This window comes from Corella eumyota, chromosome 6, assembly GCF_963082875.1.
Source record: "Corella eumyota chromosome 6, kaCorEumy4.1, whole genome shotgun sequence".
NCBI lineage: Eukaryota > Metazoa > Chordata > Ascidiacea > Phlebobranchia > Corellidae > Corella > Corella eumyota.
The window spans coordinates 3,878,052-4,107,560 of NC_137495.1; the positions used below are offsets into that span (position 1 = coordinate 3,878,052).

General features: G+C 30.3%; 24 protein-coding genes and 1 long non-coding RNA gene across 30 annotated transcripts; 6 read left to right on the plus strand and 19 right to left on the minus strand.

Annotated features, from left to right (window-relative positions):
- Window positions 1-26,453: 26,453 nt before the first annotated feature.
- Window positions 26,454-30,460, minus strand: LOC145755411 (organic solute transporter subunit alpha-like). The gene is made up of 8 exons (XM_082571641.1): window positions 30,323-30,460; window positions 29,973-30,118; window positions 29,523-29,608; window positions 29,055-29,213; window positions 28,579-28,690; window positions 28,155-28,295; window positions 27,718-27,823; window positions 26,454-26,984 (listed from the first exon to the last, which is right to left on the minus strand). The coding sequence occupies exons 1-8, from the start codon at window positions 30,375-30,377 to the stop codon at window positions 26,836-26,838; spliced, it is 954 nt and encodes a 317-aa protein (XP_082427767.1). The 5' UTR covers window positions 30,378-30,460; the 3' UTR covers window positions 26,454-26,835.
- Window positions 30,461-31,102: 642 nt separating this feature from the next.
- On the plus strand, window positions 31,103-33,775 carry LOC145756094 (serine/threonine-protein kinase Nek2-like). The gene is made up of 6 exons (XM_082572334.1): window positions 31,103-31,483; window positions 31,648-32,046; window positions 32,126-32,282; window positions 32,412-32,481; window positions 32,561-32,779; window positions 32,893-33,775. The coding sequence occupies exons 1-6, from the start codon at window positions 31,136-31,138 to the stop codon at window positions 33,143-33,145; spliced, it is 1,446 nt and encodes a 481-aa protein (XP_082428460.1). The 5' UTR covers window positions 31,103-31,135; the 3' UTR covers window positions 33,146-33,775.
- Window positions 33,776-38,279: 4,504 nt separating this feature from the next.
- On the minus strand, window positions 38,280-49,812 carry LOC145756092 (uncharacterized). Its single transcript, XM_082572333.1, has 20 exons — window positions 49,609-49,812; window positions 48,980-49,120; window positions 48,495-48,611; window positions 47,098-47,149; window positions 46,119-46,286; window positions 45,833-45,893; window positions 44,183-45,399; window positions 44,026-44,101; window positions 43,751-43,909; window positions 41,940-43,669; window positions 41,667-41,815; window positions 41,364-41,451; window positions 41,167-41,213; window positions 40,983-41,078; window positions 40,721-40,824; window positions 40,343-40,507; window positions 40,049-40,237; window positions 39,756-39,921; window positions 39,553-39,677; window positions 38,280-39,366 (listed from the first exon to the last, which is right to left on the minus strand). Exons 1-20 carry the CDS (start codon window positions 49,703-49,705, stop codon window positions 39,127-39,129), a joined length of 5,187 nt encoding a protein of 1,728 aa, XP_082428459.1. The 5' UTR covers window positions 49,706-49,812; the 3' UTR covers window positions 38,280-39,126.
- A 1,993-nt stretch (window positions 49,813-51,805) lies between these two features.
- LOC145755674 (MAM domain-containing glycosylphosphatidylinositol anchor protein 1-like) lies at window positions 51,806-52,905 on the plus strand. The gene is made up of 4 exons (XM_082571926.1): window positions 51,806-51,835; window positions 51,933-52,072; window positions 52,310-52,444; window positions 52,831-52,905. The coding sequence occupies exons 1-4, from the start codon at window positions 51,806-51,808 to the stop codon at window positions 52,835-52,837; spliced, it is 312 nt and encodes a 103-aa protein (XP_082428052.1). The 3' UTR covers window positions 52,838-52,905.
- A 3,102-nt stretch (window positions 52,906-56,007) lies between these two features.
- LOC145755531 (uncharacterized) lies at window positions 56,008-57,482 on the minus strand. Its single transcript, XR_014284217.1, has 6 exons — window positions 57,295-57,482; window positions 57,075-57,177; window positions 56,830-56,949; window positions 56,495-56,598; window positions 56,231-56,338; window positions 56,008-56,050 (listed from the first exon to the last, which is right to left on the minus strand). It is a non-coding gene; the product is annotated as an uncharacterized LOC145755531 (long non-coding RNA).
- Window positions 57,483-66,746: 9,264 nt separating this feature from the next.
- Window positions 66,747-73,319, minus strand: LOC145756011 (CCAAT/enhancer-binding protein zeta-like). 2 transcript variants are annotated; one of them, XM_082572232.1, is made up of 20 exons: window positions 73,307-73,319; window positions 72,985-73,144; window positions 72,727-72,909; window positions 72,123-72,600; window positions 71,822-71,947; window positions 71,638-71,744; window positions 71,323-71,476; window positions 71,131-71,221; window positions 70,857-71,033; window positions 70,661-70,764; window positions 70,291-70,421; window positions 70,095-70,216; window positions 69,606-69,887; window positions 69,245-69,508; window positions 68,857-69,048; window positions 68,492-68,680; window positions 68,134-68,183; window positions 67,903-68,025; window positions 67,654-67,765; window positions 66,747-67,544 (listed from the first exon to the last, which is right to left on the minus strand). In XM_082572232.1, exons 2-20 carry the CDS (start codon window positions 73,114-73,116, stop codon window positions 67,385-67,387), a joined length of 3,177 nt encoding a protein of 1,058 aa, XP_082428358.1. In that variant the 5' UTR covers window positions 73,117-73,144; window positions 73,307-73,319; the 3' UTR covers window positions 66,747-67,384. The 2 variants fall into 2 exon arrangements, with proteins under 2 accessions (XP_082428358.1, XP_082428357.1); XM_082572231.1 differs by having other exon boundaries at window positions 72,123-72,603.
- A 408-nt stretch (window positions 73,320-73,727) lies between these two features.
- Window positions 73,728-74,191, plus strand: LOC145754958 (small integral membrane protein 12-A-like). The gene has a single exon (XM_082571135.1). The coding sequence runs from the start codon at window positions 73,834-73,836 to the stop codon at window positions 74,095-74,097; it is 264 nt and encodes an 87-aa protein (XP_082427261.1). The 5' UTR covers window positions 73,728-73,833; the 3' UTR covers window positions 74,098-74,191.
- Window positions 74,133-75,485, plus strand: LOC145754956 (mitochondrial ribosome-associated GTPase 2-like). The gene has a single exon (XM_082571132.1). It carries the CDS (start codon window positions 74,249-74,251, stop codon window positions 75,407-75,409), a length of 1,161 nt encoding a protein of 386 aa, XP_082427258.1. The 5' UTR covers window positions 74,133-74,248; the 3' UTR covers window positions 75,410-75,485.
- On the minus strand, window positions 75,455-76,641 carry LOC145754957 (uncharacterized). Its single transcript, XM_082571134.1, has 3 exons — window positions 76,527-76,641; window positions 75,761-76,264; window positions 75,455-75,698 (listed from the first exon to the last, which is right to left on the minus strand). Exons 2-3 carry the CDS (start codon window positions 76,167-76,169, stop codon window positions 75,511-75,513), a joined length of 597 nt encoding a protein of 198 aa, XP_082427260.1. The 5' UTR covers window positions 76,170-76,264; window positions 76,527-76,641; the 3' UTR covers window positions 75,455-75,510.
- A 184-nt stretch (window positions 76,642-76,825) lies between these two features.
- LOC145754536 (isovaleryl-CoA dehydrogenase, mitochondrial-like) lies at window positions 76,826-80,368 on the minus strand. 2 transcript variants are annotated; one of them, XM_082570600.1, is made up of 9 exons: window positions 80,033-80,368; window positions 79,517-79,658; window positions 79,161-79,330; window positions 78,942-79,035; window positions 78,513-78,740; window positions 77,922-78,015; window positions 77,495-77,576; window positions 77,174-77,351; window positions 76,826-77,046 (listed from the first exon to the last, which is right to left on the minus strand). In XM_082570600.1, exons 1-9 carry the CDS (start codon window positions 80,186-80,188, stop codon window positions 76,913-76,915), a joined length of 1,278 nt encoding a protein of 425 aa, XP_082426726.1. In that variant the 5' UTR covers window positions 80,189-80,368; the 3' UTR covers window positions 76,826-76,912. The 2 variants fall into 2 exon arrangements, with proteins under 2 accessions (XP_082426726.1, XP_082426727.1); XM_082570601.1 differs by lacking the exon at window positions 77,922-78,015 and adding an exon at window positions 78,237-78,330.
- A 227-nt stretch (window positions 80,369-80,595) lies between these two features.
- On the minus strand, window positions 80,596-83,134 carry LOC145755224 (3-galactosyl-N-acetylglucosaminide 4-alpha-L-fucosyltransferase FUT3-like). Its single transcript, XM_082571451.1, has 9 exons — window positions 82,986-83,134; window positions 82,799-82,882; window positions 82,601-82,707; window positions 82,432-82,480; window positions 82,038-82,217; window positions 81,820-81,936; window positions 81,513-81,702; window positions 81,266-81,441; window positions 80,596-81,195 (listed from the first exon to the last, which is right to left on the minus strand). Exons 2-9 carry the CDS (start codon window positions 82,861-82,863, stop codon window positions 80,841-80,843), a joined length of 1,239 nt encoding a protein of 412 aa, XP_082427577.1. The 5' UTR covers window positions 82,864-82,882; window positions 82,986-83,134; the 3' UTR covers window positions 80,596-80,840.
- Window positions 83,135-83,626: 492 nt separating this feature from the next.
- On the minus strand, window positions 83,627-148,059 carry LOC145755675 (uncharacterized). Its single transcript, XM_082571927.1, has 248 exons — window positions 148,027-148,059; window positions 147,783-147,881; window positions 147,469-147,635; window positions 147,261-147,399; window positions 147,081-147,179; window positions 146,739-146,905; window positions 146,450-146,582; window positions 145,854-145,952; window positions 145,605-145,771; window positions 145,399-145,537; window positions 145,221-145,319; window positions 144,416-144,585; window positions 144,199-144,331; window positions 144,035-144,133; window positions 143,792-143,958; window positions 143,588-143,726; window positions 143,297-143,398; window positions 143,050-143,219; window positions 142,844-142,976; window positions 142,602-142,700; window positions 142,340-142,506; window positions 142,105-142,243; window positions 141,943-142,044; window positions 141,699-141,868; window positions 141,482-141,614; window positions 141,318-141,416; window positions 141,075-141,241; window positions 140,870-141,008; window positions 140,579-140,680; window positions 140,332-140,501; window positions 140,124-140,256; window positions 139,851-139,949; window positions 139,580-139,746; window positions 139,341-139,479; window positions 138,007-138,173; window positions 137,771-137,909; window positions 137,454-137,555; window positions 137,201-137,370; window positions 136,995-137,127; window positions 136,820-136,918; window positions 136,488-136,654; window positions 136,246-136,384; window positions 135,953-136,048; window positions 135,699-135,865; window positions 135,468-135,600; window positions 135,286-135,384; window positions 135,031-135,197; window positions 134,791-134,929; window positions 134,603-134,707; window positions 134,372-134,541; window positions 134,142-134,290; window positions 133,724-133,886; window positions 133,506-133,644; window positions 133,224-133,325; window positions 132,971-133,140; window positions 132,754-132,886; window positions 132,477-132,575; window positions 132,206-132,372; window positions 131,967-132,105; window positions 131,631-131,732; window positions 131,379-131,548; window positions 131,160-131,292; window positions 130,889-130,987; window positions 130,627-130,793; window positions 130,391-130,529; window positions 130,140-130,241; window positions 129,886-130,055; window positions 129,669-129,801; window positions 129,396-129,494; window positions 129,146-129,312; window positions 128,910-129,048; window positions 128,592-128,693; window positions 128,339-128,508; window positions 128,133-128,265; window positions 127,958-128,056; window positions 127,626-127,792; window positions 127,384-127,522; window positions 127,091-127,186; window positions 126,837-127,003; window positions 126,578-126,737; window positions 126,423-126,521; window positions 126,168-126,334; window positions 125,928-126,066; window positions 125,740-125,844; window positions 125,509-125,678; window positions 125,295-125,427; window positions 124,861-125,027; window positions 124,644-124,782; window positions 124,362-124,463; window positions 124,109-124,278; window positions 123,892-124,024; window positions 123,621-123,719; window positions 123,359-123,525; window positions 123,124-123,262; window positions 122,873-122,974; window positions 122,619-122,788; window positions 122,402-122,534; window positions 122,132-122,230; window positions 121,870-122,036; window positions 121,634-121,772; window positions 121,472-121,573; window positions 121,229-121,398; window positions 121,012-121,144; window positions 120,829-120,927; window positions 120,533-120,699; window positions 120,290-120,428; window positions 119,179-119,345; window positions 118,929-119,067; window positions 118,655-118,735; window positions 118,416-118,582; window positions 118,249-118,339; window positions 117,595-117,648; window positions 117,327-117,419; window positions 117,088-117,254; window positions 116,873-117,011; window positions 116,736-116,795; window positions 116,481-116,644; window positions 116,267-116,411; window positions 115,999-116,091; window positions 115,760-115,926; window positions 115,545-115,683; window positions 115,408-115,467; window positions 115,153-115,316; window positions 114,939-115,083; window positions 114,671-114,763; window positions 114,432-114,598; window positions 114,265-114,355; window positions 113,611-113,664; window positions 113,343-113,435; window positions 113,104-113,270; window positions 112,889-113,027; window positions 112,752-112,811; window positions 112,497-112,660; window positions 112,283-112,427; window positions 112,015-112,107; window positions 111,776-111,942; window positions 111,561-111,699; window positions 111,424-111,483; window positions 111,170-111,333; window positions 110,956-111,100; window positions 110,688-110,780; window positions 110,449-110,615; window positions 110,234-110,372; window positions 110,097-110,156; window positions 109,842-110,005; window positions 109,628-109,772; window positions 109,360-109,452; window positions 109,121-109,287; window positions 108,906-109,044; window positions 108,769-108,828; window positions 108,514-108,677; window positions 108,300-108,444; window positions 108,032-108,124; window positions 107,793-107,959; window positions 107,578-107,716; window positions 107,441-107,500; window positions 107,186-107,349; window positions 106,972-107,116; window positions 106,704-106,796; window positions 106,465-106,631; window positions 106,250-106,388; window positions 106,113-106,172; window positions 105,858-106,021; window positions 105,644-105,788; window positions 105,376-105,468; window positions 105,137-105,303; window positions 104,922-105,060; window positions 104,785-104,844; window positions 104,530-104,693; window positions 104,316-104,460; window positions 104,048-104,140; window positions 103,809-103,975; window positions 103,594-103,732; window positions 103,457-103,516; window positions 103,202-103,365; window positions 102,988-103,132; window positions 102,720-102,812; window positions 102,481-102,647; window positions 102,266-102,404; window positions 102,129-102,188; window positions 101,874-102,037; window positions 101,660-101,804; window positions 101,392-101,484; window positions 101,153-101,319; window positions 100,938-101,076; window positions 100,801-100,860; window positions 100,547-100,710; window positions 100,333-100,477; window positions 100,065-100,157; window positions 99,826-99,992; window positions 99,611-99,749; window positions 99,474-99,533; window positions 99,219-99,382; window positions 99,005-99,149; window positions 98,737-98,829; window positions 98,498-98,664; window positions 97,677-97,821; window positions 97,409-97,501; window positions 97,170-97,336; window positions 96,955-97,093; window positions 96,818-96,877; window positions 96,563-96,726; window positions 96,349-96,493; window positions 96,081-96,173; window positions 95,842-96,008; window positions 95,627-95,765; window positions 95,490-95,549; window positions 95,235-95,398; window positions 95,021-95,165; window positions 94,753-94,845; window positions 94,514-94,680; window positions 94,299-94,437; window positions 94,162-94,221; window positions 93,907-94,070; window positions 93,693-93,837; window positions 93,555-93,614; window positions 93,246-93,412; window positions 92,985-93,120; window positions 92,766-92,858; window positions 92,527-92,693; window positions 92,310-92,448; window positions 92,173-92,232; window positions 91,918-92,081; window positions 91,704-91,848; window positions 91,566-91,625; window positions 91,298-91,464; window positions 91,053-91,188; window positions 90,884-90,976; window positions 90,475-90,644; window positions 90,224-90,362; window positions 89,827-90,150; window positions 89,656-89,757; window positions 89,401-89,521; window positions 88,687-88,817; window positions 88,449-88,550; window positions 88,235-88,347; window positions 87,934-88,086; window positions 87,754-87,854; window positions 87,573-87,678; window positions 86,870-87,169; window positions 86,662-86,769; window positions 86,095-86,229; window positions 85,770-85,879; window positions 85,351-85,555; window positions 85,153-85,273; window positions 84,892-85,028; window positions 84,261-84,434; window positions 83,627-83,997 (listed from the first exon to the last, which is right to left on the minus strand). Exons 2-248 carry the CDS (start codon window positions 147,850-147,852, stop codon window positions 83,782-83,784), a joined length of 32,724 nt encoding a protein of 10,907 aa, XP_082428053.1. The 5' UTR covers window positions 147,853-147,881; window positions 148,027-148,059; the 3' UTR covers window positions 83,627-83,781.
- LOC145755205 (uncharacterized) lies at window positions 138,235-139,044 on the minus strand (the record flags this gene model as incomplete). Its single annotated transcript, XM_082571434.1, has 4 exons — window positions 139,005-139,044; window positions 138,753-138,922; window positions 138,534-138,666; window positions 138,235-138,359 (listed from the first exon to the last, which is right to left on the minus strand). Coding segments are annotated over exons 1-4 (468 nt in total), but the record flags the coding sequence as incomplete, so codon positions are not given.
- Window positions 148,060-154,068: 6,009 nt separating the features above from the next.
- Window positions 154,069-163,611, minus strand: LOC145755676 (uncharacterized). The gene is made up of 11 exons (XM_082571929.1): window positions 163,351-163,611; window positions 160,374-160,565; window positions 159,731-159,824; window positions 159,329-159,526; window positions 158,866-158,921; window positions 158,423-158,597; window positions 157,358-157,502; window positions 157,010-157,172; window positions 156,809-156,900; window positions 154,379-156,622; window positions 154,069-154,302 (listed from the first exon to the last, which is right to left on the minus strand). The coding sequence occupies exons 1-11, from the start codon at window positions 163,591-163,593 to the stop codon at window positions 154,176-154,178; spliced, it is 3,729 nt and encodes a 1,242-aa protein (XP_082428055.1). The 5' UTR covers window positions 163,594-163,611; the 3' UTR covers window positions 154,069-154,175.
- Window positions 163,612-165,584: 1,973 nt separating this feature from the next.
- Window positions 165,585-169,262, plus strand: LOC145755110 (lysosomal protective protein-like). Its single transcript, XM_082571321.1, has 11 exons — window positions 165,585-165,801; window positions 165,959-166,067; window positions 166,330-166,464; window positions 166,638-166,802; window positions 166,946-167,125; window positions 167,285-167,440; window positions 167,584-167,711; window positions 168,012-168,087; window positions 168,198-168,290; window positions 168,514-168,618; window positions 168,895-169,262. Exons 1-11 carry the CDS (start codon window positions 165,599-165,601, stop codon window positions 168,976-168,978), a joined length of 1,434 nt encoding a protein of 477 aa, XP_082427447.1. The 5' UTR covers window positions 165,585-165,598; the 3' UTR covers window positions 168,979-169,262.
- A 311-nt stretch (window positions 169,263-169,573) lies between these two features.
- Window positions 169,574-177,721, minus strand: LOC145754911 (uncharacterized). The gene is made up of 15 exons (XM_082571078.1): window positions 177,521-177,721; window positions 177,173-177,352; window positions 176,622-176,783; window positions 176,310-176,480; window positions 174,554-174,661; window positions 173,369-173,490; window positions 173,087-173,202; window positions 172,870-172,978; window positions 172,659-172,751; window positions 172,364-172,483; window positions 171,951-172,282; window positions 171,823-171,868; window positions 171,603-171,732; window positions 171,348-171,499; window positions 169,574-171,262 (listed from the first exon to the last, which is right to left on the minus strand). The coding sequence occupies exons 1-15, from the start codon at window positions 177,665-177,667 to the stop codon at window positions 170,266-170,268; spliced, it is 2,985 nt and encodes a 994-aa protein (XP_082427204.1). The 5' UTR covers window positions 177,668-177,721; the 3' UTR covers window positions 169,574-170,265.
- An 811-nt stretch (window positions 177,722-178,532) lies between these two features.
- LOC145754677 (uncharacterized) lies at window positions 178,533-198,838 on the minus strand. Its single transcript, XM_082570778.1, has 26 exons — window positions 198,669-198,838; window positions 198,094-198,496; window positions 197,740-197,994; window positions 194,324-194,486; window positions 192,219-192,306; window positions 191,628-191,862; window positions 191,209-191,378; window positions 190,573-190,759; window positions 189,002-189,143; window positions 187,772-187,945; window positions 187,104-187,302; window positions 185,751-185,909; window positions 185,441-185,556; window positions 185,000-185,182; window positions 184,510-184,742; window positions 183,769-183,949; window positions 183,245-183,341; window positions 182,583-182,826; window positions 182,412-182,499; window positions 182,065-182,326; window positions 181,887-181,982; window positions 181,503-181,751; window positions 181,145-181,418; window positions 180,832-181,031; window positions 180,384-180,583; window positions 178,533-180,303 (listed from the first exon to the last, which is right to left on the minus strand). The coding sequence occupies exons 1-26, from the start codon at window positions 198,769-198,771 to the stop codon at window positions 179,038-179,040; spliced, it is 5,967 nt and encodes a 1,988-aa protein (XP_082426904.1). The 5' UTR covers window positions 198,772-198,838; the 3' UTR covers window positions 178,533-179,037.
- A 4,863-nt stretch (window positions 198,839-203,701) lies between these two features.
- LOC145755984 (aldehyde dehydrogenase, mitochondrial-like) lies at window positions 203,702-206,595 on the plus strand. The gene is made up of 13 exons (XM_082572203.1): window positions 203,702-203,749; window positions 203,832-203,936; window positions 204,037-204,177; window positions 204,326-204,405; window positions 204,480-204,529; window positions 204,775-204,965; window positions 205,119-205,232; window positions 205,298-205,447; window positions 205,549-205,683; window positions 205,772-205,936; window positions 206,006-206,163; window positions 206,318-206,432; window positions 206,563-206,595. The coding sequence occupies exons 1-13, from the start codon at window positions 203,702-203,704 to the stop codon at window positions 206,593-206,595; spliced, it is 1,485 nt and encodes a 494-aa protein (XP_082428329.1).
- Window positions 206,596-206,685: 90 nt separating this feature from the next.
- On the minus strand, window positions 206,686-209,529 carry LOC145754883 (mediator of RNA polymerase II transcription subunit 25-like). The gene has a single exon (XM_082571044.1). It carries the CDS (start codon window positions 209,511-209,513, stop codon window positions 206,982-206,984), a length of 2,532 nt encoding a protein of 843 aa, XP_082427170.1. The 5' UTR covers window positions 209,514-209,529; the 3' UTR covers window positions 206,686-206,981.
- A 216-nt stretch (window positions 209,530-209,745) lies between these two features.
- LOC145755119 (multivesicular body subunit 12B-like) lies at window positions 209,746-211,071 on the minus strand. The gene has a single exon (XM_082571328.1). It carries the CDS (start codon window positions 210,835-210,837, stop codon window positions 210,073-210,075), a length of 765 nt encoding a protein of 254 aa, XP_082427454.1. The 5' UTR covers window positions 210,838-211,071; the 3' UTR covers window positions 209,746-210,072.
- Window positions 211,072-211,299: 228 nt separating this feature from the next.
- LOC145755042 (uncharacterized) lies at window positions 211,300-215,912 on the minus strand. The gene is made up of 9 exons (XM_082571241.1): window positions 214,451-215,912; window positions 214,020-214,311; window positions 213,689-213,796; window positions 213,148-213,533; window positions 212,915-213,065; window positions 212,543-212,796; window positions 212,166-212,454; window positions 211,922-212,089; window positions 211,300-211,824 (listed from the first exon to the last, which is right to left on the minus strand). The coding sequence occupies exons 1-9, from the start codon at window positions 215,900-215,902 to the stop codon at window positions 211,793-211,795; spliced, it is 3,132 nt and encodes a 1,043-aa protein (XP_082427367.1). The 5' UTR covers window positions 215,903-215,912; the 3' UTR covers window positions 211,300-211,792.
- Window positions 215,913-216,309: 397 nt separating this feature from the next.
- Window positions 216,310-218,162, minus strand: LOC145755495 (uncharacterized). Its single transcript, XM_082571732.1, has 7 exons — window positions 218,042-218,162; window positions 217,733-217,907; window positions 217,470-217,646; window positions 217,348-217,398; window positions 217,117-217,251; window positions 216,817-216,970; window positions 216,310-216,628 (listed from the first exon to the last, which is right to left on the minus strand). Exons 1-7 carry the CDS (start codon window positions 218,120-218,122, stop codon window positions 216,490-216,492), a joined length of 912 nt encoding a protein of 303 aa, XP_082427858.1. The 5' UTR covers window positions 218,123-218,162; the 3' UTR covers window positions 216,310-216,489.
- A 97-nt stretch (window positions 218,163-218,259) lies between these two features.
- LOC145755677 (kelch-like protein 17) lies at window positions 218,260-219,843 on the minus strand. The gene is made up of 7 exons (XM_082571930.1): window positions 219,728-219,843; window positions 219,533-219,656; window positions 219,265-219,418; window positions 218,921-219,138; window positions 218,640-218,786; window positions 218,418-218,523; window positions 218,260-218,273 (listed from the first exon to the last, which is right to left on the minus strand). Exons 1-7 carry the CDS (start codon window positions 219,802-219,804, stop codon window positions 218,260-218,262), a joined length of 840 nt encoding a protein of 279 aa, XP_082428056.1. The 5' UTR covers window positions 219,805-219,843.
- A 43-nt stretch (window positions 219,844-219,886) lies between these two features.
- On the minus strand, window positions 219,887-224,017 carry LOC145754727 (uncharacterized). 2 transcript variants are annotated; one of them, XR_014284150.1, is made up of 14 exons: window positions 223,801-224,017; window positions 223,577-223,700; window positions 223,217-223,370; window positions 222,872-223,089; window positions 222,637-222,783; window positions 222,415-222,520; window positions 222,146-222,300; window positions 221,741-221,915; window positions 221,463-221,624; window positions 221,314-221,394; window positions 221,084-221,209; window positions 220,856-221,009; window positions 220,247-220,689; window positions 219,887-219,920 (listed from the first exon to the last, which is right to left on the minus strand). XR_014284150.1 is itself a non-coding variant. In XM_082570831.1 (13 exons), exons 1-13 carry the CDS (start codon window positions 223,875-223,877, stop codon window positions 220,551-220,553), a joined length of 1,818 nt encoding a protein of 605 aa, XP_082426957.1. In that variant the 5' UTR covers window positions 223,878-224,017; the 3' UTR covers window positions 220,142-220,550. The 2 variants fall into 2 exon arrangements, 1 of the variants encoding a protein (XP_082426957.1); XM_082570831.1 differs by lacking the exon at window positions 219,887-219,920 and having other exon boundaries at window positions 220,142-220,689.
- A 130-nt stretch (window positions 224,018-224,147) lies between these two features.
- Window positions 224,148-229,045, minus strand: LOC145754729 (uncharacterized). 3 transcript variants are annotated; one of them, XM_082570834.1, is made up of 14 exons: window positions 228,895-229,045; window positions 227,872-228,676; window positions 227,657-227,780; window positions 227,353-227,506; window positions 226,892-227,109; window positions 226,513-226,659; window positions 226,330-226,435; window positions 226,064-226,191; window positions 225,774-225,951; window positions 225,403-225,594; window positions 225,280-225,330; window positions 225,063-225,188; window positions 224,760-224,922; window positions 224,148-224,608 (listed from the first exon to the last, which is right to left on the minus strand). In XM_082570834.1, exons 2-14 carry the CDS (start codon window positions 227,946-227,948, stop codon window positions 224,470-224,472), a joined length of 1,803 nt encoding a protein of 600 aa, XP_082426960.1. In that variant the 5' UTR covers window positions 227,949-228,676; window positions 228,895-229,045; the 3' UTR covers window positions 224,148-224,469. The 3 variants fall into 3 exon arrangements, with proteins under 3 accessions (XP_082426960.1, XP_082426959.1, XP_082426958.1); XM_082570833.1 differs by having other exon boundaries at window positions 228,870-229,045; XM_082570832.1 differs by having other exon boundaries at window positions 228,862-229,045.
- Between the last annotated feature and the right edge of the window lie 464 nt (window positions 229,046-229,509).

The following is a 229,509-nucleotide window of genomic DNA, read 5'->3' on the forward strand; positions in this document are numbered from 1 at the left end:
TCGAATTTAAACCAAATTAATAGAACCGCACTGGTCTAAATATCCTATTTCAAAAAAATTATGAAAAAATATTTAATATTAATAAAGTTATGACATATTTATTAAATTTTTGCAAAATTTTAAATCCCGAAATTAAACTTCTTATTTGATGCGCATTGCCCTAACTAACATAAGAGATAAAGAAATTTGCGAAAAAATCCAAAAATAAAAAAGTTAGGGCAAAAAATTATTGCCCCCCCCCATAAATTGGTACTATATAAAGTGGGCCAATAAAAATTTCAAAAAAATTAAAAAATTTAAATCGAATTTAAACCAAACCAATAGAACCGCACTGGTCTAAATATCCTATTTCAAAAAAATTATGAAAAAATATTTAATATTAATAAAGTTATGACATATTTTCGCAAAATTTCAAATCCCGAAATTAAACATCTTATTTGATGCGCATTGCCCTAACTAACATAAGAGATAAATAAATTTGCGAAAAAATCCAAAAATAAAAAAGTTAGGGCAAAAAATTATTGCCCCCCCCCCATAAATTGGTACTATATAAAGTGGGCCAATAAAAATTTCAAAAAAATTGAAAAATTTAAACCAAACCAATAGAACCGCACTGGTCTGAATATCCTATTTCAAAAAAATTATGAAAAAATATTTAATATTAATAAAGTTTTGGCATATTTACTAAATTTTTGTAAAATTTTAAATCCCGAAATCAAACGTCTTAATTGATGCGCATTGCCCTAACTAACATAAAAGATAAAGAAATTTGCGAAAAAATCCAAAAATAAAAAAGTTAGGGCAAAAAATTATTGCCCCCCCCCCCCATAAAGTGGTACTATATAAAGTGGGCCAATAAAAATTTCAAAAAAAATGAAAAATTTAAATCAAATTTAAACCAAACCAATAGAACCGCACTGGTCTAAATATCCTATTTCAAAAAAATTATGAAAAAATATTTAATATTAATAAAGTTATGACATATTTATTAAATTTTTGCAAAATTTTAAATCCCGAAATTAAACTTCTTATTTGATGCGCATTGCCTTAACTAACATAAGAGATAAAGAAATTTGCGAAAAAATCCAAAAATAAAAAAGTTAGGGCAAAAAATTATTGCCCCCCCCCCCCATAAATTGGTACTATATAAAGTGGGCCAATAAAAATTTCAAAAAAATTTAAATCGAATTTAAACCAAACCAATAGAACCGCACTGGTCTAAATATCCTATTTTAAAAAAATTATGAAAAAATATTTAATATTAATAAAGTTATGACATATTTACTAAATTTTTGCAAAATTTCAAATCCCGAAATTAAACATCTTATTTGATGCGCATTGCCTTAACTAACATAAGAGATAAAGAAATTTGCGAAAAAATCCAAAAATAAAAAAGTTAGGGCAAAAAATTATTGCCCCCCCCCCCCCATAAATTGGTACTATATAAAGTGGGCCAATAAAAATTTCAAAAAAATTAAAAAATTTAAATCGAATTTAAACCAAACCAATAGAACCGCACTGGTCTAAATATCCTATTTCAAAAAAATTATGAAAAAATATTTAATATTAATAAAGTTATGACATATTTACTAAATTTTCGCATAATTTCAAATCCCGAAATTAAACATCTTATTTGATGCGCATTGCCCTAACTAACATAAGAGATAAAGAAATTTGCGAAAAAATCCAAAAATAAAAAAGTTAGGGCAAATAATTATTGTCCCCCTCCCCCCATAAATTGGTACTATATAAAGTGGGCCAATAAAAATTTCAAAAAAATTGAAAAACTTAAATCGAATTTAAACCAAACCAATAGAACCGCATAAGTCTGAATATCCTATATCAAAAAAATTATGAAAAAATATTTAATATTAATAAAGTTATGACATATTTACTAAATTTTCGCAAAATTTCAAATCCCGAAATTAAACATCTTATTTGATCACATTGCCCTAACTAACATAAGAGATAAAGAAATTTGCGAAAAAATCCAAAAATAAAAAAGTTAGGGCAAAAAATGATTGCCCCCCACATATATTGGTACTAAATAAAATGGGCCAATAAAAATTTCAAAAAAATTGAAAACTTTAAATCGAATTTAAACCATACCAATAGAACCGCACTGGTCTAAATATTCTATTTCAAAAAAATTATAAAAAAATATTTAATATTAATAAAGTTATGACATATTTACTAAATTTTCGCAAAATTTCAAATCCCGAAATTAAACATCTTATTTGATGCGCATTGCCCTAAATAACATAAGAGATAAAGAAATTTGCGAAAAAATCCAAAAATAAAAAAGTTAGGGCAAATAATTATTGTCCCCCTCTCTCCATAAATTGGTACTATATAAAGTGGGCCAATAAAAATTTCAAATAAATTGAAAAATTTAAATCGAATTTAAACCAAACCAATAGAACCGCATAAGTCTGAATATCCTATATCAAAAAAATTATGAAAAAATATTTAATATTAATAAAGTTATGACATATTTACTAAATTTTCGCAAAATTTCAAATCCCGAAATTAAACATCTTATTTGATGCGCATTGCCCTAACTTATATAAAAGATAAAGAAATTTGCGAAAAAATCCAAAAATAAAAAAGTTAGGGCAAAAAATTATTGCCCCCCCCCCTCCCTATATATTGGTACTATATAAAGTGGGCCAATAAAAATTTCAAAAAAATTTAAAAATTTAAATCGAATTTAAACCAAACCAATAGAACCGCACTGGTCTAAATATCCTATTTCAAAAAAATTATGAAAAAATATTTAATATTAATAAAGTTATGACATATTTACTAAATTTTCGCAAAATTTCAAATCCCGAAATTAAACATCTTTTTGATGCGCATTGCCCTAACTTATATAAAAGATAAAGAAATTTGCGAAAAAATCCAAAAATAAAAAAGTTAGGGCAAAAAATTATTGCCCCCCCCCCTCCCTATATATTGGTACTATATAAAGTGGGCCAATAAAAATTTCAAAAAAATTTAAAAATTTAAATCGAATTTAAACCAAACCAATAGAACCGCACTGGTCTAAATATCCTATTTCAAAAAAATTATGAAAAAATATTTAATATTAATAAAGTTATGACATATTTACTAAATTTTCGCAAAATTTCAAATCCCAAAATTAAACATCTTATTTGATGCGCATACCCCTAACTAACATAAGAAATAAAGAAATTTGCGAAAAAATCCAAAAATAAAAAAGCTATGGCAAATAATTATTGTTCTCCCCCACCCCCATAAATTGGTACTATATAAAGTGGGCCAATAAAAATTTCAAAAAAATGTTAAAATTTAAATCGAATTTAAACCAAACCAATAGAACCGCACTGGTCTAAATATCCTATTTCAAAAAAATTATGAAAAAATATTTAATATTAATAAAGTTATGACATATTTACTAAATTTTCGAAAAATTTCAAATCCCGAAATTAAACATCTTTTTGATGCGCATTGCCCTAACTTACATAAAAGATAAAGAAATTTGCAAAAAAATCCAAAAATAAAAAAGTTAGGGCAAAAAATTATTGCCCCCCCCTCCACCCTATATATTGGTACTATATAAAGTGGGCCAATAAAAATTTCAAAAAAATTTAAAAATTTAAATCGAATTTAAACCAAACCAATAGAACCGCACTGGTCTAAATATCCTATTTCAAAAAAATTATGAAAAAATATTTAATATTAATAAAGTTATGACATATTTACTAAATTTTCGCAAATTTCAAATCCCGAAATTAAACATCTTATTTGATGCGCATTGCCATAACTAACATAAGAGATAAAGAAATTTGCGAAAAAATCCAAAAATAAAAAAGTTAGGGCAAATAATTATTGCCCTCCCCCACCCCCCCCTATAAATTGGTACTATATAAAGTGGGCCAATAAAAATTTCAAAAAAATTTAAAAATTTAAATCGAAATTAAACCAAACCAATAGAACCGCACAGGTCTGAATATCCTATTTCAAAAAAATTTTGAAAAAATATTTAATATTAATAAAGTTATGACATGTTTACTAAATTTTCGCAAAATTTCAAATCCCGAAATTAAACATCTTATTTGATGCGCATTGCCCTAACTAACATAAAAGATAAAGAAATTTGCGAAAAAATCCAAAAATAAAAAAGTTAGGGCAAAAAATTATTGCCCCCCCCCATATATTGGTACTATATAAAGTGGACCAATAAAAATTTCAAAATAAGTTGAAAAATTTAAATCAAATTTAAACCAAACCAATAGAACCACACTGGTCTAAATATCTTATTTCAAAAAAATTATGAAAAAATATTTAATATTAATAAAGTTATGACATATTTACTAAATTTTCGCAAAATTTCAAATCCCGAAATTAAACATCTTATGTGATGCGCATTGCCCTAACTAACATAAAAGATAAAGAAATTTGCGAAAAAATCCAAAAATAAAAAAGTTAGGGCAAAAAATTATTGCCCCCCCCCCCATATATTGGTACTATATAAAGTGGACCAATAAAAATTTCAAAATAAGTTGAAAACTTTAAATCGAATTTAAACCAAACCAATAGAACCACACTGGTCTAAATATCCTATTTCAAAAAAATTATGAAAAAATATTTAATATTAATAAAGTTATGACATATTTACTAAATTTTCGCAAAATTTCAAATCCCGAAATTAAACATCTTATTTGATGCGCATTGCCCTAACTAACATAAAAGATAAAGAAATTTGCGAAAAAATCCAAAAATAAAAAAGTTAGGGCAAATAATTATTGCCCCCCCCCCCCATAAATTGGTACTATATAAAGTGGGCCAATAAAAATTTTAAAAAAATTGAAAAAATTAAATCGAATTTAAACCAAACCAATAGAACCGCACAGGTCTGAATATCCTATTTCAAAAAAATTATGAAAAAATATTTAATATTAATAAAGTTTTGACATATTTACTAAATTTTTGTAAAATTTTAAATCCCGAAATCAAACGTCTTAATTGATGCGCATTGCCCTAACTAACATAAAAGATAAAGAAATTTGCGAAAAGATCCAAAAATAAAAAAGTTAGGGCAAAAAATTATTGCCCCCCCCCCCCCATAAATTGGTACTATATAAAGTGGGCCAATAAAAATTTCAAAAAAATTGAAAAATTTAAATCAAATTTAAACCAAACCAATAGAACCGCACTGGTCTAAATATCCTATTTCAAAAAAATTATGAAAAAATATTTAATATTAATAAAGTTATGACATATTTACTAAATTTTCGCAAAATTTCAAATCCCGAAATTAAACATCTTATTTGATGCGCATTGCCCTAACTAACATAAAAGATAAAGAAATTTGCGAAAAAATCCAAAAATAAAAAAGTTAGGGCAAAAAATGATTGCCCCCCCCATATATTGGTACTATATAAAGTGGACCAATAAAAATTTCAAAATAAGTTGAAAAATTTAAATCGAATTTAAACCAAACCAATAGAACCACACTGGTCTAAATATCCTATTTCAAAAAAATTATGAAAAAATATTTAATATTAATAAAGTTATGACATATTTACTAAATTTTCGCAAAATTTCAAATCCCGAAATTAAACATCTTATTTGATGCGCATTGCCCTAACTAACATAAAAGATAAAGAAATTTGCGAAAAAATTCAAAAATAAAAAAGTTAGGGCAAAAAATTATTGCCCCCCCCCCCCATATATTGGTACTATATAAAGTGGACCAATAAAAATTTCAAAATAAGTTGAAAAATTTAAATCGAATTTAAACCAAACCAATAGAACCACACTGGTCTAAATATCCTATTTCAAAAAAATTATGAAAAAATATTTAATATTAATAAAGTTATGACATATTTACTAAATTTTCGCAAAATTTCAAATCCCGAAATTAAACATCTTATGTGATGCGCATTGCCCTAACTAACATAAAAGATAAAGAAATTTGCGAAAAAATCCAAAAATAAAAAAGTTAGGGCAAAAAATTATTGCCCCCCCCCCCCATATATTGGTACTATATAAAGTGGACCAATAAAAATTTCAAAATAAGTTGAAAACTTTAAATCGAATTTAAACCAAACCAATAGAACCACACTGGTCTAAATATCCTATTTCAAAAAAATTATGAAAAAATATTTAATATTAATAAAGTTATGACATATTTACTAAATTTTCGCAAAATTTCAAATCCCGAAATTAAACATCTTATTTGATGCGCATTGCCCTAACTAACATAAAAGATAAAGAAATTTGCGAAAAAATCCAAAAATAAAAAAGTTAGGGCAAAAAATGATTGCCCCCCCCATATATTGGTACTATATAAAGTGGACCAATAAAAATTTCAAAATAAGTTGAAAAATTTAAATCGAATTTAAACCAAACCAATAGAACCACACTGGTCTAAATATCCTATTTCAAAAAAATTATGAAAAAATATTTAATATTAATAAAGTTATGACATATTTACTAAATTTTCGCAAAATTTCAAATCCCGAAATTAAACATCTTATTTGATGCGCATTGCCCTAACTAACATAAAAGATAAAGAAATTTGCGAAAAAATTCAAAAATAAAAAAGTTAGGGCAAAAAATTATTGCCCCCCCCCCCCATATATTGGTACTATATAAAGTGGACCAATAAAAATTTCAAAATAAGTTGAAAAATTTAAATCGAATTTAAACCAAACCAATAGAACCACACTGGTCTAAATATCCTATTTCAAAAAAATTATGAAAAAATATTTAATATTAATAAAGTTATGACATATTTACTAAATTTTCGCAAAATTTCAAATCCCGAAATTAAACATCTTATTTGATGCGCATTGCCCTAACTAACATAAAAGATAAAGAAATTTGCGAAAAAATTCAAAAATAAAAAAGTTAGGGCAAAAAATTATTGCCCCCCCCCCCCCCCCCATATATTGGTACTATATAAAGTGGACCAATAAAAATTTCAAAATAAGTTGAAAAATTTAAATCGAATTTAAACCAAACCAATAGAACCACACTGGTCTAAATAACCTATTTCAAAAAAATTATGAAAAAATATTTAATATTAATAAAGTTATGACATATTTACTGAATTTTCGCAAAATTTCAAATCCCGAAATTAAACATCTTATTTGATGCGCATTGCCCTAACTAACATAAAAGATAAAGAAATTTGCGAAAAAATCCAAAAATAAAAAAGTTAGGGCAAATAATTATTGCCCCCCCCCCCCCATAAATTGGTACTATATAAAGTGGGCCAATAAAAATTTCAAAAAAATTGAAAAAATTAAATCGAATTTAAACCAAACCAATAGAACCGCACAGGTCTGAATATCCTATTTCAAAAAAATTATGAAAAAATATTTAATATTAATAAAGTTTTGACATATTTACTAAATTTTTGTAAAATTTTAAATCCCGAAATCAAACATCTTATTTGATGCGCATTGCCCTAACTAACATAAGAGATAAAAAAATTTGCGAAAAAATCCAAAAATAAAAAAGTTAGGGCAAATAATTATTGCCCCCCCCCCCCCCCTCCATAAATTGGTACTATATAAAGTGTACCAATAAAAATTTCAAAAAAAGTTGAAAAATTTAAATCGAATTTAAACTAAACCAATAGAACTGCACAGGTCTAAATATCCTATTTCAAAAAAATTATGAAAAAATATTTAATATTAATAAAGTTATGACATATTTACTAAATTTTCGCAAAATTTCAAATCCCGAAATTAAACATCTTATTTGATGCGCATTGCCCTAACTAACATAAAAGATAAAGAAATTTGCGAAAAAATCCAAAAATAAAAAAGTTAGGGCAAATAATTATTGCTCCCCCCCCCCATAAATTGGTACTATATAAAGTGGGCCAATAAAAATTTCAAAAAAAATGAAAAAATTAAATCGAATTTAAACCAAACCAATAGGACCGCACAGGTCTGAATATCCTATTTCAAAAAAATTATGAAAAAATATTTAATATTAATAAAGTTTTGACATATTTACTAAATTTTTGTAAAATTTTAAATCCCGAAATCAAACGTCTTAATTGATGCGCATTGCCCTAACTAACATAAAAGATAAAGAAATTTGCGAAAAGATCCAAAAATAAAAAAGTTAGGGCAAAAAATTATTGCCCCCCCCCCCCCATAAATTGGTACTATATAAAGTGGGCCAATAAAAATTTCAAAAAAATTGAAAAATTTAAATCAAATTTAAACCAAACCAATAGAACTGCACTGGTCTAAATATCCTATTTCAAAAAAATTATGAAAAAATATTTAATATTAATAAAGTTATGACATATTTACTAAATTTTCGCAAAATTTCAAATCCCGAAATTAAACATCTTATTTGATGCGCATTGCCCTAACTAACATAAAAGATAAAGAAATTTGCGAAAAAATCCAAAAATAAAAAAGTTAGGGCAAAAAATTATTGCCCCCCCCCATATATTGGTACTATATAAAATGGACCAATAAAAATTTCAAAATAAGTTGAAAAATTTAAATCGAATTTAAACCAAACCAATAGAACCACACTGGTCTAAATATCCTATTTCAAAAAAATTATGAAAAAATATTTAATATTAATAAAGTTATGACATATTTACTAAATTTTCGCAAAATTTCAAATCCCGAAATTAAACATCTTTTTTGATGCGCATTGCCCTAACTAACATAAAAGATAAAGAAATTTGCGAAAAAATCCAAAAATAAAAAAGTTAGGGCAAAAAATTATTGCCCCCCCCCCCCCCATATATTGGTACTATATAAAGTGGACCAATAAAAATTTCAAAATAAGTTGAAAAATTTAAATCGAATTTAAACCAAACCAATAGAACCACACTGGTCTAAATACCCTATTTCAAAAAAATTATGAAAAAATATTTAATATTAATAAAGTTATGACATATTTACTAAATTTTCGCAAAATTTCAAATCCCGAAATTAAACATCTTATTTGATGCGCATTGCCCTAACTAACATAAAAGATAAAGAAATTTGCGAAAAAATCCAAAAATAAAAAAGTTAGGGCAAAAAATTATTGCCCCCCCCCCCCCCCCCCCCATATATTGGTACTATATAAAGTGGACCAATAAAAATTTCAAAATAAGTTGAAAAATTTAAATCGAATTTAAACCAAACCAATAGAACCACACTGGTCTAAATATCCTATTTCAAAAAAATTATGAAAAAATATTTAATATTAATAAAGTTATGACATATTTACTAAATTTTCGCAAAATTTCAAATCCCGAAATTAAACATCTTATTTGATGCGCATTGCCCTAACTAACATAAAAGATAAAGAAATTTGCGAAAAAATCCAAAAATAAAAAAGTTAGGGCAAATAATTATTGCCCCCCCCCCCCCATAAATTGGTACTATATAAAGTGGGCCAATAAAAATTTCAAAAAAATTGAAAAAATTAAATCGAATTTAAACCAAACCAATAGAACCGCACAAGTCTGAATATCCTATTTCAAAAAAATTATGAAAAAATATTTAATATTAATAAAGTTTTGGCATATTTACTAAATTTTTGTAAAATTTTAAATCCCGAAATCAAACGTCTTAATTGATGCGCATTGCCCTAACTAACATAAAAGATAAAGAAATTTGCGAAAAAATCCAAAAATAAAAAAGTTAGGGCAAAAAATTATTGCCCCCCACCCCATATATTAGTACTAAATAAAGTGGGCCAATAAAAATTTCAAAAAAATTGAAAAATTTAAATCAAATTTAAACCAAACCAATAGAACCGCACTGGTCTAAATATCCTATTTCAAAAAAATTATGAAAAAATATTTAATATTAATAAAGTTATGACATATTTACTAAATTTTCGCAAAATTTCAAATCCCGAAATTAAACATCTTATTTGATGTGCATTGCCCTAACTAACATAAAAGATAAAGAAATTTGCGAAAAAATCCAAAAATAAAAAAGTTAGGGCAAAAAATTATTGCCCCCCCCCCCCCCCATAAATTGGTACTATATAAAGTGGGCCAATAAAAATTTCAAAAAAATTGAAAAATTTAAATCAAATTTAAACCAAACCAATAGAACCGCACTGGTCTAAATATCCTATTTCAAAAAAATTATGAAAAAATATTTAATATTAATAAAGTTATGACATATTTACTAAATTTTGCAAAATTTCAAATCCCGAAATTAAACATCTTATTTGATGTGCATTGCCCTAACTAACCTAAAAGATAAAGAAATTTGCGAAAAAATCCAAAATTAGAAAAGTTAGGGCAAAAAATTATTGCCCCCCCCCATAAATTGGTACTATATAAAGTGGGCCAATAAAAATTTCAAAAAAATTTTTAATATTGATAAAGTTATGACATTTTACTAAATTTTCAAAAAGGCAATGCGCATAAAATAAAATGTTTAATTTAGAGAATTAAAATTTTGCGAAAATTTAGTAAATATCTCATAACTTTATTAATAATGAATATTTTTTCATAATTTTGTCGAAATAGAATATTCGGACTAGTGCGGTTCTATTGGTTTGGTTTAAACTCAATTTAAAATTTTTAATTTTTTTGGTAGTCAGTTAGTACACGTCGAAAATTTTCGGCCCAAATTTCCAAAATTTATTTACCCCAAATTGGCCAAAACTTTGTCAGAATGTGAAATAGGAGGCGCTAAATCGAATAAAAGTATTCACATCGCTCTATCTTATGAAGTTTTTAAGTAATTTAACAATTTGTGCAAAAAAATCGAAAAAATGACCAAATTTGATGATTTTTAGCGATTTCTGGCCATTTTTTCAAAATTTTCATAAAAATCGCAATTTTTGAAAATCGATTTTCTAAAAAAAAAAGTTCTTCTTTGGTATTTTTGATTTAATTTGTTATGTCTTTTGTATTTGTGATTTAACTGTCTAACTAACTAATTTTACTTCTGCCCAGATTCGAACCTGACAACAATAGGTCTACAACTACCTCAAACATAACCACTCGGCCACGAGAGAACTTCAAAATATGCTGCGAAAACTTCAATGTAAGTGCGCAACTCGAAATACTTAAAAAAAAAATTGAAAATTTTAAATCGAATTTAAACCAAACCAATAGAACCGCACTGGTCTAAATATCCTATATCGAAAAAACTATTTAATTATTGCCCCCCCCCCCCATAAATTGGTACTATATAAAGTGGGCCAATAAAAATTTCAAAAAAATTGAAAAATTTAAATCAAATTTAAACCAAACCAATAGAACCGCACTGGTCTAAATATCCTATTTCAAAAAAATTATGAAAAAATATTTAATATTAATAAAGTTATGACATATTTACTAAATTTTCGCAAAATTTCAAATCCAGAAATTAAAAAAAAGTTAGGGCAAATAATTATTGTCCCCCCCCATAAATTGGTATTATATAAAGTGGGCCAATAAAAATTTCAAAAAAATTGAAAATATTAAATCGAATTTAAACCAAACCAATAGAACCGCACTGGTCTAAATATCCTATTTCAAAAAAATTATGAAAAAATATTTAATATTAATAAAGTTATGACATATTTACTAAATTTTCGCAAAATTTCAAATCCCGAAATTAAACATCTTATTTGATACGCATTGCCCTAACTAACATAAGAGATAAAGAAATTTGCGAAAAAATCCAAAAATAAAAAAGTTAGGGCAAATAATTATTGCCCCCCCCCCCCATAAATTGGTACTATATAAAGTGGGCCAATAAAAATTTCAAAAAAATTAAAAAATTTAAATCGAATTTAAACCAAACCAATAGAACCGCACTGGTCTAAATATCCTATTTCAAAAAAATTATGAAAAAATATTTAATATTAATAAAGTTATGACATATTTTCGCAAAATTTCAAATCCCGAAATTAAACATCTTATTTGATGCGCATTGCCCTAACTAACATAAGAGATAAATAAATTTGCGAAAAAATCCAAAAATAAAAAAGTTAGGGCAAAAAATTATTGCCCCCCCCCCATAAATTGGTACTATATAAAGTGGGCCAATAAAAATTTCAAAAAAATTGAAAAATTTAAACCAAACCAATAGAACCGCACTGGTCTGAATATCCTATTTCAAAAAAATTATGAAAAAATATTTAATATTAATAAAGTTTTGGCATATTTACTAAATTTTTGTAAAATTTTAAATCCCGAAATCAAACGTCTTAATTGATGCGCATTGCCCTAACTAACATAAAAGATAAAGAAATTTGCGAAAAAATCCAAAAATAAAAAAGTTAGGGCAAAAAATTATTGCCCCCCCCCCCCATAAAGTGGTACTATATAAAGTGGGCCAATAAAAATTTCAAAAAAATTGAAAAATTTAAATCAAATTTAAACCAAACCAATAGAACCGCACTGGTCTAAATATCCTATTTCAAAAAAATTATGAAAAAATATTTAATATTAATAAAGTTATGACATATTTATTAAATTTTTGCAAAATTTTAAATCCCGAAATTAAACTTCTTATTTGATGCGCATTGCCTTAACTAACATAAGAGATAAAGAAATTTGCGAAAAAATCCAAAAATAAAAAAGTTAGGGCAAAAAATTATTGCCCCCCCCCCCCCATAAATTGGTACTATATAAAGTGGGCCAATAAAAATTTCAAAAAAAATTAAATCGAATTTAAACCAAACCAATAGAACCGCACTGGTCTAAATATCCTATTTTAAAAAAATTATGAAAAAATATTTAATATTAATAAAGTTATGACATATTTACTAAATTTTTGCAAAATTTCAAATCCCGAAATTAAACATCTTATTTGATGCGCATTGCCTTAACTAACATAAGAGATAAAGAAATTTGCGAAAAAATCCAAAAATAAAAAAGTTAGGGCAAAAAATTATTGCCCCCCCCCCCCCATAAATTGGTACTATATAAAGTGGGCCAATAAAAATTTCAAAAAAATTAAAAAATTTAAATCGAATTTAAACCAAACCAATAGAACCGCACTGGTCTAAATATCCTATTTCAAAAAAATTATGAAAAAATATTTAATATTAATAAAGTTATGACATATTTACTAAATTTTCGCATAATTTCAAATCCCGAAATTAAACATCTTATTTGATGCGCATTGCCCTAACTAACATAAGAGATAAAGAAATTTGCGAAAAAATCCAAAAATAAAAAAGTTAGGGCAAATAATTATTGTCCCCCTCCCCCCATAAATTGGTACTATATAAAGTGGGCCAATAAAAATTTCAAAAAAATTGAAAAACTTAAATCGAATTTAAACCAAACCAATAGAACCGCATAAGTCTGAATATCCTATATCAAAAAAATTATGAAAAAATATTTAATATTAATAAAGTTATGACATATTTACTAAATTTTCGCAAAATTTCAAATCCCGAAATTAAACATCTTATTTGATCACATTGCCCTAACTAACATAAGAGATAAAGAAATTTGCGAAAAAATCCAAAAATAAAAAAGTTAGGGCAAAAAATTATTGCCCCCCCCCCTCCCTATATATTGGTACTATATAAAGTGGGCCAATAAAAATTTCAAAAAAATTTAAAAATTTAAATCGAATTTAAACCAAACCAATAGAACCGCACTGGTCTAAATATCCTATTTCAAAAAAATTATGAAAAAATATTTAATATTAATAAAGTTATGACATATTTACTAAATTTTCGCAAAATTTCAAATCCCGAAATTAAACATCTTATTTGATGCGCATTGCCCTAACTTATATAAAAGATAAAGAAATTTGCGAAAAAATCCAAAAATAAAAAAGTTAGGGCAAAAAATTATTGCCCCCCCCCCTCCCTATATATTGGTACTATATAAAGTGGGCCAATAAAAATTTCAAAAAAATTTAAAAATTTAAATCGAATTTAAACCAAACCAATAGAACCGCACTGGTCTAAATATCCTATTTCAAAAAAATTATGAAAAAATATTTAATATTAATAAAGTTATGACATATTTACTAAATTTTCGCAAAATTTCAAATCCCAAAATTAAACATCTTATTTGATGCGCATACCCCTAACTAACATAAGAAATAAAGAAATTTGCGAAAAAATCCAAAAATAAAAAAGCTATGGCAAATAATTATTGTTCTCCCCCACCCCCATAAATTGGTACTATATAAAGTGGGCCAATAAAAATTTCAAAAAAATGTTAAAATTTAAATCGAATTTAAACCAAACCAATAGAACCGCACTGGTCTAAATATCCTATTTCAAAAAAATTATGAAAAAATATTTAATATTAATAAAGTTATGACATATTTACTAAATTTTCGAAAAATTTCAAATCCCGAAATTAAACATCTTTTTGATGCGCATTGCCCTAACTTACATAAAAGATAAAGAAATTTGCAAAAAAATCCAAAAATAAAAAAGTTAGGGCAAAAAATTATTGCCCCCCCCTCCACCCTATATATTGGTACTATATAAAGTGGGCCAATAAAAATTTCAAAAAAATTTAAAAATTTAAATCGAATTTAAACCAAACCAATAGAACCGCACTGGTCTAAATATCCTATTTCAAAAAAATTATGAAAAAATATTTAATATTAATAAAGTTATGACATATTTACTAAATTTTCGCAAATTTCAAATCCCGAAATTAAACATCTTATTTGATGCGCATTGCCATAACTAACATAAGAGATAAAGAAATTTGCGAAAAAATCCAAAAATAAAAAAGTTAGGGCAAATAATTATTGCCCTCCCCCACCCCCCCCTATAAATTGGTACTATATAAAGTGGGCCAATAAAAATTTCAAAAAAATTTAAAAATTTAAATCGAAATTAAACCAAACCAATAGAACCGCACAGGTCTGAATATCCTATTTCAAAAAAATTTTGAAAAAATATTTAATATTAATAAAGTTATGACATGTTTACTAAATTTTCGCAAAATTTCAAATCCCGAAATTAAACATCTTATTTGATGCGCATTGCCCTAACTAACATAAAAGATAAAGAAATTTGCGAAAAAATCCAAAAATAAAAAAGTTAGGGCAAAAAATTATTGCCCCCCCCCATATATTGGTACTATATAAAGTGGACCAATAAAAATTTCAAAATAAGTTGAAAAATTTAAATCAAATTTAAACCAAACCAATAGAACCACACTGGTCTAAATATCCTATTTCAAAAAAATTATGAAAAAATATTTAATATTAATAAAGTTATGACATATTTACTAAATTTTCGCAAAATTTCAAATCCCGAAATTAAACATCTTATGTGATGCGCATTGCCCTAACTAACATAAAAGATAAAGAAATTTGCGAAAAAATCCAAAAATAAAAAAGTTAGGGCAAAAAATTATTGCCCCCCCCCCCCCATATATTGGTACTATATAAAGTGGACCAATAAAAATTTCAAAATAAGTTGAAAACTTTAAATCGAATTTAAACCAAACCAATAGAACCACACTGGTCTAAATATCCTATTTCAAAAAAATTATGAAAAAATATTTAATATTAATAAAGTTATGACATATTTACTAAATTTTCGCAAAATTTCAAATCCCGAAATTAAACATCTTATTTGATGCGCATTGCCCTAACTAACATAAAAGATAAAGAAATTTGCGAAAAAATCCAAAAATAAAAAAGTTAGGGCAAATAATTATTGCCCCCCCCCCCCCCCCCCCCATAAATTGGTACTATATAAAGTGGGCCAATAAAAATTTAAAAAAAATTGAAAAAATTAAATCGAATTTAAACCAAACCAATAGAACCGCACAGGTCTGAATATCCTATTTCAAAAAAATTATGAAAAAATATTTAATATTAATAAAGTTTTGACATATTTACTAAATTTTTGTAAAATTTTAAATCCCGAAATCAAACGTCTTAATTGATGCGCATTGCCCTAACTAACATAAGAGATAAAGAAATTTGCGAAAAAATCCAAAAATAAAAAAGTTAGGGCAAAAAATTATTGCCCCACACATATATTGGTACTAAATAAAGTGGGCCAATAAAAATTTCAAAAAAATTGAAAACTTTAAATCGAATTTAAACCATACCAATAGAACCGCACTGGTCTAAATATTCTATTTCAAAAAAATTATAAAAAAATATTTAATATTAATAAAGTTATGACATATTTACTAAATTTTCGCAAAATTTCAAATCCCGAAATTAAACATCTTATTTGATGCGCATTGCCCTAAATAACATAAGAGATAAAGAAATTTGCGAAAAAATCCAAAAATAAAAAAGTTAGGGCAAATAATTATTGTCCCCCTCTCTCCATAAATTGGTACTATATAAAGTGGGCCAATAAAAATTTCAAATAAATTGAAAAATTTAAATCGAATTTAAACCAAACCAATAGAACCGCATAAGTCTGAATATCCTATATCAAAAAAATTATGAAAAAATATTTAATATTAATAAAGTTATGACATATTTACTAAATTTTCGCAAAATTTCAAATCCCGAAATTAAACATCTTATTTGATGCGCATTGCCCTAACTTATATAAAAGATAAAGAAATTTGCGAAAAAATCCAAAAATAAAAAAGTTAGGGCAAAAAATTATTGCCCCCCCCCCTCCCTATATATTGGTACTATATAAAGTGGGCCAATAAAAATTTCAAAAAAATTTAAAAATTTAAATCGAATTTAAACCAAACCAATAGAACCGCACTGGTCTAAATATCCTATTTCAAAAAAATTATGAAAAAATATTTAATATTAATAAAGTTATGACATATTTACTAAATTTTCGAAAAATTTCAAATCCCGAAATTAAACATCTTTTTGATGCGCATTGCCCTAACTTACATAAAAGATAAAGAAATTTGCAAAAAAATCCAAAAATAAAAAAGTTAGGGCAAAAAATTATTGCCCCCCCCTCCACCCTATATATTGGTACTATATAAAGTGGGCCAATAAAAATTTCAAAAAAATTTAAAAATTTAAATCGAATTTAAACCAAACCAATAGAACCGCACTGGTCTAAATATCCTATTTCAAAAAAATTATGAAAAAATATTTAATATTAATAAAGTTATGACATATTTACTAAATTTTCGCAAATTTCAAATCCCGAAATTAAACATCTTATTTGATGCGCATTGCCATAACTAACATAAGAGATAAAGAAATTTGCGAAAAAATCCAAAAATAAAAAAGTTAGGGCAAATAATTATTGCCCTCCCCCACCCCCCCCTATAAATTGGTACTATATAAAGTGGGCCAATAAAAATTTCAAAAAAATTTAAAAATTTAAATCGAAATTAAACCAAACCAATAGAACCGCACAGGTCTGAATATCCTATTTCAAAAAAATTTTGAAAAAATATTTAATATTAATAAAGTTATGACATGTTTACTAAATTTTCGCAAAATTTCAAATCCCGAAATTAAACATCTTATTTGATGCGCATTGCCCTAACTAACATAAAAGATAAAGAAATTTGCGAAAAAATCCAAAAATAAAAAAGTTAGGGCAAAAAATTATTGCCCCCCCCCATATATTGGTACTATATAAAGTGGACCAATAAAAATTTCAAAATAAGTTGAAAAATTTAAATCAAATTTAAACCAAACCAATAGAACCACACTGGTCTAAATATCCTATTTCAAAAAAATTATGAAAAAATATTTAATATTAATAAAGTTATGACATATTTACTAAATTTTCGCAAAATTTCAAATCCCGAAATTAAACATCTTATGTGATGCGCATTGCCCTAACTAACATAAAAGATAAAGAAATTTGCGAAAAAATCCAAAAATAAAAAAGTTAGGGCAAAAAATTATTGCCCCCCCCCCCATATATTGGTACTATATAAAGTGGACCAATAAAAATTTCAAAATAAGTTGAAAACTTTAAATCGAATTTAAACCAAACCAATAGAACCACACTGGTCTAAATATCCTATTTCAAAAAAATTATGAAAAAATATTTAATATTAATAAAGTTATGACATATTTACTAAATTTTCGCAAAATTTCAAATCCCGAAATTAAACATCTTATTTGATGCGCATTGCCCTAACTAACATAAAAGATAAAGAAATTTGCGAAAAAATCCAAAAATAAAAAAGTTAGGGCAAATAATTATTGCCCCCCCCCCCCCATAAATTGGTACTATATAAAGTGGGCCAATAAAAATTTTAAAAAAATTGAAAAAATTAAATCGAATTTAAACCAAACCAATAGAACCGCACAGGTCTGAATATCCTATTTCAAAAAAATTATGAAAAAATATTTAATATTAATAAAGTTTTGACATATTTACTAAATTTTTGTAAAATTTTAAATCCCGAAATCAAACGTCTTAATTGATGCGCATTGCCCTAACTAACATAAAAGATAAAGAAATTTGCGAAAAGATCCAAAAATAAAAAAGTTAGGGCAAAAAATTATTGCCCCCCCCCCCCCATAAATTGGTACTATATAAAGTGGGCCAATAAAAATTTCAAAAAAATTGAAAAATTTAAATCAAATTTAAACCAAACCAATAGAACCGCACTGGTCTAAATATCCTATTTCAAAAAAATTATGAAAAAATATTTAATATTAATAAAGTTATGACATATTTACTAAATTTTCGCAAAATTTCAAATCCCGAAATTAAACATCTTATTTGATGCGCATTGCCCTAACTAACATAAAAGATAAAGAAATTTGCGAAAAAATCCAAAAATAAAAAAGTTAGGGCAAAAAATGATTGCCCCCCCCATATATTGGTACTATATAAAGTGGACCAATAAAAATTTCAAAATAAGTTGAAAAATTTAAATCGAATTTAAACCAAACCAATAGAACCACACTGGTCTAAATATCCTATTTCAAAAAAATTATGAAAAAATATTTAATATTAATAAAGTTATGACATATTTACTAAATTTTCGCAAAATTTCAAATCCCGAAATTAAACATCTTATTTGATGCGCATTGCCCTAACTAACATAAAAGATAAAGAAATTTGCGAAAAAATTCAAAAATAAAAAAGTTAGGGCAAAAAATTATTGCCCCCCCCCCCCCATATATTGGTACTATATAAAGTGGACCAATAAAAATTTCAAAATAAGTTGAAAAATTTAAATCGAATTTAAACCAAACCAATAGAACCACACTGGTCTAAATATCCTATTTCAAAAAAATTATGAAAAAATATTTAATATTAATAAAGTTATGACATATTTACTAAATTTTCGCAAAATTTCAAATCCCGAAATTAAACATCTTATGTGATGCGCATTGCCCTAACTAACATAAAAGATAAAGAAATTTGCGAAAAAATCCAAAAATAAAAAAGTTAGGGCAAAAAATTATTGCCCCCCCCCCCCATATATTGGTACTATATAAAGTGGACCAATAAAAATTTCAAAATAAGTTGAAAACTTTAAATCGAATTTAAACCAAACCAATAGAACCACACTGGTCTAAATATCCTATTTCAAAAAAATTATGAAAAAATATTTAATATTAATAAAGTTATGACATATTTACTAAATTTTCGCAAAATTTCAAATCCCGAAATTAAACATCTTATTTGATGCGCATTGCCCTAACTAACATAAAAGATAAAGAAATTTGCGAAAAAATCCAAAAATAAAAAAGTTAGGGCAAAAAATGATTGCCCCCCCCATATATTGGTACTATATAAAGTGGACCAATAAAAATTTCAAAATAAGTTGAAAAATTTAAATCGAATTTAAACCAAACCAATAGAACCACACTGGTCTAAATATCCTATTTCAAAAAAATTATGAAAAAATATTTAATATTAATAAAGTTATGACATATTTACTAAATTTTCGCAAAATTTCAAATCCCGAAATTAAACATCTTATTTGATGCGCATTGCCATAACTAACATAAAAGATAAAGAAATTTGCGAAAAAATTCAAAAATAAAAAAGTTAGGGCAAAAAATTATTGCCCCCCCCCCCCATATATTGGTACTATATAAAGTGGACCAATAAAAATTTCAAAATAAGTTGAAAAATTTAAATCGAATTTAAACCAAACCAATAGAACCACACTGGTCTAAATATCCTATTTCAAAAAAATTATGAAAAAATATTTAATATTAATAAAGTTATGACATATTTACTAAATTTTCGCAAAATTTCAAATCCCGAAATTAAACATCTTATTTGATGCGCATTGCCCTAACTAACATAAAAGATAAAGAAATTTGCGAAAAAATTCAAAAATAAAAAAGTTAGGGCAAAAAATTATTGCCCCCCCCCCCCCCCATATATTGGTACTATATAAAGTGGACCAATAAAAATTTCAAAATAAGTTGAAAAATTTAAATCGAATTTAAACCAAACCAATAGAACCACACTGGTCTAAATAACCTATTTCAAAAAAATTATGAAAAAATATTTAATATTAATAAAGTTATGACATATTTACTGAATTTTCGCAAAATTTCAAATCCCGAAATTAAACATCTTATTTGATGCGCATTGCCCTAACTAACATAAAAGATAAAGAAATTTGCGAAAAAATCCAAAAATAAAAAAGTTAGGGCAAATAATTATTGCCCCCCCCCCCCCCATAAATTGGTACTATATAAAGTGGGCCAATAAAAATTTCAAAAAAATTGAAAAAATTAAATCGAATTTAAACCAAACCAATAGAACCGCACAGGTCTGAATATCCTATTTCAAAAAAATTATGAAAAAATATTTAATATTAATAAAGTTTTGACATATTTACTAAATTTTTGTAAAATTTTAAATCCCGAAATCAAACATCTTATTTGATGCGCATTGCCCTAACTAACATAAGAGATAAAAAAATTTGCGAAAAAATCCAAAAATAAAAAAGTTAGGGCAAATAATTATTGCCCCCCCCCCCCCTCCATAAATTGGTACTATATAAAGTGTACCAATAAAAATTTCAAAAAAAGTTGAAAAATTTAAATCGAATTTAAACTAAACCAATAGAACCGCACAGGTCTAAATATCCTATTTCAAAAAAATTATGAAAAAATATTTAATATTAATAAAGTTATGACATATTTACTAAATTTTCGCAAAATTTCAAATCCCGAAATTAAACATCTTATTTGATGCGCATTGCCCTAACTAACATAAAAGATAAAGAAATTTGCGAAAAAATCCAAAAATAAAAAAGTTAGGGCAAATAATTATTGCTCCCCCCCCCCATAAATTGGTACTATATAAAGTGGGCCAATAAAAATTTCAAAAAAAATGAAAAAATTAAATCGAATTTAAACCAAACCAATAGAACCGCACAGGTCTGAATATCCTATTTCAAAAAAATTATGAAAAAATATTTAATATTAATAAAGTTTTGACATGTTTACTAAATTTTTGTAAAATTTCAAACTCCGAAATTAAACATCTTATTTGATGCGCATTGCCCTAACTAACATAAAAGATAAAGAAATTTGCGAAAAAATCCAAAAATAAAAAAGTTAGGGCAAAAAATGATTGCCCCCCCCATATATTGGTACTATATAAAGTGGACCAATAAAAATTTCAAAATAAGTTGAAAAATTTAAATCGAATTTAAACCAAACCAATAGAACCACACTGGTCTAAATATCCTATTTCAAAAAAATTATGAAAAAATATTTAATATTAATAAAGTTATGACATATTTACTAAATTTTCGCAAAATTTCAAATCCCGAAATTAAACATCTTATTTGATGCGCATTGCCCTAACTAACATAAAAGATAAAGAAATTTGCGAAAAAATTCAAAAATAAAAAAGTTAGGGCAAAAAATTATTGCCCCCCCCCCCCATATATTGGTACTATATAAAGTGGGCCAATAAAAATTTCAAAAAAATTGAAAAATTTAAATCAAATTTAAACCAAACCAATAGAACTGCACTGGTCTAAATATCCTATTTCAAAAAAATTATGAAAAAATATTTAATATTAATAAAGTTATGACATATTTACTAAATTTTCGCAAAATTTCAAATCCCGAAATTAAACATCTTATTTGATGCGCATTGCCCTAACTAACATAAAAGATAAAGAAATTTGCGAAAAAATCCAAAAATAAAAAAGTTAGGGCAAAAAATTATTGCCCCCCCCATATATTGGTACTATATAAAATGGACCAATAAAAATTTCAAAATAAGTTGAAAAATTTAAATCGAATTTAAACCAAACCAATAGAACCACACTGGTCTAAATATCTTATTTCAAAAAAATTATGAAAAAATATTTAATATTAATAAAGTTATGACATATTTACTAAATTTTCGCAAAATTTCAAATCCCGAAATTAAACATCTTTTTTGATGCGCATTGCCCTAACTAACATAAAAGATAAAGAAATTTGCGAAAAAATCCAAAAATAAAAAAGTTAGGGCAAAAAATTATTGCCCCCCCCCCCCCCATATATTGGTACTATATAAAGTGGACCAATAAAAATTTCAAAATAAGTTGAAAAATTTAAATCGAATTTAAACCAAACCAATAGAACCACACTGGTCTAAATACCCTATTTCAAAAAAATTATGAAAAAATATTTAATATTAATAAAGTTATGACATATTTACTAAATTTTCGCAAAATTTCAAATCCCGAAATTAAACATCTTATTTGATGCGCATTGCCCTAACTAACATAAAAGATAAAGAAATTTGCGAAAAAATCCAAAAATAAAAAAGTTAGGGCAAAAAATTATTGCCCCCCCCCCCCCCCATATATTGGTACTATATAAAGTGGACCAATAAAAATTTCAAAATAAGTTGAAAAATTTAAATCGAATTTAAACCAAACCAATAGAACCACACTGGTCTAAATATCCTATTTCAAAAAAATTATGAAAAAATATTTAATATTAATAAAGTTATGACATATTTACTAAATTTTCGCAAAATTTCAAATCCCGAAATTAAACATCTTATTTGATGCGCATTGCCCTAACTAACATAAAAGATAAAGAAATTTGCGAAAAAATCCAAAAATAAAAAAGTTAGGGCAAATAATTATTGCCCCCCCCCCCCCATAAATTGGTACTATATAAAGTGGGCCAATAAAAATTTCAAAAAAATTGAAAAAATTAAATCGAATTTAAACCAAACCAATAGAACCGCACAGGTCTGAATATCCTATTTCAAAAAAATTATGAAAAAATATTTAATATTAATAAAGTTTTGGCATATTTACTAAATTTTTGTAAAATTTTAAATCCCGAAATCAAACGTCTTAATTGATGCGCATTGCCCTAACTAACATAAAAGATAAAGAAATTTGCGAAAAAATCCAAAAATAAAAAAGTTAGGGCAAAAAATTATTGCCCCCCCCCCCCCATAAATTGGTACTATATAAAGTGGGCCAATAAAAATTTCAAAAAAATTGAAAAATTTAAATCAAATTTAAACCAAACCAATAGAACCGCACTGGTCTAAATATCCTATTTCAAAAAAATTATGAAAAAATATTTAATATTAATAAAGTTATGACATATTTACTAAATTTTCGCAAAATTTCAAATCCCGAAATTAAACATCTTATTTGATGTGCATTGCCCTAACTAACATAAAAGATAAAGAAATTTGCGAAAAAATCCAAAAATAAAAAAGTTAGGGCAAAAAATTATTGCCCCCCCCCCCCCCATAAATTGGTACTATATAAAGTGGGCCAATAAAAATTTCAAAAAAATTGAAAAATTTAAATCAAATTTAAACCAAACCAATAGAACCGCACTGGTCTAAATATCCTATTTCAAAAAAATTATGAAAAAATATTTAATATTAATAAAGTTATGACATATTTACTAAATTTTGCAAAATTTCAAATCCCGAAATTAAACATCTTATTTGATGTGCATTGCCCTAACTAACCTAAAAGATAAAGAAATTTGCGAAAAAATCCAAAATTAGAAAAGTTAGGGCAAAAAATTATTGCCCCCCCCCATAAATTGGTACTATATAAAGTGGGCCAATAAAAATTTCAAAAAAATTTTTAATATTGATAAAGTTATGACATTTTACTAAATTTTCAAAAAGGCAATGCGCATAAAATAAAATGTTTAATTTAGAGAATTAAAATTTTGCGAAAATTTAGTAAATATCTCATAACTTTATTAATAATGAATATTTTTTCATAATTTTGTCGAAATAGAATATTCGGACTAGTGCGGTTCTATTGGTTTGGTTTAAACTCAATTTAAAATTTTTAATTTTTTTGGTAGTCAGTTAGTACACGTCGAAAATTTTCGGCCCAAATTTCCAAAATTTATTTACCCCAAATTGGCCAAAACTTTGTCAGAATGTGAAATAGGAGGCGCTAAATCGAATAAAAGTATTCACATCGCTCTATCTTATGAAGTTTTTAAGTAATTTAACAATTTGTGCAAAAAAATCGAAAAAATGACCAAATTTGATGATTTTTAGCGATTTCTGGCCATTTTTTCAAAATTTTCATAAAAATCGCAATTTTTGAAAATCGATTTTCTAAAAAAAAAAGTTCTTCTTTGGTATTTTTGATTTAATTTGTTATATCTTTTGTATTTGTGATTTAACTGTCTAACTAACTAATTTTACTTCTGCCCAGATTCGAACCTGACAACAATAGGTCTACAACTACCTCAAACATAACCACTCGGCCACGAGAGAACTTCAAAATATGCTGCGAAAACTTCAATGTAAGTGCGCAACTCGAAATACTTAAAAAAAAAATTGAAAATTTTAAATCGAATTTAAACCAAACCAATAGAACCGCACTGGTCTAAATATCCTATATCGAAAAAACTATTTAATTATTGCCCCCCCCCCCCCCATAAATTGGTACTATATAAAGTGGGCCAATAAAAATTTCAAAAAAATTGAAAAATTTAAATCGAATTTAAACCAAACCAATAGAACCGCACAGGTCTGAATATCCTATTTCAAAAAAATTATGAAAAAATATTTAATATTAATAAAGTTATGACATATTTACTAAATTTTCGCAAAATTTTAAATCCCGAAATTAAACATCTTATTTGATGCGCATTGCCCTAACTAACATAAGAGATAAAGAAATTTGCGAAAAAATTAAAAAAGTTAGGGCAAAAAATTATTGTCCCCCCCCCCCATAAATTGGTACTATATAAAGTGGGCCAATAAAAATTTCCAAAAAATTTAAATCGAATTTAAACCAAACCAATAGAACCGCACTGGTCTGAATATCCTATTTCAAAAAAATTATGTAAAAATATTTAATATTGATAAAGTTATGACATATTTACTAAATTTTTGTAAAATTTCAAACTCCGAAATTAAACATCTTATTTGATGCGCATTGCCCTAACTAACATAAGAAATAAAGAAATTTGCGAAAAAATCCAAAAATAAAAAAGTTAGGGCAAAAAATTATTGCCCCCCCCCATATATTGGTACTATATAAAGTGGGCCAATAAAAATTTCAAAAATATTGAAAAATTTAAATCGAACAAAAAAATTATGAAAAAATATTCAATATTAATAAAGTTATGAGATATTTACTAATTGGTTTTATTGGTTTGGTTTAAATTCGATTTAAATTTTTCAATTTTTTTGAAATTTTTATTGGCCCACTTTATATAGTACCAATATAGAGGGGAGGGGGGGGCAATACTTTTTTGCCCTAACTTTTTTATTTTTGGACTTTTTCGCAAATTTCTTTATTTCTTATGTTAGTTAGGGCAATGCGCATCAAATAAAATGTTTAATTTTGGAATTTGAAATTTTACAAAAATTTAGTAAATATGTCATAACTTTATCAATATTAAATATTTTTACATAATTTTTTTGAAATAGGATATTTAGACCAGTGCGGTTCTTTCTTTTTGTGCTGCATATATTTCTTTAAAAAAAACATCTTATCAGGCAAAATCAAGTGTCGTTAAGGGGCCGCTACAAATTTGACATAAACAATTTAAAATGTAGTACGTTCATACTGCAGGTATTATAGTAAAGTGAATTTAAAATCTAAATTTTTCTTTTAAACTCATATACAAAACTACATGTGCGTCATAGGGTCATCTGACGTTAGAATTAGTGAAACTAAAAATTGTACGTAACCTTTTTTTGTTTTTAAATAATACGCAAATTTTTTTATTATTTTCAGCGCTTTTAATAAAAATTTTAAAAATTGAATTTTTAGAATTTTGATAAAATGTGGTCATAACTTTAAAATTTTTATCATACCGATGTTATTGTCTCTAAATCGATGTTATTGTCTCTAAATAATATTAAATAGTATATCAAAATCCTATAACAAAGTTTATTGCGCTATGTCTAACCATGTAGAAAACAAAACAAATAAGTTATTTAATTTAGTTTTATTAAAATCAAAATATCATTTGTACAACACAAGTATTAAAATTAAAATCATATTTTTGCAAATTGAAAACTAGTTTTTTTGATATCTAGATCCAAAAAAAAAATTGGAATGCAGAAAAATATATTAATTCACTTAATAGAACTTATTAAAATAAACTTTTTCTTTTTATGTTTATGAATATTTATTTTTGACAAAAACTGGTAAAAAAATGCTATAATTAAAGCTTTTGGCTAAAATAAATATGTATATAAATTTATATAATAAACACTGACAATTTAACTAAAATTTGTAGAACACCTGACAAGTAATTAAAAAAAATATGCATATATAGTAATTAATAGGGAACTTAATTAAACATAGGAACCATGATGGTAGAACTAATTGGTACAAATATATAAATTATTTATGCACTGTTTGGTTAAATAAAACTGTGAATACAACAATTGCTTTTTACATATTACATAATGAGATTTGTTAAAAATAAAAATATCTTGTATTATCATTTACAATTGCTATAGAAGTCTGTTTTTGTCAAGTACCAACACTGCACAAAATAGGCAATAAAATAAGAGCAAAATGGAAGGGAGGAATTAAGTTAACTCACTGTATTTATTTCCATTTGCTAGCAAAGGTGATGTTTCGTTAGTATGTACAGGAAGAATCAAACTCTTGCGATAGGCAAGAAATGAAATTATAACCAATATCGTCATTTCTGGCATGACAATTGCATGATGCAAACCTAATTTAAGAAAAGGCAAACTTTAAAATAAAATACCTTTTTATTAGATTTTAGTACCAAATTAAATTTTTAAAGCCATTAAATAAATAATAAAATTTAGTAATTCAAATGCTTTATTAAACAGTTTTTATATTTTTTTAAAGGAACTGCTAATTTTGTTATATTTGTTTTTACTACTTTTACGCAGTAAAAACTAAGTTATGGGTGTATAAAAATAGAAGTATATTTATTTAAGAAGCTTCAGTGATTTACTGCTGATTAAATTACATACTGGTTTAATGATTAACACCAAATGTTAATAAAGAATGAAGTAGTGAAGTTTATAAGAAATAAAAAATTAATAAAAAACCAAATTAATTTTGTGACCAGACTGCTTTATATATTTATATGCCTATTCAAGAATTTTCTTGTGTTAAGTTAGTTTTTAATAAAATCCAAGAGAACTGTAACTTTTTTTATTTTATTATTTCGTCACTCCTTTGCAAAATTCTTATTTTTTGGTGTATATCTGTAAAATGTATTTTATTCTATCATAACTATTATTAATTTAATCTATACTGGATTTGGTAACCATGCCATATCTTTGTGTAAACATTAATACTTTTGGCATGTTTTAAATCATTAAACTGATTTTGTCATATTTTTTCCCGTTGCATTATTGTAACATTAATTGTATATCGTATTTATTAATTACTTTTATCAATGCGCGAAAAACCAAAATAAAAAAACTTACTAGAGGCTCTAACTACTGAGTTAAATGGATCTTTGCAAGGTATAATATTGTGGTTGGCAAGTTGAGTAATAATCAGGTTTTGAAGAGTAGAAATACACATTACCATCTGTAAAATAAGATGAAAAATGTCAAGAGATTTTCAGATGGTTATTTCAAATTTTAGAGAAACCATTTTCTGATTAATGGCTAACTTTTTGGTACTGATTTTGTAAGCATGACCAGCATCATATAAGTAAAAAATACTGATAAAAAATTAAAATTGAAGCCTAATATTCAACAAAAACGTTTTTTGGGGGGAAAATTGTAATAAGTAGAAACATAACTTAAAAGGTCCCTGAATCACAAAAATGAAAACTTATAATTTCATAAAAAAAACAACATTTACAAAACCAACAATATTAGTATTAAAAATTTCTTTAAACACTTGCTATTTTTACCTGGATGCATATAAACTTGACCCTTAGTTTGTAGGGATTTAAGATGTCCATGGATGCTCTGTGGACAAGGGTTATAGAATACATCGCAACTAAGACACTCACAATGCTTAAAATTTGTACAGTTAAGGCCCCAGAGGATTCCTATTAAAAATATTATATATATTAAATAAAGAAATATTAACATTAAAATACTCAGTAAAACCTATAAACAAATGCTATAGTAACATACATATATAAGAAATGCTAAATTTAAAAAAAAAAAAATTTAATAATTTTAGTTTTAAGTTTCTAAAAAATGCATCTAATAAATTTTACAGTTTCAAATACAGTCTATACCACTAGAAAAAACTGTATTTTTATTCCCTGAAGCAGAAAATGTGTTTTCTATGTATAATACTAATTGAGTAAATTTTAGTAGGCTTACAATTTCTTCAACATGAAGTCCATTGGTCCACATTATTCCTCGAATAAAACTATAAATAGGCCGAAGAAATACCATTTGGTATACTCCAATTTTTGTCCACCTGTAGAATTTCCTACAGAACAAAAGGACAAATAGGTTAGAGGGCTGTATTACAAGGTTTATTGAATTTAAATTTAAATTATTTTAAAGAGCAGTTTAAAATTGAACTTTGTTCAGTAATATAGCTGATCTAGCATATTGTTTGTCATTCACAAACAATTAATGAAAACAATTATATTTATATATATCATATAAACACTTTTTTTGGCAACTGGTTAAAATTAATGATTTATTGAAATCATATGATGTTGAATATCACTACAAATGTAACCACGCCAAAGTACATGTTGTCTAACTTGTATGTACTCTTCAAATTTGATATACAACCTTTTAATTTAAATTCACATAACCATTTCAAAACTATGTTCAATATTTACTTGTTAGCTTCTATTTTGGGTAAAATACATGGCAAGTAGCATAATAATGGTGGAGCTGCGATGGATACACGAGCATCAGATTCAAGTTGGCCACCTTGTTCATTTCTTATAAGGTTTAACAACAGGCTCAAAAACTCTTTTAATGAGAAGGCAAAATATCTAAATAAAAAATAAATAAAATGAAATTTTGACTGATTGCAAAACCGTTTTAAATTTATTATGCATATAAACTAATTGTTTTTATATATAAATTTTTTTGATTGACAGCAGCTTTATTAATAATAATGACAATTATAATCTATAGTTCCTGTAAAAATAGTGTAAACAGTTATGCCATCGTAAATAAAATAATCAGTCATTAGATTGGTGTGATTACCAAAAATGTTTAAAAACAATAACGTTGGCATTTACAATTTGCCCAACACAAATATTAATGCTACATTTAAAAGTAGATTGTTATATACTTACACTTCAAATGAGAGCTCTGTTAAAATACTGGATCTGGGAGAAAGAATTACGATGAACGACATTGTGGCATAAACAGCATATGTTGCCTGTAATGTAAGATTCACAATGTAATACAGATTTAATACCATGCTTTTTTAAGTTTAATCCATTTAGTAAAATACATAGGCTTATAAAGTTTCAAAAAACATATTTTTAATTTAATAAAAATTAAACAGTTGTTTAACACAAATACTTAAGTTAACTTGAAATATATTTTACAGTTCTAATAAATATATATAATTGGTTTTGCTAATATGCAGTTTTTAACAAAGCATTACTTTAAAAAAGATTACAAAGTTTATAGTCTATCTGCCAAAGTGTCTTGGCCGAAGTGTCCGGGGGCCGAAGTGTCTGGTTAGCCTATCTGCCTATACATAGATTATACACTTACATAAACAATTTTCAAATTACCTGTATGAATAACACATGACTTTTAAAGTTTTTGGTTCTTGATGCCCTTTTATAAAATAAAACTGACTCGGTCACAAACACAGCCCATGTAAACGCAAAAAAGGAAGTGCATACAGTAAAAACTGCAATCTGTTTCGGAGTAATATCTAAAAAAAAGTTTTAATATAATAAGAAAATGGAATATAACATTTTGAAATATTAAACTAAACCTGATAAAACATTGTTAAATTTTGATTTATTGTTTAAACGCCGGTTTCTATCTTTTGAATTACAAAATTGTTAATCTGCAAATTAAGATTCAACAAACTGACAAAAGTTAATTTTTCACAAATTTTTAATTAAAAACTTACTAGCAAATAACGTAGTTACATTTGGAGCCTCATCGTATGTACAATCAGCATTCATTGCGATTATATTTTAGTTTACAAATTCATTTATTCCATAAAATTTCTTAACAGAACTACAGCAGAAGCGAAACTCGTCATGACAAACATCAATGCACGATCAAAGGTTAAAGGCCAACAAAAAAGCAAGCTTTATTTTCGTATGACGATTGTGTAACGCAGAGTATTAAAATCAAAAACTTAAAAAAAAAATACTACAAACAAATTAAAATTAATAATTATTTTTTGAATTACTTTATTATTAATTAAGTTATTTTATACGAAACATATCAACATAGAAATAATAAAAAAATATTCAATCAGCTGATTGCTGTTGCTATTATCGAACGCGAGATTTAAATTTTTTCCGTTCAACAGAAAATGCATTTCAAGATTCAGACCGTTGCTAAGCTAAGAAACCTGCCCGAATAACTAATGCTTTTAGTGAAAATAGTGGTTTTTATCTTAGGAATACGACACACAACTAAGTTTTAAGTGATGTGTATAACATGTGAAATATTATGTTAATAAATGTTTAGAGCGTTAGCAAGTTCAGAAGCTGTTTTGTTGCGTTTTTAATCCTAAATGTCTATTTGTACTTTGTCAGTTTGTCTTTTTCTTTATTTAATTACTTTAGTCAGTTGAAAATTCGAATATTGCATCCTAATATCAATTTATTTATAATGAATTATACTTACCAAACCTTACATCTTTAAACATTTTTATTTTAAAAATAAATTGGCAGATAGTTTATTTTATAGTGCCATTTAAAATTCAAAAATGCCAGGTTCAAAGCTAAGTGATTACGACATTTTGTACCTCATTGGTTCTGGCTCATACGGAAAATGCCTCAAAGTAAGAAGAAAAACAGACAACAAGGTATTAGTTTGGAAGGACATGGATTACGGGTCAATGACTGAACCAGAAAAACAACAACTCGTAGCCGAAGTCAATCTTTTGAGAGAACTAAAGCACAAGTACATAGTCCGGTATCATGACCGTATAATCGAAAGATCAAAAAGCAGATTGTATTTGATTATGGAATATTGTGCTGGTGGTGATCTGGCGAGTCTGATTACGAAATGTAGAAAGGAAAGAAAATTTCTTGACGAGGATTTTATAATTAAGGTATTTAACTAAGAAATTTAAGTAAATGATACGCAAATTCAATAAATTGAAAGTTAGAATCTGCGAGAAACTGTTGTTTAAACCCTTTTTTGGATTCTAGCCATAAGAAAATATATTTACATATATATACCCAATTAACTTTATTTTAAATTTTTCATTAACAGATAACCACTCAGTTGATACTTGCACTGCAAGCTTGCCACGGCCAGAGAAGGAAGTCGGGAAACCAAGGAAAAGTTTTACATCGAGATTTAAAGCCCGCCAATGTGTTTTTAGACGAAGATAAAAATGTGAAATTGGGAGATTTCGGTTTAGCTCGAGTTCTGAACCACGACACCAGTTTTGCTAAAACTTTTGTTGGAACACCTTACTATATGTCCCCTGAGCAAATGAGCAAGACTCATTATAACGAAAAGTCTGACATCTGGTCACTAGGGTGTCTCATTTATGAGCTCTGTGCGCTGGTACCTCCCTTTACTGCTCCAAATCAAAGGCTTCTGTCGGTAAAAATCAAGGAGGGAAAATTTAGAAGAATTCCGTCAAAGTACTCAGATGAACTGCAGGTAAGTTTTTTTAGTTTCCTAATTTTTTTGAACATAGTTTTTCCCTTTAACTTAACATTGTGTATATATTACCTTTTAGAATTGTATTGCATCGATGCTGAGATTGACCTACAATGCTCGGCCATCTCTCGAGGATACTTTACAGTCTCCGATACTCAGAGTTGCAGCCAGAGAATATGGAAAATTGTGTGAACCCAAACAAGAAAAACCAGCTTCCAAAGAACCTGTTATTGATGGTAGGAATTAAATATGCTTTGTTTGTGAATAGCAGTTAAATAGGAATATTTAACTGTATGTATAAAAATATTTGGTAATACTTATTTTATTTGTTTTTTATACATGTTAAATTTGTTGTTGCTTTAAAGGAGCCAAAGTTCCGGCAAGAAGGACGTCCTCAAGTTCATCGAGTTTAAGCTCACATGGTGAAGTAAAAAGGTAAAACATTCACTTTGATCTAAAAAAATTGAAATTATTTTAAAAAACATAAAAATAAAATTTTATATATGTTTTACAGAGTTTCTCCTGATATTGCTCTTCTACAAGAGCGCGAGCAACTACAAGAAAAAGTGAGAGAACTTGAAAAAAGAGAGAGGGAGTTGCAAAGAAAAGAAAGACAACTAGAAGAGAGAGAGAAAGCTGCTGAGGAAAAAATGAAAACGGCCGAGTCGCTGATACGACAATACAGAGAAATGAGAGCCGACCAAAAACTTATTCGAGCAGACCCAATGGACAAGTGAGTTTTTTTAATCAAACCATCAAGATCAAGTTTACTATTTGAAATCTAATTACCGGTAATCTAAAAATTCACAAAACAAGCATTTAAGTTATTTCACACTTTTAATTTAGATACAAAGTCGATATTTTGAGTCACAATAACAAAAAGCAAGTTCACTTCGAGTCTGACTCGAAGGAGAATGCGAATGAAGTTGGAGTGAAAAATTACAAGTACGACAAATTTGAAGTCGACTACAAGGTAGGAGATTATAGGCGAAAATTACGAGAACTTAAACTGAACAACGAAGATAACGCAAGGCCCCGCTACAAGCCTAGTTCAAGGTTTGAAGTAAATAACAAAGCAAGAGTATTGGGTATTAGATAAATTAAATAAACAAGCAAACGACTTTATCATTATTCACAATTATGCCGATATTTAAGATTGATTTTATTTTTATTTTCAAGTTTACAACTATTTTTAACATAGAAAAACTAAAGTGTAATGTACATTTTGTATCTGATATTGAACACTGTATTTAAAAAAAATAATTCCTTAAATAAAATAACAATAATGCCTTCTACCCTAAAAGTTTTTGCACACAATAATAAAAAAACTAATTTAATAATTCAATTCACTGTGTTATTAGTTAATACCTGTGGTAACAAATTGTTTAAGTTTAAGGCATCGCAAAACTTGGTCAACTAGTTTTTTAAACACTATTTTTATTAGTGCTTTTATATTGTTTTAGGTTTTGTAAAATTTACAAATTCAGGTTTTAGTGAGATTATTGATTTTGTTTTAATTATGTAAATATGTATGTTTGAAATTAATGTTTGTTAAAAATTGTACTATATTCTTAATGACACCCTTTTAAAGTATTTTATTACTAAATATATGTAAAGTCTTATGAGGAAATGTTAGGTGCCCTTTAAAATTTTTTTAAATTAAATCTAATATTTAATCTATCTGCCCTTTATTGTTTTATATACAATATATTATTGTCATCGCTTACCAATTAACAGTATTCAAGTTGTAAGTTATTATTAGAATCGTAATTGGTAGAGTTGGTAGTGTAGAATCTGAAATAAAATGTCAAAATAAATTTATCACAATAAGATGCAGCATTTTTATATACTGTTACACAAATATACTCAGAGTTTTGTTTAATCAGTTTTAATAAAGTTGTAATGTCATTCGAATAGAATCATACATTACATATATAATAAAAAGGATTAAATAATAAGATAGGTAATAATTCAGTCCAAAACTACACAGCCAAATCAAGTACTTAACTAAACCAAAAAGAAAAGGTAAACAACTTAATTATAGACCATAAGTAAAAAGCAAGGCTACAAGACTTACACCATGTTGCCCGCACACAAAATTAAGATACGAACCCACGTGACGTTAAAGATACGTTACACTACCCCTAATAGTGAAATTATGTCCCATTAGGCCGTATATTAATTTCTTTGGCCGCCAAAGTTACTCTAATATCGGGATCGTTATGTTGCGCCTCCCAACAATTCTTGTCGCGCCGTTAGTGTTGATTCCGAAGCAGGTTTCGTCGTTGTTACCACGTTAACCTAGATTATTTCTTCCTGATATTCTTCGACTTTACTGCACGATCCATTTGGCCGTCCATTTTTTTAAAGTTAAGTAGCCACTGTAAAGACCTGTGATCTGTACAAATCGTCACAGGTCTTCCAAAAACATAAAAATAAAATTTTTCCATTGCCTTCACAATTGCAGCTAATTCACAATAATTCTGTTCTGCTTTTGAAAACGTCTGGTAAAATAATCCATAACACCCTCAGTCCCATCAGCTTGGACCTGACTTAGTACGGCACCCACGGCGTAGTTGCTTGCATCGGCATTTATAATATATTGACCCTTTTCTGATTGCAATATGGGTGCGGAAATCAATAACGTCTTTAAATAACGAAAAGCTTGCTCACAATCGCTTGACCATATATACCTCGCATTTTTTTTTAATAACTCATGTAGAGGTCTAGCTATATCAGCAAATCCACGAACGAACTTTCGGTAGTAGGAGCATGAACCCATAAAACTTTAAATTGCTTTAACAGTCTTTGGTTGAGGCCATTCCTTGATTGCTTCTATTTTCTTGGTTGACGTTGAAATTTCTTTTCTTGATATCCCATGCCCCAAGTACTCCACATTTTGTCGAAAAAGTGCACATTTCTTAGGGTTTAATAACAGATTAGCGTTTGATAAACAATTAAAAACTTCATTCATATTATCACAGAGGCTTTCAAAAGTGCGACCATGAACTAAGATGTCATCTAAATACATGATGCATTTACTATGAGGTACATCTAAAATCACTCGGTCCATTGAACGTTGAAAAGTGCCATGGCTGCCACACAACCCGAATGGCATAACGTTAAAGTGATACAGTCCCTTACCTGTTAAAAATGCTATTTTTTCCAGCAAACCACTTCATAAATCAATTGTCGAAATGCTGTCGGTAAGGGGTAGAAATCATTTTTCGTCATGAAATTTAGTTTTCTGTATTCCACACAAAAGCCAGTAGAACCATTTTCTTATGTACCAGCACTATAGGTGAGCACCAAGGGCTGTTCTACGGTGAAATAATTTTCTCCTTAAGCTTTCGTTTGATTAGTCTATCAGCTTCCAGTTGTTGAGCATGTGACAGTAGCCTTGGCCTTTGTTTTATAGGCCTAGCGCTTCCAGTGTCAATCACATGCTCGGTCATATCAGTTATTGCTGGATAGTTGTATTTTCTTACGTAATCTTGTATTAAATTTACGCATATTTGTTTTTGGGCCTGATTTAATTCCAATGTACAAATCTCAATCATTTCAGAAGTCTCTTTCGAATCTGGAAACACCCCATCGGACGATATAATAACGGGTTGCGCCAGTTGAGCTTTCTTCTTATTTAGCAAATTTAACTGCACTGTGAACCATTGTTATTATTAAGCTGCAGGGTAGTCATATCAATGTTGAAACGATATCTTTCCAAGAAGTCCAGGCAAAGTATACCATCCTCGCCAATGTCGCAAATAAGGACATTTTCTTTGTAAAATTTATTACAGAGTTGAAATTTTACGTTGCAGCTATCATACACAGAAATTTTATGATTTCCAACCCCGCGCAACGCAAATTTTAAAGTTCCTAGTTCAACTTCATCAGGTTTGTCAAATACCCTTTTATTTAGCAATATCACATCAGCTCCTGTATCTAGCAGAATTTTTACAAGCACATCTTTGCATTAGACATTACAATACAGTCCATTCAAGCGTTGTGTCGTTGCGTCGTTAAACTAATATTGGCAATGTTCGAGGCGCAGTTGGTGGTAGTCGAATTTTGCCTCCTCAATTCGACTACTGTCTGTTTCCCGCTTGTTGTGCATTACGATTTACAGTCTAATTCTTTCGACCTTTGTAGTATTGGCGTCTTCCATTTCCATAACTACTTTAACCTAATTTCATGACTTGGTTGGCATGCGATGTAGGAACAACGTTAGACAGTTCACTAATTGCTTCTAGTTGATTTCCAATATGTTTAATTTCTAAATGGGTGCTGGTTTTTTTTTTTCCTTTAAAGCATTTATAAACACGTTTACTTTAAGTGCCTCCTAAACATTCTTATGCGTCGTCGTACACTCGGCACCGTCGAACAAATGAATTAATTAGTATCCTCTGCCAAATTTACAAAACTTTCATTTCCACGACGGACTCTGGTATGCAATGCCGAAACAGGATCAGGTATCTTTAATTTAATTTTCTGCTTTAACTTTTCTTTCAGGATAGCGTATTGGTTACGAAGTTCGGGTTGGAGACTTGTCACCACGCTAGAGGCTATATCGGTTAAAGGTTAAGCAAGTTGAATACCTTAATTGTTGTTTGACCATGTTATATGTTGCTGCCAGTTCAAACTTAGCAATGAAGTCTTCATATTACCCCTTTCCGTCAAACATCTCAACCTTAACTTCGCCTATATTTTGGTTTGTACCCATTGGTGTTTGAATATAAGGTTGAATTAACTCTTCTTTGTATATTCGGCCAATTTCTCATTAAGGTCGTTAATCGACCTTATTGTGGACGAGCTGAAGTTTTGTAGGTTTATTTCCAGCATTTCATATTTTCGATCCATACCAATCACAGCGTGTTCTAAAGCTTGGTGCATTTCCAGTCTAACATGCGATATCTGTTTTTCAGTCTCTTTGTGAAATTCATCGCGGAGCCGCTGTAGTTATATTAACTTCTTCCTTCGCAAGAAATTCGATTTCTTTCCCCCATTTCTTGTGGGGTTTGAACGACATTACTTTTGATGAGTTCAAGCTATCCGCATCCGACATAATAAAATCTCGACGGAACCTCCAATGTTACACAAATATACTCAGAGTTTTGTTTAATCAGTTTTAATAAAGTTGTAATCTTATTCAAATAGAATAATACATTATATATATTATAAAAAGGATTTAATTATAAACACACAGTCAAATCAAGTACTTAACTAAACTAAAAAGGAGAAGGTAAACAACTTGATTATAGACCACAAGTAAAAAGCAAGGCTACAAGACTTACACCACGTCGCACGCACGCAGAATTAAGATGAGAACCCACGTGACGTTAAGATACGTTACAATACAAAGGCTAAAAAACCAAGGTTTACTTACTTTGGTATTTTATCAACAAATATCAGCAGTTATACAACATACTTAAGTACGCAATCAAACGTTTATATAATTTCTACTCACCTTAAATACTGTATTATAAATACACTAAATCAAAGAAATCAATTCTCTCTTGTGTTCATAATCTGATGCTATCTGTAAATGTACAAAACAAATTAAGTATTTTAGAATTTTACCAACTATTTAAATCTATTACCTGTTGGTCTTAAGTTAGGCAAAAATCTAAAAATCAAACTTCATCAATATACTTGAAGGTTCGTGTCTTCAAGTAAAAAAATCAGTTTGTTACAATAACCTTAGATGTTAATATTTAATATTGTATTTTTCTGAAACAGAAAAAGAACAAAATACTTTTATGTTGACAGTTCCATGCAAAGAAAATGTACACGATACCAAAAAAAATATGCCGGCGCAAAAACAGAAAACAACGGAACAAAAATGGCACTTTAAACATAACTTTTACAATTGCAAAAACATGATATTTCACTGTGATTTAAGGGTTGTGAAAATTAAGTATTTTTGTGTTCAAGCTTATTTAAATTGGAACTATTTATGGATCATTCTAATTGATTAAAATAAAACAAAAGGCACTAGAACATAGAACTTTTAACATACTAAAAGGCAGCTAATTTATAAAGCATTATTGAGAAAATAAAAGATAAGAACTTTGTACTATTTATATAGAACAGATCAATTAAGTTTTTTGAGTGTGTACAATTATATAAAACTAACATTACAATAAACTTTTGATAAATGTACCAAAAAACGATCAAAAAAGTTCAAATCAGAAAGTTACCTATATACACATTTAACAATAAACAAAATAAAGGCCAACTTATACATTATTAAAATCAAAAAAATATCTACATAAAAAAATAAGAGTAAAAGTGCAGTAAAAAGAAAAAAACATTTCGAACAAAAAATGGGGTAATAAAAGAACCAATTTTTTTAATTTTCTGTAGTCATTTCATCTTAAAGTTGAATTGTGTAATTTTAATTTAAATTAATATGGAACTACAGCATAGCTATAATATATTGGCACACATAAATCCTTAAGTAAAATTTAGAAAAACTTTATTACTATTTTTAAGAATATTATAAGAGAAAGTTAACAAAAGTTTTAAAAAAAATAAAAATTAAAGAACAATATAATGGCGAAAAAAAAAGGGATAAAATCCTAAAAAATGATAACTATTGAAGATTTGATTGACTTAAAAAGTGTAAAAGATTACAAATTTCATAAAATTGTCTAAAATTGACATAAAAATGGAACTGTTAAGTAGTTAACGCTAATCAAATAGTAAAATTTAATTTTAATAGAGACATAAAAGCCCGGGTACTTTCACACTTTGGCGTTATGTAACCCTGAGAAAAAATTTAAATTTTTTCTAAAACAAAAAGTCAATTTGTTGTTCATTGTTTCTCAATCTGACACAGAATTGTTTTTTAAAAATGTTGTAAAAAAAGGAACATTCGTCTAATGATATTTTAACACTGATCATATAATTTCCATTACTCACATTTCAAGACATTTACTTGCCTTTACACACTTGGACAACAACCAATGCCACATTGTTTTTGGGTAAACTGATGTTATTTAACATTTTTGTTCATTTTTTAAACTGAAATTTTCTATCTCAAATTTTGTGAAGATTTTTCAGAATTTTAACAAAAAAAATTTATGAATTTCCGCCGTAATGTGACAACATATTCTGCCGGATTGCTGCATGATGATGCGGATGAACAAAAGTTTGTGGGACGGCTGCTGGGGGTATAAATTCGGGGCGCATGGGACCCATTCTATGGGCAGGGGGACGATTTTTCTCCTCTCTCTTTCTTGCAGCTTCTTCCTCTCGCAACCTCCGCTTCTCTTGAGCTTGTTTTCCATGTGTCTTCATGTGAGCATTTCTGCTCTTAACCTAGAGAAATAAAATTAAAAATTAATGAAAAAATTTAAACCATCCTTTGAAATTTTAGCAAAAATAATGCGTTACCTACATTTTAATATTAAAAAACATGATATTATGTTTATTATTCTTTCTACCTCTTTACAGAAATTTTTTTTTTTGGCAAATTATTATTTTTAAAATTCAACTTTTGTTTACCTTGGCAAAAGACTTTCCACAAACAGGACAAGTGAAGATCTGTGGAGGTTGATCATCTAGGGATGCGCTGGAAGCAGGAGAACCAGCTGGAGATAAACTGCTCACCCTAACTTGCTTCACCCGATCTGAGAAGATAAAAATATATTTTGAAGAAATTTTAAAACTAAAAAAAGAAAATAAACATTTTTAACACAAATACTTACTTGTGTGAGTTTTATATGGCCTTTTCTGGACAGGCTCAGGCTGGGGGTGAGTTTTATTTTGTTGCATAGAATACTGGGGTACAGGGTTTATTTGTGGGGGTGATTTGATGTCATAATTGGTTGGTGGCAAAGGCCATGACCCTGGACCATTTCCAAAATAAATTGACTAAAAAAAAATTAAATTTAAAATTTAAAAAATAAATTAATTACAAAATAATAAAAAACCAATTACTATATCTATTTTAAATGTGAAACAAATTCTAAAAAATTAAAATAATGAATTCCTAATTTACCCTTTCTTTTTCCTCATCAGAAGAAGATGTCCTCTTTTCTGCATCCAAATCAGGATCAGCCAACTTAGAAAGGATGTCTTTCTCGCTTCCGTCACCACGGAAACGTCGAGGTCGTTGAATTCGACGTCGATGTCGTTTCACGATATGATAATATCGCTCAACGCATTCAAAAGTATTTCGAGTTTTGATCTACAAAAAAAAATTTTTAAAAATCTTTTAAGTGGGTTTTTAAAATTTAAAACATAAACATAGTATTATATATAGCTATTACACACTACTAAAATCTGTAGTCACCTGTTTTGAGATTACAGAGAAATCCTTTCTATGCTCAAGCATACCACGGTCAAATAATTTAACTTCTTGTGGGGACCATGGTTTACCTGACCCAGTATAAGTTGAAATTATGTTTTCTGATTTGGGGGTGTCAATTTTCTTGCTTATTATACTTCGAACTGCATTCTTAAAAATAAATATCATGATATTATTATTATAGTATTTTTATAACGTTATTGAACTTGCCTGTTTACAATTATTTTATTTTTAATTTTTATAAATTTTTAATTTAATCAATACAGAAACAAAAATTTTAGGCTTAAAGATGCTACAAACAGCCAGACTTCGTTTTAAGAATAAATTAGAAATAAAAAAATGATTTAGAATTAAATTTTATACCAAAATATCTCCATTACAATTGTACAAACAATCAAGTGCATATTCCTTGTTAGAACCACCATAAGGCACAACAGCTGAGCAAGACAACTCCATAAACTGTTCCACTAAAATTGGATATTTTAAATTAATTTCATAATAAAAATAATAAAACACGAATATTTTCCAGCAAAAAATTAAAATTTAATTCAAAATAGCTATTTAATGTAAACTGCGCTTGTAAATATTTTTATATAGATTAGTTTTTATAGTAAATTTAACTTACAGTGAGTTATAATTTTGTTATTTTCTGCTGACTTTGCCGAAATATTCCAAATTTTTTCTGCCTTATGTCTTTCACTTCTTGCAAGATGCTTTGGGCCTTAACATACAACATTATAATATAACCCAATTTATAACAATGGCAAAAACAAATAGTTTTCTGTAATCTAACAATAAAATTAACTTACATAAGGTAGGTATAGTTGCTTGAAACCTTGAACCAATGTTAATTTTTCTATAAAAAATATTTTAACTTAAATTAAATATTTAAATTAAAAATTATTATTTTACAGTAAATTAAATAAAATTAAGATTCCTTTAACTTATAAAATATTGTTTTCAAGTTGAAAATTTATTGATACACAACTATAATTTAAAAATTTACGGATCAGTTGATCTAGCTAGGTCATCTTCTTCATCAGGGATCGATTCATCGAGTTCTGGGATCGGAGGAATTGCCTCGTTATGACTCACTATAAAAAAATTGTTAAAATTTTAATATTTTGAAACATATTAAGAATTTATTTTTACACAATACATTCAATGTAAATTACTATAGCATAACAATGCAGAAAGGGTTGGATCATTCCTTCATTGTAATTTATATTTATTCCATACAATCTACATAAACAGTTTCTATACTATAGCAAAAAATGGTAGTGAAAAAAATTAAAACGTTGTAACTTACACTGTCTTAAGAACTTGACAGAAGGAGTGACAGGGGTTGTGCAATATAACCCTGACCCAGCTCTGATGGGGCTTAACATGGGGGGTGGTGTGTAAGGGGGAATTTTGTCATTTACCCCACTGTAACTTGAAGCACTATCCCCACTTGGCCTGCAAGTTTACAAAACAAAGTTTTTTTAAAGCAAAAGCATAAGTAATTTAAAAGTTATTAAATTTACACAATTTTAGTTAAATAACGTTTAAAAAATTAAAATAATTAAATTGTTGGTTTTACCTTCTGTGCTTATGCAAGTGGCTGTAATACAAGCTATTGGCACTATATGCATTCACTGTTAAGGGAATAACCAGAGGTGGTGGCCGATGTCTAGTCTTGGTCACATGACGAGTTGTGCTCTTCTTTAAAGGTGAAGTAGTGTTGTGTAAAAGACGACTTTCTCGACGGGTGTTGGATAGTGGACCGGATTTCAACAACAGACGACAATCAGCGGAATGACGTCGTCTTCGAATTCGTCTTTGTACAGGTTTGGGTTCGGCCCAAACCTCCTGTTTTACAGTCTTTGATTGTTTATTTGAAACAGGTTTTGTTGAATTTGTCGTCTTTTGGTCTTTGACAATGTTATTATTGTCAAATTTTTCAAGCTTAAGATCATTTGTGGAGTTTTCTTCACTCGACTGCTTTCCCTGTCGCAACTTAACTGTCGGTACAGGACTGTGTAGAATCTGCTTCAAAATACTTGAACTCGAAGTCTTTATTAAATGAGAACCTTCGCTGTGGTGTCTTTGTCGAAACGATCTTGCACTTCCGAACATAGACCCAGTTGGAGTTCCTCCCATCATTGAATTAGGTAAAATTTTGCTCGGATTTGCAACATTTACTGCATCTCGCATCAAAGGATCGTCATATGAAGACATCAAAGGATCACTCTGAATATATTCATGATCCTTCCACGTCACTGTTGTTTCACGGTTCATAGCATCACTGTCAATAATAGGGTTGCTGCCATACTCCCCAAATCGGCTTTGAAATTGCCCATGAACAGGAGCTGTGACAGGTAAAATAAACGGATCGTTGCCCGTTCGAATTGGAGACGTTTCGCTGTTCATGTTTGGGTCGTTATATATTGGTTGTTGCGTCAAATCATTTACTCTGTGGTTCACCTCAGATCCCATCCAGGCATCGGTTGTCACATTAGAGTTACGAATATTTCTGTGAATTTCTGGTGTGTCATACTGGTTTGGATAATTCGCAGGCAACTCTTGAACATTGTCTCGATTACCTGTTGCAACTGCAATAGAGGCTAACTGTGAAAGTGGGTTTGATTCATGGTTTGGCTGATTTTGATAGGAGAAAGACTGAAAGTTTGTCTCATCATGATTCGAAGCTGGAACTGTATTTTCAGGGGCCTGGGGACGTTCAATAACGTAAGTTTGTGGGTTGAGCAACTCTCGATCCATAACTTGTGCCATGAATTGTGGATTAAAATCTTGGGTTAAAATATGGGGTGGATTGGGTAAGTTATTTGCTGTTGCAAAATTAAGGTTACTAAATGGCAGTCCAGGTGGAAGTTGTGCTGCATAAAATGGGTGATAACCTGTCGTTTGTGGGTCAATCGGACCCATAGGTTCTAACTTTGGGGGTGGATGCTGCTCATTTAACCCAGTTCCGATTAACATAGGGGGCTGGGGTAAAAGCATGGGTGTGGGTACTACATAAGCTTGTGATAAGCCAGGGTGAGTATATTCCAATTTTGTGGGGTCAGATTTCAACAAAGTAGCTGCAGATGCAATATCTAAAAGTCCATTTCTATTCTGATTAGCTGAAATCATTGCATGAGGTTGGCTTAAGGGGGGGAGTAGAGAGGGGTCCACATTAACCCCAGATATAAAATTAGGGGATGATTGACCCATGTTGGAGAATTGAACAAAGGGGTTATGAACGGGTGAACTAATATTAGATTTATTATTTTCGTTGAGTGATCGCTGATGTCGATCTTCTTTATTTTGCTAAAAAAACATTTTTAAATTTTTTAAACTATTTGTAAAAAAAAAAAATTAATTAATTACAGAAACAATAATACCACTTACTTTTTTATCTGATGTACTGTGAACTCTCATATGACCATTGAGAGCAGGAGTGCTCCTAAAAGTATGACCACACAGGTTACAAGTCAGACTGCCATCTGAATTTTTGCGACCAGAACTGCCACTACTGCTTGTACGACGTGATCGAGCAGCTGCAGTGACCTTCAAAATAAAATTATATGATAGCGGCGTCATTCATAATCACATAAACCTATTTTAAATTAATAAAAAAAATATCCAACACTAATTTTAAACCTAATCTCATGTAAGTTACCCACCTTAGTAGAAGTAGAAATGGAAGGTTGCGGTTCAGAGTGAACAGAAGATTGTAAACCACCAGGTCCACTTGCTAACCTAAAACAACATCATTTAAAATTTATTTATACATTGAAAGAAAATTTTAACTTTCAATATAAAAACTACCAAAAGCTTAACCTGTTATTGTATTGAGCTATATAGCCCTGGTTTGCCCTTAACACTAAGTCAGGTGGGTTAGATACACCATAAGACTGTTGGGTCTTTGACTGAACAGGATTTGACATAAAATGTTGTACAAAACCGGTCGTTATTGCAGGACTAGTGGGCTCTTGTTTGATGACCCCATTTGAGATGTTGTGCTGAGTTGTGGCAACTTGGAGTTGTTGTGCGGGAAGTTGGTGGTACTGTGGGCCATAAATAAATTGTTGCATCGACGGGTCAGAAGAGTGAAGAGTGTTATCGTAAGTTGGCGGAGGCGTGTCACGACTTATATTCTGTTGTAATTGCAACATTTTGGGAATTGTGGCAGTTTCATTGGGATGGTTGTATTTTGAGGTTGGCTTTCCACCATCGATCTGAGTTTTCTCACTTTGTTCAAGGAGTTTACTTAACGCTGCAGCAGCTGCTTTGTCCCGGTCATTTAAAGGAGCTTCGTCGTCCATCGCTTGTTCTTCTTCAACACTAACAGTTCTATTATCACTAGAGAAAAAACGGCTTCGATTCTGGCCATCTAACTGGTGCTCAGGATGATCCAGAGGACTTTTAAGTTCTGGTTCTGGGCCATTGGACACAGGAGGAAGATTAGAGGGAGCTGGGGCTCTCTGTGGATCACGAAGTTTTGGAGTATTTCTAGACTCATCCGTAGTTCCCTGCATGGATAACAAAGAGGCTGGACTTCCGATTGGCATATCCTGTAGCAAAGGCCCCAATTTAATTCCTGATTGCTGTAAACGAATATACTCGGGAGTTGCACGGTCAGTTATAGCCCAACCATGACCCTGTATTCGTTGAAGGGGTGTTGCAGCTAAAGACATAGGCATGTGAGCTGGTATAATAAAAGGCTGTGGCGTTGTAATCTTGGGAAACATTTTAGCTTCCTCTTTTGATTGGGGTTGATATGCTGCACCAGCCGAAATTAATTTTTGTACCATCGCAGCATCATTCAAGCCCTCTTTTTCCACTTGGTGCTGCTGATTAAGCCTTGCTCTTATTGCCAACTGTTGAAGGGCCCCACTACTGCTACCCTGGCTTCCAGCGAATCCTTGAACGTGTTGTTGTTGTTGACGTTGTTGTTCTTCTTGTAGAAGTTGTTGATGTTGTTGAGCACTGTGAGCAAGTAGTTGCATGTTATAGTGGTCAGCAGGTGGGGAGATTAGAGGTGGGATTACTGCAACCTAACAGCAAAACAACGTCAAGTTATAAAAAAAATATCACTCTAAACCTAAAACTACAACTACGAAAAATAAGCTAGATCAGTTTTAAAAATTTAAAATATATATAATTTACTTTAGTCTACACTTCTTAAAAGTTTTTAAATTTATCTTATTTTGATATGCTGTACTTTTTCAATCATCAGTTTCTGTTATTTTTTAAAAACTTCATCATAAAAAAGTTATATATACCATAAATCTTTTTGCCTAACCATGCAAAACCTAAATAGCATTATAAAACAGTTAGTACAATACAATTGACAGTTGTTGTAGACACATACACTAGAAGAACTAAAACCACAGCAATTTTAAAGCTTAAACCCACGTTAAATCTGTTTGGGAGTGTTTGTTTAGAACACCAATGCCAACAAAGATTAAATATTAACCAATAACTAACCTGTGATGATGCAATGGGTAAGAGATGAGGTGGTAAATTGTATCTTTCTCCTTCATTTTCTCTGACAAAAAAATAATAAAAATTGCTCGTTTAAATAAAAAATCATCACCACTGCACTGTATGTACAAACTTTTCTAACTTTTAAGTAAGTTTAAGTCTGCTTGAAACTACGCAAACATGTAAACAAATAAATAAATTGCAAAAACAAAAAAGAAATTAATGGCAAAACGTGAACCTAAAATATGTTTTATAAATTACCAAAATTTGTTTAAAAACATTGTCAAACCTTGACGCGATTCCATTCCAATTGGGATTGATATTTCTCGAAGGTTCAACAAGCATTTTATGCTGTTTGTGTGGTTGTTTTGTGCTTGTAGAAACAGCACCTTCTTGCTGTTGTTGTTGTTGTTGTTGATGATATGCTTTAATTTTAGGGGAACTCCTAGCAGATGTCCTAAATAAAATATAAATTAATTTTTAACTTTAAATCATAAAACGTTATTAAAAATACATTTATTCAATCTAAGACTAAAACAATTTTATGTGAACTTAACTAGGTTCAATAACTTATTAATAAATAATATTTTGACAATGTGTACGAAAAATGCATTTAAATGTAGCTAACAATATCATGTAAGGCCCTGGGCAAGATTTGTTCCTGTTCCCAGAACTGTTTAACATACAAGACATAACAAATAATTTACTCTACACATAGCAACTTCTTATAATCTATCTAACGTAGCCATTTAATGTATAAATTCACTTTTACTGCTAAAGGCTTATTTAAAGTTTATCTTTAATTAGATAATTATAGTAGAAGGGTATACTGACAAAGAATAAAATAAAACTATTGAAAACATTTCAACTATGCTTAGCTAACATGTTATTATTGCCTAAATTAGGCATTTAATACATAGGCTTATGCTGCATAAAGTTTTAAAATTACACAATGAATTGCTATCTTATTAAAAAAACAATTTCAACTTAAATATTACCTTTTTTATAAAACTATTACTAAACTCAATAACTATATTAAAAATAATTCGATCCTAAAAATTATTTAATATTTCATAAACTTAAGGTGCAAATCCCCCTAAAAAAACTTATAAGACTAAGTCACATGCTATGTTGTCATAGGCAAAGTAACAGCTCTCAAAGATAAACAACTAAGTTGAACAAAGCTAACATTCGTTAAAGACAGCATGGTTAAGTATAAAAATAGATCATGGTAAAAACCCAACAGGGAAAAATGTTGTCATACTTACAGTATCATATCTCTGTGTTCGCTCAACTGTGACTTGTTGCCTTGTAGAGTGCCTTTAAAAAAAAAGAAAAAATATTAAAAAAAAAACTTTTTATTTTTATATATATAATATGTTAAATAATAAGCAGTCACGATTTTAAGGTGTTAGCTTTACTGAATACATTCTTTGTAGCTAAGGAATTAAACAAACATGAAATACTTTTTTTGGTGGCTGGCTGGTAAGAAGAACTGACTTGTTAGCGTTGCTTTAAAAATGAACAAACACAATACATTTCCTAATCACAGTTTCCCGGCAAACAATGTATTTAGAGTTTAACTTTACAATTATGAAACAAATTCTATGCCTTAGTCTATCATTAAATATCATCAACATAAATTCAAAATCTAAATTTTTTTATCAATATACAAAAAAAACTTGTGTCATTAAATATCATGAAACACTTAAAAAGTTTAATGAGTGCACACAGTGTTGATTTTGTTGCGTAAACTGAGCTCTGTAAACTTTACAAACTAAAGAGAAATTAACTATTATTCTAAAGATTTTTTATTGCCAATACCTAAAAATACCAATACCTAGAACTTACCAGTTCTTAAACAATGTAAATACATAAAATACCGAAAAAATTACACACGCAAATAACATTGTTTAAATCCTTTTTAATACATAACGCAACAACATTTATAGGATATTTAAATAAACAACAGCTTAAAGGAAATAATCAATTATCTGCTAAATCAAATAGTAAACGTGATTGCCCTCTGACATTTAATTAAACATTTAAAAAAAGCCTAAAATGTATAGCTGACCAAAGCAAAACTGTACATAGCAAAAATTTTAAAAAAAATAATTTTATTTTTTGCAATATATAAATACCATTAGCAAACTGCCAACTTTTTCAAATACTATAATGTTTTTAACCTAAAATGACTAAAACACAATACAGTACATGCACCGGAATTATGCCAAAACTAAAATGATGATTACCAGGATGTACTGGTTATTACAATAAACCATTACTGCACTGTTGTTTACCATTATCTGGAAGTTTATTCTTGCCTTCTAGTGAATTTATGAATGAAAATACAACTTGTTTTTACTAACAGCTATAAAACTTGGTTAGATATAAACACTTCAATTTACTATCTTACTACAGTTCTGTAATATAAACAATATGAATCATAAGAGTGTAATTGGTACACACCGTCAGGAACACATTTATTATATATAACATGTCTAACACACTTTTTTTCTAATACAATTAATCTAACTTTATTTAACTCTTTTAAGTCTAATGTTATGCAAATCTGATCTAAATTTTATGTTTTTAGATTTTTTGTTACAAGATTAACACTTAACTTGCAAAAAAAAATCAATGTCAACAGTTTGATTAAACTCACCGTTGCTGGAGTTTTTGTTTTTATTCAAGTTGACTCCGGCTGAAGTAGAAATATTGTTCGCGAAATTTCCCCTTTGGTTATTATCCAACATCATATGTGAAGTGTCAGGTGATAAATCTGCGTAAAGAAAAATTTAAATAAAACAACGTCGGCTCAAAGTTCAACAAATCAAAACCGACATAACCAACATTTTGTTATACACCCATTTTGTTTAAACAAGCATAAATATACCAAATAAAATCTATTAAAAACATGTTTTTTTGGCAAATAGGTAAAAACAATTTATTTAGCAGATCTATATAGAAATATACATCATTTTGATGGACTATTTTTCTCAACCATGCAAAGTAATTTAATCTAGAGAAAATAATCCTTTTTTGTTTTAATTGACTTTATGAGTTAATTTAAACGAGCAAAAATAAAGCAATCCCCTAATGGCCAAGCTTAATGCATATTTAAAATGTTCTAATGTAGGACATGATTACCTGGCATATATGAACCCCCCTGTTCTTCGAAAAGTGGGTAATCTTCTTGTACCGTTCCCTGATACACCCCATCTACATCCATGCTAGATTGCTGGAGTCCTTCAGGAGTAACATTGTGGGGGGTGTTTGGCCCGTTGTGTTCTAAATAACATGACAATTAAATTTCTTTTACTAAAACTAGATCTTTTTTATTGCATTAAAGATATTATGAAAATTGGCAAGTGTAGTAAATTAAATTAATATTGAATTAAATAACTAACATTCCATATAAAAAAAACTGCAACTTTGAGATAAGGCAATATAATGCAGGTATCCATACAGAATTTTTAACCTTACAATATCTATATTTAACTCATACATTATTGCCCTTTATGTAAAAACAATGCCTTGTTTATAAATTGCCTACAAAAAGATTGAATTAACTGGTTGTTGCTAATAATTTGCAAAAACACACCTATTTTCATTGTGTAAAAATTGTTTTGATTGTAAATATTAGTAAACTAGATAAAATAAATAAAAACTGCAAAAAATGATTGCATAAAGGCATGTCATCATTTTTTAAAAAGCCTAATTAGGCATTCAACTGGAACTAAATTTAATGCACACAAAATCAATCAAAAGTATATTACCAAATAGATGCGACAAATGGGGATCTTTGCTTGTTAACAAAATATCCTTTTTGTCTGACTTTAAAACAGTCATGTTATTATTAGTGTATTCCGCCATAGTAAAAAATCAAGATTGTAGAGAAATATTTAATCCTTTGCATGTATCCACAACAGTAAAATACGAAAGCAAAATTAACATGTTGCAGCTATCACATAGTAAGACCTGTTACTAAAAATTGATGTTAGTTTAAAATATAATCTATATGCTGATATGTAACTAACGAAAATTTTCAATTAAATGAATAGCTGAAAATATACACATAACCTTGACTGCTAGTATTATTAAAACACGACATTTTTTAGTATTTTATAATACAAAAAAATATATATTTTAATGATGCTGAAATCAACATTTTTACATTTTGCGTTGGATTGCTGTCAGATTGTAATGCGCCTTTGTTGTTATTAAAGTAAAATAAAATTAAAACGATTAAAGTATGAATTAAACAACTAAAATAATTTATAAATGTATTAATCGCGCAATAATAGGCGACCCATGTCTGTATGTTATATAAGTTTAACAAAAACAACGGCCATATTGTTTCTGGCTATTTAACCAAATCGCTTTAATATAATAATCCACAACACGATCGAGACGATATCAAAGCACACTCTGCAATGCAGTCCGCCGAATTAGCCTAAAAACTAATATAAAGGATCAAAGAATACCTGGTAAAACAAAAAACCTAACTTAGGTTGCAAATTGAGCCTTAAATCTTATACCAACTCGCTGAAAAATATGAGTCACATGCCATTTCTCCTTTTGCCTAAGTTTTTGTTATTTGTTTTGCAGAACCGTAGCAATGCCCGACCGAATTAACGTGACGTCACGGAAAGTTGACGTCACGCAATAAATTTTGACAGACCACGTGCTTAGTATAAAAAAAAATCTAACTAAAAATTTGGTATATCTATAAATGTTAAATATATATATTAACGCCTAATTTTTTGTTTTCAAAACTTAAAACAGATACCTAAACTGGATTACGATGTACCACTAAAATTTATCCTCATTTTGACATTTGTTTTTAATTTTATTTATGACTACCGTCCCAAAACAAAGGCTTTGTTATGTAAAACAATTTTTTGCATCGTTATTGTAAATAATGTAACAAAGTTTTACTTAGTTTTATTATATTTAAGAACCAAAAAAAATAATTTTTGGTTTATTATAATGTAAGGATTAGATCAAAGAGCAGCTAACAATGTTAAAGAAATATTGTAACGAATCCGCCATTTTGTTGTTTACTCTTAAGTCTTATCTATTTCTTGTCACGTGTTTACACCTAGAGTTTCGTCTTTACACCTTATCATTATCGCGTGACTTGTGGCTTTAACTGTTTAATTGTTTTATATTGATTAGTCATTGTGATACGAGTTTGTGAACGGTTGACTTAAATCTTAAGCAATAAATTACTATAAATAATAATACGGCTTTTCTTACAAAAGATAGAAAACTCGATTGTTACAATATTTAGAATATGTATATTTTATTATGCTTAAACTGTGGTAGGGCTTAAAATCTTGCTATTGTTAGTATATAACCGGCAGCGTGGTGTAGTGGTAAGAACACTTGCTACACCACCATGATGTCGTGGGTTTAATCCCCACTGCTCTTATGCTGTAGCGCCCTTGAGTAAGGCGCTATAAACGGTATAAACTCCTGCTGAGCCAGCACTTAATCAGCAGCATAGTTAAAAGACGCCAATTTTGCATATAAAAATAGTGCAGCAGTTTCAGCAGCAATTTTATGTGAATAGGTTGTTATGTATTTAAATACCTAATAAACTTTTTCTTTAGATTATGTTAAAAACAAAATATAAGCTTTATGACTTTTTTAGTTTTGTTTCAAATTTTTTGGTTAGCCACTGCAATTAAAGGAGAAGGGTTTGCAAATTTTAAAAAGCGAAAAAAATTCGGAAATCGGAGAATACAGTAAGTTTGGATAGTCCTTTAAATTCATGCTATGTTAAAATTGCATATATTTTTTAAGGTTTAAACAAGACCCCTTTTTTTAATTGTTTTAAACTATCTTATATTTATATTTTTTAAAGATCAATAGAATTTTGATGATTTTTTACCTAAAAATATCTAAAAACAGCAAACCCAAAATGAATTACATAAAAGAAAAATTTAGTATTTTAATGCACTAAACTATATGAACGTACCAGCAAAAAAACGTTTTTACGTAATAAATCATTTAATTCTTTTTTAATTTTAAAATAAAAATGCTTTTAAACAGTTTTAAAGCAAACTTTTTTTAAGATTTTTTTATATTAATCTAGAATCGCCGACGGCGAGAATCGAACCTGACAGCGTGGACAACATATGTTCAAGAATTTTACACTCTTTCAATTAACTTTGTGGCGAATAGGCATCCTAAACCACAAATTAAATGGACACCAACTGGGGGTACACAGTCAAGGTAATTAAATAACTAACGCTACTAACTCAAATAGTTGTTGATATTATTTATTACAATATAAAGATGACCATTTTTTTTAATGTAAAAACCATTGAATCATAAACAAACTAACAGTTGAATAAAATATGATTAATGGCGCTAATTTGCTATACATTACTTAATACCTATTTACTACATTTTATATTCAACTTATATAGTATTTAAATAATTTTTAAACATACCAATACATTATTTAAGGCAAGCTATTGACATATACAACCCAACGTTGCGAATAAACTCGATAAGAAAGAGACGAATAAGAGAGGGTTACTTGCAGGGCAATAAATGGGATTGGAAGTCCAGAATTCACAACAAAACAAATCAATGTTTTATGTAAGCTTATAACTATATATGGATATTTAAAACGTAGTTTTATAGTTGGTTAAATAACTATATAGTATAAAATGCCATTAATAGTATATCATAGCATTATTTTTATTATTAAGGCGGAATTGTTAATATCTATATTATGCTTTCAACTTCGTTTTTCAGTTTATACAACCGTAAAATTGTTTTGGCATTCGATAGATGAAAGTTTTTAATTAAATTAACAAAATATATGATTTATCTGTGTAGTACATGGTCTTTAAATACTAATCTTCGTTTTAATTGAAATTTAAAGCCAGTCAATATTTATAGAGCTTAATTACCCATCTGATATATACAGTACATCGTTAACGCCCATTGATTTTTAATTATTTATCGAAATTCGTTGGCAGATGTTGACAAGCCGAGCTTAAAAACGCAAACTATAGATACTGGTACAACTCCAAGCACGAGTATCTGGTTCGAGAAAACTATGTTTTTGTATTGCGAAGTTTGGAGTAATCCGCCTGCTACAATTACTCTTCCTTTAAATGGGTCGAAGATTAAACAAACAGCTATAAACGGTAACGGTAAAATAGCACCAAAACATTCACATAGGAATTTATAAAAAAACTTATATGTATAAAACATTATAGGAAAGTTTTACATTTCTTGGACACTATTATTTCGGCAAAGCAAAACCTTTTTGGATTTACAAATAGATAAACACTTTTATTGTTGCTGCATTTGATACAACTACAAATGCTGTGCTAGCACTCAGTTTAAATTTAATAAAAGGGGTGAAAAACCACTTAAAAACCACTCTCTAACGTTTGTGGATCCAAAATTAGAAAGTTTCTCGAAAGGAACCTTTCACAACTATACCTAGTGTTAAGCAAATATTTAAAACTGGAACAGGTGTAGTACATAAAAGTTGCAGAACTAAAGGTGTAGCTTACAATGTATGTTTTTATAATAAAACCAGCTTAAACCTTAGACTGTGAATATATTATTGAAATAATTACGATGGTATTTTATCCAGGGAAATTGAATTTTGCAGGGCTTAGTTATAGAACGGCATATCCATACAAGGTAAGTGTTTTTCCCTTGTGTAATAACTGCCAAACTATAGTAGAAAATATTGGGAGGTTTTTATTACGTTTTAAACCTACATATTACGTTTTTTTTTAATTTTTGCAATTGCGTGACATCATTTTTCTAAAAATGTATATCGCTTGGTAATTCCTATTAAAAAGGTTAAGTGTGAATCATTTATGATGGCATTAAAAATTTTTTATCGATTTTTATGTTTAATTACGGTAATAACATTTTTTATTATGTATTTTTGTCTTTTAGCTCTGGTTTGTTAGTACTAAGCCATTGCACCACGTCAAGGTCAACCAGAAAGCAACAGCTTATTTTACCCAATAGGAAGGCAAACGATTGGATTTTAAAGGTACCTTGGAAAGGTAAGACACCTGAAAAATTCCAACCAAAAGCCTTTAATTTAGTAATCAGCCAATTTTTTTCCCAAACCCCAATTTAAACTAAGTTCGAGGGTGCGCGCGACTAATTTCTAATGCTCGGTATAGTGGAAAACTATCTTTCTCTTACGGTTCTAAACCGTATATTTAAATCTGACTGGTTTTCAGCTAAAATATAAAGAGTCCAAGAAAATCGTTAAAACAAGTTAAGAGCCTGTAAAAAATGGTTGGGTGTTAGTTTATAGCCTAAAAAATATAAATTAGAACCTGTAAAAAACAAAAATGGTTAGAGAAAAATTGTAAGAGAGATGGCAACGAACCATATTTGTGGATTATGCTTACTATGTATATGATTCCAGATCTTCTTTCACCAGAACGAAAGATCGAAACTATACCGAGCAAACTGACAACTAATTATCCTTTCTACTTTTTTAACTCCAGACAATGTTAATAACTTTGTGGTTTACCTAACTCCAACAAAGTTAAAACATTTTTTTAAATTAACTTAAATTTTAAAATCGCGATTTTAATTTTTGTTTAGGCCTAATACAAATACAATAAAGAATTGGGAGAAGAGAAAAATATTTTGGTTTTAGGTTCTAACTTTTAAACAAGTTATATTAACCCTAAATTATTACAAATTAACCAAAAACTTAATACCTACTCCAAATTACCAGAGTTCAAATTACATAAAATTTCTATTTTTTAGGTCCCGAGTTGTTGTTGTTAACAAAATATTTAAGAGATGACACTTAATAAATAATTACGAAATGACATTACACCAATAATAATCATGACAGAAAATGGGACAGAATTTTGTTCAAGTTTTAGGATTTATATATTTTTACTCAACTCTTAATTATGTTCCATCCACGTCCAAGCTCCTCCTACCCTGCGATGTTAATGTTCCATTTTCACAAGCTAATAACTTACAATTCTGCAGACTAAGCATGGCGCTATATACTACCCACGAGTAAAACGCACCATGCTCACTAAGGAAGAAAATAATTGATAGAAAGTAGAAAACCGGGGTTTATAGATGCCGGTATTTAGTTAGCGCGAAACTTCAAATATAATTTACTCTGCTGCACCCCCAAGCGTGTTGCTTCTTTAGTTAAAGTTTAGTCCCTGGCTATTGAGGATAAGCCTCCACATTATTTAATTGTTCGAAGCATTTTTACCCTATCAGATGAGCTTTGCGTTGTTTACGTTGAAAAAGTAATTATGATATGCCACGAAATACAACAGTAATAAAAAAAAATAAATGTGAAAAAAATATACAACATGGGACAACCCGGACGACCATTTGGCAATACGTGGTTCTGCTGACCATAAGGGCCAAAACACAGACTAATACTGGCACATGGGACACTAAGGGGACCTAACAGTAATGGTAATGTGACAATGGGCGCCGGGAACGCATCAGCTCATTGACTGTTTGATCCCAAACTTCGACCGACCCACGAAGCGAAATGAGTAAATCTAGGTTTGGGACAGTCCGCAAAATAAAAATACACTGGGAAAAGAGAAAGATATTGCATACAATTCTGTCTAATTCTGATACTTTAAAACCTTAAAATTAGTGATTAAATTCAAAAAATCTAAATCTAATCTCAATGTCCATTCTTTTTCAGATCATTTATCAATGACCTTTTCTATGTCACATTGACCATACGTGACGTCACGATTGTTGAATCCAAAAATCAACGATCGTCATAGTGGTTGAATCCAAAATCATCAATTTTGAACAATAGATAATCGCATATAGGAACATCAGAAACCAAGGTTAAAAGAAGCCACATCACTTTTCGGATATCTAAACGTAAAAAATGTATTAAAAATGTGCTGAAGTATTTATGCATTAGGTAAAAAGTTACATAAAGCTATACAGATAAAAAACATACTTTAAGCCAGTTGGGTTACGTCATATAAAAAAATAACTTGTCATTTACAAGAGCTTTTGACAATTTTACAATTAGTTAAAATATCGAATTTTCATTTAAAATATTTTAAATAATTTACCTTCAACATAGGGAGAAAGAATATTTTCAGTTCCTATTCCGGCTCTAATCTTATCAGTTGTGACGTACTTAGCGATGACGTCACTCGCAGGTGATAAGATGAACATAAAAGTGATGTTGACTTAACACTGTAACAAAAAAATTAATTAATTAGTTAAAGAATAATGAAAAGACAATATTATATATATATTTGAAGTATATACTTCTAATTAGTAAAGTGAAAAATATTTAAAAGGCACTAAAAAAACAATACAACTATTTTTAAACCATAAATTTAAATTACAAATGGTTAATATAAACGCAATTACCTTTTATGAATTAGGAACTGGCGGTATGAGTGACGTCATTTGTAGGCTATAATGACGTCACTTAAGCACGATAAGTTAATAAGATCGTTTTGGGTGGAAAAATTTGATCTAATAAATAATTCAAAAAATTGAATATTTTATTTATATCTTTATAATTATACCCATGGCTATACAAAATAAAAAAAATATATCCCTAATTAATTAGGCTTTTAAAAAAATTTAATCACTTACAAAACATATTAGAAATAAATTTTAAATAAATACCTTTTAACTTATTTAAGTGCTGCTTTTCATTTGCAAAAAATTATCAGTATTTGCAAAACAATAGCGTAAAATTTATCCATATGGGGTAAATCCTCCTCGGGTTTCTAATAAAAAAAACATAATATTAATAAAAATTTTCAATTAAAACAGTTACATATCAGATTTAAGTTTAAGGCTGTGACGCATATTACTATATTTGACATTCCTGTATACATATTACGTACAATTACGTCATATATGTATGCTTATACGTCACAAACAAAATCAAATTACGTCGTAACTTGATAACAAACACAATAACCATATTTTTATTTAAATAAAGTTTAGTAATTTACCTTCGGCATAAAGCGGACGGGCGTTCCAGTTCCTATTCCGGCTCTAATCTCATCAGTTGTGACGTCGATGATGTCACTTGCTGGTGATAAGATGAACATAAAAATGACGTTGACTTATCACTGCAACAAAAAATTAAATTTAGTAAAAATAATCAACAGACATTATATATACATTTACAAAACAAATTAAAAACAAGAACTAAAATATTATTTAATTATTTTAAAATGCATAACTTTGTATTTACCTTTTATTAATCAGGAACTGGTGTTATAAGTGACGTCATTTGGGCTGTAATGACGCCACTAATGCACGATAAGTGTTAAAGACCATTGGGCTACAAAGTCGATCTAAAAAAATAAAATAAAGTCCTTAAAATACATTTAAACAAGAGTAGAGTTGTATTTTAGTATAATAAAAAATGTATCTAGTTAAGATACTGTAAAAAAATCATTTTAATCAAATACCTTTAAACTTATTTTGGTGCTTTTTCACATTTCCTCGACAACAAGGCGTTCACGCTGTCGAATTGATAACGTCATAAACTTGTGATTGTTTGGTTGATGACGTTGCATAATAACTGGTGACGTCACATGACGTAGGGTCTTGAGAATGCTTAAACTCCAGCAACAAAGAAGGGAAAAAATCGGAGACTCGTTAAATAGAAAGCGACGGATTTGTCGTCAATCAATCTATTTGCTTTCAACCTAATTTTGTTTTACAAATAAACTAATATATTAAAAAATCGAAATAACTTGGCTTTTAAATATAAAAAAGTTTGTCAAAATGAACCGAAAAAACATATATAAATAAAATTCACTCAAAAAAAAAACAAAACATGCAACATGCAGCATAGATGCAAAAAAATAAAATATAAATTGCAGCAAACATGCAAAAAAAATAAAATATAAATTCTCAGTTCATTTTGGCAAATTTTTTTACATTAAAAAACCAACCTATAACGTTTTTTAATATACCAGCTTACCGATAAAACTAAATTTATGTCTACACACAAATATTTAACCAACTTGAAATCACCATGACGTCATGGTATACGTTACAATCCACATCACAAATAATCAACCATCCCCTACTCCGCCAACTCTCGTCGAAACATTGTCTACAAAAAAAATATATTTTAAAAACATGTTCAAAAATGTTTTAAATTATTTTTATATATTTTTGAGGTGATTAACAGCTATATGTTACAAAATATAGAAAAGATAAGCTTTTAAACTAACCCAAGGTTCAAACATTTAATATCGAATCGAAAATATTAAAAATTCCAAACAAAACATAAATTTATCAAACATTTTTAAAATTAATTTTACCTTATTTGGCGTAAGATCGACCTTCAAGACCTTTGATGTTAAAATTGATTTTGATTTCCTCTAAATGTAGTTGTGCTTTCTTGTTTGTTGTATGACGTCATAAAATTTAAATTGTCCATAAATTCTTGAACTTTTTTTCTCCTATATGGTTTGTACTTCAGTATGACGTAATAATAACTATACTCTTCTGATTGTGTTGTAAAATTGTTGCAAAAATACTTGATAACTGACGATGAAACTTGATCTAAACTGAGCATAGATTTTAACAACCTTCTACCACGTGGTCGAGACAAGAAAGAACTACGTGTCTCAGTTTTCTAGAATTTGCGCTTCTTGAAAACCCGGGGCCGAAAATTGCAAAATCCGGCGTAAATTTAATCAGCGCGCGCGCCTCTCTCGTTTAGGTTGGATTAATAGTGTGTTTTTCTAGAAGAAAATTTACAAATTGGTTCGTAGGCATTTACGCTCTAATTAAAATATTTTTTACTTTATATAAAACCTGATGTTTTTACAATAAATATATATGTAAATTTTTAGAATATTTATTTTGTTTGATAATTTTTTTTTTGTTAATATAATCATAAGGTGTTATATAAAGTAAAAACGATTTTGTGTTAACATACTTGCCTCCTTATTTTAATAAATAGGTCGGTTGCAAAATAAATTTGTTAGATTGGAATTTTAAACATTATTTGAATGTTGTTAGGCAAAAAACTAAGATATGTCAAAAAGTTAATTTTTCAAACAGTTTAAGATGTTGGGCAAAAAATATAATTGTCATTAGTTTAATTAAAATACAGTTTATCATTAAATTTTTATTAGACATTGTCTCTTTTCATTCTCACCACAATGTTAGTGGGTTCCATCTTTGTCTCTCTTGCAACATCCTCCAATGATTCTTTCTTTCTGCCTATGTTTCCCATTTACTTCTTCCATCTTCTGTAAGACTTAAAAAACTTTTAAACTTGATCTATTTTTAAAAACATTTTTTTATTAATCCTTAAATTAACAATATTTCAAATCTGGGTCACAGAATTATGATATGACAAAATAAGTTTTAAGGTATAAAAGTTTAATTATGATGGACAAATATTTATGACATTGTTGTAAAACTTTTTTGGGACATAGTTAGTTTAATTATAACTCAATAGTTTATAAATATGACCAATTTTGTTTCTAAAAATGTTAGGTAATAAGAAAAAAACTTTATTGTAGGTTAATGACAAAATAATATGTTGTTGGACCAGTTGATTTTGTACCTAAATAAAAAATAAATTTGTTAGATTGAAATTTTAAACATTATTTTAAATATTGTTAAGCAACAAACTATAATATGTCAAAATTTTAAATTTTTAGACAGTTTAAGATGTTGGGCAAAAAATTGTAATACTCCTTCGTTTATTTAAATTACAGTTTATCATTTAATTTTTATTAACCATTGCCACTTTATATTGTTACCACAATGTCAGTGTATTCCATCTTCTTGTCTCTTGCACCATCCCTCATGAACAACCTTCGTCCCGCAGAAATCCTCCTTATGTCTTTCCATCCTCTGTAAGATTCATAAATCTTTTAAACTAGATCTAATTAAAAAAAAAACAATTTTTCATTAATATTAGATTTTACAAAGTTTTAAAATAGGGTCAGAGAATTAAGATATGACAAAATAAGTTTTAAGGTATAAATGTTTATTTATGTAGGGACAAATAATTATGGCTTTATTGCAAGACTTATCTTGGGCATAGTTAGTTAAATTATAACTCAATAGTTTATGAATATGACCAATTTTGATTCTAAAAATGTTACAAAATGAGGAAAAAAACTTTGCATTAGTTTAATGACAGAATAATATGTTGTTGGACCAGTTGATTTCGTACCTAAATAAAAAATAAATTTGTTTTTTTGCAATTTTAAACATTATTTTAAATATTGCTAAGCAACAAACTACGATATGTCAAAATTTTAAATTTTTAGACAGTTTAAGATGTTGGGAAAAAAATTATAATAGTCCTTCGTTTATTTGAATTACATTTTAACATTTAATTTTTTTTTAAACATTGTCTCTTTATGTTCTTACCACAATGCAGTGTCTTCCATCTTTGTCTTTCTTGCATCATCCTTCATAAACAACTATTGTCCTGCTGATTTCTCCTTATGTCTTTCCATACTTTGTACGATTTAGAAATCTTTTAAACTAGATCTATTTTAAAAAAAAAACAATTTTTTATTAATCTTTATAACTTCAAATTAACAATATTTTAAAACTGGGTCACAGAATTATGATATGACAAAATAAGTTTTAATGTATAAAAGTTTATTTATGTAGGGACAAATAATTATGACAATATTATGAAACTTATCTTGGACATAGTTAGTTTAATTATAACTCAATAGTTTATGAATAAGACCAATTTTGATTCTAAAAATGATTCGATATGAGAAAAAAAACTTTGTATTAGTTTAATGACAAAATAATATGTTGTTGGACCAGTTGATTTTGTACCTAAATAAAAATAAATTTGTTAGATTGGAATTTTAAACATTATTTTAAATATTGCTAGGCAAAAAACTATGATATGTCAAAAATTTTAAATTTTTAAACAGTTTAAGATGTTGGGCAAAAAAATTTAAAAATCATTAGTTTAATTAAAATACAGTTAATTTTTTTCAATTCTTATTAAACATTGTCACTTTACATTCTTTCCACAATGTCAGTGTCTTCCATCTTTTTCTTTCTTGCAACATCCTCCATGAACTTTTTGTTGTGCCGTTGATTTTCCCTTTATTTCTCCCATCTTCTGTAAGATTCAGAAAGCTTTTAAACTTTGTTTATTTTTGAAAACAGTTTTTTAATAACCTTTAAATTTACAATATATTAAAACTGGGACACAGTATTATGATATGACAAAATAAGTTTTAAGGCATACAAGTTTGATTATGTTGGGCCAAATAATTATAACATTGTTGTTAGACTTAGATGGTTAAAGAATTCTGGTTTAATAAGTTTAATATTTGGCAGCTAAAAGCCAAAAAGGGATTTATAATTTTTATTCAATTTTTTAAATATTGAAATTGATGCTCATTTTATCAGTTGATTTTCTAAATAAAAAAATATATTGTCAGATTTGTATAAATTACCTTTCTAAATAATATTTTCTTTAAAGAACATAATATGATAGACTAGAAGGTATAAAATCCTTAAAATATTGGACAAAAAATTGTGCAAAATGCAAAATAATTTTTAATTTTTACAAATACATTTAGCAAAAGTGTTATGAATGACAATATCATTGTAAAATTAAAAATCATTTAAACTGCTAGTTATGCTTTGTTTAAAACCAATTTTTCTTCAATTGTTCTTGTTTGTCATTAACATTGTTCCAGAATCCTTATTGTGCTTCCATTGTTTCTCCCCATTTTTATTCCATCAGGGTAAATGCCACAAAAAATTTTTAAAAAAGTTAGAGATATTTTGTTTATGACATTAAGTTGATAAATCTATTCCGCTGTTTTTTTGCTTGGATTTTTATATATTGCAAAAATAATATATAATAAATTAAAAATGTTTTTTATTTAAAATTTTTAACAAAAAATCACCAATAACTACAACAATCAACAAAAAGACACCAGCAAAAACAACCATCAAAAAAATTCATCACAAAAAACATCCAACAAAAAACCACCAGCAAAAACACCAACGATAAAACCACCAGCAAGAACAACAAACAATAAAAGTCAACGCCACAAACAAACAAAAAAATAACCAACAATTGAAGCCTCCAGCAAAACAACAAACAATAAAATCCAACAGCAAAAACAACCAACAATAAAGCCAACAGCAAAACAACCAACAGTAAAAACAACCAACAAAACAGACACCAGCAAAAACAACCAACAATGAAAACCTACTAAAACAACCAACAAAACAGACACCAACAAAAACAACCAAAAAAACGCCAGCATAAACAACCAACAAAAAGACCAACAATAGAAAACCACCAGTAAAAACAACCAACAAAAAGGTCACCAGCAAAAACAACCAACACTAAAAACCAACCATCAAAAAAGACACCAACCTAAACAACCAACAACACAAGCAACCAGCAAAAGAAACAACAACAAAAAGACCAACAGGAAAAACAAACCAACAATAAAAACCACCAGCAAAAACAACCATCAATAAAAGCCAACAGCAAAAAAAACAACAAAAAAACACCAGCAAAAACAACCAACAATAAAAGCCTGCAGTAGAAACAACCAACAATAAATGCAACCAGCAAAAACAAGAAGCAACAACAAAAAAACTAGAACGGCGAAGCCGGAACATACTTTAAACTTACAATATATTAAAAATTGCAATATGTCCAGAACTAATGGAATAAAAATGTAACTGAATCATTGTTTTAAGTAATAAATTAAACGTGAGGCCTATGAGTATATTAACAAAACTTACGTTATGACGTTTATAAAAAGGAACTAGATAAGAGACGTTGTCATTCCTTGCAATGCTTTCCACTTTTGACGTCATCAATCGTTGCAAGGCTTTCCCGCCTTTTCCCTTTTTTGGTGCAAGTGCAAATCGTGTCAGATTTCTATTATTCAAACTTATCAGATTCTGTAGAAAAATTTTAATTTTAATGCTTTTTTATACTTTAAAATTATAAAAACAACTCCTGTATTTACTTAACTTACTTACAAACAGATTAAACAATTAACAATCCAAAATCATTATTTTTTTATAAATTTAATACTTTTTTATCATCATTATCAGTAACTTACCTTTTCTAGACTTGTCTGTGGCAATGGCTGAACAAAATCTAAAAAAGAAACTGTAACATTTTAATCTTATTATAATTACTTTTATGTTCAATAAAGTCTTTAGTAGAAATTTTATACTATTACATAGCATTATAAGCAACTGTTTGTGACGTTATTACAAGTTATAATGCCTGAACTTTAAATTACCTTTCTAGTGCGGGATGAACTTTTGACATCAAGATAATTTTATTTTAAACAAAAAACAAGTTAATTTATAATTTTTAATGGCATGTATATTTATTAGGACTCGTTTGCTACCTAATCTTAAAAATAAAATAAGATCGTGGCTCTAACTACAAATTAATCAGTTGAAAAAAAAATTGCCAAAAACGATTGTCTTTAGCCTAATACTAAATAAAAACAGTACACTACCCAGCCTTAATAATGTTAATTTTCTCAAAATTAGTTGAATTTAGCCTAAAGTTAAATTAATAATTGCATTTTAACGATGAATTCGCCATTTGGAAAATGCCGAAATTTAGCCTAACAAAAATAGTATTTTAATGCAACCTACAGCCTAAGAAACTAATTACTTTTTAGGAGCTTTGTTACATTTTACCTAATTATAAATTATATAACATATTTCTAGCCTAAAACTAACCTTTTCGTCTTTTGAAACAAATTCCAAACTTGTAAAAATCTTCGCAGCAAATTTCCGACCGGTTCTCGACGAAAGTTTTAGTGAAAGACAGAAATTTGGTCTCAAGCGCAGCCTGATGATTTGACGTCAATCAATCCTATTGGTCGAGAAAGTGTCGTCTGATTTTCGCGGCGGGAATTTCCATAGAAATTTTATTTTAATTCATTTTTTATTCAATTTTTATTCTGATATCTTTTTTTCATCTCATTTTAAGTCTAAAATCTTAGATTATTGGAAAGTTATGCTAGGTTTTTAAAATTGTTTCTAATTCAATGAAATTTCTTGCGACGAATTTTAATCCTTCATCGGCAAAAACAACAGGCATTAAAAATGTAGTAGGTCTAAAATTAAACAATATACTTTACATATTACACGTTTTTATAGGTAAATCTATATATTAAACGTAGATAAACAAAGTTGTCCACTTACCACTTGCCACAACGACATTTTAAATGTTTATTAATGCATCATTTGTTTTTTACAAATCGAAAATATATACCTGAACTACATTATGATGAACCACTAAGATTTATCCTTATTTTGACATTTGTTTTTAACATCAGTAATTTTTTTATGAATACCACCCCAAAACAAAAAATTTGTGGTGTGAAAAAATCATTTTTGTAGTATTGTTACAAACTTATCCTAAGTTTATTATATTTTAAAACCGGGTAATTATTTTGGTTACTCTAGTATAAAAATTACATTCAAAGGCCGGTGTAATAATGTTCGAAAGATATCTGTATATTTTTATGATATTTTAAAAATGCTATGAAATTTAAGTAAACGTCCAACAAAAAGGTACTACTTAGTTTAAAAACAAAATCATGACCATTCAATTTACCTAGTATACTTTGACAAATGCTTCGCTTCAATTGGCTTTAACAAAACCCATGATATACAGAAGAGTGAAATCAAAGAATTAACACACAATAGGGCAAGTGAGAAATATGTTTCAACAATAACGGAACTTTGTGTTCGTCAGGTTTATAGCAATATGATATTTCTTCAGTATTTGGTTCCTGTTTTAAAATGCAACGCCCATATATTTAACAAAAGAAAACTAGCTAAAGTTAGAATCATACCTATTTAAAGAAGCATTAACTTTAAATTCTACTCTATAGCCAATCCTGAAAAGTTGTTTTAACTAAGTTTATTTAAAAGCAAACGATTTGTTTGTATTTCCAAAAAGTCATGTCTAAAAAATATTCTTTAGAAGAACGGGAATTACAAAATGTGATCCAACTTAAAAATTTGTGTGACAGTAGAGGAAGAGAAAATACCCCCGAAGAATCAGCTAAAATACTTCACCAATTGGGTCTGATATATTTCGAACGAAGCAAAAAGAGACTCGATAAATTTACGATCATTAGAACGGCTGGGTTGCTTAACGCTGCCAAAGTTAGAGCACCCGACAATGTTGAAGCAATTAAAAATGACTTGCAAAACTTTTGTAATTTTTTGTTAAGTTCAGCAAATGCTACCAAAAACGATGCTGATCTGATAGCAGAGGCTAGAAAATTTAAAGGCACAATCGAAAAAGTAAGAGACGATATAAACGAAGCTTTAAGTCAAATTAAGAAAATTCCAGAAGATATAAGCAAAAACGAGGCAATAGATATGCAAAAGGACAAAATCGAACGCATGAAAAAGTTACAATTGGAAACTTCAAACAAAATCACTTCTCTTTTTAAAAATATTTCAAAATATTGTATTTGTGTTCTTGGAAAAGAACCGTGTGATTTTGCATTAACGGCAATGGGTTCGGTGGCCCGAAACGAGGTAACCCCTTACTCTGACTTTGAAAACATGCTACTCTTGGAAGAGGGTGTTCAAGATAGAGCTGATTTTCAAGATTGTTTAAAATACTTTCGTTGGTTTGCTGTGCTATTTCAAGTCATCCTAATAAATTTTGGAGAAACTGTTTTACCTCACTTAACAATTCCAAGTTTAAACACTTCAGATCAAAGTGAAAATAATTGGTTTTTTGATGCCCATACACCATCCGGCCTTTCCTTTGACGGATTCGTTCCATTTGCTTGCAAAACAATGTTAGGTAGCAATGGAGTGATTAAAACCAAAAACACCACGCTTAATTATGAATTAATAAAGCCTGTAAGTCAAATGGTAGAATATTTGGATAGCGCTGCAGAAATTAAAAATGGGTACCACTTGGCTGATATGTTGACTAAAACCTGCTTTGTAAGTGGAAATAAAAGTGTTTACGAGGACTTTTCCGAAATTGTAAGTAACAAAATGAAATTGCAACAGGCCGACGATAAAGTTACACGCAGTTTTCAAAAGCAAGTAGATGAGAATCTAAAATTATTTGAAGTAATGGATAATCTTAACAGGGCTGAGCAGTTATCCCAAATGAACATAAAGCACATATATCGAAGTACAACGGTATTTATATCAGATTTAGGAAAAAAACATTCCATTTTATGTACGTCGTCACTTGCTGTTGTTGATGAACTTTTTAAAAAAGGGGTTTTAAATACAGGAGAATGCCATGAGTTTAAATATTCGGTGGCCATAGCGTGTGAATTAAGATTAAGACATTACGTTGATATGAAAAGACAGGCAGATTTTGTATTAAACTGGAAAAAACTGCTCTTTGAGTTAATTGGTATTCCAAGTGCTGTTGATTACTTTGTTATAGCCGCCCATCTACAAAGAAAGTTTACAGGGCTAAAGGTTAATGAAGATTACAATCCAATAAATAGGGACGACCACAGAGCTTGCATATTCTATAGGCTTGACCTTTTTGAAAGCGCCAAAGAACAGTTTCAAAAACTGTTAAAAGAATTGGACATTAATGACACTGAATATAATTTACACAAAAGCGATTACATTCACCATATTGGGCTATGTTTAGTGAGGTTGGGTAAAGAACAGGAATCTTTACAATATATCGAAGAAGCTTTTGATTTGAAGGACAGTTTGCCAGTGGATGATCGCAATTACAAATCTCATGTAAATTGTGCAACTAATTTAGCTCGGGAGCTTTGTAATATCGGTAAATATGAAAAGTGTCTTGAAATTCTGCAGCGCCACAAAGCCACAATGGACCGATACAAAAATTATAAACGCCTTAACGGAAATAATTTATACGTCGATAAAATACACCAGCTAAGAAATGCATGTATTTCTATGAACGCACTTTATCACCAGAGCAAGTATTACGAAGCGGTTAAAATGGCAGAAGAAATTACAGATTACGCAGATAATTATGGTTGGTACAGCAACAAAGAAGAGTTAAGAAACTTAACAGATTTTATTGAAATAAAAGGTATACTCTTTTACAAATTAAAAAACTACCAAGAATCAAATAAGGCATTTAAAAAGACACTAGAATTTGAAAAAATTTTATATCATTATCATGAACAAATATCTTCAAACACAGCCTTGTGGTTTGCTCTAAGTAACTATAAATTGGATAAAAAATCAGAGGCTTTAGAATCCCTAAAACATATTCTAAAAAATCCATTATCATCATTCCATATTAGTGACCACATAGAAGAGTGTTTAGAAAATGTTAACAATATAGTACACCACGAACACGAATTACTTGAACTCAATGAAATTGATGAACTCTCCGCCGCGGTGGTGAATTTATTGATGATAACACGGAAAACCAATACAATTTGTATTTATACCAGGGTGGCAACCTTATTTCGCAATAATTTCACTATTAATGTAAATAAATCAAATTCAATTTAGAGTATTTATTGTTTTAAAACCACAATTTTTGCAAGTATTGGGACACTAATGACGTTTTCCTTTCTTTCGCCCACCACCTGCCTTTTTCGCACGTTCTCTCTTTCGAGCAAGTATTTCTCTCGTTTCCTGCTTTCTCTCCCATTGAAGTTGCTTAGCACTTGCTTTCTCACTGTTCTTAACTGCCGAGCTTGTGACAGAATCAAATCTACAAGAAAAGTTAAATTTTATTTCATTAAAGTCTGTTACATACCATTTGTAGTACAAATTTAAGATATGTATTTATTCTCTGCTCCTGTAGCTTAAAAATCACTGACTTGTCGTTCGCATTTTCTTCCAACATTAAACTAAATTCATCAAGATCCTCTTTTCTTCGTTTGTTGTTTTGTTTTTTATCATTTATATTTTTTCTTTTATTGGACTTCAATCCTTGTAAAAATACGTAAATTTAATTGAAGTTATAAATTATTTTTTACTTTTTATTTGATAAATAAATGCCCACTAATAATGTTGTGCAATTTAATGTAAGTTAAGAAAAAAAGTTAATAAAAAAACAAATATCTTACTCTGATCTTCCTCTTGATCACTTCCGACTTCCATAAACACTCCAGCTTCATCAAGGAGGTCCTCCTCCCCTTCCTCCATGTTGAATCCATATCCTGCTTCTTCAAAATTCGTTTCCTCATCATCTTTACATTTTATTAAAAAAAAAAAATATTAAAATTTAAAAAAAGAACAAAAATATAACAAGAATGTGCTATCTCATTTTTTTTAAATTTTTAGATAAATTTTGTTACCAAATTCATCTTCACTTTGCTCCTCAATTTCATTATCATCATTTTTGTTTCTAAAATTGAAAAATTAAATTAATGATGCCCAATTTTTATTAAACTATATTAAAAAACAACTTCGGAAAACGTCATTCATGGTTAGCTATTTAACTATTATTATAGCAAGTCATGATAAATAAAAATCAAGCATTACAATTAAAGGTCCTGGGTTTAATCCTAGGGTCAAAAATACCAAAAACTAACTAAGACAAAACTAGATTCAGCAGTAAATACAAATGTAAGTGTGTGGACTTTTTGGTTGTACACTGAGGTAAAAAATTTAATAATTTTTTTTTTTTTTTGCTAAAATTAAATTTAGACTTACTTGTTCTTATAAATATGATCAGCAAAATTAAGTTCCTTGTCAATCTCCTTCTGACCGTGGTCACTTCCCATAAATTTATGAAATTCCTCGTCATCTAAACTCTCAACATCACTCTCCTCCTCCTCCTTTTCCATCTTTTTCTCCTGCTTCATACTTCTTCCCTTTGCTCCTGCCTGACTGGAGAAATATCTAAAAAAAATTTGATATGAATATTTTACTGAAGGCTTCAAAATTCAGGATATAATTACTTAAGCTTAAAAAAATAAAAATGCAATTTCAAATATAATTAACAAAAGTCTTAACTAACCTAGTTTTAATATAGAAGTCATATCTTTGTTTATTGATTTAAAAAAAATTAAACCCACTTGTGGAAAAACACTTCTTCAGGACTTAGTTTCTTTTTAAGAAGAAACTCAACACTATTCACTGGAACAATGTTGTTGAAAGTTGCATGATGTTTTCGACGATGTGTTGAAATCACGACCGGCTTTCCCTTCTTCTTAAGTTGTTTTTGCTCTTGTGATTTCGGGTTTCGATAAACAAAACGATCAAGAAACCTAATGAAAAAAGTTAGTTCTAAATAAACAATAAGTCAATATCAAGTTTGTTTTGAGATTAACACATAAACAAAAAAAATAATAGATAGAAACAACATATATATATTTATAGGCCTATACAATTAAAAGAAACCCACAGCACAATAACATCTAAATTTTTGTAGTTATCTTTAAAAAAATATAAAAAAGGGTTTACTTGATTAAAGTGTAGTCATCCAAGGGATTTCCGATATGGGCATCAGAGTCAAACTTCTGATTAATTAAATTCTTCGCAAACAAAGTCACGGTTGGATGAAAATGACGGCCAACAGCATGAAGTTCCCACAATGCAGTTTTTTCGGATCCTGAATATTGTGGGTTACGATATAAAGGGTTGTACTCGGTCGTTCGTTTCATTGAGTCTTGATGTTTGTGAGTCCATGATGGTATTTTAGATGATTCTGAAGTTATTTCCTGGTTTCTGTGTAAATATGGTTAATTACAACAACTATAAGAAGTTATGCCCTTTATTAAAACTATAATATCACTCTTTGCTACTTTTTTCATTAATTTTTTACTTCTCTTCTACATCAGAATCTTCCGGAGCGTCAACAAAATGTTCTTCTCCTTCCTCTTCGTTTAACCATGATCCTTCCTTCTCTCCTTCAACTTTTTCTTTTTCGTTAATCTCTCCTCCCCTTCCAAGAAATCCAAATGTGAGCGAGGGTCTTGACTCCGAGAGTTGTGCCACTAGAGTTACAACAGCTGCGCAGAAGGGAGGAAGTTGAAGAGAGCACATTTGCATTAATCTTTTAATAAAAGATTGAACACGGGGCTCGCTTGGGTCTGCCTTTAAAGCTCTAAAAAAGATATTTTTATTTTAAGAATTTTTAATAATATTTAATACTGTAGATAAAATTTTAAACAATTAAAGATTAATCATACGGTAGAGCTATAAAGTAGTGCTATGGCATATACAAAAATGCAAGTAAATCTTAATTTTGACTGCAACTCTACTATTAAATTAAAAACATTTTAAAATGAATTTTTAAAATAAAATAACTAACCTGTAAACTAGATTTAATAACATTGGGTGCCGGCTAGTACACACTGGAACCTCATTGTGCATTAAAACAGAATACAAAGCATTATAAAACCTATCTGACACTTCACAACGAGAAGTAAAAACCTAAAATATAAAATCAATTTAGTCAGCTATATATCACACATTTATTTAACCTTTTATAGCGTGTATAGACTTACTTGAAATAAAAGAACAAGAGCTTGTACGGCGGTGTTGAGACTAGCAACGTGAACAGTTCGAAACAAAACATCAAGCTCCGATAAAAGTTCTCCATCGTCCATGTTAGCATATGGAAAAGCTCGATTTACACCTTATATTTAAAAAGAGAAAAACTTTTCTTAATTTTGAATATTATTGACCTGGTAATATTTGTAATTGTTTACCTACAGATTAGTTTTAAATAAGGTATAGGTAGTGACTGTTAACAAATAATTATTACTTAAGAACACCACAATATGACAGATGGCATTGAGATGATACCAATAGCAATAGTTTATGTGTCATGAGCCTTTTTGTGAAGTTTACTAACCTTAAAACAGTTATAATTACCTGTTAACAAAGCACTTAGCATTTTGTTATCTGCATTTTTTTTATTGACTAAAGCTTTAAAGAAACTGATATAAATTTGGATCAACTTCTGGGCAACCTCTTTCCTATAAAAAAAAACAATCGAAGCATTAAAAATAATGATAAACATATTGAAATAAATAAATATTAACTTTATAATAGTTCTTGAAGTTCTTACCTATCATGACTTAGTATTTGTGAGCTTAGAAAACAAACACAATAATATTGTGCTCTTGGTGCTAGGTTGGGTCTTAAAAGAAGATCTCGAACCTCATTAACAATAATTCCCTGCATAAGAGGATGCTTTTGAACTATACAGTTAAGCATATGAAGGGATTTTGATGCAATTTTGTATCTAAAAAAAATTTGACATGACAAAAATATTGATCAAGTTAAAAGATTCCTAAAGTTGCAACAAAATAACACTTTAGGTACGCTTATAAGTAACTTACTTTGGATCTCCAAGTTTGTTTACCAATATTGAGAGTAAAGACTTTTCCTGTTCTGGTTTATTGAGAATTAATTCTAGCGCCACCTTCATAGCTATATTAAAAATCAATAAATTTTATAGAACTACAAATTGACTACTTATACCTCAATAACTATGCACAAGCCAACATAAAATTTATCTGAACACAGCTTACATTTAGTTTTTGAAGCCTCCAACGCATCATGGGCAAGTACCTTAATAAGTTCAACAAATTCTCCGACAAGATCTTTTAAACGTTGTTCGTAGGCCCAGACTATTAATCGACGTTGACAGGATTCGCGTGACCACTCACCACTGTTGTCTTTTGCCTTAAGAACCCAAAATATAATTTTAAAGGCCAACAACTTAAAAACAAACAAACAGGAAAGTAAAATTAACAAAAATTTTAATATTATTAAAGTTTTAATAAACTGCATCCCTTTACATATATATATACTTTACAAACTTTATAAACAAATAATGTTTATACTTTTAATGACATAAGGACAAGGTCTAATGGATGTTGATAAAATAATCTTAATCTGCGATTATCTGGAAGCAAATCTCCAAGAAACAAATCACGAAGAGATTCAAGACCTAAATTCAAATACCAAGCAAAAAATTAAACTAATATAAAATAAATGAAATTCTAATGAATTGTTCAAACAGTTTACCTATAATAGCTTCTCTTCTTCCCTTTTTCTTGGCCATGGAAAGTAGAGTTTCAAGGCAGTGAAAATTATGAATTTGAGCTCCTTGGATCATTAAAGATAAAGCTGCAACCCTGTCAGATAAAGTGCCTAAAATCAAAAAATATAAAATAAATGAATTGAATTTACAACACTAGTGGAACTGTATGATTTAATTATTAGTTTTTTTTTTTTAATAAAGGAATTTAAAGCATTCATTCAACCAAAATACATAATAATATTAGATATATATAAATAAAATATTGCTAAGTTGAATTTATCATACCAGCAGTGGAAACTGTTTTCATCCAATTGGCATTACCGGAACCATCAGATGCATTGGCCTTTTTTTCATTCTTAGTTTTCCAGATTTTTAATTCGTTATCCAGTAACATCATTGCTTTTACTTTTAAAGCTTTGACATATGGTTCAGTTGGTGACACTTGACTAACAACATCAGAACTAAAATTTTCGTGCCAAGTTCCTGCAGCTTTAGTTATTAAGCGACTACTTAAAACACCAACATCCACATCAAAAGTAATTTCTGTCTTTTTTACAGAGGGTTTTACTTTTGTTGCAGGCTCTTCAAGGGATTTAACCGATTTCTTTTTTTTCTTAATTTTTTTTGGTTCTTCCGATTCATTTATAATTTTCTTTTCACTTTTAGATTTCTTTTTTGGCTTTTTATTAGTTTTAGCAACATTGGGTGTTGTTTTATTAGGAGACTCAATGGTGGTGCTGGAAACTGAATCATCTTGAAGGGGCTTCTTATTAAATAAAACAAAATTACTTTTAAAACACTAGATATATATATACACCACTTAAAAAATAAATATATATACATAATAAAGCAACAGAAGATTCTAAAAATTTTACAAATAAAAATAAACCTTTTTTGTTGACGTTTTGGGCTTAAGCTTTAAATGTTCTTTATCTTCAATCTTCTTTTGATTTTCCTCTGCTGTTATATCTTCTTTTTTATCCTTTTTCAGTTTCAGCTTTTTTTTTGATTTTTTTTCTGGCATTAAAGCTTGAAATCCTAATCCAGCAATCAGGTCTTGAAATTCATTTTTCTAAAATTAAAAGTGCAAATTTATTAACAACAAAAAACAAGCAAACACAAAATTAAAACAGAGAAAAATGCTTACATCAAATTTTTTTGTTGAATTTGATTTGGTTTTCTTAACAGGTTCGTTACTGTTAAAATCTTTGAGCATTTCATAATCCGCATGATCTCCACCCAAAGCTATAATATCATTTAAATCTAGGTTCTCATCCATTTTGTAAACACGATCTAAATCTTACGTCCTATTAAATTTAAAACTAAATTTTAATCACACAAATTAGGCGCATATTTTTACTAACTTACTACATGCTTACAGCTCTTCTTTTTATGCAAAGTATATTTAAAACAAATGGAAAGAAGACTACAAAACAGAAGACTACAAATAAAAATAAATAAGATTGTACCATGTGAGTTGAAATTGCAAACATGTGTCTTCAATTAACGGTTCACTGATTTTAAATTAAACGTTATCCTCAATTTTAATATAGTATATACTTTTTTTATCGTATAACACGTTTTATTGCAGTATAACACCTAAGTACCTAATTTGATTGAAAAAGTATTTAATTGATTTAAAAAATAGGTATTTCTTGCGTGCTATAACAAAGCTAGTAAAAAAAATCCCCGTTTTTCTGCTTGTTGCATCACTTCAGACCATTCGTTTATCTTGTATTGTTTACAAAAAAATAAAATATCATTGTAATTAGAAATAAATAAATTTTACTTTTGAAGTAACATCAATAGTTTTTATTTAGGTCTATTTAAGAATTGAGGCTGATGTTTATTTATTGTATACTAACAAGATGTTTCAATTTAAACAGATTTAAGATTAAAAACCGTTTTTGTAAATAAATATTATTTAATCATATTAAAAAAACTTACCAGACCACCTTTCAAAGACAAATAACATTTGATCTCACATGATCAAAAAATGAATCCAGTTGTAATTGCATTTTTAAGAACTTATGCCCCTGTTATTTTATTTCCTGTGACAGCAACATTTGGGTATGTTGGTTACAAACTAGAGTGGTGGTTAAAGAAGGATATAGATCAAGCTGTGGATAGAGAGGGAATTTCAGAACTTCGCAATCAACGTTTTATTGAAGCATTTAAATCTGATGAAACCAACAATTCTACTGTATTAAATGCAGAAAGTTCAAAGGCAAAACGAAGAACTATTTTTGATAAAAATTAAACCTGTGTTCTGATTAAATTATTTGTTTTATCAAGTGTTATTACTTACATTGTGTACACTTACCTTTTTTTAATAGTAAAATTTGCAAACTTTATTCTATTTAATCTAATGTTGTTTTAAAAAAATGTAATTTTTCAGATTTGCATAAAAAATGAGTTTTAAAAATTCTTTAAACACTAAATTATTTAGTAACCTAGTAAAATCATTTTGTAACCTTCAACAACAACGAACTAAAACCCACATTATTAACAAAAAAGTTAGATTGTCAGAAAAAAAGCTTGCCAAAAAATTTGTAGACGAAAAACTTATCACATTCATTGGTGGAAAAGGGGGCGACGGAAAGTCTTTATTTCACAGAGACAGAATGACAATCACTGGGGGCCCGAAAGGAGGTGATGGGGGTAATGGAGGAGATGTAATTATAGTTGCCAACTCAGGGATAACAACTCTGCAAAAGTTACGCCATATATACAAAGCCGAAAGTGGCAGTGATGGTGGAGGGTTTGCGAATGGAAAATTCGGTCAAGATTTAATTGTAAATGTTCCGGTAGGCACTATTTTTCGTACAGTTGACTCTTATGATGTGGTTAAAGACTTATCAAAGGATGGAGAAGAGTTTATGGTATGTGTTGGCGGGATAGGTGGTAAAGGAAATAAATTTTTTGCCAGCAGCATAAACACAACTCCAGAAAAGTGCACACCGGGTACAGATGGAGAAGTGGTACGCCTGGTACTCGAATTAAAAACTATTGCAAATGGCGGTTTGGTCGGTTTTCCAAACGCTGGTAAATCAACACTTCTAAGAGCTTTCTCGAAAGCGAGACCTCATGTTGCACCATATCAATTCACAACATTGGTACCACACCTTGGGGTACTTAATTACGACGATTTTACTTACATAACCCTTGCTGACACCCCTGGCATTATTGAAGGGGCATCAATAAATAAAGGACTTGGTTTTAGGTTTTTAAAACATGTTGATCGCTGTCAATTTTTACTTTATGTCATTGATCTTAGTGTTCCAGACCCCTGGATACAAGTTGAAACTCTTAAAAATGAATTTAGACAATATAACTCAGATTTACTAAAACGACCGACAATAGTTTTAGGTAATAAAATCGATTTGCCGTTGGCTAAATCTGCGTTTCCTGATTTTCAGAAACAAATTCAAGCAGAAAATCCTGAATGGTATGTTATGGGCATTTCGGGCAAAAAAGGACAATGTCTGGAAGATGTTATTGAAGGAATAAGATATGTTTATGATACCTCAGTACTTAACAAACATGTACCATCACCTAATATTAATGTTTAAACTAAATATATATTATGCAAAAAAAAATAAAAAAATCTATTAAGTTTGCAACATTATTTATTAGATTTAAATAAAAAGACTTAGATTTTAAAGTATTTGTATTAAAAAAATTTGTTAAACCATTGTTCTATTTCATAATGTGAAGGTAAAAAACTAATAAATTTTTTAATAACCGGTTCACCGTTTTCATGAAAAGTTAAGTTTCCTTTTTCGTCTTTTACAATATTATCAAAATGAACTTCAATAACTCGATAACCAAGTAATCCTTGCTTGTATATTTCAACTCGTTCTAAAAGAAAAAATTGGATTAAATCATTTTTAATATAGAAATAAGGGCACTTGTTAACTTACTGTATTCTTCATTTATGTCAACTTTAGTAAATGACCCAGCATCTTTATTTAGCTCTTGATTTTCGTGGGAAAATTGCACATAGCCTCTTTTGTTTATCGGTGTTCCAAAAACAACTTTAGAAACTCTTTCTTGCCTTTCTTCAGGAGTTAGTTTTTGTTTTTCAGATTGTTCTGCCTTCAAAGAGTTTAAATACTCCTCTTCTTTTTCGTGGTCCTTGGTTTTCCAAACATGATGTGCATATGCAAAGCAAGCCCCACTTACTAAAAGAGCTCCTGCAAGAGGCATAGTGTAACTTCTTCCAAATAATCCAACTTTTTGTCTAATTACATTCGGTTCTCCACGTCCAACAACTGACTGATTTAATTCCTGTTTTACAATGTCATATTTTCTTGGGTCGTGTTCTTCCATTTCGTATAATATATTAAAGCATACTGTATATACCAGACAACATAGACAGTAACAAACACCAAAATAGACGTTCACACAAAAATTGCTTTATATTGCTAAAAAAAATATTATTAAAAAAATGTTTTTAACATAAGTATTACAACTTTTTGGATAGTTTTTTTATGAGTCACCAAGTGTACTAAAACACAACTCTGGGTAACAGCATACAAAACACGTTTAAGGTATTAATTCAGCAAATAACACCCTAACTACAAACAAACTCTGCACATACTGCTGTAACAATATAGACAGATTAGGCATACTTTCCATTGGTTTAAAGTTGAGGTTAACGCAAAAACAATTAACTAAAAATCATACCTTATAATTCCCTGATAAGCTTTTCTTCTATACTTGAACTGGTTTATACTTAATTAAATTTAAAAATATATAAAAAAAACGTTATTCTTGCTTTTCTGTATGTGAACACTTTAACTTGGTTACAATTTCAAGGGGGAACCCCCTGATATTATGAACCAGTGTGAACTGAAAAATTTTGATTAGTTTATCCCCAAAACTGTTTAAAATTAATACAATTTTAAACTAGTTTGGATAGAGTAAAACTGTTCAATATCCTTATATAAACTTATCGCTAAAGTTGTAACTCTCTGTATGTAATTAGTTGGAAATTGTTATTAAATAAAGATCAATACAGTTTAATTACAAATATGATGCAAAGCGCAATGACGTTGCTAAAATTTATATAATTATTTAAACATTTCATTAAAAGATCTTCCAATAAGCCATCTTCTTACTTCACTTGTTCCGGCTCCAATTTCATATAATTTTGCATCGCGAAGATATCGTCCAGTTGGGTAGTCATTAATATACCCATTTCCACCTTAACAATCATCATTTTATTATATTTGTTATAAACAAAACATTATAATTAAAAACCAAATAATTTGGGCATTTAATCAGCAAATTTTAAAAGAAAATGAACCACTTTTTTAATTGTAACTATTTACCTAGGCATTGAATTCCATCTAGTGCAACTTGTGTAGCATTTTCAGCAGCATACAAGATAACCCCGGCACAATCCCGGTTATTGAAATGACCTTTATCGCAAGCTCTTGCCACACTGTACATGTAACATCGGCAAGCACTTAATCGAGTATACATGTCAGCCATTTTACCCTGCATCAACTGCAAAAAAAAAACTTTCAAAATACATTTCAAGATTTTTCTACAAATATTAGGCAACAAATTAAACTATCAAAAAAATTGAACAAAATATAAAAACAATAAAAATTTTATGGTAAAAGCCCCTAAAAAATACAAATCATTACCTGAAACTCTCCTATGCTTTTTCCAAACTGTTTTCTTTCATGAACGTATGGGAAAGCTGTGTCGAGTACAGATTGCATTATTCTGCAATATAAATAAGAACATATAAACATTGTAATCTAGATTAACACTAATTTTAGGTTTATAACATTTTGGCAATGACTAACTTGAGGCAGGTAAATGGTGAAAATTGATAGTTTTACTAATTAGACTATTGCCACCATAATAAAGAAATTATAATAGAGTGCAGTGTTTCATTTAATTTTAAATTAAATATACAACAATATTGTTACTACAATAAAAAAGGGCCTAACTACAAGGTTACTTCAAAATATAACACCTTTACCGCCATAAAACACAAATCAATGCGTTTTTAATTAAATTACAATTAAACAAAACCATTTTAAAGCTGAATCAAACTTAAATTACCCTATTGGACCCGCAGATAACACAAGTCTCTCCAGGTCTAAACCACTCATCAGAACATAAACACCTTTGTTCAGTGATCCGAGAGTATTTTTAGCTAATCAAAAATGGCATGCAAATTAGTGAAAATTTTTCGGGGTAATTAGTGCTAAGGCTTCCCATAGTGACAAAATAGTTTTGTGTAGGCTAAATGAAACACTGCACACTTATACACATCGCGGAAAGATAATTACAGTGAAGGTGGGGCAAAAATTGGGGTGTTGCTTAAAAATTATAAGAATTTGTTTAAAAAATTAAATCAAAATGTGGTTTCCCTACCCTACTGGTCCTGCAGTGGCACCAAGCCTTTCTAAGTCTAAGCCAGTCATTAGCACATAAACACCTTTATTTTCTGGCCCCAGCACATTAAACGCTAAACATTAATCAATATTATATATTCCAAATAATTTTAAAAGCGCCACATAATGAATTAAAGGAATATTATGGACACAAACCTAGTGCCTAAGTATTAAAAAGCGATCATACAACTCATTACCTTTTGGCAAAACAAATGTAAACAATCTTAATTTATATTTAAAACAAAACATGACAAACCTGGCACTTTGCAATCCTCAAAAACTAATTCACTTGTATTCGAACCCCTCATTCCTAACTTATCAAGCTTAGGTGCATTAGAGAATCCTTCCATTCCTCTCTCAATTAAGAAAGCTGTGATTCCTTGGGACTCTGCACTTAAGTCTGTCTTTGCATAAACTACAAGGGTATCAGCATCTGGTCCATTTGTGATCCAAAATTTACTCCCATTTAAGATATAGTAGTCACCTTAAAAATTCATATTTTTAACTATGTATACCATTACAATTAAAAATACTAAAAAAAACATGCAAAAATAATTGCTTTATTTAGTTCAGTCAATAGTTAACCTAATTACATATTTAATATCTTATTGTCAAAACTGCAAACCCATTGTAGAGAATAATTTTGGTTTATAACATAAACACTTTTTTTTTAAATATTTTTTACCCTTTTTTTCTGCTTTAAGTTTCATTGAAACAACATCGGAACCCGAACCAGTTTCACTCATGGCTAAAGCACCAACATGCTCACCCGATATTAACTAACAACAAAGTTATTAATAAAAAAAATTTGCACACTACTATATTACTTCACACGAGATATAGGCCTATTAAAAAAATAAGAATGATGAAATATATTTTAAAACAACTTTTTTAAAAATATTACCTTAGGAAGATATTTAGTTTTTTGTTCATCATTTGCATGTCTTACAAGCTGATTAACACATAGATTTGAATGTGCTCCATAACTCAGTGCAACACCTGCACTAACTCTTGACATTTCCTCCATTACAATACAATGCTCAAATATGCCAAGACCAGTCCCACCATCAGATTCTGTAATACAAATTTAAAAATACAAGATCTATTTTTATTTTTTTGCCAACAGAAAAAAAAAATATTTTGCACTAAAATTTTGTTATACAAACATTTTGAAAATGATTTTGAAAATATTTTATTTAATTTAGTAGTACTGCAATAGATGATTGAAAAACCACATCATCAAAATAAAAATTTTTCTACCTGGAGCTGTAATTCCAAGTAAACCCATGTTACCCAATTTTCTCCAATAATCCCTCATTTGTGGAAAGGAATTGGATTTGTCAATTTCATCTGCAAATGGTGCCAATTCCTCTGCAAGAAATTTTTTGATGCTTTGTCGTAACTGCAATGAGAGTATGCTTTAATAAAAATGAACTTTAACGTATAAATACAAAACAATAATGTATATATATCTGGTAATTTAGATAAAGTTATAAAAACTAAACCATCTGAAATAATATGATAGTCGTCCAGTCTGGAAAGTAGGGCAACGTGCACGCACGAGATTTTTTTCATTAAAAAAAATGCACGCCTGGAATTAGCGTTTTGCGCGCCTGGTTTCTTAAAAAAATGTTCACGCGCAGTACTGACGCCTAAAACACGCTAACATAAATCACGCGTGCACGCCTAGACCGGAAATTTTGGTACGCGTGCACGCGCGATCACGCATTTTTTTACGCTTGCACGCACGAGATTTCCAGACTGGATAGTCGTTACCTGTTTTTGATCTTCTGTAAATCCCAATAAATCATCGTCTATTGGCACAGAGGTGCTGTATGATTTACATGTTGATGCTGCTGATTTAAAATTGGGTTTGTTTTGCCTTATGTTGCGACAACATATACGTGATATTCCAGAAAAAAGACGAGACATGATTTATGAATATGATGAAACAACTGGTCTTTTCAATTGCCACTCCCAATTCCAACTGACTGGTGAATGATGGGGCACTATGATTAATACTGTCAACTACTAAAAAACTACTCGGGGTGTTTTTAAGACCTTGTCAGGACGTTCTAAGTAATACTTGCCCTGTTTTGTTTGTTAGGCCAGTCTTCCCAGAGCAAAAATAAAATTAGGAGCAAATTCAGGGTAGACACTTTTTTCGTAAAACTTTTTTTTCGTGAAAAAAACTTTTTAAATATGTTTTTCTCTTGAAATATAATTCTTATTAAACCTAAAATAGGTGATTTATATGGTTAAACGTAAAAAAGTTTTTTTATCATGTTTTTAAAACGCTAAGTTTTTAATATAAAAGCAATTTCTATAACGCATGCAAACAAAACTGTAAAGTAAAACAAAACTTGAACTGCGGTACAAATAAACTTATTGTTATACCAAGACACACAATACATGATTTTTACTCATTGCATAGATACTACGAAACAAATATGCTTCTAATCTATAAACACAGTCAATAAATAAAAAAGTAATAGTTTAGTGTACAACGCGTTTGCTAAACTCTTTATAAAACGCCTACGTCATCAGCCAGCTTTGCTTCTGACAACAACAAACAAAAAGTGAATTACTCTAAACATTCATTTTTGTTTTCAAAGTCGTACCACCATTTCTCTAACGAAGGCACATTGGAATACCCTTTTTTAGACCGAAGTCTATTGCACAGGGCACAATACCCGTATAGTTGTGTTGTTGTTGAATCGTGATTGTCCGATTTGGGAGATAAAGAGTTAGGTGACCTCACCAAAATGTCTCTCCAATCAAAATATTTTAAATAAGCCTCTGTATTATTGTTGAGATTGTGAAGATATGCAGCTAATTTAGCAGGAGTTTCAAAATCCTCCGCAAAGATAAATGAATTCGGAGGGGCCAGCTCAATAATATCTTTTTTAGTTGGACCCCATACAACTGGAACAACGCCACTGTAATTTAAATCGTTACGTCATCATTGCTTAAGTAAATTCGTATTATTACACTTTTAAATGCGCTTGCCTGTAAATGGCGTTAACCCAAAACTTTTCGGTAACGTAGTCCCGGCAATGTAAGGTATTTTCAAAAGCAAAATAAAACTTGTATTTTCTTAACACTTCAAAGGATTCTTTTGTTTTGTATTTTGGAATATGATTTTCTGGAAAGCATTTTCCAAAGCGGTCAACTTCAAGCCCCGCCTTAAATTTAAAGACATTTTTATTATTATTTTATATTACTGTTGCGTACTTTTATACCTTAGAAAGCTTACTTTAATTACGTCTTCCACATAATTATATCTATAAGTTGACCCTTTGTCATTTTTGCAATGACTGACAATCCAAATAGCAACTTTACTTTTTTCGTTTACTAGATTTGTTATGTTTTTGTCAAGAACAGCAATTTTTGGTGGATATTCGTTCACGTTTTTAAAGTAGGGGATAAAAATGTCGGAATTTCTCCTAAAACAAGAAAAATACAAGTCAAACCGATATTAACAGGTTTTTGTCGTAAATAAATACTTTAAAAGCTTGTAAATCTATGTAAACAGAAAGTTCTGTTTAACAAATCAATAATACCTGTGTGTCATGGTAGCATTGAAATAATGGTCTTCAAAAAACAAACCGAGGTTAAACTTTTTTTTAATATTTCTTGGCGATTCTTTACACAACCAAACATAAACTTGTTCTCGCGTTCTGAAATCAATAAAAATAATCACATTTAATATTTAATTTTTTTAAATCTCTTAAAAAAACAAGAAAAAAAGCATCAAACATGATGTTGTCTAGATTCGAACCTCGTATCTTTGAGAGGAAGAATGCCAGTATTTCGATAATGAATGACGATTGCATCACTTTGCGTCATTAAAGATCGATCTTCAGTTATTTCGCAATTTCCACATCTCTTATCCAACCAACTTGGATGTGACACAGTCGAAGGGATATTCCACAATAATATAAGTTTTCGTGATATATATCTTAACACAAAGTATAATATCCTTTAATTAATATAATCTCATCACCTAGACGAGTTTGTTTGCTATTACAACAAGTACCCACTTAAGAAATATAACGTCATGTGCGATACGATATTTTTTACCCTGGGGATTGTCAAGATAATAAGACAGTTGAAGCAATCAGATAAATTATTTTTTACGCATGCTATCTAAAATACATTTAAAATATACTCACAAATTTGTCGTGGATTTAAATTTCGTAGTGGTTAGAGTTTTCCTTTCTACTGTTGAATGAAAGTTAATTGTTAAATTGTAAGTTACATTTAAACAAAGTGTAACATTAATATATTAAGGCCCTTGACTTAGTGCTTTTGAATTACAATTAAATCTTCGTTACAACCAACCTTTTTGTACTGCTTTGTACAAATTATCTGGACCATATTTGCAATAGTACAGAAATCCAAAAACAACCAAGACAATAATCGACTTTAGAACTCTGTTTGCAGCCCACCTGACATAAAACATTTATATGACACCATTTTCAAAGATGTACTAAACGTAGTAAACCTTACATGCTCAACAAATTTAAAACAGATACTTACTTTGGTAAAATACATTTCAGTCCCACATGTTTAAACTTTCCAAAGTTACCTGACCTTGTTGACATATTAAAAGTTGATAAACTACTACATAGATATAGTTTTTAATTAGTTATTGTTATTCTGTTAAAGAAACCGAAGTTTATAGATCAAGTTAAATGATATGAATACCACAATATACTTAACCTACCTTTTCAAAAAGTAGCATACCAATAATTGGTATTGTTATTATAGATCACTGTTACAAAATGCTGGTATATATGTAAGAACAGTTACTTCTGTAAAAGAAAAACTAGAAAGAATTGTAAATATGCCCGAGGCTTAAATTAACTACGCTTTCTAATGCTGCACGTGCACGTGTAAAATTATATTAATTCTGTTTGGCAACATGTCTATTAAAACAATGTCTAGTGGTTAATATTTGCTTATTGTTAACCTACAAAAGATCTAGGTCGATTGTAAAAGTCTACGATTTATTTACTGCCAACATATGACACAAACAGCAGCTGTTCTGACTTTATATTGTCAATGCAAAGTATAAAGCACAACTGCAAATGTTCTTTCCTTCCTTTGATTCACCGCGCACTGTTAATAATAGAAGTAAAATAACTAAAACGCCTGAATAAATTTACGACCTTTACCAACCTACGGGCTAAAACAAACTTGCTTAAATAGCAAAATGCCTGATTTAAACGCTAAACCTTTAAGCGTAGAATTAAATTTGTACCTATTGGCCTTAATGTGTTCGTTTCAAAGTTTTTTTTGGCGATGATGTAACATCTTGTTACACCAACCAACACTTTACAAAAATTAATTGAATGCCAATAAACATACAAATAAACTACGACATGTATTTAACTTAAACAATTATAAACACTAAACAAAACGATTACTACAAAAGGATATAACTTATATGGCGCGTTTGTAAACTTAAACCATACCCTAGATAATTAGATTTAAGACTACGTTCTCTTATTGAAGATCAATTAAGAGGATTCTTTTTCTTCTTTTAATTCCTCCAATTCGTCGTCTTCTTTTAATTCCTTCGATTCGTCGTCGTCTTCTTTTATCGATTCCTCTTCAGGATTTACTGGTACTCGGTCTGTTTTGGGCTTTTTTTTAACCCATGGACAACATTTAGGAATCCAACCGTTTCGAATTTTTCTCGACCATAAGCAGCAAATGTAAAATACGCCAAGACCCTACGATCAATACCATTACCAGTAAAATATTTAAATACCCAAATACATATAAAAATACTTTACATCGTGCATTTTTGATTTAATGATATGACAAGCTTAAGATTTTAAGAAACTGTGCGAGACGTTGGACTATATGTTAGGCAAAAATAAAAAAATAGCATCAAACTTTCAAAAAGGGCTCGTAAAACCCGTACCAAAGTCTACTGAAATGATCTTGGCTTAAAATTATAAGTTTCATAACTTGAAATGTAAAGCATACTTACCAATATAAAAGATAAAATCATGAAAAGGACACTAGTGGTGTTTCTATTTCCGGGTCGTTCTGATAGCAGGAACAAATAAGCCAGCAGCCAAGTAAACACAATCAGGACGATCAAAAATACCGCCAGTACTTCCTGGTGATCTAAGAACTTCTTTTTGCTAACCGTTACTCGTTTCTACAAAAAAATTCAATATTTCTTAACAATTTGCATAAAAAACAATAGCCAGTTATTATCACTTCTCGGCAACGCCATAAGATCGTGGGTTTAATCCCCACTGCTCCCATGCTGTAGCGCCCTTATGTAATGCGCTACAAACGGTATGAACTTTTGCTGAGCCAGCACATAATCAGCAGCATAATAACCGGGCAATTATAATCTATAAGATCCCAAACTGCTAAAGGCAACTCGAGACTGGATTGGAGTAACTAATGTTATTTTATGTTTAGGTCGCGCAATCGACTTTCCCACATCGAGGATAAAGATATATATACAAAAAAAAAACTTTAACAATATTTAAAGACTGCAATGGCAGTTTAAGACTTAGTCAGGTGTTTATAAGCTGCAAAGGTGGAATTTTACAGTGATAATTAAATACAGAAATTAGAAGCGTATTAGTTTTAAATTAACTTACTGGTGGCGAGTTACATAACAGCACAAAGGTGAATATAATAGCTAACAACACCATTATTCCAACGGGTAGGAGAAGGCCGAAATAAAATGAATTTCCTTGTACCCAACATGCTTGTCCCATTCGATACGCTGTTCTCACTAAAAAAATATTTAATTTTAAGTATCAGGAATATAAAACAATTTAACTACCCTTTTTTATTCATTGCTCTTAATACACAAATTACTGTTGGCTTCCTTATGCAAAATAAATTTAAATATTTACCCATTGTTGAACTTGGTGGATCGATATGATAAAGAGTTATAAGAGCATCGAACAAAACTATAATAAGGGGAACGCCAACTGCAAAGACAGCAGCCAGTATGTACGAGAACTTGTTTTCTTTCTACACCGAACAAAAAATAATTTTTTTTTAAAAATCCATTTAAAAATTAAAATTAAAATGTGTCAAATATATATTACCTTAAGCCAAACTGAATAAAGTTGGTACATAAACACACTCATCCAGCACCACGAGCTCAAATAGAAGAATTGTAATAACGCAGCAACCACGTTACAATTCGAGTTGTTTACCTTACCTACGCCAACTAGAAACGTGATTGTCATAATAATTAGGCAAAGATATATGCACACCAGAGCCGGAGTTGTTTCCCGACTTCGGAAAAATCTAAATCGAACAATTGTAATGCTCGTAACGCAATATTTTCAGAGTAAAGTCTAAGTTGTTTTTAAATAATGGAACAATATATAATGTTTGTCCAATAAAAGAACTTCATACTAAAATAAACTGCTTTTTTGTGGAAATTCTAAAGAAACACACGAGCAAACATTCGTTGCAACTACCAAACGACATCTAGTTTAAAATAATAGTAAATACTTACGGGAACAAAATATAAATAATACAAGTCAGCATCAGAAGAAGAACCATGAATATTCCACCAACATAAATAACAGGGGGCAGTTTCAGATCTGGATAATTCTTCGAATGGAACTAAAAGAATTATAAAAAATGTAATAAATAGTTTAATTTGACTGTTCCAAACTTCTATATCACCTTAATATAACTTATAAGTCAGTAGGCTAATTTATACATACATACAGTTTATCGTTAATTACTATATAAACTGGCGTTTTTTTAATTATAATTACAAATTAAACTGAACAAAAATGTCAATACATAGTAAATACTGCTTAACATAAATTTACCTCGATTAACGTGAAGATTCCAAATTCCTTACAATTGCAGGAAGGTGGGTTCGAAGCCACCAACGTACAAGCGTCAAACAACCATATTCCATAATCCTCGTCCCAATTCGCACATCTTTGTGTTGTATAAATTGTCTAAAAAACATTATATATTTTTGACAAATAAATCTGATTTTATATAAAGTTTTTTCAGGATTAAACTTTACACAAACTCGGCATAAATGCCCTCCCCCACTGTCCTTAAAACTACAAATTAAGGTATTGTAACGTATCTTAACGTCACGTGGGTTCTTATCTTAATTTTGTGTGCGGGCAACATGGTGTAAGTCTTGTAACCTTGCTTTTTACTTGTGGTCTATAATTAAGTTGTTTACCTTCTCTTTTTAAGTTAGTTAAGTATTTGATTTGACTGTGGAGTTTTGGACTGGATTATTACCTATTTTATTATTTAATTCTTTTTATTATATATGTAACGTGATGATTCTATTTGAATAAGATTACAACTTTTTAAAACCGATTAAACAAATTAAACCAAGTACAATATATAAACAAACATTTAAAAACTACCTCTTCCTCGGTTTCTTGTAGTGCAGGTGGAAGGTTCCATTTATAAGTAATAGTAATTGGATTTGTTAAAGGTTCAGTATATTCTGGTTCAGTCGAAACCGAGACAATCTAAATACAAACCAAATACAAGTGGTGTCATGTTTCAAGCGGTTGCTATTCTGATTTATCGAGGTTTAAAAAAATTATTTATAAAACTTATTTTACTTACTTCGTTTATAGTGTAGTCAGATGGGTACAACGTAGCTTCGCGATACAGAGAAAACGTTACGATAATATCGTCAGGGTTTATAACCATGGTCTGGTTTAAAACTCCGTAAACTTCCTCAAGAACATTAGAGGAAACATCTATTAATATGTGGTCCGCTTCCTCGGTATCTCCACTGACTTGTCTTTTAGAACGCCTTCCCACGGCCCTGGCCACATTTGAACTTACGCCACTGTTGTAGTATATGCTGCGAAACTTAAACCGTGAGTTACCATCACCCTTTGTGATAACTGGACGCTGAGCCTAGCAAAGTAATATAAAGTCATATATATACTAAACCCGGCAGCACGGTGTAGTGGTAAGAACACTTGCTACACAACACATGAGGTCGTAGGTTCAATCCCCACTGCTCTCTTGCTGTAGCTCCCTTGAGTAAGGCGCTATAAACGGTATGAACTTCTGCTGAGCCAGCACCTAATCAGCAGTATAATAACCGGGCAATTATAGTCTCTATAATAACCCAAACTGCCACAGGCAACTCGAGACTTGGTCGGAGTAACTGATGTTATGTTTAAGTAGCGCATTCAACATTCCCACATCGAGGATAAAGATATATACAAAAAAAGGCTAAAACGAGCAAAACAAAAACACATAGGCTAGACCAAAACATAGAAATTGATATACAACATTCTGTATTAAATTTTACTTGGAAATTTAGGTTGGGTGTGTCTATGACCATATTATCTTGTTTATCACCAAGCTTTAAGCCACTCTGAGATTTTTTCCAGGCTTTACGTAACAACTTTTTCTCCCTGGCAATAAAATCGACAAAAATGTAACAAATTCTTACAAAGTAAACGTTACATAAAAAGTTGATCAAAACTAACCGTTTCAGAGCACCCTTGTTTTGTTGTGAAGTTGAATCCATTACGTTGCTAACAACTGCTGCAAGACTTTGTAAATACTCATGTAAAACCGTTGCGTTGTCCTACAAAGTTAGAAATAATTTAAATTAAAAAAAATATAAACTTCTTTAAGTTTTATCAGTCTATATTCACTCTAGTTACCTTTATAACGGTGTTGTTTAGTTCTGAGAGGTAAGATAACGTTTCAACTGTTTCGTTGATGCTTGTTGCATTTAAATCATCTTCCGATATTACAGATAGTTCGTCAACAGTTCCCAGTATCAAAGAGTTGGACTTATTTTTGGCTTCGACCAGCTAAAGAGTAATCATTGTGTTAATTTAAAACTAACTTTATTAAAATTACTGAAACAGAAACCAAGATTAAAAATTTATCAGCAAAAAAAGTTTAAAAAAATAGACAATGTCTAAAAAACAAAAAGCAATTTAAAAAAAATGTTAAAACCTCTTGTCTTGCTTGTCTAGCTGTTTTACAAGGACGAACCACTAGCCTTGTAATATCAAACGAAGCTCGGCCTTCCGATTCAACACATGACACAGCAGCCTTTGGTCTACCTCCTTCACCAAATTTACATTAAACAAACAATTAACTTAATAAAGTATCTTTCTTTAAATTCTAATGCATACTAAAAAATAATCTTTGTAAGTATTGTATATACCTGCTTTACATGTCTTATTACTGTAGGCAGTAGTTCCGGCAACAGTATTCTCGAAATAGTAAGTTTTTCTTCCTTTAGATATTGCCAGTGCAGCACAATTTACTAAGCAAATAAAAATATAATAAAAGTTAGAACAATTTTTTATATTTAGCAAAGCGTATTTAAAGTGTTTAATAAGTTTACAAATACGTTATTTAATTGCAAAATTACACAACAGTTCACTACATCGAAAACTTACAACACAAAGGTATATCGCAATGTTGCCATATTACATCTGGATCTGTTGTGTAACACCAAGGCTTGGTATCTTTGTCCGGGTTGCGACAATAGTTTTTAGTCAAATCCGCTTCGGGAAAATCAAAAAGTGCTCTGGCAAAATAAGTTTAATATTTAGGTTTTGGTTCAAAAAAATATACTTAAAAAAGTTTAAACTTTTGGTTTCTTTACACAAGGTTTTTGGTTTAATCCGTATTGTGTTTTTTTTGTATATATATTTATCCTTGATGTGGGAAGGTCAAATGTGCGACCTAAACATAGAGTAACATCATTTTTTTCAACCCAATCTCGAGTTGCTTTGGCAGTTTAAGATATTATATAGATTATAATTGCCCGGTAATTGTGCTGCTGATTAAGTGTTGGCTCAGCGGGAGTTCATACCGTTTATAGCTCCTTACTCAAGGGTGCTACAGCATGAGAGCAATGCGGATTGAACCGACGACATCATGGTGGTGTGGCAAGTGTTTTTACCACTACACCACGCTTTCATGCTATTGCATCCCTAAGTAAGGCCAAATCAATGCTTGCCGAGCCAAAAAACCTTATTATAGCCAAACTGTCAAAACCGCTTAGAGACTGCAACAAGTAGCGAAAGTTACACTATGGTAAAGCTGTGAAGTCAGCCACCACACATCAAACATAATTAAATACTTAAACAATGTTATATAAATATTACGTGTGTGCATGAGGCGACTGGGAAGCCCAATCCTGACAAGAAATTCCGCTAGAGGTAACATTTATATCCCCAGTATAACTATAGCCATTATCGTAAGCAGAAATTAAACAGTCTTCTTTCACTAAAATAAATAATTGTTTATTAGCGTATTCTATTAACAATTATTATGATAATGCATTCGTATGGAAAAATATATGTTATGTTTAAAAAACTCTTTCTTACAATTAAAGAAATAAATATCCAAAAAACAATTACCTAAACAATGTGGCCCATCTCCATTATCATAACATAAACTTCCTGCTGAACAGGTGCGTTTTGTACAGGAGAATAACATTTTTCTTTGTTGCCTTTTGCCAGCTTAAAACAAAAAAATATTAATTTTTACTATATTTTGTATCATTTAAAAAACAAAGATATTTAGATCACCTTTTCCACCCCCTTTTCCGCCACCTGTCCCACCGCCTATTGCACCGTCTTTTCCGCCACCTTTTCCGCCACCTTTTCCGCCATCTTTTCCACCACCTTTTCCGTCACCTTCTCCACCATCTTTTCCGCCACCTTTTCCGCCACCTTTTCCGCCACCTTTTCCGCCACCTTTTCCGCCACCTTTTCCACCACCTTTTCCGCCACCTTTTGCACCACCTTTCCCTTCAGTTTGATCTTCAGCTTTACCGCCTTTGCCACCAACTACCAAATTATCTACAAAGCCGCTATCAGTTCCATTTGTATTATCAGTTTGATCTGGATCTTCTAAATTTATTTCCAAGCTATGTTAAGCCGGTATTTTATCAAGATACTAATTTACTAAATTAAATATATTTACCCGGTTGGGTAGCATACAGTATCTGAAACACATTGTTAGCTAGTGGTCCACCCTTTTCATTAGCCAGACAAGCACCTGAAGGTCCATACTCTTTATATGTGGCTAAAGCATTTGGGCCGCTAAAGCACATTCCCCCGTCCTTTATTAATTAAATTCAATATTAACATTCAAAGTTTTGCAATACAAATATTTTTAAGTAAGCAAAAAATTTGTTGTATTGTTATCACATGAAACAGCCCCCAAAATAGTACCTGCAGAGCAAACACAGTAAAGTTACGAATATATGCTGCAATCGCACATTTTGCAATAGCATTAGTTCTTTTCTTATAAGAACCCATAAGCAACGTAAATGTATTTTCTAACGATGGAATAGCATGAGTTAAGTCATTGTCCTTCCAACAACCTAAGTCACTGTAAGTGACTAAAATAAATAAACATTATTATTGCAAAATATTTTATTGTCTTTAATTAAAAACGATAACTTAATTATGCTAGAAAAGATACATTAATCTTAAGGTAATAATAGTAATACAAATTTCCTAAAAATACTAAAACACTAAAACAATGCAATATTTGCCTTTGTGTCAGATTTTGGCTTAAGGTTCATAAAAAGAAACATTAACAGTTAGCTACATTAAAAAAAAATTGTTATTGCGGTACCTGTGCAATCTTGCCATTCCAGTTTATTACATGGTGGGCCGTGATCTGAACTTTCCCCAGTAGAAACACCAGGATCTGTAGTTGTTTCATTTTCTGTAGTTTATCGAAAAAAATTGATTACTTATGTTAATCGTATAGGCTACTAAAAATAAAACAGAACAAGTTCTACCTGAAGCAGATACTAATTCATATACTTGATTTGCCCATGGACCACCTTTACCATCAACATTACAAGCTTTTGAGGAACCATACTTTTTATAATCTGTAGACAATGCATTGGAAGAACCAAAACATTCCCCACCATCCTAAACAATATATTTAACATATTTATTATTAAAGCCTGACCAGAAAAAGCAATAAAAATATACACATACCTGAACAAATCACTTTTTTTGCGTTAAAAGAGTAGTTTACCTGCAAAGCGAAGATTGTAAAATTATTTTGTCTTGCTGCCTCAGCGCATTTTGCAAGTGCCTTCTTTCTAGTGTGATAATTTCCATCCAAAAGTGGAGATTTTCCTTCCATTGGAGGTATAGCTCTGTCAATTTTATCTTTCCAACATCCAAGATCAGCATATGATACTATCAAACAAAAGTAAATACAATTTAAAACAATGCTGTTAATTTTTACAGATAATTCCTAAATTATTTTAATTTTATAATGTTATTATAATATAACCTACATAAATCTTTTTTTGTTGTATCAACACCCAAATCACTTGAAATACCTCCAGTACCAACATCTAAAAACCAATATATTACAAACTAATATTTCTGTTATAACAATTTGACTAACCTATGTTTAACAAAAGGAATTTTACCTGTTGCTAATGATGAAGAATTCAATATTTGATAAACTTCATTACCCCAAGGACCTCCCTTTCCATTTGGCAAACAAGCATCAGATGCTCCATATTTCTTATATGTTAATTGTGCATCTGCAGATGAGCGACAGTTTCCTCCATTCTAATTTTAATAAACTTGAGTTAATATATACAAAAAGCAATAAGTAACAAATACTTTTCCTAAACAGACCTGAAGAGCAAATACTGTAAAGTTGCTTAAGTATGCAGCTTTAAGACATTTCTTGAAAGCTCGTTTTCTGGTTGCATAATTTCCATTTAATATGGAAGGATATGTTAAACTAGGTATTGCTCTATCCAACTTATCTTCCCAACATCCCAGTTTTCCATATTGAACTAAACAGAAACAAAATTTTTAAATGCAACATATTTTAAACACAAAATTTTAAAGTAATTTCATTATTTGTTAATGTAAAATGAACATTACCTAAAATTGGATCAGAAGCATCTGTGCCATTAATTCCACCACGAATAATTCTACTTCCACCTATAATAAAATCATTTAAATGCTTAAAAAATAACCAAAGCCACATTATAAAATATAAAATTATTATCAAATGTTACCTATATTTGTGGCATTTAGAATCTGATAAACTGCATTGCCCCATGGACCTCCTTTTCCATCAGGTTTACAGGAAGTAGATTTTCCATATTTGTCATAGGTTGACGCAGCATTTCTGGAACTTGCACACCAACCACCATTCTATGTTTAAGGTTTGTAAATATGTATATCTTTTTTGAACACAAATTTTTTTTATAAGCAATTAAACAGTAAAAATACCTGGACTGCAAATACTGTATAACCATTGTTATTTGCTGCTGCAGCACATTTTAAGATCGCATATGTCCTTGATTGATAAGGACCATTTAAAAGTGGAGATTCGCCTTCCAAAGTAGGTATTGCTCTATTACTTGTGTCCTTATAACAACCCATTGGACTGTACATGACTAAAAATTTCTTTTAATTAGCAAAGCATAAATATTATAAATTTATTTTCAATATATATAAATTGAAATTACGTTTCCATTCTGTAGTTGCTGGAATTCCAGCTGATGTATTAAATGGGACTTCAATATCTCCAGTTATTACTTCACCAACATAAGCAGATGTACCTACAAAATATTATTCCTGTCATATTTTATAGCAACTATATAAATAACCAAGATAAAAAGAATTCTTGTAACCAATACACCCTATACAATAAAACAAAATTTGTAATAAATTGAATACTTTAATACCTGAAGCAGATACCAATTCATATACTTGATTTGCCCATGGACCACCTTTACCATCAGCATTACAAGCTTTTGAGGAACCATACTTTTTATAATCTGTAGACAATGCATTGGAAGAACCAAAACATTCCCCACCATCCTAAACATTAATCATATCGAATAAATTTAAAATTTAAACATATTTCAATTATTAACTAAAACCGAAATCTCAAAATTAGTTTACAGCAATTCTAAAATGTTGTTTATTCATAAAAGATAATATACCTGCAAGGCAAAGATTGTAAAATTGTTTTGTTTTGCTGCCTCTGCACATTTGGCAAGAGCATTTTTTCTTGTGTGGTAACTTCCATCCAAAAGTGAAGATTTTCCTTCCATTGGAGGTATAGCTCTGTTAATATTATCCCTCCAACATCCAAGATCAGCATATGATACTACCAAACAAAGGTTAAGAAATATTTAACACATTCAACAAGATTTAATTCTAAATGTTAATGTGATATTATTATTTAAATGAATTTTACATGAAATTAGTTTAGATTTAATTTTATTCTAATGTTATTTAAAAAGACTTACATGAAACAGGTTTTGTTGTATCAACACCTGAACCACCTGAAATACCTCCAGTACCAACATCTAAAAACCAATTTAATACAGATTAATATTTATGGTATAATAATTTGACTAACCTACGTTTAACAAAAGGAATTTTACCTGTTGCCAATGATGATGAATTCAATATTTGATAAACTTCATTACCCCAAGGACCTCCCTTTCCATTTGGCAAGCAAGCATCAGATGGTCCATATTTCTTATATGTTAATTGTGCATCTGCAGATGAGCGACAATTTCCTCCATTCTAAGTTCAATAAACTTGAGTAAATATATACAAAAAGTAATAAGTAACAAACACTTTTCTTAAACAGACCTGAAGAGCAAATACTGTAAAGTTGCTTAAGTATGCAGCTTTAAGACATTTCTTGAAAGCTCGTTTTCTGGTTGCATAATTTTCATTTAATATGGAAGGATATGTTAAACTAGGTATTGCTCTATCCAACTTATCTTCCCAACATCCCAGTTTTCCATATTGAACTAAACACAAACAAAACTATTAAATGCTACATATTTTAAACACAAAATTTTGAAGTAGTTTCATTATTTGTTTATGTAAAATGAACATTACCTAAAATTGGATCGGAAGCATCTGTGCCATTGGTTCCACCACGAATAATTCTACTTCCACCTATAATTAAATCATTAAAATGTTTAAAATATAACCAAAGCCACATATATAAATATTAATTTATTATTATATGTTACCTATATTTGTGGCATTTTGAATCTGATAAACTGCATTGCCCCATGGACCTCCTTTTCCATCAGGTTTACAGGAAGTAGATTTACCATATTTGTCAAAGGTTGACGCAGCATTTCTGGAACTTGCACACCAGCCACCATTCTATGTTTAAGGTTTGTAAATATATATACCTTTTTTAAACGGAAACATTTCATTATGACTTTAAACAGTTAAATACCTGGACTGCAAATACTACATAACCATTCTTATTTGCTGCTGCAGCACATTTAAGAATAGCATCAGTTCTTGATTGATAAGGACCATTTAAAAGTGGAGATTCGCCTTCCAAAGTAGGTATTGCTCTATTACGTGTGTCTTTATAACAACCCATTGGACTGTACATGACTAAAAATTAGATTTAATTAGCAAAGCATAAATATTTTAAATTTTTCTTCAATATATATAAATTAAAATTACGTTTCCATTCTGTAGTTGCTGGAATTCCAGCTGATGTATTGAATGGGACTTCAATATCTCCAGTTATTACTTCACCAACATAAGCAGATGGACCTACAAAGTATTAAATATCAAACTATGTAGTTTTATTCATCACAAAACAAAAGCACTTTTATAGTAAAAATGTTTTATTTACTTTAATTGTTTTTCACCAAAAACCTATCAGATAAATATTAATAATTATGTTATAACAATTTGACTAACCTACGTTTAACAAAAAAAATTTTACCTGTTGCCAATGATGAAGAATTCAATATTTGATAAACTTCATTACCCCAAGGACCTCCCTTTCCATTTGGCAAGCAAGCATCAGATGGTCCATATTTCTTATATGTTAATTGTGCATCTGCAGATGAGCGACAGTTTCCTCCATTCTAATTTTAATAAACTTGAGTTAATATATACAAAAAGCAATAAGTAACAAACACTTTTCTTAAACAGACCTGAAGAGCAAATACTGTAAAGTTGCTTAAGTATGCAGCTTTAAGACATTTCTTGAAAGCTCGTTTTCTGGTTGCATAATTTCCATTTAATATGGAAGGATATGTTAAACTAGGTATTGCTCTATCCAACTTATCTTCCCAACATCCCAGTTTTCCATATTGAACTAAACACAAACAAAACTATTAAATGCTACATCTTTTAAACACAAAATTTTAAAGTAGTTTCATTATTTGTTTATGTAAAATGAACATTACCTAAAATTGGATCGGAAGCATCTGTGCCATTAGTTCCACCACGAATAATTCTACTTCCACCTATAATTAAATCATTAAAATGTTTAAAATATAACCAAAGCCACATAAATAAATATTAATTTATTATTATATGTTACCTATATTTGTGGCATTTTGAATCTGATAAACTGCATTGCCCCATGGACCTCCTTTTCCATCAGGTTTACAGGAAGTAGATTTACCATATTTGTCAAAGGTTGACGCAGCATTTCTGGAACTTGCACACCAGCCACCATTCTATGTTTAAGGTTTGTAAATATATATACCTTTTTTAAACAGAAACATTTCATTATGTCTTTAAACAGTTAAATACCTGGACTGCAAATACTGCATAACCATTGTTATTTGCTGCTGCAGCACATTTAAGAATAGCATCAGTTCTTGATTGATAAGGACCATTTAAAAGTGGAGATTCGCCTTCCAAAGTAGGTATTGCTCTATTACGTGTGTCTTTATAACAACCCATTGGACTGTACATGACTAAAAATTAGATTTAATTAGCAAAGCATAAATATTTTAAATTTTTCTTCAATATATATAAATTAAAATTACGTTTCCATTCTGTAGTTGCTGGAATTCCAGCTGATGTATTAAATGGGACTTCAATATCTCCAGTTATTACTTCACCAACATAAGCAGATGGACCTACAAAGTATTAAATATCAAAATATGTAGTTTTATTCATCACAAAACAAAAGCACTTTTATAGTAAAAATGTTTTATTTACTTTAATTGTTTTTCACCAAAAACCTATCAGATAAATATTAATAATTATGTTATAACAATTTGACTAACCTACGTTTAACAAAAGAAATTTTACCTGTTGCCAATGATGAAGAATTCAATATTTGATAAACTTCATTACCCCAAGGACCTCCCTTTCCATTTGGCAAGCAAGCATCAGATGGTCCATATTTCTTATATGTTAATTGTGCATCTGCAGATGAGCGACAGTTTCCTCCATTCTAATTTTAATAAACTTGAGTTAATATATACAAAAAGCAATAAGCAACAAACACTTTTCTTAAACAGACCTGAAGAGCAAATACTGTAAAGTTGCTTAAGTATGCAGCTTTAAGACATTTCTTGAAAGCTCGTTTTCTGGTTGCATAATTTCCATTTAATATGGAAGGATATGTTAAACTAGGTATTGCTCTATCCAACTTATCTTCCCAACATCCCAGTTTTCCATATTGAACTAAACACAAACAAAACTATTAAATGCTACATATTTTAAACACAAAATTTTAAAGTAGTTTCATTATTTGTTTATGTAAAATGAACATTACCTAAAATTGGATCGGAAGCATCTGTGCCATTAGTTCCACCACAAATAATTCTACTTCCACCTATAATTAAATCATTAAAATGTTTAAAATATAACCAAAGCCACATAAATAAATATTAATTTATTATTATATGTTACCTATATTTGTGGCATTTTGAATCTGATAAACTGCATTGCCCCATGGACCTCCTTTTCCATCAGGTTTACAGGAAGTAGATTTACCATATTTGTCAAAGGTTGACGCAGCATTTCTGGAACTTGCACACCAGCCACCATTCTATGTTTAAGGTTTGTAAATATATATACCTTTTTTAAACGGAAACATTTCATTATGACTTTAAACAGTTAAATACCTGGACTGCAAATACTGCATAACCATTGTTATTTGCTGCTGCAGCACATTTAAGAATAGCATCAGTTCTTGATTGATAAGGACCATTTAAAAGTGGAGATTCGCCTTCCAAAGTAGGTATTGCTCTATTACGTGTGTCTTTATAACAACCCATTGGACTGTACATGACTAAAAATTAGATTTAATTAGCAAAGCATAAATATTTTAAATTTTTCTTCAATATATATAAATTAAAATTACGTTTCCATTCTGTAGTTGCTGGAATTCCAGCTGATGTATTAAATGGGACTTCAATATCTCCAGTTATTACTTCACCAACATAAGCAGATGGACCTACAAAGTATTAAATATCAAAATATGTTGTTTTATTCATCACAAAACAAAAGCACTTTTATTGTAAAAATGTTTTATTTACTTTAATTGTTTTTTACCAAAAACCTATCAGATAAATATTAATAATTATGTTATAACAATTTGACTAACCTACGTTTAACAAAAGAAATTTTACCTGTTGCCAATGATGAAGAATTCAATATTTGATAAACTTCATTACCCCAAGGACCTCCCTTTCCATTTGGCAAGCAAGCATCAGATGGTCCATATTTCTTATATGTTAATTGTGCATCTGCAGATGAGCGACAGTTTCCTCCATTCTAATTTTAATAAACTTGAGTTAATATATACAAAAAGCAATAAGTAACAAACACTTTTCTTAAACAGACCTGAAGAGCAAATACTGTAAAGTTGCTTAAGTATGCAGCTTTAAGACATTTCTTGAAAGCTCGTTTTCTGGTTGCATAATTTCCATTTAATATGGAAGGATATGTTAAACTAGGTATTGCTCTATCCAACTTATCTTCCCAACATCCCAGTTTTCCATATTGAACTAAACACAAACAAAACTATTAAATGCTGCATATTTTAAACACAAAATTTTAAAGTAGTTTCATTATTTGTTTATGTAAAATGAACATTACCTAAAATTGGATCGGAAGCATCTGTGCCATTAGTTCCACCACGAATAATTCTACTTCCACCTATAATTAAATCATTAAAATGTTTAAAATATAACCAAAGCCACATAAATAAATATTAATTTATTATTATATGTTACCTATATTTGTGGCATTTTGAATCTGATAAACTGCATTGCCCCATGGACCTCCTTTTCCATCAGGTTTACAGGAAGTAGATTTACCATATTTGTCAAAGGTTGACGCAGCATTTCTGGAACTTGCACACCAGCCACCATTCTATGTTTAAGGTTTGTAAATATATATACCTTTTTTAAATGGAAACATTTCATTATGACTTTAAACAGTTAAATACCTGGACTGCAAATACTGCATAACCATTGTTATTTGCTGCTGCAGCACATTTAAGAATAGCATCAGTTCTTGATTGATAAGGACCATTTAAAAGTGGAGATTCGCCTTCCAAAGTAGGTATTGCTCTATTACGTGTGTCTTTATAACAACCCATTGGACTGTACATGACTAAAAATTAGATTTAATTAGCAAAGCATAAATATTTTAAATTTTTCTTCAATATATATAAATTAAAATTACGTTTCCATTCTGTAGTTGCTGGAATTCCAGCTGATGTATTAAATGGGACTTCAATATCTCCAGTTATTACTTCACCAACATAAGCAGATGGACCTACAAAGTATTAAATATCAAAATATGTAGTTTTATTCATCACAAAACAAAAGCACTTTTATAGTAAAAATGTTTTATTTACTTTAATTGTTTTTCACCAAAAACCTATCAGATAAATATTAATAATTATGTTATAACAATTTGACTAACCTACGTTTAACAAAAGAAATTTTACCTGTTGCCAATGATGAAGAATTCAATATTTGATAAACTTCATTACCCCAAGGACCTCCCTTTCCATTTGGCAAGCAAGCATCAGATGGTCCATATTTCTTATATGTTAATTGTGCATCTGCAGATGAGCGACAGTTTCCTCCATTCTAATTTTAATAAACTTGAGTTAATATATACAAAAAGCAATAAGTAACAAACACTTTTCTTAAACAGACCTGAAGAGCAAATACTGTAAAGTTGCTTAAGTATGCAGCTTTAAGACATTTCTTGAAAGCTCGTTTTCTGGTTGCATAATTTCCATTTAATATGGAAGGATATGTTAAACTAGGTATTGCTCTATCCAACTTATCTTCCCAACATCCCAGTTTTCCATATTGAACTAAACACAAACAAAACTATTAAATGCTACATATTTTAAACACAAAATTTTAAAGTAGTTTCATTATTTGTTTATGTAAAATGAACATTACCTAAAATTGGATCGGAAGCATCTGTGCCATTAGTTCCACCACGAATAATTCTACTTCCACCTATAATTAAATCATTAAAATGTTTAAAATATAACCAAAGCCACATAAATAAATATTAATTTATTATTATATGTTACCTATATTTGTGGCATTTTGAATCTGATAAACTGCATTGCCCCATGGACCTCCTTTTCCATCAGGTTTACAGGAAGTAGATTTACCATATTTGTCAAAGGTTGACGCAGCATTTCTGGAACTTGCACACCAGCCACCATTCTATGTTTAAGGTTTGTAAATATATATACCTTTTTTAAACGGAAACATTTCATTATGACTTTAAACAGTTAAATACCTGGACTGCAAATACTGCATAACCATTGTTATTTGCTGCTGCAGCACATTTAAGAATAGCATCAGTTCTTGATTGATAAGGACCATTTAAAAGTGGAGATTCGCCTTCCAAAGTAGGTATTGCTCTATTACGTGTGTCTTTATAACAACCCATTGGACTGTACATGACTAAAAATTAGATTTAATTAGCAAAGCATAAATATTTTAAATTTTTCTTCAATATATATAAATTAAAATTACGTTTCCATTCTGTAGTTGCTGGAATTCCAGCTGATGTATTAAATGGGACTTCAATATCTCCAGTTATTACTTCACCAACATAAGCAGATGGACCTTCAAAGTATTAAATATCAAAATATGTTGTTTTATTCATCACAAAACAAAAGCACTTTTATAGTAAAAATGTTTTATTTACTTTAATTGTTTTTCACCAAAAACCTATCAGATAAATATTAATAATTATGTTATAACAATTTGACTAACCTACGTTTAACAAAAAAAATTTTACCTGTTGCCAATGATGAAGAATTCAATATTTGATAAACTTCATTACCCCAAGGACCTCCCTTTCCATTTGGCAAGCAAGCATCAGATGGTCCATATTTCTTATATGTTAATTGTGCATCTGCAGATGAGCGACAGTTTCCTCCATTCTAATTTTAATAAACTTGAGTTAATATATACAAAAAGCAATAAGTAACAAACACTTTTCTTAAACAGACCTGAAGAGCAAATACTGTAAAGTTGCTTAAGTATGCAGCTTTAAGACATTTCTTGAAAGCTCGTTTTCTGGTTGCATAATTTCCATTTAATATGGAAGGATATGTTAAACTAGGTATTGCTCTATCCAACTTATCTTCCCAACATCCCAGTTTTCCATATTGAACTAAACACAAACAAAACTATTAAATGCTGCATATTTTAAACACAAAATTTGAAGTAGTTTCATTATTTGTTTATGTAAAATGAACATTACCTAAAATTGGATCGGAAGCATCTGTGCCATTAGTTCCACCACGAATAATTCTACTTCCACCTATAATTAAATCATTAAAATGTTTAAAATATAACCAAAGCCACATAAATAAATATTAATTTATTATTATATGTTACCTATATTTGTGGCATTTTGAATCTGATAAACTGCATTGCCCCATGGACCTCCTTTTCCATCAGGTTTACAGGAAGTAGATTTACCATATTTGTCAAAGGTTGACGCAGCATTTCTGGAACTTGCACACCAGCCACCATTCTATGTTTAAGGTTTGTAAATATATATACCTTTTTTAAACGGAAACATTTCATTATGACTTTAAACAGTTAAATACCTGGACTGCAAATACTGCATAACCATTGTTATTTGCTGCTGCAGCACATTTAAGAATAGCATCAGTTCTTGATTGATAAGGACCATTTAAAAGTGGAGATTCGCCTTCCAAAGTAGGTATTGCTCTATTACGTGTGTCTTTATAACAACCCATTGGACTGTACATGACTAAAAATTAGATTTAATTAGCAAAGCATAAATATTTTAAATATTTCTTCAATATGTATAAATTAAAATTACGTTTCCATTTTGTAGTTGCTGGAATTCCAGCTGATGTATTAAATGGGACTTCAATATCTCCAGTTATTACTTCACCAACATAAGCAGATGGACCTACAAAGTATTAAATATCAAAATATGTAGTTTTATTCATCACAAAACAAAAGCACTTTTATAGTAAAAATGTTTTATTTACTTTAATTGTTTTTCACCAAAAACCTATCAGATAAATATTAATAATTATGTTATAACAATTTGACTAACCTACGTTTAACAAAAGAAATTTTACCTGTTGCCAATGATGAAGAATTCAATATTTGATAAACTTCATTACCCCAAGGACCTCCCTTTCCATTTGGCAAGCAAGCATCAGATGGTCCATATTTCTTATATGTTAATTGTGCATCTGCAGATGAGCGACAGTTTCCTCCATTCTAATTTTAATAAACTTGAGTTAATATATACAAAAAGCAATAAGTAACAAACACTTTTCTTAAACAGACCTGAAGAGCAAATACTGTAAAGTTGCTTAAGTATGCAGCTTTAAGACATTTCTTGAAAGCTCGTTTTCTGGTTGCATAATTTCCATTTAATATGGAAGGATATGTTAAACTAGGTATTGCTCTATCCAACTTATCTTCCCAACATCCCAGTTTTCCATATTGAACTAAACACAAACAAAACTATTAAATGCTACATATTTTAAACACAAGATTTTAAAGTAGTTTCATTATTTGTTTATGTAAAATGAACATTACCTAAAATTGGATCGGAAGCATCTGTGCCATTAGTTCCACCACGAATAATTCTACTTCCACCTATAATTAAATCATTAAAATGTTTAAAATATAACCAAAGCCACATAAATAAATATTAATTTATTATTATATGTTACCTATATTTGTGGCATTTTGAATCTGATAAACTGCATTGCCCCATGGACCTCCTTTTCCATCAGGTTTACAGGAAGTAGATTTACCATATTTGTCAAAGGTTGACGCAGCATTTCTGGAACTTGCACACCAGCCACCATTCTATGTTTAAGGTTTGTAAATATATATACCTTTTTTAAACGGAAACATTTCATTATGACTTTAAACAGTTAAATACCTGGACTGCAAATACTGCATAACCATTGTTATTTGCTGCTGCAGCACATTTAAGAATAGCATCAGTTCTTGATTGATAAGGACCATTTAAAAGTGGAGATTCGCCTTCCAAAGTAGGTATTGCTCTATTACGTGTGTCTTTATAACAACCCATTGGACTGTACATGACTAAAAATTAGATTTAATTAGCAAAGCATAAATATTTTAAATTTTTCTTCAATATATATAAATTAAAATTACGTTTCCATTCTGTAGTTGCTGGAATTCCAGCTGATGTATTAAATGGGACTTCAATATCTCCAGTTATTACTTCACCAACATAAGCAGATGGACCTACAAAGTATTAAATATCAAAATATGTTGTTTTATTCATCACAAAACAAAAGCACTTTTATTGTAAAAATGTTTTATTTACTTTAATTGTTTTTTACCAAAAACCTATCAGATAAATATTAATAATTATGTTATAACAATTTGACTAACCTACGTTTAACAAAAGAAATTTTACCTGTTGCCAATGATGAAGAATTCAATATTTGATAAACTTCATTACCCCAAGGACCTCCCTTTCCATTTGGCAAGCAAGCATCAGATGGTCCATATTTCTTATATGTTAATTGTGCATCTGCAGATGAGCGACAGTTTCCTCCATTCTAATTTTAATAAACTTGAGTTAATATATACAAAAAGCAATAAGTAACAAACACTTTTCTTAAACAGACCTGAAGAGCAAATACTGTAAAGTTGCTTAAGTATGCAGCTTTAAGACATTTCTTGAAAGCTCGTTTTCTGGTTGCATAATTTCCATTTAATATGGAAGGATATGTTAAACTAGGTATTGCTCTATCCAACTTATCTTCCCAACATCCCAGTTTTCGATATTGAACTAAACACAAACAAAACTATTAAATGCTACATATTTTAAACACAAAATTTTAAAGTAGTTTCATTATTTGTTTATGTAAAATGAACATTACCTAAAATTGGATCGGAAGCATCTGTGCCATTAGTTCCACCACGAAAAATTCTACTTCCACCTATAATTAAATCATTAAAATGTTTAAAATATAACCAAAGCCACATAAATAAATATTAATTTATTATTATATGTTACCTATATTTGTGGCATTTTGAATCTGATAAACTGCATTGCCCCATGGACCTCCTTTTCCATCAGGTTTACAGGAAGTAGATTTACCATATTTGTCAAAGGTTGACGCAGCATTTCTGGAACTTGCACACCAGCCACCATTCTATGTTTAAGGTTTGTAAATATATATACCTTTTTTAAACTGAAACATTTCATTATGACTTTAAACAGTTAAATACCTGGACTGCAAATACTGCATAACCATTGTTATTTGCTGCTGCAGCACATTTAAGAATAGCATCAGTTCTTGATTGATAAGGACCATTTAAAAGTGGAGATTCGCCTTCCAAAGTAGGTATTGCTCTATTACGTGTGTCTTTATAACAACCCATTGGACTGTACATGACTAAAAATTAGATTTAATTAGCAAAGCATAAATATTTTAAATTTTTCTTCAATATATATAAATTAAAATTACGTTTCCATTCTGTAGTTGCTGGAATTCCAGCTGATGTATTAAATGGGACTTCAATATCTCCAGTTATTACTTCACCAACATAATCAGATGGACCTACAAAGTATTAAATATCAAAATATGTAGTTTTATTCATCACAAAACAAAAGCACTTTTATAGTAAAAATGTTTTATTTACTTTAATTGTTTTTCACCAAAAACCTATCAGATAAATATTAATAATTATGTTATAACAATTTGACTAACCTACGTTTAACAAAAGAAATTTTACCTGTTGCCAATGATGAAGAATTCAATATTTGATAAACTTCATTACCCCAAGGACCTCCCTTTCCATTTGGCAAGCAAGCATCAGATGGTCCATATTTCTTATATGTTAATTGTGCATCTGCAGATGAGCGACAGTTTCCTCCATTCTAATTTTAATAAACTTGAGTTAATATATACAAAAAGCAATAAGTAACAAACACTTTTCTTAAACAGACCTGAAGAGCAAATACTGTAAAGTTGCTTAAGTATGCAGCTTTAAGACATTTCTTGAAAGCTCGTTTTCTGGTTGCATAATTTCCATTTAATATGGAAGGATATGTTAAACTAGGTATTGCTCTATCCAACTTATCTTCCCAACATCCCAGTTTTCCATATTGAACTAAACACAAACAAAACTATTAAATGCTACATATTTTAAACACAAAATTTTAAAGTAGTTTCATTATTTGTTTATGTAAAATGAACATTACCTAAAATTGGATCGGAAGCATCTGTGCCATTAGTTCCACCACGAATAATTCTACTTCCACCTATAATTAAATCATTAAAATGTTTAAAATATAACCAAAGCCACATAAATAAATATTAATTTATTATTATATGTTACCTATATTTGTGGCATTTTGAATCTGATAAACTGCATTGCCCCATGGACCTCCTTTTCCATCAGGTTTACAGGAAGTAGATTTACCATATTTGTCAAAGGTTGACGCAGCATTTCTGGAACTTGCACACCAGCCACCATTCTATGTTTAAGGTTTGTAAATATATATACCTTTTTTAAACGGAAACATTTCATTATGACTTTAAACAGTTAAATACCTGGACTGCAAATACTGCATAACCATTGTTATTTGCTGCTGCAGCACATTTAAGAATAGCATCAGTTCTTGATTGATAAGGACCATTTAAAAGTGGAGATTCGCCTTCCAAAGTAGGTATTGCTCTATTACGTGTGTCTTTATAACAACCCATTGGACTGTACATGACTAAAAATTAGATTTAATTAGCAAAGCATAAATATTTTAAATTTTTCTTCAATATATATAAATTAAAATTACGTTTCCATTCTGTAGTTGCTGGAATTCCAGCTGATGTATTAAATGGGACTTCAATATCTCCAGTTATTACTTCACCAACATAAGCAGATGGACCTACAAAGTATTAAATATCAAAATATGTTGTTTTATTCATCACAAAACAAAAGCACTTTTATTGTAAAAATGTTTTATTTACTTTAATTGTTTTTTACCAAAAACCTATCAGATAAATATTAATAATTATGTTATAACAATTTGACTAACCTACGTTTAACAAAAGAAATTTTACCTGTTGCCAATGATGAAGAATTCAATATTTGATAAACTTCATTACCCCAAGGACCTCCCTTTCCATTTGGCAAGCAAGCATCAGATGGTCCATATTTCTTATATGTTAATTGTGCATCTGCAGATGAGCGACAGTTTCCTCCATTCTAATTTTAATAAACTTGAGTTAATATATACAAAAAGCAATAAGTAACAAACACTTTTCTTAAACAGACCTGAAGAGCAAATACTGTAAAGTTGCTTAAGTATGCAGCTTTAAGACATTTCTTGAAAGCTCGTTTTCTGGTTGCATAATTTCCATTTAATATGGAAGGATATGTTAAACTAGGTATTGCTCTATCCAACTTATCTTCCCAACATCCCAGTTTTCCATATTGAACTAAACACAAACAAAACTATTAAATGCTACATATTTTAAACACAAAATTTTAAAGTAGTTTCATTATTTGTTTATGTAAAATAAACATTACCTAAAATTGGATCGGAAGCATCTGTGCCATTAGTTCCACCACGAATAATTCTACTTCCACCTATAATTAAATCATTAAAATGTTTAAAATATAACCAAAGCCACATAAATAAATATTAATTTATTATTATATGTTACCTATATTTGTGGCATTTTGAATCTGATAAACTGCATTGCCCCATGGACCTCCTTTTCCATCAGGTTTACAGGAAGTAGATTTACCATATTTGTCAAAGGTTGACGCAGCATTTCTGGAACTTGCACACCAGCCACCATTCTATGTTTAAGGTTTGTAAATATATATACCTTTTTTAAACGGAAACATTTCATTATGACTTTAAACAGTTAAATACCTGGACTGCAAATACTGCATAACCATTGTTATTTGCTGCTGCAGCACATTTAAGAATAGCATCAGTTCTTGATTGATAAGGACCATTTAAAAGTGGAGATTCGCCTTCCAAAGTAGGTATTGCTCTATTACGTGTGTCTTTATAACAACCCATTGGACTGTACATGACTAAAAATTAGATTTAATTAGCAAAGCATAAATATTTTAAATTTTTCTTCAATATATATAAATTAAAATTACGTTTCCATTCTGTAGTTGCTGGAATTCCAGCTGATGTATTAAATGGGACTTCAATATCTCCAGTTATTACTTCACCAACATAAGCAGATGGACCTACAAAGTATTAAATATCAAAATATGTTGTTTTATTCATCACAAAACAAAAGCACTTTTATTGTAAAAATGTTTTATTTACTTTAATTGTTTTTTACCAAAAACCTATCAGATAAATATTAATAATTATGTTATAACAATTTGACTAACCTACGTTTAACAAAAGAAATTTTACCTGTTGCCAATGATGAAGAATTCAATATTTGATAAACTTCATTACCCCAAGGACCTCCCTTTCCATTTGGCAAGCAAGCATCAGATGGTCCATATTTCTTATATGTTAATTGTGCATCTGCAGATGAGCGACAGTTTCCTCCATTCTAATTTTAATAAACTTGAGTTAATATATACAAAAAGCAATAAGTAACAAACACTTTTCTTAAACAGACCTGAAGAGCAAATACTGTAAAGTTGCTTAAGTATGCAGCTTTAAGACATTTCTTGAAAGCTCGTTTTCTGTTTGCATAATTTCCATTTAATATGGAAGGATATGTTAAACTAGGTATTGCTCTATCCAACTTATCTTCCCAACATCCCAGTTTTCCATATTGAACTAAACACAAACAAAACTATTAAATGCTGCATATTTTAAACACAAAATTTTAAAGTAGTTTCATTATTTGTTTATGTAAAATGAACATTACCTAAAATTGGATCGGAAGCATCTGTGCCATTAGTTCCACCACGAATAATTCTACTTCCACCTATAATTAAATCATTAAAATGTTTAAAATATAACCAAAGCCACATAAATAAATATTAATTTATTATTATATGTTACCTATATTTGTGGCATTTTGAATCTGATAAACTGCATTGCCCCATGGACCTCCTTTTCCATCAGGTTTACAGGAAGTAGATTTACCATATTTGTCAAAGGTTGACGCAGCATTTCTGGAACTTGCACACCAGCCACCATTCTATGTTTAAGGTTTGTAAATATATATACCTTTTTTAAACGGAAACATTTCATTATGACTTTAAACAGTTAAATACCTGGACTGCAAATACTGCATAACCATTGTTATTTGCTGCTGCAGCACATTTAAGAATAGCATCAGTTCTTGATTGATAAGGACCATTTAAAAGTGGAGATTCGCCTTCCAAAGTAGGTATTGCTCTATTACGTGTGTCTTTATAACAACCCATTGGACTGTACATGACTAAAAATTAGATTTAATTAGCAAAGCATAAATATTTTAAATTTTTCTTCAATATATATAAATTAAAATTACGTTTCCATTCTGTAGTTGCTGGAATTCCAGCTGATGTATTAAATGGGACTTCAATATCTCCAGTTATTACTTCACCAACATAAGCAGATGGACCTACAAAGTATTAAATATCAAAATATGTAGTTTTATTCATCACAAAACAAAAGCACTTTTATAGTAAAAATGTTTTATTTACTTTAATTGTTTTTCACCAAAAACCTATCAGATAAATATTAATAATTATGTTATAACAATTTGACTAACCTACGTTTAACAAAAGAAATTTTACCTGTTGCCAATGATGAAGAATTCAATATTTGATAAACTTCATTACCCCAAGGACCTCCCTTTCCATTTGGCAAGCAAGCATCAGATGGTCCATATTTCTTATATGTTAATTGTGCATCTGCAGATGAGCGACAGTTTCCTCCATTCTAATTTTAATAAACTTGAGTTAATATATACAAAAAGCAATAAGTAACAAACACTTTTCTTAAACAGACCTGAAGAGCAAATACTGTAAAGTTGCTTAAGTATGCAGCTTTAAGACATTTCTTGAAAGCTCGTTTTCTGGTTGCATAATTTCCATTTAATATGGAAGGATATGTTAAACTAGGTATTGCTCTATCCAACTTATCTTCCCAACATCCCAGTTTTCCATATTGAACTAAACACAAACAAAACTATTAAATGCTACATATTTTAAACACAAAATTTTAAAGTAGTTTCATTATTTGTTTATGTAAAATGAACATTACCTAAAATTGGATCGGAAGCATCTGTGCCATTAGTTCCACCACGAAAAATTCTACTTCCACCTATAATTAAATCATTAAAATGTTTAAAATATAACCAAAGCCACATAAATAAATATTAATTTATTATTATATGTTACCTATATTTGTGGCATTTTGAATCTGATAAACTGCATTGCCCCATGGACCTCCTTTTCCATCAGGTTTACAGGAAGTAGATTTACCATATTTGTCAAAGGTTGACGCAGCATTTCTGGAACTTGCACACCAGCCACCATTCTATGTTTAAGGTTTGTAAATATATATACCTTTTTTAAACTGAAACATTTCATTATGACTTTAAACAGTTAAATACCTGGACTGCAAATACTGCATAACCATTGTTATTTGCTGCTGCAGCACATTTAAGAATAGCATCAGTTCTTGATTGATAAGGACCATTTAAAAGTGGAGATTCGCCTTCCAAAGTAGGTATTGCTCTATTACGTGTGTCTTTATAACAACCCATTGGACTGTACATGACTAAAAATTAGATTTAATTAGCAAAGCATAAATATTTTAAATTTTTCTTCAATATATATAAATTTAAATTACGTTTCCATTCTGTAGTTGCTGGAATTCCAGCTGATGTATTAAATGGGACTTCAATATCTCCAGTTATTACTTCACCAACATAATCAGATGGACCTACAAAGTATTAAATATCAAAATATGTAGTTTTATTCATCACAAAACAAAAGCACTTTTATAGTAAAAATGTTTTATTTACTTTAATTGTTTTTCACCAAAAACCTATCAGATAAATATTAATAATTATGTTATAACAATTTGACTAACCTACGTTTAACAAAAGAAATTTTACCTGTTGCCAATGATGAAGAATTCAATATTTGATAAACTTCATTACCCCAAGGACCTCCCTTTCCATTTGGCAAGCAAGCATCAGATGGTCCATATTTCTTATATGTTAATTGTGCATCTGCAGATGAGCGACAGTTTCCTCCATTCTAATTTTAATAAACTTGAGTTAATATATACAAAAAGCAATAAGTAACAAACACTTTTCTTAAACAGACCTGAAGAGCAAATACTGTAAAGTTGCTTAAGTATGCAGCTTTAAGACATTTCTTGAAAGCTCGTTTTCTGGTTGCATAATTTCCATTTAATATGGAAGGATATGTTAAACTAGGTATTGCTCTATCCAACTTATCTTCCCAACATCCCAGTTTTCCATATTGAACTAAACACAAACAAAACTATTAAATGCTACATATTTTAAACACAAAATTTTAAAGTAGTTTCATTATTTGTTTATGTAAAATGAACATTACCTAAAATTGGATCGGAAGCATCTGTGCCATTAGTTCCACCACGAATAATTCTACTTCCACCTATAATTAAATCATTAAAATGTTTAAAATATAACCAAAGCCACATAAATAAATATTAATTTATTATTATATGTTACCTATATTTGTGGCATTTTGAATCTGATAAACTGCATTGCCCCATGGACCTCCTTTTCCATCAGGTTTACAGGAAGTAGATTTACCATATTTGTCAAAGGTTGACGCAGCATTTCTGGAACTTGCACACCAGCCACCATTCTATGTTTAAGGTTTGTAAATATATATACCTTTTTTAAACGAAAACATTTCATTATGACTTTAAACAGTTAAATACCTGGACTGCAAATACTGCATAACCATTGTTATTTGCTGCTGCAGCACATTTAAGAATAGCATCAGTTCTTGATTGATAAGGACCATTTAAAAGTGGAGATTCGCCTTCCAAAGTAGGTATTGCTCTATTACGTGTGTCTTTATAACAACCCATTGGACTGTACATGACTAAAAATTAGATTTAATTAGCAAAGCATAAATATTTTAAATTTTTCTTCAATATATATAAATTAAAATTACGTTTCCATTCTGTAGTTGCTGGAATTCCAGCTGATGTATTAAATGGGACTTCAATATCTCCAGTTATTACTTCACCAACATAAGCAGATGGACCTTCAAAGTATTAAATATCAAAATATGTTGTTTTATTCATCACAAAACAAAAGCACTTTTATAGTAAAAATGTTTTATTTACTTTAATTGTTTTTCACCAAAAACCTATCAGATAAATATTAATAATTATGTTATAACAATTTGACTAACCTACGTTTAACAAAAAAAATTTTACCTGTTGCCAATGATGAAGAATTCAATATTTGATAAACTTCATTACCCCAAGGACCTCCCTTTCCATTTGGCAAGCAAGCATCAGATGGTCCATATTTCTTATATGTTAATTGTGCATCTGCAGATGAGCGACAGTTTCCTCCATTCTAATTTTAATAAACTTGAGTTAATATATACAAAAAGCAATAAGTAACAAACACTTTTCTTAAACAGACCTGAAGAGCAAATACTGTAAAGTTGCTTAAGTATGCAGCTTTAAGACATTTCTTGAAAGCTCGTTTTCTGGTTGCATAATTTCCATTTAATATGGAAGGATATGTTAAACTAGGTATTGCTCTATCCAACTTATCTTCCCAACATCCCAGTTTTCCATATTGAACTAAACACAAACAAAACTATTAAATGCTGCATATTTTAAACACAAAATTTGAAGTAGTTTCATTATTTGTTTATGTAAAATGAACATTACCTAAAATTGGATCGGAAGCATCTGTGCCATTAGTTCCACCACGAATAATTCTACTTCCACCTATAATTAAATCATTAAAATGTTTAAAATATAACCAAAGCCACATAAATAAATATTAATTTATTATTATATGTTACCTATATTTGTGGCATTTTGAATCTGATAAACTGCATTGCCCCATGGACCTCCTTTTCCATCAGGTTTACAGGAAGTAGATTTACCATATTTGTCAAAGGTTGACGCAGCATTTCTGGAACTTGCACACCAGCCACCATTCTATGTTTAAGGTTTGTAAATATATATACCTTTTTTAAACGGAAACATTTCATTATGACTTTAAACAGTTAAATACCTGGACTGCAAATACTGCATAACCATTGTTATTTGCTGCTGCAGCACATTTAAGAATAGCATCAGTTCTTGATTGATAAGGACCATTTAAAAGTGGAGATTCGCCTTCCAAAGTAGGTATTGCTCTATTACGTGTGTCTTTATAACAACCCATTGGACTGTACATGACTAAAAATTAGATTTAATTAGCAAAGCATAAATATTTTAAATTTTTCTTCAATATATATAAATTAAAATTACGTTTCCATTCTGTAGTTGCTGGAATTCCAGCTGATGTATTAAATGGGACTTCAATATCTCCAGTTATTACTTCACCAACATAAGCAGATGGACCTACAAAGTATTAAATATCAAAATATGTAGTTTTATTCATCACAAAACAAAAGCACTTTTATAGTAAAAATGTTTTATTTACTTTAATTGTTTTTCACCAAAAACCTATCAGATAAATATTAATAATTATGTTATAACAATTTGACTAACCTACGTTTAACAAAAGAAATTTTACCTGTTGCCAATGATGAAGAATTCAATATTTGATAAACTTCATTACCCCAAGGACCTCCCTTTCCATTTGGCAAGCAAGCATCAGATGGTCCATATTTCTTATATGTTAATTGTGCATCTGCAGATGAGCGACAGTTTCCTCCATTCTAATTTTAATAAACTTGAGTTAATATATACAAAAAGCAATAAGTAACAAACACTTTTCTTAAACAGACCTGAAGAGCAAATACTGTAAAGTTGCTTAAGTATGCAGCTTTAAGACATTTCTTGAAAGCTCGTTTTCTGGTTGCATAATTTCCATTTAATATGGAAGGATATGTTAAACTAGGTATTGCTCTATCCAACTTATCTTCCCAACATCCCAGTTTTCCATATTGAACTAAACACAAACAAAACTATTAAATGCTACATATTTTAAACACAAGATTTTAAAGTAGTTTCATTATTTGTTTATGTAAAATGAACATTACCTAAAATTGGATCGGAAGCATCTGTGCCATTAGTTCCACCACGAATAATTCTACTTCCACCTATAATTAAATCATTAAAATGTTTAAAATATAACCAAAGCCACATAAATAAATATTAATTTATTATTATATGTTACCTATATTTGTGGCATTTTGAATCTGATAAACTGCATTGCCCCATGGACCTCCTTTTCCATCAGGTTTACAGGAAGTAGATTTACCATATTTGTCAAAGGTTGACGCAGCATTTCTGGAACTTGCACACCAGCCACCATTCTATGTTTAAGGTTTGTAAATATATATACCTTTTTTAAACAAAAACATTTCATTATGACTTTAAACAGTTAAATACCTGGACTGCAAATACTGCATAACCATTGTTATTTGCTGCTGCAGCACATTTAAGAATAGCATCAGTTCTTGATTGATAAGGACCATTTAAAAGTGGAGATTCGCCTTCCAAAGTAGGTATTGCTCTATTACGTGTGTCTTTATAACAACCCATTGGACTGTACATGACTAAAAATTAGATTTAATTAGCAAAGCATAAATATTTTAAATTTTTCTTCAATATATATAAATTAAAATTACGTTTCCATTCTGTAGTTGCTGGAATTCCAGCTGATGTATTAAATGGGACTTCAATATCTCCAGTTATTACTTCACCAACATAAGCAGATGGACCTTCAAAGTATTAAATATCAAAATATGTTGTTTTATTCATCACAAAACAAAAGCACTTTTATTGTAAAAATGTTTTATTTACTTTAATTGTTTTTTACCAAAAACCTATCAGATAAATATTAATAATTATGTTATAACAATTTGACTAACCTACGTTTAACAAAAGAAATTTTACCTGTTGCCAATGATGAAGAATTCAATATTTGATAAACTTCATTACCCCAAGGACCTCCCTTTCCATTTGGCAAGCAAGCATCAGATGGTCCATATTTCTTATATGTTAATTGTGCATCTGCAGATGAGCGACAGTTTCCTCCATTCTAATTTTAATAAACTTGAGTTAATATATACAAAAAGCAATAAGTAACAAACACTTTTCTTAAACAGACCTGAAGAGCAAATACTGTAAAGTTGCTTAAGTATGCAGCTTTAAGACATTTCTTGAAAGCTCGTTTTCTGGTTGCATAATTTCCATTTAATATGGAAGGATATGTTAAACTAGGTATTGCTCTATCCAACTTATCTTCCCAACATCCCAGTTTTCCATATTGAACTAAACACAAACAAAACTATTAAATGCTACATATTTTAAACACAAGATTTTAAAGTAGTTTCATTATTTGTTTATGTAAAATGAACATTACCTAAAATTGGATCGAAAGCATCTGTGCCATTAGTTCCACCACGAATAATTCTACTTCCACCTATAATTAAATCATTAAAATGTTTAAAATATAACCAAAGCCACATAAATAAATATTAATTTATTATTATATGTTACCTATATTTGTGGCATTTTGAATCTGATAAACTGCATTGCCCCATGGACCTCCTTTTCCATCAGGTTTACAGGAAGTAGATTTACCATATTTGTCAAAGGTTGACGCAGCATTTCTGGAACTTGCACACCAGCCACCATTCTATGTTTAAGGTTTGTAAATATATATACCTTTTTTAAACGGAAACATTTCATTATGACTTTAAACAGTTAAATACCTGGACTGCAAATACTGCATAACCATTGTTATTTGCTGCTGCAGCACATTTAAGAATAGCATCAGTTCTTGATTGATAAGGACCATTTAAAAGTGGAGATTCGCCTTCCAAAGTAGGTATTGCTCTATTACGTGTGTCTTTATAACAACCCATTGGACTGTACATGACTAAAAATTAGATTTAATTAGCAAAGCATAAATATTTTAAATATTTCTTCAATATGTATAAATTAAAATTACGTTTCCATTTTGTAGTTGCTGGAATTCCAGCTGATGTATTAAATGGGACTTCAATATCTCCAGTTATTACTTCACCAACATAAGCAGATGGACCTACAAAGTATTAAATATCAAAATATGTAGTTTTATTCATCACAAAACAAAAGCACTTTTATAGTAAAAATGTTTTATTTACTTTAATTGTTTTTCACCAAAAACCTATCAGATAAATATTAATAATTATGTTATAACAATTTGACTAACCTACGTTTAACAAAAGAAATTTTACCTGTTGCCAATGATGAAGAATTCAATATTTGATAAACTTCATTACCCCAAGGACCTCCCTTTCCATTTGGCAAGCAAGCATCAGATGGTCCATATTTCTTATATGTTAATTGTGCATCTGCAGATGAGCGACAGTTTCCTCCATTCTAATTTTAATAAACTTGAGTTAATATATACAAAAAGCAATAAGTAACAAACACTTTTCTTAAACAGACCTGAAGAGCAAATACTGTAAAGTTGCTTAAGTATGCAGCTTTAAGACATTTCTTGAAAGCTCGTTTTCTGGTTGCATAATTTCCATTTAATATGGAAGGATATGTTAAACTAGGTATTGCTCTATCCAACTTATCTTCCCAACATCCCAGTTTTCCATATTGAACTAAACACAAACAAAACTATTAAATGCTACATATTTTAAACACAAGATTTTAAAGTAGTTTCATTATTTGTTTATGTAAAATGAACATTACCTAAAATTGGATCGGAAGCATCTGTGCCATTAGTTCCACCACGAATAATTCTACTTCCACCTATAATTAAATCATTAAAATGTTTAAAATATAACCAAAACCACATAAATAAATATTAATTTATTATTATATGTTACCTATATTTGTGGCATTTTGAATCTGATAAACTGCATTGCCCCATGGACCTCCTTTTCCATCAGGTTTACAGGAAGTAGATTTACCATATTTGTCAAAGGTTGACGCAGCATTTCTGGAACTTGCACACCAGCCACCATTCTATGTTTAAGGTTTGTAAATATATATACCTTTTTTAAACGAAAACATTTCATTATGACTTTAAACAGTTAAATACCTGGACTGCAAATACTGCATAACCATTGTTATTTGCTGCTGCAGCACATTTAAGAATAGCATCAGTTCTTGATTGATAAGGACCATTTAAAAGTGGAGATTCGCCTTCCAAAGTAGGTATTGCTCTATTACGTGTGTCTTTATAACAACCCATTGGACTGTACATGACTAAAAATTAGATTTAATTAGCAAAGCATAAATATTTTAAATTTTTCTTCAATATATATAAATTAAAATTACGTTTCCATTCTGTAGTTGCTGGAATTCCAGCTGATGTATTAAATGGGACTTCAATATCTCCAGTTATTACTTCACCAACATAAGCAGATAGACCTTCAAAGTATTAAATATCAAAATATGTTGTTTTATTCATCACAAAACAAAAGCACTTTTATTGTAAAAATGTTTTATTTACTTTAATTGTTTTTTACCAAAAACCTATCAGATAAATATTAATAATTATGTTATAACAATTTGACTAACCTACGTTTAACAAAAGAAATTTTACCTGTTGCCAATGATGAAGAATTCAATATTTGATAAACTTCATTACCCCAAGGACCTCCCTTTCCATTTGGCAAGCAAGCATCAGATGGTCCATATTTCTTATATGTTAATTGTGCATCTGCAGATGAGCGACAGTTTCCTCCATTCTAATTTTAATAAACTTGAGTTAATATATACAAAAAGCAATAAGTAACAAACACTTTTCTTAAACAGACCTGAAGAGCAAATACTGTAAAGTTGCTTAAGTATGCAGCTTTAAGACATTTCTTGAAAGCTCGTTTTCTGGTTGCATAATTTCCATTTAATATGGAAGGATATGTTAAACTAGGTATTGCTCTATCCAACTTATCTTCCCAACATCCCAGTTTTCCATATTGAACTAAACACAAACAAAACTATTAAATGCTACATATTTTAAACACAAGATTTTAAAGTAGTTTCATTATTTGTTTATGTAAAATGAACATTACCTAAAATTGGATCGGAAGCATCTGTGCCATTAGTTCCACCACGAATAATTCTACTTCCACCTATAATTAAATCATTAAAATGTTTAAAATATAACCAAAGCCACATAAATAAATATTAATTTATTATTATATGTTACCTATATTTGTGGCATTTTGAATCTGATAAACTGCATTGCCCCATGGACCTCCTTTTCCATCAGGTTTACAGGAAGTAGATTTACCATATTTGTCAAAGGTTGACGCAGCATTTCTGGAACTTGCACACCAGCCACCATTCTATGTTTAAGGTTTGTAAATATATATACCTTTTTTAAACAGAAACATTTCATTATGACTTTAAACAGTTAAATACCTGGACTGCAAATACTGCATAACCATTGTTATTTGCTGCTGCAGCACATTTAAGAATAGCATCAGTTCTTGATTGATAAGGACCATTTAAAAGTGGAGATTCGCCTTCCAAAGTAGGTATTGCTCTATTACGTGTGTCTTTATAACAACCCATTGGACTGTACATGACTAAAAATTAGATTTAATTAGCAAAGCATAAATATTTTAAATTTTTCTTCAATATATATAAATTAAAATTACGTTTCCATTCTGTAGTTGCTGGAATTCCAGCTGATGTATTAAATGGGACTTCAATATCTCCAGTTATTACTTCACCAACATAAGCAGATGGACCTTCAAAGTATTAAATATCAAAATATGTTGTTTTATTCATCACAAAACAAAAGCACTTTTATTGTAAAAATGTTTTATTTACTTTAATTGTTTTTTACCAAAAACCTATCAGATAAATATTAATAATTATGTTATAACAATTTGACTAACCTACGTTTAACAAAAGAAATTTTACCTGTTGCCAATGATGAAGAATTCAATATTTGATAAACTTCATTACCCCAAGGACCTCCCTTTCCATTTGGCAAGCAAGCATCAGATGGTCCATATTTCTTATATGTTAATTGTGCATCTGCAGATGAGCGACAGTTTCCTCCATTCTAATTATAATAAACTTGAGTTAATATATACAAAAAGCAATAAGTAACAAACACTTTTCTTAAACAGACCTGAAGAGCAAATACTGTAAAGTTGCTTAAGTATGCAGCTTTAAGACATTTCTTGAAAGCTCGTTTTCTGGTTGCATAATTTCCATTTATTATAGAAGGATATGTTAAACTAGGTATTGCTCTATCCAACTTATCTTCCCAACATCCCAGTTTTCCATATTGAACTAAACACAAACAAAACTATTAAATGCTACATATTTTAAACACAAAATTTTAAAGTAGTTTCATTATTTGTTTATGTAAAATGAACATTACCTAAAATTGGATCGGAAGCATTTGTGCCATTAGTTCCACCACGAATAATTCTACTTCCACCTATAATTAAATCATTAAAATGTTTAAAATATAACCAAAGCCACATAAATAAATATTAATTTATTATTATATGTTACCTATATTTGTGGCATTTTGAATCTGATAAACTGCATTGCCCCATGGACCTCCTTTTCCATCAGGTTTACAGGAAGTAGATTTACCATATTTGTCAAAGGTTGACGCAGCATTTCTGGAACTTGCACACCAGCCACCATTCTATGTTTAAGGTTTGTAAATATATATACCTTTTTTAAACGGAAACATTTCATTATGACTTTAAACAGTTAAATACCTGGACTGCAAATACCGTATAACCATTGTTATTTGCTGCTGCAGCACATTTAAGAATAGCATCAGTTCTTGATTGATAAGGACCATTTAAAAGTGGAGATTCGCTTTCCAAAGTAGGTACTGCTCTATTACTTGTGTCTTTATAACAACCCATTGGACTGTACATGACTAAAAATTTGATTTAATTAGCAAAGCATAAATATTTTAAATTTTTCTTCAATATATATAAATAAAAATTACATTTCCATTCTGTGCTTCCTTGATGCCAAGAAGAAAAATTAAATGGAACTTCAATATCTCCAGTAAGCGTAATGCCAACATCTGGTTTAATAGATAATTTTTAATTTATAAAAAGTAAAATTAATATAACTAAGGTTTTAAATAAACGAGTTGCTTAACTATAACATGACAAAATTAAAAATTGATGCATTTTGTAATATATGTTAAGTTCACCAGTTCTAACACTTTTTAATTCTAAAAATTAAACTTTATTTAAGAAAAATATTAATCTAACCCATTTTTGGTTCGGCAAGAATTTCATATACTCTGTTTGCCCAAGGACCTCCTTTTCCATTATTCCTACAAGCAATTGAAGGACCCCATTTGTTGTAAGTATCCAGTGCTGTTGCAGAACTAGCACACCAACCACCATTCTAAAAATACCAATATAATTTATAATAAAATATTAATCTAACTTTTTAAAAAACTAAAAGAAGACTTCTAAAAACTTATATATTAATAAAACAATAAAACCAGTTGTTTACTTGTAAAGCAAATACAGTATAACCACGAGAGTAAGTAAGTGCAGCACACTTAAGAATAGCCTGTTTTCTCGTTGTGTATGCACCGTTCAACAAATAACTTGATCCTTCCATTGTAGGTATAGCACGATTTCCAGTATCTCTCCAGCAGCCAATGTTATCATATGTGACTATACAAAATCATTAGTATGAGAATATTAAAACAAGATCAAATTAAAGTCAATCTGATTAAAAAAAACCTTGAATAGTTTTTGGTTTTGCATCTGCAGCATCAGTGATAAAGTTTGTTCCATTAACAGTTACATTTATTTCTTTAGTCATTATGCTATCTGGACGACCTATAAAATAGCATTTCACAGTGATTACATCAAATTAATAACTGAAAAAAAAAATTTACACTAAAAATAATAATACATTTTAAAGTACTTACTGAACTAACTTCTTACCTGTTCCACTAATAATTTGATAAACTCTGTTAGCTAGAGCACCTCCTTTTCCATTTTCTAAACAAGCAGTGGAACCTCCATATTTCTTATAAGTAGAAAGTCCGTCAATAGAACCAGCACACCAACCTCCAGCCTTGAAAAAAAAATTCAATTTAAAACAAGTACACATTTTATAGGAATTATAGTTATAAATTGCTTATATATATATTTTAGATGTGATTTAGTTTTTACTTAACAATAAAGCTATTACTTGAACAGAAAAAGCAGGAAATTTTCTCAAATATGCAACTGCTGCACATTTAATTATTGCATCAGTTCTTGATGTGTAACCTCCAGTTAACAAATATGTTTCTGATTCCAATGTTGGAATTGCCCTTGGAGTTGTTTTGTCTTTCCAACAACCCAGATTAGTGTACTTTACTAAAAAAAAATAAAATATAAAAAAATGCAATATTAAAACATGATAAATAAATAAAACAAAAATTCTACTCACCTGATATAAGAGTACTGTTCACTTGACCAGTGTTTGTTATCAAATCTCGTTTATTAAAGGTTACATTGATATCACCAGTTATTGATGGAAAATCAAAATCTGAATAATAAAATATTTAAATGGTGACAATAATCAAATATTTCTTTAAAAAGTAAAAAATTTAAACTCATTAAACCTTTTTGTGACCCAGTAACAATTCTATATACTCTGTTAGCCCAGGGACCTCCTTTTCCATTATTCTTGCAAGCAATTGATCCTCCCCATTTGTTGTAAGTATCCAGTGCTGTTGCAGAACTGGCACACCAACCACCAGCCTAAAATATAACAATATAATTTATATTTAAATATCCATCTAACTTTAAAAAAAAAAACTTTTAAAAACTTATATATTAATGTAACAACATTAACAATAATTTACCTGTATTGCAAATACAGTATAACCACGAGAGTAAGCAAGTGCAGCACATTTTATAATAGCTTGGGTTCGTGTTGTGTATACACCATTCAATAAGTAACTAGATCCTTCCATTGTAGGAATAGCTCTGTTGCCAGTATCTCTCCAACAACCCATGTTCTCATAAGTAACTAAAGGAAAAAATAATTCAAGGCTTACGCAGTCTAATAAAATTATTAACAAAATATTGCTAGAAAAATCATTATATAATTATAACAAAATGATCTGTAAAAATATTAAAATCAGGTTTGCTTGAATACCTTGAACAGTTTGAGGTTTAGCATCTCCAAAATTAGTTATATAATTTGAACCATTTGCTGTAACATTTATATCTTTGGTAATTTCACTATCAGGACGTCCTTAAAAAAAACAAGGGATTTATTTGTTGGTAATGTTTAATTATAAATTTTTAAATCATGAAGCCAAAATAAGTAAAAATTTACCAGTTCCACTTAGAATTTGATAAACTTGATTTGCTAGAGCACCTCCTTTTCCATTTTCTAAACAAGCAGTTGAACCTCCATATTTCTTGTAAGTTGAAAGTCCATCAATAGAACCAGCACACCAACCTCCAGCCTTAAAAAACAAAGTACTTTTAATATGTTCTAACACTTTAATAACATTGGTAATAAAATACTACAATGAATAAAAATATATTACTTGAACAGCAAAACTGGTAAAGTTCCTTAAGTAAGCAATAGCTGCGCATTTTATGATTGCATCTTTTCTTGTTGTGTAACCTCCAGTTAACAAATATGTTTCTGATTCCAATGTTGGAATTGCCCTTGGAGTTGTTTTGTCTTTCCAACAACCCAAATTAGAGTATGTAACTGTAGAAAAATAACACAAAATTTAATATCTAATCAATTAACCATTTAATGAAAAATTAAAAACAGGAATTACCTGAAATTGTCTCATCTCTTATACCACTTCCAGTGTTAATAACAAAATTCCTTGCATTAAAGGAGACTTCAATATCACGAGTTGTTGGTAAATTTTCAAGGTCTTAAAAAGAAATCAGTTTTAATATTATACCATGCAATATTAGAGATAAAACAATCAAACCTGTTTTTGTTCCACTAACAATTTTGTAAACTCTATTTGCCCAAGGACCTCCTTTTCCATTCTTTTTACATGCAGCTGAAATTCCATATTTGTTAAAAGTTTCAAGTGCTATTGCAGAACTGGCACACCAACCACCATTCTGATTAATTTAAAAATTTTGTATGTAATATAATAAAAAGCTTTCAAAGAATTTAATATTTGTTGACAAAATAACTGTTAAAACAAATTACATTTACCTGTAATGCAAATACAGTATAACCACGAGAGTAAGCAAGTGCAGCACATTTTGTTATGGCCTGTGTTCGTGTTGTGTATGCACCATTCAATAAGTAACTCGATCCTTCCATTGTAGGAATAGCTCTGTTGCCAGTATCTCTCCAGCAACCCATGTTCTCATAAGTAACTTAATCAAATATAAAAAACATCAAAATGAATATTAAAACTAATTTAAAAAAGTTAAAATTAGACATGGAAAATATAATAGACAATATAACTTACCTTGAATAGTTTGAGGTGTAGTGTCCCCTAAATTGGTTACATAATCAGTTCCATTCACCGTTACATTTATAGCTTTGGTAATTTTACTATCTGGGCGACCTGAATTAATTTAAAAAAAAGAATTTTTTAAAATATTTTTTCAGATAAAAGAAGAATATAAATTTAGGCACATGTAATATAATTTCAACAAATTAAAATATTTTAAATGTGGCCGAAAAGTTGCTCTTTTAAAAAAATCGAAATATTTGTTGTTGATTTCATATTTCTTACCAGTTCCACTTAGAATTTGGTAAACTCTGTTAGCTAGAGCACCTCCTTTGCCATTTTCTAAACAAGCAGTAGAACCTCCATATTTCTTATAGGTTGAAAGTCCATCAATAGAACCAGCACACCAACCTCCAGCCTATAAGCAAAATATTAAAACTAAATGGAAATACGTAACAAGACTTGTGTCAATTATAATACAAATATAATATAATATAATTACTTGAACTGCAAATGCTGTGTAATTTTTTAAATAAGCTACTGCTGCACATTTAATAATTGCATCAGTTCTTGTTGTGTAACCTCCAGTTAATAAATAATTTGCTGATTCCAATGTTGCGATTGCCCTTGGAGTAGTTTGGTCTTTCCAACAACCCAAATTAGTGTATGTTACTGTAGAAATATAGTTGAAAATTTAAACAAACTGACAAAATGTTTACTTTAGCAAATTTTAATTTGTTATAAACCCCTAACTACCTGAAATTGGCTCATCTCTTAGATCACTTCCAGTGTTCATAACAAAATTAATAGCATTAAATGAGACGTTTATATTACCAGTTGTTGGTAAATTATTAAGATCTAGAAATAAGAAATATAGGTTGTAAAATATACACTATAGATAAAAAATAAATACTTTGGTTAAGATTTTGCGAAAAGACATAGCCAACAGATTAGCAAACTATATTTTAAAAATATAACAAATGTTCGAAAGTATTATTTTAAATAACCTGTTTTTAAACCACTAATAATTTTGTAAACTCTATTTGCCCAAGGACCTCCTTTTCCATTCTTTTTACATGCAGCTGAAATTCCATATTTGTTAAAAGTTTCAAGTGCAGTTGCAGAACTGGCACACCAACCACCATTCTGATTAAATTAAAAATGTTGTATGTAATATATTTAATAACCTTCATAAAATTCAAAATTTTTGAGAAAATAATTGTTAAAACAAATTACATTTACCTGTAATGCAAATACAGTATAACCACGAGAGTAAGCAAGTGCAGCACATTTTGTTATGGCCTGTGTTCGTGTTGTGTATGCACCATTCAATAAGTAACTCGATCCTTCCATTGTAGGAATAGCTCTGTTGCCAGTATCTCTCCAGCAACCCATGTTCTCATAAGTAACTTAATCAAATATAAAAAACATTAAAATGAATACGAAAACTAATTTAAAAAAGTTAAAATTAGACATGGAAAATATAATAGCCAATATAACTTACCTTGAATAGTTTGAGGTGTAGTGTCCCCTAAATTGGTTACATAATCAGTTCCATTCACCGTTACATTTATATCTTTGGTAATTTCACTATCTGGGCGACCTAAATTAATTTAAAAAAAAAGAATTTTTAAAAATATTTTTTCAGAAAAAAGAAGATTATAAATTTAGGCACATGTAATATAATTTCAACAAATTAAAATATTTTAAATGTGGCCGAAAAGTTACTCTTTTAAAAAAATCGAATTATTTGTTGTTTATTTTATATTTCTTACCAGTTCCACTTAGAATTTGGTAAACTCTGTTAGCTAGAGCACCTCCTTTTCCATTTTCTAAACAAGCAGTGGAACCTCCATATTTCTTATAAGTTGAAAGTCCATCAATAGAACCAGCACACCAACCTCCAGCCTATAAGCAAAACAATAAAACTAAATAAAAATGAGTTACAAGACTTGTGTCAATTATAATACAACTTAAATATAATATAAATACTTGAACTGCAAATGCTGTGTAGTTTCTTAAAAATGCAACTGCTGCACATTTAATAATTGCATCAGTTCTTGTTGTGTAACCTCCAGTTAATAAATAATTTGCTGATTCCAATGTTGCAATTGCCCTTGGAGTAGTTTGGTCTTTCCAACAACCCAAATTAGTGTATGTAACTTTAAAATAATAGTTTAAATTTTAAACATTTAATAAAAGTTTTAGCTTAGCATATTTTAATTTGTCATCTACTCCTAACTACCTGAAATTGGTTCATCTCTAATACCACTTCCAGTGTTCATAACAAAATTAATAGCATTAAAGGAGACGTTTATATTACCAGTTGTTGGTACATTCTCAAGATCTTAGAAACAATAAAAACAAGTTAGAAAAAATTTACAATTAAATTAAACTTGAACTTTCTTCAATATTTTACAAAAAATACAGAGCCAACCACACTGTAATTTTATAAAAAAATTCAACTATAAATAAAAAGAATAAATTGATAAAACTACAAAAATATAAAAGTATCATTAATAATAACCTGTTTTGGTTCCACTGATAATTCTGTATACTCTGTTAGCCCAAGGACCTCCTTTTCCATTATTTTTGCAAGCAATTGAAGGACCCCATTTATTGTATGTGTTCAGTGCTGTTGCAGAACTAGCACACCAACCACCAGCCTAAAAAATAGAAAAAACAATATTAATAAAAAAGTCTATTTGAAAAAATATATATTACTACTAAAACAGCAATTTTACTTGTATTGCAAATACAGTATATCCACGAGAATAAGCCAAAGCTGCACACTTTCGAATAGCCTGTTTACGAGTGGTGTATCCAACTTGTAATAAGTAACTAGATCCTTCCATTGTAGGAATAGCTCTGTTGCCAGTATCTCTCCAGCAACCCATGTTATCAAATGTAACTACACAAAATGTTTTGTAATAACAGGAAATTTAAGGCTAAAATAATTTTTTTTAAATGCTATACTTTGAATAGTTTGAGGTGTAGTGTATCCAAAATTTGTCAGATAATCAGTCGCATTAACTGTTACATTTATATCTTTAGTAATTTCACTATCTGGGCGACCTAAAAAAAAGTAAAATTTTGTTTAACTTTAAAAATGTTTTGCAAAAGAATTAAGCGTGTTTTAAAGTTCTCAGAAGTTGAATATGATGCAAAAATATTTTACCAGTTCCACTTAGAATTTGATAAACTTGATTAGCTAGAGGACCTCCTTTTCCATTTGCAGCACAAGCACTCGAACCTCCGTATTTTTTATAAGTTGAAAGTGCATTGAAAGAACCAGCACACCAACCTCCAGCCTAAAAAGCATTATTTTTAAATTAATTAATTCTATTAGTAGTATTGGATAAAAAATTAAACATTTAATAAAATAACAGTACCTGCACAGCAAAAGTAGTAAAATTTCGTAAGTAAGCAACAGCTGCACACTTAATAATTGCATTAGTTCTTGTTGTGTAACCTCCAGTTAACAAATATGTTTCTGATTCCAATGTTGGAATTGCCCTTGGAGTTGTTTTGTCTTTCCAACAACCCAGATTAGTGTACTTCACTAAAAATTTACATTTGGTGATAAATTAATTATTTAATTTAAGTTTTAATTAGTTTTTTACCTGATATAGATGAGCTGTTTACTTGGCCAGTATTTGTTACTAAAAGTTTACTGTTAAACGAAACGTCAATGTCACCAGCTAATACTACAGCATCATATTGTTCATCTAAATAACAATTTATAAGAATTTTGTAAAATATTAAAATATACATTTGTAATTCAGAAAGTTTTTTGATGCGCATTACATACCTGTTAATGATCCACTAATAATTCTGTAAACTCTGTTAGCGTAAGGACCTCCTTTTCCATTATTCTTGCAAGCAATTGAACCTCCCCATTTGTTGTAAGTATCCAGTGCTGTTACAGAACTGGCACACCAACCACCAGCCTAAAATATATCAATATAATTTATAATAAAATATCCATCTAATTTAAAAAAAAACTTTTAAAAACTAATATATTAATTTAACAATATTAACAATAATTTACCTGTATTGCAAATACAGTATAACCACGAGAGTAAGCAAGTGCAGCACATTTTATAATAGCCTGTTTTCGTGTTGTGTATACACCATTCAATAAGTAACTAGATCCTTCCATTGTAGGAATAGCTCTGTTAGCAGTATCTCTCCAGCAACCCATGTTTGTATATGTTACTAAAATACAACATTTTTTAATAGCATTTCCAAGATTTGAAAAACCAAACAGGAACACAGATCAACTAGTTTAAAAACTAAATCTTACCTTTCATTGTTTGGGATGTAGTAAATCCTGCATCAGTAATATGTTTTGTTCCATTCACTGTAACATCTATACCTTTAGTTGTCTTATATTCTGATCGACCTAAAAATAATAATAACTCTAATTAAAGTTCCCAATATGCTTTAAGCGCACCTAACAATATTCAATCCAATTAAATTTCCAACCTTCTCCAGTAATAATTTGATAAACTTTATTAGCTAGAGGACCCCCTTTTCCATTTCCAACGCAAGCACTGGAAGGTCCATATTTCTTATAAGTTGAAAGTGCGTTAAAAGAACCAGCACACCAACCTCCAGCCTAAAAAAAAAATAAACCATTTAAGAAAAATTAAAACAATGTTTTCCTTATAAGAAGAAAAAAAAATAAAAACAATTAACAAATTTAAAGAAGTTTTACTTGAACTGCAAAAGCAGGGAATTTTCTTAAATATGCAACTGCTGCACATTTAGTAATCGCATCAGTTCTTGTTGTGTAACCTCCAGTTAACAAATATGTTTCTGATTCCAATGTTGGAATTGCCCTTGGAATTTGGTCTTTCCAACAACCAATATCAGAGTAAGTTACTGTAAGAAATTTTACATTTACAAATAAATTTAAATTACGAGCATACAGCTATAAAATTGAAATACGCTAAACAAAATGATTTTTACCTGTTATTGGTCTACTATTGGTGTCACCAGTGTTTGTTACAAAATCACTGTCAAATGTAACACTAATACTGCTGGTTATAGGTAAAATTTCAAGATCTAATAAAAAAACAACATGTCATTATTCTTTTTTACATTATTGTATTCTTATTGTGAAAAGTTTGACTACATGTCTTAGGCACAAATGAGTTTTATTCAAAGACGGAAAAAAAGTGAAGGATCAAACCCAAGAATTCATGTTTTAACAGTATAAACTTATTACAATTTTTAAATAAATATCAGTTAAAAATTTTCACCTGATCTGTAACCACTGTGAATTTCATACACCCTGTTTGCCCAGGGACCTCCTTTGCCAGTTTTTGTGCAAGCTGTTGAAGGACCATATTTAGAATAAGTGTCTTGTGCTGTTGCAGAGCTGGCACACCAACCACCATTCTGAAAATAAAAATCTTTTAAAAGGCTATTCACCAAAAATTAAAAGTTAATTTTTAAAAACAAAATAATATAAAAAAAACACTAGTAATAAAATAGAAGGTACTTGAATAGCAAACACAGAATATCCAAGGGAATAAGCCAGAACAGCACATTTTAATACAGCTTTTTTGCGATTGCTGTAACCTCCATTTAAAATAGAGTTTTTGCCCTCCAAAGTTGAAATAGCTCTAGTAGAAGTATCTCTCCAACATCCAAGATTAGAATACACAACTTAAAAACGTGAATAAAACAAAATTTAAATATCTAAAATCATGCAAAAAGGTATTTTTGACAAAAGACCTAATACTACTATTTGAAGCTACGATTATTAATTAATAAGCATTGTTTTTAAAAGTCTTTGTTTAATTAAAATTGTTTTATTTAATGTATTGGTACCATGAATAGTGATAGGTCTGGCATCACCATCACTTGTAATATAATTTGTTCCATTCACAGTTACATTTAGTTGCCTGGATATAAAACTTTTTGGGCGACCTGCAAAAAATAAATTAAACATAAATTGAATGTTTACATCAAAACTCACACGATGTTAAAATAAATGCAAAATTACCTGTTCCACTTAGAATTTGATAAACTCTGTTAGCTAGAGCCCCTCCTTTTCCGTTTTCTAAACAAGCAGTGGAACCTCCATATTTCTTATAAGTAGAAAGTCCATCTGCAGAACCAGCACACCAACCTCCAGCCTAAGAACCATCATGTGTTTTACATTTAAATAAGTATAGTAAATGTGCTACAACCCAAATAAAATATAATTACTTGAACTGCAAATGTTGTGTAATTTTTCAAATAAGCAACTGCTGCACATTTCATAACTGCATCAGTTCTTGTTGTGTAACCTCCAGTTAATAAATAATTTGCTGATTCCAATGTTGGAATTGCCCTTGGAGTTGTTTTGTCTTTCCAACAACCCAAATTAGTGTAAGTTACTATAAAAAAACAATTTGAAATTTAATAAATTGATAAAAGATCGAGCCTGGCATAAATTATTTAACACAAAACCCCTAACTACCTGAAATTGGTTCATTTCTAATATCACTTCCAGTGTTCATAACAAAATCATTGGCATTAAAGGAGACGTTTATATTACCAGTTGTTGGTAAATTTGCAAAATCTTAAAAATAAAAAAAATTGATTATAAAATAATCACTATCAAATAATAAATAAAATATAAACTATTTGTAAATGCAAGGCACTAAATTAAAATAAAGTACTGTTAAACTATAATTTTCTTAATACAAAAGAAAGGAAAATGTAATGTGCAACTATTAACAAAAAGGGTAATCTAAAAACATAACAAAGGTTTGAAAGAATTATCAACAACAACAACCTGATTTTGATCCACTTATAATTTTGTAAACTCTATTTGCCCAAGGACCTCCTTTTCCATTATTTTTACATGCAGCTGAAATTCCATATTTGTTAAAAGTTTCAAGTGCTGTTGCAGAACTGGCACACCAACCACCATTCTGATTAAATTAAAAATGTTGTATGTAATATATTTAATAACCTTTAAAAAATTTAATATTTGTTGACAAAATAATTGTAAAAACAAATTACATTTACCTGTAATGCAAAAACAGTATAACCACGAGAGTAAGCAAGTGCAGCACATTTTGTTATGGCCTGTGTTCGTGTTGTGTATGCACCATTCAATAAGTAACTCGATCCTTCCATTGTAGGAATAGCTCTGTTGCCAGTATCTCTCCAGCAACCAATGTTCTCATAAGTAACTAAATCAATTATAAAAACCGATAAGAAAATTTTAAAATTATTAAAATAAGACATGGAAAATACAATAGCCAATGTGACATACCTTGAATAGTTTGAGGTGTAGTGTATCCAAAATTTGTCAGATAATCAGTTCCATTTACTGTTACATTTATATCTTTAGTAATTTCACTATCTGGGCGACCTAAAGCAATTTAAATTAAATATTTAAGTATTTTTTTAAAAAGTTATTCAGAAAAAAAAATTAAATTAAGGCACATGTAAAATAATTTTAACTAATTAAAATATTTCAAATGTGACTGAATAGTTACTTTTTTTAAAAAATCGAATTATTTGTTGTTAATTATATATTTCTTACCAGTTCCACTTAAAATTTGATAAACTCTGTTAGCTAGAGCACCTCCTTTTCCATTTTCTAAACAAGCAGTCGAACCTCCATATTTCTTATAAGTAGAAAGTCCGTCAATAGAACCAGCACACCAACCTCCAGCCTATAAGCAAAATATTAAAACTAAATGGAAATACGTAACAAGACTTGTGTCAATTATAATACAAATATAATATAATATAATTACTTGAACTGCAAATGCTGTGTAATTTTTTAAATAAGCAACTGCTGCACATTTAATAATTGCATCAGTTCTTGTTGTGTAACCTCCAGTTAATAAATAATTTGCTGATTCCAATGTTGCGATTGCCCTTGGAGTAGTTTGGTCTTTCCAACAACCCAAATTAGTGTATGTTACTGTAGAAATATAGTTGAAAATTTAAACAAACTGACAAAATGTTTACTTTAGCAAATTTTAATTTGTCATCTACTCCTAACTACCTGAAATTGGCTCATCTCTAAGATCACTTCCAGTGTTGATAACAAAATTAATAGCATTAAAAGAGACGTTTATATTACCAGTTGTTGGTAAATTATTAAGATCTAGAAATAAGAAATATAGGTTGTAAAATATACACTATAGATAAAAAATAAATACTTTGGTTAAGATTTTGCGAAAAGACATAGCCAACAGATTAGCAAACTATATTTTAAAAATATAACAAATGTTTGAAAGTTTTATTTTAAATCACCTGTTTTTAAACCACTACTAATTTTGTAAACTCTATTTGCCCAAGGACCTCCTTTTCCATTCTTTTTACATGCAGCTGAAATTCCATATTTGTTAAAAGTTTCAAGTGCAGTTGCAGAACTGGCACACCAACCACCATTCTGATTAAATTAAAAATGTTGTATGTATTATATTAAAAAACCTTCAAAAAATTTAATATTTGTTGACAGAATAATTGTAAAAACAAATTACATTTACCTGTAATGCAAATACAGTATAACCACGAGAGTAAGCAAGTGCAGCACATTTTGTTATGGCCTGTGTTCGTGTTGTGTATGCACCATTCAATAAGTAACTCGATCCTTCCATTGTAGGAATAGCTCTGTTGCCAGTATCTCTCCAGCAACCCATGTTCTCATAAGTAACTTAATCAAATATAAAAAACATTAAAATGAATCTGAAAACTAATTTAAAAAAGTTAAAGTTAGACATGGAAAATATAATAGCCAATAAAACTTACCTTGAATAGTTTGAGGTGTAGTGTCCCCTAAATTGGTTACATAATCAGTTCCATTTACCGTTACATTTATATCTTTGGTAATTTTACTATCTGGGCGACCTAAATTAATTTAAAAAAAAAGAATTTTTTTAAATATTTTTTCAGATAAAAGAAGAATATAAATTTAGGCACATGTAATATAATTTCAACAAATTAAAATATTTTAAATGTGGCCAAAAAGTTACTCTTTTAAAAAACTCGTATTATTTGTTGTTAATTTCATATTTCTTACCAGTTCCACTTAGAATTTGGTAAACTCTGTTAGCTAGAGCACCTCCTTTTCCATTTTCTAAACAAGCAGTGGAACCTCCATATTTCTTATAAGTAGAAAGTCCGTCAATAGAACCAGCACACCAACCTCCAGCCTATAAGCAAAACAATAAAACTAAATAAAAATAAGTTACAAGACTTGTGTCAATTATAATACAACTTTAATATAGAATATATTTACTTGAACTGCAAATACTGTGTAATTTCTCAAATAAGCAACTGCTGCACATTTAATAACTGCATCAGTTCTTGTTGTGTAACCTCCAGTTAATAAATAATTTGCTGATTCCAATGTTGCGATTGCCCTTGGGGTAGTTTGGTCTTTCCAACAACCCAAATTAGTGTATGTTACTGTAGAAAATTAGTTTAAAATTTAAACACATAATAAAATTTTACCCTAGCAAATTTTAATTTGTCATCTACTCCTAACTACCTGAAATTGGTTCATCTCTTAGATCACTTCCAGTGTTCATAACAAAATTAATAGCATTAAAGGAGACGTTTATATTACCAGTTGTTGGTAAATTATTAAGATCTAGAAATAAGAAATATAGGTTGTGAAATATACACTATAAATAAAAACATTGTTTAAGATTTTAGCAAAAAACATAGTCAACAGATTAGCAAGCGATATTTTTTTATAATTTTTTAAAAAAGTTAATTTTTATAATTTTTTTGAAAAAGTTAATTTTTATTTTTGTTTATATATTGTTTTAAAAATTATAGAATGCAATTATAACGAATGTACAAAGGTATTATTATCAATAACCTGCTTTTGATCCACTTATAATTTTGTAAACTCTATTTGCCCAAGGACCTCCTTTTCCATTCTTTTTACATGCAGCTGAAATTCCATATTTGTTAAAAGTTTCAAGTGCTGTTGCAGAACTGGCACACCAACCACCATCCTTATAAAATTAACAAAAATAGTTATATGTAACATAATAAATAGCTTTCAGAATGTTGTATTTGTTGTTTACAAAAACTATATAATTTAATCGTATTAACCTGTAATGCAAATACAGTATAACCACGAGAGTAAGCTAAAGCTGCACATTTTCTAATGGCCTGTTTCCTTGTTGCAAATGCACCATTTAACAAATAACTAGATCCTTCCATTGTAGGAATAGCTCTGTTGCCAGAATCTCTCCAGCAACCCATGTTATCAAATGTAACTAAAACACAAAAAAACAAATAAATTAAACATTAAAATTGAAACAAATTTAAAAAAGTTTAGAATAGATATAAAGAATTGTTTAAAACAGCAAATTTAATATACCTTGAATAGTTTGAGGTGTAGTGTATCCAAAATTTGTCAGATAATCAGTTCCATTTACTGTTACATTTATATCTTTAGTTATTTCACTATCTGGGCGACCTAAAAAAAGTATAATAACAAATTCTTTAAATAACTCTTTTAATTTTTATCAAGAAAAAAAAATTAAAATTTTGCACATGTAAAATAAAGTAAAAAAATCTAAAATGATTTAGGCACAAGCTATGAACCGCTTTTTAAAAAGTTAGAATTCGTTTTTATAAATTATATATTGTTTTACCAGTTCCACTTAGAATTTGATAAACTTGATTTGCCAGAGGACCTCCTTTTCCATTTTCTAAACAAGCAGTCGAACCTTTATATTTCTTATAAGTTGAAAGTCCATCAATAGAACCAGCACACCAACCTCCAGCCTATAAGCAAAACAATAAAACTAAATAAAAATGAGTTACAGGACTTGTGTCAATTATAATACAACTTAAATATAATATAAATACTTGAACTGCAAATGCTGTGTAGTTTCTTAAGTATGCAACTGCTGCACATTTGATAATTGCATCAGTTCTTGTTGTGTAACCTCCAGTTAATAAATAATTTGCTGATTCCAATGTTGCGATTGCCCTTGGAGTTGTTTTGTCTTTCCAACAACCCAAATTAGTGTATGTAACTTTAAAAAAATAGTTTAAATTTTAAACTTTTAATAAAAGTTTAAGCTTAGCATATTTTAATTTGTCATCTACTCCTAACTACCTGAAATTGGTTCATCTCTAATACCACTTCCAGTGTTCATAACAAAATTAATAGCATTAAAGGAGACGTTTATATTACCGGTTTTTGGTACATTCTCAAGATCTTAGAAACAATAAAAACAAGTTAGAAAAAATTTACAATTAAATTAAACATGAACTTTCTTCAAGATTTTACAAAAAATACATAGCCAACCACACTGTAATTTTATAAAAAAATTCAACTATCAATAAAAAGGATAAATTGATAAAACTACAAAAATATAAAAGTATCATTAGTAATAACCTGTTTTGGTTCCACTGATAATTCTGTATACTCTGTTAGCCCAAGGACCTCCTTTTCCATTATTTTTGCAAGCAATTGAAGGACCCCATTTATTGTATGTGTTCAGTGCTGTTGCAGAACTGGCACACCAACCACCAGCCTAAAAAATAGAAAAAACAATATTAATAAAAAAAGTCTATTTGAAAAAATATATATTACTACTAAAACAGCAATTTTACTTGTATTGCAAATACAGTATATCCACGAGAATAAGCCAAAGCTGCACACTTTCGAATAGCCTGTTTACGAGTGGTGTAACCAACTTGTAATAAGTAACTAGATCCTTCCATTGTAGGAATAGCTCTGTTGCCAGTATCTCTCCAGCAACCCATGTTATCAAATGTAACTACACAAAATGTTTTGTAATAACAGGAAATTTAAGGCTAAAATAATTTTTTTTAAATGCTATACTTTGAATAGTTTGAGGTGTAGTGTATCCAAAATTTGTCAGATAATCAGTTCCATTTACTGTTACATTTATATCTTTAGTAATTTCACTATCTGGGCGACCTAAAAAAAAGTAAAATTTTGTTTAACTTTAAAAATGTTTTGCAAAAGAATTAAGCGTGTTTTAAAGTTCTCAGAAGTTGAATATGATGCAAAAATATTTTACCAGTTCCACTTAGAATTTGATAAACTTGATTAGCTAGAGGACCTCCTTTTCCATTTGCAGCACAAGCACTCGAACCTCCGTATTTTTTATAAGTTGAAAGTGCATTGAAAGAACCAGCACACCAACCTCCAGCCTAAAAAGCATTATTTTAAAATTAATTAATTCTATTAGTAGTATTGGATAAAAAATAAAACATTTAATAAAATAACAGTACCTGCACAGCAAAAGTAGTAAAATTTCGTAAGTAAGCAACAGCTGCACACTTAATAATTGCATCAGTTCTTGTTGTGTAACCTCCAGTTAACAAATATGTTTCTGATTCCAATGTTGGAATTGCCCTTAGAGTTGTTTTGTCTTTCCAACAACCCAGATTAGTGTACTTCACTAAAAATATAGATTTGATGATAAATTAATTATTCAGTTTAAGTTTTAATTAGTTTTTTACCTGATATAGATGAGCTGTTTACTTGGCCAGTATTTGTTACTAAAAGTTTACTGTTAAACGAAACGTCAATGTCACCAGCTAATACTACAGCATCATATTGTTCATCTAAATAACAATTTATAAGAATTTTGTAAAATATTAAAATATACATTTGTAATTCAGCAAGTTTTTTGATGCGCATTACATACCTGTTAACGATCCACTAATAATTCTGTAAACTCTGTTAGCGTAAGGACCTCCTTTTCCATTATTCTTGCAAGCAATTGAACCTCCCCATTTGTTGTAAGTATCCAGTGCTGTTGCAGAACTGGCACACCAACCACCAGCCTAAATGATATAAATATAATTTATAATAAAATATCCATCTAATTTAAAAAAAAACTTTTAAAAACTTATATATTAATGTAACAATATTAACAATAATTTACCTGTATTGCAAATACAGTATAACCACGAGAGTAAGCAAGTGCAGCACATTTTATAATAGCTTGTGTTCGTGTTGTGTATACACCATTCAATAAGTAACTAGATCCTTCCATTGTAGGAATAGCTCTGTTAGCAGTATCTCTCCAGCAACCCATGTTTGTATATGTTACTAAAACACAACATTTTTTAATAGCATTTCCAAGATTTGAAAAACCAAACAGGAACACAGATCAACTAGTTTAAAAACTAAATCTTACCTTTCATTGTTTGGGATGTAGTAAATCCTGCATCAGTAATATGTTTTGTTCCATTCACTGTAACATCTATACCTTGTGTTGTCTTAGATTCTGATCGACCTAAAAATAATAATAACTCCAAATAAAGTTCCCAATATGCTTTAAGCGCACCTAACAATATTCAATCCAATTAAATTTCCAACCTTCTCCAGTAATAATTTGATAAACTTTATTAGCTAGAGGACCCCCTTTTCCATTTCCAACGCAAGCACTTGAACCTCCATATTTCTTATAAGTTGAAAGTGCGTTGACAGAACCAGCACACCAACCTCCAGCCTAAAAAAAAAATAAACCATTTAAGAAAAATTAAAACAATGTTTTCCTTATAAGAAGAAAAAAAATAAAAACAATTAACAAATTTAAAGAAGTTTTACTTGAACTGCAAAAGCAGGGAATTTTCTTAAATATGCAACTGCTGCACATTTAGTAATCGCATCAGTTCTTGTTGTGTAACCTCCAGTTAACAAATATGTTTCTGATTCCAATGTTGGAATTGCCCTTGGAATTTGGTCTTTCCAACAACCAATATCAGAGTAAGTTACTGTAAGAAATTTTACATTTACAAATAAATTTAAATTACGAGCATACAGCTATAAAATTGAAATACGCTAAACAAAGTGATTTTTACCTGTTATTGGTCTACTATTGGTGTCACCAGTGTTTGTTACAAAATCACTGTCAAATGTAACACTAATACTGCTGGTTATAGGTAAAATTTCAAGATCTAATAAAAAAACAACATGTCATTATTCTTTTTTACATTATTGTATTCTTATTGTGAAAAGTTTGACTACATGTCTTAGGCACAAATGAGTTTTATTCAAAGACGGAAAAAAAGTGAAGGATCAAACCCAAGAATTCATGTTTTAACAGTATAAACTTATTACAATTTTTAAATAAATATCAGTTAAAAATTTTCACCTGATCTGTAACCACTGTGAATTTCATACACCCTGTTTGCCCAGGGACCTCCTTTGCCAGTTTTTGTGCAAGCTGTTGAAGGACCATATTTAGAATAAGTGTCTTGTGCTGTTGCAGAGCTGGCACACCTACCACCATTCTGAAAATAAAAATCTTTTAAAAGGCTATTCACCAAAAATTAAAAGTTAATTTTTAAAAACAAAATAATATAAAAAAAACACTAGTAATAAAATAGAAGGTACTTGAATAGCAAACACAGAATATCCAAGGGAATAAGCCAGAACAGCACATTTTAATACAGCTTTTTTGCGATTGCTGTAACCTCCATTTAAAATAGAGTTTTTGCCCTCCAAAGTAGAAATAGCTCTAGTAGAAGTATCTCTCCAACATCCAAGATTAGAATACACAACTTAAAAACGTGAATAAAACAAAATTTAAATATCGAAAATCATGCAAAAAAGTATTTTTGACAAAAGACCTAATACAACTATTTGAAGCTTTGATTATTAATTAATAAGCATTGTTTTTGAAAGGGTTTGTTTAATTAAAATTGTTTTATTTAATGTATTGGTACCATGAATAGTGATAGGTCTAGCATCACCATCACTTGTAATATAATTCGTTCCATTCACAGTTACATTTAGTTGCCTGGATATAAAACTTTTTGGGCGACCTGCAAAATATAAATTAAACATAAATTGAGTGTTTACATCAAAACACACACGATGTTAAAATGAATGCAAAATTACCTGTTCCACTTAGAATTTGATAAACTCTGTTAGCTAGAGCACCTCCTTTTCCGTTTTCTAAACAAGCAGTGGAACCTCCATATTTCTTATAAGTAGAAAGTCCATCTGCAGAACCAGCACACCAACCTCCAGCCTAAGAACCATCATGTGTTTTACATTTAAATAAGTATAGTAAATGTGCTACAACCCAAATAGAATATAATTACTTGAACTGCAAATGTTGTGTAATTTTTCAAATAAGCAACTGCTGCACATTTAATAATTGCATCAGTTCTTGTTGTGTAACCTCCAGTTAATAAATAGTTTGCTGATTCCAATGTTGGAATTGCCCTTGGAGTTGTTTTGTCTTTCCAACAACCCAAATTAGTGTAAGTTACTATAAAAAAACAATTTGAAATTTAATAAATTGATAAAAGATCGAGCCTGGCAAAAATTATTTAACACAAAACCCCTAACTACCTGAAATTGGTTCATTTCTAATATCACTTCCAGTGTTCATAACAAAATCATTGGCATTAAAGGAGACGTTTATATTACCAGTTGTTGGTAAATTTGCAAAATCTTAAAAAAAAAAAAATTGATTATAAAATAATCACTATCAAATAATAAATAAAATATAAACTATTTGTAAATGCAAGGCACTAAATTAAAATAAAGTACTGTTAAACTATAATTTTCTTAATACAAAAGAAAGGAAAATGTAATGTGCAACTATTAACAAAAAGGGTAATCTAAAAACATAACAAAGGTTTGAAAGAATTATCAACAACAACAACCTGATTTTGATCCACTTATAATTTTGTAAACTCTATTTGCCCAAAGACCTCCTTTTCCATTATTTTTACATGCAGCTGAAATTCCATATTTGTTAAAAGTTTCAAGTGCTGTTGCAGAACTGGCACACCAACCACCATTCTGATTAAATTAAAAATGTTGTATGTAATATATTTAATAACCTTTAAAAAATTTAATATTTGTTGACAAAATAATTGTAAAAACAAATTACATTTACCTGTAATGCAAAAACAGTATAACCACGAGAGTAAGCAAGTGCAGCACATTTTGTTATGGCCTGTGTTCGTGTTGTGTATGCACCATTCAATAAGTAACTCGATCCTTCCATTGTAGGAATAGCTCTGTTGCCAGTATCTCTCCAGCAACCCATGTTCTCATAAGTAACTAAATCAATTATAAAAACCGATAAGAAAATTTTAAAATTATTAAAATAAGACATGGAAAATACAATAGCCAATGTGACATACATACCTTGAATAGTTTGAGGTGTAGTGTATCCAAAATTTGTCAGATAATCAGTTCCATTTACTGTTACATTTATATCTTTAGTAATTTCACTATCTGGGCGACCTAAAGCAATTTAAATTAAATATTTAAGTATTTTTTTAAAAAGTTATTCAGAAAAAAAAATTAAATTAAGGCACATGTAAAATAATTTTAACTAATTAAAATATTTCAAATGTGACTGAATAGTTACTTTTTTTAAAAAATCGAATTATTTGTTGTTAATTATATATTTCTTACCAGTTCCACTTAGAATTTGATAAACTCTGTTAGCTAGAGCACCTCCTTTTCCATTTTCTAAACAAGCAGTCGAACCTCCATATTTCTTATAAGTAGAAAGTCCGTCAATAGAACCAGCACACCAACCTCCAGCCTATAAGCAAAACAATAAAACTAAATAAAAATAAGTTACAAGACTTGTGTCAATTATAATACAACTTTAATATAGAATATATTTACTTGAACTGCAAATACTGTGTAATTTCTCAAATAAGCAACTGCTGCACATTTAATAACTGCATCAGTTCTTGTTGTGTAACCTCCAGTTAATAAATAATTTGCTGATTCCAATGTTGCAATTGCCCTTGGGGTAGTTTGGTCTTTCCAACAACCCAAATTAGTGTATTGTACTGTAGAAAATTAGTTTAAAATTTAAACACATAATAAAATTTTACCCTAGCAAATTTTAATTTGTCATCTACTCCTAACTACCTGAAATTGGTTCATCTCTTAGATCACTTCCAGTGTTCATAACAAAATTAATAGCATTAAAGGAGACGTTTATATTACCAGTTGTTGGTAAATTATTAAGATCTAGAAATAAGAAATATAGGTTGTGAAATATACACTATAAATAAAAACATTGTTTAAGATTTTAGCAAAAAACATAGTCAACAGATTAGCAAGCGATATTTTTTTATAATTTTTTAAAAAAGTTAATTTTTATAATTTTTTTGAAAAAGTTAATTTTTATTTTTGTTTATATATTGTTTTAAAAATTATAGAATGCAATTATAACGAATGTACAAAGGTATTATTATCAATAACCTGCTTTTGATCCACTTATAATTTTGTAAACTCTATTTGCCCAAGGACCTCCTTTTCCATTCTTTTTACATGCAGCTGAAATTCCATATTTGTTAAAAGTTTCAAGTGCTGTTGCAGAACTGGCACACCAACCACCATCCTTATAAATTTAACAAAAATAGTTATATGTAACATAATAAATAGCTTTCAGAATGTTGTATTTGTTGTTTACAAAAACTATATAATTTAATCGTATTAACTTGTAATGCAAATACAGTATAACCACGAGAGTAAGCTAAAGCTGCACATTTTCTAATGGCCTGTTTCCTTGTTGCAAATGCACCATTTAACAAATAACTTGATCCTTCCATTGTAGGAATAGCTCTGTTACCAGTATCTCTCCAGCAACCCATGTTATCAAATGTAACTAAAACACAAAAAAACAAATAAATTAAACATTGAAATTGAAACAAATTTAAAAAAGTTTAGAATAGATATAAAGAATTGTTTAAAACAGCAAATTTAATATACCTTGAATAGTTTGAGGTGTAGTGTATCCAAAATTTGTCAGATAATCAGTCGCATTTACTGTTACATTTATATCTTTAGTAATTTCACTATCTGGGCGACCTAAACGAAGTAAAAGAAATTCTTTAAGTAACTGTTTTAATTTTTATCCAAAAAATAATTTTGATTTAGGTATTTGTAAATAAGTTTTAACACAGTTAAAATATTTGAGGTTTGATCTATAAGATATTGTTTTATATATTCTAATTATTTATTGTTTAACTATCTATTTCATACCAGTTCCACTTAAAATTTGATACACTCTGTTAGCTAGAGCACCTCCTTTTCCATTTTCTAAACAAGCAGTTGAACCTCCATATTTCTTATAAGTTGAAAGTCCATCAATAGAACCGGCACACCAACCTCCAGCCTTAAAACACATATTTTAGTAAAAATATAAAGTTTGTAAAAGTTTTAAATAACCCTCCAAACATAATATATTTACTTGAACTGCAAATACTGTGTAATTCCTCAAATAAGCAACTGCTGCACATTTAATAATTGCATCAGTTCTTGTTGTGTAACCTCCAGTTAATAAATAATTTGCTGATTCTAATGTTGCAATTGCCCTTGGAGTAGTTTGGTCTTTCCAACAACCCAAATTAGTGTATGTAACTGTAGAGAAATAGTTCAAATTTAAACAATTGATAAAAGTTTTCCTAAAATGTTATTTAACAAATACTCCTAACTACCTGAACTCGTTTCATCTGTAAGACCACTTCCAGTGTTCATAACAAAATTCATAGCATTAAAAGTGATGTCAATATCACCAGTTGTTGGTAAATTTTGAAGTTCTTTAAAAAAATGAAATTATAAAACATTATGTCAAATATTAAAATTTATAGAACTATATTAATTTTAAAATGTTTTTTATTAATAACATATAACATAAATTAATTAGGTAATAGATTAAAACTGTATGTTTTAAAATTTTAAATACATTTTGGGGACATTTTATTAGTGATATAAAAAAAAATTATTACCCATTTTTGTTCCACCGAGAATTCTATAAACTCTGTTAGCGTAAGGACCTCCTTTTCCATTATTCGTGCAAGCAGTTGAAGGACCCCATTTATTGTATGTGTCCAGTGCTGTTGCAGAACTAGCACACCAACCACCAGCCTAAAAAAAATTGGTAATAAAAAATGTATTTAAAAGAATATATTACCATTAAAGCAGAAATTTTACCTGTATTGCAAATACAGTATAACCACGCGAATACGCTAAAGCTGCACATTTTCTAATAGCCTGTTTTCGTGTTGTGTATACACCATTTAATAAGTAACTTGATCCTTCCATTGTAGGAATAGCTCTGTTAGCAGTATCTCTCCAGCAACCCATGTTATTAAATGTAACTACATGAAAAGTAGGCTTGTATTAACACAAATAAATGGAAATTTTAGGTTAAAAAGATCCAATATAATTTTTTACCTTGAATAGTTTGAGGTGTAGTGTACCCAGAATTTGTTAAATAATCAGTTCCATTTACTGTTACGTTTATACTTCTAGTAATTTCACTATCAGGGCGACCTAAAATAATTTTGATTAATTTTTTGAGGTGATAACCTTAGTAACTTTATTGCAAAACTACTTACCAGTTCCACTAATAATTTGATACACTCTGTTAGCTAGAGGACCTCCTTTTCCATTTCCAACACAAGCACTCGAACCTCCGTATTTCTTATAAGATGAAAGGCCATTAAAAGAACCAGCACACCAACCTCCAGCCTAAAAAGAAATAGTTTGCAAAATAATCAATTTTATTGTCAATATTAGGTTTAAAAGATCAAACATTCATTAGAACTAAATTACCTGAACAGAAAATGCAGTAAAATTTCTTAAGTAAGCAACTGTTGCACATTTAATAATTGCATCAGTTCTTGTTGTGTAACCTCCAGTTAACAAATAAGTTTCTGATTCCAATGTTGCAATTGCCCTTGGAGTTGTTTGGTCTTTCCAACAACCCAAATCAGTGTATGTCACTATAGAAAAATACACAAAAATATAAAATTTAGTTAAGTTTACATTTTTACAAAAAATTAAAAACAGCAATAACCTGAAATTGTCTCATCTCTTATACCACTTCCAGTGTTAATAACAAAATTCCTTGCATTAAAGGAGACCTCAATATCACCAGTTGTTGGTAAATTTTCAAGGTCTTAAAAAGAAATCAGTTTTAATATTATATCATGCAATATTAGAGATTAAATAATCAAACCTGTTTTTGTTCCACTGATAATTTTGTAAACTCTATTTGCCCAAGGACCTCCTTTTCCATTCTTTTTACATGCAGCTGAAATTCCATATTTGTTAAAAGTTTCAAGTGCAGTTGCAGAACTGGCACACCAACCACCATTCTGATTAAATTAAAAATGTTGTATGTAATATATTAAATAACCTTCATAAAATTCAAAATTTTTGAGAAAATAATTGTTAAAACAAATTACATTTACCTGTAATGCAAATACAGTATAACCACGAGAGTAAGCAAGTGCAGCACATTTTGTTATGGCCTGTGTTCGTGTTGTGTATGCACCATTCAATAAGTAACTCGATCCTTCCATTGTAGGAATAGCTCTGTTGCCAGTATCTCTCCAGCAACCCATGTTCTCATAAGTAACTTAATCAAATATAAAAAACATTAAAATGAATATTAAAACTAATTTAAAAAAGTTAAAATTAGACATGGAAAATATGATAGCCAATATAACTTACCTTGAATAGTTTGAGGTGTAGTGTCCCCTAAATTGGTTACATAATCAGTTCCATTTACTGTTACATTTATATCTTTGGTAATTTCACTGTCTGGACGACCTAAATTAATTTTTAAAAAAATATTTTTTTTAAATTTAGGCACATATAATATAATTTCAACAAATTAAAATATTTTAAATGTGACTGAATAGTTGCTTTTTTTTTTAAATCGAATTATTTGTTGTTAATTACATGTTTCTTACCAGTTCCACTTAGAATTTGATAAACTCTGTTAGCTAGAGCACCTCCTTTTCCATTTTCCAAACAAGCAGTTGAACCTCCATATTTTTTATAAGTTGAAAGTCCATCAATAGAACCAGCACACCAACCTCCAGCCTAAATACATGTATATAATTTAAATCTAAATTTGGTAAAGGTTTTTATGTAAAACAGAACATGATATATTTACTTGAACTGCAAATACTGTGTAATTTCTTAAGTAAGCAACAGCTGCACACTTAATAATTGCATCAGTTCTTGTTGTGTAACCTCCAGTTAATAAATAATTTGCTGATTCTAATGTTGCAACTGCCCTTGAAGTAGTTTGGTCTTTCCAACAACCCAAATTAGTGTATGTAACTGTAGAGAAATAGTTCAAATTTGAACAATTGATAAAAGTTTTCCTAAAATGTTATTTAACAAATACTCCTAACTACCTGAAATCGTTTCATCTGTAAGACCACTTCCAGTGTTCATAACAAAATTCATAGCATTAAAAGTGATGTCAATATCACCAGTTGTTGGTAAATTTTGAAGTTCTTTAAAAAAAAGCAATTATAACACATTATGTCAAATAGTAAAATTCATTGAACTATATTAATTTAAAAATGTTTTTTATTTATAATATATAACATAAATTAATTAAGTAATACATTAAAACTGTATGTTTCAAAATTTTAAATACATTTTGGGGACATTTTATTAGCAATATGAAATAATAATATTACCTGTTTTTGTTCCACTGAGAATTCTGTAAACTCTGCTAGCCCCAGGACCTCCTTTTCCATTATTCCTGCAAGCATTTGTAGGACCCCATTTATTGTATGTGTCCAGTGCTGTTGCAGAACTAGCACACCAACCACCAGCCTAAAAAAACAATAGTAAAAAAATGTATTTAAAAGAATATATTACTATTAAAGCAGAAATTTTACCTGTATTGCAAATACAGTATAACCACGAGAGTAAGCAAGTGCAGCACATTTTGTTATGGCCTGTGTTCGTGTTGTGTATGCACCATTCAATAAGTAACTAGATCCTTCCATTGTAGGAATAGCTCTGTTGCCAGTATCTCTCCAGCAACCCATGTTATCAAATGTAACTACATGAAAAGTAGGCATGTATTAACACAAATAAACGCAAATTTTAGGTTAAAAAGACCCAATAAAAATTCTTACCTTGAATAGTTTGAGGTGTTGTGTACCCAGAATTTGTTAAATAATCAGTTCCATTAACTGTTACATTTATATTTCTAGTAATTTCACTATCAGGGCGACCTAAAATAATTTCGATTAATTATTTGAGATGATAACCTTAATAACTTTATTGCAAAACTACTTACCAGTTCCACTTAGAATTTGATACACTCTATTAGCTCCAGGACCTCCTTTTCCATTTCCAACACAAGCACTCGAACCTCCGTACTTCTTATAAGTTGAGAGTGCATTGAAAGAACCAGCACACCAACCTCCAGCCTAAAAAGAAATAGTTTGCAAATTAATCAATTTTATTGTCAATATTAGGTTTAAAAGATCAAACATTCATTAGAACTAAATTACCTGAACAGAAAATGCAGTAAAATTTCTCAAGTAAGCAACTGTTGCACATTTAATAAGTGCATTAGTTCTTGTTGTGTAACCTCCAGTTAACAAATAAGTTTCTGATTCCAATGTTGGAATTGCTCTTGGAGTTGTTAAGTCTTTCCAACAACCCAAATCAGTGTATGTTACTATAAAGATAAACAATTACAATTGGCTAGAACTATTGTTAAAATATATAATTAAGATTTTTATAACATTCTCGTTACAATTCAGAGTAAGTAACTAGAAAAAAAAAAGTTTAGTTGTGTTGTCTTATATATATATTAAGACTTAAAAGAAATTTTTTTGTATATATCTTTATCCTCGATGTGGTAAAGTCGAATGCGCGACTTAAACATAGAGTAACTTCAGTTACTCGAACCCAGTCTCGAGTTGTGGCAATTTGGGATATTATAGTTGTGGCAATTTAAAATATTATATAGATTATAATTGCCCTGTAATTTTGCTGCTGATTAAGTTCTGGCTCAGCAGAAGTTCATACCGTTTATAGCGCCTTACTCAAGGGCGCTAAAGCATAAGAGCAGTGGGGATTAAACCCACAACTTCATGTGTGGTGTAGCAAGTGTTCTTACTACTACACGACGCTATCGGCTAAAATTAAACATACATGCGTTATTTAAGAGCATTAAAATACCAAAGTTAATTTTTGTGCACTATAAAGAAACAATGAGTAAATATTTGTTTCAAACAAATCATAACAATTTTAAAAAGGATATGCAATCAACTTTTACAAATAAAATAAAAATAAAAAAATATCCAATACCTGAAATTGCTTGACCCGTTACAGAACCAGTGTTAGTTATAAAATTCTTATTATTGAACTTTACATTTAGACTACCAGTTTTTACGGGAATTTGTAAATCTGCAAAATCAATGTTTTTACATAATATTAAAAAAGTTTAATTAATTTTTAGTACAAGCAAAATAACATAGATTTAAACCTGTTCTTGAGCCACGAAGAATTTTGTATACTCTGTTCGCATAAGGACCTCCTTCTCCATTATCTTTACAAGCAGTTGAAGCACCATACTTGTTAAAAGTGTCCTGTGATGTTTCAGTACTTGCACACCAACCACCATTCTAATATAAAAAAAGATTTTTAATTTTAGAACAAGATTTTTTTTAAATTACTGTATTAATTTATTACCTGTAATGCAAATACAGAAAACCCTCGAGAGTAAGCAAGTACAGCACATTTTAGAATAGCCTGTTTTCTCGTTGTGTATACACCATTCAATAGGTAGCTTGTATCTTCCATTGTAGGAATAGCTCTGTTACTAGTATCTTTCCAACAACCGATGTTCTCAAAGGTTACTAATGTAAATTATTCCAAATAATAAAAAAAATTCTAAGAATTTATAGTTTATCTAAATTTGTTTATAAAAAGTGAAAATACCTTCTATAGACTGTGGTGTTACAAAACCAATATCTGAGATATCATTTCCGATGTCCACTGTCACATTTAAATCTTGTGTAATGCCACCATCTGATTTACCTAATATAAACAGGTTGAATTAATACCCACATACAAATTAACATAAAAACAATGTTAAAACTACTACTTTTATCATACTATGATATCATGTAAATCAGCAGTTGAATTAATTTATTTTTAAATTAAAAATTTTTTATATTTTATTACGGTACTGTGGAAAATGTATTTAAGTGGTGTAGTGGTAAGAACACTTGCTACACCACACATGAGGTCATGAGTTCAATCCCCATTGCTCTCATACTGTGGCACTCTTGAGTTAGGCGCTATAAACGGTATGAACTCCTGAGCCAGCATCTAATCAGCAGTATAATTTCCAAGCAATTATAATCTATATAATATCCCAAACAGCTAAACTCAACTTGAGACTGGGGCGGAGTAACTGATGGAACTCTATGTTTAGGTCGCGCATCCAACCTTCCCACATCAAGGATAAAGAATTATACAAAAAAAAGTGTAAAACAGTCAAATAGAAGATAGTTATTTTAAATCTTTTTTACCAGATCCACCAAGTATTTCGTACACTCTGTTTGCAGAGGGGCCACCTTTTCCTTCTCCAACACAAGCACTTGAGCCTCCATATTGTTTATATGTGTTACCTGCATCTGCAGAGCTTGAACATAAACCACCATTCTAAAAAATTCAATTATTGAAAATTAAAATATAATCGTAAAAAAATTGAACAAGTGTCAAACATCAATTAAAATTTTACTAACATCTATTCAATCACAAATTTAAATTAAATATTTGCCTAAGATTAAAAAACAATAACTAAATTATTAACTCTACCTCCAATGCAAAATAAGTGAAGTTCTTCATGTAAGCTGTAGCAGCACATTTGTTAATGGCATCAGTTCGAGTTAGGTAACTCCCTGTCAATAAATAATTAGAAGCCTCGATTGAAGGAACTGATCTCGCTCCAGCATTTACCCAACAACCTCGATTCGTATAAGTGACTATAACAATTATTTTTAAACATATTATAACAAAGTTAGTATTGCTTAACAGTTGTTTAGTTATAAGTTTGTAGTTTGTAAAGGCCATCTATGTAAAACAAGCTTAAAAACGCATGTATGTTTAATTTCAAGAAATAAAAAGTAAGTTTATTTTTATTAAAAATAAATATCTTACCCTCAGTAGAAACAAATCCTATTGGATCGACATTTGAAATATATTTGAGGGCATTTATTGAAACATTTAAATATCCTGTGATGTTCTGTTGTTGTATTTCTATAAAAAAAAATTTTGGTATACATCAAATTTTTGCAACTTGGATACTTTATAATATTTACATATTAAAATTTGATTTACCTTCCTTTGATGCATTTAATATTTTGTAAACTCTGCTTGCCCAGGGACCACCTTTTCCATTATATTTACATGAATTAGAGGGACCATATTTAGAATAAGTGTCTTGTGCAGTAGAATCGCTAGCACACCAACCACCATCCTAATCAATTTTTTTCCAGTATTACCAAGAAAATGAATCCAAATGTAAAAAATTCTGAAAAAATATTACCTGCACTGCAAACACTTGATATCCGCGAGAAAATGCTACAACAGCACATTTCAACACTGCATCAACCCTTGTTGTAAAAGTGTCATCTAACAAATAAGATGTTTTTTCCATCGTCTTGATTGCTCTCACACCTTCATCCCTCCAACATCTCCAGTTACTGTAGGTGACTGTTAAAACAATTAGCTTTTGGACAAAGTATAAAACACAATAAATAAAAATTTAGCCAATTCATTTTCAATCACAATTTTGAACCCTTTTAAGTTTTACCCCCTCTCCCCCCTCAAAAATAGTTTACTATTATGTTAAGAAAATACTTTTTATGTTGTATGTGTTAACAAATCCAGATTTTGATAGAGTTCCATCATCAGCAAAAGTAACATTCATTGTTCTTGGAATTGCATTGACAGGCAAGCCTGTTAAATAACAATATAATGATCAATTACCTTTCTAGTTATTGAGTTATTAATGTATAATTTTATTTGTAAATTATGCTTGTTTTAAGCAATGCAGGATATCTTTTACTTAGTATTTAAAACAACCAAGTATTTATTATTAAACCTTTTCCACCAACTATTTTGTACACTCTGTTTGCCGAAGGACCCCCTTTCCCACTTCCAGTACAAGCACTTGAGCCCCCATAATCATCGTAAGTGTCAACAGCATCAACAGAACTGGAACACAAACCTCCACCCTAGACATAAATGAGATACCACTTATTGTGCTCTATATGTCATGTGGTTATTTAAAAGTCTATTATAATCATCAATGAAGTAAATAAAAAAATAAAGGCAAACCTGAAGACCAAAAACAGTGTAATTTCTCATATAAGCAACAACAGCACATTTTATGATTGCATCAGTTCTGGTCAAATAATTTCCAGTTAACAAATAAACTGTATTTTCCATGGAAGGCATTGTATGTACACCTGCTGAAGTCCAGCAGCCCACATCAAGAAATTCAACTAAATTTTACAAATTTGGTTAAAAAAAGTAAAAACGCTACATAAAAGTATTAGAAGAAAAACAATATCAAAAAAAACATTTTTTGTTTGTTATTATTCCGAATACAAGAATCTTACAAACCTTCCATAGTAGCATCTCTAATATCCCCAACATTATCAATCCAGTTGTTAACATTCAGTGTGAGATTAATACTCTTAGTTATTGGTTCATTTGGTCGTTCTGTCAAAAAATAAAAATAATGAAACTGACAATAACTTATAAATATTAGCCAATATTAAAGTTGTGTATATATATATATATAAAAACTCCAAAAATAAATACAATTTACAATACTGTATAAAAATAATTTAGCGTTATTTTAACTTGGTTTTGATAAATACCAGTTATTGACCCTTCCCCGACAAAAAGTTGGTAAACTTGATTTGCCCAAGGGCCTCCTTTACCACCAGTCCTACAATCTGTTGATTTCCCATATTTTTCATAATCATTAATAGCTGTCAATGAGCCTGCACACCATCCACCATCCTTAATTTATCACAAAATATTTAATAAAAATATTTTAACTTTGCTGATTAAAAAAATTAGATTTAAAAAAAAACTCAAGTAATCGTTCATTAATCAATTTACAAATTTTATGGAAAAAATGATTTACAAAAAATTTAAAAATATTAATTGATCAAACATATATACACTAACAAAATAGGTTGCTTTCCCTATTAACCTGAATAGCAAATGCAGTAAAGTTGCGAAGATATGCTGATACTGCACACTTAAGAATGGCGTCTTCTCGTAAAGCGTATGCTCCTTCTAATAAGTAATTAGTAGATTCCATTGTGGCTATTGCTCTGTTAGCTGTGTCTCTCCAACAACCTAATTCCTTGTAAGGTACTAAAACCAAAACAGTAATAAGATTTTAAATTTCAGCTTAAAATTTCTTTTACACAACAGCAAAAATATATGTGTAAACATAATCTCTACTGTAATAATAGGTTAAAATAATATTCTCTACTAAAACCTTAAGTTTTAATACCACAAAATACTTATATATATGGATAATTTTTATTAAACAATATACCCTCCACTTCAGCTTTAAGTACAAGGCCTTTTTTAGACAGTCCGCCATTTTGATTTAAAGTCACATTTAAAGAACCAAATACTGTGTCTGGTGGAAGAGTTGGTGCACTGGTTGATAAAACTTGATAAAAACGAAAAAAACATCAAAATTGAGTTTAAAATCAAATTACAAAAAATAAATTCATTTTACAGTTGAATTAGGAGAAAAATTTTCTCATGGCCTTTAACAGGTAACCTCTATAGATTTTATTGTGAAGTAAAAGCAAGATGAAAATTACCATCACATATAGTAATGCTCCTACCAACTGAGTCACATAGTATTTCCGAAAGTTAGATCTTTGTTTTAAAAGCTTAATTCCTAGTTAAAATGAAATAAACCAGAGTTTTAAATATTCATGAAATAAAAAACTTTACCTGCGTTAGTAGTTTCAGTCGTTTCACCCCCAGGACCTTGACCACAATTTTTAACAGCACTTGGAAAATTACATACTCCAATTGCAGGATCAAAAACAGTGCCAGGAGCACAAGGCCTTAAATACAATATCCCATTTCCACACTGCCAAAAATACACATCAACAACAAATAAATTTCATTTTTAATATAGTCTTATAAATTATAATTGCCTAACTAAAAAATGTGTTTTGCTAAAAAATACTTGAATAAAAAATATTTGAGGACAAAAAATAGACAGTCAACAAATTTTGTTAACACAAACCTGATAGAACCCAGGACAATAGCCAGGAACGACAAATGGATTTTTGTTTTGTGCCACTCCATTTTCATTGCACAAAGCTGTCAAATTTGAAAGTGTGTATTGTAAAATATAAAACTTTGTTTAAGACCATTAGTTGCAATAAAACAAAAGGTTAGTTTGACCAAATAGTTTAAATAAAGTTTATATTTACATACTAACTTAAAAATAGAAGTATATACATAAAGTAAAGTAACAAATAGTTCCAAAATAATATTTTATGACTATTTTAAATTTATATAAATATATAAGCATACATTTTTTTAATTTTTAAAACATATATTTCAACTCAAAAATTACCTTCTTGTAGTTCTGGAGTAATAGGAGGGGGTGAGGAAGACCTACCAACCGGTAAGGGTGCTGGTGCTATTGCTCGTCCTTGAGGAAGACTCCGTGGTGATTCAGGGGGTGAAGATTGGTCACCCCCAAAAACACGATTAGGCAATTCAGGGACTACCGGTGGACCATGACCGGGTCCAAAGTTACGCATTGGGGAGTTAGCAGGACCTCCATGACCAAGTTTTAACCCTCGCGAAGGAGGATTGCCAAAATTAGCAGGCCCTCCATGACCCAGTTTTAACCCGCCTGAGGGTGGATTGCCAGGCCCCCCATGACCCAGTTTTAACCCTCCTAAGGGGGTACTGCCCCGTCCCCCATGGCCCAGTTTTAACCCTCGAGAAGGAGGATTGCCAAAATTAGCAGGCTCCCCATGACCCAGTTTTAACCCTTCTGAGGGGGGATTGCCCTGTCCCCCATGACCCAGTTTTAACCCTCCTGAGGGAGGATTGCCAGTACCACCGTGACCCAGTTTCAACCCATGTGAGGGAGGATTGCCAAGACTACCTGGAGGTGGATGTGCAGCTCCAAAGTTTCGAAGAGAAGCCTGATGAACTCCACTGTGAGCAGGGGGATTTGAACCTATTAAATAAGTTTCATAATTTTAAACAATATCTAATTAAATTATTGGCTTATACCCTTTTTATTTTAAAAAGTAATTTCTGGAGATATACCTTTTGAAAATATAAGTGTATACCTAAAACATTAATTTGAAAAACTAGGTTTCGTACCCCCGTCTGTTCGAATTTTTTACGCATTCCTTTTTTCACTACCCGTTTAAATCAGCAGACGACGCGATTTAGTCATAAAAAATGTTGGCGCTTTTTTAAAACACATTTTTCTAGCGACCAAAATATTTGATGACGTTATTTTAAGTTATCCTTCATTGTTAAAATATTTTAATTACAACAAAATTTGCAAAAACACTTACATTATTTTACTTTTTAAAACTAACTTTCGAATTGTAAATCTTATCTACACTTACACTTTGTCTGGCAAGTTATGCGTTAAGGCCTGTTCACACGACAAGGTAACGTTGCGTTGCGCTGCGTTACGAACATTTACGGATTCTAGGAATTAACAAATACAAAATATCTACTAAAAGTATACCGATTACGAAATCCTGCGTAAATTTCGCTTCGGCTACAAAACTTTACGAAATCTTACGTAACTTACGCAAACTTTCGTACGTGTGAACGACTCTGTTCATTTCAAATAGTTGCAAAATCTTACACTACGTTACGTTGCGTTGCGTACGCCGTGTGAACGGGTCTTAAGTCTGTATATAATAAAGTTTAATAAACAAAGTTATTTCAAATGCATTTAAAAAACGTTTCTGGGGCGCAGGAACAATACGGAAAAAAATAGTTGTTGCGACCTTTCCATAAAGCGATTTAGTAATAACTGGGCCAGTGACAAATTATGCAATATGTAAGGCGGGCACTTTACCAGTTGAATTAAAACGTAACATGGCTCATCATTAGGAAAAAAAACTAGGAAACAGCACAATACATACCAGCAAGGGGTTGGCCACAATTTTTTACTTCATTCGGAAAATTGCAAACTCCGACTCTAGGATCAAAGACGGTGCCCGGAGCACAAGACTTCACAAAAAGTTGTCCATTGCCACACTATTAAAAAAAAACGTTAAAATTTTTATTTTGGTTAACATCACTTTAAAGTAACTATTCAAACTAAGGAAATTGTTATTTAGAAAAAAAGTTTGCTACAAACCTGATAAAAGTGCGAACAAACTCCGAGAATTGCGAATGGATTTTTACTTATTCCAATCCCGTTTTCTGTGCACAACTCTGAATAAACAAACAATTTAACATAGTTTATGTTTTGGTTTAGGTATTCGAATAAAATACTAAAACGTGAAACTAAGAACAGATTTGAAATACATATAATTAAAAAAGTAAAGCAACTTTTTGATATTACTTTGGCCTTACAAAAGTAGTTTATTTATTAGTACTTAAGAAATGTTTTGCGTTATATTACTAATTGCTGGGCTGGAAAGTAAACTTTTAGCTACCTTTTTGAAGTTCGGCTGTAACTTTAGGAACAGGTGACGCGGTAGGCGGAGGAGCTCCGACTTGATTTTTTCCGCCTTTTCCACCTCTTTTTCCGCCTTTTCCACCTCTTTTTCCACCTCTTTTTCCCTCACCTTGATACAACAGCAAAAGCACAAGAATAAGAACAATAAGTCTTATCCGAGTGCCCATGCTGATTTTTACTAAGAATGTCAAGTTAATCTAAGTTTGTAGCTAACTTTTATAAATAAACTTGCAAAAAAAAATTTTAATTGTTAAGTTAAGTTCATAAATTCTTTAACTTGCATTCGTATCGATTCAGATTTTTTCTTAAGTAAAATTAACTAACAAATTATATATTTAATGATTTTTAAATCAGATAAACTGCTAAAATGCTACAATGATATCCTAATGTAAACGATTCTCTTTGGGTGTGTAAAAGTTTAATTTATGATAAATCGTTGTTTAGAATTAATCATGTTTAACAGGTCTAGCAAAACCAAGGTAACGCCTTCCTGTTTAAATATAATTAAACATCATTAAAAATCAAATTATAATTTGAGCAAGTTTAAATATTTTGAAGCCTACCACATTATTTTTTTAAAGTTTATAATAATATAATAACAATTTGTAATAAACAAAAAATAAAGCTTAAAATTGAACATGTAATTTTATATGTTTAAAACCTTTAAAAAAATAGAATGTGTTTAATTGGATTAAAAATTTAAATTAAAAACTTATAAAAAATAACAATCTGGGCAAAAACTTCAGTCAGAAAATATTTCAAACCGCAGTTAATTATTTTTAATTAATACAAATTTATTTATATTTATTGTAATTAAATAACATATATATACAATTGCTAATTTAATGTATGATTAATAGTCAATAATTAATTAACAACTTCCATAATGCCTAGGTATAATTAATACAGCATGCAAGGACATTTGCGTAAACATTCGAGCTGACAAATGTTATGTCTATATACCGACCAGTCCCACGTTATTGTTGCAAACGTTACTATTGCAACATTGAATATATCTTTTTCATTTATATTTTTAAATAGTAATTTTTTACCTATTTCATTTTTGCTAAAAATTTGCAAACATTGATTTTGCATGTTTATTTGAATCAACATTTTTATTAGGGTTTTTAAATTTTTGTAAAACGTAACCTGGATCACCACGCAAAATCAAAATTAATAAAGTCAAAGCCCCTTCAACATGAAGACTTTTAAACAACTTTCTTAATTACAGCGTTGCGGAGAATTTAAAATGCATCGATAAAAATAAAAAAAAAAGAATTATTTCCTAACGTTTTATTATAACCAAATTTTTCTATTAACGTTAAGTTTATTTAAATACAAAAACACAAATACTTTAAAAATGATCAATAAAAACCTAAATATGAGTCAGAAAACGAATAATTAAAATAATTGAGGCTTTATTACACGTTGATTTTATTAAAACAATTACAATACAAAAAATGAAAATTTTAGCATAAAGCAAATTTGATAGGTCACAGTGAAACATTCAACAGTTTTTAATAACTTCACGATTTTATTTTTTTAGTTATTTCAAATCTCAAATTGGATTCGGGTAAAGGATTTCTAACTTGCAAACCATCTCGATTTTGATTGGTTGGACGTTTATACCCATAATGCATTGCAGAAACTTCGCTAAAATTAAAAGCAATTTTAATTTGTTTACAAAGTTACACTAAATCCAATGTTTATTATTTTGAATTTTCAATACCTTCCTATATTAGATATCGTTACAGGAACTTCAGAAAGGTCTTTGTTATTTTTCTGTGGCGTTTTAGGTTTTGAAGGGTCAGATTTACGTTTCAGTTTTCCTGATAAAATTTTCGATACAAAAGTTGGTTTAGGTGGTGGTTTAGTTTGCTTAGGAATTAGTTTTGATGGCTTTGAATCTAGACGTTTACTTCCAAAACGCTTTAGTCCTGACCATTTTGGAGATTTTTGTTGTTTTTTATCCTCAGATCCAGTACTTTTTGAAAGCTTCAAGTTGGCTTTACCTAACTTCGTATGATTATTATTCTCAGAGTCTCCACAGTTGTCTTGGGTGATCAAAAGCTCAAGTGAACCCCCGGCGTTCTTTTTAACGAGGGTTAAACGCGTCCCTTCTTTGGAAGTCGTTTTGGTTACAGTTACTGGCTTGTTGTACCGCAGTCTAGAGTCTGGTATACCTTGAGACGAATTGTTACTTGAACGCGAGGGACTGCTCACGCTGCTGACATCGCTTTTAAGTCGAGATCCAATGTAACTCATTTCAAGACTGTTTGAATCATAAACACAAACTTGAGGACATTCTAGATCAATTTTTGGTGGTGTGTTATGAGACACAGCAGGTTGGCTCTTGGGAACAATTCCTGTAAACCGTTTATCTTCATTTTCTTCTTCTGGAGAATGTACTTCAGTGTAATCAGGTTCATCATTAAAAACATCATCTTGTTCGAAATCAAATATTTCTAAGTTTTGGGAATTTACCATCGGCATTCCATCTGAATAACTTGAGAAACCGTTACTTGATTTCCAAGCCCAGTCTTTGATATTCTCTGATTGAATTACCTCGTCGCTATTGGTTTCATCTTGACGTTGCCGATCAATATTAACCTTTACACCACAAGATTTGATTTCACAGTTTTCGTAAATGATTTCCCCTTCGTTTGACGATGTTTTCTTTTTCTTGGAATTTTTAACTTGTTGCGAGAATTTTCGCCTTGAAAGAGGAATAAGAGGTTTGTTAGATGTGAAAGTCAGACAGTAGAAGTTCACGTCAACTATGTCCTCGTCAACATCATCAATGGTGTCGTCGTCATCAGATGAAACATGGTCGTCGATATTTACCAACATACTGTCAGGTCGTGCTTCATTAGTATAAGTTTTAAGATCATTTTTTGATTGCTCTATTGGGTTGGCAGCTATTTCATCGTTGTGGTCGCAACCTTCAGGCTCAAATCTTTGGTCATTTACAGTAGGATACATATCCCTAACAATCACATTTTCGTATATATTTTCATTTGGAACGGTGCCGTTTACCGTTTTACTTACGTGTGCCGTTGATTTATGATAATTTTTAGGTGGAGTTATACCGTTGTGAAGATTTGAGTGATTAGATTTTACTTTCGAAGATCTTACCATTTCGTCAGACAATCGCTTATTTGCTTGATTAATTTGCTGACGCTTTTCCACAATTGGTTTTTGCATGCTCAGTAAACTGGATGATCTTTTAGGTGGCATTGGAATGCCTTTTTCAATTTTACTTTTGCCCTGAGCACCATTCTTCGATAGCTTGTTTATTTCCTTACCATGCAACTGTGTTATTTGCATTGGTTTTGGAATGGAACTTGAAACTCTTTTGGTTGGTTTGCAAGCATTAGGAGAGGACTCTGACATATTTCGGGGAGGTTTTAACGGCTTAGATGGAATGTTGTGATCAGATTTAGCTACATTGCCATTTTGTTTACCATTATAAACTTGTTTTGATTTAAAGTTATTCAACTGATATGAACTTAAGGTTTCATTTGAGTTACCATTGTTTCTACTTTGAAAAGAAGCTTGCGGTTTGCCAATTCGACTAACTCTAGTTTTCGAGCAAGGAATAGACGATTTTTTTGGTAGATTTGATTGATTTAATTTCGAATTTAAGTGGTTTTTATTAGAATACTTTCCATTTTCAACATTCTGGTTGTTTAAACAAATCTTTTCAACGCGTCTGATATTATTCTTCTGGTGTCGTGTGCTGTTGCCGATATCGTTGTTTTGTATTTGAGCTTGTCTAACATTGTATACCATTTCCTCTTCCACAACCGGTGGTATTTGTGGTTGAAATTGAAAATTTTGTGGAATTGGAACCATTAGAGGCGGGCTCTCGTTGTCAGTTAACTCGTGATCGCTTCTCAAAACACCATTTGGGTTTACATATACAATTGTATCACAAGAAAGCTCACTGCCCGAAGTGTATTCCATGCCAGAACTAAAATTAAGAAAAAAATGTGTTTTTATTCTTTATACATAATTTAAATAGTTATTTTTTTTGCTTATATTCTTAAAATCAGCAGATTGACCCTAATGTACTTTTGATCTAGATTTTCACTAGTTCAAATTCTAAAGTTCTTAAAAGATCATTTGTTACAATACACAGCACACAAACAATACGTACCTTGATCCTATACTATCTTCAGCACTGGAATTAAGTCGCAATTGTTTCGATCTTGGCATCTGATGACCGTACCCATTCTCCTTTCCCGAACACTGAATAGTAACAAATATAACTTTACAGTTTAAGCAAAATCCAAAGCAAAACAATTTAATAGTTGACAGCTTTAAAATCATACCCAGTTACAAAATAATATTTCATTACCTTGTTCTTTTTTCGAATAACTCGATGAATACGCGACGCCATCTGAATTGTAGATAAAGTATCAGAATAATGTGGTTTGTCAGGTGATACGTGCGCCAACATCACAGCTCTGCAGTTTACATTACCCAAGTATTCGCGTAAAACACAAGTCAGCTTGCTCTCCCTAAAATAAGGTTCATAATAGTAAACAATAAAGGAAAATGAGAAAATGTTAGGTTGATAACCTAAATATAGGTAGGTGAAATTCTTTAGCAAACGATTAAGAGGTAATAATCTTTTAAGAACGACTTTGAACCTTGGAAAAATATGTTAAAATTGTTTAAGATAAAATAAGATATAAAATCTTACCGAAACGGAACGTGTTTCGAGTTGTTCACAATGGACATAATCACGTGACCCAGCGAAGACAGTGATAGCGCTAGAGAGCTAGGCGTTTTAATCAAAGTCTTTTCGCAACTTCCCAGGTCGATGAAATGTAAACGACTACGCTTCCCTGGAAAATAAAACAGTTTAATAATCGACTGTCTTTTAGAACAAATTTTATCAAGCTATGGAAAAAAAAGATTAATTTTCAAATATAATTACAATGCTAATTAAATAAAGCAGAGCTGCCACACTTACCAAACAACATCAATCATTAGTATATTTAGAATGTGAAATAAAATTAAAAACGTTTAGCGAACCACAGACATTATTTAAAACGCGATTATTGTTAAACTTTGGACCGGAATTCCACGCGATATATACAACACAAACACGAAATAAACAACAGTTGTGACAAATATGTAGCAAATGCGTGCACACACGTTTTTTATACTTCCATAAAAATGCAAACTATTTAAGTCAAAAAGAGCAACGTAAGGTTAACAGCGAATTAAATCCCGTGTGTTATTTAAACCGGTACGCCAGCATTTCGCTTTTGTTAAACAAGATTAAGGCTTAATCCAAGATCAAGTACGGTCACACATTGCTGATAGTGCCCACATAATATCTTTAATCCGAATTGGTAAACACTAAGCAACGTTATAAATTCTTATTACCAAGTTCGAAACGCATTTTTAAATTGCATAATTTAGCTTTGAAGTGGGGGTCGAAATATGGGTTAACACGCCAATCAGACCCCCTTAACTTTTCTTTTTGAAGCTAACTTTGGTGTATTATCACATTTTTTATATTCTTTTTTAAAACAAATTTTTATACCTCCTAACTTCAGATTTACATATTAGATTTCAATTTTTTTATCACTGCAATATAGTTACTACAATCAGATATGACGTATTTAATAAAGTAAGTTCTCGTTAAGTTAAAATGGAATATAAATTATTAAGAGGAAATTGAAACTAAAGCTCAAGATTATAAAATAATATTTTACAATAAACATACAAATAGTTAATAGTAAAAAATTTTAACTACCTTCAACGTCCCCTGGTTTGGATTGAAAAACATTTAGTGTAAAAATCAAATGCGAATGTTTTCGGTTTTCCGGAGTGTTGCGAGTCCCGGTACAGCTCCGGGAAGTGAGGGCAACGTCCAGGTAGAATGCGGCTCGATCTGGCGTGCTAGCTCTTATTTCGCATTGATTTTGTAGCTAAAAATGTAACAATAATTATAAAATAACTTGTATATGTATGTTTATAATAACATTAATGGATAAGTTGTATAATTTTGTTTAATTCTTAGAGTGTGCTAACGAGACGTGTTTAAGCTATCCGTAAACACTGGGCCAAAAGGCAAATTGAATTGACATTAGTGCGGCACGAACCAGAAACCCTTTGGCCCAAAATCAGAGACAACAAACGGTTTGCCTAACTATACTAGAATATTTAGTTACTTTAGAAAATAATTAGATCAATTACCTGTACGCCCATAAGCGGATCTTCCGACACAGTTAAAGCTTTTGGGGAAGTTGGATCTAACCAGCAAACAAAAGTTAATTAAATTATTTATTTAAACTTTAATGAGTGGTTAGTTAATTATAGTAAAGACTAAGAGTTACTTATTGACAAAATCAATTGCGATTTTTAAATTAAATTTATCGAACTTTTAAGTAAATGTTTAAAAGGAAGTGAAATCAGGTTAATGATTAAATGCATACCATATAAAGCAATAAAAACTAACTTGGTCAATATTATAGTAGTGGGCCAAGTTTATGTAAATTGATATAAAGTCTACATACTTTATTACTTTGACGTATACGATTTACGTAACCATTTATGTGGGTGGTTAACATGCAAGTTGAAATTCTATTTATAAAATACTGCATTTTTAAGTTAAGCTATTGACAAGTTGGGTTAACAGAAAATCAGTTAGTTAATTTACCTTCAGAATAACCAGCTAACAAATCCCTTAATTTCTCTTGTCGACCGTAAACCTCAATCGCCGAAACCTTGACAGTAAATTTACAATTACCCTGCTTTTCGCTTTCGCGAATGCTTCTGTACAGCCAAGATATCGCACAAGGGATAACCCCTATGTCGGTACTGCTGCTGTCACTCCCCATTAACACTTGGGTCTTACCTTAACATTAAAACTTCAAGTAAGATACTTATACAACTCGATTAAGAGTAAGCTACAAAACCTAAAAGAAAACTTTATATTCGGGATGTGGGTTTAATTGCATAAGTTTAAATGTAAGATTAGTTTTGGATATTAGTATGCCGTAAAACATACAGAGAAGGATAATCGTTTATTAAAGGAATGGTAGAAAATTTGTGATTTTACCTAGATTAGATTGCCCATAGCAGAATATTGTTCCGTCAGCCCCTTGTAAAACTGCCGGAATGACTTCGGTTAAACTTGACGTACAAATTTCCGTCTAAAATTTAAATTACTAAGTTAATTACAGCAGAAATTTAAATTTTTTTAATGACAAAAAGTTAAGTGTACAAATTAGGGTCGTTTATTCACTCTTTATGTTAAAGGTACTAATTTGTTTTAATGGCTTAGTCAGCGCAAAATAAAATTATAATATCACATTGCAAATTGTCGGGTTCAGTAGGAGGTCTAGTTACTTTGTAATTTATAGGAGCATGATTAAAAGGCAGGGACACCCGGTTTCATTAGTCTAATAGACTACATTTTTAAACCATTCAATGTTATTGAACCGTATCTTTAGAAAAGCTAATAACTTAAAGTGGTGATTTCCCAACGTAACAGTAAAACTTAAAAACTATTTTTGTTAGTCATAAAATATAAAAACTTGGTGATTACATTTCAGCAAACGATTTTTGCATAACAATAGAAACCCGATTTTTAATTTAAAAATATTTAAGTTTAAAACTAACAAAAAATATTTGAATTAAATGGCCAGGTTTGTTATTCTGAAAATGTGTTTTTTCTAAATTCTTACAATATTTTGTCTTACCTGAGTCGTATTGGCAGTAAACACGGAATCAAAAGCGTACACTTTGGGTGCCAGAGAGTTGTTCTTGTTAGCGCCAGCTCCCGGCGTAAAAACACTGACATGTTTCTGATTCGACTCGACTCGAATAAAAGAATTTTGGTCACTACTTTCTTCTAATGAACGATCCTTCGATACACGAAGCATAATTTTCACCTAAAAATGTAAACAAAAATGCTAATCAATATTTGATATATTTTAAATATTTGCTAACAAAATTAAGCATGACATTGGGTAAGTAAATAAAATAGAATGTAAAAATTAAAGCTTTAAATAATTCATTTAATTTTAAGAATAGTTTAAAATTTAGAAATATTGGGCCAACGACACACCCAAAAGTTAATTGTTTGCTTTCATAAAAACACCTGGCAAAACAGAAGGTCAAATTTACACAAAGTTGTATTCTATTGTTCACATACATATAACAGCGGTTAAGAACAATAACCATGCTACATTGACGTATAACGCAGCACTTAAAACGTACGTCGCTTAACGCAAGGGGTGTGCCTAACCCCTATGTAGTACATTAGCAAATTAGAGTAGGTTTTCGGTTACAAATTCCAAGTTAATTCGGTGCAAAGGGAAGCCGTTCTCAAAAGCGAAACGAAGTATAAATGATAAAGGTGGAAAAAGTATACCTGCTTGGGTTAAGTAATGTTTTGTGTTAGAAATTACCACACACAGGACTTGTGACCCATTTATAGAAAAAGGAAATGATATTTTAAGACCAATTGTCATGTGGGTATGGCTATATTTATTTTTATTTCCATTTGTATAATTTCGTTTATGTTTCCCCTTTACAGAAGTTTTAAAATTGAATATATAACATTTGTAATAACAACAACCCATGGAAAATTTAGTCAAAACTTAAAGCGAATAAAAATCTAGGTAATTAAATAAAAAAATGGAAATAAAACGTAATTAATTTTAACAATTTTTAAGCACCCCAAATAGTGCATTGGGCTTCCTATAAGGTATACCAAAAATTAAAATTTTAGGTAATTAAATAAAAAAAATATGGAAATAAAACCTAAATAATTTTAACAATTTTTAAGCACCCCAAATAGTGCATTGGGCTTCCTATAAGGGTATACTAAAAATTCCTGACTTAATATTCTATTTAAAACCGTAAATATTTAAAACATACAGGAAAGCAAATGACGCAATAACATCTAAAAAAAAACGAGAAGTTAACGAACGAAACCTATAACACGTTCACTTGTTAATAATTAATCTTCAAACATTGAACTTTAAGTTTCTGGGTAAATGTATTCATAAAACTTTTGTGTTAGGGGGTAATAAAAATTCTTGGAAAATATTTTGGAATATGGTGTAACCTTAAGGTGACCTTGAGTAGACTTAAAATTTTTATTTTATTTCTTATTTTTTTGATCAACATATTAAAAATTTATGACATTAGGTAATATTGAGTCATAAAGGTAAATTACAAGTTTTAAAAGACTCTTTTTCAGGAAAATTCTGTCAAATAAATAAGATTACTGACAGACAGAAATCCAATTATTTTAAAAAAACATATGGGCTTTTATTTAATTATTATTTTTTCTCTATTGCTGACTCATTAAAATTGATCAATTTTTAAACAGAAACTTTAATAAAAAAAATTAATTTTAAAAATTTAGAAATATTATTTTAAATCTACAGCGCTTAAATACCGACAAGATAAATGTTAATTGGTAATAAAACCCATATTAGGTATTATTAAATAGATGTTAACAAAAAATACGTAAATACAAATTGGAGTTGTCGATTTTCGTAAAAAAAAAATAATTTGTAAAAAACAAAATAATTTGACAGTGCGTCTTCATTGAACCATATGTTAAAATATTTCTGTTGATTAGAATCAATAATTTAGCGCAAGCCGCAAAGGCCCTCCCCGGCTTTGTGACGTCATGATTTTGCGCGCGCGATGAAAAGAAATGGCGACGGGAATTTGTCGCAATTATTACGTGCCAATTTCCGAAACGATTTGACAAATGTGACGATTTTGTTTTATCGATAAATTTGAACGTCTGACGTCATAAAACAAAAAAAGTATTCGATTTTTTTGTAAACCCAAAAATTTTTTGCCACAAACGTTTGCTGTTTATTAGTTGAAATAAAACAATTTTATTTATTAATGTTATCGCTTGAACGTAGTTTAACCAACGTACACACAGTAGCCGTGACGTCACCTCAATCTATTCAACATAAAACCGCACGTAATTGAATTTGGGTGGTGCAACAATTCATTTTCAATTACAATGAAAAAATTCGGTTTACAATAGGTTTGCAATTATGTGATTCTATATACCGATATAACACAATCAAAATTTCGGGTTCTCTATAAGGGATACAATACACCTTCTCACATTTATGTATTGTCTCTCTAACATTGGGCCAAACGTTGTCAACAGACTCTTTAAAAATTAATAGCTTGAAATAAAAATTTTATGACGACTGCCTGGAAATGTGCAGGCCTGTGCTAAGGGCAAATAACAAAAAGGCAATTCGCTGTAAATGCCTGAACGTTAAAAGCCTGGTTTACGAGTTTTATGTTGTACAGCGCGGCATATTGTACGTGACCGGCGATAGAGAATTAGCCCAAGCCTTATCGCGGAAATTACCTGTATTAATACGCAATTAATCGGCGATCATTACACGTTGAGACGAGTTAATTTTTGCCTGATTAGGCCAACCTGTTGCTAACTCGTGAGGTAAGATTTAACACCGCCTGTGTGATTATAGGTAATTGGGGTGTAGTCGTGACGATTTTCAATACGTAAACAGGTAAAGTCAGAAACGACCGCCGCTCTTTAGCCTTGTGTTTTACGGAAAAACCTGACGTAGTCGACATAATCTTGTCCGTTACGTAATATTAACAAAAAACACGAGTAATTATATCGAATGCGACAATTCTAGGTTAGAGGCTTTGCAAAATTACCTTTCCGGCTCCTGGCTGCTCTTTCCTTCTTGACGGATTAGTCACGTGGTCGTCGTTCGAGGTGAATGATTTTAACAAATTGGGTGGATAAGCTGGCGGCGAGCGCTTGAGAAAGGCGGCGTAATTGGTCAGAGAAGTTCGTTTTACGCGACCCCTGTCCCCGCTTGACGGGATTTTGGAAACCATGTTCGGGCGGCAATGACCCTGTGACGTCACCGCTATTTTCTTGTGTGATGACGTCATGCGAATGCCGGAATTTAATCTTGGTTCGAAGTCTCTATAAGAGCGGATTAAATTTAAGCGTGTTTACTGAAAACAAGTTAAATAAAAAGCAGCTGAATTTTGGTAATCTTTAATTTAAATAAATACAACAAGTTTAAGATAAAGTTAACGTCAAATTATTATACCTTGCAGATTTTTCCGTCGATCTTTTGTAGTTCATCTTACTCGTTATCCATTTTCCAATCTCTGGTTAGTTAACAAAACAAGCAACAGACACGTGCCTATCCTATTCTAACTTAGCCTAGAACTGTGTGCACCAATACTACAACTCCTCTACACAACCATAACAAGATTTTCGTTATTGATTTCAAATAATTTTGATGGCGCATTGATTTAGTGGCGCTCGCAGACAGAAGGCGCTCACTACTTTAAGCGAATAGCCGAAGCCCGTGCGTTTACCGTACATAGGGATTAAATATCTGCTTTCTTTACGCATAGTTAGTTTTATTGGCGTGGTGTAGTCTTTTCAAGGAACGCAAGTTAAATATCGTGCTACTTTTTTCCTATCTATAAGAACGGTTGATTACCTTTACAAGTGACAAACCATGCAGATTTGTTTTGACTACAAGTGAAACTTTTGTTCGACTGTTTACCTTTCCTGCGAAAATACATACGGGATTAGGCTAAGCTTTTAATATACTGATCATGGGCTTATTTTTTACTTTAGGTCTGCTACACAACTTTTTAATTTTCAGTACACGCTTCCTTTTTGTAAATCATTTTAATCCTATACTGCTCAGGGAAAACTTTTTTTCAGCTCCCATGAGACCTTTTTTACTGACATATTTTTTTAATTTCTCTCCCTTTCAAACCCGAAATCAAAATTAATGCGACCTGTTGTCGAAACAAATCATCTAATTTCCTAAATATATTGTAATGTCTTACCAAATTAAAACGACATTTGACATTAATTAAAGCTTGTACTGCCAATTTTCATTACTGCTGAATAGCATTACTATAGACTGCCCGTCGTGAGTACGTAACAACGATATATGCAAACTCACAAAATGTCAGCAACGGTTTCATTATACATAAATAATGCATTCGCCTTTGCGATTCTAATCCGAGCCTTACGGGATTAAATAAGAATACATTGTCTTTCCTAATCAATCCAGTGCGACCGAATAGGTAATGTCGATATTAATTACATCGAAATATAGGCCATTTCAAGCCCGTACCATGTAATTAACCTTGCCTTAGCCGAACGTCGGTAAAGCTCGTTAAGTTTTACTCAAATAGAGTAAAATATTTCGTGTTATGACAAAAGTAAAAGCGTCATTAATAAAACATTCTGGGAAAGTAAAGTAAACGGCAGTTCGGGTGTATTTATTTAAACATGATGTAATTGTTCATAAAATATAAATACGCTTTGGTACGCGGAAAAATTAAAACAGACCAAATTAACTCAACATTTTTATAACCAAAATATGTCTTACTTTGAATATATAATTAAAAAGTTAACTAGAAAAGGTATGTTTGGAAATCATGTTTTCTATGATCGTAAAAAATTAAATATTAAGAGTTACATTTTTATTACCTCAATTATAAGTCCGCGCTTTGCGTTGGAATGTTTACTACGATTTCTATTCCCTTTCGGATTTAACACTGCAAAAAACATAACTAAAATGACGTCATAGCAAAACACATGACAGCTCAATACCATTTTATTTATATATACCGGGGTTAACCTATACAAATTCCATTTATTTCCGGGTATTGAATGTGGAATTCTTATTGCAAAAACTTGTAAGTATATAGTTATTTATCAAGTAGTATGTTGTAGTTATGTTAAAACATATGTTCCAAGTCGATAGTAAAAATATGCGTATTGATCGTTTAAAAATTGATTTGAATTATTGTAATAAAATTTAAATTAGGGAAAATTATTATTAAACAAGTCATTAAAAAACAACATGTTTTAAATTAAATAAAAATTAAAAAAATTTAGGTACTTACTCTTATCAAAATGAAAGCTCTTGTGATATTTTTGATATGTTGTATGCAATGTTCTATACAAGCCGAACCAATCAAGTTTACGAACGACCAAGTAAACTGGAGGTCAGTTGAAGACAAAATTATTTCACTGCCCGGCTTGGAAGGTAACATGCCAGCATTCGAAATGTATTCTGGTTACCTTGACATCAGTGACGATCGGCATCTACATTATTGGTAAGTTAATAGTAGAGATTACTATTTTTATCAAGTATGCGTCAAAATTATCAATGTAAATACAAATCTGTTGTATGTAATTTAAAAACTTATTAAAGACAACGAAATGTACACAAAAAATGCCAAGATTTTTCTATATTTTAAATATTTTTTACAGGTTAAATGATTGTGAAAATATACATTCAGACAAGCTAATAATTTGGTTTAACGGGGGTCCAGGTTGTAGTTCTATGGACGGATTACTGCATGAAAATGGACCATTTAAAGTAACTTAATTGAACAAAAACATAAAAAATCAAAAGCTTTTAAATTAAACATATTTCATAAAAAAACTCAACCAAAAGTTTAACATTTATACTACTAAGCTTTACAGCCTAATCTGACCTGATGAATATCTGTTCTATAAATGAGACTGCAAAAAGACTGATGACTCTATCTAAATTGTTTTGTAAACTGACATTCATCAACTATTTAAGTGTTTTATAAACTGACTCTTATCATTGATATCAACGTAGTGATTGTATACAGATAAGTCGTACGGGAAGTCTGGAGGTTAATCCTTACTCGTGGAACAAGTTGGCTCATACTTTATACATCGAAGCTCCTGTTGAAGTCGGGTTTTCTTATACGACCGAAGAGAATCCAATTATAGGAGATGATACGGTAAAAATCTACATAAATTTGTCTTCTAGCATGTAACAAAACTATCCCGCTAAAGAGAGTGTATTAACATTACATTTTTGCGAGCTAAAATACATGAATTTTTTATACGAAAACGTAATAACTAAAGTAGACTTAAGCTTGGTTTATTTAGTATAAACTATATTAATCCACAGGTTGCACGTGATAACTTGGAAGCTTTAAGAAAGTTCTTTATAAAATTTCCGCGATTTGCCGACCACGACTTGTATATATCAGGAGAAAGCTTTGGAGGAATATATGTCCCTACTTTAGTGGTTAAAATCATAAATAACGACCCAGACATGGCTTCAAGAGTTCGGGTAAAAACAAGTTAAAATAAGTTTTACCTAACAGGTTAAATAAAATGTCTACATAACAAAAATAAGCAAATCTGCTACTTAGCCACCGAAAATTACACAATTACCAACATTAGATTTATCTTTATAACTATTTGTTCTTAAAGGGAATCATGATAGGCAATGGACTTATGAACAAAGAAATAAACGACAACTCTCTGTACTATTACGCTTACTACCACGGGCTCTTTGGTCCCATCGTGTGGGAGGAATTACGGCATTATTGTTGTGACGACACGGGTACCTGTAATTTTGTCAGGTTTATGGGCAACGACTGCATGAACAAGGTAACTTAACAAAACACAAAATCTATTTTCGGGTATAAATGTATATCAGTATTTTTTTTAAATTAATAAAAAACAAAGACCGGGGTTCACAATATTTTGCGTGTTGCCACTATATTATAACTAGCGATTGTTTCAAGATAAAATTCAACAAAAATTTAGGTATCAAAAATCCACCACCAAATTCACAACGAGGGTATTAACCTGTACAATCTATACCACCAATGTACACCAGACGAACCAGAACCGGATGAACCAACTTATCAACAACAAACCAATTATAACGAAAAATTTACGAGAGACAACGTTCTTGAAATGGTATTCAATTTGCTTAACGAAGTAGTTTATATATCAAATCTTTAGTGATTTTTGAACAAGACTTAAAAATTGAAAACTGGCGTTGATAGAATGATTAAAAAATAACTGTTTAACAGTTTAATTAAATTACGCTTTTACAACAGAATCGATTTAACGCAAATCTGGGCTTGATACCGAAATGTTCCAACGCAACTTTCATTACGAGATACTTAAACCGACAAGATGTCCAAGACGCTATTCATGTACGAGCTACATCGTGGGAAGTTTGCAAGTATGTTATTTTATATTCGTTTCTTAGTTCAAGGTTTACAGGCTTTTTAAAGCTTTAATATACGTTTGAAAACCAGAAAAATTAACAAATATAAGCTAAATGGGTAAAATTTTCGAAGTATATAAAACTCTTTAGCATCTTACTGTCCCATCAGTTGCTTATAAACTTTATCTTCCTTTTCCATAGCTTACTTTGTTTGTGTATTAAAAAAATACATATAACTATAAAATACTTTAACCAAATTAAAACAAAACATTTTTTGATAATATGGCTTAACTAATTTTTGCATTTGTTTTTTAGTTACTCTGTTCTAACAAACTACAATCATGACTACAAGGACATGAGTCCACAAATAAAACATATTCTCTCAAGTCTGGTATGTCATATTTATTACAGTATTTCTATTTTATTTGCTTAATTTATCCAACTGTTGTTAATATTTCTTGTATAAAACTGTTCCACACTTTTATTTGAATCTGTATATAGGAAGATATTACTATTCTGTTGTATTTCGGTGACGTGGATTTGGCCTGCAACTTTCTTGGTGGTGAATGGTTTGTAGACCAACTTGGCTTTAAGGTATTTTTATTGTAAATTCCGCTGAAGTAACTGGAAAACCCAAAAATAATATATTATACTGTGTAATTAGTAACCATTCTTTTTCTACTCTGTGACACAACATTTTTTCTAAAGCAATCGTAGAATATATATAAATAAACATTCAATTTACAACATTAGATATATAAAGTTATTACGTTTTACTTACTTTTATGACATTAAATGTATATTAACTGCGTTTTAGATTGTGATTCCAAGACGAAAATGGTTGGTGGAAGACGAGAACGGTAACTTGCAAATTGCTGGGTTTTTCAAAGAATTTCACCGACTTACATTTGCCACAGTTAAAGTAAATATAAATAAATAATAATCTAAATGATTGAAAAACAATAAGCAATCGGTATAAAATGGTTTACAAGTATAATAACTAACAACTACAACTTTTTTCTCGCTGTTTGTCTACCACGTGGCTGCAACTGCAAATAAAAATGACCTTGTATTTGTAAACAAGAGTAGTTATATGTTTGTGGCGGCCACGTGTTATTTAAATTTCTCACCAATTTTATCTATCCTTGCATATTTGTTTTGTAGTTTAGCATTAAGTGTAAGTTGTTTTTTTAAATAGGGTGCAGGCCACATGGTACCAGCAGACAAGCCAATGGAAGCTTATGTGATGATTGAAAGATTCTTGGATGACTTACCTCTGTAAATAAACTTCCTGTTATAACGATTTTTCTATTGAAATGCATATTTCAAATATTTGCCTCAAGATGTTAATATATATGCTCCATTTAACCTGCTGTGCCATGACAAGTTTTGTAAATATACATGTGGCCTAATATTTGCATAAATAATTTTAATATAGAAGAGTTACTGTTCAACAGAATTGTTAGAAAAAAATCATACTTGCCAATTTAAACTTGGACAAACAACCAACCTAGTAACATTCTTCTTGATTGTTTATTTTATTAAATTAAACGCAGTTTGATTGTAAAGGGGTTAAGCTGACTTTGGGTTGGGTTGTCCAGAGTAAGGTCGCCTTAGAGTCAAATTGCCCACTAATCCAAAATAAACTTACCTACTAAAAACAACAAAAATTGTAGAAATAATAGTTTTTATTTGGAACAACTAGAACCGTAATGGTTGTTAATAATATTCACAGTGTGTGCTTCATTCGACATCACAATAATTAATAAGGTTATCTAGTAGTTTGTACAGTGCTTAGTTAACAATATACAGTGTTGTTATTATTGATTAATATATATCTATATAGAAAATAAATGCCATGATAAGATTAGAAATATAACATAAATAATACAAGAACATTAGAATTTGTTAATCACAGTTAGGAAAGTAAGTTCATTTTAAGTTAATAAAACACCATGATAATATAAATGCAAGCAAAAAGCATAGAAAATTTTTACTTAAATAAATTAAATAGGATGGAAATATAGAACTTAAATCAAGAATGTGTATTACCAATTATATGAAAAAAATAATTAAATAGTGCTTATGTAAATGTGTATGTAGATAAAAAATTACGAATACTGAATTAAAAAAATATATATATACATTAGCTGCAAATTAGATATTTTAATATTTTAGTTGAGTTAGTAAAAAAGTATAAAAAAGTACCTTAATAACTGCATTAATTCTATACAATGTGTATCGTCTATGTTTTAAATAGCATCCATAAAAAATAATCATTCGCAATGTGATTAATATAAAAAAAATAGGTAAATAATTAAATCTACTTGCTTATTAGCGGCAAATTAAAGCAACTAAGTCTAAAAATATATAGAAATTAATTTACAAAATTGAAAATATCAAAAAATGAGGCTTTAAAAATGAAATATTTTGAGCTGAAGAATTAAAATAAAGTTTTGGTAAATTATAAAATGTGCTGACTTGGTCAACGACACCAAAAAAATTTGGGACACAAAATTTACATTAATATCATCACCAATATTGTTTGAATATTTGTTTCTGCTTATAATTAAACCCACTGTGGCCCCCTATTCTTATGAACCGGGGGCTGGGTGTTCTCGGAGTAGGGCAGAAGACCACAACTCCTCCTAATATGCTCTGGAAGGCGAGATTTTGAAATAGGGGTGACATCATCGACTACCGTAACCCTTCCTCCATTTAACATACCATTGATGTAATCAATGTTGCGACTGTTTTGTGACACTTTGGCGTCACCGTTCCATGAGTTATGGCCACTAGTGTTTGGTGACATACCACCATTTGTAGTGGCATAATCGTTATTGTTCTTATCATTTGGGATTGTGAGTTTTGGAACACCATGGTTAAATGACGGAGTTGGTTTGATAGGTGAATTAGAATAAGATTGGTTATTGTTTTGATGGTGATAAATTTCATCTTGGCTGATTGAAGATTTTCCTGGTATTCTGTCCTGATTTAAACGATCATTTGCAAGTCTTTGCTGACTGGATTGTTTGCATAAGCGATCTAGTGGTGTATCTTTAGAATAATTAGAGGTTTGTTGATCACTAGATTCTTGTTGACTTGTATAATACCCATTAGTTATGGGCTGTTGATTGTATGAGCTTCTTTGTTGATTGGTTTGTTGAACATCAGGCCGTTGACTTGTTTTCAGTTCGCCAGATGTTTGATCCAGATTTCTAGAATACTCATTTGAAAGGCGCCGATTATTTTGTGCAAGATCTTTTGACAGTTTTCTTTGATTAGTTGTATATTCATTCGACAATCGACGTTGACCATTATAATCATTTGACATCCTGCGACCAGTGGTTGTTTGTTGTTGTTCAACAACCTCAGGTTTGATATGTCGAAAAGCAGAAGGTGGATGAGATTCTTGTCGTTTAAATTGCTTGTTAAGATCAGAAATCAGATGCTTGCGAGGATCGGTTTGGTCCCCAGTGTTAATAGATACATTTGACCCACTTGACAATGGGGTTCGAAATGAGACAGGGGTCGGGATGCGGGTTCGTTTCTCATGTTGGCCATTACTTAAAAATATTTTTATTTTCATTAGATTAAAATGCAGAAAGAGGTATAAAAAAAATTGTGATTTCAAATTGTGTAGGTATATACCTGTCTTTTCTTGGTCTTGGAAGAGAAGTGTGTCTTCTTCTTGTTGGAGGAGAGAAACTCATGTGTTGAGCAACTTCATTATCCTCCTCTTCTTCATTATTGTTGTTGTTGTTGTTATTATTGTTATTATTATTATTATTATGAATATCGTTCTAAAAAAAAGATTGATAAAAATATTTAAAAATACATTTGAGTTACAATAAGTAACTTAAGCAATTAATGTAGCCATTATTTTAAAGTTTTAATATTTTTTACCAAGTTCATGTTTTCCACAGAATGCAAAAGTGAGCTTTGATTCTTAAGACATTCCTTCTCAAAGGCTTTTAACATGTCTGCTTCTCTGTCTACAGCGCTTGCACTTTTTAGTGGAGAAGCATTCTGATTACTAAAAGAAAATTGTTATAAGAAAAACAGTCTGGTGTTATAAACATAAGCTGAATAATTTATGTTATGTGATTAAGAAACATAAACTTACTTGTTAACTTCTTTGCCTTTTCTCCCTCTCGGAGTTTTACTAGTGTCTAAAAAAACATAATAAATTTAAATTAATACTATCTAACTTTTGCAGTTATGTGTAAAAACTTATTTTTAAAAGAAACTTACTTTTTACAACGGATAATGGTGAATTACTGTCAACTGATGTGGTTCTCGATCTTCTTGGTGTATTCCTAGCGGTATTATTCACAGTAGAAACAGACAAATGTCCACTACCCGTGTACATTCTACCCTGAGCTGACCTTCGCCCAGAAGCTGGAAACCCATTTTCTGACGGAGGGCGCTCCGGGGTTGATCTTCTCCCACTTGGTGTCTGACTGCGTGTTGTCCGACGTTGTGCAGGACCACGAGATGTCCGTCTGTCGACGGTTGTGTAGCTGTCGACTGAATGTCTAGTTGGTTTCGTTGGAGTTGATGATCTGTTATTCTGTGGTAAGTTGCTACAAAACAAAAACATTAAAAAATTTTATTAAAACTTTAAAAAATAAAACATTTTATAAATATTAAAATTGCTAAATTACCCAGTAGATTTTCTCTGTATACGATGATCACCAATTTGATTTCGTTTCACCATCAACAAATCATCTTGTTTAACTTGTTCTCTTGAGTGAACAACTGCCGGACTTTTAGGCCGACTTAATCTAAAGAAATAAAACCAAATTAAAAAGTTTTATTTCTTCAAAAAATATGATGTGATGTTAAAATTATTTTTGAATAAATGTTTTTTTTATTAAAGAAAGGTAAACTAATAATATAATCTGAAGCAGTGTTTTTTGATTCTAATCCTTTAAAAATTTGTAGTGTTTACATAAATACCTGCTGAAAACATCCTCGTAAGGTTTAGTTTTGCTGTCTCTGGGATTAAAGGCTTTTCTAGGGGTTGACTGTGACATTTTCTTAGCATAAACCCTTTAAATATAAAAATTCCTTTACATAAACATATTTGATATGCCGAAAAATTAACCAAAATTATGTTAGTACATATATATGTAAAGATTTAGTTGACATCTGTTATATTATTACTTACTTTTTGTCGTTTAATATATTGTTTGCTGGCACACTTAGTTGTGGTTTAAGTTTAGCAGGACTTGTTTTTTCTGACCTACTTGTTGTAATGTCAGTGATATTTGAATAACCTATTATTAATTTAAAACAAGTTTAGCACAATTTTAAAAAAAAACAGCATTAAAATAGATTCAATCAAATGTTAAAAAAACTTGAATAAAAAATTTAAAAAAAATTACTTTGAGATAATCTTTGAGAGCTTGAGAGTCGACTAGTTGAGGATTTTACTCGAGGAGTCGGAACATCTTTGCTCTGATCCTCATTATTAGACAAACTATGTGCTCGATTGTGCTGTCTGTTTGTAAACCAAAAACAAATAACTAAAATAATTTAAAAATTTAATAAAAAAAATTTTTAGCAAAAACTTTACAAAACAGCACAAAAATTAAATGTAAACTATACTTTAAATGTAAACTATATTATCTCGTTAATTATCTTGAAAATAAGAAAATTATTTTAACCTTGGTGAGATTGATTTTTCGACTCTGTGTCTTTGGCATCGACAGGGATCGTGTTTATTGAGATAATGTTCCAGTGTGTCCCATCCTCCTCCAACTCTTACCATCACATGTTGTCGCAATATCTACAAAAATATTTAAATAAAATTAAAAATGTCAATAAATTACAAAAACATGTGCAAGTATTATTATTAAGTAAAACTAAAATAAAACATGAACAAAATAGCAAATGTTCAAAACTAAGAATTTTATATTATGTTAGAGAAATAATGTCACAAAGGATAATGAGCATATTATTCAATGCACAATAAAGGATTTTAAATACCACTGGAAGTTTAAAACCACCTTTGATTTATCTCTGCCCAAAAAACATTAAAGTAGCGAGAAAAACAAATATTTGGGATGATATTAATTTATTTCGCTTGGCAACATTGTTTGCTCAGGTTATTACAATTTTGATCTGATAACCAATCTAACCACTCCGCAAACATGCCTTACATTGTAAACATTTAATGAGCGTAGGTAAAGAATTTTTAGGCATATTTTATGTGAAAAAATTTAATCAAAAAAATACATGCATCTAATTTGAACCAACAATTTTAAAATTTTAATGGCGACAATTTGATATGCCTTTTTTAATTAAAACTTATACAAACTATTTAACTAATAAACAAGTCATTAACATATTATCGGCAATTTAAATCTTGACAAGATAGTTAACAACGCTATAGACATCAATATAAATTAGCATTTAAATCCATATTAACACAAATATAAAACATGGCTACAAGTTTAATGTGTATCTATGGTGTAGGCTGTAGTAGTAACAGCATAGAATTTGAGCAAAACGTTTTGTTAAATCAATATCACAAGTTAAATTAAAATTCCAAATTGTGATGGTTGAGTTTCAAGTAACAAAAGGCTGTGTATATAACAAAAAAGGTAAACTTTATAGGGTAAGTCTTACACAAATATACAACAATATGGTGTAGATGACGAATTAGTTGAAATCTGTTATTTTACCAAACAAGAAAATTATGGTTTAAAAAATCAAATTTTACTGTCCTAAAACCTTTATGAGGTACTCCATTTTTTTTTGAAGAATTATAAAGCTTTTAACTGTTTAGGGACAAAAACACATGGTTTAAATTTTATAACCTTCCAAGTTTTCAAATAGAATTCACCTACCCTCATAAATATTAAATTTTCGGAGTCCCCAACTTTATATTTTCCATCAGCCACTCTTACCATGGGAAACTGGCTTGGACACGTACACATACCAAGAATATATTGAACCTAAAACACAATATTAATGTAATATATCAATATTTATAAATTAACCTGTTTATTTTTTAAGTTTACGATATATATATACATATGGCTGAAGGGAATATTTTTTATTGTTATAATCAATTTTCAAACTGGTAAAATCTGGGCATTACAAAAACCAAAAAAATTATATAAATATATAATAAAGGAACCCATAAGTTTATAATACCGTTAAGATTTAAGTGAAGGACTCTTTACAATTTAATTAAACTGTTGCACAACACACACAGGTATATAAAATTATTCATTGATTTTAGCACTAGATAATCTGTTCGTTTGTATATTGATTAAATTATTTATGTTGTGGGCAAAGTTTATATAAGAAGTGTGTGTCATTTTACCTATGATATGCACTGTAAATCATACACAAAACACTGTGTATGATATTATAGTGAGTGTAAAGGATATTATATCATTAGCTTACTTAAAAAATATTATTTGTATGTATTTGTAATATGACAATTTTGTAAAACCACATGAAAAATATGTTGAAATATTATAAAAAAAAATTATTTTTTTTTTGTCGGGTAAAAATAATAAACTTTTCACTTTAAAAAATATTGAAAATCTTTTTCACTACAGAGGCTGGGAATCTAACAAAGAAAATGTTTTTTAAGAGATATATTGTGGCTATACTCACAACACTATTAACTACATTCTAACAATGAGCCAGGGATAATAAAGCCTTTGTTATTGACGGCATTCTTTTACTAAGTTTCGGCAAATGTGTTATTACAAGACTGAGATTTCCATTGTTATCCAACAATGATGAAGACTCTTGGAAATTTTTGCGAGGATTTTTAACCAGAGAAATAAACCTAAATATTTTATTTTATTTTGATCCACGATTACACGAAATTTTGGTTGTCATAGCATTATGTTAAATAACAAGTTACATTGTAGTTGAATGCATTGTTAACTAAATTAACTTGGTAAGTTTAATTTGTCATTAGTAACATTATCCCGTTCTTTATTGTTTTATGGCTTACCAGAACAAACAAAAGAACAGAAAAACAAGCAAACTTAACTCAAAAACAAACTTAAGACACAACAACATTTATAGGGAAAAACATACCAATTCATCTGATGGCAACTTTAAAATTAAAAATTTAATAAAAAAAATTTGAGCTAGATTTATTTTTATTATATATGTCCAATTATTCATATCAATTTTTTACAGAAATTCGATACATTCATACTGTATATGCTGCAATTATTTTGCTCAATATAGATGTATCGCTTTAAACATCTATTCAGGTTTGTATACAAAACATAAAGGTTATGTAAATTGATATCTCTGTTACAGATACATTTGTAAATTTTAAAACCTTTGGCAGTGTACTATAAATAAGATATATTACTGTGTTGCATTGTGATAAAAATAAAATTATGACTTTTTGACTAACCTATTTTAAACTTAATAAACCTGTCTATTTTATAAGGTTAACACACTGTAATGATAATAAAGGTTACTATAATAACCCTAAAAACCTAATATTATTATCAAAAAATTAAAATTTTACACATTTAAAAGACCTATTACAGTTTTATGATTTAACTAAAAATTGAATAAAAAGGTTTAATTTAATAATACAGAGTAAATCTATATTCTTACCATTTCATCCAGTGATTTGAAATCACAATTGACTCTTTGTTTGACGGGCTTTTTAGCTGGCAAGTTTTCCTGTTTAGCTTGCTTGTCCATTTCAATTTCTCGGTCAATATCTTCTTCCATTTGAACCAACACCGGAGCCGGAACACCAAATTTACTTCCTCGTCTTGCAACCTGTTTTAAAACAATGTGAGTAAAATTTTCACCTTTAATTTTATACACAAATAAACAACATATTAGTTTTTCTTATAATCACTGCTGTTTTACAATATATTCAGAAAATTCACGAAAAGCTTTCTAGTAATTTCATTTTACCTCTAGTAAGCACAAAACCACATTTTTCTCGCTATAGCGGAGAACGAGATCGTTAGTTTCAAACATGACACTCTCAGGAATATGAAGTTGGTGTCGACACCAGTTAATAAAACTTGCGATATTGTCACGGGCAAAAAAACTACTTGCACGTACATATCGGCCCTGTTTCATACAAAAAAGTTAAAAAAATAATTTTTTACATAAGTTATCAAATTTTATCTATTAAAATAAGCCATTGTAAAGAATTAATCAAAAATTGGTAAAGTAAGAAGTTATTTTTTATAACATTACTTATGTACAATATTGGTGTATTGATTTTTGGCTATTGCTATTTCATAACCCAATAAGTAAACAGGATATTGATGAAAAATAATTAAAATGTATTGATTAATAAACCTAATCAAGTTTTAACATGAGCTATTTCAACACAAAACTAATAAAAATACAACAGAATGTATACAATTGTCCATATAAATATTTTATTAAGAAATTTAAATGGTCAAATAAATTTTATGGTTTTAATAAAAACAAAATTAAATAATTAAATTTACCTGATTGTATTGTAAAAATAGTGAAGGCCTTTGAGCTTCATATTTTGTTTTAATTTCAATGTTGTTCTTTGCCATGTATTCAGCACATGTTGTTATGTTGTTGGCATGTTGGCATAATAAAGTTCCAGTTTCCAATTCATCGAAGAAATTTTTACAATTGATTTCAACAGCATAAAGGCTCTAGAAATATATTTTGTCATTAAAATCTATTTTTTGAATATCAATCATACAGCCAAAAATTGGTTTAAAAACACCATCGTTTATATCTTAGTAAAGATATCACCAAAAACTGGTCTATTAAATTGCTTATTTTTTTAAATACTGTAAAGTTTTAAAACTAAAATTAACCTTTAGCCAATCAGCTAAATCTTCTCTCATGGCATAAAGATAATCTTGGTTAGTGTTGTAAGGCCGAATGCTTTGATTTGCTGCATGACTTATTACTTTTCCATCACCCTCAATCAGACTGGAAATTGATTTAGTGGGTCCACCCATTTTATTCCATTTAGTTCTTCAATTTTTTAAAAAACTATGCATTTTTGGCCCTAATAACAGGAACTCAAGTATCTACATTAAATGGAAAAGGTTGTTAATCAATGCACCAATTTTTGACTTAAATTTGTTCTGCCACTTTTTTTACATTAAACAAAGTATAACACCTAACAATGCTTTACAGAAGAAATACATCGGTACATGCGTTTGTGTGTTAGTACATGTACTATGAACACAACAGACTGATAGATAAATTACGTATTTTGTTTGATTTAAAAATTAAACAGTTTAAGTATGTTTGATTTATTTGCTAAATAAGCTTATACCTGCCTTTTAACGTAATAGAAAAACCTTGTTACTCAGTCATGTCTTTAGCTTGTTAGTTACCCATTTTATAATAAACGTCTCGCGTCTTGTGGTAAACATACTATGCTACTGCTGCTACTACGACATATGTTAGTTCAATATTACTTTTCGCTGCAGCGGATCGTGCGGCATTCATGCGAAAATATACTACGTATTGTTTATCCTCGGTAGGGGTTAGGAAAAAAGTTAGTATACCAACCCGGTAAAATCAAATTGCTAACAACATTACCAAAAGAGTGATTTATAAAGTAAAAGATAATGTTTCTAATATTCAATAAACAATAGCAAGTAAATTCTAAGTAAGTCTTTTCAGTGTTATTGTAATTGCAGCAATTAATATATAAAGGTAAAATGTTAACTTAGTCCAATTTGTTGTTGAAATAAACGGATAAAACAATAAATTTTACTACCGTTTGTACGCCAGTTTCGATTAACATTGGACCTATGTTATTAAATAAATTTTACAAAGGTTTTTTTTTTTTATTTTAAAACAAAGCAGCATTGGATTTAAACGGAACAGGATGATAGAAAAACATGATTTTCGAGACCAGCTCGGTACAGTTATAATATAATATGTGAACAATAATTTAACACAACAAATTATAAACAAGGAGTAATACTTTACAGCTAAATTTATTAAATTATTTAAAATATTGACATATTTGAAAAAACGCAATTACTTGTGTAAAAATGAAGCCTGGCAGATTTTTTATTGGAAAAGTAAGCTAGCTGTTTTAATTATAATGTATTCAAGGTAAATACATTAAGAAAGGTAAACTCTATTTGGCATAAAACATAGTAAGGTAGGAATATAAATGGCAAGATTGTAACACATTTGTGATAAAACTAAACTATCTTTTGGAAATGTATAACCTAACCGGCATTTAAAATTAACATGGTGCTTTGAACTTAAGTTCTGCTTGATGTACTACATTTGAACTTTGGCATAATATAAAAAACAAAAAATAAAATATATAAAAAGAATAACTTAAGAATATATAAACAGATTACCAGCATTCGAAATAAGTTGAAACAAAGCGCGCATCCACCGTAGACGCCGCGCATTTTCGCTTGGATTGCAAAAGGGTAGCGCTTTCAAAACGTTTTAATTTTTGAAAACTTTTAAGCCGCGGCGAATCTGTTACTAAACCTTCAACCGGTACATAACCGCCCCGATTTACAAGTTCTGAAGCATCACCTTCAAAGGAAATGACGTCATCAGCCAAGTGCAGTGACGAAATCACCGGCAAAGTTTCTGTTAGATTACATTTTGGACTATCTAAGGAACTTGGCATATCTAGCAACGTGTCGTGATTGCCTGTAGAAATGTGTCGTATTGTTAAATGAACTAGAATATTATCGTCATAATTTTGTGATGCAGAGTCACATAAGTATTCGATGCAAGCTGTTTCTTCCCTTAACTCCTCATTATCCTTGCTAGATGATGCTACGGAGTCTAAAATTGAATGTCGCCAGCCGAGCATCGTCATTTGATTGTCTGAACTGTTTAAAAATGTAACAGCTTCGATGACGCGTTGATTTTTTAATATATCACGCCGATAAAAACTAGGGTGCATTATAAGTTTAACTTTAATATGGCAGTATTTATTAATTGACGAACGCCGACGATCCAAGACCTCTGGGTATTCACTCTGGCCTGAATCTTCTACAAATGTTTCGATAACTCGATTAAGATGGCTTGAGCTTTTTCGCGACAACAGGCTACCATCTTTAGGTTTTCTATTGTCACGGAAAATGTATGTTTGTAAGCCTGGCTTCATGTCCTCGCAGTACTGCTTTCGCAAAAAGTATGGAAACTTTCGACTCTTCGAACGAGAAGCTCTTCGCGCTGTATCAAGTATTTTATTGGAGGTACCAGAACCGTATTTTGAACCCGAATGCATTTCCATAACCTTACCCATGTTACTTTTCGGTACTTCGGGTTCAAGAAGAACTAGATCGTTTCCCAACCTTGAAGCAGACAGCATTCCAGCCTCGTGGCATCCAACTGGAAGACAAATTCCATTTGGATTAGTATTAGATGTTGTCAAGTCTTCGACCTTGGACGCAATGGTTCGTGTTTGTGAATGTCTACGACGGGATTGTCGACGTTTTGGTGAAACCTTTGGTTTTGTTTTAAACGAAACCTTAACGCCAGGTATAGTTTGATTTAGAGAGTCCAGAACATTAACGCGTAGGTAGCATGGCCTGGCACTGTTACCAAGAGCCCAAGCAGTATTGAGACGCTTAATTTTGGCAGTGACTATGAAAACCTAAAAAGAACAAATTTAAAAAGTGAACTCCACATTTAGTTCATCAACGAATATAATATACAATTTAAGTTTTGTTTTACCCTTCGTCCTTGTTTTAAGTGTCTATGTTCTACATCAATTCTGTCCTGCGTTTCACGCCAGTACCCTGTCAGCTCATCCAAAACCCATGGAAAAAGTTTCGGTTTCATGAAAAAATAAGTCAGCATTAAGTTTGCTGATCTTCCAGGTAGAAGATCAAGTTTGCCTCCAGAACTATTATAAAGTGATACGCAGACGATAACTGTGACATACAAAAAAAACATTAGTATACTCAAAATTTACTCATTTGTTGAAATTAATTCAAATTCAACTTGATTCTGAACAACCCAATCTGATATCAGTTTTGTTTCTGTTTAAAAGTTGGCACGGAATTTAGTTAATTTTCTCTCAGGTTAAACTGTCCATAAAGGGCGGAATTGTCTTTGAGTTAAATTGACAAGTCACCTAAACTACACACATTACTGCAGATGTAAAACTTGAAATGCTTACCTGCAGGAGTAAACAGTTGCTCCTCTGCGCCTAACTTTACAGCGATTGAGCTACCAGGTAGAACAGCACTGTTAGATGTTTTATCAATTATTGTGATTCTGGCAATAACTATTCCGTTGTATGACTCGGAACGATGGTTGTATATCAAAGATTCAGGCGGAATTATTAATCGCATTCGATGCTGATAGCCTTGAGAAGGTCTACAAAAATGTAAATACAAAGCATGTAACACTTAAAACGAATACTGTTAAAGATTAATATTAAAAAGGAAAAACGTTTACAACTAAAGGTTGAAATTACAATTTTAACTTACTTAAAAACAAGTTGTAATCCTTTAGTTGCATTGAATCTAACTCGAGCACTACAAGGTCTTAACAGAATGGCATGCAAAGTAGTTTGGCCTGGTACAACTAAAAGATTCTTCACAGTCGTGGCGTATTTTTTTAATATAACGTCCTCTATGGTAACGGTTACTTCTTTGGTCTCTTTAGGTAGATTAGGGACTGGCAAACGAAATGAACCGGCATTTGTCGTATAACCAACCGTACGCCCTTGGTAAGAAATCTTCATATGCCTTGCAGGCTGTCCTAGAGATTCAGCAACATAATACTTAAATTATAAAATTAAAAACAAGCATAAAATAATTTCAAATAACAAAAAAGATATAATACCTGATTCTGCAGCGCGGACCACGCCTTCCACAATCGTCATGTGGTTTTCGCAGATGACGCATGCGCACTGGCGAACCACAGTGACAAGAAAGATAGCATGATAAGTGTGTCGACATCTTACCTTCACAGGCTGGGTCTCGGAAGGACTGCAACAATACCGAGTCTGACTACACGAGTTTTCAACCGGGGAGTCGCTAGAAGACATATGACAAGGATTCCCATCGCATTTACCCAAGTTTACAAAGTTTTCTAAATTTACAATAAGGTAAAATAAAAAAAATACCATAAACCTTAAATTTATAATTTAATACTGTTTAGCAAATAATGTAAGTAGTATCACAAACTTAACATCTTTAAATGTAGCATTTTAGGTGAAATATTTACCAGCTAATCCCCCAAATTCAGACGCAACATAGCAACCTTTTGGTAAATGTACAAAGTTGGTAGACGGAATCGGATTGCATGTGGAAGTTGACGGGTCTGAAATAACAAGAAAAAACATTAACTCAAAAAAGCTAACATTAAACCCTGTACAAAATCTGTTAAAATGATATGAGTTTACCTATTACTGATAAAAATGCTTTATTCGAGTTATGGGAACCCAGTGCATTGATTGCTTTGCATGAATACATTCCAATATCTTGCATGGAAACGTTGTACAAAAGCAAAGTTGCGTTCGAATCTTCATACGTCGTCATTTCCGCCTTTCTAGAATTTTCTTTGTCGGTTTTGATCAAGAGCCCGTTGTGATACCAACGCACCATTGGTGCTGGCACCCCTACGACACCGCAGCAAAACGACACAGCATGGCCATAAGGGGCAACCTGGTGATATTATTTTTATAAATACAATGTTAGAACAATAGGCGATAAATAGCTAGAGGCCAAACCTTGGAGTTATGTTACTAACCTGCGAGTTGGGCCCTCTGACGACACTTGCAGGATAATCACAAAGTAAACTGTTAAACATACACTTCCATCCACCGTCCTCACATACACTGGTAATACAATAGTTTAGGTGTAAAATTTCTTCAAAAAATATTTTCGAAATCATCACTCTAAAATAATTGAAGATATTTACCATCTTTGGCAGTTTCTGTCATGTCTTGATCCATTTGCGAAGATCATGTCGTTGAACATGCAAGGACATTGAGTTTCTTCGACGCATTTTCCCTCGTGTAAGACTGTGCCGTTGGGGCAATAGCATCCAGACACACATCTGTTGTATGCAAGGCAAATAGTACCACCAGGTACCATGCTTGAGCAGTATTTGATGCACTTTGGGCCGCATTCCATATACACTTTGCGCCCACCACAACGAATAGCTAGAAAATATTTAAATCTCTTAATACTGAAATTTGCCGATAATGCCAAGCCTTTAAAATTCTTATTTTTTTCTATAAACAAATACGATAGCAGCCACAATATACTACGAAATAAAAATGATTTAAAATTTATTGGTATGATCGTCCAATAAACTCATATCACCTTAAGTATTTAACAAAGACAAAAACATATACTGTTTACATTATATGCGTTAATCGGTTAAAGAACTCGCCCAAGGCACCGAAACGTGTTGTTTAGCGATTTCAATACACTATATTTAGGATACAAACAAATCAGACTTTTTCCAAAAAATGTTGTTCTTTGAAAATATATATGAACCCAGAATATTAAAATGCTCTAACAGAATCCAATAAAGAAAAAACAATATATTACAAAACTGTATTGCAGAGTACTTACGACAGATATCATCAGTTCTCCAGTTAAGAACAATTCCTCTTCTCAAACATTCTTCTGAATACGCAGACAAGGCTGTACAGAAATAAGTGTTTGTTTCCTAAGGAAAAGAAAAAAATTAATAAATCATTCGCTTAAAAATAAACAACCCTATTTTAATTATTATAGAGTTTATAGAAAACAACACAGAAATTACTCATTTTAAAAAAAATTTTACACGACATCACAAAAAACAACTTTATTATTCGTCAAACTTATTCATTTTAAAAAAATTATTGAAAATAGAAATTCAATATTAGGTTAGATTTACCACCAAAAACATCTAACTATTAGTTTAACATTTATGATTTCATATCAGCAAAACGATCAAGAAAAAACAGTTTCCGAATAATATTATTCTAAAACACTAGCGTCAAATGTAAATTCACGTAAATCAAAAATATTTGTATTATTGTGAATCATTAATTTTACACGTACGATTTGGTACGTTCAAAACAGCTCACGCAACATTTAAATAAAGCACAAACCTTCATAGAAGTACTGCATACGTCCAGCATACATGAATCAATGTAGTGCTTTGGAGAAACAACGTTATGACAAGCACCAAACCGATCATGATCTAGAAGATAAGAGCAAGTGTCGTTTGCTCTTCTAGCCAATCCGTAGTTGCGATTGCAGGGGTCTGTAAGTGTACTTACCGAAGAGCAACTAAAAAATAAATAAATATTTAGCAGATGTAGCATTCAGTTTGTTAATTCGACAGCTTAAACGACGTTTATTAGTTGCTTCAACAAACGTAACATGTTAAACAAAATTAAAAACTTAAAGTTCAAAAAATAAAACACATCTAACTACATCAAAATTTGATTTACTTCCAAAAGTTTAAGAATAACAGCGACAAAGCTTGTTTGTTTTTGTTGGTGCAAATATAATTACGTCAAAGAATTGTACTGCGTGATAATATTATTTTTATTGGTTTCTACGTTCTGATAAGATAAAAATCAAACCAACCAAATGATGTTAAATCAGCATAAAAATGAGCAAATAATAAGGACATGATCTTTCTTTAAATAGAAACTAACCCAGTTTAAAAGTATATTTATTACCCCGTAAAACAGATGTGTTTATTTACATGAAATTGACAGCGTTTAATTTAAAAGTTTTCTTAAAATCTTTCAATCTGTGCTTTATATTCAAATTATTTTTTAATAAACATAACAATTTACCATTGCAACAGCAAAAAAATTTGCTAAATATGTTTCTCTTACCTTAAATTGTTGTTTCGTTCAGATACTGCCCAACTCTGTCCAAACACTAAATCTTTGTAGCTTGAACGTCCTTTAGGTGTTAACCTATCGTCCCTGGGATTGTTGTTAAAGTTTCCACACAGACCTTGTGTTCTGTCGCGATATTTTCCCGATATTGTGAGATAAAGACGATGTGGTATTGCCCACTTGATCTCCAGCTCGTCGCCTACGCGCATGATCAGATATAAACCGATCTGTAAAAGACAAAGCTTTGTTTTGAATAGACCAAGGAAAATGCATATGCTTATACCTATTATCTTCTTATCGATTAAACTTTAACTTGAAATTACATATTTAATGTTTCAAAGCCAGATACATTAAATAAATGATTACAAACCTATTTTTGAGTAGATTTTCTAGGTGGAGGTAAAAACAAGCAATACAAAGATTACATCAGCACAAATCATAAAAAGTTTAAGTTTTGTTGATATTCTAAAGTAAAAAACATTACCTGTACTATTGTTAACATTCCTTTAGGTGAAATATAAGGTAGGTTTACACGCATCCCCCCGATTTGGACTTTTCCCGTTCTCTCCATTTCCACAACTTCTGTGAGATCAGAGAAGGCCAATACTGAAGTGATTTTTTCAACGCAACTTAGTCGAGACCCACAACCAACGTTGTACTGAACAATCTGTAAAAATATATATTTATAAATATGATTTATAAGCGAAACCTTACTATACATGTGAGCCATTATTCGACAAGAAATATTTAATTTCGACCATCTTTTATAACAAACAATGCAACAGTTTTACCCACACAGGTCTGTGCAAGCTTGTTGCAAAATGCAGTTATAATTATGTATATACGGTACATAACTAAAAAAAGCTTTTACTATAATTATTTTCATGGGTTTACACGAGTAATAAAACCCAGAAAAATGGCTAACCTTAAAACTATTTCCATGATTAGCTTGCGACAGAACATAGCCACAATCTCCTTGAAAATTAAAATGGCGACCGTCGTACGTAGTGTAATGGGGATCACCAAAGCTGGAGCACGTGCCTAAAAAATAAAGTAAAACATAAATGTACAATAAATCATATCTATAGATATCTTTTTAGTAAATAAATTAGGTTCTAAAGGTTAAATTAAATATATTTTATATTGTTATCTTTTATATTGTTATTAACCAACATACGAGATTAAATTATTTTTATAGTTAATAAAATAAGTTAACAGGTCTTGGTTTTGCAGACCTGGGCAGAGTTTAGTGTTGCAGATTCTTCTCATTGTAAGCTTGCCGTGGCAGGTTTTTCGGGTCGGGGGAATTCCCGTGCACTTGCGCTTCTTCGTCATCCAACCCTTGCCGCAAGAGACGCTGCAGGCCGACCATGGACCCCATGATTGCATTCGACCTAAATCAACAAAACTGTAATAAAAAATCTTTGAAAATAAAGTTTTTATTGGGATTTTTGTTGTTTTCTGTTGTTTTTTTTTTAACAAAACTATATAGCCAAATATAGTTCTTTTTTTTGTAAGTTAAATGTAAGACTTGTCTAAGCCTCTGCATATATGGAAAACTCAAAGTATATCGAACTCAATGAACTTCCTACAATGACTTTAACAGCTTGCGAAATTCGCCTGCTTAACCACATTATCATTTAACGAAAGAAACTTGCAATAAACATACCAATACCACATCCGACACTGTCTTAGATCATCTTTTATCAAATACTTAATTCTCGATGTATAATATATACAAAAGAAGGTCTAATATTCACTTTGCGTAGCCTTTGACCCGTTAGGAACAGGTGCACATTAGATTCTGTAATTTTAACCTCCAATGTAGAAAGATTGGTGTAGAAAAGTCATGGAAATTAGTGGCCCGTTTACAGGTAGGTCTTTGTTAAACTTCGTTGGTGGCACGGTGTATTTGTTTGTTATGTGAAGAATATTACGCTGTTTACGCTTAGTTATTAGTGTTAACTAAGACGAAGTTGTCAACAGTTAATATGAAAGAAAAACTCTTAATCTTGCGACCTTAAAATAAACGGAGCGCCGTTAAAAAAATCCAAGCGTCCACTTGCAAGAATAATCTGATATTAATTAACCTCAAGATTTCACCAACATTACATCATTAAATGTAGAACAAATATATTACAAAGCTAGTTCATGTTTCAAAAACAAAGTCTTTCAATATGCATAATTCATTACAGTACATTATATTTCGAGACCCTACAAAGAAATACCACCTACCAAGCAATATACGTTTGAAAATTGGGCCAAACAGTCGTAAACTTGATAACTTAACGCAAATCACCAAATCGTGTTAAATCTTGATGGTTATCGATAATCAAAATAACATACAAGTGATTTAGAAAATTTATAAGCGTTAATACCTCATTGTGTTCTAAAATACAAGCATGATATTGACATTTGGTTATAGCTGTTATTCTACAGGACGTACCATTACGATTGTATTACCAATATGTTTGGGGTAATAGCTTTGTTAATGCAGCATATAATTTGTAAGTGTTTACTAAGCAATTATATATAACAAATTTCTGCTTTGTCTAAAGGAGGTTTCTAAAAGATAAAAAAGTGCCTACCTTTAATAAATAACTTTGCCTTTGCTTGCATGTTGCCAGCTTTCCTAACAATCAAGCAAGTATATGTCCCAGCGTCTTTGTTTCCGATTTTTCGAACGACCAATTTGTGTTTCTTTTGCATTACTCGACGATGTTCCAACTTGATTGGTTTTCCGTCTTTTAACCACGTGACATTGGTGCTCGATGAATGACCAATAATCTACATATAAAATAAAGACAAATTTACAAAATTTAAAAATTAAGAAATAAAATAATGACAATTTTATTTAAAAAATTGCAGTTTTGTATAGACTTTTGTAGAACACATTAGTTGGCAATTATATGTATTGCAACAGGGCATAATGGGAGTTTAAAAAACAGCTTCAACGATCTGTCAATTTTTAAAAAATAAGTCGTAAATTTAGGCTGTAAAGTTTAAGAAAATAAACTTAGTTGAATGTCGACCTTGGAAGTCAAGAAAACCACAAATCGAGTGCAATAAAAAACATTAAAGTCGGTTGAACTATGAAATTAAAGTGTATATTATATCAACAAATGCTTTTAGTAAAATTTTAATCTGCATTCATTATAATTAAACTAAATTCTTTAAGTATTTTTCAATTTTTTTTGTCAAAAAAAGTAAATTTTTGACTACTACCTGGATTCAAACTCAAAACCCCAAGACCTACCTTGCAAGGAAAAACTGCAGAGCTCCCTCTCTTAGCATATACATCTTCTGGTTGTTTATGGAAAGCCATAGTGATTGGTGCTCGTAGTTTTACCAAAATAATCGAAGCCTTCACTGCACTACCTGCTTCGTTCATTGCATAACATCGGTATTCGCCACCGTCACTCCGTCGTACCTAAAAATTTAAATTGTAAATTAAAATGTAAAAGTCTTTGAAAAAAAATATAAAAAAATCCTATAATTAGTTAGCAAATTAAAGTTATAACCTAAAATAATCTCAACTTTTTAACATTTGGATTAAATATGATGTAAAAGTTTTTCAGATTTCACTACCAAAAAGAAAATAATAAAATTTACGTATTAAACATCCTATTTAAAATAATATTTAAAAAAATTGACAACGTAGAAAAAATATTCGATTACAAAGCCTAAAAACTTTTTAATCCTTTAATTTAGTAAACAATCAAAGGGCGTCATTCAAACAAAAGCCAAACCAAAAATTAATTTTGTAATTCCAAGTTGTGGCAAAACTTTTATGACGCCATCAGCACCGCAGAATTCTTCGAATGTATAACGAGAAATAAATGAACCAGAAAATCAAAATAAACTATTGTGAAAACTGCTTTTTTGATGAATAAATGTATTGTCTTTTACGCGCACGTTAGTACCACGCAATTTAAACCACATTTATCACAAGAATAACCAAAATCTCCTCGAAGAAAAGTTTTATTTGTTTGTCATAGGATAAATTAAAAACTAGCAAATCAGCTATTTTTAAAGAAAAATTACCGAAAAGTTGAAATCAAAGAATCGCCTATTCTCTAATTTATCTTAAAATCATGGGCCACAACATTCATGTGTAATTATAAAGTATTACGTTTCAGACCACGCAGATGTTTATTTCCATAATTGTAAAACAAATTGCAGAGTCCCCCCTTATCAATGCTGAAATATCAGCACTAAAACAACAAAGGATAATTCAAATTTCCAATATACACCACCACAAATGCATTAAGGAATATTTCTATTAAAACAAATGGTAAAAAAACGATAAAGAAAACCCCAACGCGTCCTTAATTAAATTTTTAAATTATTTTAAGCCTTTTAGGCACCAAATTCGGTGCCGTTTAGACATGTATTTAAACAAATGATTAGTGTTGAAAACCGAATGAGTGTTGCATTATTATCTGCTCCTAAAACAACTTTAAAGACTGAAAAATATTAATCTTACGTTGATCAATTTGAGTCGAAACACGCCAGGTGATACCGCATAATGACGAGCGCTCCTGCTGATGTTCGATCCCACCTTGGCGAACGCCACTCTGGGAGGGGGAAGTCCCGAAACCACGCAGTCCACTGACGTCACTCGGCTCCTGCAGAAACGTTGAGATTTATAGTTATTGCGACAATTAAAAAAAAAATAAATTTAAATTTTTTTTTTAAATTTTTGCTGCGTTTTTGAATTTTTTAAATTATAAAATTATAAGTTTTCAGTCTGATGCCAAACTAATCTCCCTGAACCTTGATAAACCGAAAAATAAAAATATTTTAATTTAATTTTGTATTAAAATTCGTCGACAACAACCTCAAAAATTGAAATGATTTCATTGAAACAAAATGTCACGTTTTCGTCATTAACAAGCATGCATAATACCTCAATAAAATTTCGCTTAACCTGTCTCGGTGTAACTAAATATAAACCAAATACTAGATCCAATCATCGCATAAAAATACGATATTTATAAGTTCACACACGATAGAACTTGGCAAACATTCGTTTCCGACAAATTAGGGTAGGTGTTAGCGATTTTAATCGTTCCAACAGGTCAACGGTCACTTACTGACGTTTTGCATTGTTTGAACTATTTTATAATATCACGAAATGAAGTTTTTTTTATCGTTTTGGTTTAAGACAAATATTGATATGACGTAATAGGGAATAGATTTCACAGACAACTTATTGGTGTAAGATTACTTTCTACGTAAGTTGTAAACCCAAAATCGGAATTGCAAATAAAGATTTGATATTATATTTTCTCGTAAAACTGAATACTTTATTTTTGTTTGCGTTTATCATTGTTTAAAATTACTTGTTTGAATTTTTGTTTTTCCTCGAACGACTTCGCTTAATTATCTTGTAAGAAAAATAGATTTAGTACGTTAATTAAGCAAACAATAAACACATTATTTCGCAGGAACAAAAACTGTTTACCCAACTGTGCATGTTATACGAGGAAATCAAGTTCAAGTTAAAAAACAAGAAAAATTTCAGCTAAACCGCTCCGATTAATTTTAATAATTGGTTCAAATTGGATTGTCTTCCGATGTGGTCGGGGGAACTAGCCAAGCCGAAAAAAGTGTAAATTTTGGGTTGCAGGAATCTGCATTTCTGGGCTTGTGTACAAACCAAATAGCTATCCACTTTGCCTAGTGTTACATTTGTGATTTTGCTTTAAAATTTGAGGACCTCGTTAGGTAATGGCAACAGAGTTTAGCTGAATACAATAGGTGTAATTATACAACCTTGTTTTCGGTTCACACAAGATGTTCCGCAAAAATCGCGAGCGAGAATTAAGGCTGGTGCTTAAAAAACAATAGCCCTAAATAAACCCAAATACAATAGCCACAAAGTTGAACTGAGTTACAAATTTTACCACAAACATCCCTAAAGTAACTTTTTAGGTCTGTAAGGCACAACAGATTTTAAAAACCCTTTTTTACAAAACACCATTTAAAAAGTGTTTAAAAGTCGAATTTAACAGCTCGATAAAATTCTGTAACACAACCCACAACAAAACTCACCCGAGCGTGACCGATACCGTTGCAGGCAATGACGTAATGATTGCCGGTGACGTCACTTTCACGATTGCGGTCGAGTTTGAGGCCCAGCCGTCCATGGGTCGATCCGCACAACAAGTGTACTCACCCGCATCAGTTGCAATGACGTTGTCGATAAACAAATATGAAACCCTACCTCCGTTTCGAGTAACTGCAAAAAATAAAGTAAGTTGTAAAAAATATTATAGAAGCAAATTGCAAGTGGAATTGGGGTTTTAAAAAATCATTTTATTGTTTTTAAACCCATCATAATATTTTTTTATTTTTACTGGTGGATCACCCACCCCAAAGACGGCTATTTTTGAAAACCTATATTTTAGACATATGAAGCCCTAAGCAAGTTTGGTGTTTGCAAAACATACAGTAAATACACAAATAAAAGTACATGAATTTGAACTTTAACATTAGGTACTTCACAACTTTCTACTTAAACTACTTGTTGTTTTTATGTAAGAACTTGATAAATCAATTGTAAATTGGCCAATACACCAACATTACAAACATCAATACAGAGCCTCAATCAAATATAATGAGTCACTACATTTAGCACATCTGTGCATTTTGACAGGTTCGTCTTATTTAGAAACGTCAAAGTCTTACCGATTCTGTATTTGGCCTTGTCAGGGGTAATCCAGTTAATGCGGGGCAGCGGGTTGCCGCTTATAACGCAGCTTAAGTTCGTTTTTCCGCCGACTAGGACGCTGCGATTGCGCGGGGTCTGAGTAATGCTGGCCACTGCGTAACAACGCCAGGCACCAGCTACACATGCACTAAAAATATATTTTAATTTTAGTAATTAATCTTATGACTAAGTGGTATTTTGAAAGACAAAGTTTCGGTTTTAAACCTTTGTTAATTAAATTTAAAGATATATATTTATAAATAGACTAACAAAAATAGACATTCTATAGACTACAAGTTAAAAAATGTAACTACAAAGTTCTAACTGATGTTTGTTTTAAAATTAAACTATGAAAAGTTAGCACACCTTGAACTGTTTAATGTGTAATTATTCTTACCATCTTTCATTATTAATTGTGTGGGTCGATGTTGCCGGATAACTAACCGAGCCAATTCTACACGGACAATCTCGAGTCGGAACACATTGACCTTTACTCATAACTTGACCCGCAGGACAGTGACATCCCGCCAAACACATGGTGGCACAATCGTGCAGGTCCTTGGTGTAGAGAGTATCACATGTTCGTTCGCAGTTAGGACCACAATTCATAAAGACTCGACCACCGGTACATTCTGTATAGAAAATAAGGAAAAAGCATAAATAGCTTTAAAAATATATACAGACCCTAAAATAAAAAACATCCAGCAAAGACCAGGGCTTAATGGCAATAAGAAGAAAGTGTTAGTTAACAGGTATTAAGAAATGCATTTACTCATTTATAATTCGTAGTAATAATTTAATAATCAGATAAAGATGCTAAAATCTTTTCAATCTACAACAAGTCTTAACGACGTACACGTTGTTATTTAAAAATAGCACAACTGAAGTGCTAACACAGTTAAATGTACAACAAAATGTGCCATTCTTCATTACTTAAGGTCCAAATATAGAAATTTGTTTACAAATATCAGAAGCATTAAGGAGTTACCTTCAGTTTTGTTTTGCTTGATCGAAAAACATTGTTTGGGAAGGCCTCGTCTCACACCATCCACAACGACCACAGATTTGAAAGTCACCTGTGAAGAAATATTAACACAATTGTTATCGCGTGATACAAATAACTAACATCAAAATTTTTATAACCTTCTTCAGAAGAGATTTCGAAAATGATACCCTGCCAAGTTATACATGGGTAATATTTCTTAATATGAGAAAGATCATAATTTACGCATTACTGTATCAATCATAAAAGCTCTCGTGTAAAAATACTTTAAACAACAATAAACACTGAGTCTAAAATTAATAAAATCGTTTTGAAGATTCATAAAATAAAAATTGCCACAATTTTTAAAATCATGCCAATCTTTGGCACTTTAAGAACATAAATTAAATATTTTTTATTTTATTTTATTTCAAGTAGAAAAATAATAAATTGTATGTTAATGCCAATACTTCATTTTCCCATATTTGTGTATTATCACAGTACACATTTGTTTTAAAATCATTTTTTACAATTACTTTTTATCATGACGTTTCAACTTTAGTTCACACCAACTAAATAAACAAGACCATACCACAGAGCGTAATGTTTTTAGGCAACAAATTATCATTTTTGCCAAGTTTTAAACTTACCTTTCACCTGTTAATGCATGTCAAACTTGTACACATAACAAGTTAAAGACGATTTTGCACATTTTTGTGCCAAATATCTGACTTAGCAAGTATAACCTTTTATTGTTAGTACTCACAAATGCATTTTAATTAAAAACTTGCAATTTTTTTTAAGGCCAATGAAGCTAAAATGTTTTGTAAGTTAATAAAACATAGTATTACAAGTGTTTGATTATTGTTCGATTTTAAACAACGGCCTTTGTACTTTTCAAGATCTTTAACGGGTATTATAAATTAGATGTCCTAATATGCAAAATATCAGATTAAGTCATTGCGGTTCTAGTAAATTACCCAAAATATCACAAACCATTGTTCATTTATTAGTTTTTTAACCGTTAATAATTAGGTAATTAAGGTAATTCTTCAATATCAAGATTGTTTTAAATATTGCCAGTAGGGCAAGAATCCCGGTTTTAATGAGATAAGTTTAATAAACAGTAACTACATTGATTACATTGTAACAGATTTGGGTTATTATCTAATAGCAAACCCACAATGTTTAGAGAGCAGACTTGGACTTTACAATATACACCCAACCGTTGATCTGTCATTACAGAAATCCCAACCTCATAATCCTAGTCTTAACAAGGGGTGTACAAATTACGAAAAACAAGCTTAAAATTTCGATGGCTTAATTGATACGGACTACAGTACACAGCAAGTATTTTGGCCAACAATTGGGTTCGAACAATAGGGCAATTCACACTTTTGTTTAATTTAAAGCACTTTACTTATTGATCAATTAGACTTAAGGTTGGGTGGGTGGTTATACTTTTTAACATCAAACAACCTTATCGTCATATTTATTTCAGGTTCGCTGTCATTCCTTCCCGGTATCGACAACTCGATTTCAAATATTAGGATTAATTATTGGCAACAACAAATCACGATATTTTAATAGCCCAGGGCCTTGTTAGTCACGGTAAAATCTCAGAGCTGCAACGCCTAAGCAGTTAGCCCGCCGAATACGGATGTCGTTCGTACAGTTCTGTCTAATCACTGCACAGGCTTGCCTGGATTGCCACTTGATAAAACTCCCTTAAATGCTGTTTATGGTTTACCGAACATTAAAGCCGTATTGATTAAACTCAAATGAAATTTAACATACGGAGACTAAACGCATTTTTCACACCAAGTGTAACCACATGACTTTATTAAGTCATTCAAAACTGTACAAGCAAAACGTAATACGTTCTATTTAATCTGGGAAAAAATGATTGGGCTTGACTCAATAAAAAACAAATTAGAAACAAAATCAGTACAAGAATTCGTAAGCTCTTTCTGTTTACAATATCCCATGTTTTCTTTTTCTACACTTTAAAATTAGATTCTAATCAATATTAACGTGATTTAGGTCAGAATAATATTGTGTTAGACTAACCACAAGTTTGAGTTTACTAAACATTTATTCCTAAACATTACCTGAACAGGAGGCACGTTCTTATTCCTGTGTTGCAACAACCTGAAAACACTGAACAAAGAAGAATGTGTGGAATTATGTTTTCCAAAAAAGTAGGAAGGTTGGATTGTGCAGTTGATCCAGTAGTTGACTGTCTTGTTAGAGAAGTCAATATGAACTGCAAGTCTAAATAAATTGTAAAAGTATAAATATAATGCATATGTTTGAATTTAATTTAAGTTATAATAAAAAAGATAATCTGTTCATTAACTCAAGAAAATAATTTTTAAAAATTTTGAAATAACAGAAGGTTTGCAATTGTTAAGACGAAACTTATTTTGCAAATAAATAATACAACCATTTGTTTAATGTTACACTTTGTCAGGAATTAATTGTTTAAAATATTATTTTGAATGTTCACTACAATAAAAATGAGTTAAAGTTTTGATTTACTTAATAGCTACCAACCACATAAACAAACAAAACAAAAAACCAGAGAAAATTTTCCGAAAAAAAATTTTCCAAACCGACGAAAATTCTAAATTTATTAAATCTTAATAACAAAAACAATATTATAAAAAAATTTGAATACTTAAAATAAATAATTGTAATGTTATTAAAAATAATAACGTAACTTTTTTATAATACATGTAATTATAAAGTCTTTGAATTTTTGTGTTTAAGCTTTTTTTAAACCTAAAAAAGACCCGTACGTGTTTTAATCTTATTTACACAGTGCCGATTAATCAAAGCTTAGGCCTACAACTAATGAGGAATACCAGCGGTCACTGGGGTTTTCAAATACGTTAGTTTCAGCTGGAACGACAAACGTATGGTTAACAACACAACTAGAAAAACAATTACGGGTAAACATTGTAATTCGTCATATAGCAACTTAATCCTGACGTAGTAGCATGAGGTAATCGAAAATTTTTCGTGCGTTTACTATTTTTTAGGATAAAAAACTAAAATAATTTTAAAAAGATACACAGCTAAAATGAACAAGTTAATATTTGTTGTTTTTGTTAATCCTAATTGGTTGAAGATAAGCTGTGATGACGTCACGGTCATTTAAATGCAACAAGACAAGTGAAAACGTACTTGATTACTAAATCGGGTGATAATTCAGAAAAAAATATCGATGCCTTCTCACGATAGAATTGAATTAACAAACCTCGGCTTAAATCAGATACTTTAGGTTAAGCTGCATCGCAAGAAAACTACATTTTCGAAATTTTTCACGCTCTGTGTATACAGTTATATTAATAGAATCGAAATATGTATTTCAGCAGCACTATCGTTGCTTGTGTATACAGATGTCTGGACACGCAACGCGCTGATTGAAATGTGCAAAATACGGGCGATCCGATGATTTATAGGTGACCCCGATATCTGCCAGACTGTTAATATGAAGACGAATCAGAGGCGCTGATGATATGCATATTCCGTTCTTAATTAGCATACCAACGTTACTACTATATCTGTTGATAACATGCGACCGAAATCGGCTCAAGGTATAAACGTTGAATGATAAATCGGCCTTTTTCAAGTGCTGCCATCGATCATCTATCCTGGTGGCCTGTAGCTTCAACTGCAAAGGTACCGTGGGCCTGGGCTTTATACAGCGCACCGTATCTGAACTTTGAAGCCCGATTAGTCCGAGAACGACTTTGCAAAATCAACTCAGGCTCAGTTAAGCGTGAAAACAATTTACGCCATTCCGTCAACTTTCTTTATAGCGATATGGAATCTATAAATCCCGTACAAACTATTTTTGATAACGTGTCGTTTTGGTATACGCAACAAATAGCGGTTTCTGCCTTGCAAGAGTAAATATCTATAACATATTTTGCTTCTAAAGATTTTTACCAGCACACTTGATGTCTAAGCCGCAAAAAGGAGTAGCCTAAGAAGGTGTTAAAGGTCACTAGTGTGCAAAGCAAGCATAAGACCCACATCAAACCACTTTAACTTAGAGACAAACCCGATTACGAACAATCCAACAGCTGCACCAAGTTTTAAAGTAAAAAACCTAACCGCTGAAACGTTTAATATATTAAAATATGTATTCAGCACCATAATTCGATACTTTAAAATGTCAAAAGTTTTACGTCGATGCTTACGTCAAATTTTCATTTTTTTTCCTAATAAAAAAATTTGAAAAATGTTGCCCAACCAAAAAATATTCCAAACTTGATATTTTCAAGTAACCTGTAATCCCAATGTAAGGGATAGGGGAATGTCTGAATATCCTTCTAATGTGTTTGCACAGTTTTACTAGTTTTAAGAGCACGCGTTCAGCAAAGATATTGTATATCACAACAACAAATTACTTCATTATTTTAAGCTAGTTTTAACATTCCTTTGGTTTAGCTAAACAAACTATCTTTATAAAGGTGTTTTAAGTTATAAACCTAATTTATTTATGCGTTCGTAGGAAAAAAATTTGATAATAAAAACACCCCTAAAAGCTTTATTAAGATATTTATTTTTATTACAAATTCCGCTATTACATAATAAAAATATTCAAGATTACTGAAAGGCAATAAACCTTTGTTAAAAAATTCATAGGCATTTTGTAACTACTATAGTGTATTAATTACAAATCAAATTTTTGTCCAACGGTCGCAATTTTTAGTTTGTAGCAATATACAATTAAACCATTGTTCAGATTACGGTTTCAAAATTTTTTACTTTTAAAAATTCACCTGTAATTACATTTACATTATTGCTACATTATACAAACAAATTGTTTACACCCAATTTGAGATAACCGCCCATTTGCGAACTCGAAAATCTGTTATCAAAATTAACGAGTTTTTAAACGCTTAACCAATTTGAACTTGATATAACATAACCCCATATTGTCAAACAAGGTCAAATACTTCGCAAATGTGTTACATTTCACCACAACGGACATTGTTTTAAATCACGTCACGTAAATTCAACTAAAACCAAGAACTTGGGAGCGGTTAAGTTTAGAAATAAAAGCTCTCATTTATCAAGCCACGGACTGTTAAACACGCTGTACAACTATAATTTACGCATTACTGCATGGACCGGATTTAACGATTTAGAAAAGACCGAATTTGTAACCGCTTTACTGGGTTTTAATTGGTAGGTGACTTAAGGTAATGAAGAGCTGCCTGAGAAATTAACGTTCAAATTTTATATGAATCATCTTTTAGGATTTTTACTATACATATAACCTAAGTTAAAGTAGTGACCATTTAATCAACATACGTTCAATAAATGATTGGTTTTCTACGAAGCACCACTATTTTAAATCACGCATTATAAAACTGATTCATCGAGAAACACAAAAAATTTAATGTATTTTAAAATAAATATTAACTATTACACTTACGTATATTTTATTAACTGCTAAATATTTTTCTTGTTGAAATATATACTAGGAGGTAAATTATGTTTTACTTACTTGTGCCATTTTTCTACCATAAAGTCATCGTGCTCGATTTGAAGCATGAATTTTTGTTTCTGTCCCCCGAATAAATTCTTGTATTCCAATCTCAACGAGAATTTTGTCCCGCTGAGTTTGCAATAAAGTCCGAACCACGTCAACGGAATGTCGCCCGGAAACGAAAAAGTCCCCGTGGAATTGGTGACGCCACCGGCGGGATCTGATTCGTCCGTTTCCCGCCCATCTCCCAGAGATTTCCCGATGATTAAATACCTTATAATAAAATGTTAAAATTATACGTTCATAAAAATAAATCTAACATATTAATCAAACTTAAATTTTAAATAAAAAAATTATGATATTCAGTCCTACCCGCTCCCTGAAGATTTTTCAATTCGAAAATCCATCTCAAAGCCAATAAATCCAGTTTCAATAACTCTGCTCATCTTCATCGTTGCATTCTTTGCCTCCTCCGTAAGAGTGGAAGGGAGAAACATCCTCTGATACCGTAGCAACTTCCGTGATAGTCCGGAGTGAAGAGTTCCGGACGCTCGGGATGGATTCGGAGGAGCTTCGTTCATCCGAGTCAACACAAACCATAAAAAGTTAAATCCCTCGGACCTTGCGGAAAATGAAGTAGGATGTTGATTTGTCGGAGTAAATAAAGATGTAGTTTTTAGATTTAAAGGAGTAGGCGAAGGATGAATTAAAAGTTTTTGGTAATTGATGGAGGGAATCGATATGACGTTGTTGTTGTTTCTATCATCGTTGGAACCTGACAAAAATAGAAATTTTTAAACATGAAATCATATACAATTTCTCACTATAAATACCATGTATAAATAACAAGTACAGAGAACAATACAAACACATGTTAGGAGCTGGCTTAAATAAAATGTCAAGTTTTGACTAAACATTTTAGGCATGAGTGGCTACCAGTTCCTCACCTGTTATCGAGCCGCGCGGAGTTATCAAGCAGCTGGCGATCACGACCAGGCTTAGCCAAAGCGGAAGTATTTCGTTTTGAATGCGGATTAAACATATAAACATTGTCTGTCCTTCTCGGCCTGTTGTGTACTGTCTTTGGAGGCTTGAACATAGCCCAATTTATGCCTACGTTATGTCTGTGGAAAACACACGAGCGACAGGGTAAATATAGGTTAGAGAAAACTTTTTCTGATATCTTTTTCGGAAGAAGTTTGTTACAATAACTAATTTAAAGATTATCACGGTATCTTCGAATAACCGCTTTCAGTGCATGTGTGGCAAGTGTAACCGACCCGATGCCTATACATTAATTCTCGTATCTCAGCTCAGTACACAACAATTTGGGGTTTGACCCACAAATCGGCACTCGCACAGCACAACATTACTCATTGTTTTGAACGCACTACTATAAAGTTTGCGCAAACTGCATTTGCCTAAGAAGAAGAAACAAACTCGCACTGAAGTGAATTTTAAAGGACAACAACTTTTTTAAGCAAAAAAATTTATGTTTACTAAACGTGCAGATGACACATTTCGGGTCAGAAATTATGATTGTTTAAGTAACGACGTTGGGTTAGTGGTTCGTAGTAAGCGTCACACGTCACAATAGAAGCGATTTCGAACGCCTGGGTTTGTCACAATACCCACAACCCACGTACCCGTGCGTGGTTTAGTATAATCAAATATAACTCAATTTAGTTTAGAGATTCACGCTCTAGGAAATCTTGTGATGTGGAATCAATTTCCGGCATTTTGGGGGAGGGCGAGGCGCTGCATATTTGCTCCCTCGAAAATCGAGAAAAAAAGCGACCGAGCGGGTGACAGTTGTGGTAAAATAATAAACCCGGTTAATCATTATCAATGGGACCATCAATCGACAGGGGAGGCATATAACTCGACAAGACGGCACATCAAAAAAACGAGGCCCCGATATTTTGCCAGGCGAGCGCCGGGCCACGAAAAAGCCATTTAAGCGTTCACGACGCTTCCTTACCGAACTGGCAATGCAACGAGACCACCTTGTAAGCAAAAACACACCCGCCACATGTCAGGCTTCGCTGGTTCGAGCATCAGCTCGCGCTAAGCGATTAGGTCGCGGCGGATTTTCAACGCCTTGCTTTTTAATCCAACTTGACGAACTCTTTCCCGCTCTTTGGTATCGACGACCGATATAACTACTTGTGTATGTACATCATCCTACTACACGCTATACTTCGTTGATTCGCTAACCGCAAACATTAGAAAAAACATCGTCGTAGTGAAAATGTAATATGGTTTGATATGTAACTTGCGTGTTGCAATATATATCGTATACGGTTAGTTATATTTAGATTTTTCTGGGGGTCGATAGGTGCTAAGTCGCCCTATCCTGTGATTTGTATTTTTAAAGTACGTAAGATCAGATAATATTGGGATTTCTTGCTTGCTTAAACACGGGCGCTTTTATTTTAAACTCAAGTAGGCCGAGATTTGTTTTCATTTGCCGAAAAATATACAATTTCCATTTCAAAAGGGATTATTAACGCCTTTGACAAATACGCTTATCTGAGAATAAAGGAAGATGCTTACTAAATAAATATACAATTACCATTTGATACTTAATTTCAAAACAAACACTATAACAATACACTGATTGTATTACCAAATTGCCTTATTTAAAAAACTTAACAGCACAACCACTTAAATCTTTTGCAGAAATAAAATTTTATATAACTTATAAATGCTACTTTAAGTTTGCTAAGGGTTACAAATGATAGATTAATATCTTATGACTATATTATCACCTGTAAGACTTTAACTGTTAATTAAACTTGCGCTTTAGCTTAGGCTTTTTATTAAGGCAAACTCAGCTGTTTCTGTCTCGTATTTTTTCTGGTCTGTCTCGAAAAAAAACGCAGCCTGCTCCTCGCTGATTTTCGGGCTAATGAATGTCCGTTTTTTTTCTACTTCGCGACTTTAGGCCGCTCGAGGCTGATCTTAACCTACTCTGTTTATTGTTTCAACGAGGCTCTCGCATTAATGCTTCCGATGGACCGAAGCTCGGTCTACATGACGTCATAGTCTTGCTATTGTTAGAACCGCGATGGTCGTCGGTTTTTCGATTCGCATTTTTTTTGCTTAATTTGCCGGCAAATCTTTTTGCGGCGCTCGGGATTTTAATAAGCGCGTTTCGGCGTGACGTTGAAGTGAGCTAATACGTTTTGAACTTTTCGTTTCCGGTTTATCGGGCGAGACTAAATAAATTAAACATTAGCGGGTAAATACAAAAACAAGGATTGAGACGATGAATTTTAATATTAACACAAAAAACAATTTAAAAAAAATTACATTCAGAAACATTATTTTTATTCTATTTTGCATGTACAGAAATATTTCTATACCAAAGTTGTGAAATTTTTACAGCAAAACCCCCTACATTTTATTGACATTCCGTCAATTCTACAACAGACGTGCGAAAAAAAAGGAAGTTTTGAAATAAAGCAGCGACATTTTTTACGATCGAAATTGTAAGAAACTGACATCTACAAAAATGCTGTATACTTAGCGTATTTTAATTCCTCAATCATAGAAATCTAAAACTTTTTAAGTTAAAAACCAATAATTATTACATCCTATGTTTAAATTAACCTGCTAATTACTTAAAATAGCCACCAAATTTTTCCTTTTTACAATTTTCGTATTTTTTTTACGTTCAGTACCGGTTTCTATTGAAGAGCGCGTCATGCTGTTAGTAAAACCATTTTATTGTTGTTATACAACATAAATTTCTTTTATAAATAAATCTATAAAAAGGAGGAGTTTGTAAAAATATTCGTCAAACGCGACTAGCTATTTTACTTAGACTTAAAAAGAGTATTGGTCTAAAATAAAAACTTATATATTTTATGTATTTGGTTGTTTAAACAGATAAATTTGAATATAGTTAATTCTTCGCTAGATTTTTCCTTTATCCTCTGCAAATCAAATCTTATTTCATTCCAAATACGGCATTAAGATCTTAACTTCACATTTTAGTTAATTGTTTTTAATGGTTTATATAATTTCAAAATGAAATCGTGCGCCATGGTTTTAACCACCTGATTAACGTGGGATTTATATGAAATGTATTTACATACAACAGCAGTACGTGTGTTGCGTATTTAACAAATAAGGAAGGTATTGGGATGGGAGAATAGCGATGTAACACCGTCTTTGCTTTTTAAATAGAAACTCGAAAAGATTTCTCGGTTTTTAAGACTTCCGCTGCAGAAGATAAAAACTCGAAGATCGTAAATTAATCTTTATTAAAAAAAGCCGTTTTGCATCTTTCGATGTTTTGAACAAACATTTTATCGAGCATTAAAAAAATAAAAGTGATCTAAGATGTTAAAATTATCGCCTTTAAGTAGAAATTTCTCCTAGCAGCGGTTTTTGGACCTTTCAACTAAAATCAACAAAAAAACAAAAAACAAACAGTAAGCTGAATTATAACTGGTAGGCGTTTAATTCACTACAATTTCTTAAACATTTAAATACCATTGTTGTATAATTTGTTGTTTTTTTTTATCAAGTATTCATCTGAGTAAGGAGAATGCTCACTTTGGACTATCCCAAATTATGTTTACAATAAGCTACAATAAATCAAATTAATCCACTTTGTTAAAAGGCTCAAAACCGAGATATTAAACTGTTATTTTATTACCTACAAGCTTACTATACTTCACTTACTCGATATGAGAAAAAGATGGGTGCTATATAATCTACAAGCAATTAACTTTTATTGTGCAAACGTCACAACTTTTAAATACTGATAAATGGAAATCGAATATTAAAAGTTGAACCTTTTGAAAGTTCAAAGTTAATGACTAACCGTTTGTATACGGTCATTTGAATTGATATTAAAATGTTAATAGCATTTTTTTCGAGAAGTCCGAAATAGCAAAACCACATTGACATTGCATTAGTGATATCATCTTAAATATTTTTAGGTAAATTAAAAACAATGCTTAGCAATATTTTTAAAGTTAAAACAAGGGTTTTACTGTTATTATCGTTATAGAGAACATAATTTAAAAACCGAACCGACAATCAATTTTCTGTGTGCTTTGTTTTGACACATTTTCTAAAACATAAGCTCGGCTCAACTGAGACACGGATTTTAGGGTTTTTTAAATCCTTAAAAACAAACAAGGTAGGAATGAAAGTAGAGCATTCCGATCTCTGTTGGTGATAAAAAGTAATATCAAATGGGCTTCATCAAAAAACAGACATTATCATGAAATTTTCGATTACCGCGTCATGATTTCAGATATTTAAATTAAAGATATAGATGACAATGTCTAAATACCGGACAACCTATTCACAGTACAAATTTATTTTTACTACCTTTTAAATTTTAATATTGTTACCCCAACCCGTGACGTTTACATAAACCCATAAAATTGTAGTTAATCTATTATCTCTTTTTCAAAATAAACAATTGAAAATTTAATTTATTATATAAAATAATATTTAATAATACCTATATATACAAAAGTACTAATAGTTTTGCTATCTGATAAAACAATTTTAATTCCGTCATGTATTTCTATCGACCTCTCGCGGATTTTTATTTAAACCCATACCAGGTCAAATTTGAAATAAAGTTGGCACACATTAACCCAAAGTAAATACCCACATTTGTTTGCACAGTATACACCTATCAGCAGTGAGACAGCATTTTTTTTTAAAGTTATCATTATTGCGCTGCAATATAGACAAAGGTTTCACAATATTGCCTACATTTTAAGTGTATAAAGTTAGTTTATAAGCAGCGGTTAATAATATTATATTTAAACCTTAATTAAAATAAGTAAAGATACTTCTGGCTTTTTCTTGACAAAATAGGAAATTTAGAATATACAAAGGCTTAGGGAGACGGATGTAATAGTTTGTGATTAAAATTAAAAAAGTAACCCGTAGTTTTTGTGTCTAGATCAATTTCTACAGCTTAGTGTCTTGATTTGCTTAAACTATGTCTTTCCCAGACCCAATTAAAGACCCAGCCATCAAATATACCCAGGTTGGTTCAACTTTGTTAGATTCTAACATAGCGACCACGTAAACCTTTTATAAATTGTGTTTAAGCGTGTAACTTCTTGCAGATATTCATCAACAACAAATGGGTGAACTCGATAAGCGGAAAAACTTTTCCAATCTTAAACCCAGCAACCGAAAAGAAAATTTGCGATGTTCAGGAGGCTGACAAAGTAAAAAAATTGTTTTGAAATTTTATATTTACTAACTATAAGTCTCAGGTATTAGGTAATAATGTGACCTTATGTGCTTCAACATACAACATTTTTTTAGGCTGATGTTGACGTTGCGGTGAAAGCTGCCAACGAGGCCTTTAAACCAGGCTCAGTTTGGCGAACTATGGATGCTTCAAATAGAGGTTTACTGCTCAACCGACTTGCTGACCTAATTCAGCGTGATCGTCAATACCTTGCTGTGAGTTTATTGCATGTTTCCATATACCTAATACAATAATTAATACAAGAAACCGTAAGCAGCTGTGGGGCCATTGTAGACACGTTTCTTGCAAAAGCAAAGGTCCTATGCTAGGACAATAAAATAAACATAGCTTTTTGTTTTGCAGAGTTTGGAAACTTTGGACAACGGTAAACCATATTACATCTCGTACAATGGTGATTTGGATTTGGTTATTAAGTGCTATAGGTTTGTTAATGCCATTGGCTTAAGTCTCTTTATAACAAGAAAAAACAAAAGCTAAAAATTAATATATTTTGCAGATATTATGCTGGCTGGGCGGATAAGAACCACGGCAAAGTAATTCCAATGGGTAAGTAAATATGAACAAGCTTTGATGCCAGTTTATTGATTTATATTTCCTTAAAATTAAATGCTAGAATGGTATTTAGTATTTACCGATATGTTTGTCCGTTATACAAAGATATTAAATAAATATATTCCAAGTTAAAAATTAACTAATGTATTTTTGGCTTTTGTAAGCCTTAACTGACATGTTGAATGATAAACTACTTTTAAAAATATCTGAATAGTCCTAATAAATCACTGCTTCTAAAGACGGCGATTTTATGGCCTACACCCGACACGAGCCTGTTGGAGTTTGCGGGCAAATTATCCCATGGAACTTCCCGCTTCTTATGCAAGCCTGGAAACTGGGGCCAGCTTTGGCATGTGGTAACGTGGTTGTAATGAAACCTGCCGAACAAACGCCACTGACAGCGTTGTACGTTGCTCAACTAACGGCAGAGGTATGATAAGTAGCTATGGTAGGCTATAGTAAATGACTGGTACCTATAGAATGATGACAAACTGCACAAGTATGGCGAATTTAACATCAAATAAACTTAAAAATCAAACTGTACAAGTATGGCGATTTTAACATCTATACCTTAATTTTACAGGCCGGATTTCCACCTGGAGTAATCAGCATGTTGCCTGGTTATGGGCCAACTGCTGGAGCGGCCATAAGCGAACACATGGACGTCGATAAAGTTGCATTTACAGGATCGACCCAGGTAAAAAACAAATTTCTAACATCACTTTAAACGTGCGTATTGTAAAACTCTGTTTGTAATTTTAGATCGGGCATACTATCATGCAAGCGGCGGGAAAGAGTAATTTAAAGAGAGTTACTCTCGAACTTGGGGGTAAAAGTCCATGTGTTGTTTTCGACGATGCCGATCTCGACCATGCTGTGGAAACTACTCATTTTGGCCTCTTCTTTAACCAGGTATGATACGACAATCCTACAGTTCTATGATAGTCGTATTGACTAACTCGCACAGTACACAAATCAAACTTAAAAAACATTTCCTGCAAAATTTGTTGTAGGGCCAATGCTGTTGTGCCGGGTCTCGTATTTTTGTTCAAGAGGGAATTTACGACGAGTTTGTGAAGCGAAGTGTGGCGAGAGCAGCTAAGAGAACGGTCGGGTCGCCATGGGAGATGAACGAACAAGGACCTCAGGTAATCTATAACTATATGTGTTGAAGAGCCATTTCACAACTGCACCATTAATAACGTGCATGATTTTATTGAATACTTGTTACATTAGATCGATACGAAGCAATTCGAGAAAATCCAGGAGTTGATAAAGAGCGGAAAAGAAGAAGGAGCGGATCTGTTGTGTGGAGGAGAGAGGCACGGAGACACTGGATACTACATCCAACCAACAGTGTTCGCCAACGTCCAGGACCACATGAGGATCGCCAAGGAAGAGGTAACTATAACGTTGACCAAACACACAAAGTAAACACTTCGTGGTCATAAATTCAAAATTGTTTGTTAGATTTTCGGGCCAGTGCAGCAGATTTTGAAGTTTAAGACGACCGAAGAAGTAATGAAACGGGCAAATAATACTTGTTATGGACTTGCTGCAGCTGTTTTTACCACGAATCTTGACAAAGCAATCACGATGTCCAACAACATAAGAGCAGGGACAGTTTGGTAAATGTTACGTTATTGTATGAAGTCTAATTTTTCCAAAACAAAATACCCTGCTTAACGGTACGTATAACTTTCGTTTAAAAATTTAAGGACAAAGTAGTTTAATTTACTATTGATCTTAACCATAAATCAAAGTATAATTTTTTTTTCACAGGGTAAATACGTTCGATAGTTTCTCTTGTGCTGTACCTTTTGGTGGTTATAAAATGTCAGGACAAGGAAGAGAACTCGGGGAGTACGGCTTAGAAGCTTACACTGAAATCAAATCGGTAAGAACAATCTCATTTAATCCATTTCGAGAGTCTAAAAACTTTTGTATTTTCTCTTTTTCTGAATTATATTATTTTGTTCTTTCGAAATAATTGCAAAATTTAACACTATGTGTTTTATTTTTTAAAGGTGGTGATCAAAATTTCAAAGAAGAATTCTTAAATTTACAACTATAAACTTTCCTCAATTTGTAAAATTCTTGTGAAAGATTAATCTTAATTTAAAAACAAACTTTTTTAACAAACATAGTCGAGAATTCTTAATGTTAAAATTGTTTTGCACTCATCTAATTCTGAATCAATAAAATGCAAATTTATATGCAAGTTGTATAATTTAGATAAGGTTTGAAATAATTCAAAGACTTTGTGTACTACAAGCTTTATACAATTTTAAAACAAAAAATCTCAGCCTTTTTACACAGCAAAAATAAATATTTAGTTGAACTTAGTGCAACCAAATATAATTAAATTCAATAAAAAATAATTATACAAGATCTTAAAAAAAAAATTAGAATGCAAACTGCGTTTTATAAATTAACATGATTAGCTTTAAAAATGTCTTTGGTTCTGTAGCCCCCCCTGCCCCATATTATTTCTCATGAAATTTTGCTGCTGCGGCATTGTGTTATTCGGTTGTCTCATCCCTTGTGTATTCATCATACCAGGGCCCTGGCCTTGTGAGTTATCCCGCAGCAAATGTCGCAACTGTTCATTTCCAGTGGGTCGGTTGCTTCGCATCGGTATCCTGTTTTGCTGTTGCATCTGCTGCATGTTCATCATGCTGTGGTTGTTGGGATTACTCATTGGCATTCCTGTTTGTGCAGAAGTTAAAACTCTCTGTCCTGCATTCATGGAAACGTTTTGGGCCATGTTGTTTATACCCATCGACATACCACCTTGACTGGGATTAATATTGCGAATATTGCCCTGTTGATTCTGCATAATGCCCTGCTGCATCGGAATATTGCGATTCACCTGTTGCGGCACGCTCTGTATGTTTATTGTCCTTATGTTGTTGCCCATAACAGTCTGGTTCTGATTCATCGGTTGGTTTATTCTTGATGATACAACATTCATCTGTGGATTTGTCTGAATATTTGCCTGGTAGGAAATTGGCTGCTGCTGGTTGATGTAAGTCTGTCGAGGCACTGATTGCCTGAACTGATTAGGATTGTTGTTGTAGTTTACTTGTGGTGCAGTGGGTTGTATCGATTGGGTATTACTAATAGACGCCATTCCACTTGGCTGTGGTTGGAGATCCTGTTGCGGTTGTTGTTGGGTCATAATTTGGGGTGGAAGACCTTGAGCAGATGCCACATAGTTTCGCATAGCATTTAACAATCCATTTGTATCGTTTGGCATTACACCGACAAAATCAGGATTTGCACCAGCAGCGGTAGAATGTTTTAGGAACAAAGCAATAATTATTTTGGACTTTGTTGGCTGGGTTAAATTAATGTTCACCAAGCCACATGTTTTTTTAGCAAACATACTGACAAGCTGCGGTTGGTTTGCAGGTGGAAAGCGAAAATGTACGGTGCGATTTAATCTCAGAAAAGTTTGACATTTTTGGTTTGTGATTAGTTGCTGCGGAATGTTTTGCATCAAAACAGTATGTGGCCAGTTGCTAGTGTTAATTTCCATTTGAGGACTGTTGATAGGCACCAAAATTTGGCAAGGGCTGCTGTGCTTAATCTGTACTTTGTTATTAGGTGCATTTGCAGTTGGTGCCAACCTTTTCTCCTGCCATTCGACAGTGCCACTCCATATTGGCTTTCTTTCTAAGGGCTTGGCTGATGCTTCGGCCAGCTGCTTTACCTTTTTGGCTTCTTCCTTGGCAGCCAAAAACCCCTCTGGTTGCTGGGGAACAGGTTTCATGTTAATAGTGGTTGGCTCAACCTGAGTAACTTGTCTGGGTTGATTTAGTTGAGTATTTATAGGCGACGGATGTGTTACAGTAGACATGGGTTGCCCTGTTGGCATGTGTGTAGCATTGGATGAAAAAGCCACACTCTGGGTCTGTACAGTTGACATCGGCTGATTATAAACACTGTTGTTACTCATTTGGGGTTCAGGTATTTGGCTGGTAGACAGCATTGGTTTAGATTGTGAAAACGGAGTGCTATTATCTACCATGATGGGATTTATATTGGTTACTGGCCTGGTAATGGGAACCTTTACAGGCTGTAGAGATGAGGTCGGCAATGTTGGGTTTGCAGTTATAGAAGATTGAACAGAGTTAACTTGTGTTACTTTAATGCTTTGTGGAAGCGAAGGATTGGGCAAGGTCACAGATGTCGAAACTGGATCAACAGACGATGTCGAAATTTCCATAGCTGTTGAGGTTCTTTCGACAGAAGCTGGTGGCACAAAAGTTATGTCATCTTCTATAACTGTTTCAACAATAGGGACTGGGTCCCTTTCTGTTGCTAACTTAAAGCCTGATATCAAAACCAAATGCCTTTTGTCTTGGGCATAATTCATTAACTGCTGTTGGTTGTTATTCGCTTTAAGGTAAATCTGTTGTAAGTCGGATATAAAACGAGGACAAATTACAGAGAGATGTACATCATTTTCGGCAAGGGACTCTGCTAGTTGTAGAAATGTTTTTCCAGAATAGTTATAGCTATCAAAAGTTGGAAGCTGGTAGGGAGGGGTATTGGAAATCAAAAAGCAATACTTACCTGTATTTGGATTGCGTTTTAAAGTTTTAAAATCCTCAAAGAGTTGCAGTGCTGTGGCAAGTCCTTCCGCTACAAAACTAAAATGTTCTCCACCCCCACCACAAAACTGGATGGAATTCAGCAACTTCTGAAAAGTTTGTAAGTTTTTTGTAGGCTCAATACATTGGGTAGTCGAATTAGGGGTAACGTCTGCAGCATGAAAGAGCACAAGACCGTATCGGTTCTTGGACTCTGTGAAGATGAAATCTTCGCCACTAGAGGGTATTCGTTGGTTAAACTGGTTAAGGGCTGGTGTGATGTATTGTTTTTTAATGGTTTCCCAATGGGACACCATATTAGCTGTGGCCTCCACCACTATTACCACCTCCGAATATTGTTCTTCTTCCGATTTTACCATTTTTTAATTATACAAAACACCTAAACGGAAAAGGGTCATTGGTTATTATGGGTAAATAATGTATATGGAAAATTTAAACAAAACACTTAACAGTGACAGTAAATAGTAAACAATTAATTCGAAGGCTTATTACTCAAGTACAGAAACAATAAAAAAGTTTAGAAAGAGAAGAATTAATTTTAAAGAAATATTTCAAAAGTAATTTTGAGACTTTGCATTACAAGGTGATAAATATTAAAAATGTGACTATCATAAAATAACTTTAGAATTCTACAATCAGTGTCAGGTTATTTTTATATTTGATTTATGCAACAGCAAAAAAATAAAATTTGATAAGGGCTTATTATAAAGGGTATATTCACCATAAATACAAGTTAATAGTAGAGCAAAAAAAGATATTTTTAATTTTTTTTAATTGGCAGTTTTAAGTATTAAGCAATTTCCATGTAATAAGTGAGTAACCACCTATTAAGTAGGACTGAATAAAATGAATAATTATATGGAGCACATAAATCAGACAATGAAAATAAAATAACTTTTTTCAAAAAAACAAATTCAATCAAGAAAAAGTTTGAATGATGGTGCGTTCCTGGCTAAAGTCATAAAATGTTTCTTCTTCAAGCAGATGAGCACTTTTTATGTTCAATTGTGGTATTTCAAAACTATTTTTTGATTGATTTTTAAGCAAGCGGTCATGTAACTTAAATGGAATTCCTTCGATTACAGATGATGGTGCTTGTAGAGAAGAGGTACGTTGCAAGCTTGCATGACCATGGCCATGATGATTTTCAGCTGAATTCCTTGTCATAGGAGAGGGTGTGGTCAGAGGTTGTACGTTTGTTTGGCTTACAGGTGGAGGCGGGGGTGCCCTTCTTGCATTGACTTGAATTTGACTTAGTTTGTAAGTAAGCATGATACCATTGGCCTCTCCAACCAAAGTGTGCATTTTTGCTTTATAGGAGTTGGTCTTCCATAATCCAATCTCACTTATAGCAGAGTTGGTTAGATTTTTTGCAGTAAACCTTACACACAGAACATGTTTTCGTAATGCCTGTTCCTGGGTGTCAGAAGTCTCCTTTATGGCAGTATACCCATTTGGAATTGGATCTTTTAGCCCAACAAGAGCAAGATCTGTAACAACTAAGGACTGGTTAGGAAGTTCTGCAGATGTGTAACATATATATCGGGTAACTTTCGATTTAAAAAGCTTGTCTTTCCAGAAATCTGCGTCTTCACCCTCTTGTGTTTTATTGAGAATTAAATAACTTGGTGGGCAATTGTACTTTTCCGATACCACTACGATGCTTGTTACCGGCGAACCCATTGCAAAACTTCAAGTACGTACACTACCTCTGGTTGTTCGGATTTACAAAACTAAAAATATCTAATTTTGCGACAAAAAGTTAGCGAGCTTACGATGGCCTTTTAGAACAAAGTTACAAATTTTTAACTGGTTTTGGGATAGCTGAATACTACAACTTCAGATGTAAGATAAATTTAATATCAGAGAATAACCTAAATTTTTACTAAACGTGGAAAAACTCTAACAACCTTAGAGAAAAAACTTAATTATAAACACAAATTTTATTTTTATTTAAGTAAATACTTTTTATTAAAAAGAAAGTAACTACTAAAAAAAAAAATTTTTAAGTTATCCTCGCTTAGTAAATCCAGTTCACAGTCAACTAATTTTTTAAAATACTAATTAAAATTCATTTAAGCATCAAATGTATAACAACTTAAATTCTAAACTTTTTTGTACAATTTTAATGTTTATTTAGGCAAAAATACTATAAGGCATTCAGATATAACTAAACGAATATAAAAAATAACAAAACCGAACTACAGTGATACTACTCACAAAAATATGTTTAAACTAAAGATTAAAGCACACATTAAAGGCAATGTCAAATAAATATGAAGAAGGGTTGGTTTAATTTATGATTGGCAAGTTATACAAGATTGAAAATGGTAGTATTATTAATGTTACATAGTTTTATAAGATTGGTAATTTATTAGATTTATTAAATGTATTTATTAATTGCCAACATCTAATGCCTACTACTCACTTTCAAACAACTAAAATAAAATAAAAACTAAGCAAACTTTTAAAAGAAAATATAGGTTATATGAAAACATTGTCCGTGCTACAAACAGTCTTGGATTTAATTCTTGTAGAAATATTTTAAAGAATGTAAAAAAAGAACTAAAGCAATTTTAACTGGAACTCTCTGTACAAATTTACAAAACCCCTTTCTTCTTTATTTGTTTGTATTAAATTAGTTGCATTTTACCTCATTCTTAATAGCACCTAAAAATTGTTTTACACATGTTAATATTTTATAGTCATTTTTATAAAATTATAAAAAAATTTAATATGTTTAGAAAACCAAATATCTTCCACTAACCAGAATCTCCAACAGCGTTATGATCTTGTTGCATGGATGTTGACACTTCCTCGACCTCATTGTAGAGGAACTCGTCTCCCGATCCTCCTTCCTCATCTTCCCCAGATCCATAACTTGTAAGAGGTTTCGTTTCACTGGCCGAAAGATCGACCACCAGTGATTTACCATCTGAAAATAAATTAAATATTTGTTAACTAACAAAATATTTAGTTTTGTTCGAAAAAGTAAGAAGAGGTCAATTAACCATTTTCTTCTTCTTCATCTACTGACTCTTCCTCCACCTCCTCCTCTTTCTTGTCTTGGTCCTCCACCTTGTTCGACTCTTCATTATTATCAAGTTCTTTGATTTTCTCCTCATCTTGATTTACATCTTCCTTGCTCTCCACCACGAGGATTACAGTTTCCGTTGAATAATCTCCCATTTTGGAAGACTCTTTGTCTTCTTCTTCATCTTCATCTTGCTCTTCTTGATCGGAGAGTTCCTCAGTGTTTCGATCTTCCTCATCTCTAATGGAAGCTTGTGCCAACTTTTCCTAAAGCATTTAACATAAATGTAAAATTAATGAAAAAAAATAAATTACTTCTTAAAAAAATAAATTAAAAGATTTATATATATTTAACCTGGAAAGATTCATTAATATTATCCCCGAGTATACTTCCAACTGATGTGAAATTTTTAAAGTGAATTTGTTTCACATCACCCTCAAGACAATAAAACGAAAATTGTTGGTACAAAATATCAGCCAACTTGACAACAATTTTTTCGCCACAGTCAGCGAAAGATTGTCCGACAAATTCTTCCATCAGACACTTTTCAATTTCAGAGCGTAACTCTTTCACAAAATATTTTGAGATTTTGTTAAACATTGCTGCATCTATGAAACAAAAAAAAAAAAATTCTTACCCAAGTTAAGGTAAAAATGAACTTAAATTACAAAATTGCCATCATACAAATAAATCTTTGTAAAAAAACAAAAAAATAGCAAACTATACCTTTAAATTTTGAAGTTTTAAGATGAATATAGTCAATGTAATCCATCATTCTTTCCTGTGAGATCAGTTCCAACAAAGTTTTAACCATTCCTATAGCATTCTCCTCACTCAAGTGAAAATCAGGGGAGTTTAAAATGTGTTTGGTGACCATCTAAGAATAAAAAAGAGTCATTTAGTAAGCTGCTTTTAAATATCCATATTTAAAAAAAAATTATAGTCAGTTTTAGTGTTACCTTAGACATTATTCTTTTGACAAAGGTGTCCAAAAACTTGATATTATTCTTCTCATTTTGGGGCATCTTCTTTGTTGAAAATTTCTCGTTCGATTTTTTCCCTTTATCCCCACAAACAACCTCCTGAATTCTCCGGAGCAAAGAAGCATCGATTTTATCTTGTTCTTCCTTTTCGATCTCTCTAACTCTTTGAAGCGCCTCATCTAAGTGGAGGACGGTGCTTCCCAAATAATCTGTCTCAAACGGGTTTTCTTCTTCCTCATTAGCAACGCTGCTGAGTTCAAGTGGGGTTGATAGTTCAGTTCCGTTAGAGACATCCAGAGAATAATCACAGTACAAATGATGAGAATGGGATCCACCCATTTGACTTACAAATGGTATATCCTCTGGAAATTGGAAAAATAGTAATTATATAACTAGGATATACATATATATACACAACATTATTTTACCTGGTTTAGCACATACCTTGTTTTTTACTAAACACACCTACAAAATTTAAATCATACCTAACAATTTATTTTTTAAACAACAGTTTTACCTTCACTGTCATCAAGATCAGAAGCATCACATTCACTCGGGGTATTTTCTGTGAACATTTCTGAAGTTTCATCAAGGAAGCTTTGTCGTTTTTGTGGCGATAATTGCTCTTTAAAATATAATTTATTTTACCAAAAAAATGTTAGCAAAGAGCAATAGACACGACAACTTTGAAAATTGATACAAGAAATTAAATTTTTTTAACGCTTATTAACAAATATGGTATGGTAAACAAACTGTATAAGCTATATTTATACATTAATACATTCTTAACTACTAAATTACATGTATTTGTTTCTGTTTTCAATGAAAATATATATTATATAGGCTACCTTGTTTGATGTTGCTTGTTGATGGCTCATTTACAGAGTGTTGCAAAAAACCTCGTATTGTATCTCGCAACACATACAAGCAATGCTGCCTTAGATAATCACTGTTGAGCTGTTTCAACTCGTGAAAAAGTTCCATTAAAAAGTGAGGTCTGCTTTCGTTTTGGAAGATAAGACCGGCAGCTTGGGAGTAAATGTCTTCCCGTAATGATTCGAAAAGAGGGTCACATTTTCGTGGAGAGTCACCACTTTCGTTCACGATCTCATCAAAAAATGAATCACTTTGTTTGAGTTTCTACAAAAAAATCATAAATAAATATAATTTTAAAAATCATAAATAATAAGAGTCTTAAATAACTGGTTATTTGCAATTAGAAAAAAACTGATGGTCAAATATTCCATTTGCTATTTTTTTATTGACTGCTACTGTTTACCTTATTTTTAGGATCGGTAGGATGGGCCTCTGTAAATCTATCCTTAAGAAATGGAAAAGTGCTCATCAATGTGCTGTAACTCATTTTTGACTCAGACTCGCAAATAAACTCAAGATAAGCGGACAAGGTGATGCCCACGGAGTGCAACACTTCTTTGAGATTTCTCTGACTTATCATGTCCAAATATTCCTGATCTTCCTTGTTGTGGCACTCATAAAATAACTTCTTAATTTGAAGAAGTGGCATTTCTGCATCGGATGGAGGAAAAGCTCTTCTCAAATCTTTGTTGCTCACGACAGAGTAGGTGTATACCGGATACAAAAAACAATTGTTTTCGTTTTGAAAATTTTCAGATTCATCCAACAGATCAGTTTCTACGGTAACATCTAGTTTAGAGTCATCATTATCTTCGTTGTTTTTTTTCATTTCCTTTAACAAACTATCATCAGGTGAAAATGGGAAAGTATTTAGTTTAAGCTCAGCAAATTGTTTCTGAAGCATTCCGATGTGATTCTGGTAAACAGTTACCTGCTGTGTGCAACTGTCCAACTGATACTTAATAAAATCTGAAGATATTCCATATGAACAATCCAAGAATTCTGAATCCTGGTTTCGATTCATCGAGTTACGGAGCAAACTCCTGAGTGACTTTTGGTCAATAAGAAGACTTCTCAAAATGCCAATTGAGTTGTTGAGCTCACTGAGCATGTCATCCAAAACTGTGTAATTGTAGTGATCACTTCTTTCTGTTTCTGACAAAAAAGAAATCTGGGTGGAATCACTTAACAGTGTTTTCGAGCGACTTAAGCTGGGGCGATCTTCAGAGATTTGTAAATTTTCCAGGTCCCAGCTCATATTTGGACTTTGTAATTGCTCAGGAGTTTGCACAGGAGTCTTGACATGTCTTTCTACATTTCCAAATGATTCAGCATTATAACTTCCAGACAAATCCATGTGTGTGCTTCTGTCCACAAGATTAACTTGCGGCAAGGGAGACAAGAGAGCCATGGTTTGTTGATTTGTGTATTCAATGTTTTCATCATGACGTTTGCTTGTTTCTTGTAAAGAGTCGTTTTGATCAATCATATCATCAACCTCAGTAAGAAGAGTCGAAACCAATCCATGTAAGTCAGAAAGTTGATCATTCATTGAATCAATTTTGTCTTCAGTTTCAATTTTGTCATTCTGCTTTACGTTTTTTTTCTTATCATAATGCACCAGATTTGTTTTCTCTTTAGAATCCATGGCCATGTTTTCGAGCTGAGTAATTCTATGTTTTACTGATTGCAATATGTTGTATTTTTTACTTATTTCTTCTTCGGCGGTGAGACCGAGTTGCGAAAATTCACGTTGCGTGTTTAAAAGCATTCTTTGGCAATCTTGTAAATGCAAAAGTTGCTGATGTTGCTCTGATAAGCAATCCAACAGTTCCTGATTCTCTTTGTTTTCCATATTTATCTGCTTAATAATCTTTAAAATGCAAAAAAATAAAAAATTTACGTAAATAGTGTTTCGCAAAAATTAAATCACAAAATTTGAAAATTTTGTTTTGACGAGCAGTTTAACGGTAAAAAAGACCTTTGTATCCGTATTTATTATTTAATTACCTATTATAACATAATTTTATGTTTAAATATGTTAAAAAATAACTGTGATTACTTTTAAAATCAAAATAAAACTGACTTCATCGTCTTTCTTATTGCTAAGGACCACACGCGGGAAAGGAACTGCTCAACGGTTTTTCCTATTTATTCAACCATCTTAAATTAGGAAATTTATTTATCCTCAAACTTGCATTTATCATTTATACGCACAAGTAAATAGAGCTTAAACAACACAATTAATAAAACATAAAAAGTTAAGTTTGGATAATTTTAAGGGTATGCAGAGTGTTGATAAAAAGAAATAATTACATGTAAACAAAGTTTAAGACGCACGCTTAACTAAAACACACACACACACACATTGCGAATCATTATTTAATCAGCAATAATTATGTAAAGCTACAGCTAATCTAAAACAGATACATAATAATTTCTTTATTTTAAGTCCAAAAATTTATGATTTCCTTTTACAAGTTTCCCAAAAACAAGTTGCTGGCCTTGAGTTAAATCTTTGAACTTATACACACATTTTAAATGTTGATTATATGGACAATATCTTACAACATAACCGGTTCTAAAAAAAGCTTTAGATATTATAACCTGCATAAACAGCAAAGCCGATATTATTACTTGTATATTAAATTTATTGTTAAAAATATGAATCAGCGAGCCACAGTAGCCTATATGCTACTCAATCTACTTTAAAAAAAAAAAAACCTTTTTATCAAATTTACCTGATTAAAAGCTTATTATTATAGTTACCTAATAAGAACAAGTATGTCATGCTTATCTCCCAAAATATCCAACGGAATGTCATGAAATGGCATGGAGGAAGTAACTGTAGTCCATACATTGTCATCAATTTTTAAAAACTCCATTTGGATCGGTACTTGCTGACCATTAACTCCAGTTCCACCTATGCAAAAAAAAAGAAAGCAACTGTATCCTTAATGCCAGGTTATACTGAATTTTTACCACATAACATAGATAATAAAGTTTAAGAAGATAAAAGATTAGGCAATTAAAGCCCAACTTCAATAAAATATAATATAAAAAACTAACCTAAAACAAATATTGTCTCATCAAAAGAAGTAATCTGAAAGTTTGTTCTGGCACAATTCATCGGTGCAAGACTTTTTTCCACTTTAGTCTTCAGGTTAATGCTAGACACCAAATTTGTAACCTGCTCCGAATATCCTATATAAAAAACAAGAAAGTAATATTTAGAAAAAAATTAGTCTTGAACAATCAGTACTAAAAAAATTTAATGACAGGTGTAGGATAAGAACTTACTCTGTTGATTATTGTTTGGAATACTTTGTCCACCACAGCAGTAAATAGTATCTGTTTAAAAAAAATAAAGCATAACAATTTACCGTACGAAAAAATAACAATTTAGCGCACAATAATCATACCTTCGATACAACTTGCTTTCATGTTTGTTCTTACACTCATATTACAAAATTCGGCCCATGCATTGTCCATGTCATTTAGTTTATCAATGGGAGCCAATGAACGGTTCTCCCCAATGTTATTGTATGCCACACAAGAACCCTGAAGTTGAACATTGCTTCCAAATACATATAGTTCATCTTAAAAAATTATACAAAAAGTTTATTTTTATCATATTACAAAATTGGATTTAAAAAATAATTGGAAATTTAATTTCAAAACTGACCTTGATAGACTACAGCTAAGCATGTATACCGTTGTCGTGATAAATTTGGAAGCCAACTCCAATTTCCATCATATTTGGCAGCTCGAGTATTGTTTACTCCACAAAACACTAAAGCATTTTTGTATAAAACAACTTCACATTGTTGACAATTTTGTGGAACAATGTTATCAATCATCTAAAGAAAAATATATCTTTAAACAAGTAATAAAACTAAGATCTTTTTAAAACATTAAGTTACAATATTAATTAACATTTAAAAAAACTCAACACTACCTAAGAACTTAAAAAATAAATTATTAATTTTATAACCGTTGCACTTAGATTTTTTTCCGAATTAATATCTACAAATATAATATATTGTTTGTTATTTGGCACTGACACCAAACCCATCACATTTTCATCATTAAATAATGAAGTACTCCAATGTTCAATGACACCTGAAAAAGGGTATTAGAAAATATATTATATTATTATATTTTTTTGGAGGGAGAAAGAGATATTATTAAATTTTCTGGGGAAAGAGATTTCTAATCACTAAATCCTAAAGTAAAGTCAGTTACAAAAACACGATATAATTTAATGATTTAATAAAAACATTGTAATATTACAAATATTTCTTAATGACCTTAAAAGTCGATACTAAATCAAAAATTTTAATACTATCACTAATATGACTTGTACACACCAAACCCCTCTCTTCTTTCACAATCCCATCTTTCGTTTGGGTGAGAATGATGTTTAACAGCTTCAAATACAAGAGCTCTACACTGTTTGTTATCATCTATCATGTTCTATAATCAAAAAATTACTTAATATTTTTAATTTTTAACAGAATAGACCTAGCTTAATTTTCAACACAAAGGTTTGATATTCAAAATTGTTTATTAATTTTTTTGAATTGGTATACCTCTCCCATTATTGAAGTAACTAGAAAGTTTGAAGAAATGAATTTCAAACGAATATGTTGAAAAAGCTGATCAAGATGTTGAATTCTTGAATCCCTTGATTTGATCCAATTAATCATTACTTTATAGACATTTTCTTCAGATTGAGCCTTTTTAAAATCGTACAAAACTTTATTATTTAAAAATTTTTTTTTTATAAACCATTAACATACTCTTAAAACCATAAAAATTTATTTAAGCTAACAAATTTATTAATAGGCTAAGTTAAAAAAATTTTGTGTACCATTAGTTCGTTTGATGACATTAGCATGTCAATGTCCTCGAAAGGTAGATTGACAAAGTCATTTTGCTGTGAGACATTATCAAAATGTTCAATGATACATTTTGTTGTGGAATCAACCAGACTTTCAATTGAATATTGCCGAGCTATTTTTCTTAACTGAAGGCAATTTTTGGCAGATAGAATATCCACAAAAAATCTACTTATGGTATTAAGTAAATCTAAAATCAAACAAAGTACTGTAAACCTTTTTTCAGAACTATATCTTTTTTTATTGTTATAAAAAATGTTTAATCTAAATATTGTAATTTTAATAAAGTTTAATTTAATAATAAGCCAAAACAAACCCTCAATTTGCATCATGGAAGCGGCATGTAAATAGTCTCCAACATTATCAACAGACAGATTTATTTCCCCAGTATAAATAAAATTTATTACTTGAAGGAAAAATGCGGAGTCCAATTCTTTCAATGTCACCTTGTGCTCATACTTTTCCTTCATCTAAAGTTTATGAAGTCAGTGCATCCAAAAATACTTTTACACTTATATCAATGGCTTAAGTAATGAGATAGATAGATATTACACATTTACTTTTAATTATATATAATGGCTTACATTTGTTGTAAACATAGCTCGAAAAAATGAACTACTAGCTGATAAGATATCTTTGTTTGCAAAAAAATCCACCCCATCCACATTTATTACAATGTCACATGTTTCAGATTTTGATATGCGACTCCTTTAATAGAATCAAATCATTAAATAATTTTTTACGTTCGAAAATTATTTTTATTCAAAAATTAACATTACCTATTTAATTTGTCAAGAAGAATCTCAGCATAATTTTCAAACTTGTACAACTGATAATCACTAGCTTGGGGAGCCATTTTTTAACAAGATAGTCAGTAGAGTGCTTCCAATTAAACTATATTTTAAGCTATACTTGGTGATGACAGATATGGGCAAAACAACAGATACCAAAATACAAAATCAAGAAAATACCCTAAAGTCGTACAAAAATTTTTATTTAAACTACATGACTCATTTGTTTAAAGAACCTTTAATCAAATATTTGATCTTTCTAAAAAATGCAAGCTGTACCTGTTGGTGTATTTAGTAAACATAATAACCTATCAATATTTACCTACTTAATTTTAAATACCAACTAAAAGGTACTAAATTTTATTTTATAAATTAGTACAATGATAATAATTACAAGGTTTATTATAATAAAAGTGCTACTTTGATAATATGTTGATGCATTAAATCCTGGATTTAATATACTAAATATAAATGAATTATCTACTAAAAATATGATTCACTACTCACATTTTAATAAGTTTGTTATAAGAATAGTTATGCTTAAGTAATTGTCATTCTAATCATATTTAATAATTAGCACATAACAGCACAACTTATTTTTGAAGGAACATTATGTTTTTTTTACCCAAACCTAAATGAATCTACAAAAACCTACAATATTTCAAAATAGATAAAATATTAAAATTATGTTAACTACAGTATACACAGCTAAATATAAGAATAGTTGATAATATTATAACAAAATTAAAAGTTAAGTAAGTAAAAGCATAAAATTAATGATTCAAAAAAGCATTAGGAATAAATAACCATATTATTTTAACCCTAATAAGCTAAGATTTCCCTTTGCAAGTTTGCCAAAACCAAGATTTTGGGTTTGAGTTAAATTGTTAAACTGGTACACAATCTCCAATTGTTGACTTTGTGGGCAATATCGGAAAACATTACCATTTCTAAACAAACAAAATAAAGTTAAATTTGGATTAATAAAAAAAATTAACCATTAACATAAACGTACAAAACTGTGTTTATTGTGAACAATGTAATCCAATACTGTATTGCAATATTACGGCTTTTCTTTTATTATAAAATAATAGAAACTATGTCCTTGGTAGTTACCCCGTAAGAACAACTATGCCATGCTGGTCTCCCAAAATATCCAATGGTATATCACGAAGTGGAATGGGCGAAGTGATATTTGTCCATGCATTGTCACCTACTTTTAAAAACTCCATCGGAATGTGCACTTTCTGACCATTTACGCCAGTTCCACCTTAATAAAAAAATAACAGAAATTAGAACAAAAAATTTATTTTTAAATTTAACTTGAGCTTACAAAAGACTTACCTAGGACATAAATTTTTTTATCAAAAGCAGTAATAAGAAAGTTTGCTCTTGCACAATTCATTGGTGCAAGATTTTTTTCCACTTTGGTATCTAAATTAAAGCTTGAAACCAAATTTGATGCTTGCTCTAAAAATAAGAAAAAGTGTAAAATGTAGAAAATGATGGATTTTGCAATAAACTATAAAGCTTAATAAAAACCTAAAAATGGGTTTATTAATACAATTTTTTACGGAAAAGCTGGCGACTTGCAACCCCTCTGGTTAACCGCCATACTGCTTCTTCCATTACTCCTCCACAGCAGTGAATAGTTTCTAATTAAATAAACAATGAATTTTAACAAAATATAATAAAATTGATTTTAGTATTATAAGGTTTATACCTTCAATACAAATAGCTCTCATGTTCGCTCTTACATTTATATCACAATATTTAACCCATGCAGTATCTGTTGAGTTTAGCTTGAAAATAGAAGGGAAAAAATGTTGTTGGATATTTGTTCTACGCTGCATAGCCATTTTTTGTTCAAACACATAAAGCTCATCTTAAAAAATCAAGTAGTATTTATTTACTAAAAGCAAAAGTATTTTTGGCATAAAAATTTATATAAAAACTACCAGACTAAAAATATTTAATATTTACACCAACTTCAAAACCAACCTTGATACACAAAAGCTAAACAGACTGGTTGTTGTGTTAATAAATTTGGAAGCCAACTCCAATTTCCATCATATTTGGCAACATGAGTATCATTTACTCCACAAAACACTAGAGCATTTTTATATAAAACAACTTCACATTGTTGAATTTCTTGAGATGAAAAATTTTCAATCATCTAGATAAAATGTTGCATACTTTTGGACAATTTATATTTGAATTGGATTTTATTGCTTGTAAAAACTTACTGTACAATACAAATAAAAGCATTTTTATGAAGCATATTTAATAAAGTTAAGAACATTAAAAATCATTACAGGTATGGTGCAGCCACAAGATTTATTTTTATTTATATTAGCATTTCAGGTGTTATAAGTTTTATGTAGGTTCTGATTAAACTTCTACGACCTGCGTAGCTATATTCTTTTTTGTATCGACATCAACTAAGAACAATGAATTTGTGTTGGTTTTTGTTGGATCGTTCCAGCTGGTTGGTGCTGAAGCAAAAAAAATGGGGGTTGGTGCTGAAGCAATCCCTATTACAATTTGGTACTTACAAACACCTATGAAAAAAAAACACAAAAAGTTATATTCCATTAAAAAATAAAATTCTTAGAAATTTTTGGGCTTTTAAATTAAGTTTAGTTTTTGTGCCACAGAAAAACGTTAATTCCTACCAAACCCATCTCTTTTTTGACAATTCCATTCATCTTTGGGCCGAGAATGTTGCTTTAAAGCTTCAAAAACCAGAGCTCTGCACTGTTTATTGTCATCTATAATGTTCTACATTAAATGAAATATAAATTCAATTTAAATTAAATATCGTAATTTTTGACTTTAAATATAATTTTGAAATCAGTACTTTAACTTTTAAGCATATTAAATATTTTATTTCATACCTCCCCCATAATAGAATTAACAATAAAATCTGAAGAAATAAACTTTAAACAAATATTTTTAAAAAGTTGAAAAAGATGTTGAATTCTTGAATCGCATGATTTGATCCATTTAATCATCACAGTATAAACACTTTCCTCTGATTTAGCCTTAAGTAAGTTATACAAAATAATAAAATTAAAAAAAATTTTCGCAATAAACCAATAATTTAAACTTTTTTCAAAAAATTGTGCAAACCGTAAGATTATTTGATGACATCAGCATATTAATGTCCTTAAAAGACAGCTGCAAAAAATCTTTTTGCTGCGAGACATCATCAAAATGTTCACTTATACACTTTGTAGTAGAATCTACTAAACTCTTAATTGAATATTTCTGGGCCAATTTTCTTAACTGAAGGCAATTATTTGCAGAAAGATCATCAACAAAATACCTGCTTATGGTATTAAGCAAATCTAGAATTAAAATATATGTTAAAACATATTTTTATAAAACACCAAATTTTATTTCCTATTTTTGTTAAAATACATACATGTTACTATATCAAAGTAGCCTAATGTTTAACATTAGCTTAAAACAAACCATCAATTTGCATCATGGATGCAGCATGTAAACAATCACCAACATTATTAACAGATAATATTATTTCCCCGGTGTAAATAAAATCTATTACTTGGGAAAAAATCTCAGAGCTCAATTCTTTTAACGTTACTTTGTTTTCATATTTTTCTTTCATCTACAAAATATTGAGTTTAACACTTTAGTAATACAATTACACTAACACTAAAAAAGATGTTGTAATCTAAAACAATTCTGTCAGTTGAATAAATTTGGTAATATGTTTTTAAGTTGCATAAACAAGAAACTTAGCAAAACATACATAAATTTTAGGTTAAATTTTAAAGTTTTACATTACTAAAGTAATATAAATAGCTAACTTACATTTGTTGTAAACATTTTGCGAAAAAATGTACTGCTAGATGACAATATATCCTTGTTTGCAAAAAAATCTACACCTTCAACACTTAGTACAATGTCACATGTTTCAGACTTCGATATGCGACTCCTTTATAAAAATAATCAAATAAACTTATTCTTCCTTTTTTTAACTGTATATATATCACATTTTGACAAAATACAAAAAATCACAATGTCAGAATGTAAACCTGTTCAATTTGTCCAACACATTTTCAGCATAATTTTCAAACTTGTATAACTTTTTATCATTAGCTTGAGCACTCATTTCTAACTTAGTGTATCTGTGGTAAATTGCTTTTAATTTAACTTGTAGTTTTGCGCTGTTTTTACATACAGCTGTAACAAATAAAACCCTTTGCAAAAGCAGAAATACTAAAATCCACCAAAACGGGAATACCCTTATGTAAATTATTCTTTTCCCTTTTTTGTTTCTTTTTAACAATTATAAAAATATGTTTATCCTTAGTACTAAAACAGCAATTTTATGTTGGTTAGTAATAATACATTTTTTATGTTGGTTAGTAATAATAATTTTTTATGTTGGTTAGTAATAATAATACACTTTTGTTAAATAAATTAAAGATCACTTTTTGTAATAAAAATAATTTTGCAGTAATTAAGAACAATTTTGCTTACCAAAATGTTAGGACAACAACTCAAACAAATATTTACAAATCAAAAAATAATTTAAAAGTAAATATAAAGAATTAGTACATATTAGTTAAAACTTATGATATTCTAAAGTAACTAAAAATAAAAACAGTTGATAAAAAAAGCAATTAACAACACAAAATTATTGTTTGTGAACATTGGTAAACTTTCTTTTAATTTTGATAGTTGTCATATATAAAATTATATTATTTGAACCCTAGTGAGCTAAGATTTCCTTTTACAAATTTGCCAAAAACAAGTTGTTGGGCCGCAGTAAGAGCTTTGCACTCGTAAACACACTTAAATTGTTGATTAAATGGACAATATCTTACGATAAAACCCGTGCTAAACATATAAACATCGGTTAGTTATTGATTAATAAAAAAAATTTTAATATACTACTTATTTAAAACTAAATTATTACTTGTATATGATTCAAATATTCCTACTATCATTATACAATTATTAAATCCAATTTTGAATTTTTTGAATTCACCTAAAAAGAAACAAAATGTCATGTTGATCTCCCAACATATCCAATGGTATATCGCGAATTGGAATGGGTGAAGTGACTTTTGTCCAAACTTTGTCTATGCTGCCTTGTAATTCTAAAAACTCCATCTGACTGGTTGGTTGCTCACCACTAGCCCCAGTTCCACCTAAACAAATTAATAATTCGCAAAATTAACTTTTTTAACAATGTTTTATTAAAGTTTATAAAATAAAACAGTGAAAATAAATAAACAGTAAAAGCGAGTATTAATAACTAAAGGCATTTTTGTTTAAAACTATTTCTTACCTACAACAAAAATTTTCATTTCAAAAGAAGTAATAAGAAAGTTCATTCTTGCACAATTCATTGGAGTAAGATTCTTTTCCACTTTGGTATCTAAATTGAAGCTTGAAACCAAGTTTGATGCTTGCTCTAAATACATAAACAAACATACCAATTTAATAACGCAAATAAATAATAAAGCTGTAATAACTTTTAATACAAATTTATAGTAAATACTTACGATATTGGTTGGTGTTTGTAATAATTTGGCCTCCACAGCAGTAAATAGTATCTGTTAAAAAAAACAAAAAATTAAACTAATTCTTAAAGCAATTGATAATTTTTTTAATAAAAGGGGGTATACCTCCAATACAAACTGCCTTCATGTTTGGTCTGACATTATTTATATCACAATATTTCTCCCATGCAGTATCTGTGTCATTTAGTTTGTCAATAGTAGTTGTCGAATTTGGGATAGCTTGTCTTCCACCATATCGATTATATCCATACCCTTGATTTAATGGTTGAACAACACTTCCAAACACTAACAACTTACCTTAAAAATAGGTACTTTTTCACTTTATATTTGAATATTGTTATATAAAAAAGCATATTTGTTTTATATTAACCAAGTTCAACGACATGACATATTGAATTAAAGTAATAAAAATTAAATATGCAGTTTGACCTTAATGACATACTTATGAAATAAATTTTAAAGAACAATAAACATACTTTTATACACTATTGATAAACATGTATAGCGTTGTTTTAATAAATTAGGAAGAAAACTCCAAGTCGAATCATATTTAGAAACTTGAACACCATTACCTATTCCACATACCACAAGAGCATTTTTATACGAAACAACGTCACAGTGTTGACAATTTTGTGGATAAAAGTTAATATTCATCTGAAAAAAAAAAAACTTTTTGCAAATTATCTTGCATGCTATTGAGATTTTTAAAACTTATAAATAAATCCCTTTGACAGTTACTATTCTTTCTATAACATTAAACAATAACCTGTGTAGGTATAGCTTTTTCCTTTTTGACATTTATAAGATCAATTAGTTGATTGTTATTTGGTACTGACATCATTCCTATGACATTTTCATCATTAAATAATAAAGAATTTCCTTGCTCAACAAAACCTATAAAAAAAACTTTTTTTATAAGTAAATTTAAAAATACTGAGAACAACATCAATACTGTAAAGTCCATTAAAAAGTATATTTGTTAAACTATTTATTGTTCCTTCGTAATTGGTTTAGTGGTGTTCAAAAACATACTGAACCCCTTTCTTCTTTCACTGTTCCATTCATTTTTAGGGTGAGAGTGATGTTTAATAGCTTCAAAAACCAAGGCCCTGCACTGTTTGTTATCATCTACCATGTTCTATTATCAACCAAAATGTAAATTTAATATACTAATAAATATACAGGTTTTGTTTAGGTTATAATATTATTTTATACCTCTCCCATGATTGAAATCACAAGAAATTGGGATGGAATAAATTTTAAACGAATATGTTGAAAAAGTCGAGCAAGATGTTGAATTCTTGAGTCGTTAAATTTGATCCAATCGATCATTACATTATAAACGTTTTCTTCAGTTTTAGCCTTTAAAAAAATGATTCCATTACAAATTTAGCAATGCTAACATTTCATTGTTTAAATACAAAAATTCACTTATGAATACTTGGTATCAAGGGTAAAACAGAATAACATTAAACTAAAAGATAGTCAAAGTAAGATATGAGTATTAATAAAAATTGAATATAGTTTAATTAATAAAATTCAAAGATAGGTCTTTTTTAAAAATTTTAAAGGAATTTAATAAAATGTTGTGTACCATAAGATTATTTGATGACATAATTATGTCAATGTCCTCAAGCTCAAGTTCCACAAAACCTTTTTGTTGCGAAACATCATCGAAATGCTCAATGATACATTTTCTTGTTGCATCATCTAGACTTTTAATTGAATATTGTTGAGCCAGTTTTCTTAATTGAAGGCAATTTTTGGCCGATAGATCATCAACAAAAAACTTGCTTATAGTATTAAGCAAATCTAAAATAAAAAACTTTTCTAAATTAAAGCAAAACCTCAAAAAAAGCTTTTGTAAATAATGTATGTATATCAAATTTGTAGGTCTTTAAAATAAAACAATAACATTTTTAGTAGTGTGCAGGCAAATTACAACAAAAAAATGTTAGTAGCAACCTGTGGCCAAAGGTTAAAAAAACAAGCTGAATTATGGGCACTTATGTATTACTAAGAAAGTGAAAACTAAGTACAAGTCTAAATACAAACCCTCTATTTGCATCATGGAAGCTGCATGCAAATAATCTCCAACATTATCAGCAGACAATGATATTTCCCCAGTATAAATAAAATTTATTACTTGTTGAAATGTTTCAGAGCTCAATTCTTTTAACGCCACCTTGTCCTCATATTTTTCCTTCATCTAATAAATATAGAAAAAAATAGTGCAAATAATATTTTTAAATTAATATCAACAAATATATTTATCATAGACAAAAAACAATTATTTCGACTGTTATATATTAAACATTTCAAATATAGAAAAAAATAACAAAACAAAAAAATTACTTACATTTGTTGTAAGCATTGAACGAAAAAATGCACTACTAGCTGATAAGATATCTTTGTTTGCAAAAAAATCCACCCCATCCACACTTATTACAATGTCACATGTTTCAGATTTTGATATGCGACTCCTTTAATAAAATTACATCATTAGAAAATTTAAAAAAACTTTAAATCTAATCTTGTTTACATAGATCGTAAAAGAAAATATTATAAAACTACCTGTTTAACTTGTCCAACATATTTTCAGCATAATTGTCAAACTTGTACAACTTATTATCATTGGCTTGTGGAGCCATTTCTTGATGAATAAATCCAACAAATTGATTACAATTAAATGTTTAAGTTTTACTTAACAACAACAGATGTACACATCAACAGTTATAAAAATCTTGTATTACAGAAATACCCTAGTATCGAATACAATGTTCATTTAAGTATTATTACTTGCTTGTTGACAGAGCACAAATTAAATATTTGTTTCTCTTAACATTAAAAATTTGTACCTGCCTACCAATGGTAAACAAATATAATATCGTAAACTTTGCTGAAACAACAAACTACAGTCTATAAAATAGTACAAAAAATGATTTATAAAGTATAACATATACTCTTTTTTATGATTAATATATGATTTAGCAATAATTAATAAGCATTTTAATTGCCATTTTGTTAGTTATTTGGACAAATATACATACAAAACAATATTTAATAACTAAATGGCAGTTTCTTATTAGCAAAATGTTTTTTCTTGTATTTACAGTATTTTTGCTATACTTAATTGTTACAGCAGTAATATGCTAAAAATTAACATAATAATATTTAAAATAACCTTGCTCAACAAATTAAACATTTCAAAATACATTATGCCCTTACATTAAATTAAAATTATTTTAACTTAAAGAAATCATGACTTCCTTTTACGAGCTTGCCAAAAGAAAGCTGCTGACCATGAGCTAAATCTTTGCACTGATGAACACACTTTAATTGTTGAGTGGAAGGACAATATTTTGCAACATATCCAACTCTAAAAACATAGCTAATTAGCAACAGCATACATAAAAATATTTTTAAATTCTTGTTAAGTTTCCTATTACCAAAATAATTTTTCTTGTATTTACTGTATTTTTTGCTATACCTGGTTGTTACAGCAGTAATATGTTAAAAATTAATATAATAATATTTAAAATAACATTGTGTCAGAATGTAAACCTGTAAACCTGTTCACAATGTCAGAATGTAAACCTGTTCAACTTGTCCAACACATTTTCAGCATAATTTTCAAACTTGTATAACTTATTATTATTAGCTTGAGCACTCATTTCTAACTTAGTGTATCTGTGGTAAATTGCTTTTAATTTAACTTGAAGTTTTGCGCTGTTTTTACATACAGCTGTAACAAATAAAACCCTTTACAAAAGCAGAAATACTAAAATCCACCAAAACGGGAATACCCTTATGTAAATTATTCTTTTCCCTTTTTTGTTTGTTTTTAACAACTATAAAAATATGTTTATCCTTATTACTAGAACAGCAACTTTATGTTGGTTAGTAATAATACATATCACTCTTGTTAAAAAAATTAAAGATCACTTTTTGTAATAAAATAAAATTTTGCAGTGATTAAGAACAATTTTGCTTACCAAAATGTTAGGACAACAAATCAAACAAATATTTACAAATCAAAAAATAATTTAAAAGTAAATATAAAGAATTAGTACCTATTAGTTAAAACTTATGATATTCTAAAGTAACTAAAAATAAAAACAGTTGATAAAATAAGCAATTAAGGACACAAAATTAATATTCTGAACATTGGTAAAGTTACCTTTAATTTTGATAGTTGGCATACATAAAATT

Coding starts and splice junctions, on each gene's coding strand:
- LOC145754727 (XM_082570831.1), bottom strand. CDS start 223,877: ATGAGTGCTCAAGCTAATGATAAAAAGTTATACAAGTTTGAAAATTAT. Junction 223,371..223,576: donor GCAAAATGTTTACAACAAAT/GTAAGTTAGCTA, acceptor AATATTTTGTAG/ATGAAAGAAAAATATGAAAA. Junction 220,690..220,855: donor GGCATAGTTGTTCTTACGGG/GTAACTACCAAG, acceptor TTGTTTGTTTAG/AAATGGTAATGTTTTCCGAT.
- LOC145755110 (XM_082571321.1), top strand. CDS start 165,599: ATGAAAGCTCTTGTGATATTTTTGATATGTTGTATGCAATGTTCTATA. Junction 168,088..168,197: donor AACATATTCTCTCAAGTCTG/GTATGTCATATT, acceptor ATCTGTATATAG/GAAGATATTACTATTCTGTT. Junction 168,291..168,513: donor TAGACCAACTTGGCTTTAAG/GTATTTTTATTG, acceptor ACTGCGTTTTAG/ATTGTGATTCCAAGACGAAA.
- LOC145754957 (XM_082571134.1), bottom strand. CDS start 76,169: ATGGAAGAACACGACCCAAGAAAATATGACATTGTAAAACAGGAATTA. Junction 75,699..75,760: donor TGACATAAATGAAGAATACA/GTAAGTTAACAA, acceptor TTTTTCTTTTAG/AACGAGTTGAAATATACAAG.
- LOC145755675 (XM_082571927.1), bottom strand. CDS start 147,852: ATGAATGTTACTTTTGCTGATGATGGAACTCTATCAAAATCTGGATTT. Junction 112,108..112,282: donor TTCTTCATCATTGGCAACAG/GTAAAATTTCTT, acceptor AATACTTTGTAG/GTCCATCTGCTTATGTTGGT. Junction 98,830..99,004: donor TTCTTCATCATTGGCAACAG/GTAAAATTTCTT, acceptor AATACTTTGTAG/GTCCATCTGCTTATGTTGGT.
- LOC145756094 (XM_082572334.1), top strand. CDS start 31,136: ATGCCAGGTTCAAAGCTAAGTGATTACGACATTTTGTACCTCATTGGT. Junction 31,484..31,647: donor ACGAGGATTTTATAATTAAG/GTATTTAACTAA, acceptor TTTCATTAACAG/ATAACCACTCAGTTGATACT. Junction 32,780..32,892: donor CGAGCAGACCCAATGGACAA/GTGAGTTTTTTT, acceptor CTTTTAATTTAG/ATACAAAGTCGATATTTTGA.
- LOC145756011 (XM_082572231.1), bottom strand. CDS start 73,116: ATGGATGAGAACCTAGATTTAAATGATATTATAGCTTTGGGTGGAGAT. Junction 70,765..70,856: donor CAAATACTAAGTCATGATAG/GTAAGAACTTCA, acceptor TTTTTTTTATAG/GAAAGAGGTTGCCCAGAAGT. Junction 68,681..68,856: donor GAAGAAGTGTTTTTCCACAA/GTGGGTTTAATT, acceptor AATTTTTTTTAG/ATATTTCTCCAGTCAGGCAG.
- LOC145754536 (XM_082570600.1), bottom strand. CDS start 80,188: ATGTCTCGTCTTTTTTCTGGAATATCACGTATATGTTGTCGCAACATA. Junction 79,331..79,516: donor ACTTGGAATTACAGCTCCAG/GTAGAAAAATTT, acceptor TTTGTATTACAG/AATCTGATGGTGGGACTGGT. Junction 78,016..78,512: donor TGAGGATTGCAAAGTGCCAG/GTTTGTCATGTT, acceptor ATTTTTGATTAG/CTAAAAATACTCTCGGATCA.
- LOC145754956 (XM_082571132.1), top strand. CDS start 74,249: ATGAGTTTTAAAAATTCTTTAAACACTAAATTATTTAGTAACCTAGTA.
- LOC145754677 (XM_082570778.1), bottom strand. CDS start 198,771: ATGTTTATATGTTTAATCCGCATTCAAAACGAAATACTTCCGCTTTGG. Junction 182,827..183,244: donor GAGAACTGATGATATCTGTC/GTAAGTACTCTG, acceptor AATATTTTCTAG/CTATTCGTTGTGGTGGGCGC. Junction 180,584..180,831: donor GCAACTGTTTACTCCTGCAG/GTAAGCATTTCA, acceptor TGTATGTCACAG/TTATCGTCTGCGTATCACTT.
- LOC145754958 (XM_082571135.1), top strand. CDS start 73,834: ATGAATCCAGTTGTAATTGCATTTTTAAGAACTTATGCCCCTGTTATT.
- LOC145755984 (XM_082572203.1), top strand. CDS start 203,702: ATGTCTTTCCCAGACCCAATTAAAGACCCAGCCATCAAATATACCCAG. Junction 203,937..204,036: donor ATGTTCAGGAGGCTGACAAA/GTAAAAAAATTG, acceptor ACATTTTTTTAG/GCTGATGTTGACGTTGCGGT. Junction 206,433..206,562: donor CTTACACTGAAATCAAATCG/GTAAGAACAATC, acceptor TATTTTTTAAAG/GTGGTGATCAAAATTTCAAA.
- LOC145754911 (XM_082571078.1), bottom strand. CDS start 177,667: ATGGGTGGACCCACTAAATCAATTTCCAGTCTGATTGAGGGTGATGGA. Junction 173,491..174,553: donor AAAATTTAATATTTATGAGG/GTAGGTGAATTC, acceptor ATATTTTTGTAG/ATATTGCGACAACATGTGAT. Junction 172,979..173,086: donor CTCTCAAAGATTATCTCAAA/GTAATTTTTTTT, acceptor AATTAATAATAG/GTTATTCAAATATCACTGAC.
- LOC145755677 (XM_082571930.1), bottom strand. CDS start 219,804: ATGGCTCCCCAAGCTAGTGATTATCAGTTGTACAAGTTTGAAAATTAT. Junction 219,657..219,727: donor CTTCTTGACAAATTAAATAG/GTAATGTTAATT, acceptor ATTCTATTAAAG/GAGTCGCATATCAAAATCTG. Junction 219,419..219,532: donor GAGCTATGTTTACAACAAAT/GTAAGCCATTAT, acceptor CATAAACTTTAG/ATGAAGGAAAAGTATGAGCA.
- LOC145754883 (XM_082571044.1), bottom strand. CDS start 209,513: ATGGTAAAATCGGAAGAAGAACAATATTCGGAGGTGGTAATAGTGGTG.
- LOC145755676 (XM_082571929.1), bottom strand. CDS start 163,593: ATGACGTCATCACACAAGAAAATAGCGGTGACGTCACAGGGTCATTGC. Junction 158,598..158,865: donor ATCCGCTTATGGGCGTACAG/GTAATTGATCTA, acceptor TTACATTTTTAG/CTACAAAATCAATGCGAAAT. Junction 156,623..156,808: donor GAAGATAGTATAGGATCAAG/GTACGTATTGTT, acceptor TCTTAATTTTAG/TTCTGGCATGGAATACACTT.
- LOC145755119 (XM_082571328.1), bottom strand. CDS start 210,837: ATGGGTTCGCCGGTAACAAGCATCGTAGTGGTATCGGAAAAGTACAAT.
- LOC145754729 (XM_082570834.1), bottom strand. CDS start 227,948: ATGGCTCCACAAGCCAATGATAATAAGTTGTACAAGTTTGACAATTAT. Junction 226,436..226,512: donor TGATTTCAATCATGGGAGAG/GTATAAAATAAT, acceptor GGTTGATAATAG/AACATGGTAGATGATAACAA. Junction 225,952..226,063: donor AAAAAGCTATACCTACACAG/GTTATTGTTTAA, acceptor TTTTTTTTTCAG/ATGAATATTAACTTTTATCC.
- LOC145755674 (XM_082571926.1), top strand. CDS start 51,806: ATGAACGTACCAGCAAAAAAACGTTTTTAC. Junction 51,836..51,932: donor CAGCAAAAAAACGTTTTTAC/GTAATAAATCAT, acceptor ATATTAATCTAG/AATCGCCGACGGCGAGAATC. Junction 52,073..52,309: donor ACTGGGGGTACACAGTCAAG/GTAATTAAATAA, acceptor ACATTATTTAAG/GCAAGCTATTGACATATACA.
- LOC145755042 (XM_082571241.1), bottom strand. CDS start 215,902: ATGGAAAACAAAGAGAATCAGGAACTGTTGGATTGCTTATCAGAGCAA. Junction 212,455..212,542: donor ATATTAATGAATCTTTCCAG/GTTAAATATATA, acceptor TAAATGCTTTAG/GAAAAGTTGGCACAAGCTTC. Junction 212,090..212,165: donor AGATGAAGAAGAAGAAAATG/GTTAATTGACCT, acceptor ATTTATTTTCAG/ATGGTAAATCACTGGTGGTC.
- LOC145755224 (XM_082571451.1), bottom strand. CDS start 82,863: ATGTCAACAAGGTCAGGTAACTTTGGAAAGTTTAAACATGTGGGACTG. Junction 81,703..81,819: donor AATGCTACCATGACACACAG/GTATTATTGATT, acceptor TTCTTGTTTTAG/GAGAAATTCCGACATTTTTA. Junction 81,442..81,512: donor ATGTGGAAGACGTAATTAAA/GTAAGCTTTCTA, acceptor TTTAAATTTAAG/GCGGGGCTTGAAGTTGACCG.
- LOC145755495 (XM_082571732.1), bottom strand. CDS start 218,122: ATGGGTTTGGTGTCAGTGCCAAATAACAAACAATATATTATATTTGTA. Junction 217,399..217,469: donor GAAAGCAAGTTGTATCGAAG/GTATGATTATTG, acceptor TTTTTTAAACAG/ATACTATTTACTGCTGTGGT. Junction 217,252..217,347: donor TCCAAACAATAATCAACAGA/GTAAGTTCTTAT, acceptor TTTTTTATATAG/GATATTCGGAGCAGGTTACA.
- LOC145755411 (XM_082571641.1), bottom strand. CDS start 30,377: ATGAATGCTGATTGTACATACGATGAGGCTCCAAATGTAACTACGTTA. Junction 29,609..29,972: donor GTCATGTGTTATTCATACAG/GTAATTTGAAAA, acceptor CTTACATTACAG/GCAACATATGCTGTTTATGC. Junction 29,214..29,522: donor ACAGAGCTCTCATTTGAAGT/GTAAGTATATAA, acceptor TTTTTTATTTAG/ATATTTTGCCTTCTCATTAA.
- LOC145756092 (XM_082572333.1), bottom strand. CDS start 49,705: ATGGCGGAATACACTAATAATAACATGACTGTTTTAAAGTCAGACAAA. Junction 47,150..48,494: donor AAACAAAAACTCCAGCAACG/GTGAGTTTAATC, acceptor TTTTTTTTAAAG/GCACTCTACAAGGCAACAAG. Junction 39,367..39,552: donor GTGGAAAGTCTTTTGCCAAG/GTAAACAAAAGT, acceptor TTATTTCTCTAG/GTTAAGAGCAGAAATGCTCA.